Genomic DNA, 218,410 nt, shown 5'->3' with positions numbered 1-218,410 from the left:
TTTATTACATAAAAACAAAACAAAGTCCACTCAGTCCTACTTCTTGTTCAGCCAATTGCTAAGACCAACAAGTGTGTTTACATTTACAGGAGATAATGCTGCCCGCTTCTTATTTACAACGTCACCAGAAAGTGAGAACAGGCATTTACATGGCACTTTTGTAGCTGGCATTGCAAAGTATTTATGCAAACATTCGTATGCCCCTTCATGCTTTGGCTACCATTCCAGAGGACATGCTTCCATGCTGATGATGCTCGTTAAAAAAATAATGCGTTAATTCAGTTTGTGACTGAATTCTCTGGAGGAGAATTGTGTCCCCTGCTCTGTTTTACCCGCATTCTGCCATATATTTCATGTTATAGCAGTCTCGGATGATGACCCAGCGCATGTTGTTCATTTTAAGAACACTTTCACTGCAGATTTCACAAAACGCAAAGAAGGTACCAATGTGAGATTTCTAAACATAGCTACAGCACTCGACCCAAGGTTTAAGAATCTGAAGTGCCTTCCAAAATCTGAGAGGGACGAAGCATGGAGCATGCTTTCAGAAGTCTTAAAAGAGCAACACTCCAATGCGGAAAAGACAGAACCCAAACCACCAAAAAAAAAAAATAAATAAAAATAAACCTTCTGCTGGTGGCATCTGACTCAGATAATGAAAATGAACATGCATTGATCTGCACTGCTTTGGATTGTTATCGAGCAGAACCCATCATGAGCATGGATGCATGTCCTCTGGAATGGTGGAGGAAGCATGAAGGGACATATGAATCTTTAGAGCACCCGGCACACAAATATCTTGCGATGCCAGCTACAACAGTGCCATGCGAATGCCTGTTCTCACTTTCAGGTGACACTGTAAACAAGAAGTGGGCAGCAGCATCTTCTACAAATGTAAACAAAATTGTTTGTTTGAGTGATTGGCTGAACAAGAAGTAGGACTGAGTGGACTTGCAGGCTCTAAAATTTTACGTTGTTTTATTTTTGAATGCAGGTTTTTTTGTACATAATTCTACATTTGTAAGTTCATCTTTCATGATAAAGAAATTGCACTACAGTACTTGTATTAAGTGAATTGAAAAATACTATTTGTTTTGTTTTTTTACAGTGCGAATGTAACCCACACACCTTCGGGGTGGGTGTTGTATCCCATCTAGACCACTTACAGAGAGAGATCAATGAGTTTGCTCTACAGCCTTAGCTACCAGCCAGTTGCCTTTCAGCTCATGCAGTAGAACAGGGGTCGGCAACCTACAGCACGCGAGCTGATTTTTACTGACACGCTGCTGCCAGCCGGGGTCCCGGCCGCCGGCCCCGCTCAGCCTGCTGCCTGCCTGGGTGAACAGAACCCCAGGCTGGTAGCAGGCTGAGCGGGGCCGGCAGCCGGGATCCCGGCTGGCAGGAGCCGGCGGCCAGAACCCCAGAACCGCAGCGGGCTGAGACGCTCAGCCTGCTCCCAGTCTGGGGTTCTGTCCGCCGGCCGGCACAGCCCACTGATGGTCTGGAGCTCCGGCCGCCGGCCCCTTGCCAGAGAGGGTCTCGGCCGCCAGTCCCGCTCAGCCGCTGCTGGCCTGAGTGAACCCCCGGCCGGCAGCAGGCTGAGCAGGACTGGCGGCTGGGACCCCGGCTGGCAGGAGCCGGCGGAACCCCGGACCGGCAGCGGGTGAGCCTCTGCCAGTCTGGGGTTCTGTCCGCCACCCAGCTCAGCCCGCTGACAGTCTTGGGTTCCAGCCGCCAGCCCCTTGCCAGCCAGGGTCCCAGCCATCTGCCCCGCTCAGCCTGCTGCTGGCCTGGGATACCAGCCGCCAGCCTTGCTCACCTCGCTGCTGGTCTGGGGTTCCAGCTGCCAGGCCCCTGGCCCCCTGCCAGCTGGGGTCTGGGCCTCCGGCCCTGCTCAGCCCTCCTGCTGGCTTGGGGTACCGGCAGCCAGCCCAAGACTCTGCTCCTGGCCTGGGCCCAGAGCTCTGCAGCCCTTATCAAAAATTACACTACCATTAGCTTAAAAACTTTGTATATTACAGTAATCGTTAAAAAATGTATAATGTTAATAATTACGTAGGCTTGATGAAACAAAGTAGTTGTACCTATGTGCCTGTGCTTAATTTGTGTTTTTGATGATTTACCTTCTAAAGAAATCTTGCATGTCTTGCACGTCCCAAAAGGGCATCTCTCACCCCCAGGGGGTGCGTGCACCCCAGGTTAAGAACCACTGCACTAAACTGATAAGATCTGCATTTTAATTTAATTTTAAATGAAGCTTCTTAAACATTTTAAAAACCTTGTTTACTTTACATACAATAGTTTAGTTATATAATAAAGACATAGAGAGAGACCTTCTAAAAACGTTAAAATGAATTACTGGCACGCGAAACCTTAAATTAGAGTGAATAAATGAAGACTCGGCACACCACTTCTGAAAGGTTGCCGACCCCTGCGGTAGAGGCTCATGCACTAAGCTCCAGAAGTCCCAGGTTCGATCCTGCCTGCTGGCGTTACACAAATACCTGTAATCAAAAATAAATAGAAAGTGAGCACTGTACACTTTGTATTCTGTGCTGTAATTGAAATCAATATATTTGAAAATGTAGAAAACATCCAAAAATATTTAAATAGTATTCTATTTTTGTTTAACAGTGTGACTAATCACACGATTAATTGGGCAATTAATCACGATTCATTTTTTTAACTGCTTGACCAGCCCTATTTATTTAATTTGCCGCAGGAATTTATCGATCTTTATTACCACAACAACAAAAACAGGTGAAAATCAGTGCAAAAAACTATTTATAATTTTCCTGGGTAAATATCGGGGTTTATATTGGTAGATGGAAAGACAGAGTAAAAAAGTATTCAGTAGCTTAATGCTCTGAATTCTGTTAATCAATGTGATTTGCTGCAGAATTAAAACAGAACTCAAAACCCAAGGCCACCTCTGAGTTTAAGAAAACAATATCTCTCTAATCCCCAAATAAAACTTTTTATTTGTGTCAAGGTTCCTTCCCCACTCTGAACTCTAGGGTACAGATGTGGGGACCTGCATGAAAACCTCGTAAGCTTACTTTTACCAGCTTAGGTTAAAACTTCCCCAGGGTACAAATTAATTTTCCACTTTGTCCTTGGAATTTCCACTGCCACCACCAAACTTTAACTGGGTTTACTGGGAAACGTAGTTTGGACACATCTTTCCCCCCAAAATCCTCCCAACCCTTGCACCCCACTTCCTGGGGAAGGTTTGGTAAAAATCCTCATCAATTTGCATAGGTGACCACAGACCCAGACCCTTGGATCTTAGAACAATTAAAAAAGCATTCAGTTTTCTTACAAGAAGACTTTTAATAGAAGTAAAGGAATCACCTCTGTAAAATCAGGATGGTAGATACCTTACAGGGTATTTAGATTCAAAACATAGAGAATCCCTCTAGGCAAAACCTTAAGTTATAAAAAAGACACACAGACAGGAATAGTCATTCTATTCAGCACCGTTCTTTTCTCAGCCCTTTAAAGAAATCATAATCTAACACATACCTAGCTAGATTACTTACTAAATGTTCTAAGACTCCATTCCTGTTCTATCCCCAGCAAAAGCAGCATACGGACAGACACAGACCCTCTTTTTTTCTCTCCCTCCTCCCAGCTTTTGAAAGTATCTTGTCTCCTCATTGGTCATTTTGGTCAGGTGCCAGCGAGGTTACCTTTAGCTTCTTAACCCTTTACAGGGTGAGAGGATTTTTCCTCTGGCCAGGAGAGATTTTAAAGGGGTTTACCCTTCCCTTTATATTTATGACAATTTGAATAAACAGTTTACTGCTGGAGATTTACAACTATTAGCCTATAAATACATTTAATAATTGGGCCACACTCTTTGCAGCGCATACACTCAACTTCATCCTTTTCTCCTGTTTTTGTTTTTTTAAAATTTTTGAATAATTGCTTGCGTTCTGAAACATGTTCTGATACAGCTCTTCGTTTTCTTCCCGTTTTAGTGTGTGTCAATTCTTTAAACCGTTATCTGCTAACAGCTTGAAATGTGTACGTGGTGGACGTGAGATTCATTAGTACGTTCAGATGTGCATGCACTTCAGAGCTTCCATGTGTGCCTCTTTGTTTATTGTAGCTTCCAGACTAATACATAGCCTTACTTCAACAGGCAGTTTTGCATATACACACAGACTAATGTATTAGTGTAAGACATGGGGCTCAAACTCAAATGACCACAAGGGCCACATGAGGACTAGTACATTAGCCGGAGGGCTGCACCACTGCCCACCCCCCAGCTGCCCTGGCCCCGCCCCCACTCCACCCCTTCTGTGAGGCCCCGCCTCTTCCAATCCCTTCCCTGAAATCCCCACTCCAACTCCACCCCCTCCCTGCCCCCAGGGGGTGCAGGAGGGGTGCAGGGTGCAGCAGGGGGCTCAGGGCAGGGGGTTGGGGTGCAAGAGGTGTGTAGGGTGTGGCAGGGGGCTCAGGGCAGGGGGTTGGGGTGCAGGAGGGGTGTGGCAGGGGGTCAGGGTGCAAGAGGGGTGTGCGATGCAGCAGGGGGCTCAGGGCATGGGGTTTGGCTGCAGGAGGAGTTCAGGGGGCAGGTCCGGCCTGGCGCGCACCGGGGGCAGGGCAGGATCCCTGCTTGCCCCCCTGCCCTGCCCCTGTGCCGCTCCGGGAAGCAGCTGGGACCTTGGGGGGGCGGGAGGGGGGCATAGAGGTCTGTGTGTTGCCCTGGCCTCTCCTCCAGGTATCTCCCCCGAAGCTCCCATTGGCCAGGAACCGCGGCCAATGGGAGCTTCGGGGGAGGTACCTGGAGGAGCAGCCAGGGCAACACACAGACCCCTGCCCCGCCCCCCACCACCACCCCCAGGTCCTGGCCTTGGAGTGGTGCAGGGGAAGGGCAGGCAGGGAGGGATCCTGCCCTGCCCCCGGTGTGCCCCGGGCCAGAGACGCTCTAGGTAAATGCTAGGGGGGCGGGGGTGCCCCAGGGAGCTGGTGGGCCGCAGAAAATAACCCTGTGGGCTGTGTGTTTGAGACCCCTGGTGTAATACATATAGCTCATGCCATATATTGTATTTTCCTAATCAAAGAAGTTATTTTTTTTATATATTTGAATGATACAAAAGCAGGGTGAAAATAAAAAAAAATGATTAATATTTGTTATAAATCTGAGAATTTTTTGGTAAAAATCAGTTTAAACTGAAAACAAACGGGCTTAACCACATAGTACTGAGGTGTCTGGGGAAAACCCTGCATTACCTCCGTTAGAGCCTTGGCTGCCCAGGAGAGCTCACTCAGTTGCGCTTGGGGAACGCCCGATCGAAAAGGGGCCCTGGCGGCTCCGGTCAGCGGTGCAGCAGGGCTAAGGCAGGCTCCCTGCCTTGGCTCCGCGCGGTTCCCAGAAGCTGCTGGCATGTACCTGCGGCCCCTAGGTGCAGGGGCGACCAGGAAAACTCTGTGCGCTGCCCCTGACCTGAGTGCCGGTTCCGCAGCTCCCGTTGGCATGGAGCCACCTGCCACCCCTGCACCTAGGAGCTGGGCTGGACATGACGGCCGCTTCCGGGACCGCGCAGAGCCAAGGTAGGCAGGAAGCCTGCCTTAGCCCCACTGTGCCGCTAATCAGGAGCTGCCTGAGGTAAGCTCTGGCTGGAGCTCGCACCCCAAAACCCAGCCCCAAGTTGGAACCCCATCCCACACCCTAACTCCCTTCCAGATCCCGCACCCCAATGCCTTGCCCCAGCGCTGAGCCCCCTCCCGCATCCAACCTCCCTCTTGGAGCCCGCACCCCCTCCTGCACCCCAACCCAAGCCCTGAGCCCCTTCCCGCACCCAAACTCCCTCCTGGAGCCTGGACCCCATGCCCCAACCCCCAGCCCCAACCCGGAGCCTGCTCCCACACTCCGAACCCCTCGGCTCCAGCTCAGAGCCCCCTCCCGCACCCCAAACCCCTCATACTCAGCCCCACCCTGGAGCCCACACCTCCTTCCACACCCCAACCCCTGCCCAGTGAAAGTGAGTGAGGGTGGGGGAGAGCAAGTGATGGAGAGAGAGGGAGATGTTGTGACTGGGGGGTGGGGCTTCAGAGAAGGGGCGGGGCCAGGGTGTTCGGATTTGTGTAATTAAGAAAGTTGGCCATCCTAATTGTGCTTCAGCCAGCTAGTTTGCACAATAAATGACTGGTGCCCCCGGCCCCACATTCTAAGGTGATGGGTAGGACGCGTGTCTCCTCCCCACCCCCGGCCTGGACCGTGCTCTCCCCGCCTTAGCTGTGTGTGTGCATGTGGGGGTCTCTGGCAGCCGGAGCCGGGCAGGGAGCGGGACAGGGCCACTGCAGGACGCCGCCCGGGGGAGTGCCGAGCTGTGGCAGCACTGGGCAGCCTCCCGCCCAGGGCTTGGCTTCCAGGAGAGCGGCTGGGCAAGTCGGAGCCCCCTGTCCCTGGCCCGCCCCGCTGTGCAAGAGCCTGCAGCCTGGCTGCTGGCGGGGCGGGGGGGCACTTCACCCTTCGTGCCTCTGCAAGTCGCCCCCCGGCGGTAAGTCAGGGGTGGTCAATGGGTGACCGCAGGCCACCAGCTGCGTTTTGAACGGACCGTGACCAGCTTTTTATTCCCGTATCAGGCTCGTTATTGCTACGGGGTGTGAAAAATGTTCCCCCGGCCCTTGATCGATCGAACCCCCACCCAGAGCGCGGGACCCTGGCCCCTCTACAGCTGACTCGCCCGGGGGGCGGGGGCGGGCCACGTGCGCGCGCCGGCCCGCTGCCTGTGCGGCGGGCGGGGCTGGGGCGACGCCTGCGGGGCAGCCACGTGGGGGGCGCGGGGCGCGGCTCCGGCCAGGGGACGCCGCGCGCCATTGGCCGAACGCGCCGGCGGGACCCGCAGCGTTCTCGGGCGGCGGCCGCGCAAGGGGGGGCGTGACCCCGCCCCCTCGCGCCTCGGTCCCGTCCCCGGCTTCCCGTGGGGCCGCGCGGCGCGGCGCGCGGGAAGGGAAAATGGCGGCGGCGCTGGCCGAGCGGAGCTGCCTGGAGCTGAGCGGGGCCGAGCGCGGCCCGCGCCGCCGGGTCCGGGAGCTCGCGCTGAGCCCGCCAGGTACGGGGACCCTTCCCCTCCCCCCCCGCCTGGCCCCGCCCCCGGGACTCCTCTCCCCGCCTGGCCTTCCCGGCCCCGCCCCAGGGACCCCCCCTCGCCCCCGGGACACCCTGCCTGGCTCCCGCGGCACGCCCCCTCGGGCTGCCCCTGCCGCCAGCCCGCCCTGAGGGCTGCCCCGTCCCCCCTCCCGGATCCCCGCCTTGCCCGCGCTCATCCCACCCCTTCCCTTCCCCGCAGGTGCCAGCGTGGGCCCCGGGGCCGGGCGCTACGCCGACAGCGCTGGCGGGTTCTGCTACCAGGAGAGCGCCCAGCTGGTGTCGGTCACCAGGAACCGCTTCATCCACTGGTAGGTGTGGGGGGAGCGCCTGGGTATCGGGGACTCTGCCAGGCACACCCCGTGTTGCCCCTGCCCTGGGGTGTGAATTGCCTGCCCCATGGCGAGTATTGCCGCTGGGCAGGTATCGCCCCCTGGGCTAGGGGGAGGCCGGGGTCTTGGGCTGCTCTTCCCCTGCCGGGGGGTGTGTGTGCGCGGGTGGTGAGATGCCAGTTCAGTGCAAGGTGTCCCTTTAAAGTCAGTGGATTAGATTTGAGCATGTGCCCAAGTGCTTTTCTGAATGGGATGGACTGCTGCATGGGGGTCCTGAGTAACAGTTAGTGGGAGCAAGCCCATGGCTCCCTGTAGCAGGATACCTTTGCCTGCAGCAGAGTCTATGGCCAGGTTGACACTAGGAAATTAGGTCAATATAACTATGTTGCTCAGGGGTGTGACAGATCCATACCCCTGAGCAATGCAGTTAAACTGACACTACTCCTGGTGTAGACAGACAGCACTAGGTCCCATCCGTCTCCCTGGGAGGTGGAGTATCTATGTGGATTGGAGAAGCCCTCCTGTTGGGTAGGTAGCGTCTTCACTGCAGCGCTGCAGTGGTGCCACTCCAGTGTAGACCTGCCCTGTGAGTCTAAACCTGTGTTGTGTTGATCACTGCCGACCTGAGAGGCCTCACAATCGTCAACATAAAAAGCTTTTTTTTATTTTTTCAGGACCACTTCTGGAGACACTTTGGAGCTGGTGGAGGAGTCTCTGGACATAAACCTCCTGAATAATGCCATTCGGCTCAAAATCCAGAATTGTAGCCTCTTACCCGGAGGAGTACATGTGTGTGAGACACAGAATCTTGTCGTCATCTTGATTGTAACCAATCAGACTGTGCACCGTCTGGTCCTGCCACACCCTGCTCGCATGTACAGGAGTGTAAGTAGTCTGGGTGGAAATAATTGTGTACTTGTTTCAAGAAAATAGTTTATAGCTAGTTTATTAGAATTATCTTTTAGAATCAAAGATTGGTCTTGGCATAAACATAGCTGTGGCATGGATCATTGGAACAAGCTTTGATGGAAAGTGATCTGAAACCTGTAGTTTCTCCACCTAGCATTTTTTGTATTTTTAAAAACTAGTTTAGAGCATCTTTTAGGATACAAACCTGCTGAAATAGTGGTGCAGATACTACACTGGATATTGCATGTACATATGAAATATATGTCTCTGCTAATTTGCTTTTTGAATACCAAGATTAGGATTTTCAGAGGCTCCTAGGGAGCTAGGCACCCAGATCAATGGGAACTTGAACACTGGGGCCTAAGTTGCTTGAAATCTGTGACCATTACCATTTCAAGAGATGCAGAGCAGGAGTGCAAGCTCAGGGTATCTCTCTTTAGATCCCAAAGACTCCATGTATATAGTCACTTGTGCAACTATGATTCCCAAATTTTTCTGGTTGAGATGCCTTTACAGATATGACACACATTCTTAGTTCCCAAGCCAAACGATCCCAGATCACTGGCCAAGTGAAGTGAAGCCCTATGCTATATTCAGAGACCAGAAGGGCCTATTATGGTCATCTTGTCTGACCTCCTGGATAACACAGGCCAGAGAACTTCCCCCAAATAATTCCTAGAGCAGAGCTTTTAGAAAAACATCCAATCTTGATTTAAAAATTGCCAGTGATGGAGAATCCACCACAAGCTTGGTAAATTGTTCCAATGGTTAGTTACGCTCACTGATAAAAATGTCTGCCTTATTTCAGTCTGAAATTTGATGATTTTTGAAAACTGCATATGATCAATTCCAAAAATTCTGGAGCTGTTCTAGACATCAAAGGGCAGAACCCTATTAATGTTGGTGAAAACGGAAAACTGGAAAAGCCCAATTTTCAATAAAATCCACAGTTGATCACTCATGATGTAGAGGTGAGATAGTCACTTCACAGAGGCCTGTGGCAGGGGAGCAGAGTACTCTGGATACAGTGGTGTGAGGCAGTGACTTCAGAGTTAAGGGTGACATTTGGGTTAGGGTTAGTGAGTCTCTTGCCTTCCAACTCTGGCCATGGACAGGCCCTCCCAGCTGGGCATGGCCAGAGTCGGGGTGAGGGGCCCAGCTGGGTGTATAGCTGGGCCTACATAAGCCATGAAGTGTGCAACCCTCTAATTATTTTGTGGGATGCAAAGCACTTGTGCAGGAATGTGGTAGTGTTATCAAGATCTTGGCATGTATCTGGGAGGGAGAGTAGGTCCACCAATAAATCAGTTATCTAATCCACTTACACTTTGAGATCCACTCTTAAATGGTCAGCCCTTCCCAGCTAAAAATAAGGGAAAGAGCGAAGTTTAGGTGACCAGAGAATTTGCATCAAAAGATCTTTTCTCAGTAAGTAAAAGCCAGGAGTAGTGGAGATCATGCGTTTGTCATTCCTTTGGCAGTTCCATTTTTGTGTATCTAGTCTTAACAGTTCTGTGTGTTCTTGGGACCTGGACTTTTTTTTTTTTTTTCTTTAACAGGAGCTGATAACAGAGGGCCAGATGCAGTCTGTATTTACAGATATTGGAAAAGTTAATTTTAGGGACCCTTCAAACTACCACATGATCCCCTCCATTCCTGGACTGGCCTCTAATTCCACTGCTTCAGCGGCTTGGCTTAGCAGTGATGGGGAGGCTCTCTTTGCTCTGCCGTCTGCTTCAGGAGGAATATTTGTCCTCAAGCTACCTCCTCATGATGTGCATGGTAAGAGTTGGGAGTAGCGTATGTAACCATGAGTATGTATTTATAAAGCACGCGCTAATGTTTCTCACACCTTCACCAATTGTCCTGCCTATGCAAAAACAGCCATTTCATGCTGGTATAGAAGGTGATACATAGTGAAGGATGACCATGATTAGATTAATACTGGTCTGGATCCAGATATAGTGTACAGGCTTCACGCTCCCCCTCTTGGCTTTGTCAGTGCCTCTCGGTCCTGACCTGCAGCCTCCCTCCCTATTTCAGTTTTGGGCTTCCATTGATCTTGATTTTGTCTTGGATGCTTATTGTAATCTTACTCCCAAAATGCATGATAATTCAGGCCCATTGAAGCAGCAAATGATATTCTGCACATTGCTCAGCAGTTTCATTTTCATTTTTTTTCAGGGATAGTTTCACTTGTGGAGCTGAAGCAGAGCTCTGTGATGCAACGTTTGCTTACAGGTTGGATGCCAACTGCTATCAGGTTAGTGTTGTCATGTGACACATAGGATTGTCTCTTTTAACCCTCCGTATGGAAGCACATGGATTGTATTCAGATAAATTCAAAGGTAGACAAGCACACTTCAGGAGTAATGCTCAGCATGTAAATAGCACTTTTAAAAAGAGGTTAGGAACTTGCTGTAGGCCACACAGCAAGGCACAGTGACAAAATTGGGATCAGGAGTGAGGAGCTGGCTTTGTCCATTTTACTGTGCTGCCTCTGGATCTGTGTGGCTGAGATCTCCATGAATATGTTACATTTAGTAACTGGACCCTGGACTTTTACCCAGGAGTGGGTTTGGCAGCCAGTGCAGATTAAAAATTCCGAGTATGCTCTCTTCCCAGAAATCTAATGGTGACAGATACATGGATCACTGTGGTCCATATCTGTGCATAATAGGTGAAATCTATTGGGTAGCTGAAGACAAGACAAGGTGTTCCTAGCCACTGCTACTCTGTGGGCATCTGAAAGCAGGGACGAGTCCAGTAAGACCTCAGATTACTTTGACAACCATTGGGAAGCTCCCCATAATTTAGGGAGCCAATATGGATCTGACCAGTTCAAAATGCTTCCTCCTGCCTTGACTTTCATAAGAACATAAGACTCTCCGTACTGGGTCAGACCAATGGTCCATCTAGCCCAGTAGTCTGCCTTCTGACAGTGGCCACTGCCAGATGCTTCAAAGGGAATGAACAGAACAGGGCAATTATCAAGTGATCCATCCCCTGTTGTCCAGTCCCAGCTTCTGGCAGTCAGAGGCTTAGGGACATGCACTAGCTACTGATGGACCTATTCTCCATGAACTTCTCATTCTTTTTTGAACCAGTTGGCCTTCACAACATCCCCAGGCAACGAGTTCCACAGTGCTGTGTGAAGAAATACTTCCTTATGATTGTTTTAAACCTGCTGCCTATTAATTTCACTGGGTGACCCCTCGTTCTTGTGTTTATATGAAGGAGTAAATCACACTTTCATAGAATATCAGGGTTGGAAGGGACCTCAGGAGGTCATCTAGTTCAACCCCCTGATCAAAGCAGGACCAATCCCCAACTAAATCATCTCAGCTAGGGGTGGAAGGAGAATCCACCACCTCACTAGGTAACCCATTCCAGTGCTTCACCACCCTCCTAGGAAAAAGTTTTTCCTAATATCCAACCTAAACCTCCCCCACTGCAACTTGAGACCATTGCTTCTTGTTCTGTCACCTGGTACCACTGAGAACAGTCTAGATCCATCCTCTTTGGAACCCTCTTTCAGGTAGTTGAAAGCAGCTATCAAATCCCCCCCTCACTCTTCTGCAGACTAAATAATCCCAGTTCCCTCAGCCTCTCCTCATAAGTCATGTGCTCTAGCCGCCTAATCATTTTTGTTGCCCTCCGCTGGACTCTTTCCAATTTTTCCACATCCTTCTTGTAGTGTGGGGCCCAAAACTGGACACAGTACTCCAGATGAGGCCTCGCCAATGACGAATAGAGGGGAATGATCACATCCCTCGATCTGGCAATGCGCCTGCTTATACAGCCCAAAATGCGGTTAGCCTTCTTGGCAACAAGGGCACACTGTTGACTCATATCCAGCTTCTTGTCCACTGTAACCCCTAGGTCCTTCTCTGCAGAACTGCTGCCTAGCCACTCGGTCCCCAGTCTGTAGAGGTGCATGGGATTCTTCCATCCTAAGTGCAGGACTCTGCACTTGTCCTTGTTGAACCTCATCAGATTTCTTTTGGCCCACTCCTCTAATTTGTCTAGGTCCCTCTGTATCTTATCCCTACCCTCCAGGGTATCTACCTCTCCTCCCAGTTTAGTGTCCTCTGCAAACTTGCTGAGGGTGCAGTCCACGCCATCCTCCAGATAATTAATGAAGATACTGAACAAAACCGGCCCGAGGACTGACCCTTGGGGCACTCCACTTGATACCGGCTGCCAACTAGACATGGAGCCATTGATCACTACCCGTTGAGCCTGATGATCTAGCCAGCTTTCTATCCACCTTATAGTCCATTCATCCAGCCCATCCTTTAACTTGCTGGCAAGAATACTGTGGGAGACGGTATCAAAAACTTTGCTAAAGTCAAGGAATAACACGTTCACTGCTTTTCCCTCATACACAGAGCCAGTTATCTCAGCCTAGCAGGCAATTAGGTTAGTCAGGCATGACTTGCCCTTGGTGAATCCATGCTGATTGTTCCTGATCACCTTCCTCTCCTCCAAGTGCTTCAAAATTGATTCCTTGAGGACCTGCTCCACGATTTTTCCAGGGACTGAGGTGAGGCTGACTGGCCTATAGTTCCCAGGATCCTCCTCCTTGCCTTTTTTAAAGATGGGCACTACATTAGCCTTTTTCCAGTCGTCCAGGACCTCCCCCGATCACCTTGAGTTTTCAAAGATAATGGCCAATGACGCTGCAATCACATCTGCCAACTCCTTTAGCACTCTCGGATGCAGCTCATCCGGCCCCATGGACTTGTGCTTGTCCAGCTTTTCTAAATAGTCCCTAACCACTTCTTTCTCCACAGAGGGCTGGTCACCACCTCGCCATGCTGTGCTGCCCAGTGCAGTAGTCTGGGAGCTGACCTTGTTCGTGAAGACAGAGGCAAAAAAAGCATTGAGTACATTAGCTTTTTCCACATCTGCTGTCACTAGGTTGCCTCCCTCATTCAGTAAGGGGCCCACACTTTCCTTGATTTTCTTCTTGTTGCTAACATACCTGAAGAAACCCTTCTTGTTACTCTTAACATCTCTTGCTAGCTGCAACTCCAGGTGTGATTTGGCCCTCCTGATTTCACTCCTGCATGCCTGAGCAATATTTTTATACTCTTCCCTGGTCATTTGTCCAATCTTCCACTTCTTTTAAGCTTCTTTTTGTGTTTAAGATCAGCAAGGATTTCACTGTTAAGCCAAGCTGGTTGCCTGCCACATTTACTATTCTTTCTACACATGGGGATGGTTTGTCCCTGTAACCTCAATAAGGATTCTTGAAAATACAGCCAGCTCTCCTGGACTCCTTTCTCCCTCATGTTATTCTCCCAGGGGATCCTGCCCATCAGTTCCTGGAGGGAGTCAAAGTCTGCTTTTCTGAAGTCCAGGGTCCGTATTCTGCTGCTCTCCTTTCTTCCTTGTGTCAGGACCCTGAACTCGACCATCTCATGGTCACTGTCTCCCAGGTTCCCATCCACTTTTGCTTTCCCTACTAATACTTCCTGGTTTGTGAGCAGCAGGTCAAGAAGAGCTCTGCCCCTAGATCGTTCCTCCAGCACTTGCACCAGGAAATTGTCCCCTACGCTTTCCAAAAACTTCCTGGATTGAGTGTGCACTGAAACAGGGAATCATCGAAGACGTGTGTTTCTAATGGGGTCCTTCAGGGATCACTTCTTGGCTTTACCCTATAACACTTTATAACAATGGAAGAAAATATAAAATCATCACTGAAAGTTTTCAAGTGACACAAAAGTTTGAAGAGGCCAGGTCACTGATGCAGAGCAAACTGGATCTCTTGGTAAACTTGGTACAAGCAAATAATGCGTGTTTTAATATGGCTAAATGTATATGTCTAGGAACAAAGAATGTAGGCCACACTTAGGATGGGGGACTCTTTTTCAGAGTCATTGCTTCCCAGGATAGATTTTATTTTATTTTTATCTTTTTTCTTGGAGGGATTGATAATCAGCTGAACACGAGCTCTCAGTGCAACTCTGTGGCCAAAAGGCTGAATGTGCTCCTTGGATGCATAATTAGGGGGATCTCACGTAGGAGCAGAGAGGTTATTTTACCTCTGTATTTGACACGGGTGTGACTGCTGCTAGGATCCTGTGTCCAGCACTTCAAGGATGTTGATACATTGGAGAAGGGCAGAGAAGAGCCACGAGAACGATTAAGTGATTGGAAAACCTTCCTTATAGCGATAGATCCAAGGAGCTCATTCTGTTAACTTAGCAAAGAGAAGTTTAAGGGGTGCGTTGATCACAGACTAAGAACCTACGTAAGGAATAAATATTTAATAGTGGGTTATTCAATCTAGCAGAGAAAGGCCTAACACCATCCAGAGACTGGAAGTTGAAGCTAGATAAATTCAGACTGGAAATAAGATGTAAATTTTGAACAATGAGAGTAATTAACCATTGGAACAATTTACCAAGGTTGTGGCAGATTCTCCATCGCTGACATTTTTTTAAATCAAGATTGGATGCATTTCTGAAAGCTCTGCTCCAGGCATTATTTCAGGGAAGTTCTCCGTCCTGTGTTATCCAAGAGGTCAGATTAGATGATCACAACAGTCTCCTCTGACCTTTGAATCTGAGTAATTATTCACCTGTTACGCTTTAAGCCCCTTGTGACAGGGAGCTCATTGTCTGTCTTGTGTGCACAGAGATTCGCTCCCCTCAGTGCAGTGAATACTTAATAAAATTCTTCTGAATGACTACTTGTGTTTTCAGAGGTGACCAAGGCCCTTCAGACCTTCCTGTCAGCCTCTCTGTTCACTGCCTTGAGCATGATGCCTTCCTGTTCGCACTCTGCCAGGATCACAAACTCAGGATGTGGTCTTACAAAGTGAGTGAGTGTTTTGGGTTGTAATTTGCTCTGCAGATGGGGTTGTCACATCACATAGATGATATCGAGGTGCTGTGAGACAGAGGATGGGCTGTTGATTCTGAGACTTGGCTAAACTGGTGCTCCATGGACTGGCCGTGAGTTTGCTGAGTAGCAGGATTTCAGGGAACACAAAGAAATGGTCAAGTTTTGACTCCTGTTAATATTTTACTTGGAAATTGCATGATTTCTAGACATAGTGAAGCCTTCAAACATAGGTAACAGTGCAGGCAACAAGTTAGCAAGCTTACTGCACTGCCTTACCATGGTGTCTAGGACCACTTCTAGTGGGGTAAGGTACTTGGATCTCTATGCTAACTCAGTCCTTGCCCTTTCCTGAGACAACTAACAGGAGAGTGTCTTGTAACGGGGCTACCTGTCCACCAGAGAACTTGACTGAGTGCACCAGCTTGCTGAACACAACTCACGCTGAGCATCATATCCGAGCACCAATTCCCTGAGCCCACATACTCTCAGCTAGTTTGAATGGTTCAGGGGGGATGGGATTGTAGTTTTACTGCGCAGGCCCCCTCCTGATCTTTCAGAGCACACGCTCAGTCAGAGGCAAGATCAGGAGAGCAAAACAAATGAACTGTGTTTCAGATAGTTGTACAGGCCATGCGTATTGCTTCAGCTTACCTGGAGAATGGATCGGTGCAGACTGGTGCTTAAATGCATGGCTCCTCAGAAGGCTGCGAGGGAGACAAGTCTAAAAGACTAGAAATCTCTTAATAGCATTTGAGGATGTAACATAGCTATTAAAGCAGGGTTCCCCACCTTGAGGAGATACCAGCCTAGTCTGGGGAAGGGGGAACCAGATAGAGAAGAGCAGCCATATGCAGAGTGGGGAAAGCTGCGTGACACTGGATCCGCTCTGATTCTCCACTGTAAATATGCTTCTGTCAGTTCAGCAGTGGGTAGTTTCTTGAAACCCACATTCCTTCCTGGCAGTCCCTAGCTACAGGAATGCTCAAACATAGGGCTGCAGGCCCAACAAGCAGCACAAGCTTTGTGTGTTTGCATTCACAACAGGCAGTTCAGCTGCCAGAGCGTGTCTCTCCCTCCCAAAGTGTCACATGGCTGCCCCCACAAGGGCAAGCTGTAGCCTTCATGTAAGCGAAGGGAAGAAGGCAGGAGGAGCAACTAGGGGAGCAGAAATGACACACCCAAGGGAAAGCAATGAAAAGGAAAACAGGTATTGGGGGGGGGGGGGGGGGAAGAGAATAAAGGGGAAAAATGGACCTGGGGCTAGCCCCAGGGTAAGGTGTGGTCCGAGAGAAGGTGGGGAACTGCTGCTGGACTTGTATATTAAAGGACAGGAGGTGGAAAAGCTGAAGCCCCTAACCTTCCTTTGTGCTGCTTGTCTGCTGTCTTTGTTCTGGGCAGGACCAAATGTGTCTGATGGTAGCTGATCTGCTGGAGTTCGTGCCTGTGAATAAGGACCTGAGGCTCGCTGCTGGAATGGGACATCGATTGCGGCTGGCCTATTCGCAGTCACTGGGGCTCTACCTTGGTGTTTATATGCATGCACCCAAGCGAGGACAGGTACAAAATGACTGGAACCTTCAAGACTTCTCTTATAGGCAAAGACAGTGAATTATTGGGATGCTCCCAGTTTTGTATAGGGTTGCACATAATAGTAAAGAGAGCATTTGCCAACATGCACTGCACGGAATAATATCTGCTGAATAGTGTTTCTCATTCCAAAACACTTTGCAAGATGCTCACGTGTCTTTGCTTTGGGAGTAGAACTTTCCATGTTTGGTGTCTACCAGTGGGTCTGCTGTTCGGGAAATGGAGGAAGAGGAAAAGTGATTTGCTTTTGAGAATGGGTAGAGTGGAGCAACGTTACCCTTATAACAAATTCTCGCACTGCTTTTTAAAATCTGAAGTGAGTTGGGAGCGGAAATTTGAGGTTTGATGTAGTGATAAATCTTGGGGCAAAGGGTCTCAGAGGCTGGTTTTGATTTAGCCCAGTTGTGGAGGTTTTCAAATAATTCAAGATGGGAGTTTCAATGAGCTACTGTTGTGTGTGGGGAAGCTACTTTCCAGCTGTGTAAATCAGGGCTGCGCAGACATGCGTAACTAAGGTGAGCAGGAAGCCCTACTTCGTTAACTCCGTGTTTAACTATTGAAAGTGTGCAGAATTTGCATACTAAGTGCTTAGAGGCAAGCACCATCGCAAACGGCATGCTCAGGGTGCATAAAACGATGCACAAACTGGTTTCACGTTTGATGTTCTGGTGGGGCTGGGGCGGTACTTTGTGATAAAAAGGCATCTAGGTGATTCCCAGCAACCAAGTACCCAGGAGTTAAACCTTAAGGCTGTAAAGTAAAGCCACCAAAAGTGTGTAACTGATCCAACAGCATTAACTCTGGGCCCTGGGGGTGTATGCATCTTGATAGTCTTTACTTACGTTCCTATACAATAATCTCTGTAGGAGCCCTGCCTTATTCAGTTCATGGTGAATGAGGCAGGGATGCAGCATTTATTTTTAAACATCTTGCTAGAACAGAAATGAAGAGAACAGATATATACAGTGTCAACCAGTTTCCTTTTGTGAACACTCTAGAACCCAGCATGAGTATATTTTAAATTATTTCTGTGCTTGCTGTTTACATAGCACACTCATTCACGGTTGTAATTGCAAGCAGAATGTGGCCCTCAGGGAGTATGGATTGGCAGGTCCCTTTATCGCCTGCACCAAATGTCTTTAGTTGAATGTGTCACTTTAACTTCGGCAGCTCCTGGGTTGAGTGCTATATTTTGCATTAATATCCATTGTGCTGGCATGGAGGAGTTCCACTCCTGGACCTGGGCATTGTGCAGATTGGAATCTCTTAGCCAATCCGAGTGCTTGGGGTTTCAGAGTGGAGTGGCACAGCTGTCAGTGTGCGCGTGCAGCATCTCTGAGTGAGGCAGTTGCATTTTAGTATAGTATGCACTGCCTTGCACTACTTGACACTAGTTCTTTCAGTCATAAGATTCAAAACAGAGTACCTCAGTATCAGGTGCTTGGATAATGCTGTGATGGGCATGGGATAGGAACCTGAGTAGAACAGTTTCACTGTGTCACTTTGATAGCATCTTTATTTTAATTAGGGTGGCTCTTTTCCAGCCATTGACTTACCTTGTGTGTGTACAGTTCTGTGTCTTCCAGCTGGTGAGCACTGAGAGTAACCGCTATAGTCTTGATCACATATCCTCCCTATTCACCTCTCAGGTGAGTGCCAATGCTACACTCCTTGGGGAGGGAGGGTGGGGCACAAAACTAGTAGTGGGCAGAGTCTCACTGGAAGAAGAGTACAGATCCATAAATCAGATATAAGCTTGCAGACTTTTAGTAAGAATAAACAGGATCTGGATTTGCTCCTGTGAATGTAACAAAATAACGTTACATGTTTCTCTGGCTTATGCACTTGTACCCACTGAGAGCAACTTTAAACATCACTTGCATTTTCGGTGTGTTAATCAAGTCTCCATGCTGTCTTTTTCAACTAGGAGACGCTTGTTGATTTTGCCTTAACACCAGCTGAGATCTGGGCACTGTGGCACGATGATGAGAATCAGACTATTGTGAAATACATCAACTTTGAGCAGTGAGTCTCCCTCCTGTTTTACTGGTTAACCTCGTGGGATAGTAATTACAACGGTCACTATTATTGTTTGTTAAAATCATTCTTACATTTGCTTCCCTCCACTTGCTTCCTTTCCTCTCCACTTGTGCTCAGTTCATTGTTAGCTAATTTCCTTAATATCCCAGGGTGCGTGGCGTCTGTCCACTCCTTGTAACATAGGTTATTTAGATTTTTAACCCTGCTTGATTATAGCAGCTAGAGCTGTGATAGCAAGAAAGCAGGGTTAAGAACTCAGAGGTCTGGCATGATTAGAAGATCACAGGGAACATCTGTGCCACTCCCAGCTTCCTCCTCACACTTTTTTGCCAACTTTTACATATTCATCTGGGGCAAGTAGGAGTTGTTTGGAGGACCAGCGAGTAAATATTAGTTTATTCATTGGCTGGTGGGCAAGTAGAATCATAGAATATCAGGGTTGGAAGGGACCTCAGGAGGTCATCTAGTCCAACCCCCTGCTCAAAGCAGGACCAATCCCCAATTTTTGGCCCAGATCCCTAAATGGCCCCCTCAAGGATTGAACTGACAATCCTGGGTTTAGCAGGCCAATGCTCAAACCACTGAGCTATTCCTCCCACCGACAAGTAGGTGGACAAGTAGACACTGTATCTGGGCCCCTGGACTGACTGAAATACTTGGGTAAAATGATTTACAAGTGCCCTGCTTCCCTTTAGGCACATGAATCTGCCATTAATTCTAACTGGGCAGAGTTTCAGAATCAGCCCATCTCTACATACATGTCAGTAAAACAAAGGGAGAGCTCAGCATGATATCACAATGATGGGCTTGGGATAAGAATCTAGATAGCCGGCTAGATAAATCCATGGGTTAACTGGACAGCAGAGTAAACAGAAATAAGGATTGTGGCAAGGCACCGCTTCTGCCTCGCTGGGCTTAGTGCTCCCTCCTCTGTCAGGGACAGGGCCTGGGGTAAATCAGCCCCCACTCTGGAGTGTGTCTGTCTTCCCTCTTCGGGGTTTGTTTCTCAGAGCCTTCCCGGTAGACCTCGGGGCAGGTCTGAGGAGTGCTCCTCTGCCAAACAAAGGGGAACAGGTCTGTAAAGCAGCAAAAGAAAAAGGGAATACCTTTCCCTGACCCCCTCATTGGGGCAGGTGTTGTCCTGTCACTGGCCCCAGGGTGTCAGTCCTTCCCCTAAACAGGCACTGGGTTTTGGGTGTCTCCCCTATGGGGAGGAGTGCAGTCTCTCACACTGGAGAAGCCTATCTCCCAGCTGCCTCCAGCCTTGCAGCAGTTTCGTTTCTCTCCTCTCCTCTCCTCTCCCTTCCCCACCACCACCCTGAGAGATTTTAACAGATTTCAGGCAGCCCTTAATTGGACTCAGGTGTCCCTAATTGACCTGAAGTAACCCCTTCCCAGCTTGTAGGAAAAAGGGCCTTTAGCATTCTAGGGCTAACATACCTGTTTCCCCAGACCCTCCTGCAGTCGTCTGGACTCACTTTGTCACAGGCTGTAGCATTTGTACATAAGTCATTAGACATCTTTCTTTAGATTATCCTACCATATGCCCCATCTGGACCAGCACTGAATTAATATCTGTGACTATTGGTGAAAATACTGTAGTTGAACTCACTTCAGACTAGGATTACCAGAGAGTTTAGTGTTCACTGCGACTGAGCATACATGATTGATGGAAATTCTTTTTTCCTCAGAAATATCGCAGGCCAGTGGAACCAAGTGTTTGTGCAGTCTCTGCCAGAAGAGGAAGTGAATATTAGAGATGACCAAGACCCTAGGGTGAGTGGACAATACAATACCAACCAGAAGTAACTTGGGCTGTGTCCCTAGCTTCCTTTCTATCTTTTGCTGCAGGAGACCGAACTAGAAAGACCGTTGGGACAGATCAGTGAATGCAATATAACTTTATTTTGTATGTTGTCCTTTATAGAAATGGTATCTTTAAAGCTTCACAGAATTAAATGAGACAACAGACACATAGCATACATTACAGTGGTGTAAAACACTTAAACTGGCCACAAGACCAGTAGCTGAGGAGGAACAGAAATTGTTATAAGCAAGGGAGAAAGTCTTTCAAGATGAGATTTGTAAACAGCTTGACGTCCGTGAGCAGAGGGATAGAGGATGGCTGCTTCTGGTGGCAGGAACTGTGAAGAAGGCAGATTGAGAGACTAGAGCAAACATGGATTTCCAGCTTGAGTAGGAATGAGGATCCGATGGAGTGGTCTAAGGATGGGGTGAGAGAGCAGAAGCATTAAGCTACTTAGTGGATGTGATGAGGCCTGAGGAGGTGGAAAAGAGGGCTGAGGGCAGAGTTGTATAAAACTCTGAAGAGGGGAGGATGAGTTGGAATTTGATACAGGAAGGAATTTTACTGTGAATTAGGGCAGTTGGAGATTGAAAGGAAGGACGTGAATTCCTCAGGTCTGGAAAGGTGATCTGGAGGAGAGGCATTAATGGGACTGAAGGGAGCACAGGAATTGCCAGTGCCATGGGAAGGGGAGTAGGAATTAGACATGGCAGCCTGAAGGTGCTCCTTGCTCCTCATTGCACACGATACAGGTGGGATGGAAAGAGGGGGTGTTGAATTCTAGAGGATGCTGAATTCTAAGGGGTGCTATGAAACCAAACCCTCAGTTTTACCAGCACTAAGGAGCTGTGCTGCCTTCTGCCCCCATGAACAGGAAAGATAGCCACTTCTTTGCAGTCTCCTTTCAGGCTGTTAGCTGCGGCGTTCATCCCTGCAGAGTGTGTCTGGCTGCTTTTCATTCTGGGGGTGACTTACCTCATTCTGAGAGACTAGACCATCTATACTGGGTTTCAGATTGTCAGAGTCCTTTTGCAATAAACCATTGAAAGGCCAGTATCCTGCAATTTACAGTGCCACCTGTTAGCAGGCTCCTGCAGAAGAGATGCCTAGAATGATGAACTGTAATTAGAAGCCTGCATCATTTTGCATAAATGTGCTTCTCTGAATTACCATTTTGTTCTTTCACAGGAAACTTATTTGGAGTCTCTCTTCATGCCTGGTCGGTTCACAAATGCTGCTCTACTCAAAGCTCTACAGGTTAGCAAACAATCAGTTTGTGCTTCCTCAGTTCCAGCCACTTTGTGCCACTTCTGGCTGCACAAAGCGAATGTGGGCCAGTAGAGGAGGAGAACTCTCAGCTGGCCTGCGTGCCATCCGTTGGCGTAAGGCCCCACAGAGACCAGTCACCATAAATTAGAGCAGCCCTTAAACAAGTCTAATGTTTGCTTATGGGCTGGAAAGGGAGGCATAACTTGCTACTTGACAGCCTCCCTTCACCGGAACTGACCAGATATCAGTAGAAGAGAACATCTGGACCTGCAAAAGCTGCGTTTGTGTTTATACAGTGTCATAGGTGTACTTGATATGCTACAGACAAATGAAAGCTCCCTGCCCTGAGGCGCTTTCGTTCTCCCCGTGCACATAACACGACAAGGTACAGGCAGTGGCAGGAGGAAGAAGGCTATAATAGTGAAAGGTCCCAAGGGTGCTGAGCCAGGAAGAGTGGCGAGAGCCGTTTCTATGGACTGGAAAGGGTGGAGGCTGGGCGTGGTGACTGAAGAACAGTCTGAGATGAGGACGTTTATACAGTGGCTGTATGCAGCCTGCCCAGTGTGCTTCAAGGAGAGGGCAAGGAGGGCCCAGGCTAGGGTCCTGTGGATGGGGGCATACAAGAACATGTAGGTATGTGAAGAGAAAAGAGCCCGAGGGGAAGGCAAGGGTGAGAGCGAGGGTGGCAGTCGATAAGGCCAGAGGACGATGGAGGAGCGGGAAAAAGAACAGGCAGGAGGTTTCAAGGGCAGGGTCTGGGGTGCAGCAAAGGATGCTGAGATGGGAGAATGGGGGGAGTGGAAGGTCATGCCGGATCTAGTCTTCACTACCAAGAAGCTAGTGCAGGGACGGTTTAGGAAGGAGCCAGAGGTGTGAAATGATAGTGACGGCTTGCTGGCCTCGGTCAGGGAGGGCTGGGTGCGTGGACAAGGTAGCAGAGGTGACTGATGAGATCAAATCCATAGCAGAAGATAGCCATGTGGGCTGGGGGTTTCCTGCTGAACTTTCTGGGGCTCAGGACCAGCAGTGGGAGAAATGAATACTAGGTGTGAGCCAAGCTGGGCTTGGTGGAGTGGGCGGCGTGTGGTGCGGGGAGCGTTAACCCCAGAGCTGAGGGAGGAGGGGAAAGGTTTGGGCAGCAGCGGGCGCTGGCGAGCTCGTGGACTGGAGGGTGCAGGAGGAGGAAGGGCCAGGGGTTGAAGCGAATGCAGTGTTGCTGCTGCTCCGTAATTCTCTGATGGAGACGCTGGTGGGCAGCGCTGGGCTCGGAGTCTCCGTCTCCCCAGTTTTATGCTGGTGTGACTGCATTTAAGTCACTGGTGTGACAGTGGAGAATCAGGCCCCTGGTGTGCACCTTATTGCCTCCGAGGACACCACCCTGGTTCTCCCTTCGGGCAGGAACTTGTGAGCTGCCCGCTGGGCTTGCTCTTGACTCAGTGTAGCTTCTGTGATGGAGCTCATGGGCCGAGCTCAGCAAAGCCCTGTGCTCACTTCCCTGGAGATGCGCTGTCTGTAACGAAATCGGCATCGGATCAATTCCAGGTCTGGGAACGTTCCAGGTGTCAGTGGGTTTGGTGAACGTTGGAAAAGCCTGATTCCACTAACTCATACAATGAGTGTGTAGGCTGTGGATCCAGGGGGAGGCAGTGACTGCAGGAAAGCAGGGTCGCTGTGGATCTGAGGGAGGCAGTGACCTCCGGGGGACCTGTGGCAGCGGGACAGGGTCACTGTGGATCCAGGGGAGGCAGTGACCTCGGGGTCAGAGCACCAGAAAGCCTGCTGTGCCTGCAGCACCCAATGGGCATTGTATGGGCCTGATTTTAATGCAGGTCAGGCTGCTGGAAGCCCCTTTCCTCCACTCTGGCCCGCCCCTCTCGTGGGCCTCTGGATCCCCGCTACGGCCAGTCCCTCCCTCGTATTGGGGGCAAAGGGTCGGGATGAGCGTACAGCCTGGCATCCGTAAACAGCGAAGTGCATAACCCTCTCGTAATGCCAACTATCCCTTTGCTCTGGTGTATCTTGGCGGCCTCTGCCTAGCTACAGTTCTCTGCAGTGAGTGATGTTACTCCTCTGTTCTACATCTTCACGTCGTACTGTCGCTTAGACAGGTTTGTGGCAAGTCTAGTGCTTCAAAATGGAAGTTTCCTGTAATGTTTTTGTAGATCTTTTCCCGAGGAGGAGAAAGAATCATGGATCTGACCTGGGATGAGCTGAAAAAAGAGGTGACCATAGCTGTGGAAAACGAGGTGAGGTTTCCATTGAGTGTTTTATGATGACAGTCATCACTGTGGTATCTTAGCACCTCAGGTAGAATTAAAAACTAAATCCACAGATGACCCCTGGCCTAACTTTCCTCCCTGCTAGCCCCAAAGCAGTTGCATCATTTTAAACAAAAATTCCTTCTCACTACTTCCCCATCTCTTAACTATTCCTCTTTCTCCAGGGGTTCACCGTTCTCCCTGCTCTTCCCACTGGTTTTAGGTGTGCCAAAGTGAGCTGCACTTCCTTTTTCCTTTAGAGTCTCTTTACATTGTAAGTCAGAGAGCACTTTGTATAGTGACAATGGTGCCAGGTTTTTCTCTGTTGCAATTCCTGTCTTGTGCACATCACTCACATGCTTGTTTTCTCTGTGCTGCCGCAGTGAGAGCCTGGTGGGTGGGTGGCGGGGTGCAGTAGGAGTGGGCATGGGTCTTCACCCACTGCGGCTCCTCTGAGCACCTCAGGGAGGCCTCACTTCAGTGCTGCTGCTGAGGAGAGACCAGCAGGCAGGCAGGAGGGAGTGGGGGGAAGGCAAGTCCATTTGCTGCTGTTCTGCTGCCTGTTTTCTTTCCCTTGGTGAAAGATCCTTAAGCATCATCGGGGAAACAACTAAAACCCTTATAAAATAGCTCTGCTTTTTATAGAAAGCGCACCTGGCTGGAAAGGTGCTTATTGGAACCTTCAAAAATAGTCTAGTTAAAGGAAAAATCAAGTAGTTGCTGTCCTTTTTCCTGGTCTCGGTCTAATGGTGGTCTGTTAAGCCACCACGTACTTGTAAGGATTTTTATCCTTAAGTAATTGCTGTATACCCTGAGTGTTAACACCACCTCATAGCTTTGTATCTAGGATGATAGAAGTGGCTCTCTTGGACTCTTGTCTGGCTCACGCTCCAAAATATTCGGTAGTAGAGGGTACAACATATCTGTATCTAAAAGTGTGGGAAAAACGGTGTTGGTGTTTTCAAAATATGTTGCCACGTAATTAGCTGGTGTAGGTAATACGTACTCTCTAGAGGACAGAACCAGAGTTACGTGTGTAGCTATAACTGGCGTTCCCTGAAGTTTCAATGCCTAGCTGTGCAATGCTAACCTTTCTGTGACACAGGCTCTTTGATGGATTATATATATATATATAAATGAATTGCCATCTTTGGGGAGTCAATTGCTGACCTGATATCCTGCTGTGTTCCTCCCAGCTCCAGGGCAGCGTAACTGAATACGAGTTCTCCCAGGAAGAGTTTCGACAGTTACAGGTTGAGTTCTGGTCCAAGTTCTATGCCTGCTGCCTTCAGTACCAAGAAGCACTTTCACGCCCTCTTGCTCTCCACCTGAATCCATATACTAACATGGTGTGCCTGCTAAAAAAGGTGAGGCACAAAGCAGGAGCTGCTTTATGCTGTAGACACTTTGCATTGGTCTAGTCCAGGGGAGGGCAAACTACGGCCTGCGGGCCAGATCCAGCCCACGAGGGAGCCTGCCTTAGCCCCGCTACATACCGTTGCCACCCCGGAGCCACTTCAAGTAAGCTGCGCCGGGCCGGAGCCCGCACCCTGCACCCCTCCTGCATCCCAACCCCCTGCCCTAGGCTTATATGCATGGTCCTGCATACAATTTCCCCACCCAGATGTGACCCTCGGGCCAAAAAGTTTGCCCACCCCAGTCTAGTCTGAATGTAGTGAGTTACCATTGGAGTTCCTTAAGTGATTCCAGGGCATTTTCCTAACTGAGACTTGAACGATGGTTGTATCTTTCACTTTCCCAGGGATTCCTGTCTTTCCTTGTGCCCTGTTCCCTGGTGGATCATCTGTATCTGTTGCCTGATGAGCATCTGTTGACTGAGGATGACAGCACTATCTTTGATGGTAAAGGGGGGGGAAGTTGGGGAAGCTGTTCCACTGTAGAGGAAATTCCAGCATGCGTGTCACAAGCTCTGTAGTTAAGGATATAGACATTTCCATGCTAATCCTCTTTTTTACATGCTCAAATCTTTCTGAAGCTGTCTGGGTTGAAACTTCCCCTGCTTAGCCTCAACCTAGTGGTAGATTCCCTTTTGGAAAGCCTGGAGACTTGAAAACCACTTGTGCGTGCGTTAAGGATAAAATGTTGCTGTGACTTAGTTCAAGAAAATCAGAGAGTGGAATTCTAACCTTCAGTCAGTGCATAACATAGTCCCCAGCGCTGGGCGCATGCTTTGCTATCTCTGGGGATGCAGCCGCTTTGAATACCTCTTACTGGCTTCCAATGCCCGAACGTTGGATTCCCATCCCAGGTGTGGTCGGGGTTCAGCTTAACCTGATAGAGATGTCATCTGGGTCCCTCTCGGTAGCCTGGTCTGCTTGAGTTGTGCCCCCTAGGATTAGGGTAAGGAAGTCCTAATGGTGTGGTGGCAGCCATGATTACGAAGATCATGCCCTGTCCTCTAAGCTGCTCCTTTCCTGCAAGTTGCCAAGTAATGCCCAGGAGATCCATGTCCAGGAAAAGGTGGCAGTCTTGTCCTGTTAAAAATACCCAGTCAAAACATGTGGTGACGTAATAGAAGGAAGCATTCCCATATTATCATCATCATCATCATCTTGGCCTTGTGCCTTAGCCATTTTTGACCACCAAGGGCCTTGAAGACCCCTTCTCCCCAAAAATCAACTTTAAAACGTCTGGTTTGTACCACTCTGCTGGGCTCTTCACTTTACCTTCTTTTATGAGCTGTCATTGATAGGCTGGGTTCACAGGTCAGAATGAACGTTTGTTCCTTACCTACTTTGGCAACTTTCATTCTGACATTGTCTGATGTAGGCTTAATTTCTTTTAACGTGTTTTTTTTTGTATTCTGCGTATTTACATTGAAACGGTGCCTATGTGATGTTCAGGTTTCTCCTCTACAACCCCTGAAAGTTCTGGGATGTAAAAGCTGCTGTTCTAATTGTAATATTATCTATGCAACAGCTTGCCCTGTGTGTGTCTTGGAATACATGTTGAGCTACATATTTAACCAGAAAAACAGGATAGAAAATATTCCATGATGTGCAACCTGGCCGAGCCAAAGTTCCAGCTCACTGTCCACTTATGCATGTGCTGGTGATGAACTGGGAAACCGTAACATTGTGTTACCACACATCCATATTCATTTGCCTTGAATTTAAATTATTTTGCCTGCTGCCCAAATTCAGATTTCCCAGACACTAAAGCTTCAGTGCATTCAGAGAAGCAAAGCTGGACGCTCAGGAAATCCAAGGAATTCCCACCAGCCTAGCAGTCTTCCCCCTTGCTTGTTTCAAATTGCTAACGTTCGATTTTTTTGCTCAAATATTTAAAGTCACCTTTAGGACACAAATCAGGGATGAAAGTTTTATCAGTAGTGATGTTTTTCTGAAAGCTTTTAAGCGCAACAGTGGTTTATAACTGAAACCAGTGTTCCCTCTAATTTTTCCCACCCGTGTGTGGAATGAATTTTGTTACATGCCCCAGTATGGAGGCTGTGTGAGACACATCACCTTCACATCGGTGCACATAATAAAATTCATGAGGTGGGGTGGAGCCAAGGGGTTCGGAGTGTAAGACGGGGCTCAGGGCTTGGACAGAGGTTTGGGGTGGGGGTTAGGGGTGAGGGCTCTGGCTGAGGGTGTGGGCTATGGGATGGGGCCGGGGATGAGGCGTTTGGAATGCAGGAGGGTGCTTCAAGGCTACGGTGGGTAGTGAGAAGGAATTTTTTTTTTTTTTTTAAACCATGCAACTGCTTTGGGGGAAGCAGGGAAGAAACTTAGGCCAGGGGTCATCTGTGGATTTAGTCTTTAATTCTACCTGCGGTGCTAAGATACCACAGTGATGACTGTCGTCATAAAACACTCAGTGGAAACCTCACCTCGTTTTCCACAGCTGTGGTCACCTCTTTTTTCAGCTCATCCCAGGTCAGATCCATGATTCTCTCTCCTCCTTGGGAAAAGATCTACAAAAACATTACAGGAAACTTCCATTTTGAAGCACTAGCCACAAACCTGTCTAAGCGACAGTACGACGTGAAGATGTAGAACAGAGGAGTAATATCACTCACTGCAGAGAACTGTAGCTAGGCAGAGGCCGCCAAGATACACCAGAGCAAAGGGATAGTTGGCATTACGAGAGGGTTATGCACTTCGCTGTTTACGGATGCCAGGCTGTACGCTCATCCCGACCCTTTGCCCCCAATTGGAGGGAGGGATTGGCCGTAGCGGGGATCCAGAGGCCCACGAGAGGGGCGGGCCAGAGTGGAGGAAAGGGGCTTCCAGCAGCCTGACCTGCGTTAAAATCAGGCCCATACAATGCCCATTGGGTGCTGCAGGCACAGCAGGCTTTCTGGTGCTCTGACCCCGAGGTCACTGCCTCCCCTGGATCCACAGTGACCCTGTCCCGCTGCCACAGGTCCCCCGGAGGTCACTGCCTCCCTCAGATCCACAGCGACCCTGCTTTCCTGAAGTCACTGCCTCCCCCTGGATCCACAGCCTACACACTCATTGTATGAGTTAGTGGAATCAGGCTTTTCCAACATTCACCAAACCCACTGACACCTGGAATTGATCCGATGCCGATTTCGTTACAGACAGCGCATCTCCAGGGAAGTGAGTACAGGTCTTTGCTGAGCTCGGCCCATGAGTTCTATCACAGAAGCTACACTGAGTCAAGAGCAAGCCCAGCGGGCAGCTCACAAGTTCCTGCCCGAAGGGAGAACCAGGGTGGTGTCCTCGGAGGCAATAAGGTGCACACCAGGGGCCTGATTCTCCACTGTCACACCAGTGACTTAAATGCAGTCACACCAGCATAAAACTGGGGAGACGGAGACTCCAAGCCCAGTTCTGCCCACCAGTGTCTCCATCAGAGAATTACGGAGCAGCAGCAACACTGCATTCGCTTCAACCCCTGGCCCTTCCTCCTCCTGCACCCTCCAGTCCACGAGCTCGCCAGCGCCCGCTGCTGCCCAAACCTTTCCCCTCCTCCCTCAGCTCTGGGGTTAACGCTCCCCACACCACACGCCGCCCCCTCCACCAAGCCCAGCTTGGCTCACACCTAGTATTCATTTCTCCCACTGCTGGTCCTGAGCCGCAGAAAGTTCAGCAGGAAACCCCCAGCCCACGTGGCTATCTTCTGCTATGGGTCTGATCTCATCAGTCACCTCTGCTACCTTGTCCACGCACCCAGGCTGGGGCTGCAGGATAGGCTCCCCTCTCCCAGTCCCCACCGGTCTGGCTGGGGCTGGGTTCAGGGAGGGGGGCTCCGGCCGCGACAGGTCCGGGCTCGGTCAGGGGGTCTAGGTTGGGGCCGGCGCTAAATAGGCTGTTGCGTGGCCACGCAGCTCACAGGGAACTTAGACTGAAACCCTCTTGCAGTTCTACGTATAGCAGTTGTTAGCAAGTGACTGCAATAACATAAGTGTTTCCTAATGGAAGGTACAATAGGACTCTTCCCAGTGCCGACAGCTGGGCCAGTGGAGGTGTCATGGGCCTGGATTAGAGATACCTGTTCCTTAGTTAAGAGTTTTTAAAAATACATTAGATTAGAGACTGCACGGTTGTTCTTGGTATTCTAGACAAAACAGGTCTGTGGATGTGCTATCTCTGGTCCTTACAAGATGCTGGGAAATTGCTTAAGGATGCAGAATCCTTGTTCTGAATGGATGGAGCCAAGGTATGAGAGGCCAAGTCTGGCTGTGATTTTTATTTTCTAGGCATGTTTTCCCCATTTGTTCAGTTTATTTTCATCCAGCTCCTGTAACTGGAGAAGGCTGAAGGGAAATTTCCTGTTACCGGTTTTCAAACAAAACTGCACAGAGATCTTACCACCTTCAGCTCCTCCGTGTAGTCAGCCTATAATTATCTGATTAGTTAGTTATGGAGTCAGATGGAGTCTTGTGTTGCTGGGGCAAATTTGCTGCTAGAAGCTTTCCTACGAAATGAGCTGAACTAACTTGGTTTTGCCTTGAAACAATTTGCATGAGAGTACAGTCAGGTTCTTTCACTGCAGATCTGGAGATGTCTCGCGATGTTGTGTGCCTTGTCCAGTGCCTTCGGCTGATTGGAGAATCTATTTCAATGGAAATGGCATTCATCATGGAAATGGCTTGCTCCCGCCTTCAGCCTCCAGAGAAGGCTGCAGAGCAGATCCTGGAAGACTTGATAGCTAATGACATGTAAGGGAACTCTTTGTGTAACGTACATCCTTTGTGAAAAGATGAATGCACGAATTGTCGGTGCAGGGTTAGCCTTAGACAGCCCTTTACCTGAGTCTTCTAAGTGTGATTCAGGATGTGCGAATTCTAGCTCCATAGTGGGAGATTTTCCAAGCACCTAAAGGATTTTGGAGCACGCGTCATAATTGGCTTTCAGTGGGGTTTGTGCTCCTAAATCCTGTAGATTCTTGGAAACTCTCTCCAGTGATGATTAAAGTGGCGAGGAATTCTGAGCCATGGTGTCCAGAAACAGGAGCTTCAATTTTGAGTTGGATAGTCTTCTTCACAACATGAAAGCAAGTGTATCTCTAGATAGCTAGGGAGGTTCAGCTAGCTGGTTTTAGAATGATCCTTGCACACCAACTCATGGAGCGTCAGTATCCTGAGCCAAGTACAAGTTATTTCTCTCCAGAGTGGGTAGGAGAGGAGCAAGTGGATTCACCCTGAGTATGGTGCCTTCATGGGTCAAAAAGATGTTTTTTATTACAGTGGAGGGGAATTCCCCTTCCACAATTTCACTTCTGGGTCTCTTACCATGGGGGTCACTGATGGAGGGGGTCTGTTAACATTACATACATTGGTACCAGTGAATTTTGTTTGCCCTTACAGAGAGAATGTGATGGAAGATATTCACAGTAAGCTGCAGGAGATCAGAAACCCTATCCATGCCATTGGTGTGCTGATCCGGGAAATGGACTATGAGACAGAGGTGGAAATAGAAAGAGGTGATACGACACAACCTTTGCAGTTTGGCTAGTAAGATGATAGTGGTTTCAGGGTTGCAATTGACTTGGCTTCCACTCTTATCCTGTCTTTCAGCTCAGCCCCTTAATGTGCGAATGAACCTCTCTCAGCTCTATGGTAGTGGCACAGCAGTGACTGTGGTATGCCGGGGTGTGTGCAAGATGGCCGCCACCCGGTTCCTAATCTGCCGGGACTTGTTGATTTTACAGCAGCTGTTGCTGAGGCTAGGCGATGCGGTGAGTATGGCCCAGAAACCTATTATCACAGAATCCTAAAATATTAGGGTGGGAAGTGACCTCAGGAGGTCATCTAGTCCAATCCCCTGCTCAAAGCAGGACCAACACCCTCTAAATCATCCCAGCCAGGGCTTTGTCAAGCCTGACCTTAAAAACCTCTAAGGATGGAGATTCCACCACCTCCATAGATAACCCATTCCAGTGCTTCACCACCCTCCTAGTGAAATAGTGTTTCCGAATATCTAACCTAGACCTCCCCCACTGCAACTTGATACCATTACTCCTTGTTTTGTCATCTGCCACCACTGAGAACAGCCGAGCTCCATCCTCTTTGGGAACCCCCCTTCAGGTAATTGAAGGCTGCTGTCAAATTCCCCCTCACTCTTCTCTTCTGAAGACTAAATAATCTCAGTTCCCTCAGCCTCTCATTGTAAGTCATGTGCCCCAGCCCCCAGTCATTTTTGTTGTCCTCTGCTGGACTCTCTCCAATTTGTCCACATCCCTTCCATAGTGGGGGGACGAAAACTGGACGCAGTACTCCACGTGTGGCCTCATCTGTGCCGAATAGAGGGGAATAATCCCTTCCCTCGATCTGCTGGCAATGCTCCTACTAATACAGCCAAATATGCCATTGGCTTTCTTGGCAACAAGGGCACACTGCTGACTCATATCCAGCTAATTCCCAGGTCCTTTTCTGCAGAACTGCTGCTTAGCCAGTCGGTCCCCAGCCTCTAGCAGTGCATGGGATTCTTCCTTCCGAAGTGCAGAACTCTGCTCTTGTCCTTGTTGAACCTCATCAGATATTGATGGATCCTTGAGCCATTAGGCTTTCAGGATCTTGATCTGCCCCGGTGCCTTAAGCTGGAGCTTTGGCTCTCTTCCTGCAGATGCCGGAGGCTGTTGAGATGTGGCCAGGCAGGCCTTTGTTGCCCTCACCCCTTATGCTTTGCCTTCATTGGTGCACACTATGACAAGATGGCCGATGTTAGTCTGGTGGGTCCTGCACTTTTCTTGGCGGGGAGCTAAGATGCCACCCCTTGCCCCTGTTCTTGGGGCGTCAAAGGTGGTAAAGGAGGGAAGTGGGGGAGGGGTCTGGGTTTGCTCCTCACTCTGAGCCCGAGCCCCTCTCAACCCCTGCGGGTTCTTACCCTCTTCGGTGGGGTACCTGCAGTCCTTAAATGCTGGGGAAGGGAGTCTCCCTCCCCTAGTGGGCAGGGTCCCCCTTACTTCAGTTCTCTGATTTTCCAAGTCTCACAGCACACCTCCAAGCTCCAGTGCTCTCTCGTTCCTCCTCTTCCTCTGTCTGCCTGAAGCAGGGGGTTTTATTAGGTTCCTAACAGGGCCTTAATTGACTGCAGGTGCTCCAATTAACCTGCAGCCACCTTCCCTAGTCTACAGGGAACCACGCCTTAATTAGCCTTGAGTTTATATATTTCCCCTCTAGCACTCCCACTGCTCCCTGGCCCTCCTGTATCACAAAACAAAGCAGCAATCCAGTGCTCCTGTCTTATGGTGCTGTGCACTAGGGCAGCAGCAAGTAAATCCCTTTCTTTGTGTAGGGGAGCAGCATTTTCAGTGCTTTGTTCCCGAACAGCACCACCTGCAGGTTCCCCTCTCTTTGCATTTATTCCCCAGCTCTCCATCACAGTGGAAGAGACTGAACTGAGCAGGCTGAAGAGTAAGGCCTTTTCTGCACTGGAAAGCTGTACCACTTCAGCCAGGCCGGGATAGCTAAAGCAGTACATGTGGATGTAGTTATATCATAGTGTTTAAGGCCAGAAGGTTCCGCAAAATCATCTAGTCTGACTTCCTCTGTATCACAAATCACCAACAACCACCGAGCGCCTGGGCACTAAACCCAACAACCGACATCAGATCCAAATATTGCAGCCCGCAGGAGACTAGGCTATTAGTTGACACAGGCAAAGAATTGGAGGGACCGAGGTGCACCCAGAGGCCCGCACAATGGCAGGGAAATGATTGAGATACACCCAGATAATCTTGGCAAGTGACCCGCACCCCCACACTGCAGAGGAAGGTGGAAAAAACCCCAACCGTCATCTCTAGCTTTAGAGCTGGGCACCAGGCTAGCAGCTGCTGCTCTCTGCTCATCTAGCTCTGAAGGCAGCATCCCTGCCAGCATCAGCGCCGAAGTGAGGGTGGAAATCCCGTGGGGGGGTTGTGTCCCTGCCTGGTCCCCTTTTGGATCAGGACCCCCACTGTTACAACACCATGAAATTTCAAAAGTAAACATCTGAAACTGTGAAATTAACTATTTTTAAAATTGCATGACCGTGAAATTGACCAAAATGGACCAGGAATTTGTAGGGCCCTACTCATAGTCATCCTGTGATTGACCAATGCACCTAGGGGTCTCTCCTCCTTTGTCACTTCCAACTGATGAGCCCCCAGCTTGTAGCAGAAATTATTATTAGATCCTAAGTGCATGACCTTGCACTTTATACTATTGCATTTCATCCCATCTCTCTTGCTTCAATCTTCAAGGTCGTCCAGATCTTCCTGTATAATATTCTAGTCCTCCCCCCGATTGATGATGCTTCCCAGCTTTGTATCATCAGCAAATTTCATTAGCACACATCAACTTTTTGTGCCAAAGTCATTAATAAAAATATTCAATAAAGTCTGGCCCCATGATGGATCCTTGAGGAACTCCACTAGTAACCTCCCTTCAGTCCAATAGTTCATCTTTCAACACAACCTGTTGCCTTTCTCCCTTTAGCTCGGTGGTTTTCAGACTTTTTAGACTGCGTAACCCTTTCCAAATAATGTAATCTACAATGTACCCCCATCTGAAATAGGTTCATAATATATTTATGGTTAGATTGCCAAGTTGTCTACCATCACACGATTTTTCACGTGTACCGCATGATGAGAACTCGTGTACCCTTAGAGATACGCATACCCCAGTTTGAAAACCACTGCTTTATCTAGTTCCTTATCCTTCTTACAGTTCTTGTACTAATTCCGGTCTTCTCTAAATTAACTAATAATTTCCTATATGATGCTGACTCAAATGCCTTACTGAAGTGTAAGTACATTAGATCTTCTGCTTTTCTCTTCTCTAAAACATCAGTTATTTTCTCAAAGAAAGAAATCAGGTTAGTGTGGCACAATCTACCTGTGTTGCAGTACGTCTCCTTTTCGGTTTACCTCCATAAATTTCATTATTCATTCCTTTGCAATTTGTTCTAAAGTTTTGTATTCTGCGGTCAGACTAACAGGCTGTAATTGCCTGGATCAATTTTTCCCTTTCATAATAGAGGTACAGTGTTACATATCGTCCAGTCATATGGTACTACCCCCAACTAGATGGATGTATTACAAATCCTTGCTACCAGACTAGCAGTATCATGTCATAGAATCATAGAATATCAGGGTTGGAAGGGACCTCAGGAGGTCATCTAGTCCAACCCCCTGCTCAAAGCAGGACCAATCCCCAATTAAATCATCCCAGCCAGGGCTTTGTCAAGCCTGACCTTAAAAACTTCTAAGGAAGGAGATTCTACCACCTCCCTAGGTAACGCATTCCAGTGTTTCACCACCCTCCTAGTGAAAAAGTTTTTCCTAATATCCAACCTAAACCTCCCCCACTGCAACTTGAGACCATTACTCCTTGTCCTGTCATCTTCTACCACTGAGAATAGTCTAGAACCATCCTCTTTGGAACCACCTCTCAGGTAGTTGAAGGCAGCTATCAAATCCCCCCCTCATTCTTCTCTTCTGCAGACTAAACAATCCCAGTTCCCTCCGCCTCTCCTCATAAGTCATGTGTTCCAGACCCCTAATCATTTTTGTTACCCTCTGCTGGTCTCTCTCCAATTTTTCCACATCCTTCTTGTAGTGTGGGGCCCAAAACTGGACACAGTACTCCAGATGAGGCCTCACCAATGTCGAATAGAGGGGAACGATCACATCCCTCGATCTGCTGGCTATGCCCCTACTTATTCATCCCAAAATGCCATTGGCCTTCTTGGCAACTAGGGCACACTGTTGACTCATATCCAGCTTCTCGTCCACTGTCACCCCTAGGTCCTTTTCCACAGAACTGCTGCCTAGCCATTCGGTCCCTAGTCTGTAGCGGTGCATTGGATTCTTCCGTCCTAAGTGCAGGACCCTGCACTTATCCTTGTTGAACCTCATCAGATTTCTTTTGGCCCAATCCTCCAATTTGTCTAGGTCCCTCTGTATCCTATCCCTACCTGCCACCTTATCTACCACTCCTTCTAGTTTTGTATCATCCGCAAATTTGCTGAGAGTGCAATCCACACCATCCTCCAGATCATTTATGAAGATATTGAACAAAACCTGCCCCAGGACCGACCCTTGGGGCACTCCACTTGATACCGGCTGCCATCTAGACATGGAGCCATTGATCACTACCCGTTGAGCCCGACAATCTAGCCAACTTTCTACCCATCTTATAGTGCATTCATCCAGCCCATACTTCTTTAACTTGCTGACAAGAATACTGTGGGAGACCGTGTCAAAAGCTTTGCTAAAGTCAAGAAACAATACATCCACCACTTTCTCTTCATCCACAGAACCAGTAATCTCATCATAGAAGGCGATTAGATTAGTCAGGCATGACCTTCCCTTGGGTGAATCCATGCTGACTGTTCCTGATCACTTTCCTCTCGTGTAAGTGCTTCAGGATTGATTCCTTGAGGACCTGCTCCATGATTTTTCCAGGGACTGAGATGAGGCTGACTGGCCTGTAGTTCCCAGGATCTTCCTTCTTCCCTTTTTTAAAGATGGGCACTACATTAGCCTTTTTCCAGTCGTCCGGGACTTCCCCCGATCGCCATGAGTTTTCAAAGATAATGGCCAATGGCTCTGCAATCACAGCCGCCAGCTCCTTTAGCACTCTCAGATGCAACGCATCCGGCCCCATGGACTTGTGCACGTCCAGCTTTTCTAAATAGTCCCTAACCACTTCTTTCTCCACAGAGGGCTGGCCACCTACTCCCCATGCTGTGTTGCCCAGCCCAGCAGTCTGGGAGCTGACCTTGTTTGTGAAGACAGAGGTAAAAAAAGCATTGAGTACATTAGCTTTTTCCACATCCTCTGTCACTAGATTGCCTCCCTCATTCAGTAAGGGGCCCACACTTTCCTTGGCTTTCTTCTTGTTGCCAACATACCTGAAGAAACCCTTCTTGTTACTCTTAACATCTCTTGCTAGCTGCAGCTCCCGGTGCGATTTGGCCCTCCTGATTTCATTCCTACATGCCCGAGCAACATTTTTATACTCTTCCCTGGTCATTTGTCCAATCTTCCACTTCTTGTAAGCTTCTTTTTTATGTGCCGTTCTTCTAGTATTCTGGGATGGAAATTATCCAGTTGCCCTTATTTGAGCACATTAAGGTCTTTACATTTTTCTTCCACCTCAACTGTGGCCATCTCTATCAGCCATCCTGCCTTCATGCCCATGTTTCACATTATCCCCCTTACTGAAAACCAAGGCAAAGTATTCATTGTAGATTTTGGGCCATACCTAGATTACCTTTAATCTCCTCATCCACACTGCACAGTGGCCAAAATTTATCCTTCCTTATTCTTTTTATATAATTAAGACATCTTATGTATCTTAATTTCCTTCGCAAGAGCTAATTTAGCTTGATTGGTAGCAATTCGTACCTTTATTTCTACATTTTCTAACCTCTATGATGTAGCTTTCTTTGCTGATCAGTCTCGTTTTCCATTCCCTGTAGGCTGTTGGCCTACTCTTAAAAACCTTTAAGGTGGTTATTCATCCAGCTGGGTCTGGAGGCTTTCACTACAAGTTTTTGCCCCTTGCTTGTGATGCAAATTGCAGATAATTTTTGTATAGTTCATTTAAAGAAATTCCAAACCTCCTCCACATGTAAGTCTTTGATCTATCCAGTCCAGCTGACTTTTTTAACTAATTCCCTTAATTTCCCAAAGTCTGCCCTTTTGAAATCAAAAGCCAGGGTTGACAACCTGGTTTTGATCATCATTCCATTTAATTTAACCTGAATGAACTTGTGAACGCTTAGTCCAAGATTGATTCCTGTGACCAGCTTACCAGACTTATTAAAACCAAGTCTAAAATTGGTTCAGTGACGATTTGATGAAGAAAACTGTCTATCTCATGTCAGTATAAAGGAGCATTACACTGGTATAGCTATGCACATATAGGAAGGGGAATAACTATATCCATATAAGGCACCTTCACACTGCCTAATCTAGGGTTCTTACAGATGTAACTATTTTTAACCCCCCCCCCCCCCAACTGAAATATACCAATAAAAACTTGCATGTAGTTTTATTGAGAGCCTGAGAGGTGCTGCCTCTGTAACAAGACCAATTTCAGCCTCAAATTTCCCTTTCATAATTAACAAAAAATTTTATTATCTGTTCCCTTGTGGAACTTGGAACAGCTCCTCTCCCCTCTTTGCACTTTATGCCCTTCAGATCTTTGTAGCCTTACCTCTGTGTTAAGCTTTCACTGTGTGGCCCAGGCCCTGGGTAAGGACTGAGCTGCATACCAGCTTGCACCGAAGTAATGAAACAAAATGAATATGCAGCTTTTGTTGTTTTGGTGCCGGTCTGTTTAATGCTTTGGAATGCAAATGTCCTGTTTCCGTTTAGCATACGCTCCGTGACCACTAATGGCTAGCAAGGCTGGGCCCCGTGCTGACCTTTGATACTCTTTGTAATGTCACTTTTGTCTTGTCTCAGCTGAAGCAGTTGGCTATCCCTGGCCTCAGTTACAATGCTAGCTGCTTTGGTCTCCTTACAGATGATTCTGGGAGGGGGCCAGCTGTTCCAGTCTCAGCAGGACCTGCTGCATCGCACCTCTCCTTTGCTGTTGTCTTATTACCTGATCAGATGGGCGAGTCAGTGCTTGGCATCGGATGTTCCAGTCGACACGTTGTAAGTGCTTGTGTTCCCAATCTCTCTAGTCAAAGTGGATTGATAGGTTTCATATAAATCCTTTGAGATGTCTGAAATGCCCTTTGAACAGATGAGACATCATCTTGGGTTCTAATTCTAAGAATCTTAAAGAAAATACCTCTCTTTGGGTGATAAGAGAGTCTTAATTGTAAGTCTAAGAGACTATGGTCAACTCAGATCCTTGGTCTAACTTTCTTCTTGCGGGGAGGAGGAGGGTCACTTCATTGTTAATGTTCCGTTATTCTGTTCTCCCTGAAAGATTCGTGCCCCGCAGCTGAAGTGCTTCCATGTTATGTCAGAGATGGTTCTTCCTGGGTGGATGGACTGGAAGCTTCTTTTTAGGAATTCTACAAAGACACAAACAAAAGCTTCCCCCCTCCCCTCCCGACACTGTACAGACGAGTCCTGTGAGACTTATTGGAAGCTGCTTTTAGGCAGCTATATTAGGTTTGCTCAGTAAAACTTTGTGAAATACCAAGTGTCTAGATACATATGAAACACTGACAAAATACAGTTTGATTTTTCCCTCCCACCTTTGATTTGTTCTCTTCCTGTCCCGATTCCCAACTTGTTATATTTTTGTACTGTAATTTTGGTATAATGGTCAGTGATTGGGTTTTTACTGTTCAGTAAAAACTCATTGAAAAATGAGTTGCTCTTTCCATCTGTTGGTCTGGAGCAGTCATATTTGAGAATCTGGACTGACGCAGAGTAGCTTTGACAACTGTAAATGATCGTTTCTCTTTCCAGCTGCATTGTGAATGGACACTGAAAATATCCAAAGCATTTTGGATTTCTGACTTTCCCTTGGGTACTGAGCCTGTCTTTGCTGTGCAGTGGCAGGGTTTCACACCCCGGACATTTCAGTGACCAGTTGGGTTCCATGTGGACAGTGTTGGAATGTGTAACACAGGATGTGCTTGTCTCTCTTTATAGCTAGATTTTTCTCCTCTAGGGAATCCAACCTGCAGCACTTATCTGTACTGGAGTTAACAGACACCTCAGCCTTAACACCACATAAACTAGGTAAGAGATGTGCTACAAGGTCTTCAGCTCTTAATTCTGACTTTAAGCCCATACTTTCAGACATGACTAGTGATTTTTGGGGGGGCCAAGTTCTTGGGGCCCATCTTTCGATATGTTCATCACCCACTCTCTTGTGGTCCACAAAAATTGTGTGGCTAAAGTAAAGCCAGCCTCCACTCAAGCGTTTCCTGTGACTTTGTGACCTAGATAAGGCTCTTTTAATGTATTTTTTTGTATGTAATTTCCTACGTTTTTAGAAAATGAGAAATGGTTTGTGTTTGTAAAGCCCCTTCCATATCGGGAGGGTTCAACCATTCTACCTCTGCCACTCAAGCCACATGGTTAACTACAATAACTAGCAGCAGGAGTAGATTCACAGATATTAAAGTCAGAAGGGACCATTATGATCATCTAGTCTGACCTTCTGCACAACGCAGGCCACAGAATCTCACCCACCCACTCCTGCTAAAAACCTCTCACCTATGTCTGAGCTATTGAAGTCCTCAAATCATGGTTTAAAGACGTCGAGGTGCACAGAATCCGCCAGCAAGTGACCCGTGCCCAATGCTACAGAGGAAGGCAAAAAACCCCCAGGGCCTCTTCCAGTCTGCCGTGGAGGAAAAATTCCTTCCCGACCCCAAATATGGCCATCAGCTAAACCCTGAGCATATGGACAAGATTCACCAGCCAGATACCCAGGAAAGAATTCTCTGTAGTAACTCAGTTCCCACCCCATCTAACATCTCATCACAGGCCATTGGGCCTATTTACCATGAATGGTTAAAGATCAATTAATTGCCAAAATCATGTTATCCCATCATACATGTGGTCTAGCCTCTTGTCTAGAGGAAGATGCATAACACTGTGCTTGAATAACCCCATTTTGCAGACAGCATAGCTCTGTATTAGCCACACTGTCCGTCAGAAGGAGCCTAACACACAAATGGCTAAGCTTTGGGTCTGCCATATTGGAAACCTGGGTTCTATTTCCAGCTGGTATAACCTTTAAGTAGAAAGGGAAGCCTTGCTCAGTTGGAGGGCACAGAATTGCCAGACAGTAGAAATGAAACTTGAGCTTATGGACTCCTGGATCCCAGCAGCAGGAGGAGGAGCTCTCTTGTTTGGTTTGAACTAGCGTAAATGGTGGATTTTCCGTAACAGGAAGTCTTTAAACCATGATTTGAGGACTTCAACAGCTCAGCCAGAGGTTATGGGACTATTACGGGAGAGGGTAGGGAGGTTCTGTGGCCTGTGATGTGTAGTAGGTCAGACTAGATGATCATGATGGTCCCATCTCACCTTGAAGTCTGAATCCATGAGATATTAAAGAGTAATCCAGAAACATTGGTTCAGTGTGTTAGAGCAGTGGTTCTCAGCCTTTCCAGACTATTGTACCCCTTTCAGGAGTCTGGTTTGTCTTGTGTATCCCCAAGTTTCATCTAAATACTTGCTTACAAAATCTGACATAAAAATACAAAAGTGTCTTAGCCACACTATTACTGACGAATTGCCCACTTTCTCGTTTTTACCATATAATTATAAAATAAACTGATTGGAATATAAATATTGTACTTATATTTCAGTGTATAGCATATAGAGCAGTATAAACAAGTCATTGTCTGTGTGAAATTTTAGTTTGCACTGATTTTGCTAGTGCTTTTATGTAGCCTGTGCTAAAACTAGGCAGATATCAAGATGAGTTGATGTACTCCCTGGAAGACCTCTCTGTACCCCCAGAGTTACACGTACCACTGGTTGAGAACCACTGTGTTAGAGTATTAAACGCTGGGTGTATAAGTAGCCTGTGGACCCCTTGTGATGAGCACAGTATACAGATTTGGCTAGGAAGAGGTTATGTCTACTAAGCTGTGTGTATGTAGTTTGTCAACCCTTTTTTCATTTGTCTTTTAGTGTCCAGCCCTCAGACGATTGTGGAATTATTTTTTCAGGAAGTGGCCAGAAAACACATAATATCTCACCTCTTCTCCCAGCCTAATACCTCTCTGAGTGAAACTAGTTTGAACTGGCCTCATCTGATTACTGCAGTTGCTGCTGATCTCCTGCCACTCTTGTATCCTTGAATTATTAAGCCAGAGTGAAGGTGTGTCTGTAACTGAACGTTGCTCAGTACCCTGAAGCTGGAAATAGGCACACGTCTCCTTGGAGAGCATGTCTAGTGTCTCACAATTAATGAGGCCAAAGCTGTCAATTCTGGGCTCTTGAATCCATATTTAGACACCTTAGTAAGAGTGACCTGATTCCAGTCCTCTTCAGTAGGATTTGTGAGTGTTCAGAACTTCTCAAAATCAGGCCACCTTTTCGGTGTTCACACATGGGTTCTAAACACTTAACCTTAGGCCCCCAGGTCTGAAACATTTGGCTTAGATGCATGATGGAGGTGTGGGGGTGTTCTCTGAGATGATGGACTTAGCTGGACTACCCGTTTGGTCTAAGATGGGAAAACCCTGTTACAGAACAATGACTTGTGTGAACTCTGAGCACCAGAGGCTTTCACATTTCAAGCCTGTTCTTGAAGTTCTTCCCCGACAATGGACGAATTGCCCCGTTCCTTATCTAATATTCAGATGGCCCAGTAATCCTGGCTTCCTCTTCCCAGAATGTTTGATGGGCAGTTGTCAGTACACCCAGCTACAGGTAAGCATTCTCGACACATGGCGAATGGTTTTCTCTCTCTAACAAGGTGTCTGATCCGCTTATTCTTGCAACCAGCAAAGATCCTGTGGGGGGAGAGAACAACTGGATACCAGAAACTGGCTTGCATATCACAGAGCCTCTTTGTAACCAGATAGGGTAAGAAAACCTGACAGGCTTAATGGGGGTTGAGAAAACCTAATATGAAAGTATATTAAGGATGGTTTCACATGGATGTTCTCTCAGCCCCTCTTGCATCCGAAGACCAAGCTGTCACTGTTCAGGGCTAGCACCTTTCACCCCTTTCAGCTTACAGGCTTCTTGCCTTCACCTGCCCTGGGATGAAATCCTGGCTGGGATGTCCCCTCTAGGACCAACCACAGAAGTAAGTCAAAGGGATTGATACCCGCATTGTTCTTTTAAGTATAAGTACTTGGAGGGCTCTGAAAAATGTTTGTCCGCTCCTGCTGGAATTAACACCTGGTAACCATGGGGGAAACACAGTAACAATCAAACAGATGGCACATATAATATTAAAAAAAATTAAACATCTTCCACATTCTTCCACCACTCATAAAAGAGACAGCCAGAGGTTAAGAATTTAGTGACATTTGGGAGTAGTTCCTTGATAAATGTCAATAAATTGTATTATACAGCACAGACTGTGCAGGAAGTATTTGAAGTTGATGTGCACAAAGTTTAATACTTTAGTTATTTTCAGCAAAGCCCAGAAAAGAGGCCTTAGGCTGTATTTGTAGAGTTTGTTGGTGGGGAGTTCTGCGTCTCAGGTCCCATTCTAAGGTGAGGTGCTGTAGGTGTGTAGCATTTTCCCTTTTCTGGAGCCTGATCAAGTGACTGTGCAGCGGTGTGACTAAAACTCAGGAATCTGAATCTCCAGGCACCTGTTAGGTATTACATCATGAGGCTCACTATTGTCTGTAATGCAATAATGTAAACAGGTTAACTTCAAGAGCAGACATAGACTACTTCTGTGAGCCCATTTGGAGAACTGCAATTTCAGTCAGGGAGCGATGTACTGAGCACACCCATTTCAATATGAGCTGTTATTTCCAGGCGTGTTTCTGTGCATTACTCAGTTCTCAGATTTATCTTCTGAACTATAACTTCATGCTCTTTAGCCAAAGGGATTTTTTTTCTTTTCAGTTTTTGGTGCTATAACTCTGAATTTTTTTACTCTTCTACGCTGAAAAACAGCATGTTTCTTTCACTGCACGCTGATGGAAAATGTTAGTGTAGTGAGTTTGAAGGCCAATTGCTACTGAATTATTCATGCCACACGTTTTCTCTTGTACATTTTAGTAGGACATAAACAGGCTCTTTGTCCCCGAATGGATTATTCCTGGGGACGGGGATCAGCGTGTTGCAGTGTGTTTACAAAATGGATTGCACCTGGGGCAGGGATTGGTCTGCTGCAGTTTATGTACAACAACCCATATATTCAACCTTTCTAAAAGAATGTCAGAATTCCAAAGCATTCAGTTCAGGAAATGGCAAGCTTCTTTGTGCCACCTGATTTCTGCCTCCTTGTATTTGTGTTATGGTACGGTCTTTGATTGCATGATCTCACACACTCTTTTCCTGCAGGGCTGCTACCTTATTCATGTCCCAGGAAGGGCAGCAGGAAGATGTTCAACTTTTATTTTTGTCCACTGTTTAAGTGGACTGTCCCTCCCCCCCTGCAACCTTCTGCTCCATCCACCGAAGGCCTACATGTAATCTTGGTTTATATGGATGTAAATTTGGAACAACCTCAATGAATTTACTCCAGATTTACATCCTGGTGATCACAAATAGAATGTTACCCAAAATAAGAGACAGATTCCCTGACTCCACTGAATGAGGGATGGGTGCTGTGGGACCCTTAGTGTGTCTTTGCCTCTATTCCCATCTGGAACATTAGATGTGGGACAGTCTGATACTAGAATAGTGGGGGCCGGGTAAGTACCATAGGTAGGTAGAACATAGGTGACAATGTAGCTACATTCTTTTGATGCTTATGCACAAGGGTTCAGAGCGAAGTTTCCCAGCACCACCTTACCTTTGCCTCAAATGTACGTTCTTTCAGCACAGTTTTAAAATGTAATCTTGTCTTGTGAAAAGGAGAAATAGGAAAGAGAGAGGGACTTAGCACTGTTTGCTAAAAGAGTGTTTCTCAACTTGTGGATTGTGAGCCCCAGGGGACCCACAAAGCAAGTTGTGGGGGGAAGGCCATGAGACTTAGTCTTTGCTTTAGATTGTTATACAATCTGGTTCCCTCACTTGCCGCACACCCTGACCCCTCAAGGTCAAATGTCCTCTGCCGACCTCTTGAAACATGCACACCAATACATTACATTACATAGACCTGTCACTATTGCTGATGTGTTTTTTTACTCTTTTATAATAAATGTAATGCGAAAATTTGTGACTGAAAGGCTCGCCAGCCTGAAAACGGTAGGGAATACTGTGCTAGACAGCTGGCCATGTGCTGGGTGCATTGAAGTAGGGCTCCTTCTGACCCACCTGTGTGCTGTGTGCCAGATACCTCATTCTAAGCCCTTCTGCACAGTGAGTGTGACAAGGGGTTGTTCTATGGACAAACATGGTGCTGGTGGGCCAGAGGGAGATTGTTAAACCCTTCTTAGGAGTGAGCTTGCATCAAATATTTGTTGACCCCTTTTAACTCAGCCAAATCAAAATGGCTTTTCATCCCGCACTCCAGAGGCACCCATTTGATGCGGGGCATGTTCAAATGCTAAATTTCCAATTCCTGTCACCTCCCACTGAGAAGCTGGAGCTGTTCAGATTAGGTCATTTACTGATGGCAAGTGTGTGTGTTTCCCCCATCACTTTTGTGCTGAAAGTCATGGAACCACTTTTGTTCCTGTGGATTTTTCCCGTGGAAATTCCCAGCCCGGAAGATCTGTCCAAAAGGTGTGTGACTGTTACAAGCACCTGAAAAAGGCCCTTCGGAACAGAAACACATAGGTGCCGTTAACTAGAGTTCTCGCTACACACTCTGCTTGTAACACACCTCACACTTTCCATTAAGATTCCTCGTTTGCAAATGACATCTGGAAATAGGATCAGCAGAACATGGAGTCACCCTGGTGCCCTTAGTACTATAGTTACAGCATGCCACTAAAGTAGCATTGCAGGAATCCAAAGCTGAAATCTTCAGTTTTTCTCTGGTAAAACAGGGACTATCTTGCCGGAATACAGGGGTGTGTTGGTTCGTAATCACTGTTAAGGGAATGTTAAATCTTTTGTGTGTCTGATCAAAGGATGCCCTTTGTCTCTTAGGAATACATTCGCCTGCTGCAGCCCTGGTGTCATGTGAACGTGGGCTCCTGTCGCTTCTTGATGGGAAGATGTTACCTTGTTATGGGCGAGGGACACAAGGTACAAAACAGCTTCACTGCTTCCCAGAGTGGAGCATTGCTTCATGTACGGGGTTCAGTGGTGGCTGTGTGGATCTGCACTGTCACGCTTACCTGACCTCCGGTTACATGCTGTTCCTAGGGCTAGATGATGTGTTGCTCAGAACGAAATGCAAAACTCTTTTCTTTAGTGTAGCTTTCCCTCTGATTTTCTCACACCCGCTCACTCATATACACAAGTGTAAATGAGCAAGCAAGTGTACAAACCGGGTTGAGCTATTCCTCCTTCAGACTGGGAAGGGGCAGGGGAAAATTGTTTTTAAATACCTGGGAGGCTTTGAGACACCTATGGAAACACATAGCTAGCTAGGGCTTAATGGAGTGGCCTGTGGTGACCCTGCGTAGCCTGGCACACAACCAAGCTGTCGTGTTCACCTGTATTCTGGATTGAGTCAGTTGCCTGAGAAAGGGCGTACTTAGCAGTTTAATTTTTCTTCCAGGCTCTAGACTGTTTCTGTCAGGCTGCGTCCGAAGTTGGAAAAGAGGAGTTTTTGGACAGGCTGATACGAGCTGAGGATGGCGAGATGGCTTCCACCCCTCGCCTGCAGTATTATGACAAGGTATTGCTGCCATGACAGTACAACAACTTGGCACTTGCTGTGAAAGTTTGGTCGCGGACACTGTCAAGGCAGCCTGTCTTCTTGTGGCAGGCCTTTTCCTAGCCATGCTAAAGTCTTGGATTTAAGCTAACTTCTCCGATTAAAGCTACAACATTAGAACTGGAGCCATGTTTCGCCTCTCAACAGGGTAGACGTCAGTTTTGCCTCAAGGCCCTCAGGTTTGTGCCACCTGGCAATCTCTGGCTGCTGCTAGGTAAATACAAAATGGGGATTTTATTGGCTAAAACCTGGAAGTGAAGAAGTCAGCACAGTATCTCTTGTAGTGTGTCTCATGTTAAATGCAATTTATTAGTCTGCCCTCAACTTTCAGTAAACTGCAAGAATGGTTTGAGGCCTGGAGAAACTGCCTTATAGGGAGACTTCAGAAGCTCAGCCTGCTTAGATTATCCAAGGAAAGGCTGAGAGGTGATTTGGTTCTTGGAGGCTGATCTGCGTGGGGAAGAGACTTCTGCTGGCAGAGGGCTCTAGTCCATCCGTCGGAAGCAGGATGGGAGCCATTGGGTGGAAACTGAATGCAGACAAATGCAGGCTAGGGATAAGATGTCAGTGTTTAACAATGATGGTGATTAACTCTTGGAGTAACTGACCTAGGGATGTGATAGATTCTCTATCACTTGTTGTCTTTTGTCAAGACTTGGTGTATCTTTCTGAATGATATACTCTAGCTCAAACAGTTATGGACTTGATGCAGAAATCACTAGGTGAGAGTCTCTGGCCTTAATCTGTGAATTCTGTTGAGAGTGCCTAACTGCATTGTGGTAGCTACTTAGATTGTGGTTGTGGGTCAGAGACTTTGTTTTGTCTGTACAGTGCCTTGCAGGGCCTGTTCCATGACTCAGGCTCCTGGGTGCTACCACAGAACAAATAAGGTATCCATGGGGGTGGGAGGGGGGTGGGAGGTTGTGGCAGCTGAGTAGGGGACAGTTGGTGCTTTTGGCATCTGGAGAGGTGTAAGCAGGAGCTCAGGATTGATTGGTGAGTGTGTTAGCTACATCTCTTTTAGAATCAGCCATCAAATGGTTAGCTGTGCTAACATTTGAATTATCAAATGCCCATAGAGATGAATGGAGGAGTCTGCGTCTTTTGTTGCTGCTGTTCCAGTTTGCACATCCTAAGGAGAGAATTTACAGGTTGTTTCTTCAGGAATTTTTCAAACCATATGGGCTTATAGACAGAGAGAGAAGTTTTAGTTGTAGATCAGTTAGTGGGTTGGATTCTGCAGAAAAGTCCCTATCTGTGAAACACACCGGTGCCTTGATTCAATCCCCCTGTTTATAACATACCAAAGCATCCCTCTTCAGGTTTGAAATCTTTCATTCTTGGCATCTGCTGGAAAACGAACGTGGTTTTTTGAAAACATCAGTAAAATCTTTTTGGCTGCTTCTGAATTCAGTGAGTGTGGAAAGAACTTTCTCATGGTAAAGAAAACAAAATTTTCCACATTCTTAGACACCGCTACATCCCAAACCGGAGTGTGTCTTCTCTCTAGGTCCTGCGATTGCTGGACATTATTGGTTTACCTGAACTGGTCATCCAGTTAGCAACGCTAGCAATCACAGAAGCAGCTGATGACTGGAGAAGCCAGGTAGGCATTAATTGTTTTGTGCTGAGACATTGGGTTTTTTTTCCATGCAGCAGCTATTGCTGGCACCAAGAATTTATCTTCACTGGTACAGATAATATTGACTGAACTGAGTTACGCTCTCTGGTGTTTTAGGCTACTTTGAGGACGTGCATTTTCAAACATCACTTGGATTTAGGGCACAATAGCCAAGCGTATGAGGCCTTAACACAGAATCCAGATTCCAGCAGGTAACATCCTTATGCCCTTCAACTCTGCTGCTCTGCTGTTTGAGCTGTGGGCTGCACTTAGCGTCTGTCTTGCAACCTCTCGCCCATTTGGAAAGCTGTTAGTACAGAACATTACCATCCCTCTGATGTGATATTTGTGCTTAGTTCAGTGCAGTGTAAGAAACTGATTGGGATGCTTCACGCCTGTCAGATTCAAATCTGGATCCTTTCACCATGGCACTGTGCTAGATGGGAACTAGACCGTGAACCCTGAATACGGGCTTTATGGAGCCAGGCTTGTCTGTATACCCCAATGAAACCATAGCCCCTGTTCATCCATCCATCCAGCTGCTTTTTAGGTACTGCTTGTACCCAGTAAGATGATGTCCAGGTCAGCAGCAACGAGTGTCATGGAGCGAGCACTAGACCTGTGGCAAGCGTGCAGAAGCTAGCAGCTTTTATAGAGCACTTGGAGAGCCCCTGCAGTGGGAAATGCCCCTGCTCTGGGGCTCGTTGCCCAGCTGCAGGCCGTCACATCCCCAGGGTTCCCAAGCAAAGTCACTGCCTGCACTGAGTGAGTAAAGTGTTAGGCAACCTGTTCACATGATTTAACTAACACAGTTAAACCCCACCTAGCACTTAATGTAGACACTGTTGTGTTTAAAAATGTGTGCCCTGGCTGTGGTTAACCCGAGGGTCTGTCTGGCTGCCACACCCCCTTCTCACCCTGAAAGCCAAAACCTGGTTTATTCCTGGGTATGCTATAAGCCAGTGTTTCTCAGACTGGGGGTCCCAGCCCAAAAGAGGGTTGCAAGCCTATTATAGAGGGATTGTGGTATTGCCACCCTTACATCTGTGTTGTCTTCAGAGCTGGGTGGCTGGAGAGCAGCAGCTGCTGGCCAGGCACCCAGCTCTGAAGGCAGAGCCACCACCAGCAGCTGTGCAGAAGTAAGGGTGGGCATGGCATGGTATGACCACCCTTACAGCTGTGCTGTTGCTGACGGTGGTGCTGCCTTCAGAGCTGGGTGGCATGGGATGGGGGGGGCTGGTCATCACAATCTGAAATATTTTCAAAGGGGTTCCCAGCAAAAATAGTTTGAGAACACCCCCCCCAACACACTCCCAATAAGCCCACACTAAATAGGTCCGAACAGGCTGTCCGTTGTCCGAGAAGCCCCTTCCTGGCAGGAGAAGAACACAGGACCAAGAGGGACAGAGACTGGACAGCCAGTCAGTGGGAGGCTTTCCCACCCCATTCAGATTCATAAGCCTGAGGGGGGAGTATATGTATGGGACTCAGTAGTGTGGGGGTTCTGCCTGAATCACTCATCTTCTGGCAAGGAAGGAAGGAGGAGCTCTGTTCCCTAGGATGCTTGAAGAGAACAGCTTCCTGTCCAGGCTCCCTGCTTCCAGCCAAGCCTCCTGCAAATATCTCCTCCACCACCCCCTTTCGCCTCCCAAAAGCTTGGCCTGAAACCAAACACAGGCCTTCCTCCTGGGGCCCAAATGGGATGGGGAGTCCTCACCCCCCCATCACGAGTCTGAACCTCTCGTGGCTTGTGAACTCTCTGCTGGCAGATGTGCATCTTGCCTGCCTGCCTATCCAAGTTCATTAGAATAGCTTTGCCTTTGTCTCTTCCTAGGCAGCTGGACTGTTTGCGCCAGCTGGTGGTGGTTCTCTGTGAGCGCTCCCAGCTGCAGGACCTGGTGGAGTTCCCCTATGTGAACCTCCATAATGAGGTAATTCACCGACCACGGACCAGGGGGGAGTACTGGTGTAGTGGAAGCTGGCTGAAAAGCTCCTGTGTCTCCTGTGTCTTAGGTTGTGGGGATAATTGAGTCTCGAGCTCGCGCCGTAGACCTGATGACTCATAATTACTATGAGCTGCTCTACGCTTTCCATATCTACCGTCACAACTATCGCAAGGGTAAGGCTGCCAGACATCGCTAGTCCCTTGTATCGTGGCACTGTGCTCTCCTTGCCTGGTATAGCTGTACTAGTAGATCGTGTCCACGCACAGTCTGTTATGTGGTTCTCCCCATGATGTATGCTGTTTATCTGTCCAGATGCCATGGGCTCTCCTAGGTATAGCACTGTTGCCCGTCTCTCTGGCCTAGCCAGTGCCAAATTCCCAGAGGAGTCAGTTCAATGGAAAGAGAATTCTGCTGTGTGCTGAAACGTTCACGTCTTCTTCCCCAGCTGGGACGGTGATGTTTGAATATGGCATGCGCCTGGGCAGGGAGGTGCGGACGCTCCGTGGACTTCAGAAACAAGGGAACTGCTATCTTGCTGCCATTAACTGCTTACGGCTCATCCGCCCAGAATACGCATGGATAGTGCAGCCGGCTTCCGGAGCAGTGGTATGAAATCTTGAACCTTCGGCTTGCTTTAAAGCTGTCTGTCAAAGTGTTGGCTATGGGCCTGGTTTTTTAGCAGCGATCCCTCTTGTTGTGAAGGTGCTTCGGCTGTAAGGCCGTTCTGATGTCACCAGTGGGGTTCACCTACCATTCCTGCTACCATAGAGTACATGAGGTCAGCCATAGGTAGGGCCTTACCAATTTCGTGGCCATGAAAAACATGTCATGAACTGTGAAATAAGCCCTTCCCCATGAAATCTGATATTTCCTGTTCTGCTGGGAGCGCCCCAGCTGGGGGCTCCTAGTTGTGAGTCCTGGCTGGGCTGGGGAGAGACAGGACTTGTCCTTCCCCTGCACAGCCACTCTCGGGGGGAGATCAGATCCACCTCCATGTGCCTTCCCCTGCTGTAGGAAGCTCTGGGGCTGGGCAGCAGCCCCGGAGGTTTCTGCAGCTGGAGGAGGTTTGTGGAGGTGGGTTTGATCTCCCTTGTGCTGCTGGGGTGCCCCAGGTAGAGGCTCCTAGCTGTGTGTCCCAGCTGGGCTGGGGAGGAACAGGACTTCCTCTTCACCTGCACAGCTCCTTTGGGAGGGTGGGGGAAGAGATCAGACCCACCTCCAGGTACCTTTTTGTGTTGGGACCCCGTGATTACAACACCCTGAAATTTCAGATGTAAATATCTGAAAATGTGAAATTGACCAATTAAAAAACCCTCTGGCCATGAAATTGATCAAAATGAATGGTGAATTTGGTAGGGCCTTAGCATAGTCATTAGAGGCTGGTGGCTGCCAATCTCAAATGCCTACTATTGCTGCTCTCCCCAAAGAGGACTGACCCTGTGTATTTGGAGACTGGAGGAAGGAGCTAGCACCAGGGCTCCAACTGAGGGGGCGGTCTAGCCGGCTGCTCTCAGCCCCTTTTGATCATACTCAGCTGGGATTAAGCTGGCAACTTTTGTGTTTCATAACATCACTAGGGTGTGGTCTACACTAGAAAAATTGATCGGCATATAGCTTTGTCAGTGTGGGCAGGGTGAAAGAATTGCAAGCTGACCAACCTAGCCGTGCTGCCAAAGCCCCAGTGTGGAGATAGTTCTGCAGCCAAAGAGTCCTTACACCAGTACTGATACCATTCGGGGAACTGGGCTAAGCTGTACGGGCAAAAGAGCTCTTTGGCTGGTATAGGTCTAACAAATGTCTATGCCAGCAAAGCCATTTGTCTAGACAAGGTCCATGTTGCGCAAGGGGCAAGGAGAACTACTTCCAGCTGGTTAAAATGTTCAGATACTTGCTAACCACGTTCAGCCGAAAACTTCAAAACTCTAAACTTTCCCAGTTTTCTCCATCTTGGCTGAGGCCTAGACACGACCCAGTTGCTTTTTTTGGTCAGCTGTTTGGGAAGCAAAAAGTGAAAAATATATTTACGCATCCTCTTCCCCGCGGCCTTATAACACATACAGATGGATGGATTTTCTTTGTACGTGAGGATGGGGAAAAAAGAGAAATCCATTTTTGGCTGAGCCCAGAGAGGCAGCATTGTAGCCCCAAAGGAGAACTTTCTTAGCATGTGTGTAAATTTAGTGTGTAAATCTGGTTTAGAACGGAAGCCATCGTGTAACCTGCAAATGCTGTAATTGTCAGAACCCTGTAGCCATGGTAACTGCCTTGAAGTTCACCTCCCATTCAGGGTGTGCTGTGCTTGTTTCAGCTGTGTGCTGTTCTTATTGGGTGTAGTCCTCCAAAAGGCTGTCCATCCACTTCATTTCACAAAGCGGGGAGATAGCTATAATCAAGGACCAAGCTACAAATTCTGTGCCTTGTTTCCTTGGTTCTCCTGAACTTTGGTAGGTTTTGTTTCTTACATATCTGCGAATGCTTCGTTTTGCATCCAGCTTCTGAGATCTTACTGCAGAAGTTTGGTTCGGGGTGGCAGAGACTATGTGAGACTTGCGGTGCTTTCTGCAGCCAGACCCATACAGATGTAGCCTTTGGCATTGCTATATAGCCTTACAGTTCTCCCAGTGTGACAGCGTCTGAAATGGAGCATTAGATGGGGAAGGGGAAGCGGCCTACGCTTTGAAATCCAACTTCAACTAAACCTTTTTCTTCCTGGCAGTATGAACGCCCAGGAGCGTCCCCAAAGAGAAGCCATGATGGGGAGTGCACAGCTGTCCCAAGTAAGTCACTGGCGCCTCCCATAATTCTTGTATCCAGCACTCTTTGCTTTTGACTCAGAAGTTGTGCTGCTTGCTAGTAACCTGGGAGGGGGCTCCCCTCCTTCCACAGCCTCTGTACCACTTGAAGTAGCACTTGAAAAGTGTGCTGCCTTTCTCTAATCCCCCTCATGGCCTTAGTGTTCACATTCTTAAAATTCCAGCAGACTAACTTGTAAAAAATACAAAAATATCAGAGTTATGACAACAATGGCCTTTCCTCTTGTATTGCACTGTCTGCATAACAAACATATTCCTATCCAGTTCAGGGAAGGGCATGTTCCAGGACAACAAACTTAGCTCTGACCCCTGCCTTGTTTTGCATGTGTATTTATCTTCATTTCAGTATCTACATATTTTCCGAAGGCATGTCATTTAGTGGGAAATGGGCACCACAGAGGGTCTGCCTGGGGCACCGTGTCTAGTTTTTTTTAACATTTCAAAAGACAGGAATAATAATAAAAAAAACCTACCTGTTGTGTTAACCAGAGCCTGGCATTTATAATATTCTTAACTGGATCTGTCTAAGTGCCACATAGGAGTTAAAAAGTAGCAAGGAGAGGTCAGTCAAGGTGAATTCTGTTCAATTGTTTGTTGTAATATGACTCCATAGGTTGATAAGAGAGACACATAGGCATGCTAGCCCCTCTGCATAATGTCCAGAGGAGCCATTTTGAAGACCTATAATCTAAAAGTCCTTCACTTGTTTAAAACATTGAGAGCAAATTCTAGTTGTTGCCAGCTAAAATGAGAGCGTGAGTGTTCTGGAGTCATAGGTGAGTCCACATCTGCTTTATTGTGTGCCCCAGATACATCCTTGACTAAGGGAGAGCACTGCACATGGCATCTCCAGAAGATCAGTTTTTCTGCAATCTTTATAAAGCCGGGAGGGGCCATTCCCCAGGGCTTCTTCACCCTTAGCTTCACCGACTGAGCATGTGTGTAACTTGCATGTTCATTGAGTGCTGCGGTGTGTGCTGGGTGCCATCCACCGTAGAAGACATGGCCCCTGCTCTGAATATCCTGCAATGTACTTCAGCTGTGATGTGAGCACTGGGGGAGGTAGGGGCAAGGGCTACAGTCAAAGGTCAGGTGACTACTCAAGTACCTAATGTGCACATCTTGATGGGATAGAGGGTTCCATTAGTCACCACGGCTGAGGGTGTTTTAAACTTGGTTTGTTTTATATGTAATTGCAGATGCTGCAGCTTCTTTCCTAGTGTGCTCTGTGGTTGGAGCTCCCTTTCTGGCCTCATCTGCCATGCCTCCACACTCTCTCCTGCAAGTCCTTCTGTAAAAAATGGGTTTCCCCGAGTCCCCTAAAGGCTAGTCATCCTCTTGTGGAAGTGTTAACTTAGGGTAGGCCTATGCTGCAGTCCTGAGGAGACCAACTATCCCAAGATAGTTTTGATTTAACTAGATAATCGAGTCTCGTGCTGTAATCACCCCACCAGATTACAGTGTAGGCGTATATCCTAAATGACCACATATGTGCTCTCTCCAATCACTTGTCATTGCATCCCAGTCTTCCTCTATCTATTGACTGTTTAGACCATAAGCTCTGTAAAGCACGGCCTTTCCCATCCCCTTTGTCTGTAAAGCATCTGGCCCGCACTGGGCACTCTCTAAACAGACATCTGTTCCGTATAGCAGCACGCCAGATAGAAATCCTGGAGCTGGAGGATTTGGAGAAGGAATGCCTGTTGGCTCGCCTCCGACTAACTCTTGCGCAGCATGAGCCGTCGACAGCTGCTGTTGCAGGTAGGGATGGGATAGTGGCCCACAGGGCTCAGAGCAGCAGCTCAGAGCTGCTTTTAGAGAGATGGGGCGTAGTTCATACGCATGGAGTGGTGATGTGAAACTGTTTTGCACCTCGTCAGATCTCACAAGCCAACCAGGGATGGACCTGGCTATACTGGAATGGGAAGCCTACAAGGGGTGTTTCTAAATGGGAGACGGTTCAGAGAAGAGTCAGGAGAATGGTTACAGGATTAGAAAATTTGCTTTATAGTGAGACGTTCAAAGGGTATGTGTTGTTAAACACTGCTGTGATCCACCCCAGAGGCAGGATCACTCTTTAGCCTGTAATATTGATGGCTGTCAGCCTGAGAGTAAGAATATCCCCATCGATCTTCTTCCCTGCTACCAAGAGGCAAGCAGGGTTTTGGTTTACAGCCGAATGACGCCTATGGCTAAATTTGCCAAATACTTTTTGGTGATCTGTTTCGAGCAGTTATAATTTTGCCAGACTTTAACCATTTAGACTGAGGCTTTCCATGCTTGCGAGTCTCCTAACACTTCTTTATTTACACTGTTTATAACTCTGCCACTTTGCACAGTCTGTTGCCTTGTGGAGAATTTCCTGACTTCTAAGGTATTACCCCAGTGTAGCTTTCAGTGAATCCCTCAGTAGGGCATTGTCCCATGCTGCAGTGTTGCATTTTAAGAAGGTACGTGTGAATGGTCAGTTTGCGGCATGTGCTGACGGGGTATTCTGTTTGCACAGGAAGCTCTTCGCCAGAGGAAATGGTCACTCTCTTGGTTCAGGCTGGCCTCTTTGACACAGCTGTCTCGCTCTGCCAGACCTTCAAACTCCCCCTGACACCTGTCTTTGAGGGACTGGCTTTCAAGTATGTGATACATTATCATGCTTTTAAGGTTATATAACACAAATGATGAAGAACTTGTATTGCATAAGCTCTGTGGAATTAGGACCATTCCAGGCCTGTCAACGCTCTCAGCTGTCTCAGAAGCCTGCGAATTTTAGGTATTAAAGTTAGTTGTGCTCTTGGAAACAGCTGGCTTTAACTGAGGAGGGCAGGGATCAGCAAAAGGGAATGAGATGGTTAGTGATACCCTCTCCTCGCTCCTGGGGTGGGGAGAGCTAAGAGCCACCTCCTCAAGCCTCTGTGGGGGAGTCCCACACTTGTGTATGCATCTAAACTTGAATTTTCAACCTAAAATGATCTTCGACACACATCAGGAGTGATTGGCTGCCCCCTAAGATCTAAAAATCAGAAAACATCAAAACAGGAGTGTTTTAAATCCTTCCTGGCGTCTTGGCTCTGACGGGGTATCTGGGCTCTGGGGCTGACAGCATTGATGTTCATTGAGTGCAAAGAGACTTTCCTCACTGTGTAGCTCAGCTGTTCTCAAACTGTGCCTGCTGGAGCACATGTGGGCTGGCTTCCCTTTTTCAGATGCTGCCTCACATTAGAGAGAGCTACTGGAATACACCTGGAGTACTTCTGCAGCGTTTCTTTTCACACCAGCAAATGCTGTGATTCCACAGGGGTGTATTAGAATCACAAGGGGGCCGTGCTAGAGAGGCCATTCCTGCTTGTTGGCACATGCAGACTACACTCCCATGCTTAGTGTCCTGGCTCTTCTTAGTGCCCACACAAAGGGTCACATTTGTTTGGGTCAGGTTGATTTTTGAGGGGCTCTTGTGACTTAGGAGCTAGGGTGTGATTGTTTTTAAATTGACCTATCTGAAGAGTTTAACTTCAACCAAGTGGTACCCACTGCATCTCCTGTTAAACCAGCTAAGCCAGGAACTGCTGGGAATATAACTGCATTGGGGAGGACCAACCTGACTGAACAGTTCATAGTGTAGCTGTGGGAGGGGAGGGCATGGGGACCCCAGCTTTGTGTGCAGCGTACAGTGCTGGATGTTGTATGTTCCAGATGCATCAAACTCCAGTTCGGTGGGGAAGCAGCTCAGGCAGAGGCCTGGGATTGGCTAGCAGCAAACCAGCTGTCCTCTGTCATTACCACCAAGGAGTCCAGGTAAGGGTGCTTGTTCCTCCTGGAGGAGACTGTTCAGAGCTGCTCTTCAAAGGCAGGCGTTGCTGCAGCTTCTTGTGGTAAAACTCTTACCACAACCAAGATTCTCGGGTTCATAAAAATCCCAGGATTGCAGCTGCTTCGGAGGGGACCCCGTAGCATCAAAGCTTATGGGGAAGAGGATGGCACTCTGGCAGTGTAATACAAACATGGCCACCCTGTTTCCCCAAGGCTCCAGCCACACACAAGCAGCAGCAAAGCGTGTGTTCACCTTTCCTCTATACCTCGCTTAGGTGTACTTGTAAATGCACTGTTTTAAATGCAGGCATTAAGGACATGCTGTTAGCCCGGTCACCTCTCAGGTAAAACCAGCACTAAGACTGCTGGTACTTGACAACATTGCATTGCCTTTCTTCTAAATCTTGCTACACGCTCTTCTCCAATTGGCCGCCCCCTCTCCGCTCCAGGTCTCTGTGATTACTGTTTTCCATGTGGATCCCACCCATCTACGTATCTATTAGGGACTAACGCACAGCTGATAACACACAAGCTACCCCATTGCAGTCTAAGCACAGGAATAGCAAATTACGTTCTCTATTGTCTTCTAGTGCAACAGATGAAGCCTGGCGGCTGTTATCTTCCTACCTGGACAGATACAAATCCCAGAACCATCTGTATCATCACTGTGTAATCAACAAGCTCCTCTCTCATGGAGTGCCACTGCCCAACTGGCTTATCAACAGTTACAAGGTAAATGTTTCTGTGTCTACAGCGAAGGAAGGAGAAGGGGGAGAGACAATTGCATGGCCGTGTGATTGCTTCCAGTACATCTGCTGGTCAGGAATTTAGTGCTCATGCAGCTTATTGTGCACCCATTGTAGTTCAGAAGCCAAACCAAAGCTAAAACAACTTCAAGGGCCAAAGAGTCTGATCTCCAAACTAGACTTCCCCTTCCCCAGCCTTGGAAACAGGCAACTTTCTTAGCTGCTACAAAGCCAGGTAAACACGGCAGCTTGGCTACATCCTGGGCTTGGTCAGGCTGCAGAGGGTAGGGGGAGGCATCAGAAGTTAGGATCTAGGAGGAGTAACTTTCCCTGTTGAGAAGGCTACTGTGTTTGGTGGTATGGAAGGGCAGGAGGTCAGCATGGGGAGGGGAGGCTGCTGGGTGGGGATGGAGCTTCTGAATAAGGAACTTAGATGGTTGCTGGGGCGGGGTGGGTGTGGATACCAGGACTCTTGTATGGGGTTGAAGTGCAGAGGGTTGTAGGAGGGTGGATTGTCAATTTCTCTTGAGGATTCTTTTGAGGGGGGAGAGCATGTTGGGGGGCCAGGGGTCTCCTGGAGAGGATAGGGCTCTTCAGGGGTGGAGGGTGCACTGAATGAGGCAGGGGCTGTCAGGAAAATAGTATGTGATCCTGTAATTACAAGGAGGCCGAATTAAGTTTGCTCAAGCCTCTGGAAACTCTCACATGCTCTGTTTTGCAGGTTTACTATTCTTTTAACATAATTTTTATGTAGCTTTCTAAGTTTTGTAAAAGCAAACTGAAAATTCAGCTATTCCATCATGTTGGATCATGCTGACCTGGTAGCAGTAGTAGGTTGTCATCCTTTGTGTGGGCCAGACACTAAAGGGGGATGAGGTCCACATTTTGCCAGTGAGTTTCACAGCTGTCCTTGTCCCAGTCTCATGCCTCTTCTATCCAGATCTTCACACCTCTACATTCTAGATGGGTAGCTTCCTCCTTCTCCCCTTCACTGGGGGCCTAGGCACCAGCAGGGGGAGCACTGTGACAGCACAGCAGAGACAGTGCTGCAGCGCCTGGTTGCCTGGACTAGCAATTGTAGGGAATGTCAAACTGCCCTGGGATGGAGCATGCTCAGTGCAAATGGAATCTTTGAATAGTTTAGCTGTTAAACTTTTAACAAGCTTCTACTGACCAGGTGGTAACGGAGACTTTCTGAGGATTTGGGCAGATGTTTATGGGAGAGCAAAAGGCACATCCATGACACCACGGTGGCCCCCCCACTCTGGCAAATTTCAAGCTCCTGGTCCAAAGTACAGAGGCGCTAGAACTTGTCTGTAAAAGAGTTGGAGAAATTTTTTATCATGGAGCAAAAAAGTGTGTTATTGCTGCTCTTGTTCTGAGAAATGAAACTTTCCAGTAACATTCAGCATGGTAAACTTCAGCATGAATAGATAGACCAAGTGATAAGCAACTGAAAGCAGGGTCTTAAAATGGGAAGTGATGGGCAACCTTCATCACTGGTGGTGCTACCTGTGTTGCTGATACCTTGTGCACCAAATCTGTTCAGATCGGTTGAAGTTAAAATGGTTCAGCTGATTGGGGAAATGTTACTCATTCTTAGTATGAACTCCCCTGAGGAGACTTGTTTGTGTCTTTGGTTTGAATTTCAGCCCAAAAGGAAGATATTTGATGTAGTGAAAAGGGTTGATAATGGACTGACTGGCTTTAACCTTCTGTAGCAGTTGCAGTGTCACTGTCTGAAACCAGGAAGTCTGAAACTTGGATTTCTCTGGCTCCTGGGGAGATGACTCTAGTCAGCTTTGAAGTGTGGCTAACCCCATTTTCAAAAAGCAGCCGTATTCTCCGCAGAAATCTTGTACTAGTCCGTCTCTAGTGAAGCCACTGTAGCGTCATCTAAATTTTTAGTCCTTTGGAAAGGAAATGCAAAGAAACTTCTGAAACTACACTCAGGAACCAGAAAACCTTTCCAATGCAGACATAACCTTATTCCCATGTGTGCCATATACAGTCTGAGTCACAGACCCATCTGTAAAGTGCTGGGCACATAGTCGTTCCTTGCCCAGCACGGTATAATGGAGAGGAACAGTGCTTCTTTCTGTACTGGCTCATCCAGTGAGATTGTAAGGCAAGTTGTGTAACTGAGAATGAGCCACTATCTGTGCCTGTAAATTGGGTGTATTCTAAGGGCTAAGAGGTATTAGGGAGCACCAGAGGGTGGGGCTGTACTAGGGCAGGATGCTTGTGGGGTGAGTGTATTGGGACGGTTTCACTGGCGGCAAGTGAGCTGGAAAGGAGGCTGCTTTTGGGGGGTGATTGCTGGAAGATTCAGAAGCCTGGAGAGGCAAGAGCCAGCAGGTGCTTGTGCAAGATCCCAAGGGCTGTTAAAAAGGGGAGTAACAATAGAATCAGGTGCTTTTGGGGTGAGCCTGGGCGAAGAACGCAGGGGCAGGAGCCAACAGCAGTGAGGAGAGTAGCTTTTGTTCTTTGGCCAGAACAAATCCCAGGCTATTGTGTGGCCCTGTGCATACCTGTGAGGGGCTGGCGCCGTGGGAAATGTAACCCTGAGTGTGATTACTTTGGTTTAGGTGAAACCCTGCCCCGTACTGAGGGCAGATCCCCAGCCCGTCTGGTGGCTTTGAGTGGCTCAGGCAGCAGAGCCTGGCCCTGGTTGCAGACGTGTGGTCAGACCACTTAGCATGCCCGGAACCCCTGGCCACTGGGGGACCACATAATTTGGAACAGCTATGCCAGGACCAGAGGCCCATCCGGATCAGGGGTGGAAAGGGACTTGGACCCAGGGACTTTGTGTGGCTGGTCCAGAGGCTCTGGACCCAGGCTCTGGGCAGTGGCTGCTAGGGCGTGAGTGATCTCTATGCCCCTCACAGCCTAGGCCCAGGCTGTCACTAACTGTTTGCTCGCAGAAGGTGGATGCTGCTGAGCTCCTTCGCCTCTACTTGAATTACGCCCTCCTGGAGGAAGCTGTGGACTTGGTGTTGGAGTACGTGGACGCCTTACTGGGGAAGGGCCATGAGCACTTTGGGATTGAGGTAGGTGAGGGCTGAAACACGCCCTCCAGTCCCACTCCTGCGACCATTCCCCATTGCCTTAGTGACTGGTGGCAGCCAGCTCTGAGCCAAGGTTCAGGACAGCTCTTCCAGAGTTCCCTGCCTGTGAAGAGGGACTCCCAGCTACACACTGCAGAGCTCTTCTGGCTGGGCTTCTAGGGCATCGCCTCCCCTCCCCCACTCAGATGAAGGGTGGTGGAAGGGCAAGCGGTGGCCCCATTGCCCAGCCCAGCAGGTGCCCACGGCAGGTGTGCAGCTGCCGGCCGAAGCATGAGTGAGGCCTATGCGGAGAAGCCCTGCCCAGCCCATTCCGCTTTGCTGCTCAAGCGTGTGTTGGTGGGGCAGTTCGTCTGGGCTGTTACTGATCCTGGGTCTGTGTAACACTCCTGGAAGGAGGGTGAGGCTCTTCAAAGAACTAACCCATGGCACCTTCCTGACTGGGTTAATGTAACACAGTGTGCCTCCTGGGGAACATAACCGGGTTCCTAGCTCCTCCGAAGCCAAGATCTGGTTGCCATGTGACTTCCTCCTTGCCGTAACAGTGCTAAGCATTTCTGCAGTGACCATAAACCAGTTTAAAGGAGAGGCAATGTGTCCCAGTGGCTAGAGCACTGGACGGGGACTCTGCAGATGTGGGTTCTGCTACTGGCCTGTTGGGTGACCATGGGCAAGTCACTTCTCCCCTGTGCCTCAGCTTCCCTGTCTGTACAATGGGGATAATTGAGGTCTATCGATTAAAAATGGTAGATAAGTGCTTAGTGCTGTAGTTAGTACTAAGGCTACTCTTTCCTTTAGCGTCCGTTGTCTGCTATAGCACCAATGGTGTGGCTGCCATACTCTGCTATTGACCAGCTGCTTCAGGCCTTGGGGGAGAACACGACAAACCATCACAGCTTTGTGGTGAGTACATCTCCATGGTGCTGCCACCCAAAGTCCCGAGCCAGGTGGCTCTGCCTGAGGGGATGGGAGTAATACCAAGGTGCACTGGGGAGGAAGGGAACAGGTGGGAGCCTGCTGATAAATAAGTTCTGAAATGAATGGCTGCCAAGGCTCAGTCTGATCTGCCTTTAACAGAAAAAGAGCCACTAGGAGGAATAGAAGATGCTTAAAATCATTGGCAGAGTAGGGATGAGCATCTGGAAATCTTGCCTGAACTGCTCATCTGTGCCTCCTAGCAGGGGAGTGAGAGACAATCCCCAGGCCACTGCGACTTGCTGCAAAGACCTCCCCCTTCCTCCACAACTCTTTAGCTGTATGGAAAAAAGCCAGTTTGCACAAACCAGTGGCATCCTGCCTGGTGCAGCATTGTGCCATGAGCTTCCTCCTGTCTAGGGTTGCAAACCCTCCCGGTTTTGCCAGAGTCTCCCAGAGGCTACTGAAGCCAAACCGGGAGATTTTAGTCACTAAAAGTCCAGCAGGGTACAGTCAGGCTCCCTGGCTCCGTGCTGCTCCTGGAAGCAGCTGGCATGTCCCTGCGGCCCCTAAGGGGGGCAGGGGGCCTCCGCGTGCTGCCCGAGTGCCGACTCTGCAGCTCCCATTGGCTGGAAACTGTGGTCAGTAGAAGCTGCGGTGCTGGTGCCTGTGGGCAGGGGCAGCTGCGGAGACCCCCTGCCCTGCCCCCACCCCTCCCGCCTAGGAGCCACTGCCAGAGGGATGTGCCAGTTGCTTTCAGGAGCTGCCTGAGGTAAGCACTGCCAGAGCCTGCACCCCAATCTCCTGCCCCAGCCTGGTGGGGGAGAGCGAGCAATGGAGGATGGAGTGAATAGGGGCGGGGCAGGAGCTGGGCAAGGGTGTTTGGGTTTGTGCGATTGGACAGTTAGCAACCCTACTTCTGTCCCACGCAGTGAGCAGGACGGGGAACGGAAAACAATCCCTTGCAAGTGGGGAAACTCCACAGACGGTGTATGTGGTCTTAGAGGGTAATGAAATGAGGAGCAACTCACCAGACTGGGACTTGGCAAAGAATGTGTCTTGGGAGGAAAGGGGATTGGTTTTGGGAGCTCAGCGGGTGCAGGAAGGGCCGTGGCCAGACCCTGTAGGTCTGTGCTGTCAAGCATCTGTGCCTCGCAGAACCTTACACATCTACTTGAATGAATTTCTAGTCTATAAATCCTTTTGGCCAAGAGGGCGGAGGGCTGCCAATAGTGTGTTCTGAATGGCGAGGCAGTGGGCTGAGGGCGGATACCCAGAGGGCTAATGCAGGGAGTGGAGTGATTAGAAGTCTTCCTGACTGAGCTGAAAAGGGGAGTAAACAGTATGTGAGGGGGCAGGTCCCAGCTAGCCAGATGAGAGGTGGTTTCCCCCAGTAAAGGCAGAGAGAGCTGGGCAGGAAAGAGGCTCTAGCTTGGCGAAGCACAGCGAGTGCCTATGGAATCCAGAGCAGGGAGAAATCTGGAAAACAGCAGTGCTGCGAGACCGGGTGATAGCGGCCAGCAGAGCAGCAGTTAGCTGGGGTGACAGCCAAAGGAGCCTGCAGTTCTGGGCTGCATTTGCAGAGGCAACGTGCGAGGAGCAGGGAGGTGAAGGTCCTGCACTCTGGCATGCCAGTATTCAGTTCTGGGCACCTCCTTGCCCAAAGGGGGCTCCCAGGAAGCGGGCTGCAGGAGCAAGGTGGATATGGCCGGGCAGAGATGAGGGAGCGCTGTGCCCTACCACCCTGCTACAGGCTCTCTGCATCCTCCAGGGCTGAGAGGACCTCTCCGCAGAGGCTACAGCCAGACTGCCCCATTCGCTAACCCACCCAGCTCCTCACAAGCCACGGGTACGGTCATTCCACCCTGCATGGTGTGTCTTGTGTAATCTGTGTCCTAAAACGCTTCCAGTGATGGGGGCCAGGGAGAGGGGAAATGGAGGAAAAGGGGTGGAGGTGGCTAAAGCAGAGCTGACAGCAGGTGCAGCAGAAGAGCAGCTCTCGCACCAGCAGGAGTCAGGTCCTGTGAAGGGACACTGTGATAATGATGGTCTAAGTGGGGACTTGAGGGGGGAGAAGCGATTGTCCTATTCTGTCCCCAGAGCCACTCTGTCTCCTCTAATGGCTGCCCTCACTCTTCTCTCCTAGCTGTACCAGAAGGTGCAGGACAAACTGGAGGACTACCAACAAAAGGTTGACACGGCAACCCGAGATCTCTTATATCGCCGGAACTAGCAGTCTGGGTGGCCTGACGGGGCTGGAGACCCAGCCCCAGGGAGAGCTTGCAATGTTCTGCAGTGACCAGGCCTCATGCATGAGACTCAATCTCTGCATCGGGCTGTCACCATGAGTGGGAAGGTCAGGGTCACATGCCTGCCCCGTGTGCGGCTGGTGGTGCTATAATACAAAGTCTATTTTTCCATAACGGTCCAAAAACAGTATTCCCTGCCCAAGTCAGGGGATTGGAGAGCTTCTATTTTTAATGCATTGGAGACCCATTCTGTATTGCTTTGATGTAACCACTTTCAATCAAGAAGACGGTGGGTTAGTTTATTAAGCTGTAATTCCCACACTCCATAAACCCCAAGTTCCCTCCATTTCTGTTTTTACTGAATGCCTTTGGCCAGGAGGTCCTGTCATTCTTAGCCTGTATTATAAATGGGAATGAAAGGGTTTGTCATCTTTATTTATTGTGGCGTTTTTGAATGATCTTTAATAAAATGAAACTTTGTTACAAGCCAGAGTGAGAATTTTTTATAATATTTTGGATTAATATTGTGCCTCAGTTTCCCCTATGGTGATACATGGTTAGGAGGTGGGAAAGGGTTGTATGCTTGTTGCAGAAGCCCAGAGATACAGGTGTGACTGATGCTTAGCTTCCTGTGACCCCCATGCCCAAGGAGAGTCCCAGAAGACAATGGTCACTTCAATTGGACATTTGGCACCTAGCAACAAATGACCATGGACAGCCCACTCTCCTTAGGAAGCTAGCCAGGTGTGACCTGCTGGAGGACAAATGACTGAGGAGGGGCCAAGTAAGGTTAAGTGTGGGCTGCTAGAGGCAGAGGGAAGCTTCTGAACTGGGCCTGAAGGGGTCAGAGGTCTCTAGACTGACCCAGATGGACTTTGCTGTAACTTTCCATTCTGTTAAATAAGGATTTTCTATGCTGTGTTCCAGACATCTAATAAACCCTTCTGCTTTTACAGCACTGGCTGAGAGTCACTCTGGTTTAAGGAAGGTGGGGGTGCATTTGCTCCTTTGGGTGTGCAAGTCTTCCCCTAAGGCCCATCTCAGGTGGACTCACTGAAGGGAACTCAGGGTGTGAAGCAGGGGTGCTGCAGGCTTAGAGGTTTGGTCCCAGGAGGCAGTGAAGCCCAGGGGCTTATCCTATTGAGTGTGTGACCTTATGGGGGCTGATGCACTGAAGGGCTCCTCCTAGGAACTGCTACAGAGCTATACCAGAGCACCGGACCTGTGGATGTGTGACAGCTTGTACCTAGCTTCATCATTTCATGTCCCTGGGCTTTTCTTTAGGCAGCCCAGCTTACCTGCCTAGGCTTCTGGCTTCCCCTACTCCCTGGCTCCAAGCCAGATTCCAGCTCTGGCTTCCAGTCCTGCTGCTGCCTGGGTCCTTGCAACAGGGCTGGACAGCGTAAACTGGAATCCTGTTAACCTGCCACAGGGAGAGGCATGAGACCGAACAATCTGCCTGGGGCTTGCCGGCAGCAACCTGGTGAGTGCCCTGGGCTGTATTGCATGGTCCTAGAAGCCTGCCCCCAAAGCCACTGTCTCAGCCTGCATTGCTCAGCAGCTCCCTGCTCTGAGCCATGGGGCTCAGGCTCCCTGCAGACTCAGGCAGTCGATCACCCCCGGACCAGCCCCCCCAGCGAGGGGCCCAGGCTCCCTGGGGGCTCAGGCGCTAAGTCGCCACTGGATCAGCCCCCCAGCGAGGGGCCCAGGCAGTCATTTGCCCCCAGGCCAGCCGCGCCCCCCCCCCCCAGCGAGGAGCTCAGGCTCCCTGGGGGCTCAGGTGGTCGATCGCCCCCGGGCCGGGCCGGGCCGGGCCGGGCCAGCCCCGCCCCCCCAGCGAGGGCCTCAGGCTCCCTGGGGGCTCAGGCGGTCGGTCGCCCCCGGGCCGGGCCAGCCTCGTCCCCCCAGCGAGGGGCTCAGGCGGAGGCAGAAGCTCCCCTGCCCCGGCAAATGGCCACCCGGCTCTGGCCAAGCCCCGCCCTGCTGTGACGTCACAGCCCCCTGGCCCGGCCCCGCCCCGGTGTGTCGTCACACGCCCCGCGCGCCATCTCGCGCCCCGCCCCCGGCCCAGGCCGCACCGCGCTCCATGGGGAAGAAGGGTCGCGCGGCGCCGGGCCGCCGGCCCATCCTGCAGCTCTCCCCGCCCGGGCCCCGCGCCGCCCGCGACGGGCCGGCCCCGCCCGACGTCAGCTCGGGCTCGGAAGCGGGTAGGGACCGGGCGGGCCACGGGGGCGGCGCCTGCGACGGGAGCCTGGGGCCTGCGGCCTGGCCGGCGCGCGCGCGCGGGGCGTGTAGGGAGGCAGGGCCGGGGGGGGTGTCCTGGGGGGGCGAGGGCCAGGAGGTGTATCGGGAGGTAGGGGCAGAGGTGGGTGCCCGGGGAAGGGGGGCGGGGGCGAGGGCGAGGGCCGGGGCTGTATAGGGAGGCAGGATCGGGGGGGGGGTATCCGAGGGGGCTAGGGCTGGGGGGGGTGTCCTGGGGGGGCGAGGGCCAGGAGGTGTATCGGGAGGTAGGGGCAGAGGTGGGTGCCCGGGGAAGGGGGGCGGGGGCGAGGGCGGGGGGGGGTGTCCTGGGGGGGCGAGGGCCAGGAGGTGTGTCGGGAGGTAGGGGCAGAGGTGGGTGCCCGGGGAAGGGAGGCAGGGGCGGGGGCGAGGGCCGGGGCTGTATAGGGAGGCAGGATCGGGGGGGTATCCGAGGGGGCTAGGGCCGGGGGGGTGTCCTGGGGGGGCGAGGGCCAGGAGGTGTGTCGGGAGGTAGGGGCAGAGGTGGGTGCCCGGGGAAGGGAGGCAGGGGCGGGGGCGAGGGCCGGGGCTGTATAGGGAGGCAGGATCGGGGGGGTATCCGAGGGGGCTAGGGCCGGGGGGGTGTCCTGGGGGGGCGAGGGCCAGGAGGTGTGTCGGGAGGTAGGGGCAGAGGTGGGTGCCCGGGGAAGGGAGGCAGGGGCGAGGGCCGGGGCTGTATAGGGAGGCAGGATCGGGGGGGTATCCGAGCGGGCTAGGGTTGGGAGGGGGTGCGCTGGGGGGGTGAGGGCTAGGAGGTGTATAGGGAGGTAGGGGTAGAGGTGGGTGCCTGGGGAAGGGAGGCGGGGGCGAGGGCCAGGGCTGTATAGGGAGGCAGGGGCCGGGGGGGGGTATCCGAGGGGGCTAGGGCCGGGGGCGGTGTCCTGGGGGGGGGGCGAGGGCCAGGAGGTGTATCGGGAGGTAGGGGTAGAGGTGGGTGCCCGGGGAAGGGAGGCAGGGGTGGGGGCGAGGGCCGGGGCTGTATAGGGAGGCAGGATCTGGGGGCGGGGGGGTATCCGAGGGGGCTAGGGCTGGGAGGAGGTGTCCTGCGGGGGTGAGGGCCAGGAGGTGTATCGGGAGGTAGGGGCAGATGTGGGTGTCCAGGGAAGGGAGGCAGGGCTGTGATGGGGTGTCTGAGAGGAGTGGTGGTCCCAGAGAGGCGGGGGGTGATGCCCTGGGTGGTGTGTTTGTCCCTTCCAGCCTGTTGTCCCCTCCCCGGCAGGGCCTGTCCACCCCTGGTGCCAGCGCTGTGCAGTGTGGGCTGGGCCCGGGCCCTACCTGATGCCATATCTGTCCTGACTACTCGGGGATGGCTGGCAATGGAGGGGCAGCACCCGCCCTGCCAGCAGGGCTCAGGGTGTGGGAATTGGTGGAGATCACCCCAAATTGCCTCAGACTGTCAGTTTGGCCTTAGATGCTGGAAGCTCGATCTGTCCAGCCAGCACCAGGGGTTACATGAGGAGTGTGTGGTTTAGTCCTGAGTGCTTCGTGGCATTGCGGGGGGGGTGCAATGGGTGTTTGGTTAAGTCAATGCTGTAATGGTAAAAAAAAGGTTTGGGGAAACTAACTGAAACTGAAGTCCATTCTCCCCAAAAGAGCAGTGAGCTAATAATGTTTGCTGTCTGTTACACTGCTGGTAGGAATGGCCCCAGAACATGATTGTTAATCGCCCCTGCTCCATGGTCGGGCAAGTTTCTATATTGCATTCTAGCTCTCGCTGGCAGGGCAGTGGGCACAGAGCTGCTGGCTGGATTTCTACATGTGTATTGTATCCCTTGCTGGCAGGGATGCAGTGTCTCTGAGCAGTTCGCTATGTGTATGTTGTAGGCCTAGCTGTCACAGTGGTGGGTACAGGGTCAGTCAGCGGTTTTCTAAGTGTGTGTTGTAGCCCTCACTGGCAGAGTGCGGGGTTGTGTGGTGCCTTTCTGTGTGTTGTAACTGTCACTGGCAGGGCGGTAGGTATGGGGTCACTAGGTGGGTGTCTACATGTGTATTGTAGCCCTCGCTCGCAAGGTGATGAACACAGGGCTGCTGATCTCAGCCTGAATAGCTGGGTGCTGCCGTACAGTCTAATGGATGGGTTCTCAAACTGGAGGTCGGGACCCCTCGGGATCATGAGGTTATTACATGGGGGGTCGTGAGCTGTCAGCCTCCACCCCAAAGTCCACTTTGCCTCCAGCGTTTATAACGGTGTCATATATATATGTTTTTTTAATTTATATGGGGCGGGAGGGTTGCACTCAGAGGCTTGCTATGTGAAAGTGGTCACCAGTACAAAAGTTTGAGAACCACTGGTCTAATGGGTCAGGTTATCTCTGGTAGCATGTTGGTGCATCACATTTATTTAGGGGTTTCTTTATTGGATTGCAGGCCTGTAGGGCTTTTCCTTAGGTCCTCACAGCTCTCTGATGCTTTTGTTTATTGTCTGGCCTGTGGCTGCCTGGTCAGTATGGGCTGTGTCTGCCTTTCCAAAGTAGGAGTGGAAGCTGTTGTGGTGGTTGGTTCTGTTCATCTCTCCAGAGTTGTCTGCTCAGCCCCTGGGTGCTTTGCTCCTACTGTGAGTGGCTGGATTCTCTACCTATCGCAGACATGGCATTGCGGAGTTGTGTAGTGGCAGTCATGGTTTGGGAGCAAAGGGTCTGTAGATTGTGGAGGTAGGTGCTGGAAAGGGTAGCACTGATGTTATACTCTGGGGTTTATTCCCTTTTTTTGCTTGGTGCGTTACTGGCATCTGACCTTGGATGCAGCCCTGCACAGACTTAATTACAGCATGTTCTACTTTGGAGCAGAAGGCTCAGTCTTGGGTAACAGATTGACTCAGTTGCTCTCAGTGGATGTAGCAGGTCTTGGAGAATTGGACACACATGAACAGCTGGACCAAACCCCCCCAATCACTGGCAAAACAGTATCTCGTCCCATCCATTGCTCCCAAAAGATCATTCTGCCATTCCCATGGTGGAAGTTAATGTCTTCTCTTGCACTTCCCGGCCTCCCTCCCCACAGAACCTATGGCTTCCCTGACCTAGCCCAATGAAAAGCCCTCTGCCCTGTTTGCCTTAATGATGTGATAATTTCACCAGTGGCAGCCCCCAGCTCCTAGTTTCGTCAGTGCCAGGTTAGTGCCTCGCTGGAATGCCAATCAGTATCTGGCAGAAGGGAGGCATAGATCCTTGTCCAGCTGTGCAGTGGGCCACCCTGCCAGTTGCCTGAATTTCAGGTTCTAAAACATGGCTTGGCAAACTTTTTGGCCTGAGGGCCACATCGGGGTATGGAAATTGTATGCCAGGCCATGAATGCTCACAAAATTGGGGATAGGGGTGCAGGAGGGAGTGAGGGCTCTGGCTGGGGGTGCGGGCTCTGGAGTGGGGCCAGAAATGAAAAGTTCAGGGTGCAGGAGCGGGCTCCAGGCTGGGACTGAGGGGTTTTGATGGCGGGAGGGGGATCAGGGCTGGGAGAGGGAGTTGGGGCATGCCGGGGTGAGGGCTCTGGCTGGGGGTGCAGGCTCTGGGGTGGGGCTGGGGATGAGGGGCTTGGGGTACAGTCTCTGGGCTGGGATCAAGGGGCGGGAGGGGGATCAGGGCTGTGGCAGGGGATTGGGGCGGGGGCTCAGGGGTTCAGGCTTTGGGTGGTGTTTACCACAAGCAGCTCCCAGAAGCATGTCCCCCCTCCGGCTCCGAGGCGTGGCTAGGTGGCTCTGTGTGCTGCCCCGGTTCACGGCCGGTGGAGCTGCGGGGGTAGTGCCTTTGGACGGGGCAGCACGCAGAGCTGCCTGGCCATCCCTCCTTGTACTATGTAGGAGCCGGAGCGGGGTCCCTGACCCTTCTCCCCAGCTGGAGCGGGGCAAACCCCCAACCCTCGCGGGAGCTGAGGGCCACAGTAAATGGTCTGATGGGCTGGATGTGGCTCATGGGCCGTAGTTTGCTCACCCCTGTTCTAAAAGAAGCTTTGAGCGGAAAATAAAGATCTCAAAATACAGTTGTTAAAACACATTCTGTGCCAGTCGTCTCCACACGTTCAGCGCAGTGACAATAAGGGACCGAGTGCGGAGCTTGAGGCCTGGGCTTCCTGCCTGTTCTGGGCAGGAGCCAGGAATCAGTGGCATAGCATTCTGGGAGTTTCCATGGTGGGGGTGGTGCTCAGGGCTCCTGCACAGCAGGGATCTGCACCTCAGCTAAACCTGTACAGTAGGGGACTAAGCAGTATGGTCTCTGGGGAATTTCCTTGGAGAGATTAGCAGCTGGGCAGTGGTAGTGCTGGAGCTGCTCAGGGGCACAGGATGGGGAGGTTGCTGTGCTGTCTGCCCCCAGAATGGCCTGCAGCTGCTTGGCTCCACCTGGGCAACAGCAGGGGCACAGCTGTCCCTTTTCCTGCTTTGGGTCAAGCCTGCAGCTGACCACGTCATGCACTTCTCTGCTTCCACTTCCCTCCTTAAGACATGCTGCCTACAAGCAATCAGCCAGCCCACGACTCTTGGCGAGAGCTGATTTTATTTATTTATGAAAGAGAAAACTTGGCAGTGAGTCCGAGCTGCCCAGTTGTGCACACGGCCCGTTGCTGCCATGCGTAGCCGCTGGTTTTTTTCATTACCCTCCTCCTCCCCCCCTCCTCTGCTTGGTACAGTCACTTGAGTCATGTTTGAGGTTCGGTTGTAACCGTTTGGGGGCTGGGGCTATGCTGTCTGGATGGTACCCCAGGGCTGGGAGCAGAGCCTGTGAGTGCCTCCCCAGGACAAGTTGCAGTGACCATCCCAGGGGAGCATGTGGAGCGGAAGATGTTACCCCCACACGGTGCTTACTGGGAAACAGGAGCAGGGAGTTCCCCTCCCCGGCTTCCTTTGATGGCAGAGGCTCTTCCCTGGATGTGGGCCACTGAAGTGCCTGTCACTTTTCCTTCCTTCACCCAGATGAACCCGAGGTGACTGGGGAGGTTCCCAGAACAGTTCCAAACCCGCCCCAAATGACTGCACCTGCTGGTCCGGCAGCTGTCAAGCCAACAGGTAGGTGGGGCATTTCTCCTCCTTTGCTCTCCCTAGGCTTTAGCGCAGTCTGCAGTTACTAAGGGCAAGCAGCCAAGTCTGTGTCTGTCTGGTGCTGGACGCTCTAGGCACAAAGTGCTGTCGTTGGAAGGCAGCTAGCAAAGGCAGACATGGCGTTTGGGCCCTGGTCTGTGTGTGTGTGAAGGAGGCTTTAACAGATCCTTCAAAGCAAGCTCCTCTTGCTTGTGCTTTGCCTTGGAAGGCTCAGGGATGTTGGTCTTGTTTTCCTGTTTCACTGAAGGATTTCACAGATGACTCAGCGGATTGCGATCTTCCTCAGCTCTAACTGATGATGAGGTGGTGTTGAGTCTTTAGTTAGCTATTTATTCCAACCCTTTGGCTTTGTTTTGGTCGCTCAGTCTCATGCAGTTTGAAAAAAAAGCCCTTCCCACCTCAGTCAGGGTATGTCTGTGCTTAAAATGGCATCTCCCATCGCCATAGTTAATCCACCTCCCCGAGAAGTGGTAGCTAGGTCAATGGAAGAATTCTTCCATCGACTTAGCTCTGTGTACACCAGGAATTAGGTCAATATCGATAAGTCTCTTGAGTGTGAATTTTTCACACCCCTGAGATGCAAGCTATATTGATATAGAATCCTAGTGCAGACCAAGCCTCAGTTAGGTTCAAGTGTCAAACCCTCTAGTCCTCCACAGACTCTTCTGTCTAGCTGGTTTTTCCAGGTACCTGGATTTGTAACATGAAGAGTGAGTGGAAGAAACTCTTCAGGCCCCTTGTTAGTGACCGTTATGAAATAAAACAAGGAGCAGATACAATTGTTTTTTCCCCTCTGTCCTCACCTTTAGGGCCCATCAGGGAGCCATCTTTTGGAATTTGTGCGTACCACTGAGCTAACCACCCCAGGCTAGAATCCGGAGCTGAGTGCTCTGTTGGCCCCTGGAGGGAATGGCTCCATCTCAGTGGAAAGGTTGCTGGCAGAGGGCTTTTTTCATTTACAGCAGTTCCATGCTCATGGCCTGATTTAGCTCACTGAGCTCCAGCAACCTGTGGATGATTAAATCTGTTTTGTTACTTGTTCAGATTTAGTCAGTAGTTAAACAGTTGAAATGCCTACAACTCTGGGATAGGCAACTGGCTTTCCTGATTTGTCGTGCTGCCCACAACAATTACCTCGATAAGCTTTAAATCACACAGCGCTGGCACATTCCGGACTGCCCTGAATAAGTACTTAGGAGGGAGTACCCTGTGACCTTGCCATCTCCAAAGCAGAGGTCTGGTAGGGATGTGTGGGGCCCACATGGCACATTCAGCATAGCAAGCTTCTAGCCTCCATGGTTACAAAGTTGCATCTTGTTTTAAATGAGATTGTAAGCCCTTTGAGGCAGGGACCATGTCTTCGGTGTGTCAGTTCAGTGCCATGAGACCCCAAGTCTGTACCACAGTATGAGTAATGATCATCTCAGAGGAGCTGCCTCTAAACCCAGGCAGCCGAGGGTGGAGGGAAACTCTCACTGGTAACTCTCCTCTGCCTAGGTGGCTTACGTTTGCTCGGTGCTTACGCAGACAGTGATGATGAGGAGGGAGAGGCACCTGAGAAATCAGTGCCGTCCACAGATGCAAACGGCAGCAATTCGACAGACATTGACAGCACGCTGGCAAATTTTCTGGCGGTGAGTAGAAATCCTGCACTGGGTCTCAGTCAAGGGACGACAGGCAGGGCTCCAGGGTCACCACCTTCTGACCGACCTGAGCGTGCTTATGGAGAAGAGTGGGCGAACGGGCTTTTGCTGGGGTGGAAGACGGGGTGGAGGATGAAGCTGGTGGGCAGGGTTCCAGGGCTGCTGAGTTTGGAGGACTCACCTGGGGTAGCAGCTGCTCTCTCCGTGTAGGGGAATATGCTGATTGCCCCAAATCTGGGGCTTCAATTCATTTGTAAACATTTTGTGTTTTCAAAGGAGATTGATGCCATTACAGCTCCGCCCCAGCCTGCTGAATCGACGGGTGCCTCCTCTGCGCCCCCGCCGACTCCGCCGCGCCCAGAGCCGAAGGAGCCTGCCTCGAGCCATCCCTCGGCTACGGCGAACGGGACGGGCTCTGCCCAGCCGGCGGAGTGGCAGTATGACACGCAGTGCTCGTTGGCAGGAGGTGAGCTCTGTTGCCGGGTTCATCTGCCCCAGGGCGTGCGGGCAGCCATTCCAGCCGGGGCGCTGGGGGGGCCTCCGTCCCTGGCAGCACACCAGCCCCCGTGTCCCTTTCATTGCCTGGAAACAGCCGCGTTCTCTCTAGCTGTGATGTCAGAAGATGAATGTTGTGCTGTAGCCCCAAGAATGAAACACTTAGTGGCCGACACACGCAGGTTTGTGTCTTCCAAGGGCTATTGGTGAGTGGCTGGCGCGTGGGGTGAGTGCAGGGACAGATGGTGGGGTCCCTGTCTCCTGAGGCACGTGGAGAGGACCATGGTGCCTAGCGCCGGGCTGCGGGCTTAGGAGCATCCTGCTCACTCACGGCCTTTGGTTTTCTTCCCTCAGTGGGCGTGGAGATGGGAGACTGGCAGGAGGTCTGGGATGAGAACACTGGCTGCTACTATTACTGGAACACGCGGACCAACGAGGTGACCTGGGAGCTGCCGCAGTACCTCGCCACCCAGGTCCAGGGGCTGCAGCGCTATCAGCCCAGGTGAGGCCAGCAGGGCGGGACCGGGCCACCTTTGGGGCATAGAGGGGGTGGTGGCACTGCCTGTTGGTATGTGCCCGTCACAGCCTCTGCTTTCCCTCCCCAGTTCTGTGGCAGGTGTCGATGGGAGTTTCCTGGTGGCTGCAGACCTGTACCCTCAGGAGAAAGGGGTCACTGTTGCCAGCATTAGCCGTGGGACTGTCCTACCCAAGCGAGAGGTGAAGAAGGTCAGTGGGAGTCACCCCTTTCCTCGTTCCTGCAGAACATCTCAATGAGACTCTCTATCACGCTGCAGGCCAGCCTCATCCCTGGGCTCCCAGGGAACAGAGTGGCCAGGAAGGAGCTAGAGAGCTCAGAGGAGCCTAAGCTAGCCATTGAGTTTGGATAGCTGGGCGTCTCTGAGGCCAGGCTCCCCATCCCCACCTCCCCAGTGGAAAATCCTGCTCTAGTGGGGGGATGCATGCTCCAAGTGCCATTCTGCTCGAGAAATGGCTCCAATGGATCCTGTGTTCACTTGGCGCTCTTCTTACCCCTGTAGAAGGGCAGCTCAGCACGGCAGCTGGGCGTTCTCTGGTCTGGTCTGGTCACCTGCAGAAGGGGTCTGGGGGTGTAGGAATGAAAATTGGATGGCGTGGAGGGGCTGTGCAGGCTCCGAAGCAAGGGCTGCCTTGCTGGGTGGATCCTGCAGTACTGAGCACGTTGCCAGCACCGGGAGTTTTGCTACTCCTGGGCATCTGATTCCCTCTGTGGGGCTGGCACAGTGCAGCAGTCGGCAGTACGTGGCACCTGACTAGCAGCGCAGAGAGACTCCTGCTTCCTCTGCTGGAGCTGCGTCGACTCAGCGAGGCTAACAGGAGCGATGTGGGCGGCCTTTGCTCTGCACACACCCTGAGAGCTGCCCCGGTGACTAAGACGATGCCAGGCCAAGGCATCACTTTGAGGGGAGGAGCTCAGGGTTTGCTGTGCCGGATCAGAAGGACAAAGGCCAGGAGCCTCTGTTTTGATGAAGGTGTAAGGAGCTCTTCACAAGGCAGTGATGGGCCAATCTGCCCCCAGAGACCGCGCCCTCCAATAACTGGAGGCTGGCTGTTGCCCTCCATAGAAACTCCTGCTCCTCTTTCCAGCCCTCCCAGACTCTTGGCCTGACTGACAGTTTGTGGCACTGAGTTTCCCAGGCTGATCATGTAGAGAAGCATGTATTCTCTTTCTGAATGCGCTGCCCGAGGGACTCACTGACCTTGTGCCTGGGAAGTGTTCCGTCTGCACTGTCCCCCTGTGTAACATCCCTGGTGGGAGTGGGGGGTGAGGTGAGGTGGAGTTTGAAGGAGGACAGGCTTGTGGAGGAGTTCAGAGAGGGCATGCCGTGCATAGGGGGCCACATGGGGTATCCAGCTGCATGGTAACAGAATAAAAACTACAGGCCATCTTCTAGTGGCCCGCCCCCCCGGAGCAAACAGATATGTTCCCCAGCAGGCCTGTGTTCAGTTCTGGATCCCCTACCTCGTGAAGGAGACGGGTCAGAGGCTGGAAAAATATCCATGGGAAGGGTCTGCAAAGGCTGCAGCTGTCCAGCTTAGAGAGGACATTGTGGGGGTGAGGGAGGGGAGGAGGGCCAGACTTCTCCCAGGCCACTTCTCCCAGGCCGCACTCAGGAGTCCCTTGCTAAGAAGTCGTCCCCGTACACCATGCCCCATTGATGTTTGAGTCTTGCAGGCCTTCAACGCACCCCAGACCCCAGCAGCCCCGAGGGTCCCAGAAGGGATCGGCCATAACTCTGGGTGTTTGCTGGGTGGGATGCAGCGGGTTAAGTACTGAATCTCTCACGGACAGGGCTAGAAAGGTACTTTCCCTAGAGGCTCATTACTCCAGAATTGTCCACTACAGGGTTCTTGCACCTTCCTCCTAAGCCTGGTTGGTATCGGAGGCTGGAGGATGGCTGTTCCTGGATTGCTGCAAATCACTGGCTGGGAAAAGGCCCTCATTGCAGGGATCTCTTGTTCCTCCCTCGGGCTGTCGGGCAGTGGTGATTCTGGAGTGGGAGAGAGCCCGTGACTCTTGTCTGTCCCACAGGAGGTGAATGAAGGCGTCCAGGCCCTCTCGAGCAGTGAAGAGGAGAAGAAGGGGGTGGCGGCATCCCTGCTGGCTCCGCTGGTCCCTGAGGTGGTGAAGGAGGAAGAGGAGCGCTGGAGGAGGAAGGTGATCTGTAAGGAGGAGGTGGAGCCGGTGCTAGCGGAGGAGATGGCTGCGGGGGAAGTGGCGGTGGCTGCTGACAAGCAGGACCCTTGCAGGGATGCTCTGGAAGACCCTTCCCAGGAGGGTCTGTGCAGTGTAGTGCAGTCAGGGGAGAGCAGCGAGGAGGAGGAGGAGCAGGACACGCTGGAGCTGGAGATGGTGTTGGAGAGGAAGAAGGTGAGTGGCAGCTGGGGGAAAAGGGGGCGGGTGCTGCCGGGCTCCTGTTGGAGGGAACCCCTGTGTCATTAACAGTCCTGGTGGGCCAAGAGAAAACCTAGTCACAATTGCCACCCAGCCCCTGTGTGGTCTGTGCCAGGGACTAAGTGGGGGTTCAGGGGCTGCCCCCCATCACCTATGGGGCAGAGTGCCCAGGGAGACACCACACAGCACGCTCCTTCCTCCGGCAGAATGACCCCATGGCCGTGTCTACACTACAGGCGCTGTGGTGCTGCAGCTGTGCCACTGTAGAGTGGACGCATTGTATGGCAATGGAAGGGGTTTTTCCATTGCTGGAGGAACATCCCTCCCCCACCTACACCCCTGGGCGGTGGTAGCTAGGTCATCAGAAGTGTTCTGCTGCCCTTGTCGCATCTACACCGGGAGTAGGTCGGCATACCCACAGCCCTTAGGGGGCAGGTGCTTTTCACACCCTTGGCCGCCGTAGCTAGGTCGATCTCAATTTGAAGTGTAGACCAGGCCGAAGCAGCACTGTGCTCCTCTGCGGTAGGAAGCAGGGCTGGAGTAGGAGAGCAGCATTGGCTGGAGCAGTACATGTAGAAATCCGGGCGGGGGGAGGTGTTTTCTGAGCCCCCTGTAGCTGACACTGTTTCAATTCCCCAGTCGGAGAGAATTGCCAGTGCATGGAAAGCTCTGAAAAGAATCTCTCTCCTCTGGGAAAAGGGACTGCTCCCCAGCCCTGGGGGCCAATATCAGGGTTCCCATTATTACCACCCCCCTTCACCACAGGCACACTTGTGCCAGGCTGATGTGACATCCGCCAGTGGATTCCCAGATTTCTAGGCCAGAGGGGCTCGTGACAACCTAGGCTAGTGGTTCCTAGACTTTTCGCCAGGGCAACCCACTGACTACACCTTGTCTGGTTTTTTTTGTGACCCACTGTTACATGTATGCACCTCTGCACTCACTCCACAGGGCTGGGCATGGCGACCTGGCGCAGGGGGTCGCAGCCCCACTCAGGTTTGGCCTGGCCACCCTCTGTTGTGAGGTCACCTCCTTGCATATCAGCAGGGGTGCAGCTCCTCCTGAGGCTTTGCCCTCCTCCCCTCCCCTTCTGTGAGTGCTGGGGGCTACTCCCCAAGGCGGCACTCACCCTCTGGTCTCGTGGCAGGCGGAGCTGCGAGCCTTGGAGGAGGGAGATGGCAGTGTCTCGGGTTCCAGCCCGCTCTCCGATGGGAGCCAGTCAGCATCTCTTGACACAGCACCCAAGCTGCCCTCCATGCAAGGGAAGTGGAAGCTTTTTGTCGGGGTTGCCAGCCCAGAGTCCACCAGCCGTGGCTCTAGCAAGACTGGCCGAGAGACTCCAGAAATCAAGGAAGCAGGTAATTTGAGACACACCTCCTGAGCCCTCGATTCCCAGCCAGTGACTGCAGGGAGAGCTGCACCCTCATGCACCAAATCGCAGTTTTCAGCAAGGTCTCTTCCTTTACATCACAGGGGTTGGCAGCTTGAGGGTTTGTCTGGAGGGGGCAGGGCACGGGCCATGTTACTGCCATGCTGATCTCTTTCCTCTCTCTGCAGCCCAGCAGTGGTAATGCCTGGGTTATTAGCAATGAATGTCTTCTTGCGGGGCTCTGTGTATGCCCTCTACAGGGAGGAGCACCCCTGGCCCTTGGAGCCCAGAGCCCTGCAAATCTGCAGAGAACTGTTTTATATCTATGGATGCGGATATTCGTGGACCATTTTTGCGGCCTGCGGATCAGGTGCAGATACAAATTTTGTATCTGCCCAGGGCTCTGCTCTCGGGGAGCACGCAGAGCGATGGGAGCAGTTCAGAGCTGGCTTGTGGGACAGAGGTTGGCTTCACTGTATCAGTTCGTAGAGCTGGGTGGTTGTGGAGGGTCTGCGCTGAGTCTCTGATCAGCACTAGCCATACAGGGTTTGCACTGCACTGCAGAGCCTCGCAGCTGTGGACAGCATTGCCACCGAGCAGCTCCGTTCCTGACAGGGTGCTTGGGGGTACGTCCCATCTGCCTCCAGCAGTCCTGTGGGGTGGTTCAAGGCTCTGTCCTGTGTGACAGGTCCAAGGGCCCTGGAGAAGATCTGGGGGCTATGGGGTCATCAGCGTATGTATCAAACCTGCTGTCTGTCTCACCTCTGAATGGGGCAGGCTGCTTTCCTGGTGTCTGGCTGGGATAGGGTTTGGGTTGAGAGCACGGTGGGTGGGTGAGGCGGAGGTGATGCTTGTGGGGAAGGGACTTGAGCAGTGGCGGGCAGTGGCCACTGTTCGCCGTTCCCGGTCAATGCGAGCTGCAGGGAACTGCTGGCCACTGCTCCCATAGACCGGGAATGGCTAACCGTGCACAGGGAGCTGCTGGCAGCCGTGCCGACGGACGGTCAGTGTAAACAACCTGTCTCAGGCCCACCAGCGGATTACCGTAATGGGCCGCAGGTTGCCCACCGCTGGACTTGAAGCTGCGGTGTGGATGTTTGGGGGTGCTCATAGACTGCGCTTGCTGCTGGGGTCTTGGGTGTATTGGCCAAATGCCCCCATTTCTGTGGGTCAGGGGGTGCCACTCCTTTCTGGTCTGGCCTTTGCTGCCACGAGCTAGCCTCTCCTCTCCTACAAAGCAGAAGTGCACACTGAGCAGTGCCTGGGGAGCTCTGCATGGGCCTGCCCACCTAGTCGGTGGGGTCGGCAGCAGGGAGCAGGTCACACCAGTCCTTGCTCTGCTGTCCTTGCTTCCTGTTGGTTTGCAGCACGGGAGCCCGTCTGCGAGGCTCTAAATCAGTAGTTCTCAAACTTTTCTACTGGTGACCCCTTTCACACAGCAAGCCTCTGAGTGTGACACCCCCCCCCCCATACATTACAAGCACTCTTTTATATATTTAACACCATTATAAGTGCTGGATGCAAAGTGGGGTGGAGGCTGGCACCTCGTGACCCCCTAAGGTGTCCCGACCCCCTAGCTTGAGAACCCCTGCTCTAAATGGCATGGCAGTCCGAGACTCTGCTTTCCCTGGGACCACCTGGTCAGCATCAGATGCTCAGTGACCACTGACCCAGCCCACACATATTGATTGCTAGGGCTGGAGGCAGAATCCGTTGTAGACTTGTGGTTGCAGGAGGCAGGGCTGGCTGGGCAGGTGTTATATTGGTCCAGTCCACTGCTGTATTTGAATCCCTGGTCCTCGCAGTGCCCTGTATGTGGTACTTTGTGCATGTGCCCAGGGACTGCCAGATGAGGCTCAGTTTCTTGCCCAGTGGTTAGTTGGGGTGTGGATTATGGATACACCCATCCGGACGGGCGGGCATTCCAGAGCTGGGGTGGAGTAGAAGTCCTGCCTTCCTCTAATATAGCGTGAGGACTAGTGAGGGCTGACTCGTTAGGCTGGTATAACGGTCTGACTTGTTAGGGGCGCTTGTCTGCATGGGCTGATCCATGGTTCTGTGACAGAGTCTTAGAGGCCAAGCCAGACCTGCCAGGCCCCGATTAACCCAGCACACCTCGAGAGGGCTGGAGGTTTGTCCCGGCTTCTGCATTCTGTGTTACAGGGTATTGTATAAACCAAGCCAGGCTGTCTCTGCCCCTGCTGCTTGGCTTTCTGGATTCCAGCTTCTTGGGCAGTTTGGCCTTGAGTTCTCCAGAACCCCTCTTCTGCCACAAAGACGGCTGGCTTCACAGCTCCCAGCATCCTGGGCAGCTGTGCCCCACGGATCGGCCACTGCCACAGACAGCTACGCCCCATGGATCGCTCCCCGCCTGGGTCCCCACCATGAACAGCTGCGCCCCATGGATCGGCCCCTCCGGCGCCTGTCATGGGCAGCTGTGCCCCATGGATCAAGCCTCTGGTTTCTATGCCCCACTGACTGGGCCACCAATTCCCTGCCATGCCCCTAAGGACTTCTTGCTTCAGGTCCAGAGCGCCTTTACAGATTCTCTCAATGTAGCTGACAAGGTCTTTGTGACAGGGACAGTCTGTTACCCTGAATGTACAGTGCCTAGTGCAGGGGTCCCATGATCTCAGCTGGTTCCTAGGCCCTACCATAATGACTAATGAAAGTACAAGCCCTTTCCAGGGTTGTCCTTCTATCCTGTGGCAGAGCAGCATGTGTGGTTCCCTTGGTCTGTGAGTGCCGCTTTCAAAGATCACAGGAAGGCCTCCTGAAAGGAGGAAGCCAGGAGGAGTCAGCAGGTGCCAGACACACACACCTCCCCACACCCTCACCCCAGGAAAACATTCCTATGTTGGGCTATATCTTGGTGGCTGCCTCCTGGCAGGCTGCTCTGCAGTAAGTCATGGTACTAGAGGATCTGAAGGCCTCAGCAGCTCCAGAGCTAAATGAAGGACCCCTGTGCATTCTCTCACTGACTGGCTGGGCCTCTCCTCTCCCCCCAAAAGTTGACTCTGCCTCCCAAGCCATGGAAGGGTGGGGAGCTGTTCTGAAGGGTCTGGGGACCTTCTTCTAGAATAGAGGAAACCATGCAGATAAATGTCCTATTGGCTGGGTCTAGGTACATGAGCCAGTGGAGGAAAGCAGAGCCATTGGCTGGTGTAGGGCCTTCACATGGAGTGGGGCGGGAGGGGATTGGGGTAGGAGGGTCTCAGGCTCATGGTGGAATGAGATGGGCGGAAGGAGGCAAGTTTGTGGCTGACTGTGCATGCGTGCACTAGAGCAGTTCTTGCCAGGCCTCTGCTCTTTGCCTTGGCTTGAGAGCACCCAGAGGATGCCCGGATCCCAGCACCCGGACCCTCAACTCTTACAGTGGTGGTGGTCATGGCTGGAAAAACCCACTTCGTAGCCTAGAGACTAAGGCCCTGGGCAGGAGCAGAGACGGCTCCTTGGGCAGCAAGGAAGCTGCGAGCTGTTTGTTCCTGGTGTGTTCAGCGGACAGGACTCCCTGCCCATTCTTTGTAGGTAAACCGGATTGCACCAAAGCACAGACCTGGTTGGTGTTCTCGATTTCTCCTCTGAATGGAAACAGCCCTTCAGAGGCCTGAGAGTTGATGAACAGCTCAGTCCGGGGGAGGGGTCATAGTGCGAACTGAGATTGTGCAATAGCTGATTGTCCAGCCCCAGTAACAGCCCTCCTCCCTCCCTAAGGGGAGTGGCCTCTCCCCTGGTTGCCTGGCCCTGCTGGTGGGGACGGCTGGGTCTGTGTGCGGTGCTGTAGAGCCGTCCTTGGGTGAGAACAGCAGGTGCCGGCCGTGCCATCCTAAAAGGTGTCTGGTGTCTATTACACTAACACCCAAAAGCTCCAGCCAGTATCCGGCCTCGTGACCGCTGCTGCGCAAACAGAGTAAGAGACAGATTAGAGGTGATTTGCCTGGGATTTCATTCTTCCTTTGGGTATGTGTCCTGCTCTCTCGCAGGCCTTCGCTGGTTGGGCTGGAGGGCTGCTCGGAAGCAGGTCTCATGCTCTGAAGGAAGGAGCTTGGGGTTGAATCTTTAACGGCAATGTCCTTTCCCCGTTCATTAGTCAGTGGAGTTAAATACCTGTTGGCGAACTGGACGGGCTGCGTGAGGTTTGCCTTGTGGCTTAGTGAACATGGTATGTCTATCCAACAAAAAACCACGCTCTGCGAGTCTCATCCCGGGTCAATGACTCGGGCTCACACTATGCGGCTAAAAACAGCTGTGTAGACGTTCCCGCTCAGGCTGAAACCCGGCCACAGGGGAGGGTCCCGGAGGCTGGCCTTCAGCCTCTGTGGGAACATCTACACAGCTGTTCTTAGCCCCGTAGCCTGAGCCCAAGTCATCGGCCCAGAGTCTGAGGCTCGCTGCTGCCATGGGTTTGCTTGTTGGGTTGGCGCACCTTTAGGGATTTTGGGAGCTTTGTCTGCCTGGCTGCTGTAGGTGGGATGTGTATCGGGAGCTCAGCTCTGTATGACTCCTGTAAAGCCGTCCTTTATTCCCGACATTAATCGGTGACTGCAGTGAAATAGGTGTGAACTAGCTTGCTGGCTCTCTTAGGCCAGGCCTACACTACAGGGTTAGGTCGACGTAACCTGCCTTGTTTCGACCTAGCTGTGGGAGTGTCTTCACTTAAATTTGGCTCCCACCGACATCAGTGCCTCTCTATGCCGATTTAGTAACACCACCTCCCCAAGCGGCGTAGAGTCATGGTCAATGTGATTAGGTCGACGCAGCGTCAGTGTAGATGCTGCATTGCTTACATTGACTGTAACTGGCCTTCAGGAGCTGTCCCACAATGCCCCACACCAGCACCACCATCGATACAAGCACTCCTGGTGAGGATGGGCACTGCCAACAGAAGGAGCCAAGTGTGCACTCACGAGCAATTTAACAGCCGTGGCTACATGCCAGTGTAAGTTAGGTCGATGTAGTTTGTAGTGTAGACATGGCCTTAGTCTTCTGGCCTAACCAGGGCCTGGATTCTTAATGGGCAAAAAGCCCTAATTTGCAAACAATAAAGGAACAGAAGAAGATGCTGTCTACTGCTCCTCTTCAGATGCCCTGTTTAAATCTCTGCCTGCTCCCATTCCCTTCTGAGGCCACAGAGTCTGCCCGGGAGGCCCAGGCTAGACCTGAACTTTTTAAAATAGGACAGAATAGGGCCAAGCTTTTTGAACTGACTCCCTCTCACAGCTGCCTGCTGATGGGGGGCCATGCAGTGGGTGGTGATTGCGCTGCCATGTGGGAACAGTTAGGAAAGTCTCATGTGTTTTCTCTCCCTCAGCAGCGAGTGCAGAAGCAGCTGAGGAGACGTCAGACAAAGAGCTGGAGCCAGAGGAGGTCCAGGACAAAGTGAAAGTGCAGGGAGCGCCCAAAGCAGAAGATGAGGAGCAGGACCTGAAGGTGGGTGGGCGGCAGGGAAAGGAAGAATTTGGTATTGACTAGTGTTTGGGTCTCAACTGTGTCTCTGTCCGGGGCGTGGCCCCGGATTCCCTCCCATCCTCTCTCTTCAGGGAGCCATGTGGGGGTTGGAGCATGGCCTTGGAGCCCTGGAGCGCTCCTTTGGGTGGCCCTCTGGCCTCAGCCCCAGGTGAAAGTGGGAATTTGGAGGATTGGGGACAGCAGTGGAGCTGGGTTTGGGGTATGTGAGTATTGCTCGTCTCTCTGCTCCTGAGAAGCAGTGTAGCGCGTGGAGAAGGCAGTGGCTGTGTGGTGGTGGTGGGGGGGGTGGTTGCCTACCACTCAAGTGTAACTTCTCCAAGTCAGAGATGGAGGAGGCTTCTTAGCTCATCACAGGGCAGGCTTGTTCCCTGCTGGGTAGCATGAAATGGCTCTGCTTGCAGAGTGCTGGGATCAGGGGAGGCGGGTTCTGAGTCAGGCACTCCACACAGCCCATGGGCACTGTCTCACTGCCTCCCCCACCTGCTCTTAGCTACCCGGGGGAGCTGGGGCATAGCTGCATGAGCACTGGCAGTCCTCCCCTGGGGCCTGCGGGCCGTCTGCAAGCCAATCCTCACCCCTTGCGTGCCTTGTCTCTTGGCAGTTTCAGATCGGAGAGCTGGCAAATACCCTGACTAGTAAGCTGGAGTTCCTGGGCATCAACAGACAATCCATGTCCAACTTCCACATGCTGCTGTTGCAGACTGAGGTAACGGAAGCCTTCGACCCTCTTGGTGGCCTGTGTGTGTCCCCGGGAATCAAACATCTTTCTATTTCCTGAGTGCTGGAAGCCAAGCTGGGCCCACTGCTTTAGCTCTAGGCAGCTAACCGCTGTCCCCCTTCATCGTCTGAGTCCTTCCCCCAGACAGGACAGGTCCATGTCCTTGTGGAACACCACCCATAGGTAGGGTCCTACCAAATTCACGGCCATGAAAAACGCATCACGGACCATGAAATCTAGTCTCCCCCTGTGAAATATGGACTTTTGTGTACTTTTACCCTATACTATACAGATTTCATGGGGGAGGCCAGCGTTTCTCAAACTGGGGGGTCCCGAACCAAAAGAGGGGTTTGGGGGGGATCGTAAGGTTATCGTGGGGGGGTCGTGGTGCTTGCAGAGCTGTGTGGCCAGAGAGCGGAGGCTGCTGGCCAGGTGCCCAGCTCTGAGGGCAGAACTGCCGCCACCAGCAATGCAGAAGTAAGGGTGGTAATGCCATACCAGGCCACCCTTACTTCTGCGCTGCTGCCTTCAGAGCTGGGTCAAGACTCCTACAGTTGCAACGCTGTGAAATTTCAGATTTAAATATCTTAAATCATGAAATTTACTATTTTTAAAATCCTGTGACTCTGAAATTGACCAAAATGGACCATGAACTGCCCCTTTGCCAGCAGAGTGCAGCAGCTCATGTCTTCTCCTCTCCCCGCAAACCCCCCCCCATACCCCCGTGCTGCCCTCCTGCTGGTTTTACTATTGCTGCACCCTCTCTTTAATGCCGAAGTGTGACAGCTTCTCTGCTTGCTGGCCCTAGACCCGGATTGCAGACTGGCGCGAAGGAGCTCTCAATGGAAACTACCTCAAACGCAAACTGCAAGATGCAGCCGAACAGCTAAAACAGTATGAAATAAACGCCACCCCTAAAGGCTGGTCCTGCCACTGGGACAGGTACGCACTCTTCTCCCCTTTTCACCTTTGACCTTTGACCTCTCAGACATGATTTGTGACCATCACCACCTGACGACGTTGGCGACATCTGTACGGAGACTGAGAGCAGCTGCAGTTAGCGGTGCTGGGCAGGCAGAGAACCTCCGGCACTCACAGAGTTTGGGCCAGCCACCAAATTGGAGACCTAAAAAATCCCTGTTAAAAAAGTGTTTGGAATGGCTTTGGGTCGGTGATTGGACAGAGCTGGTTTTTACTCTCCCGAGTGTAGCTGCGCTGAGGAGGGCGGGCTCGGGGGGTCGCGCATGCGAGAGCTCTGTGCACTTTGCAGGACCTCTGGATCTCTACTCCGGCTAACAGCACTGACCCTCAGGAGAGCCCCCCTGGCTGCGGATGGGAACCAAGCGCAAGATTACTGTCTCCTACTGGCAGGTCAGACCCAAACATTTCTTTTTCTATTTGGCTTTTCTGGATTGTTTGTTCATTGTTTGAAATGTTTGCTCTTTTGTTTTTCAGCTCCCAGAGCCTCTCCCTCTCTCTAGCGTTCACTGTATGTTTGACACCAAGAGTATCATGCATGGGACCTCGACAGCCCATGGGGGGAGCAGCCACCTTGCTTAAATTGGGCTGCTCCCTGTTTGTACTCCGGAGGCAGTTCCTAACAGTCCTGTTCCTAGAGAGAGCTCGCCCCCCTCTCCTTCCTCCCGGTGAACATTAGCCTGCTTTCCCAGCCCTTCTCTCTTGGAGGGGAGGGCTCGGGGCTGGATTCACAAAGCCAGCAATGCAAACAGCTTTGAGCGAGCTAGCTCTGATCTCCCGCCTCCCTCCTCCAAGTTGTTTGTTGCCTTTGTGAATGGCAGCCCTGGTAGAAGAGGGGCTTCCCGGTGAGAGCCCAGCGCTGTCGCGGGAAAGGCCCATGTCTGCGTGTCGCTGCAGGGGAGGGAATGTAAAGCCGCCTGTTCTTTCTTGTGATCTAGGGACCATAGGCGCTATTTCTATGTTAACGAGCAGACAGGAGAGTCCCAGTGGGAGTTCCCGGATGGTGAGGAGGAAGAGGACGGGCAGGCCCCGGACAGTAAAGCTGAGGCTGTTCCCAAACCAGCTCCGAAGGAGAAAGCTGAGTCCGGTGGTGAATCCACGGTGGAGAACTCCACAGGTACTGGGGGGCCCAGGCTGTGAGATGGGGGAGCAGGAAGCAGTGTGGACTGGCTACAGGGAGGGTGTGTGTGGCTACAGATGCTGGAGAGCTGCTGGTACCAAGGATGGTGCAATGGTTAGAGCACTACCACTAGCAAGATCTGGCTTCAGTTCCCTGCTCTGCCATGGATTCGCTGTCTGACCATGGGCCGGTCCCTTGTTGTCAGAGTTTCCATCTGTAACAGGGTGTGAGGGCCAATCTGTGAGCTGGTGAGGGGCCCCGATGGTGGGTGATAGGGCCAGAACAAGCTCCTCTGAGCCAGAGAAAGAGAAGAGGGTCCCTCTGCCATCAGTGAGCCGTGGCTCAACACGCCATCAGGTTTCGGTTAGCCGTGGACAGCGGCTGAGCCGTGGACGGGGTTAACCCAGAAGGGAGGCACTGTGCTCCAGGCAGCTGGAGTCGCACTGCCACACACTTCCCCAAGAGCCCTCGTGCGCAGAGGGCACGCAGCTCCTCGCCCTACAGCTCGGGCAGTGAGTCTGTGGTGCACCGTACATGGGCACTGCGCACCCCTGCCACTGCTCGGGGGAGGGGATCAACACAGCTGTGCGGAGGAATGGATGGGTTGTGGCACAAACAGTTCCAGGGCGGGTTGTCAGGCATGCACCAACGTGTCTCCTCAGGTCCTCTCAGCAAAGAGCCCTTCTCCGGCCAAGTTCCTGCCACGTCCCTTGTGCCGCTCACTCCGTTTTGGACTATGCTTCAGTCTTCTGTCCCCGTGCTCCAGCCCCCTCTGCCCTTGGAGGTGCCCCCACCTCCTCCCCCTCCGCCAGAGTCACCCCCGCCACCGCCGCCGCCGCCACCGCCTCCTGGGGAGGACGGAGAGATCCAGGAGGTAGAGATGGAGGACGAGGAAAGTGAGGAACCACCAGCCCCAGGAACAGAGGAAGATGCTCCTCTGAAACCGCTTCTCCGCCCAGCCGTCACCAGCAGCCAGGTGAGGGCGGGGAGTGACCGCTGCCCAGGGCGGGCCCCGGATCGGGTGCACTGTGTGAAACAGGCAGCTCGGCATCACTTGGCCGGGCGTGTTTCCCAGTGGCTCTGCTTTGTATCCTCCTGCAGCAAACCCCTGTCACCCCCTGGGTGAGGGCTGGCTGCCTAGCAGCTCTGTCTTCCCCCCCACTCCCAGTCCTGGGAGAGAAGGTTTTCATGAATGATATACCCTCTCCAAAAGCCATTGCCAGGGCCCCTCCCAAGAGGCGGTGGAAAGGAGGTGGTCCTGGGACGTTGCTCAGCCCTGGCTCTTGGGGGAGCAAAGGTGAGTTTTAATGGGCAGAGAGGTCATTGGGCGTGCCGTGGTTCTGCGCTGTGAACCGGCGAAGAGGAGCCTGGGGGATCAGTGGAGGTGCAATGGATAAGGGGCAAAGCGTTCCTTAGTGAGCTGCCCGGCTCCCGCCTGAGGCCGTGCTGCTCTGGAACAGCCTTAAACCCCTTATTCTCTGCGGGAGGATTTCACCCTCGTGAAAGGGTTCCTCTGCCAGGAGTGCAAAGTGTTTCCCCCACACGAGGCGGAGAATCCATTTGTCTCCTGGGGCGGGGTCATGTTAAACGGCAGACCAAAGGTGCACAAGACCCAAGGCCCCTCTGTGCTAGCAGTTCGCTTGGCTGCGCTCAGGAGCAGCTGTGCAAGGGACAGGTAGGGGCAGCAGCCAGAGCAAGACCTGGCTGTGCAGGAGCTGCCGACGGCTAGGAATTTGGTGGGGGCAGTGGGTGCCAGCTGCACCAGGGTGATTGGGAGGGTGAGCCACGGGGGGCAGTGAGGTCCCCGAGCCAGGCCAGAGCTGTAGGGGGGGACGGGCAGTGCGGCAGGCCAACACAGTGATGGGCTCCCTCCATCACTGGGTCACCCAGGCCTAGGTTCAGTGCTGCCTGGGGCTGTCTTGAGTAAGCACATCCCCTTGCCAGAGAGAGCCCCCGTCCGAGGGGCACTGGGTTTAGCTGGCTCAGCAGAGGGGCCTTGGAGATGTCTTACCGTATGATTGGAGAATTGCTAACATAGTTCCTATTTTTAAGAAAGGAAAAAAACATGATCTGGGTAACTACAGGCCTGTTAGTGTGACATCTGTAGTATGCAAGGTCTTGGAAAAAATTTTGAAGGAGAAAGTAGTTAAGGACATTGAGGTCAATGGTAAATGGGACAAAATACAACATGGTTTTACAAAAGGTAGATCGTACCAAACCAACCTGATCTCCTTCTTTGAGAAAGTAACAGATTTTTTAGACAAAGGAAACACAGTGGATCTAATTTACCTAGATTTCAGTAAGGCGTATGATACCGTGCCACATGGGGAATTATTAGTTAAATTGGAAAAGATGGGGATCAATATGAAAATTGAAAGGTGGATAAGGAATTGGTTAACAGGGAGACTACAGCAGGTCCTACTGAAAGGTGAACTGTCAGGCTGGAGGGAGGTTACCAGTGGAGTTCCTCAGGGATCGGTTTTGGGACCAATCTTATTTAATCTTTTTGTTACTGACCTCGGCACAAAAAGTGGGAATGTGCTAATAAAGTTTGCGGATGATACAAAGCTGGGAGGTATTGCCAATTTAGAGAGAGACCGGGAAATCATACAGGAAGATTTGGATGACCTTGTAAACTAGAGTAATAGTAATAGGATGAAATTTAATAATGAGAAGTGTAAGGTCATGCATTTAGGGATTAATAACAAGAATTTTAGTTATAAGCTGGGGATGCATCAATTAGAAGTAACGGAGGAGGAGAAGGACTTGGAGTATTGGTTGATCATAGGATGACTATGAGCCGCCAATGTGATATGGCCATGAAAAAAGCTAATGCGGTCTTGGGATGCATCAGGCAAGGTATTTCCAGTAGGGATAAGGAGGTTTTAGTATCGTTATACAAGGCACTGGTGAGACCTTACCTGGAATACTGTGTGCAGTTCTGGTCTCCCGTGTTTAAGAAGGATGAACTCAAACTGGAACAGGTACAGAGAAGGGCTAATAGGATGATCCGAGGAATGGAAAACCTGTCTTATGAAAGGAGACTCAAGGAGCTTGGCTTGTTTAGCCTAACCAAAAGAAGGTTGAGGGGAGATGAGATTGCTCTCTATAAATATACCAGAGGGATAAATACCAGAGAGGGAGAGGAATTATTTAAGCTCAGTACCAATGTGGACACAAGAACAAATGAATATAAACTGGTCATCAGGAAGTTTAGACTTGAAATTAGACGAAGGTTTCTAACCATCAGAGGAGTGAAGTTTTGGAATAGCCTTCCAAGGGAAGCAGTGGGGGCAAAAGACCTATCTGGCTTTAAGCTTAAACTTGATAAGTTTATGGAGGAGATGGTATGGTGGGATAACATGATTTTGGTAATTAATTGATCTTTAACTATTCATGGTAAATAGGCCCAATGGCCTGTGATGGGATGTTAGATGGGGTGGGATCTGAGTTACTACAGAGAACTCTTTCCTGGGTATCTGGCTGGTGAATCTTGCCCATATACTAAGGGTTTAGCTGGTCACCATATTTTGGGTCGGGAAGGAATTTTCCTCCAGGGCAGATTGGAGGAGGCCCTGGAGGTTTTTCGCCTTCCTCTGTAGCATGGGGCACGGGTCACTGGCTGGAGGATTCTCTGCTCCTTGAAGTCTTTAAACCACGATTTGAGGACTTGGATAGCTCAGACATAGGTGAGAGGTTTATTGCAGGAGTGGGTGGGTGAGATTCTGTGGCCTGCGTTGTGCAGGAGGTCAGACTAGATGATCATAATGGTCCCTTCTGACCTTAATATCTATGAATCTATGACTCAGTCCAGCCCCCTGACTCCCCACCCCCTCTTCCTGCAGAGTAACTCCGAAGGCAACACCTCCACTGCCCTCACCGCTAAACCACAGAAGAGGAAAGCCGGTGAGATGAGCACGGGGCTGGTTCAGCGAGCAGCGACCATCGGCAGCTGTCCCGTTCTCTACAGCCAGCCCGTCATGGCAGCCAGTGAGTACCAGCCCCGGAGTGGCCTACCTGAGGCCAGAGCGGCATCTGCAGCGGGGGCTGCCAGGGACTTACCAACCTCCATCTCTCTGCTGTATCCGCAGGCCCTCAGCCCATGGGGCTGAGTCTCCAGCCGAGTTACCTGGGCGTGACCGCACCAGCCATCATGAGCTATTCGGAATGTGCCGTGCCCACTGGTCTCGCGGCCACCATGGCGCAGCCAGCCCCCGCACGAGGAGCCCTCCCTGCCAAGGGGGCCATGGAGCAGCCACCTCCCCCACCTCCACCGCAGCCGCCGCCACCGCCTCCCCCAACCACCAAAGCACCGCCTCCCGAGAAACCTCGCAAGGGGAGAAGGGACAAGGTAGGGGCGGGCTCACCACTGCCCAGGCCTGTGGGGGAGTCACTGGCAGATCCAGGCTGTGCCTGCAGGGTGGGCACGAGCAGTGAGAGAAGAGTCAGGACTTTGTGGCCTTGGGAGACAAGTCGCTTCCTTCTGATTGTCTGTAAAGGGGAGGCTGGCTGATGTGTGGAGCACCTTGGGGTCCCTGAGTGAAGGGCTGATGCTTCAGGCAGCTTGCTTCCGTTTGTGGGCAGTGGCTCCCCTAGTGTGGGGCAGGTCAGCCCCCAGGAGTGCGTGGGGCCAGCGCTGGGCTAGCAGGGCTTGCTGCTAGTCAGCATTGAAGTGGCTGGGGGGAAAGCCTGTTCTCTCCCTAGCAGTAGCTAGACACACCGCTTCCCTGGAGTTCTTGGGGCTCCTCCAGCATTAAGAGGGGGGCTGTGTCCCCGTCCCTGACTGGGCCTGTAGGCGCTACCGTAATACACCTAATAAATAATGTACAGCCCCTAGCACAGCAGGGCCCTGACCTGTGGCTTGCAGCCACTATGGTAATATAGCAGTGTGTGGCAGGGCTTGTGCCCGCCCCTGACTCTCAATGATCAGCCCCTCTCATCCTCCGCCGGTCTCTCCCAGCCAGCCACTGGAGCAGAACGTAGTGCCTGCCTGGAAGCATCGGCCGTTTTTCCCACACACACACTCTGCCTCCGTTCCTTTGGCTGGGTCTGTGTTGCCTTCCTCTCCCTCCTGCCCTGGCCCTGTGTGGGAGGGGCGCTCCTCCGTGCCCATGGTGCCACCTGCATGATCCCAACCCTTCCCCTTCTTTGTGTGCAGGGCAAGAAGGGGAAAGCGAAGATGCCGTCACTGGTGAAGAAGTGGCAGAGTATCCAGCGGGAGCTGGACGAGGAAGAGAACTCCAGCTCCAGCGAGGAGGACCGGGAGCTCACCTCTCAGAAGCGCATCGAGGAGTGGAAGCAGCAGCAGCTAGTGAGGTATGGGCGGGGGGACTGGTGGGGGATCGAGAGGGGCCCGGTGGGCCTGGAGCCTGCTCCTCGGGAGTCCTCTGCACCTGCTCGCAATCCAGTTCCTGCTACACCCCCGGCCAGGGCACCAGCCAGCCCCCCCAGCTGGCAGTGTCAGCAGAGGGGTCCCAGGAGGGAGCGTTCCTCCCCTCAGAGCCAGCTTCCCCCTGACAGGGCAGCGTGGCTGGGCTGTGCTGCTGCTGGGGTCCTCACCCCCTTTTTCTGTGCCACAGTCCCCAGGAGACCCTCTCGCTGGCCTGGCCCCTCAGATGCTGGCTGTATCCGTTGCTGTTATTGGGGGGGGCGGTTCTTTTCCTGTGGATATCACCACATCTGTGACCGGTTATCGCTCGTGCTTTAGCGAGGCACTTCCTGGCGCCCTTCACCTATCTCCAGGGCACCCTAGAGCACTCCCCCTCGGATCAGCCCTCTCCAGCCTGCCCACGCGAGCAGTGCTCTCAGCCTGGGTGGTTTCCCCGTTTGTTGGAAATCCGGCTCCTCTAGCAGATCCCCCTTTCCCAGGCCAGGCCAGCAGAGAGCCCACTGCCCTGGGTGCCTCCTCTCGGGGGCAGCACTGCCTTGCTGGGCCACTTACCCCTCGTTGTGCCGAACTGGAGTTCTCCGCCAGTCACAGCGCAGCGGCTGACTCAGTACGTCACCTGCTTAACTACAGCCCTTAGCTCCCCTTCCAGTGTGTAGGGCCAGCTGTCCCATAGCTCTTTGGGCTCGCAGCATAAAGCAATGGGGCCTGGGGAGTGCGAAGGCAAAGCGAGAGGGCATGGGGAGGGAGAAGACCCCTGCTGGATGTTCAGCTTGCTACCCCCCTGCAGTGAGCTGGGTGGCACGGGCTAGGTCCTTCCCGCCGCTGTATTTACAAAACTCCCATGGATCGAGTTTCGTGGCCACTGCAGCTTCTCCCCTGGGGTCCTTCCAGTGGCTGCCTGAGCCTGAACGCCCCACTCTGACGATGTGTATAAGAAACTTCTCCCCTCTGCCCATTCCGGTGAGGGGAGCAGGTGTGTGTGGGTTGGTGTGGGGGGATAGCTGGACCCTCCCATCAGCTCTGCAGCTGGGGAAGCCTGACCACTGAGCTGTCGTGCATTGGGTGAGGATTCCCAGCAACAAGGGGACAACACTTGACTGAATCCTTCCCAGCCCCCAGAACTGCTCCCTGACACAGCATCTTCTAGCGCCCCAGGAGATCTTAGGCAAAGGGCCAGTTTCCCGCTGACATGCTCCTGCTGCTCTCCGGAGGGTTGATTTGGCCATTCTGCATCAGAGGCAACTCTGTGAACTTTGCATCGTGTGCATGTCCCCTCTGTGCTCCCCCTACTCCCACTCCCCTGCCAAGGGCAGATAAGGCCCCTGAGGGTGGGCTGCACGAGCTCTGCCCGGACTCCTTTGCAGCACCTGAGTGGCTCTTTGTCCCCACAGTGGCATGGCGGAGAGGAACGCCAATTTCGAGGCCCTGCCGGAGGACTGGCGAGCGCGGCTCAAGCGGAGGAAAACCACTTCGAGCACATGAGGCATCGGCACTGGTTTTTTGTTTTTTGGTTTTTTTTTTTTACACATGTACAGTTTAGAGCCTCTTACCGATACGACTGTTGTCAATAAATTGTAACTGTTTGGGGCATCCCGTTTCAGTTGAATGGGCTGATGCAGCGATCCCCTAGACTGGGACCTCTCCAGGGTGGGAGCTGGGATGTGAAAGGCCTGTTAGGTAATGGGTGGCCTTGACCGGCCTTCTGCTCACTGTTCAGCTCCTCCTGGCACAGCGGGGGTGCTGGGCATGAATAGTCCGTTTTGGGGTTGGGCTCTGGCAGCGACTGCACCGGGTGGGCCTGCCTCCCGCACAATGCTTGGCCCAGCTGGTAGAGCCGAGTCGAGCTCAGAACCCTCTCCCTTCCCCTTGCAGTTTAAGGAGAAAGCGGCTCTTCCTTGGCTTTCAGACCTAGCTCTCTCGGACGCCTCCTGGCTTTGCCATTCCCAGCATCTCTGGCCCGAAGGTGCTGCAGCTCTGTCCCGCGCCGAGTAGGAACTCGTGCGTGCACTTCCTCCGTCAGAGCCAGCCAGTGGCCTGGATGTCCCTGAGAGCTCGACAAGCCCTTCACTTGAATCCAGGGTTGTCTGCAGGGCCTAGTGCAGAGACTAGACAAGTCCACTTTGCCTGGGCCATAAAACCTTTGGTCAGCCCTTGGACACGTTTGCGGGCTACCTGGGAGGTGGTGGGAGGCCATGTGTCAGGAGCCACTCACAGAAAAGCATTGCTGTTTGCTCGCTAGTTCTCCGCTGTTCTAGGCCCCACCTCCTTTCGCTCCCCATCAGTCCCCTGATTTCAGTGAAAGTAGCTTTTGTCCATGTTAAGCCTCCCTCCCTCTCTTTCTTTGGCTTAGAATCAGGTAAAAGTCACTTTCTTCCCACAGAAGGGAAGGCCACTCGGGTTTCCAGCCGTTTGTATTTCTCCAGTTTTTGGCTTTGTAAATTTGTACATAGATATGAATAAAATCCCTTTTTATACTTCAGAACCTGCGTGTTCTTGTACTGCGGTGCGGGATGGACAGTGCACTTGGGCATAGGGCAGCGCCTGCAAATCGGCCTGGGGGGATATGGTGAAGCTACGTTCTGGGTGACTCAGGCTTCTCCAGACACTGCCCCTGCCAACTCACCAGCAAAGGGGAATCTGTCTGACTTGAACAGGCAGGCGCTCTTGGTCCACGGGTGCACTAAAGCAGTTGTTGATGCAGGCTCAGCTACGCCAGGGAATCTCATCAGGGAGGCTGGATGCCACCTCGGACACCCTCCTGCCTGTACAGTAGGGCCCATAACTAAGGCAGTGTGTCTGTCATGGATTTCGTGCCTTCGTGACTTTTGCAGCGGATGGTGCAGCTGGCTCAGGGGCTGCCCAAGTGTTCGGGCAGCCCCTGAGCCATCAGGAGCAGCAGTTTAGGTGTGGGAGGAGGGCCAGGGGCAGGGGTTTGGAGTGCCGGGCAGTGCTTACCTTGGAGGGACTCCTAGGGAGCAGAGGGCAGGTCCCTGCAGCTCCTAGGCAGAGAGGCCAGGGGGGTTTGCATGCTGCCCCTGCTTGCCAGCACCACCCCCGCAGCTCCCATTGGCTGTGGTTTCTAGTCAATGGGAGCTGTGGAGCTGGAGCTCGTGGTTGGGAGCAGTGTTCGGAGCCCCCCCCCAGCCTTCCCTCCCCCTAGGAGCTGCAGGGACATGCAGTCCGCTTCCAGGGAGCTGCGCAGAGTTGGAGGATAGGGAGCCTGTCAGCTCTCATATATCTCTCACACTCACACACCCCACCCCCACCCACCCCGCCCTGGGCTGCATGCCTCTGCTCGCACCCTCCAGCACCAGTGAGGGTTCCAGGCCACCCCCCCAGAGCACCCCTGGCCCCATTTTAGTCAGGGGTATATGGTACAAGTCATGGGCTGTGACTGTTTGTTTACTGCCTGTGACGTGTCCATGACTTTTACTAAAAATACCCGTGACTAACAGGTAGCCTTACCCATAACACCCTGGGTGCTGATTGTGGTAAAAATCCATGTCATGAGATTTTTTTTCAGCATCATTCATTGCATTGGCCTTTCAGTCCTGGCCTTGTCCCCTGTTCCGCCAGCCACTTGCTGCTCATAAAGCCATGTCCTTATGTGCCAAAAGGTTCTTGGCAGGGTGGAAGGATTGTTGGTTTTTACTGAGTCACACCTATGTAATCCTAGTGCAGGTGTTCTCAGCCACGGGGCAGGGGGTGCAGAGGAATGCCCCCACTTCCATGCCAATCAGTGAGGAAAAGGGGAGCACCACTGTTCTAGTGAATCCTAAAGACTAAATTGACCTGGCAGATCCTCTCTAGGCAGTGGGGTATGGTGTCTAACACCCATTGTATAATGTGGGCAGGGCTGAAGGGAGCCGGAAGTTAATGAACCCAAATTGGTATGTTGGATATTAAGCTTAATTGGTGGACAAAATAATGAGGGGATGGGGTAGTCAACCCATCACTGCCTTGTTGGGTCCTGAAAGATTTTGTGGGAAACGAACCAAAAAAAAAAAAGTCTCCTGGAGTGAGCTTCACCATCATGGCTCCCCCTGCCCGCAGCATGGACCTTTATCACCCTAAAGCGGAGAGATGCCCTGACCAGACCCAGCCAGAGAGAGGGGCCCAGATGCTATCGCCATCTGTACCAGCTCCAGCTGAATCCCAAACACCACCTGGCATGACAGTTTTTTACCACCTTTGTTTCAATCTAAGAGACTGTCAAGTGAGGAGGCTTTGCCTTCTGAAGCTGGACTTTAGCAGCAGCAGTGCTCGCAGCTCTAGCCCCTCAACCAACTTCTTCCCTTTTCCCCAGAATGACAGGTATGGCTGTCTTTAATACATCGAACGAGGGCTTTTTCCTTCTGAAAAACTCTCTGCAGCTCAAGGGGAAGGGGGCAAGGCTGGTGAAAATAAGTCTTATTTAACACTTCACATTGTAAAGGCTTTAAGTGAATTTCCTTTTCTGTCGTTTTTATTGAAGTTTAAAGGATTTTTAATACTATTAACCACGGTGCTAAGCAGGCTGAAGTCGCCGTATCCCAAGCTTTGCGTGTTGTTTAACGATGATCGTGGACTCAATTATGTTAACACCTTTAGCCCCTATATTCCACCTAAATTAATACCAGCAGCCCAGGCCACACAGAATCACACCTGCATGTCCCTGAGGTGATGGGAGCAGTAGGGCCCAGTCTCTACACATGCAGGGTTATGGGGCTGTAGGACCAGGTCTGCATACAAATGGGCAGGTCCCCAGGGCGACGGGGGCGGTGGGGCCCAGTCTCTACACGCACACAGGTGCGGAGCTATGGGGCTGTGGGACCAGGTCTGCATACAAATGGGCAGGTCCCCAGGGCGACGGGGGCGGTGGGGCCCAGTCTCTACACGCACACAGGTGCGGGGTTATGGGGCTGTGGGACCAGGTCTGTATACAAATGGGCAGGTCCCCAGGGCGACGGGGGCGGTGGGGCCCAGTCTCTACGCGCACACAGGTGCGGGGCTATGGGGCTGTGGGACCAGGTCTGTATACAAATGGGCAGGTCCCCAGGGCGACGGGGGCGGTGGAGCCCAGTCTCTACACGCACACAGGTGCGGGGCTAGGAGGCTGTGGGACCAGGTCTGTATACAAATGGGCAGGTCCCCAGGGCGACGGGGGCGGTGGGGCCCAGTCTCTACGCGCACACAGGTGCGGGGCTATGGGGCTGTGGGACCAGGTCTGTATACAAATGGGCAGGTCCCCAGGGCGACGGGGGCGGTGGGGCCCAGTCTCTACGCGCACACAGGTGCGGGGCTATGGGGCTGTGGGACCAGGTCTGTATACAAATGGGCAGATCCCCAGGGCGACGGGGGCGGTGGGGCCCAGTCTCTACGCGCACACAGGTGCGGGGCTATGGGGCTGTGGGACCAGGTCTGTATACAAATGGGCAGGTCCCCAGGGCGACGGGGGCGGTGGGGCCCAGTCTCTACGCGCACACAGGTGCGGGGCTATGGGGCTGTGGGACCAGGTCTGTATACAAATGGGCAGGTCCCCAGGGCGACGGGGGCGGTGGGGCCCAGTCTCTACGCGCACACAGGTGCGGGGCTATGGGGCTGTGGGACCAGGTCTGTATACAAATGGGCAGGTCCCCAGGGCGACGGGGGCGGTGGGGCCCAGTCTCTACGCGCACACAGGTGCGGGGCGAGGGGGCTGTGGGACCTGGTCTGTATACAAATGGGCAGGTCCCCAGGGCGACGGGGGCGGTGGGGCCCAGTCTCTACGCGCACACAGGTGCGGGGCTATGGGGCTGTGGGACCAGGTCTGTATACAAATGGGCAGGTCCCCAGGGCGACGGGGGCGGTGGGGCCCAGTCTCTACACGCACACAGGTGCGGGGCTATGGGGCTGTGGGACCAGGTCTGTATACAAATGGGCAGATCCCCAGGGCGACGGGGGCGGTGGGGCCCAGTCTCTACGCGCACACAGGTGCGGGGCTATGGGGCTGTGGGACCAGGTCTGTATACAAATGGGCAGGTCCCCAGGGCGACGGGGGCGGTGGGGCCCAGTCTCTACGCGCACACAGGTGCGGGGCTATGGGGCTGTGGGACCAGGTCTGTATACAAATGGGCAGGTCCCCAGGGCGACGGGGGCGGTGGGGCCCAGTCTCTACGCGCACACAGGTGCGGGGCTATGGGGCTGTGGGACCAGGTCTGTATACAAATGGGCAGGTCCCCAGGGCGACGGGGGCGGTGGGGCCCAGTCTCTACGCGCACACAGGTGCGGGGCTATGGGGCTGTGGGACCAGGTCTGTATACAAATGGGCAGGTCCCCAGGGCGACGGGGGCGGTGGGGCCCAGTCTCTACACGCACACAGGTGCGGGGCTATGGGGCTGTGGGACCAGGTCTGTATACAAATGGGCAGGTCCCCAGGGCGACGGGGGCGGTGGGGCCCAGTCTCTACGCGCACACAGGTGCGGGGCTATGGGGCTGTGGGACCAGGTCTGTATACAAATGGGCAGGTCCCCAGGGCGACGGGGGCGGTGGGGCCCAGTCTCTACACGCACACAGGTGCGGAGCTATGGGGCTGTGGGACCAGGTCTGCATACAAATGGGCAGGTCCCCAGGGCGACGGGGGCGGTGGGGCCCAGTCTCTACACGCACACAGGTGCGGGGTTATGGGGCTGTGGGACCAGGTCTGTATACAAATGGGCAGGTCCCCAGGGCGACGGGGGCGGTGGGGGCCCAGTCTCTACGCGCACACAGGTGCGGGGCTATGGGGCTGTGGGACCAGGTCTGTATACAAATGGGCAGGTCCCCAGGGCGACGGGGGCGGTGGAGCCCAGTCTCTACACGCACACAGGTGCGGGGCTAGGAGGCTGTGGGACCAGGTCTGTATACAAATGGGCAGGTCCCCAGGGCGACGGGGGCGGTGGGGCCCAGTCTCTACGCGCACACAGGTGCGGGGCTATGGGGCTGTGGGACCAGGTCTGTATACAAATGGGCAGGTCCCCAGGGCGACGGGGGCGGTGGGGCCCAGTCTCTACGCGCACACAGGTGCGGGGCTATGGGGCTGTGGGACCAGGTCTGTATACAAATGGGCAGGTCCCCAGGGCGACGGGGGCGGTGGGGCCCAGTCTCTACGCGCACACAGGTGCGGGGCTATGGGGCTGTGGGACCAGGTCTGTATACAAATGGGCAGGTCCCCAGGGCGCCGGGGGCGGTGGGGCCCAGTCTCTACGCGCACACAGGTGCGGGGCTAGGGGGCTGTGGGACCAGGTCTGTATACAAATGGGCAGGTCCCCAGGGCGACGGGGGCGGTGGGGCCCAGTCTCTACGCGCACACAGGTGCGGGGCTAGGGGGCTGTGGGACCAGGTCTGTATACAAATGGGCAGGTCCCCAGGGCGACGGGGGCGGTGGGGCCCAGTCTCTACGCGCACACAGGTGCGGGGCTATGGGGCTGTGGGACCAGGTCTGTATACAAATGGGCAGGTCCCCAGGGCGCCGGGGGCGGTGGGGCCCAGTCTCTACGCGCACACAGGTGCGGGGCTATGGGGCTGTGGGACCAGGTCTGTATACAAATGGGCAGGTCCCCAGGGCGACGGGGGCGGTGGGGCCCAGTCTCTACGCGCACACAGGTGCGGGGCTAGGGGGCTGTGGGACCAGGTCTGTATACAAATGGGCAGGTCCCCAGGGCGCCGGGGGCGGTGGGGCCCAGTCTCTACGCGCACACAGGTGTGGGGCTAGGGGGCTGTGGGACCAGGTCTGTATACAAATGGGCAGGTCCCCAGGGCGACGGGGGCGGTGGGGCCCAGTCTCTACGCGCACACAGGTGCGGGGCTAGGGGGCTGTGGGACCAGGTCTGTATACAAATGGGCAGGTCCCCAGGGCGACGGGGGCGGTGGGGCCCAGTCTCTACGCGCACACAGGTGTGGGGCTAGGGGGCTGTGGGACCAGGTCTGTATACAAATGGGCAGGTCCCCAGGGCGACGGGGGCGGTGGGGCCCAGTCTCTACGCGCACACAGGTGCGGGGCTAGGGGGCTGTGGGACCAGGTCTGTATACAAATGGGCAGGTCCCCAGGGCGACGGGGGCGGTGGGGCCCAGTCTCTACGCGCACACAGGTGCGGGGCTAGGGGGCTGTGGGACTCGGTCCATACAGAGCCAGCCACGGCGCAGGCCCAGCCCAGCGGGTATGGAGCGGGAGGGGGCGGGGGCGAGGTCTCCCCAGGCCGGAGGCGGGGCCGGCGCTGAGCGAGCCCCGGAGCGCGGAAGGGAGGCTTCGATTTCACCCGGCTCCGCCATTGGCTCCTACCGGGCCACACGGATGGACCAATAAGCAGAGAGCTTTTCCCCGGCGCCACGCCCACTGCCTGTTGCTGGGTTACCGCGTCCCGGCATGAGGAGGGGCCCGGAGCAGGGCGGGAGGCTGCGGTGAGGGGCGCGGGGGGTTTTGGGCCCTAGAGCCGGGGAAACTCTGGGGAGTCCGTGTTCTAGATCGGGGGGGTCCTGGCTCTAGAGCAGCAGGAGCTCGGGGGGTCTGGGCTCTAGAGCAGGGGGAGTTTGGGGGGCGGTCTCGGCTCTAGAGAGGGGGGCGTTTGGGGGTCAGGCTGGGCTCTAGAGTGGGGGGCGTTTGGGGGTCAGGTTGGGCTCTAGAGCAGGGGGAGCTCTGGGGCGGTCTCGGCTCTAGAGTAGGGGGAGCTCTGGGGCAGTCTCGGCTCTAGAGCAGGGGGAGCTCTGGGGCAGTCTCGGCTCTAGAGTAGGGGGAGCTCTGGGGCAGTCTTGGCTCTAGAGCGGGGGGAGCTTGGGGGCAGTCTCGGCTCTAGAGCTGGGGGAGCTCGGGGGCAGTCTCGGCTCTAGAGCGGGGGGAGCTCTGGGGCAGTCTCGGCTCTAGAGCAGGGGGAGCTCGGGGGCAGTCTCGGCTCTAGAGCTGGGGGAGCTCGGGGGCAGTCTCGGCTCTAGAGCGGGGGGAGCTCTGGGGCAGTCTCGGCTCTAGAGCAAGGGGAGCTCTGGGGCAGTCTCGGCTCTAGAGTAGGGGGAGCTCTGGGGCAGTCTTGGCTCTAGAGCTGGGGGAGCTTGGGGGCAGTCTCGGCTCTAGAGCAGGGGGAGCTTGGGGGCAGTCTGGGCTGCAAGGCATGAGGGGGGTTTCCCTACAGCCGTTTGTGCTGTTTTCCATATGCATCTGGCTGCGTCAGGACCCCTGGCCTGTGATTCCAGTGCAGCCCTGGCTCCAGGCCGTCAGCTGCCTGGGGGAGCAGCCCTGTACAGAGCGGGCACTGGGTTCACACAGCCCCACAGGGCTGGTGATGGCCATGATGAGTGGTGCTGGGGGTGCAGAGCAGAGGGGCTGGGGCCCCTGGAGCACAGAGCCTCGTGGGGCAGGCGATGGCTGTGATGAGCAGCGTGGGGGTGTGATGTGGTTGGAGAGTTTCTTGATAACCTGACAGATGCGCCCCATCTCTGGGAACCAGCCATCCACTCTGAGGATTCTGCCCTGGATCCTGGTTTGGGATGGTGTCTCAGGGTCTAGAGAGCTGGTGAGGGGCAGGGGAGGATGCAGAGCTGGGTTTCACCTCATAGAGTGAGGGAGAGAGGGGTAGAATGGGAGGCCTGGTGTGTATCTGGTCAGGGACTGGGGGCTTTCAGGTCCCTTCCAGGCCCCTTGGTCACTAGTTTCTGTGCTTCCCCCTAGTGTCTGTCAGAGCTGTCACCACTACCTGTCATGAGTCCGGTCCAGGAGCCAACCCCTGAGGTTAGTGCAGAGCCCAGCCCTGCTGAACTGGGCCTAGGGGGGAGAGTGGGATCCTTTCAGCCTACAGGGCCATGCCATTGGGGACTGCAGCAAGGAGAGGGGAGCAGTGGGGGCCCCAGGGCAAAAGGGGCATCAGGGTGGGTGGGCACACGTGAAAGGGGCGGGCACTGGGGGGCTGTGCCTACAAGGGATTGGCCACGTGGACTCTGACCTGTTTGTTCATTAAATTCCTATGTGCTGGCATCTGTGGGTGTGGGGGCCTGGCTCTCACTTACCCTTCTCTTTCCTTCCCCAGCTGCTCGCAGACCCCTATGAGAGCTTCATGCATCACCATCTCCAGTACTATGGCTACTTCAGAGGTAAGAGCAGTTGGGTAGCTTGCTGTTCACTAGCCCAGGACGTTTCACTGGTCAGCAAACAGTGACTCAGAGCCCACTGGATGCCCCTGGGTTTCACCCCCCTCCCCTCTAGAACTGCCATCCTGCACTGGGCACCGCATGCTGGGACAGCTGTGGGAAGGGGACACTGTCAGCTGAAGAGCTAGGCAATTTACAAAGGTGCCTTTACAGTGATATTTCCCTGTATTTTGAAATGTTTTCCCTCCCCCATTGCTGTATGGAGACCCCCCCAAAGGAGAACATGCCGCTCACTGCGTGCCCAGGGCCGCAGTGCGTGATACTGGCTAGGCAGAGTGCTGTTAGAAGGGGATCAGTGCAGCATGTCCTTTTTGCCTTTAATGTCTCTGGTAGGCTGGTGCTGGAGCAGGCAGACCTGTGTGATTGTGGAGTGGGCTGTGTCCCTACTGTGTCTCGCTTGAAGGCTGGGAGCCCTGGAGCGAAGTCTGCATCCTGGCAGGATCCGAACCTGGTCCTCTGCTCCTGAGACAAGACTGAGTCTCTGATCACATAGCTTCCCGTATTGCCAGAAGAAGCCTTGGCTCGTATTCAAGCATCTAGTAACTGCAGGCTCTTTCTGTGCCTATAGGGAGCCGCGGGGCAGAGTACCTCCTCCGGCACCTGGTGGCTGGCTAGTCTTTTCATGTTAAATGACTGAGATCCCCTGAGAGGATCCTACAGCCACTAGCCCTTCTCTCCCTAGTGCTCAGAAGCAGAGTAGCTGTAGGCTGGAAGACCTGCTGGGTGCAATCTGGCCCACCCCCCAGGAGCAGTTCTGGATCGTTCCCTACAGCACGGTGGCCAGGCTAGCTTTAAATGTCCCAAGAAATGGAGGTTCCCCAGCACTAACAGCAACATCCCTTCCTAGATGAGGAGAAAACTGCTGAAAGCAGCTCCCTCCCGTCACGAGAGCGCAGGCCAAAGAGCTCATACTCTCTGCTGGAGCAGGAGAGCGGAGGATCAGACCGCAATTCCCTTCAGGATAACAGGAAGAAGCTGATCTGTGAGTGAGCTACTCAGCGTGAGGAGCTGGGTTTCCTTTGGCCATGACAGCCAGTGGCTCAGTTCAGCCGCTGTCTGCAACTCAGGGGCTGCGTTAGATTGGAAACAGACAGCAGGGGCGGGGTGTAGGGGAAGGATTGGGTCCATAGCAAACGGGTCCATAAACACCCACGTTAGTGGGCTAGCTGGGGAACCATGGGGCAACCCTCACCCAGAGGTATGAACATCACTTCATAGAACACACTGCTGGCTGGGGATTGCATCTTGGCTAAGTAAAGGAACAGATGACATCCAAGTGAGCTAGCACTGTTTGAAAGCTTTGCAAGACCATGCATCTGGGGAAGAGCAATTGGTGTCCCCTGAAGAGCAGGGAGAAACCTCCCCAGATACGGAAGTTGTTGCAACACAGAGTCTATCCGAGCTAAGGGGGAATGGCCTGTTAGTGGGCTGCTAGGGAGGTGAATGGTTGCCCCAGGAGAGTGGAGAATAAATTGTATAAAATCCAGGGTTGGGGAGGTCAAGATCTCACCCCAGTATTGCACTGTCCCCTTTTCTAGTGAGGGTTTCTTTATAAAGGGGATCTGCAAAGGTGGGGGCAGTGGCAGGGACCCTTCCTTGGGCAGGGCATAAAGAAGACCCAGTGTTTTCTGCCTGTCTTTTCCCTGTAGATTGATCAAGGCTGTGAAATCTTGTCTACCCTATTGAGGAGGTTTGGCAAAGAATGACTACTGTATATCCCAGAGCACTTGTGTAGTGGTAATGGGGTTTAATTCTGGTGCAGGTTAGTGACTCTCAGAAACTTTTATAGGTTGTTTGGGCCTCTGAGTCATTCAGTGAGAGAAAACCAATCCGCTGTCCTTTTTATGAATTTTACTGAGAACACAAACTAGCAAACATAAAGCTAACAAATTTGCTGTACTTCCCTGCAACGCTCATCAATGCAGCAATCGAATGGGGGTTCCAGTGGAGATCTGATGGCTTCATGTGGTGTTTAGATGTTGCTTGTAATTATTAGAATTGGGAGCACTGGCTGTTGGGAGTCTGAAAGGACAGGAAACACGAAGGAGGGGGAGGAGTTAAAAGAGGCGGATGGAGAGCTACTGAGGGTGCAGCAGGAGCTTGGAAAAGAGGTTTCCACTTTAAAAAATAAAGTCCTGTTGAAGTTTGTTAGTACCTTGCCTGGCTACTACAACACTTCATCAAGGAACTACCAATAGCATAAGTGGGAATGAATAACTGTGACACGAAAATAGATTGAGATCAACAATCGATCAAATCCTTGCATGATCACAGTCAGTCACATCATGCAACCAGCCGAACACAGCCTTATCCACAAACCCTTATACACAGACTGACTCTCCGAGGTAGAGCAGCCTTCTTCTTAGCCCTAGAAATTCTGCTGCCTCTCTTTGAAGCACTAACAATGCAATGGTTTGCTCAACTTTCTCCCCCCCAGCTAATCTCTCCACTTCCTGTCAGTGCAATGGGGCCAGCCCCCAAGTTCCCCTCTCAGGCAGAGTGGTTTTCGCTAACACCTGCACAGAGCCAGGGCGGCATAGAGCAATCTGGGGCAGCTTACTTAGGAGTTAGGTAAATCCAGGTGTGATGAGTTTCTAATATGGACTTAGCAGCACGGTGCGATTACTTCCCACACACACACACACACGCGGGAAGGTTAGGTAAAAACAGTTAGTTGCAGGCATCCTCCTAGAAAAGGCTCCAAAAGTAAAAAGAAACCCCCTTGGAAAAAGGCTCTGTTCTGCGGCCGGCTTGCCCTGTGGAGCTTCGCAGTCCGCCAGGAAGTGCAGTCTGAGCAGACAGACACTGTTCTTGGGTTCTGTAGCTTGTGCTAGTGGGTGTCGTCCCCTGCTCAGCTGGCTGCTCTGTGCTGCCTGTCTGCCCTCTCCAGGACTGGCCCAGGGAAAGGGGGGAATCAGCGGTTTAGTTGTTGTCAGGATGAGCCAGCCAGGAGCCCACTTCCTCACTCACCTGGCTTGTTCGGGTTGCCATTGGAGCCAGCAATGCCCCGCTGTCCCTCCCAGAGATGTTTTGCACGTAGCAGTATCCTCCCCAGCTGCATGTTCTGGTCCTGGGTGAGTGTGGCCAGGCTTAGCCTTGGGTTCACTTCTGGGAGCCTCCTTCCAGCGGGCAAGTTTATCACCATCTCTGTCTTAAACTGCAAGTTCACTTGCTCCCACAAAAGCAGCCTCCCTCCAGCCCTACCCTAGGGCAACGGCCAGTGGGTTGCAGATGGCTCTCTGGCCAGGAAGGCCTCGCCACTCCCCCTGGCATGGCTTGAGCCCATTGCCTTTGGGCTGATAACTGTGTCCTTGTCCCCTGATCATTCCCACATCTCGTGCTCACACTCCCTCCCTGTCAGTGAGGGCCTCGCAACCACAGTGGGAACTGGCCGGGCTGTCACCTTTTGGCTGGACTGGGGGCAGGGAGGGCCGTCTGGCTTAATGCCCCAAAGGCAAAGCTGCTTTGAAGATCCTGTTAATAGAAATTTCATTAAAAATACAATAGAGTAAAGCTGATACTGGGTGGCGACACTACTAATATGCCCAGCGCTGGGCTTGGGAGTCGGCCACAGGCCTGCAGTGTGGTACTGTGCCGACGCAGCTCTGTGGCATGGGACTGTTCTGTGTCTGCACAGCATCCAGCACAATGGGGTGCTGGGCCGTGGCTGGGCCCCTGGGAGCTACTGCCACCCAAAGCAGAAAGCACAATGGCTTTACGGGGGGGGAACCCTTTGTGAGCCAGTTGAAGATAATACATTTATCAATGAACACACAATGTCCAGTGGCAAAGTGCAGCCCTTCCCATCTAGGAGAGTCAGAATTAAGGTTTCCTGAGCAAGCCAAATCCTGCCGCCTTGAGTGTATGCCGGGGCGCTCCGCAGGTGCAGGCGGCTCTGCAGACTCAGGCCAGCTTCCTCTCACAAGCCCTAGGAAGGGAGAAGGGCGTCCCCTGGGCAGGCAGAGGGATGCTCCAGTGGGCTTGATCCTCCATTGGGATACACTCCCTGAGGCACCTTCCGCAAGTAGCCAAGCTAGGGCTGCCCCCATGCAACTCTGGTGTGTGCTGTGGCCGGGTGGCCCTGAATCACAGAGCCACAGGCAGGCCCTCTCCACTGTGTCCACTGAAGAGCAGCTGGTACCCGTTCTCCTAGTCCACTGGTTATGTTGCCCTAGGCAGCAAGTCCCCAGGAGTGCTGAGCAGTACTTATTCCTATAGTCCACTGGCCATGGCAGGTACTGTACCTCCACCTGGTTGGCAGAGTCTGCTGCTGCTGAGACACGGGTGCCAGGTGTGTTTGTGTCCTGCTGCACAAGCCTTTTCCTAGCAGTGCCAAAGCCAAGGCTCTGCTGTGTGTGCACACCATGAAATCGGGGCGTCCGGCCATGCACTGCGCTGCGGAGTCCCTAGTGCCTGCTCCTCTTCTCTTTGCAGGTTCTCTCATGCTGGAGGCTGCACTTCTCAAGAGCAAACAGCTTCTGTTCAATCACCTTGAGGGCCCTGGGGTCCCACGCCTGCGGGAGCCTCGGGGTCTCTTTGCTGTGCCCACCTCGAGAGGCCCCCTGCAGGCACCACGCTGGCCAGTGGAGTGCGAAGTCATCAAGGAGCAAATCCAACACATCGGTAACCGGAGCACTGTGTGTGTCACTGCCCCATCCCGTGTGGGGCTGCCGGGAGCTCCCCAGCTCGTCAGGGCATCGGTAACTGGAGCCCTGTGTGTGTCACTGCCCCTGTCCCATGTGGGGTGCCGGGAGCTCCCCAGCCCGTCAGGACTTCAGTAACCGGAGCCCTATGTGTGTCACTGCCCCTGTCCCGTGTGGGGTGCCGGGAGCTCCCCAGCCCATCAGGTCTCTGGCGCTAGCAATGTTGCGAGCTCCTGCCGTGGATGGTGTGTTTCCTAAAGCTCCAGATCCTGGAATCACATGATTGCATGAGAAGCTCAGCATCCATTTTAATAAAGGATGCTCATAGCCCTCATGGCCGCAGAGAAAAGCTTTAGACTGTGACCCTGGACAGCGCTGACACCAGATGTTAGAGAACAAGAGCCCCAAGTGGAGGAGGTTGTCAAATGTCATGATTTTTAAGCCAATCTCATGATTTTGGGGGTCTGACTTGGGATGAGCAAGTGGTATTGCACCTGTTGCATAAGCGTGTGGATCGGGGCTCTCAGGGAGGTCTGGGAGCTCCTGGGGCAATTACAAGGTCCCCAATAGGGTAGAGGCTGCAGTGAGGTTTCACACTTGAATGGTGAGCCCACAGGAGCCTGGTCAATTGTGTTAATGGCTAACCAGGTAACATTAACCCATGAAACCCTGCCCAGAAAATTGCACAGACCTGTCAGGCTTCATTTCACAAGGCACCCACACAAGCCTTCAATTCCTTTGGGAAGAATAAAATTACACCCCCTAGAGCCTCGCTGAAACCCTGTACCTGTTCAGGTGCGCTTTGGCCAAGAGAGCCATTCATTTCTCTCTCTCGTTGCTGGGTCTAGTTAGAGTCCCCAGCACCGGGACTCCCCCAGTTCTCTGGACAGACTGTTCCATGGCCTAGTGCATCACGCTGTCATCACCCCAACATTCAGTCTAGCACGTCCCTTCCTGCCATTTGCCCCCTAGCTCCTCAATCTTCCCTGTTTTCTGGAATCCCACTCTTTCTGGGATGGATCCACCCAGCGAACGCTCCCCTGCCTTTGGCATTGCTTAGCTCCCCTTGCCGGCTCATCTTTTTCTTGCTTCTCTCCTCTGGCTCCACTTCGTTTTTCAGTCCCTGCCAGGGAATGTGGTGCCCAGAGGTCAGAGTGCTGTGTCTGCCTCCCAGCCAGCCAGTGGGGCCTAGCGGAGTAATCGTGGCACTAGAAACCAGACTACTTCTCCCTCTGTGTGATGAATCGTTTCGTGTTGGGTTAAGCTGGGCTCTGTGGCACGGGGAGGCTGGTCAGCCCTTGGGAGAGACGTGGCTAAGGCCCAGCATTACCCAGAATTCTCTGCCTCCGCAGCAGTCAAATTGGTGCTCTTTGCGCAGAACTTTCCAGCCAGTATTTGTTGGCCCTTGGGGTCTCCCGTTCTTGTGGGGGACCTGAAATGGGCATTTCCTGCTTTTCCCACAGGTGAGTCTGGGGGATGAAACCCAGGAAAGGTGCGAGCAGACAGGGCCGTGCGTCTGCCCCCTTAACTCCATGCATTTGCATTAAAACTCTGTGGAGGACGATTGACTGTCACATCTTCAAAAGGGGACTGGCTGGGTCTGAAACCAGGCTGTTCTGTCACTGCCCAGGTGCTTCCCCTTCATAGCAGATTTACTCTACCCAGTTGGCCTCCTTCCCAACACAGACCCCCCACTGGACTATTAGAAATCACAGGATTGTCACAATCACAGGTTTGTCGGTATGGAAGAGAGGACACTAGCTGAGAATGAACATGTGGGGAGGGTCATGCCTTTCGCTCTATTACTACATGGCACAGGGGTTTCAGAGCTCTTTTCAGGAGAGCACGTTTCTTTACCCTGTGGGGCAGGTTACCATCTGAAACCCCTGCAATAATAACTGGAACCATTCCCCCTGTCTCCTCAGAGTGGGTGCCGTCTGAACCGGAGCCATTCTATCAGCCCACAGGAAATGAGCCAGCCCCACTAATTGTGGGGAAGGAGAAAGGAACCGTGGTCTATCACATAAAGCCAGGTATGGGCTCATACACTAACAACACTGATAACCTGGGCGTGGAATCCAGGAGTCTGTAAAGCCCCTTTCAGACCTGCTCTGGGGCAGGGCTGAGCCGCGCCTGGCTGGTCTCTGAGAACACTGGCTGTAAGGTGTTGTTTCCTCTCCGGTTCCGACACAGCGTGGGACGAGAGCTCCCTGTTTTCATGTGAAACACTCGGGGGTTCTGGCTGCACACAGGAAATCTTGCTCTACACTTCGGGTGACAGATCTACACAATTCTCATCTCCAGCGCATGAGACATTAAACTAACCCAGGGCCAGATCCAAAGCCCAATGAAGCCAATGTTGACCTGCTCAGGCATTAATTGGGAAATCATTGGTCAAACCATAAAACTTGAATGGGCTGGATCTCAGTGGCTGAGGCCTCTATAAATGACTGAATGCTGGCTTTTCTAGAGCACGCCTCATCCCCAGATCACCGCTGGGGTGGGAAAGACCCAGAGGTCCCAATACAGGACTGTTCCCTGTGCTATGTTTTCTAGTGGCAAATGTTCCTGGCAATGTGGCTCCCACCCCTTCCCTACAGGAGCGATCCCACAGCCTGATGTGTCTCTCTGTTGAGGAGTTGAATCCTGTCTGATCTGTTGTCCTGCAGCAGGAGGCAGATTCTGGAGATCTCAGCTCATAAGCGGCTTGCTGGCTCTGTGAGATGGGAAATGGCCACCAGTCACTGCCCAGCAGCCTCCAGTTAGCAGGGCCCAAGTCTCTTACTGGTTTTCTAACCATCCCCTAGGAGAGAGGCTGAGATTGGGCAGCAGCCAGGTGTCCCCGAGGGTACTCACAATAGCTCCCAAGGGCATGTAGGGTGTTCTTTACCCCCTCTGCTCCTTCAGCAAGCACAACTCTTGACATCCAGTTCCAGTGAACCAGCCCTGCCCTCCCAGTGAACTCTCCTTAACCCTTTTGTGCCCAGCTTAGAGCTGCCTTGCGTGACATGCCTGCTCTAACAGTGGAAACTTGGGGTACTTGAGCTGGAGGTGTGATCCGGGGTTGAAATTACATCTCCAGCTCCAGTATGGACATACCCTTTGGCTATATCTACACTGGCGCCTATGCCGGCGCAGCTATGCCAGTGTAGCCCCTGAGTGGAGGTGTAGCCTATCCTGACAGAAGGCGTTTTTCTGTCGGTGCAGGAATACCCCCTCCCCAGACAATGTTAGCTGCGTCAGCAGAAGCTGTCTTCCCTCGGTGTTGTTGTGTCCACACAGGGGTGTTGTCGGCACAGCTATGTCGGGCAGGGCTGTGGTTTTCTCATATTGCTGACGGCTGTAACTATGCCCACGTAACTTTAAAATGTGGACCAAGCCTAAGTGTGGCCATCTTTGGGGGCTGGCTCCAGTGACTCGTGTCCACACATAGCCCATCCTGGAGCAGTGCTGCCTCTGGGGCTCTTACTGTGTCGACACAGCAAGAAGAAGCCCCACAGCAGTGAATCTCAGAACCTGGGTCACCTGACTTGGGCTTGCGGGGCTCACACTTCGGGACTAAAAACAGCGGTGTAGATGTTCCCACTTGGGCTGGAGCTGGACTGTGAAACCTGGCGAGGTGGGAAGGTCTTGGAGCTCATCTACAGCCCAAGTGGGAACATCTACACTGCTCCATGGCACAAACCCAAATCGCTTGACCCGGGCTCTGAGACTCGCCGCCCTGGGTATTTTTTGCTGTGTAGATGCAGACGCATTGTAACAAGGATGTGTCTGTGCCTGGTACGTAAGTCCCATTTCCTGCAGCCCATGGGGCAGATGCTCAGACCAGGATCGTGATCCGGCCCTACTACTCTTGCAGGCCAAGCCGTGGAGGTGGGGGCAGGAGCAGGCCCATGCTCTGTCTCCATCCCTCTGCGCTCTCTCCAATCCTGAGAGCGGGGGCCAATGTGATACTGGCACACCACCATCCACTCTCATCCTGGCAGCAAGCATCAGCAGGAGAGGCAGTGTCTCAGCAGATAGAGCACTGGGCTGGGACTCAGGAGACCTGGGTTCTATTCCTTAGCCTGCTGAGTGACCTTGGGCAAGTCACGTCACCTCCCTGTGCTGGTTTCCCACTCCGTGAAATGGGGACAGTGACACTGACCTGCTTTGTGAGGAGCTCTGAGATCTATGGATGGAAAGCTAGGGGTCATTATTATTGGCACTCCCTAATCATGGCTTGGGGATTCCAGGCTGCCCCCTATGGAGCCCAGAGAAGGCAGTGAGGGGGCTGTCTCGTGTGTGTCAGGGGAAAAATGCCTGAGGTCGAGGGACGTGAAGCAGGGGAAGCGAGGGGTTTAGCTGCAGTGGGGTGTTTGCTCAGTAGTGGGGGGTGCTTTGGGCACTTGCAGCACAGAGGTTCCCTGCCTTGTACTGGGGCAGAGCCTGAGTCACTGTGTGAGCAAATTCCCCGCCCTGCATCGGAGGGGAGCGGGATTCTGAACAAGGGCCATGCCGCAGGGAGCTGGGTCTAGCACAGGCTGCAGGTGTGACAAGGGCATCTCCTCTCCCGGCAGTGGCCAAAGGCTCCTATTTTACCTGCTCCCGCGTTGGAGGCGCGCGAGGGCCCATCACGTCACCCGCCATCAGCTTGGAAGGTCCAGAGGACACCACCCTGCTCTTTGAATCCAGATTCGAGAGCGGGAACCTCCAGAAGGCCGTCCGAGTGTGAGTGAGAGGGCAGAGGACGTGGGACTGTCCATGGCAGGCAGGGGAGAGGGAGCTTTCCAGCTAAGCCAGGGTGCCCGGTCCAGGCTCTCTGTGGAGGGCAGGCAAAGGGGAAGCGGGATGGCCCTGGGGGGTGGCTGTATTAATTAGGACAGGGGCATTAGGAGAGGAGCTGAAGATGTGCCTCACTGGGACGGTGTCTCCGAAGTGTTTGGATCAGCCCCGTCCCAGGGAGCGGGCGCTGCCTCCCCCAGCTTTGGGAGCGCACTGAGCTGTAGCTGTCCCTTCTCTGCTGCAGCTCCCCCAATGGTTGCCTGCTGCATCACAGGGGAGGAGATTTGGCTACCCCATCACCAACCCCTCTGCCAGGCTGGGGGAACAGGAACTGGGCTTGACGGGCCAGGTCTGAGCCTAGAGGCTCCCCTTCCCCACAGCCCCCATGAGCGAGAAAGGAGGATTCTCTGTCCCGGCCCAGGTTAGAGCAGCCTGGGAGTTGCTCTACTTTGTGCCAGCCAGCAACAGTCCCAATACCTCTGCCCCCGTGTCTTGTGCACCAGGGTCTATGGGAAGGGAAGCTTAGGAGCCATCCTATGCACTGACTGAGATGGGTCATCCTGTGGGGAAAATAGGAGGTGCTCGTGTCTTTACAGGCTGTACCATAATACAGACACACAAGGGGGCAGAGGTCAGATTGCTCGGACACGTGTGAAGCTGGTATTTCCTAATGATCTAGAGCTGGAGTTGCCATTTAAAGAATATCCTTTTAACTAAACTTTTTGCATATCATTGCATGTAATGAATGCTAGGAACAAAGACCTATTCCCTAGCACAGGGCAGCATGCTGTTGAGAGATAGGGGAAATCTCGGTCTTTGTTCATAGCCTACACAAAGAGAAGTTAGATAGAAACCTCAATCCTCTTGCTGGACAGTTGCAACGTAACATGACTTTATTGCTTAGAATCCAGAAAGGTACCACACAAAAGCAGAGTGAGACAAAGCAGGCTGCTCTCTAAGGCAGAGAGGTCCAACTCATCCCTCCTTACTCTAGGCTGGATCTCTGCTGAAATACCAGATTGCACACTTCCCTATAGTCATCCCCTAGCTTGCAAGCAGGGCCAGGAAACTCCCTGAAATTTAGAGTGGTAGCTTATAATTTTAACTCAGTTTTCACAACACCACAGATGTAACTAGGGAATGCTGTTTGAATCAAAGTATCTAACAACCCTCCAGCAGAGCCCAATAGCCCGGCTGCTGATGTGCACAGAGCAGGTCTGCCTATGGCCTTTCCTGTCCTTCACACAGATGTGTGTACAGGGAGAAGCTGCTCCAGGTGTCATTTTCTCTTTCCTCCTTGCAGAGGCCCGTACGAGTATGAGTTGACGCTGCGCATGGACCTGTACACCAACAAGCACACCCAGTGGTTCTACTTCCAGGTCAGGAACACCAGGAAAGGCATCACCTATCGCTTCTCCATTGTCAACCTGATGAAGCCCAAGAGCCTGTACAGCATGGGGATGAAGCCACTCCTGTACTCTCAGAGGGATGCGCAGACACACGGCGTGGGCTGGCGGAGAGAGGGGGGCAACATCCGGTACTATCGGTGCAGCTCCGAGGAGGGACAGGCGATGTATTGTCTCACGTGGACGGCATGCTTCCCCCATGACCATGACACCTGCTACTTTGCCCACTTTTACCCCTACACCTTCTCGGACCTGCAGCGCTACCTGCTGGCAGTGGTCAGCGACCCGGTCCGCTCCCAGTACTGCAAGCTGCGGGTCCTGTGCAGCAGTCTGGCTGGCAACACCGTCTACCTTCTCACCATCACCAGCCCATCCCAAAACCCCGCTGCCAGTGCCGCCAAGAAGGCCGTGGTGCTGAGCGCCAGGGTGCACCCTGGGGAGACCAACGGCTCATGGGTGATGAGGGGTTTCCTGGACTTCATCCTGAGCGACTCCCCCGACGCCCAGCTCCTCCGCGAGCTCTTCATATTTAAGGTGGTGCCCATGCTCAATCCAGACGGGGTGATTGTGGGGAACTACCGCTGCTCGCTGGCTGGGAGAGATCTCAACCGCAACTATCAGACCATCCTGAAGGAGTCCTTCCCCTGCATCTGGCACACCCGGAGCATGATCCAGAGGTGAGGAGCAGGGCTCATTGACCTCGGTGTGTAGCACAGAGCAGCTAGGGCACCATAACGTAGCACGGTAAAGAGAACACCGTTGATTAGAGGCAGTGTGGCCTAGTGGTAGAGCACTGGATAGGGACTTGAGAGCGGGGCTCTATTCCTGGTTCTGTCGCTAACCTGCTGAATATCCTTGGGCAAAGTCATTTCCTCGCTCTGTGCCTCAGTTCTCCCCTCTGTAAAATGGGGAGAATGACCCCCTTTGTAAAATGCTTTGAGATTTACAGATGGAAAGTGCAAGAGAGATTATTATAAATATATATACAGAGAGAGCAAGAGAGAGCACGCATACATAACCATCCAAGTTAAGAGACAATTATTAATGCTGCAAAGTCATTCAGTCTCAAACAAGGAAATGCCTCAATTAAGGTGATCAAAAATGCAAACTCACAAAGGGGCACACTACTAAGGTTGCCCTTGCATATCCGTCTTCTGTGATGCTCATCACTGGGCGTTGCAAACTGTAATGTATTTACTTTCACATCTCTCTGGTGAGTGGTATTGTGATCCTCATTCTACAAATGGGGAAACGGAGGCACACAGAGATGACGGCCAATATGGGCAAAACTGGCGGTTAGGTTTGGGTGCCAAATTTGAGCTCTCTTGAGGCTGAGCCCCCACAGCTTCCTATGACAAACTGTTGCGGTGCAAGTGCTCAGCTCTCTCAAAAACTAGCCCTGTCCGGACAACCATAAAATGGAGAACACGCAATTAATGATCACCGGCAGACATGTTGGTGAAAGTGGCTTGCCCAGCCAGGGAGAATCTTGCAAAGGAGCTGGATTCTCCATTTTCTTCCTGCAGTTCCCTGCCTCGTTCCGGACACACACTCCTACATCTGCAGCAAATGGGGTAGGGTGCTACAGACAACAGTCTCGTTCGCAGCACAGACCTGAATGCAGTCTGTCCTGTGCACTGAATGAGGCAGGAGTCCTGTGGAAAAAACAGCATGCGATCAGGTAATTATAGATGCACAAGGGGGGCAGAGTTAAGGTTGCACAGGCAGGTTTAATTCTGGCATTTCCTAACTGTTCTCCACTTGACTTCGAAGCCTTAGTAATGTTCTTTGAATTTAAAAAATTTTGGGTTCCCTCATTTAAAAAAAAATGAATAATAGAAATTTTATAATGTGCAACTGTAGAAAACCTACCCATGGCTGCTCAGCTGTGTGAGAGCTCAGGGGCCAGGTGGTCTGCTGGTGTAAACTGTCACGGATGTCAGTAGTGCTGCTAGGCAGGTCTGCCAATTTTCAACTGAATTCTACTTTTACAGAGGCAGTGCTGCCTCGCAGCTAGAGCACTGGTCTGAGATTCAGGAGATCTGGGGGGGTCTATTCCTGGCTCTGCCACTGGCCTGACGGGTGACCTTCGGCACGGCACGTCCCCTCTCTGTGCCTCAGTTTCCCCACCTGGGACAATGGGGATAATGAGACTGACCTGCTCTGCAAAGCGCTTTGAAATTTACTGATGAAAAGTGCTGGATAAAAGCTAGGTTTTATTATTAATTATTGTGTGTCCCAGGGTCCCCTCTAATCCAGAAGCTTCTCTCTTCCGCTCCCCAGTTATTCTGTGATGATTCTCAAATGATTCCACTTCACTTTTGCATCAAATGTCATAACTGCTAAAATTTCCCTTTAGCCCTGAATTCTCAGTCAGGTGTTATGTTCCCTTTTGCACCCATTCATTTGGTTTTATTAACAGATCCCCATACAAGTATCACCTTCACTAATTTACTTCAAAAAATGAAATACGTCTTTGTAACCACAGCCCCAAACGATGGAATTTAGCAGGTGTTTCCTGAATCAACTAGGGTTCTCTGAAACAAGCAGGATTTAACAGATATAAAGCAGCCTTTGATTTTCAGTATATTGGCTTTTAACATCTGTTATTTCTAATCTGAAGAACAGGATTAATGTTTCTTATGCAGGATAAATTATAGCAAGGGGCCACTACATCAGCTTCATACAATGAGGTAACTGCTCCTGCAGCAGTTGGGGCAAGTAGTTTGCAACTGTCTATCAATGCGAGTCTCTACTTGAGATTCATTAGTATGCACAATATAATGTCTATGCTGCAATTAAGCAGCCCCTTAGCCCAAGCCCTGTGAGCCTGAGTGAGCTGGAACAGGCCAGTCACGGGTGTCTAAGTGCAGTGTAGACATACCCTGAATGACTTCTCAAGCAGAAGTCTCCCATCTGCACATTTTTGCAGCTCAAAACTGGCTCTGTACAAACTTTGCCAGAATAATCTGTCTCTGGGCAGAGCCCGGGCCTGAGAAGCATCATCCCTCTGGGACAGATTTTATGTGGCTCTCTGCGGCGTTGGGGATGGAGTGTTAATTTCCTCCTGAATTGAGGAGTCTGTGATACCACCTGTAGGCCACAGATGGTTACATACATGCATCCGTACACGTGTGTAATTGGCTCGGGATTTCTTCCTTTGTGCAGAGTCCTGGAGGAGCGGGAGGTTCTGCTGTACTGTGACTTTCATGGGCACAGCCGCAAGAACAATGTCTTCATGTACGGCTGCAACAACAAGAGCGCTCCTTCCCAGTGGCTCCATGAGCGCATCTTCCCACTCATGCTCAGCAAGAACGCCCCTGACAAGGTGGGTGTGGGAGCAGCCCACAGGAAGGGAAGGAGTTCCCCACAGCCCTTCTCTACATGCATCCAGCCCGGAGGAGAAGGATCGTCTTTGCTCTTGGAGCCCCTTCACTGGCCACCATGGGCTGGGTGGGGGCCTGGCTGCGAGGCCTGGGCATCTCCGCATAGGAGTCCCAGTTTTGCCTGGAGTCTCTTGGAGCCAGCTGCTCATGTGCCAACTGTTGGGGGGTGGGGGGTGCACGGGGGGGAATTTAAAAAAAAAATATCACATCATGGAGCCAGGAAGGCTTCGGTGCTGTTCTGGGGCACAACAGAGCTGCCCCTATAGTGCAGAGCGCAGGCTCCCCAAGAGCACAAGGGTGATTCAGGGCTGAAGGGACCTAGGGCCAGGGCCCCTATGGAGAAAGCAGTATGCAATCCCCCGGTACCATGTATGTACAGCCAGGGACTGAATCTGAACTGGCAGCGGGGTGAAGGGTGCACAGGCAACCTTCAATCTGTCATCTCCTACCTTTAGACTTGTTCTCTTTGCAACACAGAATGCCCTGGCCCCACTGACATCAGTGGCAAAGCTCCCCTTGGCTTTGTAGGGGTAGGATCCTCTCCCTAGTGTTTCTGTAGGAAGCGTGTTTGCAACATACGCTAAGGGGAGGTTCCCAAACCCGTCCCATTCCAAGCCCTGGTTTTAAGCTGGGTATAATTTTTCTGGGTTTTAGCCATTGGGGCGGGAACTTGTCCTAGCAGCTTTCTGTCTTGGGTGGAATTTTTTGGATTGTTTCAGCAAAAATTATTCAGCAGTTTCCAAGAATGAGGCTAGGGACAAAGTTGTGCTAAGAGGCTACTGCTGGCAGGGTAGTTACAGTAAATCTTAATGCCGTGTCGCTACGCCAGCCTGCTAGTGTTGGGTGGCTAAAAGGCACAGGAATTAGGAGAAACAGGATGGGGCTGTGTAAGGAATGAGTGGGCTGAGTATCAGGAAAAGCTTCCTAATGCTGAGGGGGCTGTTGACTGTGGAATAGTGTCCCCAAGGGAAATGAGGAAAGCCGCCCAGCTGGGACATGGGGACCCCTGGAAAAGGGGTTGTCTGTCAGGAGCAATCCCACCTTGGGGTAGAGCCAGGATCTCTTTCTGCCCCACCCCCGCACTGACCCACCCAGGGCATTGTAGTTTTCTTTCCACAGCTGTAAGTTTAAGGTCCAGAAGAGTAAAGAAGGGACGGGACGGATTGTGATGTGGAGGATGGGAATCCCCAACAGCTACACCATGGAGTCCACCTTCAGCGGCTCAACTCTGGGTAAGGGCAACACTATCCTAACATGTAGCTGGGCTGGGAGGGAGCTGGGGTGACGGGGAAATAAGAGTTTTGCTGGAACAAGGCTGTCCCCTGCCCTTCAGGAGTTCTGCCTGATTCCCTTCATCAAGCTGGGACAGAGCTCAGTTGGGCTGGCACCACCAGCACCTCTGGGGTGGTACCAGCCTGCAGCCCCTCTTGCTCCCTCCACAGCTTGAGGAGATTTACATGGTAGACTTGCTGTTTCTTTTGCTGTTGGGCTGCTAGATTTTATAGGTGACTGGCCCTACCCAGCAGATAATCTCAGAGGGCCCCTGCCGCTGCACCAGTAGATTTGATTCCACTGAGGCAAGCAAGAGCAGGACCCTCTCGCTGGGTTAGAAAGTTCTCTGTGGGCTCCCTTGTTGTATGTCTGCTCCTGGGCCTTCTGCACGCTGCATGGATTTTCCCTCACTAGGGCCCCTTCTTGCTCCAAGACCTATTGTAGGAGGCCCTGCTATGGGGATAGTACCTGTTCCCCACTCTCCTGCATGAGGTCCAGGAGTCCCCGCAGCTGCTACAATAGTTCAAAGGGGGAGAACTGTGTTGATGACCGGGGGTCCTCCCAGATAGCAAGTAGTAGTGGCGGGATGAGTTGGTCACAAAAGCAGAGCTCCTTTGGGGAAAATTTACACAACATAGCCTTGAGGGTCCTGTGAAGCACTCCGCTAGGCCATCAGTCTGCAGAGGATAGCCAGAGGGCCCAAGTTTTTTAAATCCTTAGTAAATCGCAGACCTGGTGGAGCAGCTATAATGTAAAGTTCTTTGCGTGGTCTGTCAAGATTTCCCCAGGAAGGCCTACTCAGACAACAATCTTGAGCAACTCCAAGGCGATGGTTTGCATTTTAGTGTTCTTGAGGGGAAACTGTCTCCGGGAATCAGGTGGCGTAGTGCAGGACCACCAAGATGTACTTGAACTTAGTGATGCTTTTTATGAGGGGTGCCCACCAAGTCATGGCAACCCTCTCAAAGGGGGCTCTCCATTAATGGGAGTGGGACGAGGCAGGCCTTTGGTACTCCTTGTGGGGTGGCGAGCTGGCACTCTGGACAGGAATTACAGAAGTCTCTAACTTCTTGGTGCACCCGCAGCCAGAAAAACTGGGCCAGAACTTGAGCCATTGTTTTCTCATGGCCCAGATGTCCTGTGGCAGGGACATCACAGGTGAGTCACAGGATGACACCACCAACTGAGCCCTTGGGTCTGTGGGTCATGGTCAATATGTACAGGTGGTCACCCATCAACTCAAACTGGGGGTACTTTCCTGCCCGGTGAGGTTCCATGACTTTCCCCGTTGATGCTGGTTACCTGTTTGTAGGTTTGACTGAGTGTGGGGTCTTCCCATTGATCTTGGGCAAAGCTGGCCCCCAAATTCCACATCTCTTCACTGCTGGGTTGCCTGGGGGTGGCCTCCTCATCCAGGGTGTCAAGCTCACTATCTTGGTGTTCCCCACTTCTGGTGCCAGGGTCAGTGGGTGTCTCCCCTTCCCCTTCAAGAAGGTCTCGTTCAATGGCTGACTCCGGACAGTTGGACTCAGGACTTGCAGCGTGTAGGACCTTCGCAAATCCCCTCCTGTCATGGCCCAGGATAATGGGGTATGCTAGTTTTGAAGCCAGGCCTACACTCAGGGTTCTAGTCTCACCATTCACCATCACAGTGCCCAAGTTACTGTGATAGGGCTTCACATCGCCATGAATGCACTGAACGTGAATCATCCCCTCTGGCAGGCCTGGAGTCTTAATGAGGTCCTGGCGGATGAGTGTCTGCCCACACCCTGAGTCTACGAGTGCGGAAACCCGTACCCCATCAACTTCCACTGGGATCATCAGCTTACCAGAGGGTTGTTTTTGGGCTTGAGCTTTGCCGATCCAGACCTGCCCAAAGCTACCTGCCTTGGACATTCACGGCAGAGATGGCCGAAACGGCCACAGGCGAAACATGGGCCAATTTCAGAGTGTCTGGGCCTGTTCTTGGATTTTGTCGAGTGGGTCGACTTGCCTGGGATTTGGGATTTCCCCACTATGGCTGGGGGCTCTCCTAGATGCCTTGGACGACCGCTGATTATTGGTGATGTCTCTTCCATCAGGGCGTTTTGGGTCAAGGCCAGGCCTGTTTCCCTGACTTCACAGCCGTTCCTCTTTTGTTAGTGAGGTTGCCAGTGTGGAAGTCCAAGGCCGACAGGGATCTCAGCAGCCAAAAAATTTTCCATAAGGAAGAGAGCCTCGTTCAGTGTTGCTGGCTGATAGTGAAGGACCCATGACCTTCCTTGGGATGGAAGGATGTGTACAAATTGCTCGAGAACCACCTGCTCAGCAACCTCAGCTCCTTTACACTGCTTGGGCTGTAGCCACCTCCAGCATGCATCCTACAGCTGCTAAGCCACCATCCTTGGTCTGGCCCCTGGTGGATATGTCCTTCCCCTTAGTCGTTGCCGGAAGGTCTCAGGCGTGATGTCGAGGGCATCGAGGATGGCGCTTTTCAGGCACCCATAGTCTTGGGCGTCAGCCACCGAGAGCCTGCAGTACACGGCCTGAGCTGGACCCGTTAGGTATGGAGCCAAAAGGGTGGCCCATTGCTCGGGGAGCCACTTAGATGCTGAGGCAACCCGCTCGAATGTGACCAGAAAGGCCTCTGGATCATCATCGGGCCCCATCTTAGCTAGGTGAAAGGGCACCACAGAGCTGGTTGGGGTCGCTTCTCCATCAGAACTGGGGCCTGCAAGGGTCGGGAGCGGAGCAGCAAGCTGCTGCAAACACTGCTGCTGCTGCTCTTGGTGCTGGGCCCCCAGCTCTCGGACTAATTGTTGTTGCTGACTGCCCAGCTGCTGAAGAAGCTGCTGCTGCTGCTGGCTCTCTGTGAGCCGCTTTATCAGCATCTCCATATCCACCATGTCATGGCTGGGTACTCGTTCCTTCAATCCCATTTCCATGGGGAGCGTTGTAGTTCACCCTTAGCTCGTCCCCTCGACTCAGGGTGGGGGGGGATGTGTGTAAGGTCTGTGTTCTCCACCAAGTTGTAGGGTTCCTCCCTCTTGGGGTAAGGGCGCCCCCTTCTGGGGGCAAGAAGGAGTCAACAGGCCAGCCAGAAATTCGTCAGGCGGCCTGACCTGCGGCCACGCATCAGCCCAGTGAGCTCTTCTGGCCTGGTCTCCACTAGAGGACCCAGCACACACTGCCAGTCGGTGGGAATCCCCGGTCCCTGGTTGGGGGCACCCCAAACACGCTAGGACTCTGGCCTCTTGGGGTGTGGGGGCTGAGCACTGAAACGGGCTATGGCCTCACTCTCCTGGCTGGGGCAGGGATGCGGGCTGAGCAACAAGCCAGTCACTTGGCTAGGCGTCCCGGCCTAAAGTTTTGTGCCTGGCCAGCCCCCGAGACTGGGGACTCCAGGTCCACGCTGCTGCACCGGGTCCTAGCCCGGGGCCCATGGGGTCAGTGGGGAAACAAGCGGTTGCTACCTTATGCACGACCGGAGCAATGTGTCGCTCTGTGGCTTGCAACCGGGTGACCCTTCCTCCAGCCTCCTCGGGCAATGCAGGGCAGGGCAGGGCAGGGCAGGGCAGGGCTGGGCTGGGCTGGGCTGGGCTGGGCTCGGCTCCCTGGATCGCTGTCTGCCTCCTTCCCGTCTGCTGCAACGCTGCAGGGAGGGCCAGGCTGCTCTTATTCTTCCGCCCCCCTACACTTCCTTCAAGGGGGCAGGGTGGGCTCAGCTGCGCCTCCCCAGGGAATTAACCCCCTTGGCACTGGAGGAAGGCCCCGCCCCTCTGCTCGCTCCAGGTGAGGCAGCCAGAGAGGTGGGAGGAGAACTGGGGAGGGCAGAGCCTGGAACGCCTGGCGGGGCAAGGTGGGGAGGCACCAGGGGAAATGCCTTGGAGACAAAGGGGGATGGGGCCGTAGCAGCCCAGAGACTGGTGGGAGCGGAGTAGAGAGGGCTAGTGGGGGGTCCAGGGGGGAGTGGGAGAAGAGGGTTGCAGGGCTTGAGAGGTGAGGGCTGGCTTTCTGAGCCTGGGGGAGCAGTGTGCTTGAGCTGGGAGGGGAGGATGCGGGGAGGGATGAAAGTGGGGCACAGGGAGGTTAGCAGGGGAGGGGATGGGGTCGAGGGGGCGGTGGGGCTAGGGATGGAGAGCCCGTGAGAAGCCTCTGTGCCAATGAGCAAGGAGATGGAGAAGGGGCAGGGGCAAGCCTCAGCGGGGTGTGTCCATCTTCACTCGGAAAGCTGGCAAGACCCTGCCCAGAGTGGGGGGCAGATGAGGGGAGCCCAAGGGTGCAGGTCAGCGGTGGGGTTGTGGGGAGGGGGTGCAGGCGGTGAGGAAGGTGACAGCACCGAGGAGGGAGAGAAGGGATGTGGAGAGGAGGAGGCTGGACGTTCCAATGGCTGGAAGTTGAAGCGAGACCAATTCCGACTGAAATAAGGGGCACATTTTCAACAGTGGAATTAACCAATGAGACAACTTCCCAAGGGTCCTGGTGGATTCTCCACCCCAGGCAATTTTCAGATCCAGACTGGATGTGTTTCTAAAAGCTCTGCTCTGGTTCAACCAGGAGTTATTCCAGGGCGGTTATCTGGCCTGTGCTATACAGGAGTTCAGATGAGATGATCATAATGGTCCCTTCTGGACTTGGAGTCTAGGGGCTTGTCTACATGGTGCAGCAGGGCGCATGTGGGTGTGAATTCCCAACCCCACTCATGCACTCACTGACTGGTGTGGACCCTACTTGTGCCCAACACGTCAGGGCACCTCAGCATCCACAGCCCACAGTGCGCATTGCTGCATGCATAGACAAGCCCTGAGGCTCTAGGGCTGTGTGGCCCCAATTCCTCCCAAGAAGTGGGAGCAGGAGGTGAGTGTGGGGGCTGACTTGCATGCAGACAGCAGGGGAGAGGTCCGGCAGCAAACTGTGGCCTGAAGGCAGAGCTAAATCCCAGTGCTGCATGGTGCCAGCTAGGCACATTGCTCAGGACAGCCCTATCCTTTCAGTGCCCCGTCGGCCTTGCTGCATGGCATGGAGCCACAGGTCCAGTGCTCTGGAGCAGCTCTGGGACAGTTTGGGAGGACCCCTTCAGGCGCCAGACCCCCTTCAGGTCTTACTCTGTTACCGCCTCCCAGGACTGAAGCTCTAAGCCTCAAACACTCGTTTCACGCTGCAAGCTCCCTTCAGCGAGTTCGCCTGAGCTGGGCACCCGAGGGAGCGGGGCACCCCCCAACTTAGCATGTGCAGTGACTCAGCCAGGGCTGTAAAAGCAGCAGGGTCAGTAGCGTATGGACCAAGGTGTGGCAAGTTCTTGGTTAGCACAGAGAAAAGAAAGTTATGGCTTGGTCCATTCTGGATCCCCAGAGCCCCAGCCACATGGCATGACCCCCTTGGCTCCCCTTCTGTCCCTATGTGCCCCTGTGTCCCAATTCCCAACCTGGCCCCTCTCAGTCCTTTGTTAACCAGCTGGTCTCACACGGCTGGCTGCCTGTGGAGGACTGGGCCATCCATTGTCGTTGCTAGGTACCAAATGTCCTGCCATTTGCCATTGCCTCCATGGACTCTCCAATGGCCTGGGCCCCAAACCTGAGACAGCAAGCACCAGCCACACCTTTCTCATAGCCTGCCCGAGAGTCAACAGCCTGTCCCCACCCCTAGTTAACCATGCAGCATAGAGGGGAAACTGAGGCACACACAGTATTCATACAAAACACAGAAAATCCCCACTTTGTCACACAGCTGCATTGAGATCTAAAGTGCCATGGAGCCAAAGGGCCCCAATAGCAGGGAGAGCAGCCTGGGGAAGGTGGGTTGTGCTGCTTTGTGTGCCCTCTGCTGGGCAAACCCCAAGAATGTGGTGGGGTGGAAAGGCGGGCGCCAGGACCAGACTGGTGTACTGTGAATCCAGGGCCCTCACTCTGTGTCTCTGCCCCTCTTTCAGGCAGGAAGAGCGACTCCCACTTCACCTCAGAGGATCTCAAATCTCTGGGCTATCACATTTGCGACACGCTGCTGGATTTCTGTGACCCCGACCGCACCAAGGTGAGAGCTGGCTCCACACAGCCCTGCTGCAGGGGCTAGGGGTGGGACAGGGGTGGGAGTGAACAGGGGCTGCTCTGGGCTTAATTTGTGCCAGGGCTGAGCCCTGGCACCTCCAGGTCTGGCAGTTCATAGCCCCAGCACCTCTGGGCCTAGCAGTTCATAGCCCCAGCACCTCTTTCATTACAAATTAAGCCCTGGGCTGCTGTCTGTGGGTCCGAGCACTCGCTGGATTCCAAGTTTCCCATTAGTGGGAAACGGTGTCGAAAGGCCCGAGTGCTGCGCCCAGGGAATTTACACCCACCGGTGCTGCTGCTCCTCCATGGGCTCCGTCCCTCATCTCAGCCACCTCTCTGGCATCTCGGTCACCCAGCCTAGGAGCCTGCTGAAGCCCCAACCCCTCCTCAGCTTTCCAGAGCTGCCAGCCTCTTCCCTGCCTTGTGCCTGCAGGCTGAGCCACACAAACATACATGGAGGGGTCCACCCTGGGCGTCTTGTGACTGTAGTGATGAGTGCTAGGCTCCACAGTTGCCCCAGCTCTGGGCTTGCTGCAAGCCTGGGGATGTGCTCAGGGCATGGGAGAACACAGACCGGGGTGGGAACACACTGAGAAAAGGCAAGCGGGGCAGAGGGAGTGTCAGACATTAGGTCCAGGCACAGTGCAGACTGAGGGACACATGGAGATACTAGGACCTACACCAGCCGTGACCACACCAGGGGTGTAGGGACGCAGGGGAGGAACAGTGTTATACCACGCGTGGGCACACTGCGGGATAGGGATGCCGGCGGAGGAGCAGTGTTATGCCAGCTGTGGGCACACCAGGGGCATAGGGACCCAGGCAGAGGAGCAGGGTTATACCAGGTGTGGGCACACCAGGGGCATAGGAAGCCAGGCAGAGGAGCAGGATTATACCAGCTGTGGGCACACCAGGGGCGTAGGGACGCAGAGGGAGGAGCAGTGTTATACCAGCCATGGGCACACCAGGGGGGGTAGGGACGCAGGGGTAGGAGCAGTGTTATACCAGCCGTGGGCACACCAGGGGTGTAGGGATAGAGGTGGAGGAGCTGTGTTATACCAGCCATGGGCACACCAGGGTGTAGGGAGGCAGGCAGAGGAGCAGTATTATACTAGCCGTGGGCACACCAGGGGCGTAGGGACTCAGGAGAGATGGCACCTTAACATATGTCTTTGCAATCACTGTGTTCCTTTGTGCACTCTGGAATTACTCTGCATTCCAGGGATGCTAGCGCTCTTCCTGCAGTGCCCTGGCCACTTGCCAGCCCCTGCCAAGGATCTCCGTGTTGTTGACTCAGCAGTGTGCCCTTGTTGCCAAGAAGGCCAATGGCATTTTGGGGTGTATAAGTAGGGGCATTGCCAGCAGATCGAGGGATGTGATCGTTCCCCTCTATTCGACACTGGTGAGGCCTCATCTGGAGTACTGTGTCCAGTTTTGGGCCCCACACTACAGGAAGGATGTCCGTCCAGCGGAGGGCAACAAAAATGATTAGGGGACTGGAACACATGACTTATGAGGAACGGCTGAGGGAACTGGGATTGTTTAGTCTACGGAAGAGAAGAATGAGGGGGGATTTGATAGCTGCTTTTAACTACCTGAAAGGTGGATCCAAAGAGGATGGATCTAGACTATTCTCAGTGATAGCAGATGACAGGACAAGGAGTAATGGTCTCAAGTTGCAGTGGGGGAGATTTAGGTTGGATATTAGGAAAAACTTTTTCACTAGGAGGGTGGTGAAACACTGGAATGCGTTACCTAGGGAGGTGGTGGAATCCCCTTCCTTAGAGGTTTTTAAGGTCAGGCTTGACAAAGCCCTGGCTGGGATGATTTAGTTGGGATTGGTCCTGCTCTGGGCAGGGGGTTGGACTAGATGGCCTCCAGAGCTCCCTTCCAACTCTGTTATTCTATGATTCTATGACTCTCCGTACTGGACATCCCAGTCATGGAATCTTTGTCAGCTCATCCAAGTGTCTGAGCCTGGCTGCCATGTTCCAGAGTCACTGCACGTGGGAGCCAGGTTGCCCCTCTGGCCCAAGCAGTTTGTCAGTACTCAGGGCCTTGCAGGTTTGTTTCTGTTAGGAGAAGAAACGGATACTTTGAGTTGGGGATATTCTAGGTATAATCCCGTTCAGCTGAAAAGTATGCAAGCAGAGTTCTGTTCCACTGAGCACAGAAGGAACAAACAGCAGCAGGCAGTGTTCTTGCTCAGAAATCCCCCAGGTCTGTGCCCAAAGAGCTGTGTCTCTGCTTCCTACCAGGGCCATGCTCTCGACTGCTTGTCTTGCTGTCTGTGGCTTTTCTTTCTCTTACACACAGCTTGCCATGCCATCCCCTAGCCCATGTGTTCGCAGCCAGCCCTGGGTTGCCCTCACACCACACAGTTTAACTCTGCCATGTGGCTGAGTGCCTTGGGCAGTAGCTTCTATTGTATTTGTCTCTCTCCATAAAGGGGCTTAATTGCTCCTTCCCTTTAGACTGTGTGTGCTGCAGGGGATGGGTTTGGCCAAGCAGAGACTCATGGAGTGCTCCCAAAAGTGAAACTCCTTCCATTGGAGGTGTGTGTGAGCTCTTGCGTCTCTACTCTCAGTTCCTGCAGTGTCTGTCCGAGCTCCAGGAGCTGCTTCAGCATCAAATCCATCAAAAGCTCAAGGATCTGGGCCGTGGGCAGGACTCAGACGGTGCCTGGAGCGACATCTCCCTGTCAGACATTGAGTCCAGGTACCGCCGCCCTGTCACCCTCCAAGGAGAACCCTCCTGAGCTCTGCTGCCCCAGGGACCCCTGGTCCATGGCTGGCCAGGCCCATCTCCGGAGGAGCCTTGGAGGGAGGAGGGTGGGCTGAGCCCTTTGCACTCCTGGCAGAGGGTGTGCTGTGCCTGACTGGGGGAAGGCTGGCTGGCCCCATGAAACTCACTTCTCTGAGCCTAGAGACCCCAGAGCTGCGGGGCTGTGCTCCTGGCCCGCGTTGGGGAACCCCCAAGCGACAGCTGCCCCCAGCTCATTCTGTCCCTAAAGCCCCGGGCCTTGGCTGCGCCCAGCACTCGGGACCTGCCAGGCAGTGTGAGCTCAGCAGGAGCCTCCTGGCTCACGGCAGGGACGAGATTTCTGCTAGCAGGGGGCTCTGAACGCCACAGACACCGGCAGAGTGAGATCCAGTGGCTGGGAGCTGAAGTGACAAGTCCAGAGGAGAGAGAAGGGGCTGGGTTCAGCAAGGAGGGGAATGACCATTGGAACAGCTGGCCTGGGCGAGTCTCCGCCACTTGACATCCGTAAATCCAGACTGGATCGGGGTGGCTGGGGGCTCAGCTGGGGGTTCTGGGCTGGCTGCAGGGATGGCTGGGGGGGGCCTGTCTTTTCTGCAGGGTGGTCCGAATGGGCCCTTGTGGCCTTGGAAGCCAGGAATCTGTGCAAACAGCTAAGGGGCTCTCTTTGCCTGGCGCAGCACCAGCGGCTCCAACAGCTCGCAGTCCGACGGCCTACCTGCTCATTTACTCAGCATGGCAGAGAAGGTGAGAGCCACGCGACTGCGGAGGGATGTAACTATGGGCAGTGCCCAGGGGGCAACGTGAATGAGGGCTAATAGACCCCTGTGCGATGCCCCATGCCCAGCCCCCGGAAGTGAGGCCATTACACTCCACATGGGGTGGCCATTCTCCTGCTAGCTCCCGGCTCCTCAGCTGCCCACCTGCCATTCTAGGAAGGGGCTGCGTGGCGGCTGGAGGCAGACAGGGTGACGCTCTCTCATGGGAGGGGGCCAGGAGCACGTGGGGTGTGAATACAAATGTTTGCAGCACGCTGGAAATGGCGGGGCAGCATAGTCTGGCTGGGCTCCCTGATTCACTGGCGATCCGGGCTGCCCGACTCACCCTTCACCCTCCGCAGTGAGAGCTTTGGGTGTTAGGAAACCAGCTGCAGCACCCGGGGCTGAGCTGGTCCCAGCGATTGCCGCAGTGGGAGCAGCCCAGGGAGGGCTGGGGCTGGGTCCGTCAGGGCTGGGGTCTGCTGCTGTTGGCCAATGCTGGAGGTGTGTGTGTTGCTGAAGCACCGTCGGCGAGCTGCGCACCCCAGGGCCAGGCCTCCTGCGGACGAAGGTAGCGGGATGGGCCGGATGGAGGCCAGTTTTGCAGGTGACGTGTTACCATCCCTTGGCCTTGGCATGGGTTTCTTTGGCTCGATTGAGGGCTGTGGGTGGTGGGGAATGGTGTGTTTCCTGGGGAGCAGGGCTGTCCCCTGGTGGAGCTGTGCTGAGCGCGGGGTCCTTGCTCACCCCACCAGTTCCATCAGAAGAAGAAGAAGCGGCTGCGGACGAGGAAGGAGAGGAACGAGCTGCGTCAGAAGTACGCCTTGAGCCAGGGGCTGACGTGCCAAGACAAGACCCCGGTAAGGAGCACGCCAGATGGGGCACACCACGGAGCTGCCTCCTCCCTGGGACAGTGTGGCAGGGACCTGCAAAGACCTCCCAATGGACGAGTCCTCCATGACGGGCCGGCCTTGGGTAGCTCTCTGGCTGGTTGAAGCGTATTGTGGGTGCATTTCTGCATGTGCCCTTGTTCAGCTTCCTGCCCTGCGGGGAGGGAGGAGCAGCCTGCAGGGAGACTGAGGCCTTGGCCACATACACACATCGCAGAGCGACTCACGCCCTGGCCACATTGGTGGGCTCCGTGACCTGGGGCCCTTCCCAGTGCGTGTAGTTCCTCCCTTGGGGGAGCACCCTGGCTAGTGCTCGCTCTGTCAGCAGCTGGCAGAGGGCGTGTGGGAGGAGAGGGTTGCTTTGCTTTCTTTCAGAAATGCCCCTCTGGGTCTCCTTGCAGGTGGCTGGGGAGAGAAGGTTGGGGAGCCCCACCTGCCGGACCCACCAGCCTGTCAGCGCGGTGGAGGACAACTCTGGCAAACAGGTGCAGTGCAGTTCCCCTCTCCCTCCGCTCACAGCCACAGTACCATCTGCTTGGCCCCACTGCATAGCCAGGGCCAGAGGGTGCTGCTGGTGCTGGGCTCCCAGGGACTGCAATGGGGTCTGCGCCTGCGACACCAAGTTGGGGGCGTTGGAGATCGTCTGTCTCCCTGACCCCTGGCAGAGGATGGAGTCTGAAAGGGCTCCGGGTTGGAGACACTATAACACTCTCGCAGCGGGGATGGACATACACACGTAGGGCTCTTCCCTGGCAGCAGGGGCGGGGCAGCAGAAGGCTCATCCATGCCAGCAGGAGGAAGCAGACACACACACACACACACTGAAAAAACACTGACACTCTCTTAATTATTCTCCGCTGCCCGCCACCCCACGCACCCAGATCTGGTGCAGGGTGGTTCAATTTTTACTCGTTCTTCCTTTAACGTCCCTTCGCCAACTGCCTGTGCCCTGCCTGTCTGAGAGCCGGGCATCCGCTGCCATAACCCCGACTCCCCCATGCAACCTGCTTGTTTGTCTCAATAACCTGTTAGGTCTGCTCTGGGACCCCATGTTCGTACAGCTCCCAGCACGGTGAGGGCTGAGACCTCCAGCCGCGGCTGAGGTAGCAAGGTTTGACCCCAGTGCCAGGGGCCATGGTGAATGAGGGGGGCGCAGAGGTAGAGCAGCTCCTTCCCAGCTCCCGTCACTGCAGGGTCCCTATTTCCATTCTGATAGGGTGGGCAGAGGGAGGAGTATGTGCCCCCCCCCAGCACGACAGGTCTCCTGTGCGTAGCTAAAGGGCTGGAGCAGACCTGCGGCACTGCAGATCAGGGCGCTACTGAAGGAGAATCGCTCCTACAGAATCGGTGTGTTCCAGCTCATACAGTAAAGTCCACGGGGATCAGGTGGGAGGCCCAGGGCAAGAGCCAACTTACCCGCTAGATTCTCATGGCAGATGGGGATTTTACACTGGCCAGAAAGCAGCTGTCAGAGCACCCCATTCTTGCTAGAAAATGGGGCTGGACTTTCAGAAGAGCTGCATACTCTGGTGTGTGCTGGCCCTGAGCTCTCTGGAAACCTGGCCATCTGCGTCGCGTGGGAGAGGCAGAGCCCTTCCAGGTGTGGCCCAAGCAGCTTCACTACAAGCAGTGACATGGCTGCCATGTGCACAGGCCCATGCCTCGTTTCCCGAGCCGGAGCCGTGGCAGGAGGCGTTGAGACAGGCTTACGGTGTCCATGTTTCCCCACACAGGGCAGGACTCCAGAAGCTGGCCTCATTTCAGATCTGCAGAGGAGAAAACCTAATGCCCGCCAGGAGAAGCTACCAGGTCTGGGTGCAAAGTGGTCTTGGCACATGTCGTGTGCTAGAAAGGGTGTGTGTGTACATGGGTGTGTAATTAGGGAGTAACATGAGCTGGTCCATAATTAAAGCTGCTACCAAGTTTCCATTATAAACTCAGTTTTGTCACTCCACCTAAAACCCACAAACCAAAGGAATTGCAGGCTCAGAATTGGGAGACTAGTTCTGGGGCAGAGGTCGAATTTCTCTGCCACACTGGAAATGAATTGCCCAACCTGCTCCTTAGCTATAGATGCTCCAAAATAGTGTTCTTCACAGCCCCAAAAAGCTTCAAACGCTGGTTTGCCCTCCATAGCAACCAAGCCCTGAGAGCAGGAGTAAGATAAAATGTAGCTACCTTGCCCGTGCTGAGATGCAGTGCCCAGCTCCAGGGTCATTCCGTCCAGTCCCCTGATCCAACTCCCATTGTCTTGGAGGGCACCAGATGCCTGCTGGAGACCTTAAGATCCCAGGGTATGTCTACACTATGCAGACTATATTGGCATAGCCCCCTCTTGTAGATGCAGCCTATGCCAATGGAAGGGGTTTTCCAGTCACTGTAGGAACTCCAGTTGTTCTTCGAGCGCTTGTTCATGTCAATTCCAATCAGGTGTGTGCGTGCCACATGCACAGTTGTCGGAAAGTTTTCCCTTAGCAGCTCCCATCGGGTCGGCTGTGGAGCCCCAGGAGTGGCACCTTCATGGCGTTCAATGACTCACAAATATATTTGTGGACAAGTTGGAGAGAGTCCAGCAGTGGGCAACAAAAATGATTAGGGGGTTGCGGCACATGACTTATGAGGAGAGGCTGAGGGAACTGGGGTTATTTAGTCTGCAGAAGAGAAGAGTGAGGGGGGTTTTGATAGCAGCCTTCAACTACCTGAAGAGGGTTCCAAAGAGGATGGAGCTCGGCTGTTCTCAGTGGTGGCAGATGATAGAACAAGGCGCAGTGGTCTCAAGTTGCAGTGGGGGAGATCTGGGTTGGATATTAGGAAACACTATTTCACTAGGAGGGTGGTGAAGCAATGGAATGGGTTACCTAGGTAGGTGGCGGAATCTCCCTCGTAGAATCATAGAATATCAGGATTGGAAGGGAACTCAGGAGGTCTAGTCCAACCCCCTGCTCAAAGCGGGACCAATCCCAATTTTTGCCCAAGATCCCTAAATGGCCCCTAAATGGCCCCCTCAAGGATTGAACTCCCAATCCTGGGCTTAGCAGGCCAATGCTCAAACCACTGAGCTATCCCTCCCCCCCAGAAAGGTTAGTTAAACTAACAGTAATAATTTCTGATAACCCACTACCATCGGACCAGCCATAACCCACTACCATCGACCTGCCTTCTTAGAGGTTTTTAAGGCTCGGCTTTATAAAGCCCTGGCTGGGATGACTTCGTTGGGGTTAGTCCTTCTTTGAGTAGGGGGTTGGACTAGATGACCTCCTGAGGTCTCTTCCAACCCTGATACTCTATGATTCTATGACCCTGATGACCAGCCCTTCCTCAGTTCCTTTTTACCGCCAGTGACAGTCGTTGGAACTGCGCTCGCTTGGTTTGCAAGTGCTTCCCTTAGCATTCTTTCATATAGTTAGCTTAGCCTAGTTTAGTTGTAGTTAGTCTTAGTTGTTAGTGTATATATTGTCTATAGTGAGTTTTGGGAGCGGGGTTTCCTCTAGACTCCGGGACATGCCGCGAGCCCAAGGCTTTAAACCCTGTGGAACCTGCAGCAAGCCTATGCCAGCGAGTGACCCCCACAACTCGTGTCTGGGGGAGATGCACCAGACAGAAAGGTAAAAGATCTGCAGGGCTTTCCGCCCCAGAACTAAAATGGAGCGAGATTTCTGATTGAAGCAGTTGCTCATGGAATCTGCCCTTCATCCCCAGTCTGCTGCGGACCGCCAAGACCCCACACCGAGCGCGTCTGTAGGGAGTGCCCTGGCATCGGTAGGTGACACGCAGGGGCGGCAGGTTTGTAGAAATGTTGGTGGTGCCCAGAACCCGCCCCCCCCAAACTCCGCCCCCTACCTGCCTAAGGCTCTGGGAGGGAGTTTGGGTGGGGGGAGGAGGTCTGGGGTGTAGGTTGGGCTGGGGCAGGGGATTGGGGTGCAGAAGGGGTGAGAGGTTTCGCTCTGGGAGGGAGTTTGGGTGGGGGAGGGAATCTGGGGTGCAGGCTCTGGGATGGAGTTTGGGTGCAGGCTCTGGGAGGGAGTGCGGAGGGTTGGGGTTCAGGCTCTGAGAGGGAGTTTGGGGGCAGGAGAGGGTGTGTGGGAAGGGGGTGGGGGTGCAGGCTCTGGGACGGAGTTTGGGTGCTGGGTGCAGGCTCCGGGCTAGGGCAGGGGGTGGGTGTGCAGGTGGGGGTGAGGGTGCAGGTTCTGGGACAGAGTTTGGGTGCTGGTTCTGGGCTGGGAGTGGGGATGCAGGCTCAGGGAGGGAGTTTGGGGACAGGAGGGGGTGCAGAGGGAGGGGGTGCAGGCTCTGGAACAGAGTTTGGGTGTAGGCTCTGGGCTGGGGCAAGGGGTGGGGGTGTAGGAGGAGGTGAGGGGTGCAAATTCTGGGAGGGAGTTTGGGGCCAGGTGTGGGAAGGGGGTAGGGGTGCAGGCTCTGGGATGGAGTTTGGGTTCTGTGTGCAGGCTCCGGACTGGGGGTGCAGGCCTGGGAGGGGGTGGCGGGGTGCGGTGCTTACCTGGGGCTTCTAGGGTAGGCCGGGAGTCTCCATGTGCTGCTACCCCCAGACACTGCCCCTGCAGCTTCCCATTGGCCTCAGGGGCGCTTGGGGTGGGACACAGACCCACCCTGCCCAGGGGCTGCAGGGAGGGGCCGGCAGGCAGGTGGAGCGAGCAGGCAGGAAGCCGCTCAGCTCTGCTGCGCTGCTGGTGGTGAGTGGGGGCCCTGGGCTGTTTTAAATGGCTCTGGGGATGCGTGGGGGGGGCGCCCATGGCAGAAGGCGGGGCCGAGGGAGAGACCCGGCCTCAGACAGTGCAGGAGCCGGCCCGTGGTGCCTGGGCACCGCGGGCCCATGGAACTCATCGCCCATGGTGACACGGTGCTGAGGAAGCACGCTAGTCTAAGAGACCCAGCACTGGCGCTCTCTGGCACCGCAGCGTGCACAGACAACCCGGCACCACTCGCACTCACTGGTGCCGTACAAGCGGCATAGAAAAGCCGACAGGGGGCGCTCCCCGGTGCAGAAAACAGTGGCACCTGCAGGCGCAGTACTGGGGCGTTCCGTGAAGGAGCCCTCAGCGTCCAGGCAGCAAGAGTCAGCGCCGTCAACTTCGGTTCCCACGGGGGACTGTCAAGTCTGGCGCACGACTCCCAGGATGGGCAGTGCCACGTGGAGGAGTTGGAGTTACCCTCCACCCCAGGACTTAATAGCAATGACAGCTCCTCAGCCCCCCGTGATCAGAGATAAGCCCCCCGGTGCTGCCACGACCTGCACCATCTAGAGGCAAGCTGGCCATGATGCAGCGGTCACCCTCTCCTGCCTGGCACCATTCGCCTTGACACCTCTCCAGATCGCCACCCTCAAGGCACTGCTGTCTGGCACCGGACTCCGCAAGGGGTTCCCTGGCACCAGTGGCACGATGCTCCCCAGCACCAACGAGGGAGCGGCAGTGATCCCCGGCTCTGAGAGAAGATTGGCACTGACCCTCGGTATCATACTGTCAGTACCAGTTCCTGGCATCGGATCCACGATATCGGATTCCCGATTTCAGTCCCCGGCCCAGGTGAGCAGGTGTCTCCACACTGGTCCCCTGCATCATCAACTTGGCACAGGTCCCCGGCGCAGCACCATGCGGCGCCACTGTGATCATCTCGGTCGAGATCCGTGTCTTTGGACTCGGATGGTGACTCGTACTATTCCTGTCACAGCAGGCATAGATCCGACAAGCCATGGAGGAAGGCACCAATGGCATGGCAATCCCAGTGGCAGCCTCTGGCGCAATGGCCTTTTTGGGCTCCCGTTTGGTGGCCTTGGAGCACTGACCACCCAGACAGCCAAGGACCGGCCTATGCCCCATGGTTCTGAGGCAACCGTGGCGCAAGCCCCACGGCCGGCTCAGGTCGCCACCGAGGCAACTCCGAGGCATGACTCATTGCAAGGCCAGGCTACTGTCACCTCAGCTATGGTCACCATAGAGGTCCCAGATGCTGAACAGGAGGAGGTCAGGGAGCTGGAGGGTCAGAAGGACCTCGTACAACCTTTGGCCTCCTCATCTTTGTCCCCGGATGAAGCAGTGGTAGGAGCTTCAACCTCGGGGCCCCCCACAATTGACCACAGGGCCCACCAGGACCTTCTACGAAGGATTGCCCGTAACATGGGGTTACAGGTGGAGGAGGTGATGGAACCTGAAGACCCCATGGTTGACATCCTTGCGCCAAAGGACGTCCAGGGTAGCTCTGCCACTGATAAAAACTATCCAGAGCAATATTAAGACTCTATGGCAGACTCCTGCCTCTATCCCGCCCACCGTCAGGGGCCTAGAGCGCAAGTACTTCGTTCCCTCCAAGGGGTACGAGTACCTGTTCTCTCACTCACAGCCATGCTCCCTCATAATATCGGCAGTGAATGAGAAAGAGAGACGGGGGCAGCAAGGGCTGGCCCCTAAATCCAAGGAGTCTAAAAGGATGGACCTTTTTGGCAGGAAAATATATGCAACTCGTGGGCCTCCATGTTGAAGTTTAAGTAGCTGATTCCACCAGACTCCAGAGCCAAGTTCTCGGCTATCATTGATGAAGGGAAGGCAGTGGTGCGAACTTCCCTCCAGGCTTCATTGGAGTTGGCGGACTCAGCTTCCCGCACCCTTTCCTCAGGAGTAGCCATGAGGAGAAGCTCACGGCTACAAGCATCTGGGTTGCCCCCAGAGCTGCAGCAAACTCTGCAGGACCTACCATTTAAAGGCACAGGGTTATTTTCGGAGCAAACAGACTCCAAGCTGCACAGTTTAAAAGACTCCTGGGTGACTATGAAGTCATTGGGTATGCATACCCTGGCAACCCTGTTGGATGCCTTTCTCCCGATCCCTCTTGTGCACAAGCCACTTCTCAAGATCCGCAGAGGCAGAGCGAAGGTAATTCTGGTGGCCCGAGCGTAGCCCCGACAACACTGGTACACCATGCTCCTGGAGCTGTCAGTGGACACTCCAATCGAGTTACCACTGCATTCCGATCTGATCACTCAGGACCATGGTCACCTTCACCACCTGGACCTCCAGTCATAGAACCATAGAATATAAGGGTTGGAAGGGACCTCAGGAGGTCATCTAGTCCAACCCCCTGCTCAAAGCAGGACTAATCCCCAACTAAATCATCCCAGCCAGGACTTTGTCAAGCTGAACTTAAAAACCTCTAAGGAAGGAGATTGCACCACCTCCCTAGGTAACCCATTCCAGTGCTTCATCACCCTCCTAGTGAAAAAGTTTTTCCTAATATCCAACTTAAATCTTCCCCACTGCAACTTGAGACCATTACTCCTTGTTCTGTCATCTGCTACCACTGAGAACAGTCTAGATCCATCCTCTTTGGAACCCCCTTTCAGGTAGTTGAAAGCAGCTATCAAATCCCCCCTCATTCTTCTCTTCTGCAGACTAAATAATCCCGGTTCCCTCAGCCTCTCCTCATAAGTCATGTGCTCCAGCCCCCTAATAATTTTTGTTGCCCTCCGCTGGACTCTTTCCAATTTTTCCACATCCTTCTTGTAGTGTGGGGCCCAAAACTAGACACAGTACTCCAGATCAGGCCTCACCAATGCCGAATAGAGGGGAATGATTACTTCCCTCGATCTGCTGGCAATGCTCTTACTTATACAGACCAAAATGCGGTTAGCCTTCTTGGCAACAAGGGCACACTATTGACTCATATCCAGCTTCTCGTCCACTGTAACCCCTAGGTCCTTTTCTGCAGAACTGCTGCCTAGCCACTCGGTCCGTAGTCTGTAGCAGTGAATGGGATTCTTCCGCCCTAAGTGCAGGACTTTGCACTTGTCTTTGTTGAACCTCATTGGATTTCTTTTGGCCCAATCCTCTAATTTGTCTAAGTCCCTTTGTATCCTAGCCGTATCCTCTAGCGTATCTACCACCTCTCCCAGTTTAGTTTCAGAGTAACAGCCGTCTTAGTCTGTATTCGCAAAAAGAAAAGGAGTACTTGTGGCACCTTAGAGACTAACCAATTTATTTGAGCATAAGCTTTTGTGGGCTACAGCTCACTTCATCGGATGAAGTGAGCTGTAGCTCATGAAAGCTTATGCTCAAATAAATTGGTTAGTCTCTAAGGTGCCACAAGTACTCCTTTTCTGAGCTGTAGCTCATGAAAGCTTATGCTCAAATAAATTGGTTAGTCTTTAAGGTGCCACAAGTCCTCCTTTTCTTTTTGCGAATGCAGACTAACACGGCTGTTACTCTGAAACCTGTCATTATGCAAGGCACTGCATTTAGCTGTATGGAGTGGAAATCTATCAACTGCATCCGATGAAGTGAGCTGTAGCTCACGAAAGCTTATGCTCAAATAAATTGGTTAGTCTCTAAGGTGCCACAAGTACTCCTTTTCTTTTTCCCAGTTTAGTGTCATCTGCAAACTTGCTGAGAGTGCAGTCCACGTCATCCTCCAGATCATTAATGAAGATATTGAACAAAACTAGCCCCAGGACTGACCCTTGGGGCACTCTGCTTGATACCGGCTGCCAACTGGACATGGAGCCATTTGATCACTAGCCGTTGAGCCCAACGATCTAGCCAGCTTTCTATCCACCTTATAGTCCATTCATCCAGCCCATACTTCTTTAACTTGCTGGCAAGAATACTGTGGGAGACAGTATCAAAAGCTTTGCTAAAGTTAAGGAATAACACGTCCACTGCTTTCCCATCATCCAGAGAGCCAGTTATCTCAGCATAGAAGGCAATTAGGTTAGTCAGGCATGACTTGCCCTTGGTGAATCCATGCTGACTGTTCCTGATCACTTTTCTTTTGTGTAAGTGCTTCAGAATTGATTCCTTGAGGACCTGCTCCATGATTTTTCCAGGGACTGAGGTGAGGCTGACTGGCCTGTAGTTCCCCGGATCCTCCTTCTTCCCTTTTTTAAAGATGGGCACTACATTAGCCTTTTTCCAGTCATCCAAGATCTCCCCCGATCGCCATGAGTTTTCAAAGATAATGGCCAATGGCTCTGCAATCACATCCGCCAGCTCCTTTAGCACGCTTGGATGCAGCGCATCTGGCCCCGTGGACTTGCGCTCGTCCATCTTTTCTAAATAGTCCTGAACCACTTCTTTCTCCACAGAGGGCTGGTCACCTCCTCCCCATGCTGTGCTGCCCAATGCAGTAGTCTGGGAGCTGACCTTATCTGTGAAGACAGAGGCAAAAAAATCATTGAGTACATTAGCTTTTTCCACATCCTCTGTCCATAGGCGCCAACTTTTCCTGGCACCAGTGGGTGTTTGACCCCCCCCCTCCGCCCCTGGTCCCACCTCGACTCCACCCCTGTCCTGCCTTCTCCCAGCCCAACTCCGCTCCCTCCCTGCCCCTACTGGACTTCTTTCCCAAATCCTCGCCCTGGCCCCACCTCTTCCCTGAGCGCACTGCATTCCCCCTCCTCCCCCCTCCCTCCCAGCGCTTACTGCTGCTAAACAGCTGTTTTGCGGTGCCAAGCACTGGGAGCTAGGGGGAGAGGCGGGGAAGGCATGCTCAGGGGAGGAAGCGGAGGCGGAGGCGGAGGCGAGCTGGGCGAGTAGCTGCCGGTGGGTGCAGAGCACCCACCAGTTTTTCCCCGTGGGTGCTCCAGCCCCGAAGCACCCACAGAGTCGGCGCCTATGCCTCTGCCACTAGATTGCCTCCCACACTTTCCTTGACCTTCTTGTTGCTAACATACCCGTAGAAACCCTTCTTGTTACTCTTAACATCCCTTGCCAGCTGCAACTCCAAGTGTGATTGGCCTTCCTGATTTCACTCCTGCATGCCTGAGCAATATTTATATACTCCTCCCTGGTCATTTGTCCAATCTTCCACTTCTTGTAAGCTTCTTTTTTGTGTTTAAGATCAGCAAGGATTTCACTGTTAAGCCAAGCTGGTCGCCTGCCACATTTACTATTCTTTCTATGCATCGGCATGGTTTGTCCCTGTAACCTCAATAAGGATTCTTTAAAATACAGCCAGCTCTCCTGGACTCCTTTCCCCCTCATGTTATTCTCCCAGGGGATCCTGCCCATCAGTTCCCTGAGGGAGTCAAAGTCTGTCCCTCCATCTCACAGCCTGGAAGCTTCATGGTTAAACCCCATGGAGCTTCTGTGCTCAGAACCAGGAAGGGAGGTCCTACTTGGCAGTAGGAAACCATCTACTAGGACCACATATCTAGCTCAGTGGAAAAGGTCCACTTGCTGGTGTGCCCAGCAGCGTACACCTCCACTCCAGGCATCAGTACCACTCATTCTAGAGCACCTTCTGTACCTGAAACAACAAGGCCTGGCAGTGTCATCCATCAAAGTACATCTTGCTGTTATCTCAGCCTTCCACTCAGGAGCATCTGGCCAATCCGTATTTGCTAACCCCATGGTAAGCTGTTTCCTCGAGGGTTTGGAATGCCTACATCTTCAGACCAGACAGCCTGTCCCAGCATGGGACCTCAATCTTGTCCTCTCCAAATTAATGGGGCCCCTTTTGAGTCAATAGCAACTTGTTGCCTTCTCTATCATGGAAGGTAGCCTTCCTGGTGGCCATCACATCAGCTAGGAGGGTGTCAGAGCTAAAGGCCCTTATCTCCGATCCACCCTACACGGTCTTCCAAAAGCATAAGATGCAACTCAGGCCTCACCCAGCCTTTCTTCCCAAGGTAGTGTCACTCTTTCATACTAGCTAAGAAATTTTTCTACCTATTTTCTAGCCTAAGCCTTATGCCAGTAGTCGAGAGCAGAGGCTACACTCATTGGATGTTCAGCGAGTGCTAACATTCTACATTGAGCACACTTAGCTGTTCAGGAAGTCGAACCAGCTGTACATGGTGGTAGCAGACCGGATGAAAGCACTCCTGCTCTCATCTCAAAGAATATCTTCCTGGATCATGTCCTGCATCCGCACGTGCTACAAGCTGGCCAAGGCCCCAGCCCTAGCTCTTACGGCACACGAGGGCACAGGCCTCGTCAGCGGCGTTCCTGGCCCAGGTCCCAGTACAAGAAATTTGCAGGGCAGCAACATGGTCCTTGGTGCATATTTACCTCTCACTGTGCTATCACCCAACATGCCAGAGATGATGCAGCATTCGGCAGAGTGGTGCTCCAATCAGCAATTCCTTAACTCTGACCCCACCTCCAGGGTAGAACTTGAGAGTCACCTGATTGGGATCGATGTGAACAAGCACTCAAAGTAGAAAAAATGGTTACTCACCTTCTCGTAACTGTTCTTCAAGATGTGTGGTTCACATCCATTCCAATACCCACCCTCCTTCCGCTGTTGGAGTAGTCGGCAAGAAGGAACTGAGGGGGCACCGGGTCGGCAGGGTCATATATTGAGCGCCATGAAGGTGCCACTCCAGGGGGGCTCCATAGCCAACCCGACGGGAGCTGCTAAGGGAAAACTTTCCGACAACTGTGCATGCAGTGCGCGCACACCTGATTGGAATGGACGTGAACAACACATCTCGAAAAACAACAGTTACAAGGTGAGTAACCGTTTTCCCCCCCGAATGATGGTAGCTATGTCCATGGAAGCTGCCTTGCCATAGCTGTGTTTGCTCTGGAGGTTTTGTCAGGAGAGCTACACTGGTCAGGGCTGTGGTTTCTTCACTCCCCTGACCAGCGTTGCTGTATTGATCCAACTTTTCAGTGGAGAAAAAGCCAGCCCCAAACACCAAAGGGAGGGGGTGGCGGCGTGGATGAACCTGAGATGAAGAGAACACGCTTCCCTTTGACAAGGGTAAGAGCTAAGCCTGTCTCTTTGCCAGCAGCGCTCCACACAGCCACTCGCTGCGAGGCCCTCCCTGCATGAAGGAACAGGGCCCACCCAAGTCCGTCAGATGGCCCCATCTCGAGAGAGAGCCTGTGTACTAAGAGGGGATGTCTGCTAGTGTGGCGTGGCCAGGCCCTGGCTGGAGAACTGGGGGAGAGGGGGCATGCCTCTGCTCTGCTGCCTTGGAGTCTCTTGCTAGTCTCAGACCTCCCCTCCCTGCTCCCAGGGGTTCTTAGGAGGGCAGTGCAGAAGGGGAGCTGGGAGGCAGCGGGGGGGGGGGGGGGGGAGAATGGTGAGGGGGGAGCAGCAGACTCTCTGAGACTCTCTGAGCCCCCTGCAGGCCACCCAAGATGGCCCCCATCGTCAGGACACTTGCCCTGTCCCCCACTCCCACACTGGTGCAAGGCATGTGCCCCCCATCGCCTGCTTGCATAGGGTCTACAGTGTCCCTCATGAACCCACCCCTTGGAACTGGGCAGATCCCGATGAAGCCCTCTGTAGGCCAGTTCCCAGTTGTGGCTTGCTAAGGGCATGGGTGGGGGGTGTGTGTGTGAAGGAATGGGTGGACCCCCCTGTCAGAGCAGACCTGCCACAGCTCCAAGGCACTGGACTGTGTCCCTAGGCTCAAACCCTCTGCCCCCACAGTTTGTCTGCTCCCAGAAGAGCGTCTAAGGGGGAGTAAACTGTGTCACCAGCACAGCCCTGGGCCTGAGCGCTTATGGAAGGCCCGGCAGCCCCAGCCCCTGCTTATCACCATGCTGACCCTGCCGCAGCCCCAGAGACCCGCCGGCGTGTCACCCATCAGAGAGCACCCCCCGCCCTTCCATGCCCAGCTGGACGGAGAGCCACACGGCAGCCAGCATGCAGGTGAGGGCGGGGAGTGAGCTGGCGCCACAGTGGGGGAGTGCCCTCCTGCAGGGGGAATGCGCACTCAGGTCAAAGAGACAGGCCAGGCACCTGCCATGGTCCAGAGTGGCCCCCCCAGTCCCACATTCCAGAGCCTGGCAGATCTGGGCTGTTCCTGGGAAATTCCTACCCCCCTCGTCCCCAGTGCCTGGCAGAGCTGGGCTGTTCCTGGAAAATTCCTCCCCCCCACCCCACCAGAGCCTGGCAGAGCTGGGCTGTTCCGGGGAAATTCCTTTCCTCCCACCATGAGGATGGTGGTATTTGGGTCCTATTCATAGGTGCTGAAACAAGGGGTGTGTGTGTGGGGGGGGTGACCGCACCCCTGGCTTGAAGTGGTTTCCATCATGCACAGGGTTTACAGTTTGGTTCAATGGCTCTCAGCACCCCTGGCCCCATCCCTACTGCAAGGTAAACACGGTGACCTCACCCCCATGGGATCCGCGTGGGTCCCACTAGGGGTAGCCAGTGGGTGCAAAGTGTGCGAGAGGACTCTCTCTCCCCCGTCAGAGAGGGAGCTGATGATCTGTGGTGGGGGAAGGGCAGTGGCGGATTAATGATTTTGCCGCCCCCCCCCGAGCAGCTCCCGGCCCCCCCGTCGCAGCTCACCTCCGCTCCAACTCCGACTCCTCCCCTGAGCGCGTCGCCGGGTCCTGCTTCTCCCTGCTAGTGCTTGTGTGCAAAACAGCTTCGCGAAGGGGGGGAAAGTGGCGCGCCCAGGAGAAGAGGCAGGGCTGGGGCGGGGATTTGGGGAAGGGGGCCAACAGGGGCGGGGGGGGGGCGGGGAAGGGGTGGAGATGGGGCGGAGGGCACGAACTGGCACCGGGGGAAGCAGCTTCTGGCTGCTATTATAAATTTGCCGCCCTAGGCCTAGGCCTTGTCGACCTAGGTGTTAATGCGCTGCTGGGGAAGGGAGAGGAATCTCTCCAGTCATGGCTGTACCCTGGAGGGGCACTGGGGTCTCCTCTCGCTCACCTCCCCCACATCGGCCCCTCAGGCCCTGCTCCCGTGGAGCCGCACCTAGAGCCAGAGCAGGTGTTGCTGGATCCTGTTGCTTCTTAGTGCTCTGACCTTTGCCTCTCCTCTGTCTCTAGGCCGCTCAACGCTGGCGCACTCTGCATCCACGGCTGGAGCCAGCCCATGCAGGTACCGTGCTGGGGCCCACGCCCCCTGCCCCAGCCAGGGCTCCCTACCCTGGCAGGGTAGGTGTGCAGAATGGAGGGGAGGGGGGACCTGAGGCGGAGCCCAGCTGTGGGCCTGAGGGGGTCTGACCGCTCAGCACACGCAGTGGCTGCACTCCTGCCCCCAGCTTCCCCAGCCCTAGAGAGCACCCCTGCCTGCTTCGCTCTGCAGGGACCCAGCGCCAGCGGGGCTCCTTCGGCTCCGCAGCTGAGGAGGCAGGACCAGAGCAGTCATTGATCAGGGAATGGGGCACTCTGAGCCTTCGACTGGCATGCGGGCTCCATAAAGAAACAGCCCAGGGATTTCTGTGGGCATACATCCCTCTGAGCGCAAATGTGGGAGGGACAGATAAGTGGCAGGGTCGAGGGGTCGGTCCAGCCAGAGATCCTTCAGGAACCGGAAATCCAGGCCGAGCAAAGCCAGCGAACCTCAGCCAGCAACATGCAAAGGGGAACTTAGCTCTTGGGGGGCTGAGCAGTAGATAGCTGAGGGCATAAAAGCTCCCAAGAGGCAGTCCTCCTTTGAGTGGCTACAGACGTGTTTCCACTCAGGCGCGTGAGTGCCCAGCACACCGAAGCTGGAGAACTTTGTGTAGCAGTACCCGCTGGGGCAGCACATGCGCCCTGTCCCTCCTCAGGGCCCCTCCTGAGGCAATATAAGGGCAGTGCCCACCCCCCGCACTCAGTTCCTTCTCACCACCCACAGCCTGATTTGCAGTTTCTCATGGTTATTGCACCACAGCAAGATCACTCTGTGTGCCTTGTAAATAGTTTTAGCCCCATTAGCTAGCTAGTTAGTGAGGGTTAGTAGTTCCATGAATGGTTGGTTAGTTAGTAAGCCTGGCGCTATGCCTTCACCGAATTTTAAGCACTGTCCTTCATGTGGCTGTCCCGTCTAGTGACCACCACATTTGATGCTCATTGTGCCTGGCAGAGGGGCACAGGAAAGGAAAATGTTTGTTGCTGGACACCTACGCCTGAAGTAACACCTCCAGGAGCAACCCCAGGAGGATCTGGGAGCTTGCATAGCTCACCCGGCCTCACAAACTGTGTTGGAGCTAGTGCCAATTTCTGATAGACAGCCAGACTCAGGTTCTTCTCCATGGAGAAGGGACCATTCTCCTTCCTGTAGTCCCCCAAGGAAAAGGGCTCACAAAACTAATCAGAGCCATTCCGGGGCTCAGAGACTCTTCCTTCTCTTTTAGGAGGAGTGGGGGGGGGCATTAGCAAGTCTCCTTAAGTGTCCAAAATAGAGCAGGACGAGGACCATCTACCCGCTCCCCAGTACTGAAAAGCAAACTGACCAGTACCATACCGTCAATTCTGGCAATATCTTCAGGACATCTGTTGAGTCCGGTGCCAGCACATTGGCACTGACAGTACTGACCACAGGCTTTTCAGGCAGCAGCTGATTTACTCTGCCTCTCTGTCCCAGATTCACCTCTGACACAGGAGTCCTCATCTGTGGGTAAGCCCCCTGCAGTCCTGGGCCAGTGTGGGTCAGTTGCTTTTGACTATGGACAGTTACTGGCTTCTCCCTTGTTACCGGTTAAGAAGCCCACCAAAGAGGTGGATCTGGTCCCATCATCAGCACCAAGACATTCTGCTTGGGTACCAATGCCATTTTCGGCTCCGACGATAGCACTAGTCCCAGTCTCCAAACCTTCAGTACCAAGCCATTCTTCGGCTAGGGTACCGATCTCTGCACAGGACTGACAGCCTTTCCCGTACTGCATTTTAGTGCAGCCTCAACTTCCCAAGCAGTACTCATGGCACTGACTACTGTACCATCCTTGGTACCAGTCCAGTCTCCTCACCGGATCTCAAACAGATTGGGGTACTTAGTGGGCTTGGCAGGTTTAGCTCATCTGTTCACTATTTGGGGTGTTCCTTGCAATCAGACTCAGAATCCTTCTCTCTTTCTTCCATCCCCTTCCTCCAGAAGACCATTACCAAGACAACAGCGTTCCCTCAGCAGGGACATGAGTTCTTGGGCCGGTACATACTGGCTTCCTGTACCACATTAATTTCCTCTCTGGCCTCCTTGGAGTGCCCACCGCTCTTCAAGATCTCAATCATCAGCTCACTCCAGAGCTGTTGTCCTTCTGTTGTCTCACTTCCTGGACCACCGAGACTGGAGACACAAACTGATACAGCTCCCAGTGAGTCTACTACAGCAGAGTGACCCCTTATCATGGGCACAGGCCTTACCATAGGGGAGCCCATCTGTTCCACTTCCTGTCATCCTCCTCACCAGACGATTCCACCAGAAGACTTTAAGTCTCACCAACACTCCTTAAGGAGGATGACTACAGCCTTTCTTCAAGAGCTTCAGACTTTATGCGTTTCAAGGGCCATAGAAGAAGTTCCCCTCCAACACTGGGGGAAAGGGGTTCTACTCAGGTTACTTCTGATCCCCACGTCCAAAGGAGGGCTGACACCTATACTCGACCTCCAAGGTCTCAACAAGTAAACTTTGAGTGATTTACAATGTGCCAAGTTTTTTCTCTCTCACATCAGGGGCACGTCTGTTTATATAAATCCTGACAATACCACTGCAATGTAGTGTGTGAACAAACCAGTTCAACAAACCACTTCAATCAGTTCTGTTGGGAAGTGATAACTTTTTGGCACTTTTGCATCAAGAAATACTTTACCACAGCTGCCTACATTCCAGGTGCCCAGAATCAATTGTCCAATCAGCTCAGCAGGAATTTCTCCAAGAATCATGAGTGCTCTGTGAAGGTCCATCTTCAGGGACTGGGGCTTTCCATCCGTCAACCTGTTTGCAACAAAAGACAAGAAGTGCTGTCAGTTTTGCTCTAGAGCAGGTCACAGTCCAGGCTCTCTGACCAATGCCCTCAACTGAATTGGGGATCAGGCTTCCCCCAATTCTGCTTGTCCCTCAGGTCATTCTCAAAATGAAGCTGGATCAGGCCAAACAGATACTCATTGAACTAGCCTGGCCAAGACAATGTTGGTTCTCCAGCCTTCATAGCCAGTTGGTCCAATGTCCTGTGCCTCTTGCGCTCTTCCTGGACCTACTGTCTCCGCACCATGGTGGCAGTTTGCATCTCATGGTATGAATGCTGCATGCTCAGATTAAGTGGAAAAGAACTGTTCAGAGGCAGTCCAACAGGTTCTGCTAATAGTACGAAGCTATCTACTAGATCAACCTCTTCGGCCAAGTGGAAATGCTTTTTGGGTTTGTCATTGACTCGGGGAATTCGATTGGTACTAGTCCGGATTCAGGACATTTTAGATTACCGGTTACATCGTAAACCATGGGGCCTGCTCTCAGCCATTGAGGGTCAACTTGCACCAATCTCAGTGTTTCATTCCCTGATCCACGGGAAGTCGGTATTTTCCAGCCCCGTGGTTGTTAGATGTCTGCAAGGTGTTGTTTGCCTCTTCCCACCTATAAAGAAGGGGTTCCCCTGTTGGAACTTAACACTGTGCTTGCTGCCCTTACAGGGCCTCTATTTGAGCCTCTAGCAACCTGTACTCTGTCCTTCCTTTGCCAAAAGACAGCCTTTCTTATTGCTATAACATCAGCAAGGAGGGCAAGTGAACTCAGGCCCTAATGACAGGACCTCCAGACATTCAGCTAGTGAAAGACAGAGGAGCCTTAAGGCCACATCCAAAATGTTTGTCTAAAGCTTCACCACGTCACCTGAACCAAACTATACAGTTGCCTGTATTTTTCCTAAGCTGCACTCCAGTGCAGATGACCACCTTCCTATGTTGGATGTAAGACGAACCTGGCTTTCTGTCTGGATGGGACCAAGCCAGTTTTATTATCACCGCGGCGTGATGTCTCCTGTGCAGACCAGACGAGCGGTCAAGTGGTTTCGGCGCAGACAGTTTCCAGACAGATTACTTCCTGCTTTACAATAGGGTGTAGCAAACACCAGACCGCCTTAGTGGCATTTCTCAGGGTTGTTCCCATATTAGATATATTCAGGGCTGCTACTGAATCTTCCGTATCCAACTTTACCAAACTACATGGGGTCAGGACGGCTTCTAGGGCGGAAGTGAGCTGTGGAAGAGCAGTTCTGCAGTCACTATTTAAATAGACGCCGAGCCACTACTGCTTGCAAGTCACCCAAGTGGTCTACACATCTGCAACCACTGGGAGAAGACATGGTTACTCATGGTTACAGTAACTGTTGTTCTTTGAGAGGTGGGTGCAGTCGTGTACTCCCCGGGCTGCCCTCGGGTCCCTCTGCATCGGAGTCTCCAGACAAATGGCTGCCAGTGTGAAGGAACTGACGGGGGCTGGGCTGGGGTCCTGGGGGTGCGTGCGGTACCCCAAGGGGCTTTGCGACACAGAGTTCTCTGGCTTTGGGGCACTGGGCGTGCCCACCTGAGTGGAATGCGTGTCTGCCCCCACCCCTCGCAGAACCATGGTCGGAGTGCAGGTAAGGAACGGTTTTCCCTGTAAGCCAGTCAGAAGCCAGCGGGAGCCGGGAGAGGGATCGGAGTGCCGTGGATACTGGGCTTCGGTTTCCCCTGGCCACTTGCAAAACCCTAAGAACCAACTGACTACAAAATGAGGTCATTTGCAGCAGCTGGATCCTGGGAGCTGCTTAGCCAAATGACACCAAATTTGCAGCACAAACTCTACCCCAGCTCCTCAGTGGGCATAGCAGCTTTCAAGACAATCTGAGCATGTGTGTGGATTGTAGAATAAACGGACCAGGGCTTTTAATTGACCAGCTGTAGCTGTAGGGGTCCCAGCGACTCCTAGTCCAGGCTGTCATGGTGGTGAGGGTGAGCTTGCAGCACCACCTACTGAGCTGCGCTCTAATGGGTGAAATCTGGGGGAGCCCTGCCTGAGGCAGCCCTGGGTTAGGCTAGGGAGCCTTCTCCCTGGGGAGTCTTCTGGGAAGGGGGGGCTGAGCCCTGCCGCTGTGACTTTTGGCTCTAATCTGCCTCCTCCCTCTGCAGTGCACAGTGGGAATGGGGGGGCCTTGTTCCTGGGATCAGAGATGCCCCCTGATGCACCAGTGTAAGGGGGGAGCAGAGAGGCAGCGTTCAGTGGTATGAGCACAGAACAGCTTATTACACTTCCACTCTGAGCCTCAGCTTCCTGCTCCAGGGGGTGCTCACTCTCTGCCCCCCCCCCCCCGCTATCTCCAGAGGGATGGGGCTCTCCCCACAGGAGCCCCTTCCCTCCAGCTCAGCGGCATTGCCAGGTTAACAGCTGGACAGGGCTGGGAAGGGCCAGAGCCTGACCTGAGGCCAAGGACTGGATCCCTGCTGAGCTGGGGCATGTAACAGTGACGCGGACACCTCAGAGTCTTCCTGGAAGCGGGGGGAGTGTTGGGGGGGCATTGGCCATGGGGGCTGTGGGAAGAACGGGCACACAGGGGAGGGGACATGATGGAGAGATGACGACCCAGGGTGTCAAGGGAATGGGGCAGGGATGGGCAGAGCCCCTGGAGTGGTCTGGGAAATGGAGGCAGGGGATGGGGTGGCAAGGGAGCTTGTGGGATGCCCGAGGGAATGGGGACAGCACTTCTTGGGAGAACGAAGCAGGGCCATGATGGAGCTGGGGGAAGGCCCAGAGGGGAGGGGGCACAAGGGACTGGAGAGAGAGCAGCTTACGGTGGGAGGAGAAAGGAGCTTGAAGGTAAGAGGTTGGTGGGTTGGGACAGACGTGGGGGATATGGCAGAGAGGACGGGCTCAGACGCAGCAGCCCCAAGGCCTGAGTGAGCCCAGCTGTGTCTGTCCCTTAGGTCTGTGTGGTGGGGCCCCGAGCAGCCCCCTGTGACTCTACTGCTGAGCAGAAACCTCTTCTCGAGACCCCAAGTCCCTGGCCAGAGCGTGCCCATTGGATCCCACAAGCTGAAGCGGAGCCAATCGCAGCACCTTCTGCCTCCCAGACGAGTCACATGGAGCCTGCTGGAGCTCCAGCCCCCCTGCATGGAGCCAGAGAGACGCAAGAGCCCCTCCTGGCCCCAGTAAGGGGCTGCAGGGCTGGGCCTCTCCCTGCCAGAGCCCCCTCCCGCCTGCATTGGCAGGCTCATTAAAGGGCTTTGGAACAGTCATCCGGGCTCCCTCCCTGAAAGGGGCTGTGAAGATCGGCGTGGGGCAGGACCCCTCGATGACTGGCTCTGAGAGCTGCCGGCGGTGGGCAGAGGAGCCCCACAGGCTGCTCAGGGCTCCAGTGGGGGCCTGGCTGTTCAGAGTGCAGGCCGACTGCGCCATGAGCGTTGCACCGTGGCCTTTCCTTGTGCTGGCACAGAACCCCGGCTGGCTGGCGTGCGGCAGGTACCACGCACACACACTGCTGTTAACAGCCCACAGGCTGGGAGAGCAGCTGTCAGCCCACGGCCCCAGCGCCAACTGGCTGTGTTCGTCTCTCGCTGCACTGTCCCCGCCTTCTGCGGGGTGTTGGCTCCATCTGGCCCAGCCCATCAGCACTATGGCCTTGGGCCCGCCCTTCCCTGTTCTGCCCGTATCCTGGGTCCACCAGGGCCAGGCTTCCGAAGCACAGTTCTCCCTCTCCGCTCCCGAACAGCTCCAGGCGGCCGGGGGGGGGGGGGGCACGTGGCATGGTGCCATCGGGCCGTCCTGATTGTTAAAATATCTCCTATGCTTTCTCAAAGCGATGATGCAGCCAGGGGCAGCCGGGGTCAAAGAGAAAACCTCCCCGGAGAAACCGGGTGCGGGGTGTTATTTCAGCAGGGCCAGGGCATGCCTGGTTGCCAGCAGTAACCTGGTCAGGTACCTTCATTAAAGAGTCTGGAGGTCACTGCAGGCTGGTCATTTCTTGCAGACGGCGGCAAGCTGGGTTCTTCTCAGGGCTGGGGGGAGAAGGGGCGATTGGCCTCCAAAGCCTCTCAGAGGTGCCAAGATGGGGGCTCTGCACCCCCCTGCTGGCTGCATGGGAGGCATTGCAGGGCTCACAAGGAGTGGGACTGTGCCCCCCTCGGGTGGAGGAAAGGGAGGTGGCCCAGGAAGATACCCCTAAGGTCTGTGAGGGGCTGCCCACCTGCAGTGGTGGCAAATGCCCAGGAACCGGGCTCTCCCCTCCCACAGACCTTGAGGAGCAGGAGCGTCCAAGTTCGAGCTCTTCAAAAAGCAAGGAACGTCCTAGACAAACGTGCGAGGTGCAGGCAGGGCAGTAGCTGGGAGGCGTCTCCCAGCAGAGGCGCTGCTGACACGGCGCGACGGAAATGAACAGAACCGGCCTCTGGCAGCTCGGGCCCCCGTTGCTGGGCGTGGCCAGGGCAGAGCTGGGCGGTGTGGCGGGGCTCAGGCTGGGGCAATCTGCAGGGGCAGCAAAGGGACCGCACGTGCTCCTGTGCTGTCAGTGCCGGGGGTAGGGCTGTCTGTGCCCCCAAGGAAAGCGAGGGCTTCCAGGCCCTGCCCCTCCCCTCGAGCAGCTGGAGACACATGGAAGCCAGGCAGTGCCATCACCCCAGGCACTGGGGCTGGGGCGGGGAGGGCAGGGAACTGGGACGCTGAAGTGGAAGCAGCCACCTCAGGGCAGAGCAGCCAGGGGATCTGGCCAGGTGTGATGGAGCCTCCTGCTCAGGGAGAAGCTCCATGAACCGCAACAGGGGCTGATGCGCACAAAGCTTCAGGGGCAGGGGGACTGGCTGCAGGGAAAGGCCTCCCCTCCCCCACGTATCCAACCAGGGCTACAGGGGAGCCAGCCCCCCACCCCATATCACTCTGCCCCCCCACACCCAGCCAGGGCTACAGGGGCACCAGCCCCACCCTACCACTCAGCCAACCCCAGCTAGTGCTATCAGGGAGCCAGCCCCGCCCTGTCACTCTGCCCCTCCCCAGCCAGGGCTACAGGGGAGCCAGCTCCACCCCCCCCCACATGACTCTGCCCCCCACTGGGTTTGCCAACTTTCTAATTACACAAAACCAAACTCCCTTGCCTGAGGTCCCGCCCCACCCCTTCTCTGGGGCCCCGCCCCTCGCTCATTCTATCCCACCCTCACTCAAATTCACTGGACTGGGACAGGAGGTTGGGGTGCAGGAGGAGGTGCAGACTCCGGTGTGGGGCCAGAAATGAGGGGTTCAGGGTGCAGGAGCAGGCTCAATAAACCCTCCTGTTTTACACTGGCTGAGAGTCGCTCCAGACTGGAGAACAGGGGGCATTATTGCCTCTGGGAGTGGAGGTCACGAGGGTCCAGAGTGAGTGGACTCCCTGAGGGGGCCCACGGCAGAGACAGGCTCAGAGAGGTGCGGTTCTAGGAGGTGGTGGGGCCTACGGCTTAACCCCCAAGAAAGAGTGGATGCCTGAGAAGGGCTGTCACACTGAAGGGGGTTCCCCCCAGGCACCATACGGTGCTGGGAGAAAGCACGAGTCCTGTGAGTCCGTGACAACCTGGTAGCAGCAGATGGTTGGTGGTCGCACCCTGTAGACATCTGGCTGCCAGCGCAGGCGCTTTGCAGTGAGTGTCTGCCAGCGATAGAACAAGGGAATTGAAGGAACCAGCAAGGAACGGGCCTACAACCAGTTCCCTACAAGGGGTCTTGCACGTCTGTGCAGGGAGAGAGGGCTGAGCATTGGGAGGCTCACCCAGGAGCTGCTGATTGCCTGGATGGTAGAGAATGACCAGTCCTAGGAGCAGGTTCTAGATCCCAGCGGGGCTCCCGGGATGCCCGGAGAGTCTGGGAGTAGCAGAGGACGCTTGGGGTAGTGGCAGGGGTCCACTGGACCCAGCTCCCCAGCCAGGAGGGGGCTTCCCACCTGGGTTCCCCCCAGTGGATGTGTAGAGTGAAGGAGCTGGAGCCGGAGGAGTGGAGGCTAGCTGACCGCTTGGAGCAGTGAAAACATGAGCTGGAGTTAGAAGAGAGGCAGGCCAAGAGGACCTGCTGTGGGGTAAGTGGGGAAGGACCCCAAGATGCCAATTCGGTAGGAACCCTAGATTCCTCTTCGAGCGCTGTCCCTGTGGGTACTCCACTTCCGGCGCCATCAAGCGGAGATTGTTGCTAGCACAATAGCAGTCTCGCGGCACCGCCGGTGCCTCTTCTAGCACGCACACAGCCCGACCCCTGCAGTTCCTTCTCAACGGCCCCAGCTTGAGACGGAGTCCGTTAGCGGTGTCACTATGAACATTAATATCGAGTTGTTAGATGGCTACTTTAACCCTCTTTATTCACAGTTCTTAGTTTAGTTAGCATTAGTTACGTTTAAAAAAAAACAAAACCCTTTTGCGTCCCAAATTTCCCAATAGGGACGCCTTAAATATGCCTGGATCCCCAGGTTTTAAAAGGTGTGTGTCTTGCAAGTCTGCAATGCCAGTATCTGACGGGCACTCCCTTTGTGACCGATGCTGGGTGAGTCGCACATACCACAGAAGTGCGCTAACTGCAGCAGTCTGAAGGACAGGGCAAAGAGAGATCAGGATCTCCAACTAAAACTCATTTTAATGGAGAAATCCTTAAGCGTCTGGGTGCAGGGAGCTGTGTTCACGCACAAACAGGAGTGAGATGGGGAGCCACAAACCCCGCCCCGTGTGTCTATAACCTGCCGTTAGTGCCCAGCCCCAGGGCTAACAGACACGTCATTGCATGTCCAGGGAACCTGTGAGCTGGGTTCTGATCACACCCCCTGGGATCAATCCGGAGTCACCTCTGACTGCAATGAAATGAAACTGATTACAGGAAAAATCTCACTCTCAGAGATGTTCCAATAAGCTTCTTTCACAGACTAGACTCCTTCCTAGTCTGAGCCCAATCCTTTCCCCTGATACAGTCCTTTGTTAGTTCCAGCAGACATCTTAGGTGTTAACTAGGGGTTTTCACATGACTGGCTGCCCTCTCTGTCCTGCTTCACCCCCCTTTTATAGCTTTGGCACAAGGCGGGAATCTTTTGTCTCTCTGGGTCCCCACCCCTCCTTCTAAATGGAAAAGTACCAGCTTTAAGGTAGATTCCAGTATCATATTACATTGTCTCATAGAATATCAGGGTTGGAAGGGACCTCAGGAGGTCATCTAGTCCAACCCCCTGCTCAAAGCAGGACCAATCCCCAATTAAATGATCCCAGCCAGGGCTTTGTCCTGTGAGACCTCATTCTTCATTACCCGCGGATTGGCCCACAGGTACACAGGAAGGCTTGCAGGTAAATAAACCATTTACAACCAGTTGTCCTAGTCAATGGGAGCCATCAAGATTCTAAGCCACCATTAATGGCCCACACTTTGAATAATTACAATAGGACCTCAGAGTTATAGTTTGTATTTCTAGCTTTAGATACAAGAACGATACATACATACAAATAGGAGGAATATATTCAGTAGGTTATAACCTTTGTAATGATACCTTACAAGAGACCTCTTGCATGAAGCATATTCCAGTTACATCATATTCACACTCACAAGCATATTTCCATAAACAGATGGAGTGCAACGTCACACCCCCTTGGACACAAGCCCTGGCATCAGATTCCCTCCATGGGCACATTCCCCAGTCTCAGATCCACTCCCCACCCCTTCGGACACACACCCTGGCTGTCTCCAATACTCAGTGAGGAAGAGGACAGTGAGAGCAGATGCCATGATGCGGCAGCAAGGGGCCCCACAGCACTGCCACCAACACCCCAGTGCCCAGCTCCACCCAGCCCCGAATAAAGCCCTGAGCCAGGGTCTGCACCTACAGGAAGCCGATGATACCTCATTTCTTCCTGCGTCTCTCACATATTGTCTCTAATATGCAGGGCCAATCTAGCATGGCCAAAGTATGCAGAGGTCCCTGCAACATGCAGAAAACTCTGGGACCTGGGACCCTGGCCAAGTGTCATGCTGTGATGATCTGGGTGTTTCCCCTTGTTACGTTGTACGTGAGCCTATGTGAGTGTTACTGTTTTGCAGGAACACTGTGTTTACCCTCAGTTCACCAATGCCCAGGTGGTGGGAATAAGGGCATGTGACTTTTGCTGAGACCCTCAGGAGCAGGTGAGGCTGCTCCAGCTGCCTGCACCTGCACGTAAGTGATGGCCAATGCCCTTCCTAACCTGAGAATCAGGAGTGAGATGCAACACTTTGCTCGGGAAGCAAGACAAACACCGGAGGAGGGGCAATGGGCATGTCGGAGGTCCCCCACCTCTGCTCATCCTCATAGAATCATAGAATCATAGACTATCAGGGTTGGAAGGGACCTCAGGAGGTCATCTAGTCCAACCCCCTGCTCAAAGCAGGACCAATCCCCAATCAAATCATCCCAGCCAGGGCTTTGTCAAGCCTGACCTTAAAAACTTCCAAGGAAGGAGATTCTACCACCTCCCTAGGTAACGCATTCCAGTGTTTCACCACCCTCCTAGTGAAAAAGTTTTTCCTAATATCCAACCTAAACCTCCCCCACTGCAACTTGAGACCATTACTCCTTGTCCTGTCCTCTTCTACCACTGAGAATAGTCTAGAACCATCCTCTCTGGAACCACCTCTCAGGTAGTTGAAAGCAGCTATCAAATCCCCCCTCCTTCTTCTCTTCTGCAGACTAAACAATCCCAGTTCCCTCAGCCTCTCCTCATAAGTCATGTGTTCCAGACCCCTAATCATTTTTGTTGCCCTTCGCTGGACTCTCTCCAATTTATCCACGTCCTTCTTGTAGTGTGGGGCCCAAAATTGGACACAGTACTCCAGATGAGGCCTCACCAATGTCGAATAGAGGGGAACGATCACGTCCCTCGATCTGCTGGCTATGCCCCTACTTATACATCCCAAAATGCCATTGGCCTTCTTGGCAACAAGGGCACACTGCTGACTCATATCCAGCTTCTCGTCCAACCCCTAGGTCCTTTTCCGCAGAACTGCTGCCTAGCCATTCGGTCCCTAGTCTGTAGCTGTGCATTGGGTTCTTCCGTCCTAAGTGCAGGACCCTGCACTTATCCTTATTGAACCTCATCAGGTTTCTTTTGGCCCAATCCTCCAATTTGTCTAGGTCCCTCTGTATCCAACCCTGCACTCCAGCGTATCTACCACTCCTCCCAGTTTAGTATCATCCGCAAATTTGCTGAGAGTGCAATCCACACCATCCTCCAGATCATTTATGAAGATATTGAACAAAACCGGCCCCAGGACCGACCCCTGGGGCACTCCACTTGACACTGGCTGCCAACTAGACATGGAGCCATTGATCACTACCCATTGAGCCCAACAATCTAGCCAACTTTCTACCCACCTTATAGTGCATTCATCCAGCCCATACTTCTTTAACTTGCTGACAAGAATACTGTGGGAGACCGTGTCAAAAGCTTTGCTAAAGTCAAGAAACAATACATCCACTGCTTTCCCTTCATCCACAGAATCAGTAATCTCATCATAGAAGGCTATTAGATTAGTCAGGCATGACCTACCCTTGGTGAATCCATGCTGACTGTTCCTGATCACTTTTCTTTCGTGTAAGTGCTTCAGGATTGATTCCTTGAGGACCTGCTCCATGATTTTTCCGGGGACTGAGGTGAGGCTGACTGGCCTGTAGATCCCAGGATCCTCCTTCTTCCCTTTTTTAAAGATTGGCACTACATTAGCTTTTTTCCAATCTTCCGGGACTTCCACTGTTCGCCACGAATTTTCAAAGATAATGGCCAATGGCTCTGCAATCACATTCGCCAATTCCTTTAGCACTCTCGGATGCAACTCGTCCGGCCCCATGGACTTGTGCACGTCCAGCTTTTCTAAATAGTTCCTAACCACCTCTTTCTCCACAGAGGGCTGGCCATCTACTCCCCATGTTGTGATGCCCAGCGCAGCAGTCTGGGAGCTGTCCTTGTTAGTGAAGGCAGGGGCAAAAAAAGCATTGAGCACATTAGCTTTTTCCACATCCTCTGTCACTAGGTTGCCTCCCTCATTCAGTAAGGGGCCACACTTTCCTTGGCTTTCTTCTTGTTGCCAACATACCTGAAGAAACCCTTCTTGTTACTCTTGACATCTCTTGCTAGCTGCAGCTCCAGGTGCGATTTGGCCCTCCTGATTTCATTCCTACATGCCCGAGCAATATTTTTATACTCTTCCCTGGTCATATGTCCAACCTTCCACTTCTTGTAAGCTTCTTTTTTATGTTTAAGATCCGCTAGGATTTCACCGTTAAGCCAAGCTGGTCGCCTGCCATATTTACTATTCTTTCGACTCATCGGGATGGTTTGTCCCTGTAACCTCAACAGGGATTCCTTGAAATACAGCCAGCTCTCCTGGACTCCTTTCCCCTTCATGTTAGTCCCCCAGGGGATCCTACCCATCCGCTCCCTGAGGGAGTCGAAGTCTGCTTTCCTGAAGTCCAGGGTCCGTATCCTGCTGCTTACCTTTCTTCCCTGCGTCAGAATCCTGAACTCAACCAACTCATGGTCACTGCCTCCCAGATTCCCGTCCACTTTTGCTTCCCCCACTAATTCTTCTCTGTTTGTGAGGAGCAGGTCAAGAAAAGCTCCCCCCCTAGTTGGCTCGTCTAGCACTTGCACCAGGAAATTGTCCCCTACGCTTTCCAAAAACTTCCTGGATTGTCTATGCACCGCTGTATTGCTCTCCCAGCAAATATCAGGAAAATTAAAGTCACCCATGAGAACCAGGGCGTGCGATCTAGTAGCTTCTGCAAGTTGCCGGAAGAAAGCCTCATCCACCTCATCCCCCTGGTCCGGTGGTCTATAGCAGACTCCCACCACTACATCACTCTTGTTGCTCACACTTCTAAACTTAATCCATAGACACTCAGGTTTTTCTGCAGTTTCGTACCAGAGCTCTGAGCAGTCATACTGCTCCCTTACATACAGTGCCACTCCACCACCTTTTCTGCCCTGCCTGTCCTTCCTGAACAGTTTATAACCATCCATGACAGTACTCCAGTCATGTGAGTTATCCCACCAAGTCTCTGTTATTCCAATCACGTCATAATTCCTTGACATCACCAGGACCTCCAGTTCTCCCTGCTTGTTTCCAAGGCTTTGTGCATTTGTATACGAGCACTTGAGATAACGTGCTGATCGCCCCTCCTTCTCAGTATGAGGCAGGAGCCTGCCCCTCACAGACGTTCCTGCCTGTGTTTCCTCCCGGTATCCTGCTTTCCCACTTACCTCAGGGCTTTGGTCTCCTTCCCCCAGTGAACCTAGTTTAAAGCCCTCCTCCCTAGGTTAGCCAGCCTGCTCGCAAAGATGCTCTTCCCTCTCTTTGTAAGATGGAGCCCGTCTCTCCCCAGCACTCCTCCTTCATGGAACACCATCCCATGGTCAAAGAATCCAAAGCCTTCTCTCCGACACCACCTGCGTAGCCATTCGTTGACTTCCACGATTCGACGGTCCCTGCCCCGTCCTTTTCCTTCCACGGGGAGGATGGACGAGAACACCACTTGCGCCTCAAACTCCTTTATCCTTCTTCCCAGAGCCACGTAGTCCGCAGTGATCCGCTCAAGGTCATTCTTGGCAGTATCATTGGTGCCCACGTGGAGAAGCAGGAAGGGGTAGCGATCCGAGGGCTTGATGAGTCTCGGCAGTCTCTCCGTTGATCTCCTGCAGTTTGCTCTTCAGTTCCTGGCTCAGCTCTTCGTGATCCACCAGGCCAAAGCGGTTCCTGCAGATCCCAGTGTGGGGAACAAGTCCTGCTGGCGGCCAGGTGCTCCATAGCCGAGGCGCTGGAGAGGTGCATGACTTGGACATTAAGGTCCTGCCACTGGCAAGGCGGCCAGAGGGGTGACAGCTGGTGGGGGGCCAGAGGGGTGGTGACAGAGGCTGGGGGGGGTGGCCAGAGGGGCAGCAACAGCTGGTGGGGCGGCCAGAAGGGTGGCGATGGCGATGGCTGGTGGGGGGCCAGAGGGGTGGCAATAGCGATGGCTGGTGGGGGGGCCAAAGGGGTGGTGATGGTGATGGCTGGTGGGGGGGCCAGAGGCGCGGCGATGGCGATGGCTGGCGGGGGGGGCCAGAGGGGTGGCGATGGTGATGGCTGGTGGGGGGCCAGAGGGGCAGCGATGGCTGGTGGGGGGCCAGAGGAGCGGTGATGGCTGGCGGGGGGGCCAGAGGGGTAGTGATAGCTGGAGGGGTGGCCAGAGGGGTAGTGATGGCTGGTGGGGGGCCAGAGGGGTGGCGATGGCGATGGCTGGTGGGGGGCCAGAAGGGTGGCAATAGCGATGGCTGGTGGGGGGCCAGAGGGGCAGCGATGGCTGGTGGGGGGCCAGAGGAGCGGTGATGGCTGGCGGGGGGGCCAGAGGGGTAGTGATAGCTGGAGGGGTGGCCAGAGGGGTAGTGATGGCTGGTGGGGGGGCCAAAGGGGTGGTGATGGTGATGGCTGGCGGGGGGGCCAGAGGGGTGGCGATGGTGATGGCTGGTGGGGGGCCAGAGGGGCAGCGATGGCTGGTGGGGGGCCAGAGGAGCGGTGATGGCTGGCGGGGGGGCCAGAGGGGCGGTGATGGCTGGTGGGGCGGCCAGAGGGGTAGTGATGGCTGATGGGGGTCCAGAGGCACGGCGATGGCAGGCGGGGGGGGTGGCCTATTTTCCGAAGCAAGGCAGCTCTCGAATGGCAGGTAGGACTGTTCACCGGGACCTCTCTGCAAACTATCAGCCCTGCACAAGGCAAAATTATCTTCTGAATACCGTTTACCGAAGGGCGCAAGGCACCTGAGCGGTTCCATGGTTCCCTTTTTGCAGACCTACCAGTGCTGACCCAGCCTGGAGTCCACCTTGCCGGGCAGGAGGAAGCAGGTGCCCCCTTAGGACTCTTCACCGCTTGCAAGAGCACCTCCAGCTGCTTCTCCTTCTGCCTCCTCCTCTTCCCAGCTGGACGCCCGGCTCCTCCGCTCACCCGGCGAGCGCCCGTCGTTTGGTCCTGAACATGCGGGACGCGAGGAAGCTTCCCCGCCCTGGCTAAAAACCAAGCATGTCCTCTGCAAACCATGACGAACACGGGATCCCAGTCCAGGCAGCAAACAAAGCAGCCTGAAATCACAGGGATACAGTTACATTATAGGGGAGGAAAGGGGTGTGTGTGTGTGGGGGGGGGGGGGTTGTGAAAAAGCCACAGTAATCTGTAACATACGCCAGACTCTTAACAGAGTTGGGTTTCTTTCTGTCTCTCTTAAATACTTCAAATCCACTGAAAATCTATACAGGAACTGGGGAAAAAAATAAACTAAAAGAGATGGGAGGGGAAAAAAATCAATGTTCCATGTAACAGAAGAATTGCAGAAAACAGGTTACCGGGGGGGGAGGGGGTGGGGAGGGGAAGGCAGGACTTGAGCTAGTTGTGTGTTGTTTTATTCAAGAAAACCCTAAATATTGAACCAGAGACCGTATCTGGCAGAATGGTTACAACGTACCTTTTGTGTGGACACCTCTACCCTGATATAACGCAGTCCTCGGGAGACAAAAAATCTCACTGCGTATAGGTGAGACCGTGTTATATCGAACTTGCTTTGGCCCCTCCGTTCCTTGTTCCCTGACCACCCCCTCCAGAGACCCTCGTCCCTAATCACCCCCAGGACCCCTCCCCCTACCCAACCCCACCCCCCTGCTCCCTGTCCCCTGACTGCTCCGACCCCTATCCACACCGCCCGCCTCCTGACAGGCCCTCACCGGCAGCAGCGGGAAGCGGAGCAACGTGGCCCCAGTCCGCTCCACTCCGCCACCTCCCAGCCGCGGTGCTCCGCTTCTCGCCGCCGGTGAGTGCAGGGAGGTTGGGGAAAGGACGCCCCCCACACTCACCGGTGGTGGGAAGCAGAGTGATGTGGCCCCAGCCCGCTCCACTTTCCTTGCCCCAGCCCCGAGCGACACGGCTGGGGCCGGGGCGAGGGAAACGGAGCTGGCTGCTCCCGGCCCCCTGCTAATCCCCCAGCCACTCTGGGACTGCAAGGTCCCCAAAGGTGCCCCCCCAGCTCCTGCCTCACAGACCCTGGGGGGGGGTGCCCCGACCGCCCCTGAGACCCTCTGACCCTTCTCCAATGCCATGGCCCGGCCCCCTTAACAGGCTGCTTAGAGCAGTGTGTCGGAGCTTTACCGCTTTCTCTGCAAACCCGCGTTATATCGGGGTAGAGGTGTAATTAGGTTACTACTAAATAATGGAATTTTTATACAAAACCCCCTCTGAAATGGGATTGGCGTGCTCCAGGCTTGGATGTTGGCGGGGGGCGGTGCCTCTGAAATGGGATTGGCCCGTTCCGGGCTCGGCTGTTGGCAGGGGGCGGTGCCTGTGAAATGGAATAGGCATGTTCCAGGCTCGGCTGTTGGCGGGGGGTGGTGCCTGTGAAATGGGATTGGCGCGTTCCGGGCTCGGCTGTTGGCGGGGGGCGGTGCCTGTGAAATAGGATTGGCGCGTTACGGGCTCGGCTGTTGGCGGGGGGCGGTGCTGTGAAATGGGATTGGCGCGTTATGGGCTCGGCTGTTGGCGGGGGGCGGTGCCTGGGAAATAGGATTGGCAGGTTCCGGGCTCGGCTGTTGGCGGGGGGCGGTGCTGTGAAATGGGATTGGCCCGTTCCGGGCTCGGCTGTTGGCGGGGGGCGGTGCCTGGGAAATGGGATTGGCGTGTTCCGGGCTCGGCTGTTGGCGGGGGGCGGTGCCCCTGAAATGGGATTGGCGGGTTCCAGGCTCAGCTGTTGGCGGGGGGCGGTGCCTGTGAAATGGGATAGGCATGTTCCGGGCTCGGCTGTTGGCGGAGGGGCGGTGCTGTGAAATGGGATTGGCGCGTTCCAGGCTCAGCTGTTGGCGGAGGGGCGGTGCTGTGAAATGGGATTGGAGCGTTCCGGGCTCGGCTGTTGGCGGAGGGGCAGTGCCTGTGAAATGGGATTGGCGCGTTCTGGGCTCGGCTGTTGGCGGAGGGGCGGTGCTGTGAAATGGGATTGGCGCATTCCAGGCTCAGCTGTTGGCGGAGGGGCGGTGCTGTGAAATGGGATTGGCGCGTTCCAGGCTCAGCTGTTGGCGGAGGGGCGGTGCTGTGAAATGGGATTGGCGCGTTCCGGGCTCGGCTGTTGGCGGAGGGGCGGTGCTGTGAAATGGGATTGGCGCGTTCCAGGCTCAGCTGTTGGCGGGGGGCGGAGCTGTGAAATGGGATTGGCGTGTCCGGGCTCGGCTGTTGGCGGGGGGCGGAGCTGTGAAATGGGATTGGCGTGTTCCGGGCTCGGCTGTTGGCGGAGGGGCGGTGCTGTGAAATGGGATTGGCGCGTTCCAGGCTCGGCTGTTGGCGGGGGGCGGTGCCTGTGAAATGGGATAGGCATGTTCCGGGCTCGGCTGTTGGCGGAGGGGCGGTGCCTGTGAAATGGGATTGGCGCGTTCCAGGCTCGGCTGTTGGCGGGGGGTGGTGCCTGTGAAATGGGATTGGCGCGTTCCAGGCTCAGCTGTTGGCGGAGGGGCGGTGCTGTGAAATGGGATTGGAGCGTTCCGGGCTCGGCTGTTGGCGGAGGGGCAGTGCCTGTGAAATGGGATTGGCGCGTTCCGGGCTCGGCTGTTGGCGGAGGGGCGGTGCTGTGAAATGGGATTGGCGCGTTCCAGGCTCAGCTGTTGGCGGAAGGGCGGTGCTGTGAAATGGGATTGGCGCGTTCCAGGCTCAGCTGTTGGCGGAGGGGCGGTGCTGTGAAATGGGATTGGCGCGTTCCGGGCTCGGCTGTTGGCGGAGGGGCGGTGCTGTGAAATGGGATTGGCGCGTTCCAGGCTCGGCTGTTGGCGGGGGGCGGTGACTCTGAAATGGGATTGGCGCGTTCCGGGCTCGGCTGTTGGCGGAGGGGCGGTGCTGTGAAATGGGATTGGCGGGTTCCAGGCTCGGCTGTTGGTGGGGGGCGGTGCTGTGAAATGGGATTGGCGCGTTCCGGGCTCGGCTGTTGGCGGGGGGCGGTGCTGTGAAATGGGATTGGCGCGTTCCGGGCTCGGCTGTTGGCGGAGGGGCGGTGCTGTGAAATGGGATTGGAGCGTTCCGGGCTCGGCTGTTGGCGGAGGGGCGGTGCTGTGAAATGGGATTGGCGCGTTCCAGGCTCGGCTGTTGGCGGGGGGCGGTGACTCTGAAATGGGATTGGCGCGTTCCGGGCTCGGCTGTTGGCGGAGGGGCGGTGCTGTGAAATGGGATTGGCGGGTTCCAGGCTCGGCTGTTGGCGGGGGGCGGAGCTGTGAAATGGGATTGGCGTGTTCCGGGCTCGGCTGTTGGCGGAGGGGCGGTGCTGTGAAATGGGATTGGCGGGTTCCAGGCTCGGCTGTTGGCGGGGGGCGGTGACTCTGAAATGGGATTGGCGCGTTCCGGGCTCGGCTGTTGGCGGAGGGGCGGTGCTGTGAAATGGGATTGGAGCGTTCCGGGCTCGGCTGTTGGCGGAGGGGCAGTGCCTGTGAAATGGGATTGGCGCGTTCTGGGCTCGGCTGTTGGCGGAGGGGCGGTGCTGTGAAATGGGATTGGCGCATTCCAGGCTCAGCTGTTGGCGGAGGGGCGGTGCTGTGAAATGGGATTGGCGCGTTCCAGGCTCAGCTGTTGGCGGAGGGGCGGTGCTGTGAAATGGGATTGGCGCGTTCCGGGCTCGGCTGTTGGCGGAGGGGCGGTGCTGTGAAATCGGATTGGCGCGTTCCAGGCTCAGCTGTTGGCGGGGGGCGGAGCTGTGAAATGGGATTGGCGTGTTCCGGGCTCGGCTGTTGGCGGGGGGCGGAGCTGTGAAATGGGATTGGCGTGTTCCGGGCTCGGCTGTTGGCGGAGGGGCGGTGCTGTGAAATGGGATTGGCGCGTTCCAGGCTCGGCTGTTGGCGGGGGGCGGTGCCTGTGAAATGGGATAGGCATGTTCCGGGCTCGGCTGTTGGCGGAGGGGCGGTGCCTGTGAAATGGGATTGGCGCGTTCCAGGCTCGGCTGTTGGCGGGGGGTGGTGCCTGTGAAATGGGATTGGCGCGTTCCAGGCTCAGCTGTTGGCGGAGGGGCGGTGCTGTGAAATGGGATTGGAGCGTTCCGGGCTCGGCTGTTGGCGGAGGGGCAGTGCCTGTGAAATGGGATTGGCGCGTTCCGGGCTCGGCTGTTGGCGGAGGGGCGGTGCTGTGAAATGGGATTGGCGCGTTCCAGGCTCAGCTGTTGGCGGAAGGGCGGTGCTGTGAAATGGGATTGGCGCGTTCCAGGCTCAGCTGTTGGCGGAGGGGCGGTGCTGTGAAATGGGATTGGCGCGTTCCGGGCTCGGCTGTTGGCGGAGGGGCGGTGCTGTGAAATGGGATTGGCGCGTTCCAGGCTCGGCTGTTGGCGGGGGGCGGTGACTCTGAAATGGGATTGGCGCGTTCCGGGCTCGGCTGTTGGCGGAGGGGCGGTGCTGTGAAATGGGATTGGCGGGTTCCAGGCTCGGCTGTTGGTGGGGGGCGGTGCTGTGAAATGGGATTGGCGCGTTCCGGGCTCGGCTGTTGGCGGGGGGCGGTGCTGTGAAATGGGATTGGAGCGTTCCGGGCTCGGCTGTTGGCGGAGGGGCGGTGCTGTGAAATGGGATTGGAGCGTTCCGGGCTCGGCTGTTGGCGGAGGGGCGGTGCTGTGAAATGGGATTGGCGCGTTCCAGGCTCGGCTGTTGGCGGGGGGCGGTGCCTGTGAAATGGGATTGGCGCGTTCCGGGCTCGGCTGTTGGCGGAGGGGCGGTGCTGTGAAATGGGATTGGCGGGTTCCAGGCTCGGCTGTTGGCGGGGGGCGGAGCTGTGAAATGGGATTGGCGTGTTCCGGGCTCGGCTGTTGGCGGAGGGGCGGTGCTGTGAAATGGGATTGGCGGGTTCCAGGCTCGGCTGTTGGCGGGGGGCGGTGACTCTGAAATGGGATTGGCGCGTTCCGGGCTCGGCTGTTGGCGGAGGGGCGGTGCTGTGAAATGGGATTGGCGGGTTCCAGGCTCGGCTGTTGGCGGGGGGCGGAGCTGTGAAATGGGATTGGCGTGTTCCGGGCTCGGCTGTTGGCGGAGGGGCAGTGCTGTGAAATGGGATTGGCGGGTTCCAGGCTCGGCTGTTGGCGGGGGGCGGTGCTGTGAAATGGGATTGGCGTGTTCCGGGCTTGGCTGTTGGCGGAGGGGCGGTGCTGTGAAATGGGATTGGCGGGTTCCAGGCTCGGCTGTTGGTGGGGGGCGGTGCTGTGAAATGGGATTGGCGCGTTCCGGGCTTGCTGTGAAAAGCAGAGCAGCTTTGTTATGTTTTGCAACTTGGCGGCCCCAGGCCCACGACTGCCCCAAGATGGACTTGGCTGAAAGTCACTGATTTCCGTGCTAACAAGTTCTGTTCCACACTGTGTTCCTGTCAACTAATAAGCCTTCTGTTTTACCAGCTGGCTGAGAGTGCGAAGTGGGGGTCCAGCCCAGGGGTCCAGTCCAGCTGGACCCGCTGCAGGAAGTGCATGGACCGGGAGGCTGAATGCTCTGAGGTCAGACCCAGGAAGGCCGTAGCCGAGAAGGTTTCTTGCCCTGGACTGCGTGCCCTGAGGGGAGTCACACTAGTCCTGACTGACTTCATACAGGGCAGTTCCAGAGCATCGGGGCTGTGACTCTGTGACAACTGGTTGCATCTCCCTCCTGGTTCTCAGTAGGGTGACCAGACAACAAGTGTGAAAAATTGGGACAGGGGTGGACGGTAATAGGAGCCTATGTAAGAAAAAGACCCAAAAATTGGGACTGTCCCTATAAAATTGGGACATCTGGTCACCCTAGTTCTCAGGTTAGGAAGGGCATTGGCCATCACTTTCCTGCAGGCAGCTGGAGCAGCTTCACCCGCCCTAAGGGTCTCAGCAAAAGTCTCACACCCTTATTCCCACCACTTAGACATTGATGATTTAGAGAGGCTCACGTACAACGTAACAAGGGGAAAAACCCACCTCATCACACATGCAACTCCCAACTTGTCCATGTCTTTGTGGTGAGGGGACAGGTCACTGTCAGTATACCCTGCAGCATTGGGGAAGGTGCACTGGGGTGGGAGCCACCACGGCGTCTGGTCTTCAATCTTCAACTGACTGCAATTTCCATGCAGAGTCCCCCTCCCTTCTTCACTTACATTCTGAGTTCAAACCCGGCTGGTGACTCATGTAGGTAAAATTAGCACATGATCATGCAATTAAAGGATGGTGTTGTAATGCACTTGGCCAAGTGCGCAGAGTTAAGATTGTTCAGGAAACTAGAACTGTGACAATTGCTGATTCCAGAGGGCTTGACTCTGCAGTCTTCTCTCTCAGCCTACAAACCTGCCCACGTTACACAAACCGTGGCACTGTGGGAGGAGCGGGCATGATGGGGAACGCCTGGGTTTGCTGCCCCTTATGCCATAGCTGAATGGTGAGGACGGCTTTGCACGAAAATGCCTGGTTACAAGGATCTTTTCTCAGTGTGTGAATTAAATCAGCTAGATTCAAAAGAAAATTGGAGCAAGAGAAATTCCATCCCATGCTCCCAATGGGTCACCAGTCAAGAAGGAAGCAGGGACCTTCTAATGCCCCTGCAGGGACTCTCCCCCCCGCTGAAGGAGACACTGTTAGTGGTTATGTGGCCAGGCCACTAGAGAGGGATGTGACACAGGCTTTGTTTATATAAGTGTTGCTAAGAGGGCAGTAGAAAGTTGGGGATCAGGAAGTTTTGGCTCTATCCCTAGCTCTGGGAGGGGAGTGGGGACTAGTGGCTAGAGCAGGGGCCTGGGAGACAGGACTCCTGGTGTCATTGGGTGGCGCCCGTCCATTGTTCTAACACAGCGAGTAGGATTGCCAACTTTCTACTTGCACAAAACAAACACCCTTGCCCCGCCCCCTGCCCTGCCCCGCCCCTTCTCTGAGGGGATGAAGGCTCTGACTGGGGGTGCTGGCTCCGGGGTGGGTCCGGGAATGAGGGGTTTGGGGTGCAGGAGAGGGCTCCGGGCTGGGGATTGGCATGCGGGGGGGGGGGGGAAGGCTCCAGCTTGGGGTGCTGGCTCTGGTGTGGGGCTGGGGATGAGGAATTTGGGGTGCAGGAGGGTGCTCCAGGCTGGGGCTAGGGCTTCAGAGGACGGGAGAGGGATCAGGGCTAGGGCAGGGGTTAGGGCGCGGGAGGGGGTCGGGCGGTAGGCTCTGGGCAGCGCTTAGCCTCCGGCTCTATAATGTGGAGGTAGGGCCAGGCGGCTCTGTGCGCTGCCCCGCCTGCAGGCACCGCCCCCGCAGCTCCCATTGGCCGCGGTTCCCGACCAATGGGAGCTGCAGGGCCGGCGCTTGGGCGGGGGCAGCGCGCGGAGCCCCCTGGCCGCCCCTACACCTGCGAGCCGGAGCGGGGACGTGCCGCTGCTCCTGGGAGCCGCGCGGAGCCAGGGCGGGCAGGGAGCCCAGCTTATCCCCGCTACGCGGCAGACCGGAGCCGCCAGGCCCCTCTTCCCCCGTCAGTCCCGCTCGACCGCGCTGGGAGCCCCGCCCCCCCGCGTCATTCCGAGGTGTCCGCCCCGCCTCCGAAAGCCCCGATTGGAGCATTTAAGAAAGCAGGAAATGACGATGGCCGATGGGGCGGGGGGACCGGAAGTGGAAGAAACGGTACCCGGAAGTGGCCGTCCACCCTTTTGCCCTTTTCGGTGCCGGTCACGTGGGAACGGCGCGGTGACGTACCCGGCTCGGCTCGGCATGGCGGACACGGCCTCGCAGGTGCTGCTGGGCTCCGGCCTCACCGCGCTCTCCCAGCCGCTCATGTACGTCAAGGTGCTGGTGCAGGTGAGAGCGGGCCGGGACCCCGCCCCCCGGGCTGCCCCCCGCCCCCCCCCGCGCAGCGACTCCCCGCCCGCCGCCGCCGCGCGCCGAGCTGCCCGGGGCAGGGCGCGGCTGGGCCGGTCCGCGCCGGGCGGTGACTCCGCGGGGCGCTTGGCCCGCCCCAGCCTCTGCTCCGCCGCTCCCCGGGCCGGCGCCCCAGCCCCCGGGGCTGCGCGGTCCGTGGCCGGCCACCAGCGGCGCCGCCAAGCCTCCGCCCAGCCCCGGGGGTTCAAAGTCCGAGCAGCCAGTCGGGGCCGGGAGGGACGCTGCCCTGCCGAGCAGCCCCGGGCCGATCCGTGCGGCAGGTCCCTGCCGGCTGTGCAGGCCCCGGTGCCCACTCCCAGCCCGGGGAGGAGCCCCGTTCTGTGCTCTCCCTGCCAGCCGGCATGTCTGTGCAGCGCCTAGCACGGCCGGGGGGCGCGGGCTGCGACAGAAATTATCCAGACCCAGGACTCAGCTCCCCGCAGCTGCCTCCCATACGGAGCCTTGAGAATGCCAGAGCCACTGATCCCAGAGTACCCAGGCAGAGTCCATAACTGCCCCCCCTTTGAAGCTACCACGACTCTCTCCTGCCCCCCACCTCCACCCGTCCATGATCCCCGGTTTGCTCAGGTCACAGTGAGAGCACCCAGCAGTTGCTGAAACCATTTACTCCTAGAGAGGGGGAAACCGCGGCACAGAAACCCAGGGACCAGGAGAGCTCCGCACAGCCCCATGAAGCAGAATCCACTCAGTCACAGGGAGGGGTTTCTGTCCCTCGCTCCCAAGGCAGAGTCCTTGCTTGGGGAGCCACTCCCAGGAGGCGGCGGGGAAGGCGTCTTTCTCCAGTGCAGGATATCGGCCTTGCTGGGGAAGGTGGCCGGGCAGGAGCCCTTGGGACCGGTACATAGCTCTCTCCTATTGTAGAAGAAATGCCTCTTTCTGGGCTTTGCTGCTGTCAGACACTCAGCAAACTGCCTGTCGCACTCACAGGCCATCCTGCCGCAGACGCTCTGAGAGCGGCACTCCGTCCCCGATGGGCTACACGCAAACTCATAGGGCTGCCACTTCACTCTCCCCCGGCACTCTAAGGAGACCCTGGCGTGGCGGTAGCAGCAGTCATGGAGGAAGCAACACTGGTCCACTGCGTCTCGGGGTGTCCCGGAGCCCCCGGTTCCACAGTAGCACCCATACAGGTTGAGAGCGAACAGCGGGGTCCGCAGTCTCTGCCGGTAACACCACAGAGTGAGACCCAGCTCCAGAAGGCTGCGTCTCCCTCGCCTGCTGCGTTGAGCCTCATGGGCAGACTGTGACAACAAGGTCACCAGCACTAGCCACATAGCGAATTTCATTGGGTCCGTGGGCATCTGCCTTGGGCACCCGATCGTTCAGGCTCCCCCCAGAGTGGCTGGGTCACTTTCTGCCGCTCTCTCCTCTGGTCTTGTGCTCTGTAGAGCTGCCCAGCTCCCTTGTGCTTTACCTGGTGACACTGGCTGGCTGTCAGGTCTCAGCCCAGGGTAGGAGCCGTCTTGGGCCACCATTGGCTGGAAAGAGGCGACATTCCAGCGGCAGGAGAGCATTTAACCCTTGAGCCCCCAGGGCGGTCCCCTGTATTCCCAGACAGTGGCCTGATGGAAGTATCTTACTCTAGGTCTGCAGGGCATGCGAGTGCCAGTGGAGAAACCCCTTGAAATTGTTGTAAAGCGAAACCCATTTGTGACCCAAGGAGCAGCTGGGAGGTCAGCAGAGCTGCCTGCAAGCCAGATTGCTGGGCATGACCCACGCTTGTCAGGGTCATGCACCAGCTCGTTCTGTGTCTGGCAGGCGCCCCACCCTCAGCAGCGTTGTATCTAATCCAGTGTCTGGGTACCAAGGATAAGTGAGAGCTCCAGAAGTGTGCAGGGCCCTTCACAGATACCGGGTCCCTGGCCAGAGGGACTTGCCACCTACTCTGGGAAGATGGAATGAACGAGGGTGGTATGCTGTGCGCTGGAGGAAGCGGGCCAGGGAGTGGGGGTGTTGGGGAAGGGTATTGCCCAGAGATGGGAGATGATTTAATTCCGGCTTGGTCCTTAATTTTCTTTGGGGGAAAATAATTGAACGTATTTGTGACTCTCCTGTACAATTCTAAAGGGCAGCCACCGGGGCTCGCGGTCTCCCAGTGTCTCGCTGCCAAGGGGTTAACCCCGAGGCCAAGCTGAATCCCTCCCACTGGCAGACTGTGGAGGCATTTGGGTCCACCACTAAATATAGCGTCTTTGGCTTCTGAACCCTTCAATTAGCTGCAGGGCACTGACAGTCCCGGGCCGGAAGGAGGCACCAGAAAATCACCAGGCTTTGATACGGCCCATGGGCAGATTGCTGCAGACTGTCTGTTTGTTTTGAAGGTGGGATATGAGCCGCTTCCTCCGACCCTGGGCAGAAATATATTTGGGCGACAGGTTTACCAGCTACCGGGACTCTTTGCATATGGTGAGTCCCTGTCTCTGGCATGTATGTGGATTTGGGGATGGGGCAGGAAAGGAAGCCCCAAAGGGTGAGGGTTGTAGTTACTGGTGTAAATATGGGGGAGCCCTCTGTGCCTGGGGAGTGAGGCAAACCTCTCTGTTGTTCTGGATTTCCTGGGGGGATGCCACCCTTGGGCTGTGCCACCAAGGCTGGTGTGTTCTGAGAGAAGGAGTCTGATTTCACCTCCAGATACCCTGTTGCCCTGCAGAGAGTGCGCTGAGCCGGGAACCAGGGGACAGGAGTTCAAATCTCACTTCTACTCACAGCTGTCTGTATTTCTATGCACTTCACAGCCCTTATCTCACTGACCATGATCTCGTACCCTGTCCCTAGCAGGCGGACAAGCATTAGCCCTCTCCTAACAAAGGCATTGGTCACAAAGCTGCACAAAGTCATTTCATGAAGGGCTGGGACTAGAGTCCTGGTCTCTAACATTGCAGACCCACTGCCTATCAGAATGAATGTCCCAAACATATGTGCCTTGGTTAGCCTATCGCGAAGTCATATGCTACCCGCCTCCCCACCACGTTCTGCTGCTGTGCGCCCTGCTGGCAAAGCATGTGTCAAGTCCCCTTTGTGGCTGGCCCACAGAGGATGTCCCCATGACCGCTGTAGCCCCCGTGCTGGAAGCCTGCCTCTCTGAGGGCTCACGGGGAGGGCCAGGGCCTGGCAGTTACACGTGAAGGAACAACTCCTGTTCCTTTAATCACACAGCAAGGAAATGTCCTTTAAAATCGGCTGGGGCAGTGGGGTCGGCGCCCCTCATACTTGTGGTGTTTCACAGCTAAGCACATTATGAAGATAGACGGAAGAGCCGGACTCTTCAAAGGGTTGACTCCCAGACTCTGCTCAGGCGCCATCGGCACCATCGTGCACGGCCAGGTGTTACAGGTACGCCGGGCGGGGCTGGAAGGCCGTAGCAAGCCCCTTGCGAGAGGCTGCTGCCCCAGGCTGTCTGCACGGCTGCAACTGGCCCCACCATGAGGGGGTTGGGTAATTGTCCAGGTCCAAAGGGCGTCCCTTGTGCTCTTGCTCCACACAGACGAGGCGTCCGGGGGGCTGAGTTCTGGCCCAGCAGGGTGTCAGCTCCTCTCTCAGGGCTCGCTGTGGTTTCTAGTGGGTCCCGGGGCTGTCTTCCCCTATGGGAGTGTTGGAGGCCACTTGCTGTCAGTCCCCATAACATTCTGACTCAGCCCGGCCTACCCAGGCAGCCGAGGGGCAGTGAAGCCCTGGTGCTTGTGCACCCCTCCCTGGCTGCCTGGGCCCAACGACACCTCCATATCCCAGTGGCCTTTGCTGTGCTAACTCTGTCCCCTTGCTCCCTAGCGGTACCAGGAAGCTGACCAGGAGGAGGTACGTTGGAGCTGGTTTCTGGGTCCTTTCCCTTGTAGGCACCTCTCCAAGCTCTGCCCTGCCCTGGGGAAAGGGGAGGTGGTAGGAATGTGCCCTGTCAGGAGCACAGGGGGTTGGGAGATGTCCACTCATACAAAGCCTGGTGTGGTCAGGGAGGTGGGGGCTGGGTGGATGGGCCCAGCGAGCTGCAGGGTGGGCCTGGACTGAATGGCTTTTAGATGCTACTGCACTGGGAATATCGAATAACAAAGGGGACCAAGGCAGGGCCTGCTGCTCTCCATGCTGGCTCTGTGGGAGGGGGCAATGTCATTTGGGGGGTGGGTAGGGGGGAGCTCTCCTACCTCAACCTCTCTCATGCCCTCTCCGCAGGAGCCTGGGGCCAGCCTTAAGGAGCCCGTGTCCTCGTGGGAGCAGGTCATCAAGGAGGTGAGCGAAGGCCCATGCCCAAGGGAACTTAGTGGCCAGGGCAGCATGTGGGGCTCGCGGATCCTCCGTTGCTGGAGCTGGATCCCTCTGGGGTGAAGTGGGTGTCGCGCTGTCTGGAGGGTTCACGTCCATGAGTGCCTACCTCAAGGCAGACTGTCAGAAATGGGGCAGCCACCCCAGGCTGGGAGTGTGTGCTAGAATTAGATTTCATCAAATGTGAATTCCTGGATCCCTGTAACTGTCTGACTATGGAGTCACAGACAGTCCCATTAGACTCTCCAGCCTGTCTTGCCATGCAGGCAAGCTGGACTTAGTGATACGTGGTCACTTACTCCAAAAATCACACCACATTCACGTTGCTTCCAGTCCCAAGGGACCAGTCACTTATCCTAGATCAGTTGGCACCCTGGGTCTTACGTCAAAGACAATGCCTGTAGCCAGTCCTGTAATAATCTATCTAAAGGTTTATTAACTAGGAAAAAGGAATGAGAGTTTTGTACAGGTTAAAGCAAGCAAATGTACACACCATTGAGTTACCATCTGAATCCCAAGAATGACAGAGCTGTAATGAGCAACAATTCAAAGTGTCTTTCCGGGCAGCCCCTGGTGATCTCTGGCTTCAGTTTAGAGTCCCTGGCCCTTCAGAGTTCAAACAGCCAAAAAAGGGGGGAAATTTTCCTGTGGCTTTGTCTTATTTCCTTCATTCAGCTCCCAAGCCCACAGGACGAGCTTCCTTGCACCTGGCATTTCCCAGGTGCGATAGGGCCATTAACCAGTCCTATGAATCCTTGATGGCCCATCTGATTTTGCTAGTCCTTGTGGTTGGGCGGGGGACAATTCCCGGGCTTGAGTTCACAAGTTCAGGGTGAACGTTTTCAGAGTTCTAAAGCAAAACTTACCTATTTCCTTGCCACCTGGAATACAGACACTACAAGTGAGACGAACATAGGCAGCATTGTATAAGCGTTTCATAGAGTCTAAACACTACATTTTGGAATTTGGGAGGAGCAAGTGTTATAGCAGGGATAAGAGAGAGGCAAGACAGAACTGGGGGGAAGTATCAAATCAGTATCTTAGATGTCTGTATATTAATGCGAGAAGTATGGGGAATAATCAGGAAGAACTTGAAATGCTAGTAAATAAACACAACTGTGACATAGTTGGTATCACAGAGACTTGGTGGGATAATACGCATGGCTGGAATATTGGTATAGAAGGATACAGCTTGCTCAGGAAGGACAGGCAGGGAAAAAAGGGAGGAGGAGTTGCCTTATATATTAAAAAGTATACATTTGGACTGAGGTTGAGATGGAAATAGACTTGTTGAAAGTCTCTGGGTAAGGATAAAAGGGGTGAAAAACAAGGGTGATGTCATGGTAGGGGTCTACTGCAGACCACCTAACGAGGAAGAAGAGATGGTTGAGGCTTTTTTAAAACTTAACAAAATCATCCAAAGCCCAGGACTTGGTGGTGATAGGGGACCTCAACTACTCCGACATCTGTTGGGAAAATGACACAGATTATCCAACAAGTTCTTGGAATGTATTGGAGACAATTTTTTTATCTCAGAAGATGGAGAAAGCTACTGGGGGGGGCTGTTCTAGATTTGATTTTGACAAACGGAGAAACTGGTTGACAAATTGAAAGTGGAAGGCAGCTTTTGTGAAAGTGATCATGAAATGATAAGGAATGGTAGGAGGGAGAACAGCAAAATAAAGACAATGGATTTCACGAAGGCAGACTTTAGCAAACTCAGGGAGTGGGCAGGTAAGATCCTATGGGAAGCAAGTCTAAGAGGAAAAACAACTGAAGACAGTTGGCAGTTTTTCAAAGAGATGTTATTAAGGGCACAAGAGCAAACTATCCCACTGCATAGGAAAGACAGGAAGTATGGCAAGAGACCACCCTGGCTTACCCAGGAGATCTTCAATGATCTGAAACTCAAAAAGAGTCCTACAAAAAGTGGAAACTAGGTCAAATTACAAAGGATGAAAATAAACAAATAACACAAGAATGTTGGGGCACTATTAGAAAGGCCAAGGCATAAAACGAAATCAAACTAGCTAGAGACATAAAGGGTAACAAGAAAACCTTCTACAAATACATTAGAAGCAAGAGGAAGACCAAGGACAGAGTAGGCCCATTACTCAATGGGGGGGAGGGGGGGGAACAATAACAGAAAATGTAGAAATGGCAGAGGTGCTTAATGACTTCTTTGTTTTGGGTTTCACCAAGAAGGCTGGTGGTGACTGGACGTCTAACGTAGTGAATGCCAGTGAAAATGAGGTAGGATCAGAAGCTAAAATCAGGAAAGAACTAGTTAAAACTTACTTAGACAAGTTAGATGTCTTCAAGTCACCAGGACCTGATGAAATGCATCTTAGAATACTCAAGGAGCTGACTGAGGAGCTATCTGAGCCATTAGCGATTTATCTTTGAAAAGTCATGGAAGACTGGAAAAGGGCAATTATAGTGCCCATCTATAAAAAGAGAAATAAGGACAACCCAGGGAATTACAGACCAGTCAGCTTAACTTTTGTACCTGGAAAGATAATGGAGCAAATAATTAAGTAATCAGTTTGCAAACATCTAGAAGAAAATAAGGTGATAAGTAACAGTCAGCATGGATTTGTCAAGAGCAAATCATGTCAAACCAACCTGATAGCTTTCTTTGACAGCGTAACAAACCTTGTGGATGGCGAGAAGTGGTCAAAATGGTCTGTCTCGCTGTTAGTAAAGTTTTTGATACTGTCTCCCATGACCTTCTCATAAACAAACTAGGGAAATGCAACCTAGATGGAGCTACTTACTATAAGGTGGGTGAATAACTGGTTGGAAAACCGTTCCCAGAGAGTAGTTATCAGTCACAGTCATGCTGGAAAGGCATAACAAATGGGGTTTTTCAGGGATCAGTTCTAGGTCTGGTTCTATTCAGTATCTTCATCAATGATTTAGATAATGGCATAGAGAGGACACTTATAAAGTTTGCGGACGATACCAAGCTGGGAGGGGTTCCAAGTGCTTTGGAGGATAGGATTATAATTCAAAATGATCTGGACAAACTGGAGAAATGGTCTGAGGTAAACAGGATGAAATTCAATAAGGACAAATGCAAAGTACTCCACTTAGGAAGGAACAATCAGTTGCACACATACGGAATAGGAAATGAAGGCCTAGGAAGGAGTACTGCAGAAATGGATCTGGGGGTCATAGTGGATCACAAGCTAAATATAGGTCAACTGTGGTAACACTGTTGCAAAAAAAGCAGGCATCAGTCTGGGATGTATTAACAGGAGTGTTGTAAGCAAGACATGAGAAGCAATTCTTACACTCTACTCTGTGCTGATTAGGCCTCAACTGGAGTATTGTCTAATTCTGGGCACCACATTTCAGGAAGGATGTGAACAAATTGGAGAAAGTCCAGATGAAAATGATGAAAAGTCTAGAAAACATGACCTATGAGGGAAGATTAAACAAATCCAATTTTTTCATTCTGGAAAAGAGAAGACTGAGGGGGGACATAACTGTTTTCAAGTACATAAAAGGTTGTTACAAGGAGGAGGGAGAAAATTGTTCTTAACCGCTGAAGACAGGACACAAAGCAATGGGCTTAAATTGCAGCAAGGGAAGCTTAGGTTGGACATTAGGAAAAACTTCCTAACTGGTTAAGCACTGGAATAAATTGCCTAGGGAGGCTGTGGAATCTCCATCATTGGAGATTTTTAAGAGTAGGTTAGACAAACACCTGTCGGGGATGGTCTAGATAATACTTAGTCCTGCCTTGAGTGCAGGGGACTGGACTAGATGACCTCTCGAGGTCTCTTCCAGTCCTAAGATTCTACATAAGCCTTCTTATAAGGCTAATCCCTGTCTTGAGCACAACTACCAGACAAAAAGAACAGGAGGACTTGTGGCATCTTAGAGACTAACCAATTTATTTGAGCATAAGCTTTCATGAGCTACAGCTCACTTCATCGGATGCATACTGTGGAAAATACAGATGTTTTTATACACACAAACCATGAAAAAATGTACTGCCTCCTGCTGCACTCCAGGCGCATCTGGCTGTGTGGGGCAGAGACCCAGGCTTGCTCCTAGAGCTAGGCGTCCAGTCGCCGATGGGCTGTGTTGGCTTTGGCCATGTGCCAGTGGCATGTGTGCTGTGGAGAGTTGGCTCCTGGCACCTCCCATAGCAGGCAGCCTGGGAGTGCTGAGACTCGGCTGCCCCCAAGCGGCTCCCCCGCAGCATTTCCACCAGCCCCCCACTGCCCTGCCTTCTGCCGCCCCTCTCCCACCACCCCAGGGCCACCTCTGCCGCGGCCCTTCCCCTCCTTGTTTGCTCTCCGCTGCGCACGTGTCCTGGCTGAGCCCTAATGGCCTGTGTCTGTTGCAGACTTCCCGAGAGATGGTTGCCCGTTCTGCTGCAACGCTAGTCACCCATCCCTTCCACGGTAGGTCCCCAGCGCTGTGGGGGTGGTTGGGTGGGGCTCACGCCCAGCCCTGCTCCGTGGGATCCACCCGTGGAGACCAGTGCTGGGGTAATGGGCTGGGTACAATTCAGGACCCAGCCGATCCTCAGCAGAGCTCCCGGCTGAGTGAACTTGTGAACCCTTGGTGCTGGGGCCTGTGACCCCGTGCTGATGCCCTGAGTTCAGAGGGCCAAGGTTCCCGGTGTGCCGTGTCGGACCCCACAGAACTGGGGTGGCGGGGGTGCAGCCCGGCTCCCCCATGCTGACCCTGCTGTGTCTGGCTCTGCCCGCAGTGATCACGCTGAGATGCATGGTGCAGTTCATTGGCAGGGAGACCAAGTACAGGTAAGGGCCCAGTGAGAGGGGTTGGGTCCAGGGGTCCTGCAGGCGCTGCCAGGGGAGTGGGTAGCTGGTGTGGTCTGGGGGGGGAGGAGGGGTTGGCACATGGGTGGCTGGCAGGGGACAGTTGAGGACATGGTAACCCGCAGTCCCTTCCCTCGGGAGCCACATGTGACAGCATTTCTCTCCTCTGTCTCTTGTCGGCCCAGTGGCATCTTCAGCCCCTTCGTCACCATCTACCGGGAAGAGGGCATCCTGGGCTTCTTTGCGTGAGTCCTGCAGCCAGGAGGCAGTGGGAGCCCCTGGGAGGCGGGTGTGTGTGCCCTGCGGGGGCGGGAACGGGGGGAGGGCGCCCTTGGGAGGCGGGGGTGTGCGCCCTGCGGGGGTGGGAAAAGGGAGGGCGCCCTTGGGAGGCGGGGGTGTGTGCCCTGCGGGGGTGGGAACGGGGAGGGTGCCCTTGGGAGGTGGGGGAGGGCGCCCTGCGGGGGTGGGAGTGGGGGGAGGGCGCCCTTGGGAGGTGGGAGTGGGGGCAGGTGCCCTTGGGAGGCGGGGGCCCATCCAGCTTGTCAGGGAAAGCAGCAGGGACTCTGCTGGCCAGGCTCCACCCTGTGGCTCAGAGGAAGGGGCCATGAATTTTCGTCCCAGCTCCTCCTCTGGCCACTGCTGTTTCTGGGCCCTGCGTCACAGCCCCGGGGTCTCCCAGTCTCCCCCTGCTGGCGAGGAAGTTAGGGCAAGTCCCTGAATCTCGCTGTGCCGCAGGCCCCACATGCTGTCCGTGGGGAGACTCGCCCAGGATTGTGGGGTGGGGCCCAGCTTATCCCTGCAAGAGAGGGGCTGCCCCTTGTGCTGGAGGAGGCTCCTGCCAGCCTCGGCCCGGGGGGCACCCTCTGCTCACTCACCTGCTGTGTTTCTTTCAGGGGGCTCTTTCCCCGGCTGCTGGGCGACGTGCTGTCGCTGTGGCTCTGTAACATGCTGGCCTACCTCATCAATACCTATGCACTGGAGAACGGGGTAGGCCCCTGCAGCATCGCCCTGGTGGCTGCCCAGGGTGTGGGGCCTGGAGGCAAACGGAGTTCGGGGGGCACTGGGAGGTGACCCGCTCAGCATGGGAAGGTCCCATCTCTGCTGGGTCTGGCCTGCGCTCCCCTTTGTGTGCGGCCCTCCCAGCACCGGGCCGGGGAGCCTGTCCTAGCAGTGGCCGCGACCCGCGTGGGGGTGGTTTGGGTTTCAGGCCCTGGCGGAGCCCAGCGTGCAGACTCGGTGCGGGGAATCGGGACAGAGGCAGCCCCCTGTGTCTGGGGATGGAGGGGCTGGGCTGTGGCAGGGCGCAGGGTCTCCTTGTTCAATGCGGTTCCTTTCCTCTCTAGGTCTCCACCATGAGCGAGATGAAGAGCTACTCACAGGCTGTCACTGGAGTGCGTGTGTAACCCCTACTCTCCTCTTGGGGGTGGGGGGCAAGGGTAGCCCCACAGAGCTGCCCTGGGGTGGGAGGGAACCATGGGGGGGTGAGGTTGGTGCCCTCATGTGAGTCTAAATCACTAGCTGGTGCTTCATGGTGGGTGAACTCTCCACCCTCTGGTGCACCTTGGCCTGGCCCCGCCCGGGGGGCTCTGCCCAGCTGGCCCCCTCCCCTTGGGCATGTTGTGCCCACTGCCCTACCCGTCCAGCCCATGTCTGTCCCGAGCAGGCACTGCTGCCTGGCTCAGACCATGTGCTCTCTGGTGACCTGGGAAGGGAAGGACAAAGACCTCCTCTCCCAGGAGTGAGTCAGTGAGTGCCAGCGAGCTCCCTTTCTGGGCCAGGGCCCCGCTGAGATACCCTCCCTCTCCATTCCTTGTGCTCCTGGGGCTGGGGGGCTCCAGGCGGGGCTGCGAAGCCAGCACCCTGCCCTGCTAACTGTGGTCCATCTCTCGTGCCTGCAGTTCTTCGCCAGTATGCTGACGTACCCCTTCGTGCTCGTCTCCAACCTGATGGCCATTAACAACTGTGGGTGAGTGCCCCGCACGCCGTCCTGAGCCAGCTGCACCCTCCCCCTGCAACGCGAGGGCGCCTGCTCCAGCCCTGAGGAGCGGGGGACGCAGCGGCTCCTGTACAGGAGGCAGGGAAACGCAGCATCTCCCCCCACACATCCTATAGGGTTTGCTCTGGGAATCCAGAGCCAGGCTTCCCAACTGAGCTCCCATGACGATGTTCCGGCCCTTCGGGGGGAGCAGAGTCGCTGGTGTGGAATGTGAACAGCTGGCACCGGCAGGCGAGAGGGCTCTGCCCAGCCCAGACATGGCACCGGGTGGGTGGCTGGGGACGCTGAAGGCTGCGACGTTCAGATACAAGGAGGTGGCTTTTCCCTCAATATGTGAGGGGCCTGTGGAACTCACTGCCACTGGAGGGAGCTGAGGGAGGTTCAAAGAGGGACTGGACCGTTGGAGGGAGAGCACGGCTAGCCAGAGCTGAAGGGCGCTGAACCTCCTGCTTTGAGCTGGAGCCCATCCCCCAGGGAAGCTGAGCTGGAGCAGTGAGTGAAAGTGGCAAAAGCCCCTGTGTGTCCACTGTCAGACCGGGGTAACGGCGCATCCACGGGTCTGGGAAGGGAAAGGAGCCATGCCAGGGAGAGGCACCTTCCCCCAGGGTAGCTGCAGCTCTGCTGGGGCTGGTGCTGGGAACAGATCACCCCACACCTGCAGAGTCACCCCCCCCGTGAAACACCTCTGGGCCTAGCGACTCGACAGCAGAGTGGGACGGGGGGACAGATCATCCCTCCCTGCTGCAGCTGGCAGAGCAGCGATCCTGGGCTCCGGCCCCATCTGTGTGTGTGTGTGTGTGTCGTCCGTCCGTCCCTCCCCCGGCCCCAGCCTGACGTGCAGCTAGTCCTGGCTGCGCTCACAGCTCACTCCCTGTCTGTCACACAGGCTCCTGTGGCTCCCCTCTTCCCCAGATGCTTGGGAGGCTCTTGGGCTCCCTGGCCATGGCCCTGCAGCACCTCCCCTCCCGTGTCACCCTCGGCTGCTTGCCAGGAGCGAAATCGCAGGTTGCAGCCTCCCAGAATAGACCTGAGCCTGTTCGGGTGCGTCCCTGTCCGCCCTGCAGGAGCAGCTGGGACTTGGTGGGGTGGGGGAGGTCTGCACTCCTGAATCAGCTGCGGCCCTTGGCCATCTCACTAGGGAGCATCGGCTCTGGCCCCAGGAGAAAGGCTGCTCTCCTGGTGCCCGTCTGCCCCTCTGTAGTGTTGGGGGCATGGGCAGGAAGCTCTGGCCGTGGGGGAATGGACGGGGGGCAACTGGGGGTCTTGGGGCCTGGCTGAGCTGCCTGGCTCGGGGCCCTGTTAAAGCTACGTGGCTCAGAAGGGCTCAGACAGGAAGTGGTGCTGGGGAGGCCAGGGAGGGCTCTGGGAACAGGCTGCGGTGGGGTGGCCGGCAGGGGGCGACCCAGCTGCCGCCCCCGGGCGACTGGCTGCTGCAGAGGCCTTGGCGGGGCCGTTTGCAGGCTCGGAGCAGGGCTGTCTCTCACTGCCACTCCCTCCCCCCTCTCCTCTCTTGCAGGCTGGCTGGTGGCCTCCCCCCCTACGCACCCAACTACTCCTCCTGGTTAGACTGCTGGAGCCAGCTGCTCAAGGAGGTACGTCCCAGCCTCACCCCAGCCCCCTAGTGTGGGGACGGCGTGTGTGGGGAAGCCGTGCCTGGCACTCATCACAGGGTGGGGGTTATAAAAGGGCTGGGGCGTGCTGGCCCTGCGGCGTGGGTAGGAGGGCTGGCAGACTGGGCCCTGGGTGCCCTGCCTGGGTGGCAGGCAGAGGGAAGCAGGGCAGGCCACCCTGACAGCCCTCTCGTCTCCTCTCCTCTCCTCTCCTCTCCGTACAGGGGAACATGAGCCGAGGCAACAGCCTGTTTTTCCGGAAGGTGCCTGCGGGGAAGCTGTACGTGTGGGAGGAGAAGCGGTTCCGCTGAGGCTGGAGCTGGGCGAGGGGCCCGGGGCCAGGGGCCAGGCCCGGGGCTGGGCCGGATGCACTGAATGATGGGAGAGTGGTGATTTCTATACAGTTTTTTAAATAATGATTCAATCTTGGGAAATGGAGACTGTGTGCAAGTCTGAGAGTCAGTCATGGGGCAGTGCAGGCTGGGTGGGGGGGTCGGCTGCCTGGCTGGGGGTGGGGGCACTGCTCTGGTGGGATAGCTCCCTGGTGGGGGCGCTGTGCCCTGGTAAGACTGTTCCTTGGCTGGGGGTGAGGCTGGCTCTACCCCTGGGTCTGCCTGCAGATGTGCCCACCCACCCTCTGCTGTCGGTTCTGGCTGTGAAGGACACACCCCACACTGGCCTGGTGGACCCACAGCACTGCTCCCTGTCATGGCTCCCCAGGATCAGTACTACGCCCCAGCTTTTAAACCACTTCTTGGAGGAACCCTGTGACGTGCCATCCCCCCAAGGGGATTCTCTCTTCCTCCAGGGCCGACCACACAGCTCCAGCCCTCCTGCTTCACCCCACGACCTCTGCCCAGCATGTCCCACTAAGCGAGACCCCTGGAAAGGCCTGGCTGCTCTTTGGGGACCAGTGTCCCCCCAGCCAGTGTTTGCAGTGACATCCCAAAGCCTTTTCCACACAGCACAAGTTTTATTGGTCCCCTGGATCCTGGCCTGGGAGGTCCCTAGGGCAGCACAGAGGAGTAAAGGTGAAGACCAGGGCCCCATCCAGCCAAGCCAAAAATGACCCAAAGACCCAAAAATGGATCCTGTTTCTATCTCTTTTAGTCCTAGCTGGGAGCTCCTGAGTCCCACCAAAAGCCAACTCTTCTTCTTTGTGGAGCCTCCGTTGATCTGGGTTGGTTTTGATCCTGAACGCCCACTTCTTGCCCCCCAGCCATGTGACACACCCCTTCCTGTCCCTGAGCTGCAAAGTACAGAGGGAAACTGAGGCATACAGACATCAAAACTATTACAGAAAATTCTTTGTCCCACCCGCTGAGAGGAAGGGGATGTATGTCCCTGGGGTCTGCAAGGAGCTGGAGTGCCCCACCCCCTCTCCACACTGCTACTGACCTACCAGCAAGGGAGAGGAGAGCCTACCATGTCTGCTGGGGTGGGGGTGGTCCCCCCCCCCCCCCCACCCCACAGCTCACTGGGGCTGCAGCTGGGCCCAGCCACACAGGGAGGAGCAGCCTGTGCACTAGGACTAGCGGAGGGCAGGTCAGTCCCACGTCGCCTGCCAAGGGCATCTATTCTGGGGGAAAGGGAGAAGAGCGGATGCTCCTCCCTGTGTTCGGGCCCAGCAGGGCTCTTCGATGGGGTCCTACAGCCGCTCCCCTCCCACGTGTAGTGCGCCATCATAAACACAAGCCCTGGCCTGGCTTTCCTGCTGGCCCCGGATCAACCGTCCAAGGCCAGCAACTGCACCCTATCACCACGGGGGAGGTAAGGGGTAGCCCACAGCTGGGACATGTGGTCGCAGCCCAAGGGAGCTTGCACCAAAGCTTTGGCAAGACCAGGCACAGCTCCTGGAAAGGGGACCCCCACCCCCAGCCCTAGCCAAGCAACAAACTGCCTGGGGAAGGGAGCAGGAGAGCGCCCCCTGCTGAGCCCACAGCACAGGGCATGGGGGCAGCACCCTGAGCGGAGAGCGCCCCCTGCCGAGCCCTCACCCTGCTCTCTTTGGAGCCAGCACTGACTGCCGGGGGAGAGCGCCCCCTACTGAGCCTCTGCCCTGCTCCAGGGGATAATGGCCCATGAGCTAGTCTCCTCTACCAGGCCCTGGCTTCCCAAGGGCTGCCAGCTGACTCCCCTGGTGGCTGGTCAGTGTGTCCCCTTCGTGGGGGCGGCAGAGCAGTAGGTCCCTGGAAGTGGCTGGGCCGTGTCCCCGTCCGCTCCCCCAGTGCTACGGGCAGTCAGAGCATGGCTGTCCCCCAGAGCTGGGCGCAGGGCCCTGGCCTGTGTCCCCTTCTCTGCCTCTCCCTGTGCTGCGTGCTATTGGGCGCACGGCCGTCCCCCAGCGCTGGGCGCGGCGTCCTGGGCCGAGTCCAGGGCACGGGCTGGCTGGGACTGGGCGAACCCAGGCCTCACCACCAGCTGGTGGAACACCCCCGGCAGGATGCGGAAGCCGAGGTGTTGCAGGTGGCGCAGGGAAGGCTTGTTGTGGGGCAGCACCCGAGTGTACACAGGGAAGCCGCGGGCGTGCAACTGAGCCGCCAGCGTCCCCACCACGGGCGCCATGTGGTGCTGGCCGCGCTGCTCCGGGAGCGTGTAACCGTGCATCAGGGCAGCCAGCGGGTCGACGAGGGACCAGGCGATGGGGGGCCCCTCAGGGGCCAGCAGGCAGGCGTTGGGGAAGTGGCGGATCAGGAGGCACAAATAGCGCAGGCTCCAGCTGTTCCACCCAAACATCCAGGTGTCGCTGAGTAGCATGGCGTGGGCGGGGGACACGGGGGCCAGCCTGAGCCCCTCTTTAGGCCTGCAACACAGGGCAGGGGGGAGAGAGACACGGGGTGGGGTGAGCACAAAGGAGATTGACCTGGCAAGGGGAGGGGGCAGAATAGAACCAGCCTGGGCAGGGGCAGGGGTAAATCGAGAGGTGGGGAGTGGGGCGTAACCAAACATGGGAGGTGTGAGCATAGGGGGAGATTGACGCAGTTTGGGGGGTGGAGTGCAGGGGGCTGGGGGGTTGACCTGGTACAAGGGCGAGTGAGCCCAGGGAGCAGAAATTGAGCTGGTATGACGTGGCACAGGAGGGGAGCAGGGTCCGGCGACACCATCTTCCCAGTTTTGGGGCTGAGATGGGCTGGACAGAAAATTGAGGGTGGGGGTGTTGCCAAATGTCAAACTGGGGGGCATGGAATGTATTCTGTGGGGGAGGGGTGTGCCACCCAGCTCTGAAGAGGAGCCCTGGGGGGAGGGGATTGAGCCAGGCCCTGGCACATGGCGGGAGGGGATCAATGCACATCGGAGGCCTCGCACAGGGGCTGTCTGACAAGGCCCAGTCCAGCCCCAGCAGAGTCATCACTGCTGATGGGCCTCGGCTAAGCTCAGTTCCCTGAGATGAAAGCACCAGGGCTCAGCGGGCAGCGAACCCCCTGCCTGGGGACCTGCCCACTGACAGGGAAGGGGGGACCAGGGGGTCTGTGCTTGGTGCGCTGTTAGCCTGGGGAACTCATTGTCACCATCTCTAGGGTGCAATGGAGGCCTCTGGCCTGGCACCTCAGGGTCCTTCCCTTCCCCCAGCCCCGCTCCCCCCTCCATCTAGCCCAGGCTGGTTGTGTACGTTGCCCCATTCTCTCACACACACCCCATATCTGGGGGGCACCTACCGGTACTGGGGCATGGCAGGTGGGTCTGGGTGCAGCAGCGGCAGGTACGGATACATCTCCATTTCAAGCCCCCTGGCCCTGGCAATGTCCCTGATGGTCTCGTATACCCCATCCTGCAGCCCTGCAGGGACACCCGTGCACTGTCAGCAGGGTCCCCCTGAAAGGTGCCCATGGACGTGGGGGGCCAAGCCCGGTGGGGGAGAGCAGCAGGGAGGGGCCAAGGGCCACCGTGAGCCGGTATGACCCAATTGGGGGTTCCCAGACTTGGCTCATTCAGGATTCCGGGTCTGGATGGAGAAGAGGCCCAGTCAGGCGCCTTGGGGCTATTGGCCCGTATGTGGGGAGGGGTCCAGATGAGCTCCTTGAGGCTACTGGCTTGGGGGAGAGGGGGAGCAGGCGAGCTCCTCGCGGCTATTGGCCCATGTGGGGGGAGGGGTCCAGGCCAGCTCCTCTGAGTTGTTGGCCTGTGGGAGGGAGGGGTCTAGGTGAATTCTTTGGGGCTATTAGCACATGGGGGGTGGGGAACTCAGGCGGACCCCTCAGGGCTATTGGCCCATGTGGGGAGAGGGGCCTGGGCTGGCTCCTCAAGGCTATTGGCCCATGGGGGGTAGTGTTCCTGCCCCCCGTGTGGCAGGTGCTGGATGGAGCAGGGCTGGAGGGGCTCACCCTGTATCTGGAAGGCCTGGCCCCAGTCCACGGCACGGCTGTTCCCCAGCAGGGCCCGGCAGGCGCCCTCGTCCCGGTAGAAGGCCGTGTACAAGTTGGTGCCGAAATCACTTGGGTCCCACGCCACCTGCAGGGGGACACTGCCTGGGGGTGAGCGCAGCCTCTGCCCCCCCCCCCCATGACCCTCAGGGATGGCAATGGGGGAGCAGGGCACAGCAAGCCCCAAGGCAGAGATTGAGGAGGGGGGAAGGAGCCCTGTGAACAGAGCCAGGGGGCTTAGGGCAGAATGGGCCAGGAGGGGGTCTGGGCAGCAGGAAGGGGAGACAGGCTGTGGGGAGGTGGGGCAGACAGAAGGGGGAGGTTACACCAAGCAGGGAAAGGGGCAAGGAAGTTGGGGAGGGGAGCGGGGCAGTGATGGCGTCAGGCGGGGGAGGGGAGCGGGGCAGGGATGGCGTCAGGCAGGGGAGGGAAGCGGGGCAGATGGGAGGGGCCCAGCAAAGGCCGCACTTCTCTGTTTGGCCGGGTGAGGACGATTTTGAACTCTGGCCATGAATCCACCAGCACCTCCTGGCCGGCCGGGTTCCCGCGGTTCACATGCATCACAGTGCCGTAGACCTGCCAAGACACAGGGTCAGAGTCCGTGGATGTCCTGGATCCCCAGGATCGGTGCTAGGCCCCAGCTTTTACTCTGCCCCTTGGAGGAGCCCTCAAAGTGCCAGCCCCCCAGGGGGCCCCACTCTTCCTGCAGAGCTGGTCACCGCCTCTCAGATGGAGCCTCTGGGCTCCAGCCCTCCCGGTGCCGCCCACTGAGCCAGACCCCTGGAGAGACCTGGCCGCTCTTCGGGGGCTCCGACACCCCAGCCTGTGTTTGCTGTGACACGCGGCAGCATTGTCAAGCCAGGCAGGTTTATGAGTCACGGAGCAGCCTGAGGTCAGCAGAGAGAACTGAGGGTAAAGCAGTGTCCATTGCGGCTAGCCAGCGCCCAGCCAAGCTGGGGTGAAAGACCCTTTCTAGGCTGTCTCTGTCTCTGTCTGACCTCCTTGGCCAGCTCCAGGTGAGAGCCTCCATCTTTGTCCAGCACCCCCCCACTCCCAGTCCTGTGCTCTCGAGCTGGGGTCTCTGCTCAGCCTCCCAGCTGAGAGGCAGGAAAATCCAGGAGTCAGCGGCACTTGCCTTGTTTCTCTGGCCCCCTTGATGATCTGGGTTGATTTCAACAAGTTCCTTAAGGACTCTTCATTCCACCCACACAGGGAGGTGACACCCACCCCTATGTCTCTTAGCCTGCCCTGAGAGCAAACTAAATATTCCCCATCACTTCTGCACCTAGGTAGCCATGCAACACATGGGGGAAACTGGGGCACACATAGTGTTGTAAAAATATTACAGAAAAATCCTACTTTATTACATCTCTTCCCTCTTTGAAGCCAAACTGGGCAGGGTCACTTTAACCAGTGACTGTCCTGGTGAAGTTTGAACACACAAATGCTATCCACAGAAGCCACAGCATCTTCCCCACCCCTGTCCTACCAGGCCCTGTCAGCATGCTGACAGCTGGCTCTCAACAAACTCCCCCTTTCCAATACACAGCTCAGAGCGGGTCTGTTCGCCGACACTAGCAGGGGGCAGTGGGGAGTTTTTATGCAGCCTTAGCACCCTTTTGCCACCCCAAAACCTTTGGGTTTGAAACTGGGATGGGCTCCAGCCACTGCATTCCCGCCCCCCCCCCATCTGCTAGGGAGTGAGGAGGGTCGTGACCCCCCTTCCTCCATGTGTCTGCTATCTTGGCTGCATCCTGGGGTGCCTTGACCCCTAGGCTGAGGTAGGTAGGGACCCACTGAGCATTTGGGAGATCGGTGTAGGTTTGTTCCCCATGTCTCTGGGGCACTGGTGTCTGAGGGTCTGGTGATGGAGCAGGCTCCTCTATGCTGGTTGTGTCCCAACCCCAGGGCTGTGTGTATGCCAGGAATCAATTTCCCCTTCTGGGGCTAACCTGTTGCCCTCACCACAGGCCAGAGCCCCCTGTTGGCGGGCTGCGATTCCAGGTCTTAACCTTGGCCATGCCCTGCCCATGTCTGCCCATGCTCAGCTGGGGCTTCAGTTCCCCCCAGGTTCAGCTCTGACTCGGTTTCCCCAGGGAGAGCAGGCGGTGAGCTGGATCCCTTGGCCACAGTCTCAGGGAAGTTCTGCTGGAGCCCGTGTGACTCACGTCCTTGTGGAGATTGGGGCGGGGGGGATGTTCTTCTGCCCCACTCAAATACAGGGGTCTGCTTCCAGACAGACAGGTGTCCTGGGCTTAACAGCCTTTCCTTAGTGTTACAGGCAAGGGGGGAAACCGCTGCTCCCCCAGGGCCGAGCTATTTGCCTTTTCACTGACACCTCCAGTGTGAGCCTCTGGCTCCTGGGGTTCAAACTCTTGGCTGGGGCAGGATCAGGGACTGGATTTTGTGTTCAGGTGATACAGAAAGTCTCAAAAGGAGGTCAAAGCCGATGTCCAGGACAACCCTGACTACCAGGCCCCCCCAAGTCCTGTGTCTGCGCTGGGATCCGAGCCGTCGGCAGGGCTTCTCCCAGTAGGTGGGTGGCTTCCATTTTGGTCACACCCTGGGTCTTCTGCACACCCCCAAACCCTTTCCTATAAGCCTCAGGTGCCAGGTCAAACATAAGCAGCGGAGCCTTTTCAAACAGTTCCCAGCCCCCAGTATTAAGGCCGTCCATCCGGCTGTACGGCTTTGGGGGACCGCGTATGGGGGTGAGACAGCAGCACCAGTCCGCAGGGCCAGCCAGGTTCAAACCGCAACCCTTCTCAAAGGCAGTGAGGTTGGTGTCTACAGCCCCTCCTCCTCCTCCTCAAACTGGGACAGTTTGGTATCCAGCTCCCTGCAGAATGGGCATCCCTCGAGCCTTTGCCCACTTACTCCTTGGTGGGTTCTCTTGCCCCTCCACATCTCCAGATCATGCTTTTACGCGTTTCTTCACGTTTTTGCTGCTTCTCACAGCCATCTGGTTCCCCCTCATCATCTGCTAGCACCTTTGCTTTCCACGCTAACTCCCACCGCTTCAAATCTATTGGTGGGGAACCGGGCCGTGAGGACGCCCTGCTGCTGCGTCTGTCACGCTCGGACCCGCATCAAACCCCGCCGGGGTCTGGAACCTGCTGCTGAGTCCCGTCACCCTTCTCCAGCCCGCAGTCAGCTGCACCTTGTTGAACTTCCCAACGCTTCGCCCTCTCTCCTTGCACAGGTTTGCGATGTGCTTCCGAGGGTAGTGGTTATACCCCGGGTTCTCGCTGTTTCCTTCGACGGAGTGTGTTTTGCTACGGGCGCATCCAGTTCTCACCCCTGCCACGAACTGAAAGCAAACTGCCTGGGTCACTTAGCACGGAGAGCAAACTTAAGTTGCTTCCCCCACTGGGTAGCCAGGGGAAACTGAGGCACACATAGGGTTCATAAAAATATTATAAAAGCCCATTTTGTCAAGGGTGTAGCTGGACGGGGGCGGGGGGGTGGCGGGTGGTCAGAGCCATGGTGAGGACCAGGAGGCAATTCAGAGCCGGGGGGTGGGGGGTGGGTGTAGTCAGAGCCATACTTGGCTGGCACCCAGCTGTCCCACACTGTGATTGCCTGCCATGGAGCCGCCCACATGTTCATTGGCTTACGCAAAGCCTGCCCATACTGAGGTTGGCTGGCACAGAGCTCGCTTGTGCTCTGATTGGATGGGCAGGTCCTGGCGGCTACGCTGGGTGAGCAGCAGGCATTGGTGCTGGGTTTGGACTTTGGGAGGCAGGGGGGGCGAGTGAGGAGGAGGCCCAGGGGGAGGGCCCCCCCCCCCGCTACCTCTAACCTAGGGGAGGGGCCTTCCCCCCCGCCACCGCTACCTTTAATCTGGGGGACGGGCCTGCCCCCGCTGCTACCGCTAACCTGTGGGATGGGCCTGCCCCCCTGCTACCGCTAACCTGTGGGATGGGCCTCCCCCCCCCCGCTACCTCTAACCTGTGGGAGGGGTGTGCCCTCCTGCTGCTACCCCTAACCCAGGGTGGGGGGCCTGAGTAATGAAGTAGAAGCTTTCCATAGTATCTTTCTAATGCCGATGTGTGCCTCAGTTTCCCTCTGCGTCCTGTACTGCTCTGCACAGCGTGTGAAGGGAAGGGACAGGGGTTGTGAGTCACGTAGCAGCCCGGCTGGAGACCAGCGTCATTAACCAAGGGAATAAAGTCTCCATACATGCAAGGAGGGTCTGGAGAGACCATGGAAATGCCAATGGCTGGGGTGGACGTTCACAGCGAGCGAGTGAGATTCCCCCCTCATGGCTCTGCAGCGGAGAGGCCCCCAGCTGAAGAACAGCGGCCGCGAGGGGTCAGGATACGGGGCTAACAGCCGGCTTTTGGAGGGTCTCAGCGCTTGGCCTTGGCCTAAGAACAAAGGGACAGAGCCAGAGCCAGCCATGGGGCCCATGACGGCTTGGCTGGCTCATTGCCTTGGCTTGGCCAGGCTGGGCTGTGGCTTAACCTTTGATTCCCTGTGCTAACCTGAGGAGTCTGTAGCCAGGTGACTAATGAACTGCTCCCGTGTTTTGCAAAGGCTGCGGGGGGGTCTCTGCCAACACACACTAGGGGCATTGCGCTGGTAGGGACCCGGCCCAAGCCTCCCGCTGGCTTCTGGCTTGGCTGCATTCGCTGCAGGGAGCCACGGAGAGCGACGAGAGGCCTGGTGTCAAAGGCCCAGTGGTGGAGGTCACGGGCCTGTCCCTGTGGAGCTGTGTGCAGCCTCGGGCCCCAGCCCACTACAGGGGTCGCTCCCAGGGAACTGATGACAGGCTGGGGTATGGCACAGCCCCTGTGGATCCATGAGAGCGTGCCCGGTGCCTGAATGCTGCCCCCTGACCTGCAGAAAGGGTCTTCCCCACATACTGCTACCCCCTGACCAGGTGGAGGGATTAGCCCTCCATATACCCCCTGACCCAGGGGATTGCACCCCAGCCCAATATGTGTCCCATCACCCAGGGGACTCCGAAGGACTTTCCCCTGCTCTCTGCCCAGCCCGAGAGTGGGAGAGTTCGGCCCTGCGGGGGTGGGTGAGTCCTGGTCACCGGTAGCGTGTCAGGCAGGCCCTGCCGTAGCATTCCCTCCAGCAGCCGCAACTTGGAGGAACAGCTCAAGATCAGCATCGCTGGCCGGGATGGATCTTCGGAGCTTCCAGCAGGACAGTGCGAGGGGCACCTGCAGGGCAGGAGACCCATCAGTTCCCTGTGACTGTCTTCCAACCCCAGAGACAAGCTGCCAGCTCCCAGCCTTGCCAAAATAGCAAACACTATGTGTAGACCCCACAATAGCTCACCCGTCTGTGCGCGGCCTCCTGTGTGTTCACCAGAGACCCTACAATAACACACCAGTCTGTGTGCAGCCCCCCGTGCTCATCAGAGACCCTACAATAACTCACCAGTCTGTGTGCAGCCCCCGTGCTCCCCAGAGACCCTACAATAACTCACCAGTCTGTGCGCAGCCCCTGTGCTCCCCAGAGACCCCACGAAAAGAAGACTGCTGTAAGGCCATGTGCTGCCAGGACTGTCCGTTCAGGGTTAAGGTGGCCCTAGTGCTCCCACTCACCTGGGGTGACTCCGTGCTAGGGGAAGGAGCAGTTCCTGGATGTCTGTGGAGCTGCGAGGTCCCTGCCTGTCTCTCCTTCAGGGGCTGCTCCAGCCTCTTATCCCTGAGCGAATGAACCATTAACAGAGTCTGTGCCAGTCCTGGAGCCCAGAGCCAGTGACATCCCTGCAGCCGCATGGCACAGTTGATTGGGATTTTGCTCTGGGCAGAGGCGGAGGGGCCTCCAGGGAAATGCAAATGCACCCACAATGCACCAGGGCCAGGGGCACAATGAGAGCAGGGGCTGCCTGCCCTCCTTGTTCACCAATACCCCTCAATCTTGACCTGCAGCCCCCTGCTATCCTAGCCTGGTCTTGGTCACTGTGTGTCCGCGCCACACCCAGCACAAGGGGGCACAATGACCCTGAGTGTGAGCGCCCCACAGCAGGAAATGCATTTCCTATAACATGCCAGGATTCAGCTTGGGCCTTCTCATCAAATTTGAAAGCCCCAGCCTCCTGGAAGACAGTGCCATGGAGAACAGAGCCACTTTGGGTCAGATCAGCCAGGTGGGGGGAAAAAACAACAAAACCAAGGGATTGGTCCCTGTGACAAAGTGGGAATTTTTTTGTAGTATTTTATGACCCCTATATGTGCCTCAGTTTCCCCTATGTGTTGCATTGTTACCCTGTGGGGAGAAAAGGGAGCAAGTTTGCTCTCAGGGCAGGCTACGATACATAGGTGGGTGTCACCTCCCTGTCTGGGTGGAGGAGGGAGTCATTAAGGAACTAGTTGAAATTGACCCACATCAACAAAGTGGCCAGAGAGACAATGCAAGCCCCCATGGTTTATGGATTTCCCCACCTCTCAGCAGGGAAGCTGAGCAAAGACCCCCACCTCGAGAACAAAGGACTGAGAGGGGGAAGGTAGGGGATTGTGACAGAATGGCCACACCCTACCTACTGTTGTAATAATCTTTGTACAACCTTGCAAGGTATCATTTGTAAACATATAATTTGCCGGTCAGTATTGCCCTGATAAAATATGTGTGTGGCAACATTGTACGTGAAGTGATAAGATTCCTCTTTATGGTGTTAACACATGCTCGAACTTGAGGTTGGCAAACAGGCCTGTCTCAACAAAGAAATGGGTGCTCTGCTTAATTTGCATTTAAGCAACAAACAGAGTCATCAAGCAGGAAGGGAAACAAAAGAAACTCCAACCGGGGAGGAAAAAGCAGCAGGGAGCATCCTTCCCTACAGACTCTCTCTCCTGAATCTCAGCTGCAAATGTTTTCCAAGTGTTTCCAGCCCTCTGTGGAGAAAGAAGAGGTTCAGGACTATTTAGAAAGGCTGGACAAGCACAAGTCCATTGCACTGCATCCGAGGGTGCTAAAGGAGTTGGCGGATGTGATTGCAGAGCCATTGGCCATTATCTTTGAAAACTCATGGTGATCGGGGGAAGTCCCGGACGACTGGAAAAAGGCTAATGTAGTGCCCATCTTTAAAAAAGAGAAGAAGGAGGATCTGGGGAATTACAGGCCAGGCAGCCTCATCTCAGTCCCTGGAAAAATCATGGAGCAGGTCCTCAGGAAATCAATTCTGAAGCACTTAGAGGAGAGGAAAGTGATCAGGAACAGGCAGCATGGATTCACCAAGGGCAAGTCATGCCTGACTAATCTAATGGCCTTCTATGACGAGATAACTGGCTCTGTGGATGAGGGGAAAGCGGTGGACGTGTTGTTCCTTGACTTTAGCAAAGCTTTTGATACGGTCTCCCACAGTATTCTTGCCAGCAAGATAAAGAAGTATGGGCTGGATGAATGGACTATAAGGTGGATAGAAATCTGGCGAGATCATGGGGCTCAACGGGTAGTGATCAATGGCTCCATGTCTAGTTGGCAGGCGATATCAAGTGGAGTGCCCCAAGGGCCGGTCCTCGGGCCGTTTTTGTTCAATATCTTCATTAAAGATCTGGGAGATGGCGTGGACTGCACCCTCAGCAAGTCTGCAGATGACACTAAACTGGGAGGAGAGGTAGATACGCTGGAGGGTATGGATAGGATACAGAGGGACCTAGACAAATTGGAGGAGTGGGCCAAAAGAAATCTGATGAGGTTCAACAAGGACAAGTGCAGAGTCCTGCACTTAGGATGGAAGAATCCCATGTGCTGCTACAGATAAGGGACCGAATGGCTCGGCAGCAGTTCTGCAGAGAAGGACCTAGGGGTTACAGTGGACGAGAAGCTGGATATGAGTCAACAGTGTGCCCTTGTTGCCAAGAAGGCCAATGGCATTTTGGGCTGTATAAGTAGGAGGATTGCCAGCAGATCGAGGGATGTGATCATTCCCCGCTATTCGGCATTGGTGAGGCCCCATCTGGAATACTGTGTCCAGTTTTGGGCCCCACACTAGAAGAAGGATGTGGAAAAATTGGAAAGAGTCCAGCGGAGCGCAACAAAAATGATTAGGCGGCTGGAGCACATGACTTATGAGGAGAGGCTTAGGGAACTGGGGTTATTTAGTCTGCAGAAGAGAAGAATGAGGGGGGATTTGATAGCTGCTTTTAACTACCTGAAAGGGGGTTCCAAAGAGGATGGATCTAGACTGTTCTCAGTGGTAGCAGATGACAGAACAAGGAGTAATGGTCTCAAGTTGCAGTGGGGGAGGTTTAGGTTGGATATTAGGAAAAACTATTTCACTAGGAGGGTGGTGAAGCACTGGAATGGGTTACCTAGGGAGGTGGTGGAATCTCCTTCCTTAGAGGTTTTTAAGGTCAGCTTGACAAAGCCCTGGCTGGGATGATTTAGTTGGGGATTGGTCCTGCTTTGAGCAGGGGGTTGGACCTCCCGAGGTCCCTTCCAACCCTGATATTCTTTGATTCTAAGTTGGGGACTGACACTATAAAAAGGAGGGACAAACACCCCAGATGTTGTCAGTGTCGTTAGATGTTGATGGATGTTTGGCTGGGTGTGTGTGTTCTCCCCGTTTGCCATCCCAGCTCTGAGCAGACAGCTGGCACAGCGGACCTCGAGTGAACTGCCCAATGACCACAAGATCTGTCAAGATACGAAGGCACTTGGTCAGGTTTATTGTCAGCAAAGCATGTTGGGTCACAGAAACCCCCTTGGGACTGCCACCTGATGTGCTGAGACTACTTCGAAGCCCATTTTCTTTCCCTGGCAGCTTGAGACTTCAGTATCCTGCCTTGTTGTAGCCTGCTACAAACACAGACCCAGGTCTGAACTACATCCCGCAAAAGCTGCAGGCTTAACTGAAAACAGCTTAAGAAGTGCTCCTGTCTCCAGCACCCAGATACCCAGTTCCCAATGGGATCCAAGCCCCAAATAAATCCATTTTACTCTGTATAAAACTTATACAGGGTAAACTCATGAATTGTTTGCCCTCTATAACACTGATAGAGAAATATGCACAGCTGCTTGCTCCCCCAGGAATTAATTACTTGCTCTGGGTTAATTAATAAGTAAAAAGTGATTTTATTAAATATAAAAAGTAGGATTTAAGTGGTTCCAAGCAATAACAGACAGAACAAAGTAAGTTACCAAGCAAAATAAAATAAAACACACACGTCTAAGCCTAATACAGTAGGAAACTAAATGCAGATAAATCTCACCCTCAGAGATGTTCTAATAAGCTTCTTTGACAGACTAGACTCCTTCCTAGTCTGGGTCCAGCAAACATTCACACCCCCGTAGTTACTGTCCTTTGTTCCAGTTTCTTTCAGGTATCTCTTTGGGGTGGAGAGGCTATCTCTTGAGCCAACTGAAGACAAAATGGAGGGGCTTCCAAGGCCTTATATAGTGTTTCTCTTGTGCCACATCACAGCCACAAGATGGGGTCTCTAGCCACCTGGGCAAGTCACATGTCTATGAATGATTCAGCTTTTTGCAGGCCGACGCCATTGTTTACATGTTAGTTTGAACGTTCCCAGGAAAGCTCAGCTGTGGATTGGCATCTCTCAAAGTCCATTGTTAGTTAAGTACTCCCAATTATTTCACTACCCCCTTCACACTGTGTTGACCAAATCTGCCTTATGTGCTTCCTACAGCAAACACTTTAAATACATGCATAGAGCCAATGCTCATAACTTCAGGTGTAAAAATGATCCATGCATACAAACAGGATGAATATATTCAGTAGATCATAACCTTTGCAAAGATATGTTACATGGCATATCTAGCATAAAACATATTCCAGTTATGTCATATTTACACTCATAAGCATATTTCTATAAAGCATTATGGAGTGCAACATCACAGCATGGTTCTAGCTCCCTGGATCAATGTCTACAGTTATGATAGCACATGTATGCCTGTGACAATGGACCAGCTCAGTTAGTGGTGGGACTTTCCACTATCCCCTAGGCCAGATAAAGACGCTCCCTCTGAGATACATCTTTATACACCAATACAAACAAGTTAGGCATCACGCCTGTGTCCTCGCTTACAGACAGCCCCCCCAACCTGAAGCAAATACTCACCAGCAACTACACACCACACAACAAAAACACCAACCCAGGAACCAAACCCTGCAACAAACCCCAGTGCCAACTCTGTCAGCATATTTATTCAAGGGACACCAACATAGGACCTAACCACATCAGCCACACCATCAGGGGCTCAACCACCTGCACATCTACCAATGTGATATATGCCATCATGTGCCATGTACATTGGCCAAACCAGACAGTCTCTATGCCAAAGAATAAATGGACACAAATCTGACATCAGGAATTATAACATTCAAAAACCAGTAAGAGAACACTTCAATCTCCCTGGTCACTCAATAACAGACCTAAAAGTGGCAATTCTTCAACAAAAAAACTTCAAAAACAGACTCCAACATGAAACTGCAGATCTGGAATTAATTTGCAAACTGGACACCATCAAATTAGGCCTGAATAAAGACTGGGAGTGGTTGGGTCACTACAAAACCTAATTTTCCCCCATACTAATTTCCCCCTACTGTTATTCACACCTTCTTGCCAACTGTTTGAAATGAGCAACTCTCATTACCACTACAAAAGTGATTTTTCCTCCCTTGGTATCCTACTGTTAATTGAATTGTCTCATTAGACTGACCTCCCACTGGGTAAGGCAACTCCCATCTTTTCATGTGCTGTATATTTATACTTGCTACTGTATTTTCCACTCCATGCATCTTATGAAGTGGGTTCTTATGCTCAAATAAATTTGTTAGTCTCTAAGGTGCCACAAGGTCCCCTCGTTGTTTTTGCTGATACAGATTAACATGGCTACCACCCTGAAACCTACCTTATTTAAAGGAACCTCAGCCAGACCTGGTGGAGTAGCAGAGGGTCTAATGATGAACATGTTGTGTGTGTCTGTGCAAGCTCTGTAGCCAGTCCATAGCTGGTACGGGAACAAGACACTGGGGTTTCCTGCCGATCAGGAGTGGACAGGCTGGGACACTGTTCCCACCACACGCCAGTGTCATAAATGGAGATACTATCCCACTCTAGTAACCCTGGCCCTGGACCTGCACCTGCTGCAGCTGTGACACCACTGTCCTGGGGAGAGAGCCGGCCAGCGAGGGCGGGGGCAGCTCGAGCTGGGGAGGGGGCTGGGAATCCGCCCAAAGGGGCAGCTGGAAAGAGCTCTTAGAGAAGAAGGAAAAGAATCGAGATGTGGAGCGAGTGGAGGAACTGGAGCTGGGGTAGGAAGGAAGGTGATAAAATAAAAGAAGAAGAGGAGAATAAAAGCAGGGGACTGGGAAATGAGAAGGAGGAAAGAAGAAAAATAGGAAAGGTTTGGGGTCAGGAGAAGCAGAAAAAAAACAGAGCTGGGTACACAAGCAGGCACTATGAGAGAAGGGAAGCGGAGGGAAATAAACTCTACAGACTTTCTCAGAAAGAGAGGATCAAGGGAAAAACTGGAAGAAAATACAACTGGGGAAAAAGGGAATTGATCAAAAAGCTATTGGAGAAGCAAAGTGGAGAGAAATAAAATCTACAGACTTACCAGAGAGAGAATATCAAGGGGGCAGAAAAAACTGGAAGGAAATAGAACTGGGGGAAAAGGGAATTGACCACAAAGCTGTGTTTAATGCAAACAGATCCTGAAAAGGGTAAACGAGAAGCCTTACACGAGCAGAGAGAATGGCGGTGTGAACATCTATTGATGGAATACAGTTCAAAGGTGCCTAATGGAGAAGTGAGGGCCCACTAGGTGAAGAAACCCCGCTTGTGGATAAACTCGGTGCAAAGATGTACAGCCACAGGAACATCGACTCCACGGAGCACTTCAGGTTGAAGAGAAGCAAAGAACAGGACAGCAAGAGTGGAGCTGGACCTGCCGCCAAGGAGAGGAAAAGTTGATTCTTCTCCAAAGTGACACAGTATATCGGAGAGTCAACTCTTGTTCATAACAATGCATTTGGTACTAACTGCCCAGCACGTACAAGCTCACAAAGGTTAATGAGTTGGTAACCCATGGTTTATTAGTATAAGTAGTAAGTCTTTGGTAATGTTCTATAGTATTTATGCTCCTGGTACAATTTGATATTTTCCCTTATAAAGTTCTAAAAATGTAAAAGGCTCCCTTTTGTCTTGGTTTGCCTCTGCCTCTCCTCCCAGTTAGCCCAGCTGGGTCACCGCAGAAGAAAGCAGACACCAAGCAGTGCATTGTTGTTTTGGTGCTTCACAGCGGGGTCAGTGCATCCCCAGGCCAGCGTGCCTTGTGGGATCTCAAGACTGACACTGATACTTTGTAAAGCTGAGCGTCAGTATCTCAGGAGAGGAACACCTCGGCCTTCAAAAGCTACAGTGAAATGTACATAGACCATGGTGAGTTACAATTCACAATTTTTTGGCATAAAAATTGCAGCGCTCCTTGGTCTGTCTCTGGGGGGCTAGCTGTGGCTTACTACATAAGCCTTCTCCATACTTTCAGGCATTCCACATTCTTGGCGACATAACAATCCTAGAGGTTCCAGAATGGCAATGGCAGATTTTATTCCACGATGCTGGTGCCAAGCCGACTCAGAGGTTTTCACGTCTATGAGCGGCCACATGGGCTGGTGACCTACAGAGCAGGGCCTGGGAAATTTGCCCTTCCCTGAAATGTGACTGCCTGTCTGGAGTTCCTGCTATGGGAGAAGTTGGCCTCTATCCGTGCCTGGGACTGGGTCAGAATTCATGGGAGAAACCTACTGGATGTTGCATTAGCATTGACATGGATGACTGCCTCCCTACGGAGCCGTATGGCACCCGACATAGGCTGCTTTGAACGCATCTATCCAGGGACTACAAGCAAACAGACATGATAATATGGACTCCCAAAGAACTACCTCCCTCCGGCACACTTCTGGACTGCACGCAACTGCTTGGCTGTGCTCTGGACATTGATTTTGTCACCTATGGACTACATTTAACCTCCCCATTAATTGTTTTCATTTACAGGTGGCTGGTTCTGCTGTGGCGTGACCAATTTGTATGACACAGCATGCTAAAAGGGAAGGTAATGTAAGGTTCTTACTTCAAACACCCCAGTTTGTGATGTTGCACTCCATATCATTTTATGAAAATATGCTTATGAGTGTGAATACAATGTAACTGGAATATGCTTCATGCAAAAGGTCTTTTGTAAGGTATCATTACAAAGCTTATAATCTACTGAGTGTGGTCTTGAATTTGTATAAATGTATCATTCTTGTATCTGACACTAGAAATATGAAATATAACTCTGAGGTCCTATTGTAATTATGCAAAGTGTGGGCCATTAATGGTGGTTTGGAATCTTGATGGCTCCCATCAACTAGGACAATTGGTTGTAAATGGCTCTGTTTACTTGCAAGCCTTCCTGTGAGTCAGGCCAGGAAGAATGAAAGCTTGGGGTCTCCCAGGACATGTGACCATGTCACCTGGTACTGGAATCCATCTTAAACCTGGTGCTTTTCCATTAGAAAGAGGGGTGGGCACCCAGAGAGACAAAAGATTCCTGCCTTGTGCCAAAGCTAGATAAGGGGTGGAACAGAACAAAGTGGTCAGTCATGAAAAATCTCCTAGCTACCACCTGAGCTGGAACAAGGACTGTACCAGGGAAAAGGATTGGGCCCAGACTAGGAAGGAGTTCAGTCTGTGAAAGAAGCTTATTGGAACATCTCTGAGGGTGAGATTTTATCTGTAATCAGTTTCTTAATGTATTAGGCTTAGACTTGCGTGTTTTTGTTTTATTTTGCTTGGTAACTTACTTTCTTCTGTCTGTTATTACTTGGAACCAGTTCAATCCTACTTTTTATACTTAATAAAATCACTTTTTGCTTATTAATTAACTTAGGTAGCAATATTAATACCTGGGGGAGCAAACAGCTGTGCATATCTTTCTATCAGTGTTATAGAGGGTGGACAATTTATGAGTTTACCCCGTGTATGCTTTATACAGAGTAAAACAGATTCATTTGGGGTTTGGAACCCATTGGGAACTGGATGTCTGGGTGCTAGAGACAGGAACATTTCTTAAGCTGTTTTCAGTTAAGTCTGCAGCTTTGGGACATGCAGTTCAGACCCTGGGTCTGTGTTGGAGCAGACTGGCGTGTCTGACTCAACAAGACAGGGTTTTGGAGTTCCCAAGCTGGCAGGGCAAATGGGTTCAGAGTTGTCTCAGCACATCAGGTGACAGTCTCAATGGGGTCTCTGTGACTGAACCCGTCACAGTTCATTTAGGGTTGCCAACCCTCCAGGAATTAAAGGTTAATCTTTTATGTCATGTGATGAAACTTTCAGGAATACATCCAACCAAAACTGGCAACCCTAGGCACAGCTCTGTAAGAATGTGCGAGTTTCTAGTCCAAGTTTAATGTTAAATGCTTGTTTCAGTTTTGTTTGCGCTCCCAATCTCCATTTTGAACTCCGGTTCGTGCCAGCAATTTGCCATTACTGGCTACATGCGGCTGCCTGCGACTTACAATACATTCTGCTTTGGGTAATAAATTGGAAATCCCTCCCATTCCTAGATTAATAACAGACATGCAGCCAGAAACTGACCAGGCTCAGGGGCTACCTCTGCCTCTTGTGTTTCTGATGCTGGTTCCGCAGCGGGCAGCCCCTCTTGGGGGGCATCAGAAAGCCCCTCCAAGTAGGGACCCAGGATGTGCTGCAGCTGCTCTGGCAGCAAAGCTGCCTTGGAGACCACAGTGAGCCCGAGAATCACTTTGGCCACCTCATCCAGTGCTTGATGGCTCCCCGCTGGCCCCGTGCTGGGTTCAGGGGTGAGAAGGTCGCTATCCAGGCTGGTGCGGCTGTTGTGAAGCGCTGGGGGTGCAGTGCAGCACCCAGCACCTGGTCAAACTCCTCGTAAAAAGGGGCAAGTTCCCAGAGGGGCGGTTCCCATCCCTGGCTTTCTGGTATCTGCTCTCTGCGCTGATCACCGGTCCAGTGAATCCCCAGCGCTGCCAGCTGCTTTGCTATCAGCGGGTATGTGTGGGCATTCCTGGAACTCTGGCTGACCTCGAAGTGTTTGCTCACCTGGCCCTGGAGATTAACCAGACTCTGTGTGTGCTCTTGTGACCAGCTCACGGCATGCTTGGCAAAGAACGCCTCCATCTCGGGGGGCCATCACTAATGCAGGAGCCGGTTTGTTCCGCTTGCAGCTCAGCGGTCAGAACAACATGGAAGGGATAAACGCTGAGCAGCTGCACTTGCACTGGGGCGTTACTTCCATTTTCTGGGAGTCGCTTGGCCAGTCTTGGGATAGCAAGAACAAAGGACGCTGTCTCACGGGATTGTGGGATAGCACTGGTGCATTTTCTTGACCTGAGTCGGGGGGTCGGGGGAGGCTCAATCTGCATCCACACTTAAAACAGTGGAGTTTGGGCCCAACCCCCCCACGGGGCTCGGCCTTGAACCCTCCACCTGCAAGGGGGCCTGGGCCCCAGCCCAACCTAATGTAAACTGGGTCTGAATGAGCTCTCCCCTGACATCTAGTGATGAGCTGGGGAAGAGGACTTCAGGAGCCAACCTTGTTTGCATGGGCACACCCACTCTGCCTAGGTGCGCAGAATGATGGAGCTACTTTGCCAAACATCACTTTTGGCTGGTGTTGGATTGCAAGTCACTTTGGTATTGGGTGCAGGGGTAATAAATGGTTGTTATCCTCATGTGAATCAAGGACAGCAGAACTGTGCTTGGCATGCCCTGGTTGAGGGGTTCGCCCTTAACTGAACTGTACTCGCTAAGCAGGGGATAGGGGTGCCAAAGGCCAGTAGAGATGAGAGAGGGTGGGGACAGGTGTTTGTACCTGGCAGTGAGGGTGCTGCCCATTTGATCCTTCCCCTCTCCACTGTGTAATGATACAGCCGATTAAGATTCAATTGAAAGGTTTTTTTGTTGTGCATCAACAGAGCTGAAATCACTGAGTCTCTGGTGAAAGAGAGTGCCTAGCCTGCACAAGCAGAGAGGCTCCCCTGCTAACAGCTGAAATCACTGAGAGCTGTATTAAGTGATGAGATCTCAAGACATCCCAGAGGGTGTGGTGGAGTGAGCAGAGCAGCCAGCAGAGTGGCTGGGGGAATGAACAAGGTGCCTTCTCCTTCCCCGATCCCGGGTAGGAGGTGAACTCACATGAATGCACCTCTGAACTCTGGATCTTCACTGATCCAGGACAGCAACTGTGAGTGGGGTGTGGTGGAGGGAGAAGGGAGGGGTGTCTTAAAGGAACATTTGGTTGTTGGACTCAAGAACCTGAGGCAAAAGACACTGCTCAGCGTACTCTGGGATGGTTTTATGGCTCATGGTTTTATGCTTCTGAATCCTGCTCACGGCATTTTCCCAAGTCAATGCTGGGTTACTTTCCTCCTTTTTATTTAAAGTCTCTTTTCTACACTCAAACTCTGTGCTTGTGAGAGGGGAAGTATTGCCCCCTAGAGGCACCCAGGGGTGCTGTGCAATTTTCCCAGGTTACAGGGTGGGGGTTCTGTGTTGTATTGTTGAAGAGGAACCCCTAGCTATTGAACCCGGCCCTTGTCGCTGCCGGCTCCACCTGGCCGAAGGGTTACATTAGACAGAATTGTGTGCAGACAGAACGGGGTTGGCCTTGAGCCTGAGCCCAGGCTTACACTGCAGTGTAGACATACCCTTTGAATTTAGGACCCGTCATTCTTGGGGCAAGGGGGAAAGTGACACTACTCTGGGAGAGGGAGCCCTATATGAATAGTCCCCATGCCCCACCCCAGAGGCTGCCCCATCCCCACCCCATGCCCCACTCCAGAGGCTGCCGCATCTCAAAGCTAGGGAAGGAAAGGCCCATGGAACGCTGTGGGAGGGGGCACTGGATCCAGCACAGACGGGGGCACACGGGCAGGGGGGTTGGAGCAATGTCTGTAATTCACTGTGTGGCCGGAGAGGGGCAGCGTCAGCTCAGAGCAGGCAGGAGCAATGCCCATGCCTCTCCCCCTCCAGGTATGAGGGGTCCCCGTGAAGCAGCTCACCTGGCAGCTTCCCACTGAATCCCCACTCGCCAGTTGGCCCCCCCCAGCTCTGGGCCTGGCAGCTGCAGGGGGTCAGCCCCACGCATCCCCGCAGTGGGCCAGGGGTTGGGCCACATCCAGGGAGGGGGTATCACGGCGTCACGGGGCCTGTGCTCTGCCCGGCCTTTACCCTGTCTCTTGAAGAACCCTGACCTCGCTGGCCCTGGGCGAGCACCGCAGCTCCCCCGTGCCCAGATGGGGTCTTCAGGTCCGGCTTCCCTGTTCTCACCAGATCCAGCCAGATCCGACCTCTGGGAGCCTGCTCCGCCTTCAGGGAGCACCGCAGCTTGGGAACACCCGTAGGGAGGCTGGGCAGCCTGTCCAAACCGAGGCAGCGTTTACTCGCCCCCTGGAGCGCGGCATCAGTGGGGCCCTAAGGCAGCCGGAGGACGCACGGCTTGAGACAGGGTCCGTCTTGGCAGACTCGATGGGCCCAACAGGGATCTCGGCTCTGGCTGTCTCTGGGTCGGTGCCCTGAGTGTCGCCAGCAGCATCCTCAAAACCCCACCCCCTGGCACCTCCTGTCTTGGATCCCCACGGCAGCCCCGTCCAGCCCACCCAACCGGGAGTGCTGGCCACTGGCTCCATTCCCGGGGGCTGGCGCCCGCTGTCCTTGTTACAGTGTCCGGTCCAGACCCAGATGGTGTAGCTGGCTCTCGGCCAGGCCGCGTTCTCTTTCCTCAGGGGGAATCCAGGCAGCCGTAGCCAGTGCGTCTGGGGCCAAGCAGAGTGGGAGGGGAAACCCGCTGTGGCCTCTCCTTCATGAAAACCTTACAAGTGTTTCCCTGTTCACCACAAGGGGGAAGCGGGGGGCTCTCCCTGCACAGCCCCCTGGCCTGGGCACTCTGCCATGGGAGGGGAGAGGCATGGGGAGAGAGGCAGGGTGGAGGCTGCTATGCCCCAGAGCAGAAGGGGGCATGGGGGGCGGGGGCGGGAGACACTCTGCCCCAAGTGGAGGCATTCTGCCCGGCATGGCTCTATGACTCAAATATCTGGGCTGATCTCCCACGTCCTAGGGACAAATCAGTTTCCCCCATCCCCCGCCAGGGGTGCTGATGCCAAGGTGACAGGCAGTTCACCAGGTAGTTCGGATAGTTCATAAAAACATTACAGGCAGTTCCCACGTTGAGCCCCTCGCTCGCCCCTTGGACACTGCACTGACCAGGGTCACGGTAACCAGTGACCTGGAGCGGTTTGAATGGTTGTCCAGAGATGCCAAGACCCATTTCCCATCCACTTTGTAGCTGTCACCAGGCACATCCTAGATGCTTGCAACACAATTTTGAGTCAGCCTCGCTCTTTCCAATACACAGCTCAGAGCAGTCTCACATATGCCCTCGGGCGGGTCTGTTTGCCGACACTGGCAGGGGGCACACAGGGAGTTTTCAGGCAGCCTCAGTGCCCTTTTGCCACCCCAAAACCTTTGGGTTTGAAAGTGGGATGGGATCCAGCCCCTGCATCCCCCCTCCCCTCGTCCGCCAGGCAGTGAGGAGGGCAGTGACCCCCTCACCTTCCTCCATGTATCGCCATCTTGGCTACACCCTGGGGTGCCCTGACCCCTCCCCTGGGGTAAGAAGTGACCCCTTGAGCATTTGGGGGATCAGTGTAGATTTGTCCCCCTGCAAGGCAGGTCTTCACCCAGCCATATCCCTGGGGCGCTGGTGTGCCAGGGTCTGGTGAGGCAGGGATGCAGGGGGCTCCCCCAAACTGGCAGCTCCCCTCTGAAGTTGTGTCTCCGCCCCAGGGCTATGCATGTGCCAGGAACCCATTTTCCTTCTCGGGGCTAACCTGTTGCCCTCACCCCCAGGACAGAGCCCCTCTCGGCCCCTGTGACCCTTTCTGGGGTTACCCGAGCAAGGTGTCTGGGGTGAATAGCTGCCAACTGTTTGCAGCGGGGAGGAGCCTTGCCTCTGCCTTCCAGGGGAAACTCTCCACCGCTGCCAGCTGTTGGCAACACAAATGGGCCACTGTCGCTAGCAATTTACACACCCGCTGTGGTACGTGCGGGTGCCCGTCCTTTATCTTCTGGTCACCCACAGTGTGCACCCGTCTGCTGCCTCTGTGGAAGCAGTGCATGCCCATTCCCTGGCCTTACCGCTGTTCTGCACCAGCCTTCGCACCAGGCATTTGGGCAGGTTTACCGGGAAACCAAGCTGAAGTTTATTTAACAAAGGTTGAGATAAAGATTCAAATAAAAGCAAGTAGAAGGGTTTGGAAACATAAGATTATGGGCAAAAGAAAAACGTAAGATGCTATCGATAGCCTGTACTTATTAATGGGTTTCTTGTATTGCGCACCCAAAGCTCATTCCTTGCAGTGCTTGTTCACGACAAAGAACTGGGATCCACCTTTCATGAGACGTGCATGCTGCCAGACAGAGTTTCTTCTGTAATGGATCACAACTTGGCCCATTTCTTCTGCTCTGACACAGTTTCAAGCTATTGTCTTAGCTCAGGGCGCTCCCCTCTTCAGGAGTTCATTTCTCTTTGTGAAAACTCAAGTCTCCTCTTGGCCCGGACAGTAAACAAAGTGCTGACTCCAGGGATGTTCAGGATTTTCAGTGTTGATTGAGTGAGCTCTGAGACCCAGCCCACCTCAAGTGACACGTCTCCCTTCAACAGTTGTGCAACCCAGTATTCTACATAGCTTGTAAACTGTTTCCCGTACAAACATCTTGCAATAACCACGATGGTCAGCTCGCTTGACAGCTATTTCTTGGCTCTTGGCAGACCATTGTGACACACTGTACCGCCATGTTCACCACTTTTACAAGTCTATAATAAATTTTGTACAAAGTATGCCTTGTGAGGTATCATATGAAAACTCATAATTTGCTGATAATTATTTCCATAGTAAAATATGTGTGGCAACATTGTAGGTAAAGTTATAAGATTCTGATGTATGATGTTTGTGATGTTATTTGATTAAAATATGATCATTGTTGCAACCACTGTTATATATTTGCAACAAATCTTGTACAAAATGTGTCATGTAAGATGTCTATGAAAAGGTTAAGATTTGCTGAATTGAATTATGCTATCTGTATGTACGTATCATTTTTGTATTTGAAGTTATGAGTATTGGCTCTATACCTGGATTTCAACTGTTTGCTCCTGGGGTAACACCCACAAGGTATTTAGCCTGCACATCTTGGAGGGACTATTCAAATTAAGTCGTTCATCAAAAAACACTTAACTGACAATGGACCATGGGAGACCATCTACACTGAATGGACTGTCCTGCAAACACATTGTCTGAGATAAGTAATGATTTCCTGCTGTGACTAAACACAATTATGCATGGACATGTGACTTGCCCATGTGATTCCAAACCCCATCTTTTACCTGTAATTTTCTACTAGCTGTGCTGGGGGCTTTGTTTGAAACAATGGGTTTCCCTCCACATGGCAGAAGCTAGAAAAGGCCCCGGAAACACCTCCATTTTGCCTCTTTCCAGCTCAGACCTCTGGATTATGGATTTATACTAATGGGAGCATTCTAACTGAGGGCCTTCCAATGATTTGGAAGCAACCAGAGATGTATCAAGCCAGCAGTTTATTCCATCACTGCTACAAGCCTGAAACAAGAACTTTGCAGTTATTGTATGTATTTGATTCCTTTAACCAATTTTAACTTCTTTCTTTCTTTCTATGAATAAACATTTAGATTTTAGATACTAAAGGATTGGCAACAGCGTGATTATTTGGGTAAGATCTGAGTTATATATTGACCTGGGCATCTGGCCGGTCCTTTGGATCAGAAGAACCTGTTATTTGATTAAATTGGTTTTAAAGAACCACTCATCTATAAGTCTCTAGTGTTTTTGGTGATGATACAAGGACTGGAATGCTTAAGGAAAATGCTGTTCTGACTTCTTGTTAGCCAGTGTGGTGAAACAGAAATTTACTTTTGTCGCTGGCTTGCTATATCTCATGAGAGAATAGCTGCCAGCTTTGGGGCGTGTATGCCCTATTTCTCAGCAGTTAGTCCTGAGTTTGGTATTCTCAGTTGTGTGTCATGAAGGCATAGTTACAATGTTCTTAAGGCATATTTCAAATCTGGGGAAGCAGCCCAAACCAGTTCCTCAGAGAAAACAGGGAAACTGACACGTCAGTCAGGTGTCAACAAAATCAGCTGGACTATCACTTAGTTAAGTGCCCATTCTTTGACCGGAAGAAGGATGTGAGCGAGAAATTTACATCTTGGCAAACAGACTCATTGTTGCCTGAACCCCAGCTGGAGGTGATTCTCAAAGAGGAGCTAAAGGCATAAAAATGAGGAACAGAGGCCCCAAATCACCTCTCTCTCTCCTCATCTCTACTCACGGCATCAACAACGTTCGAAAGACAAAGGAAGCATCATTGAACTGGGGGAATGGTCCTGGCTGAAAGAATCCAGCTAGACAGTTGTGAATACATGGTGAGAGAAATCCATTTGCTTTAAGTTCACTGAGCTTGTAAAGTTTGCATTTTACCTTTTATTTCTTTGTAACCGATTCTGACTTTTATGCCTCATTACTTGTAATCACTTAAAATCTCTCTCTCTCTCTCTCTCTCTGTATTTAATAAACTTGTTTTGTTGTTTTATCTAAGCCAGTGTGTTTGGATTGAAGTGTTTGGGACCCTCCACTTGAGATAACAAGATTTGTGCATATCATTTTCTATTAATGAAATGATGGATTTCTATGAGCTTGTATTGTCCAGAAGGAGAGAGCTGGGCAGTACAAGATGCATATTTCTGGAGACAAGTCTAGGACCGGGAGTTTGCTAGTGTCGCTCTGCAACATAATTCAGGAGTGGCTGGCTCAAAGCCCTCATGTATCAGCTGGGAGTGATTTTGCATGCTAGAGGTCATATGTGAACAGACCAGGAGTGGTTGTTCTCAGAGTAAAGTAGTGTAAAAGGCTCTCTAGATTGGAGAGCTGAGGACACACAGCTGTCCATCGGTCCAGATTGTACCCTGAGGAATGTCACGATCGCACACGACTCCATCAGTGTAATAGTGAGAAAATGGTTGTTGGACATGTAACATACCTGTCTGGGTGTGTTTGGGCACATCTGTGTCTCGTTGCCCCCTGACACTGATGCCCTAGGCCTAGCCACTGGCTATGCCGAACACATCTGCTCTGGGCCCTCTTGTCTGGATAGCGTGTCTGCACCCATGACATGCTGAGTCTCCATCTCATACCCTTGGAGGGCAATACTCCAGTGTACCAACCAAGAGTTGGTGCCTTTGGTTCTGTGTAGCCATGCTAAAGGGGGGCAGGCAGTCAGTAGCCAGCACCTCCGGTTGAACAGGTAGGGTCTTAGCTGTCGGACATCCTACAGTTGCCGAGCATTCATGTTCTATAACGGCATCATGGAGTCCGTTTTCTGCTCAGAAAGGCAATGGGATGCTGCTCGGTACCCTCCCCTGCTTGCATCAGCAGTGCTCCCAAGCCTGTGTTGGATGCGTCAGTGCACAATTCAAACACCTGGCCAGAGTCTGGCTTCACCTTTCCTGACAGAATTTGTTTTACATCTTCAATGCCCCATCTTGCACTTTGACACCTTTACACTTAGACCTGCACTTTTGAGTCTCTTCAGCACCATTCCCATGCGATCCTTATGCTCTGGCAAGGAATTGCTGAAGATTGCAATATCCTCGATGTAGGCATGAACAAAGTCCTGTCACCCAGCCACTTGATTCGCAAGCCTTTGAAAGGTGGCTCCTGCATTCATTAACCCAAATGGTAACACTTTAAGCTCAGAAAGTCCCAAATTGGTTAGGTAGATATTTTTTTTTCTGCGTATCACTGTTCTAAGGTGATGTGCCAGTATCTCTTTGCTAAATCCAGGATGCTCGGGTCTCTGCCAGAACCCACCTGCTCCTGCACTATGATTCCGGGTCTCTGGCAAGGGTACTCCTTGTCACGGACCTACAGGGTCTGGTCTATGCTCCAGCCTGTAACCAGTCTTCTGGGAGCAACCCCTTTAATGTGTGTGCTGAGCCTCAGGGACGCACACAGTTCCACAGGGGCAGGTCTGTGGCCTCCACAACTCTGAAAGTGGGCCTTCGGCACCAGCAATCTCTGTCTCCCTGCAGCAAATCCAGCCAAAGCCAGACTCCTGCAGGAGACTTGTACTGGGCACCTTCAGGACATGATGCTCCCAGTGAGGATTTGCGGCGACAGCAGGCAGCCTGTGCAAAACGAGGATTAGTCACCTGGTGGCAGGAGGTGAGCGTCCTTAGGTCAGTGCAGAGATACAGGGTCTCAGCCAGCATTCAGTCCACTCAGTGTGAGGGGTCTACCCAGCCAAGCTGCTGTCTCCATCTGTCAGTCCCAGGGCAGAGCTTCTGAGTCTCTGTGAGCCGAGGTTTTATCACCCCTCCTGTCTCCTCTCGGTCCGTCGTCCTCCCCAAGCAAAGCACGCTGGGTTCACACGGTCAGCCAACTGGTGCTTCCACTATGCCTTAATTGGTCAGTCCTGGGGCTTCCCATTGTCCTCTCGGCTCCTCCATTGACGCGGGTTGGTTTCCGCCAGTCCGGTAACGCCCACGCGCACTACCCCAGACAGGTCCATGACACACACAGCTCATGTCTCCTGCTCTGCCCCAGGAGCAGCATTTGAACCCTTCTGCACCCACTGGGGAGGGGCACCAAACTGGTAAGTACTGAGTCATACTGAGTTCATTAAACTATTTATTACAGTTTCCACTTGTCAGCCCCTCGATACATGGCCAAGGAGTGGGGGACCCGGGTCCATGGGTTCTGCAGCATTTGGCTGCTCAGGGAACTGGGATGTGGGTTTGCTTAGTAGGGGCTGGGCTTGTACCACCCCTCCCAACCTTGGGCCATAGAGGAGCTGTCACCAGGCAGGGACGGGCATCATGCAGGAGCTGTCACCAGGCAGGAGGCAAGATTCTGCTGCCTCTCTGAATTGTACAGACAAGGTCAGATCTGCTTGGAGGGCACTTCAGAGTAGAGGGGTTGGGTTTGACTCATGGGACCCCTGGGTGGTTCATGAGTGTCAGCAGCTCTTGTCAGACCCGACATACTGACTGCACCTAACACATTGCTGGCATAATCTGCATCTAAAAGGTGTCACATGAGAGACTGTTGGAAAGCAAATACCGCACTGACCATTAGCATCCTTGTGTGGGGTATGTACAAGGAGTGTACCAAGTTATGGACACGTGCTAGAATTATGTTCTTCAAATGTGTTTGGTAAGCAATGATTAAGCCCGCTATACCCTAGACAAAGAAGTGTATTTGTTTGTCTCACCAGCCTGCTCGTCATGCAGAGACAATGAAGGTTCAGTTCCACAAAAGTGAAACAAAGCCATCAAACTGCAGGCAGGGGAGAGGGGGGAGATGGCCTTTCGCAGGGGGCTGAGCTTCAAGCGATAGGCAATTTACTCAAGGGCTTGTCTACAATATTAGTGTATTAGAAAAGCAGAAAGAGTGAGGCCTTTCATGAAAGCCTGGGACACACAGGTGATGAGTGTCACTGTGAAATGTCTGTAGTCACATGACTGGGAGTGGTCACCCCACTAGTACAGACTAAGGCGGGCTGAGATGGGGCCGGGGGTTGCTGTGTGGTAGGCAGGCTGCTGGGGTCAGAGAGCTGACCTAGGGCTGCACAGCAGACAGACACTCAGGGGACTGTGTGATTGTCCGCTGGCCGTTGGTGTCCAGGCCCAGAGGCATAGCAGCAGAGTATCCAAGGCACCCCGGTCTGGATTGCACCCTAAATTGTGACAATGGTCTGAGGGGCAAACTGGAGCATATTTGAGCAGGGCGTGTCAGAGCCTGGGATGTGGGCAGTTAGTTGTGCCAGGTGGTCAGAGCAGGAGTTGGTTGCCAGGAATTGATGCTCAGGGGCAGAGCCAGAGTCAGGGCTGGGTTACCTGGAGTGGGGCAAGGGGTGGGGGGCAGTGCACCGCTGGGAACAAGCAGGTGCAGGAGCTACCACAGCCAGACTGCAGCTGCTGCTGGGGTTAAGAGACGGTCAGCTGACTCTTCCCACCAACGAGGCGTGTAGCCACTCAGGCAGCCTGCTCCCGGCCAGCTGTGCTTGTTGGGGTGCCCAGAACCTGGCTCTGCTCCTGAGATGCAGCCCCTGCCCCTCACACAACTGCTTATTAAGATTTCAAAAGTCCTCTGATACAGGGCCATAGCAGGCTCAATGACCCAGATTCAACCTTTAGAGACATATTAGTAGATAACGATTTGTGTTTTTTGTGTGTTTATATATATATATATATATATATATATATATATATATTGTTAGAGGTTAACAATGTAACCAAACGGTTCCTATCACTGTATTCTGTTAATTGAGAGATCAAAAGGAGATGTTAACATTTAGATCACTGCCTTCATTTCTCTTTGAAGTATGTAGTAAGCTACCTGTAAATAGTGGGAGATGGACAGTTGAATCCGATGAAGTGAGCTGTAGCTCACGAAAGCTTATGCTCAAATAAATTTGTTAGTCTCTAAAGTGCCACAAGTACTCCTTTTCTTTTTGCGAATACAGACTAACACGGCTGCTACTCTGAAAGTTGCCTTATACTAATCCATGTAGCTAATTATTGGTGGTACTAGGAAATAGGTTAGTTCACAGACACTATTCTTCACCCAAGGACTGCACGCTGTCAGGAGGCTGCCAGGCAACTATAAAAGAACACCTAGGGCCCTGATCCTGTTATCTCAGATCTGCTTAAGTTTCATCAGTGGAATTTGGAGTCACAAGACTGAGGTCTCCAGTCCTTCCTGGTATTAGGATATAGATATTCAGGCCTGTCTGCAAAGGCCTGCACTTTAAGAATTTAGGTGTATTCTTATCACTTGGCTAGTTAGAGGTATAAAAGAAAGAATCAAAATCACTGTCTGCCAGTCTGAGGCCCTGTTCTTAGGCTAAGGCCTTTTGCTAAGCAGCAGAGGCAGCCATGAGCTGGGAAGCGACCAGTCACATCCTCACATTCCAAACTAGTCACATTGAAAGAAGGTGCTATTGGGCTGTTAGGAACACAGTCCTGTCCTGATAGTGCCCGTCACCTCCAGAGAAAGGGAAGTGCCTAGAAGATGTAAAAGGAAACTTAGTTTGGTAGCATCCTGTCTGGCAAGAACTCACTTATCAATAGCTGGGATGTGAAATCCTCATTTCTGTGTTTGTTCTATCACTGTAGTCCCCATTTTCCTATTGTTTGTCTGAATAATCCCTGTCTGGTTCTGTGATTGTTTCTGTCTGCTGTATAATTAATTTTGCTGGGTGTAAACTAATTAAGGTGGTGGGATATAATTCATTACATAATCATGTTACAATATGTTAGGATTGGTGAGTTAAATTTCAGGAAAATGATTGGTTAAGGTATAGCTAAGCAGAACTCAAGTTTTACTACGTAGTCTGCAGTCAATCAGGAAGTGAGTGAGTGGGTGGATGGGTGTGTGTGTGGGGGGGAAATGGGAACAGGGAATGGGGGTGGGGAAATTGGAATCATGTTTGGCTAAGGGCAGGAATGGGAACAGGGACACAGGTGTAAGGCTCTGTGGTGTCAGAGATGGGAAGGGGGACACTAAGGAAGGAAACTGGAATCATGCTTGCTGGAAGTTCACCCCAATAAACATCAAATTGTTTGCACCTTTGGACTTCGGGTATTGTTGCTCTCTGTTCATGCGAGAAGGACCAGGGAAGTAAGTGGATGAAGGAATAAGCCCCCTAACACCTGGATTGCCCTGTTATTGGACTGTAATCTACGGACTAATTCTGAAAGAACTTTTTACAGCTCTAAAGCTCTCCATCTCTACTATGAAACTGATATAAGAACTCTATTCATACCTGTATGTATAATGAGCTTTTAACCAGTTCTCTCTTTTCTTTTTTAATAAATCTTAGTTTATTTAATAAGAATTGGCTGTACGCACGTATTTGGGAAAGATCTGGAATATTCGTTGACCTGGTGGGTGATGTGTCCAATGCTCTGGGATTGATGTAACTTTTTATATGACGAACAAGATTATTAGTAATCCTCAGCATATTTGACTTGTCTGTCTGGGTGGGTGCTCAAGGCTGGGTTGCTTTAAGGGAACTGTGTTTTTGGCTTCTGGGTAACCAATAAGGCATTGTAGAAGTTGTTTTGTTGCTGGATTGGTGAATCTAATTATTAGAATAACCAGCAGTTTGGGGGCTCGTCTGCCCCATTCTTGGCAGTTTAGCCTGATTGAGCAATCTCAGCCTGGCCCCCCTGAGACCCCAGTCACATCCTCCAATTGTGGTTTGCAGAGACAAAGCAAAGCAGCAGTGTTGCCTCAGTGCTGGGGAGCCCATGGACACCCTGTGGGCTGTTTGTCACAGTTTAGAGGTGGTTCTGTAGTGACTTCTGCCATCCTGCACAAAGCCGTGGGCACAATCTCCCCTCCCACTATGCACAACAGAGCCCTGCCCAGGGAGCGAACCCATGGCCTGGCTCCCAAACTACCAGCTCCTCTAGCTGGGAGCACGAGGAGCAAGCTTCTATCTTGCAAAATGCCCCAGGTGGGACTCCTAACCCCACAGACCCAGGGTGGGGTGGGGCAAGACAGCAGGCTCGGTAGGGTGAGCTGGGTGGGGAGGGCTGGCAGAGATCAGGGGCACTAGGCAGAGGCCCTCCGTCAGTAGGATTCAGAGTGAACAACGCTAAGCGCTTCCAGCCCATTCTTCCATTCGCTGCAGCGCGGACCTCCCACTGCCAGGCGCCCGGAGAGCCATTCCGGAAATAACCGAGCGCCCGCCGGCTGTAGCCGAGCGGTTCCGGAAACGGCCGATCAGGTCCGGAAGTACCCGAGCCCTTCCGGAAAGTCCCGGAGCGGTCCGAGTCGGCAGCGTAGGCAGAAGCCGCTGTGCAGGAGCCATCATGGTGGACCAGGTCGCGCAGCTGCGGGCCGACGGGATCGCGAAGCGGCTGGTGCAGGAGGGCCGGGGCCCGATGCCCGACTACCGCGACGGCACCAAGGTAACCAGCCGCCCCACGCCTCGGGACAGAGCGGGGCCGGGTTCTGGCGCGCATGCGCGGCAGGGACAGACCGTTAGAAGGGGCCTAACGGCGCCTGCCTGCCGCAGTCCGTCGGCGCTGACAGGGGTGGGGGTGATGACTGCGCATGCGGCAATGAGCCGGTACTATGGTGACTTGCCCCGCTTTCCAGCGCCGTGTTTCTATTGGTGCTGTGTTCAGCGACGTACAACCGCTCCTGCTTGCTGATTGGCCAGCCACGCTAATGGAGGCGGAGCACGCAGAACGTGTTGGGGCTGTGACGCTCTGTCCCAGGGAGGGGGCGTGGCCCGAGCTGCCCGCAGTGACAGGCCCCGCCTTCTATGGGTGGGGCAGTGACGCGCGGGGCCCGGGAGGGGGGTGGGATATTTTGGTAGGGTCGCTCCGCCTTGACAGTCTCCGGGGCCTGGCAGCGGGAGGGTGGACGGTAGCTGGAGCCCTGGGGCAGCATGGGCCTGGCTGGGCTGGCTCGGTGCCCAGGGCCCGTGGAGACACAGTAGCCCAGGGAAGGGGAGCCCGTTAGGGCTGGCAGAGCTCAGGCGGATCATAGAATCATAGAATATCAGGGTTGGAAGGGACCCCAGAAGGTCATCTAGTCCAACCCCCTGCTCGAAGCAGGACCAAGTCCCAGTTAAATCATCCCAGCCAGGGCTTTGTCAAGCCTGACCTTAAAAACCTCTAAGGAAGGAGATTCTACCACCTCCCTAGGTAACGCATTCCAGTGTTTCACCACCCTCTTAGTGAAAAAGTTTTTCCTAATATCCAATCTAAACCTCCCCCATTGCAATTTGAGACCATTACTCCTCGTTCTGTCATCTGCTACCACTGAGAACAGTCTAGAGCCATCCTCTTTGGAACCCCCTTTCAGGTAGTTGAAAGCAGCTATCAAATCCCCCCTCATTCTTCTCTTCTGCAGACTAAACAATCCCAGCTCCCTCAGCCTCTCCTCATAAGTCATGTGCTCTAGACCCCTAATCATTTTTGTTGCCCTTCGCTGGACTCTCTCCAATTTATCCACATCCTTCTTCTAGTGTGGGGCCCAAAACTGGACACAGTACTCCAGATGAGGCCTCACCAGTGTCGAATAGAGGGAAACGATCACGTCCCTCGATCTGCTCGCTATGCCCCTACTTATACATCCCAAAATGCCATTGGCCTTCTTGGCAACAAGGGCACACTGCTGACTCATATCCAGCTTCTCGTCCACTGTCACCCCTAGGTCCTTTTCCGCAGAACTGCTGCCTAGCCATTCGGTCCCTAGTCTGTAGCGGTGCATTGGATTCTTCCATCCTAAGTGCAGGACCCTGCACTTATCCTTATTGAACCTCATCAGATTTCTTTTGGCCCAATCCTCCAATTTGTCTAGGTCCTTCTGTATCCTATCCCTCCCCTCCAGCGTATCTACCACTCCTCCCAGTTTAGTATCATCCGCAAATTTGCTGAGAGTGCAATCCACACCATCCTCCAGATCATTTATGAAGATATTGAACAAAACCGGCCCCAGGACCAACCCCTGGGGCACTCCACTTGACACCGGCTGCCAACTAGACATGGAGCCATTGATCACTACCCGTTGAGCCCGACAATCTAGCCAGCTTTCTACCCACCTTATAGTGCATTCATCCAGCCCATACTTCCTTAACTTGCTGACAAGAATACTGTGGGAGACCGTGTCAAAAGCTTTGCTAAAGTCAAGAAACAATACATCCACTGCTTTCCCTTCATCCACAGAACCAGTAATCTCATCATAAAAGGCGATTAGATTAGTCAGGCATGACCTTCCCTTGGTGAATCCATGCTGACTGTTCCTGATCACTTTCCTCTCATGTAAGTGCTTCAGGATTGATTCTTTGAGGACCTGCTCCATGATTTTTCCAGGGACTGAGGTGAGGCTGACTGGCCTGTAGGTCCCAGGATCCTCCTTCTTCCCTTTTTTAAAGATTGGCACTACATTAGCCTTTTTCCAGTCATCCGGGACGTCCCCCGTTCGCCACGAGTTTTCAAAGATAATGGCCAAGGGCTCTGCAATCACAGCCGCCAATTCCTTCAGCACTCTCGGATGCAACTCGTCCGGCCCCATGGACTTGTGCACGTCCAGCTTTTCTAAATAGTCCCTCACCACCTCTATCTCCACAGAGGGCTGGCCATCTCTTCCCCATTTTGTGATGCCCAGCGCAGCAGTCTGGGAGCTGACCTTGTTAGTGAAAACAGAGGCAAAAAAAGCATTGAGTACATTAGCTTTTTCCACATCCTCTGTCACTAGGTTGCCTCCCTCATTCAGTAAGGGGCCCACACTTTCCTTGGCTTTCTTCTTGTTGCCAACATACCTGAAGAAACCCTTCTTGTTACTCTTGGCATCTCTTGCTAGCTGCAGCTCCAGGTGCGATTTGGCCCTCCTGATGTCTTTCCTACATGCCCGAGCAATATTTTTATACTCTTCCCTGGTCATATGTCCAACCTTCCACTTCTTGTAAGCTTCTTTTTTATGTTTAAGATCCGCTAGGATTTCACCATTAAGCCAAGCTGGTCGCCTGCCATATTTACAAAAAGAAAAGGAGGACTTGTGGCACCTTAGAGACTAACCAATTTATTTGAGCATGAGCTTTCGTGAGCTACAGCTCACTTCATCGGATGCATGCTGTGGAAATCGCACAAGACATTTTATACACAGACACCATGAAACAATGCCTCCTCCCACCCCACTCTCCTGCTGGTAATAGCCATATTTACTATTCTTTCGACTCATCGGGATGGTTTGTCCCTGTAACCTCAACAGGGATTCCTTGAAATACAGCCAGCTCTCCTGGACTCCCTTCCCCTTCATGTTAGTCCCCCAGGGGATCCTGGCCATCTGTTCCCTGAGGGAGTCGAAGTCTGCTTTCCTGAAGTCCAGGGTCCGTATCCTGCTGCTTACCTTTCTTCCCTGCGTCAGGATCCTGAACTCAACCAACTCATGGTCACTGCCTCCCAGATTCCCATCCACTTTTGCTTCCCCCACTAATTCTACCCGGTTTGTGAGCAGCAGGTCAAGAAAAGCGCCCCCCCCTAGTTGGCTCCCCTAGCACTTGCGCCAGGAAATTGTCCCCTACACTTTCCAAAAACTTCCTGGAGTGTCTATGCACTGCTGTATTGCTCTCCCAGCAGATATCAGGAAAATTAAAGTCACCCATGAGAATCAGGGCATGCGATCTAGTAGCTTCCGTGAGTTGCCGGAAGAAAGCCTCATCCACCTCATCCCCCTGGTCCGGTGGTCTATAGCAGACTCCCACCACTACATCACTCTTGTTGCACACACTTCTAAACTTAATCCAGAGACACTCAGGTTTTTCCACAGTTTCGTACCGGAGCTCTGAGCAGTCATACTGCTCCCTTACATACAGTGCTACTCCCCCACCTTTTCTGCCCTGCCTGTCCTTCCTGAACAGTTTATAACCATCCATGACTGTACTCCAGTCATGTGAGTTATCCCACCAAGTCTCTGTTATTCCAATCACGTCATAGTTCCTTGACATCACCAGGACCTCCAGTTCTCCCTGCTTGTTTCCAAGGCTTTGTGCATTTGTATATAAGCACTTGAGATAACCTGTTGATCGCCCCTCATTCCCAGTATGAGGCAGGAGCCCTCCCCTCACAGACATTCCTGCCTGTGCTTCCTCCCGGTATCCCGCTTTCCCACTTACCTCAGGGCTTTGGTCTCCTTCCCCCGGTGAACCTAGTTTAAAGCCCTCCTCACTAGGTTAGCCAGCCTGCTGGCAAAGATGCTCTTCCCTCTCTTCGTAAGATGGATGCCCCCGTGTCCTGCCCAGGAGGCCAGGGCCGCGCATTGCGCCCCAGTCCAGTGGGTGGGCTGGGCATAGGCACCGACTTCCCCTCTTTCCCCTGGGTGCTCAAGCCCCCCTCTGCCCCACCCCCACTCCACCCCTTCCATGAGGCCCTGCCCCCATTCCAACCCCTTCCCCAAAGGCCCTGCCCCGGCTCCGCCTCCTCCCCTGAGCACACCACGTTCCCGCCAGGCTGCCCCTGGTGCGCTGGGAGGTAGGTGGAGGAGCAGGGACGTGGCGTGCTCAGGAGAGGAGGAGGTGAGGAGGAGGTGGGGCCGGGGCTGGGGTGGGGTGGAGCACCCACTAATTTTTCCCCATGGGTGCTCCAGCCCCGGAGCACACAGAGTCAGCGCTTATGAGGGTGGGCATGGTATGTAGCAGGGGCCTGCCAGGAGCACACATCCCCAAGCTGGGCACACAGGGGTGCTCTGGGTGACCCTGTTCCTGCTAGGGCCCATTTCCTATCTAATGGGCTAGTAGGGGCATGGCTCTGTCACTGGGGCTTGTCAGCAAGAGCTGAGAATCCCAGTACTAGTGCCCACACCTTCCAACGCAAGCCTCCCTGCCCTGTCACGGCCACTGGGTCCTGGCGAGCAGCCACTGGCCCGTGGAGCCCTGTTGTGCGGGGTGGGGTGGGGTGTGGAACAGCCTCAGCCGTGTTTGATCTGCTACCCAGGCCACTTTCCACTACCGCACCATGCTGTCCGACGGGGAGCATCATGTGCTGGATGACAGCCGTGCCCGTGGGAAGCCCATGGAGCTCATTATTGGCAAGAAATTCAAGCTGCCGGTGTGGGAGACCATCCTGAGCACCATGCGGGACGGGGAGCAGGCTGAGTTCCTGTGTGACACCAAGGTATCCTCCCACCACTGCCGGCCCCACAGCTCCCTGCATCCCTCGTCCAAGCACTGTCCCTGGGGGGAGGGATGCAGGCAAAGTTCCTGTGTGACACCAGGACCCCAACATCAGGTATTTCTGTGCTGTAACCTGAGCCTTGAGACAGTCTCTCTGGGGAGCAGCCTTCGATTTCACCAGGCTCTGGGCAGAGCCATCCACAAGGGCAGGCCATATGGCCACAATGGTTCTGAGCCTTCAGACTCACCAGGAGCTAGTCCAGCTGAGATCTGCTGGAGGCTTTTAGCCCTGTGGGGAGCCAAGCACGCAGCGATTCTAGCTGGACCGGCCAGGGCTCTGTACTGTACTGTGTAGAGCACACATCTAGCAGTGTCGGCAGAGCCGCTACTCCAGATGAAAGGCAGCAGGAGAAGATCTGCCACCACACCGACCCCACCTTCCCAGACACCACATGCTCTGCTGACAGCAGCTGCGTCTGCGCCGGGGGTTCTGCCAGCGCACCTCTGCTGGTTGGGGGGCTGATTTTCTCGCTCTCATAGCTGGCAGAGCCTTGCAATGCAGACCAGGCCTGCCTCCCCGCAGCCCCCACTCCTCCCGTCTGTGCCCAGCCCTAGCCAGACGCCTTCCTGGGCTGGTGGTTAGGAGTTACAGCGCTCCCATGTCTCTGCCGGGTCTTCTCCATTTGTGGGTGTTTGATTCCAGCCCATCCTTATTAAGGGGTCTGGTTCCAACCCAGCTGGCGCAGTGATCCCTCCCTCCCCCCCACGCCCCAGGAGGCCACGCAGAGTGGGCAGGTGCCCAGGGTCAGTACCACCAATTCCTGCATTCAGCCTGCGCCCCAGGATCCTCTGTGACACCCCTTTCCCCCGCTGCCCGGTGCTGACACCCTGTCCCCCCAGCACGTGGTGCTGTACCCGCTGGTGGCGAAGAGCCTGCGGAACATTGCTGCGGGGAAGGACCCCCTGGAGGGGCAGAGGCACTGCTGCGGCATCGCCCAGATGCATGAGCACCACTCTCTCGGCTACCCTGACCTGGATGACCTGCAGCAGAACCCCCAGCCCCTGATCTTCGCTATCGACATGCTGAAGGTGACGAGGACCTGGGGACCTTGACCTGGGGATGGCGGGGCTCTGAGGGGTGGGGGACTCCAGCTGGAAAGGGGGTCCCCAAGGGGTGGGGAAGCTGTGGAGAGGAGGTAGTGGGACTGGGGAGTGGTGCTAGGGGCTGGACTGGGCTGGGGCTCTCCCCTTGCCAGGTGTGGTGCCTGGGGATGGGTCCACGGGATGGAGGTGGGGTGATGGATAAGGTGCCCGGGCCCTCTCGGGATGGGCGTGGTACCCCAGGGCTGGGGCGGGGATGGGTTCTCTCTGGATGGGTGTGGTACTCCGGGGCTGGGCTCTCTCTGGATGGGCGTGGTACCCCGTGGCTGGGGCGGGGCTGGGCTCTCTCCGGATGGGCGTGGTACCCCGTGGCTGGGGCGGGGCTGGGCTCTCTCCGGATGGGCGTGGTACCCCGTGGCTGGGGCGGGGCTGGGCTCTCTCCGGATGGGCGTGGTACCCCGTGGCTGGGGCGGGGCTGGGCTCTCTCCGGATGGGCGTGGTACCCTGTGGCTGGGGCGGGGCTGGGCTCTCTCCGGATGGGCGTGGTACCCCGTGGCTGGGGCGGGGCTGGGCTCTCTCCGGATGGGCGTGGTACCCTGTGGCTGGGGCGGGGCTGGGCTCTCTCCGGATGGGCGTGGTACCCCGTGGCTGGGGCGGGGCTGGGCTCTCTCTGGATGGGCGTGGTACCCTGTGGCTGGGGCGGGGCTGGGCTCTCTCTGGATGGGCGTGGTGCCCCGTGGCTGGGGCGGGGCTGGGCTGGGCTCTCTCTGGATGGGCGTGGTACCCCGTGGCTGGGGCGGGGCTGGGCTCTCTCCGGATGGACTGGGATGGGGTGCGGTCCGGGCTCTCAACCACTGACACAGTACTGCAGGTGGAGGCGCCCGGCTCGTACCGGCAGGACCCGTGGGCCATGACGGACGAGGAGAAGATGCAGGCTGTTCCGCTGATCCACGAGGAGGGCAACGAGCTCTATCGCCAGGGCAAGGTGACTGAGGCGGCCGCCAAGTACTACGATGCCATCGCCTGCCTGAAGAACCTGCAGATGAAGGTGAGCGATGCCCCACCTGGGCACTACGTCCCTAGACACTGACCCTGACCACAGGGTGGGGCAGGGAGCTGGCTCGGTGGCTGCTCCAGGCCACTCCCACCCACCTGCTGTCCCCGAGGGGCCTGGCGTGCCTCCGTCCACACGCTCTCCTGGGAGAGCCCCCATTAGCCCTGAGCCCTCTGCAGCTCCGCAGCTCAGGGATGGGGCTTTCGGCTCCAGCTTCCCATTTCCCCGTGAGCTCCGACAGCGAGTCCTGCTGAAATCAGCCTGCTCTGCCTCCAGGGAGCCACGCCCCAGGGCGCACCTGCAGCCGGGGCCCCCCGGTCAGAACACGGCACCATCCACGTGGGGATGGCTCGGGGCAGCCAGGCCTATGTCACATCCAGATGGGCAGAAACTGCTGCCCCTCTGTCAAGGGCCTGCCTGGTGTCCGTCGGGTGCTCTCTGCCCTGGTTCCTAGCCCAGCCTCCTGCTGGGTCTGTCCCCTCTGGGCTGGCCCTCGGCTCTGCAGTTGGTAATGCAGGGGCTCTGGCTGAGGCCTACCGCTGGCCATGTGGCTCCCAGCCATCCTTGTCCCAATGGAGGAATTAACCCCTTCACTCCCATTGCGGAGTGGGTGGGGAAACTGAGTCATGCACATGGTTCATGACAATATTTCCACAATCCCCAACAGCGGGCGCCTCTGCCTCAGTGCCAGCACCAAGCCCACTGTCTTGCCAGGATCCAGCCCCAGGTCTCCCCTTCCTTCCCCCCTCCCCCCAGTGCCTACGCCTCATTCCCCTCCCCCCTCGCAGGAGCAGCCGGGCTCCCCAGACTGGATGCAGCTGGACCTGAAGATCACCCCCTTGCTGCTGAACTACTGCCAGTGCAAGCTGCTGTGCCGTGAGTACTACGAGGTGCTGGACCACTGCTCCTCCATCCTCAATAAGTATGAAGGTGAGGAGCTGTGTGGGGGACAGCTGGGACAGCAGGGACTGAGGGGCACTGGCAGAGCTGTGGGGGGAGCCCAGGGGTGGGCTACAGGGGGTTGTGAGTTGGGTCTGAGGGGCACTGGCAGGGTTGTGGGGGGGAGCCCAGGGCTGGGCTAGCAAGGGGTTGTGGGTCGGGTCTGAGGGGCACTGGCAGGGTTCTGTGTGGGGGGGAGCCCAGGGCTGGGCTAACAGGGGGTTGTGGGTTTGTGGGTCGGGTCTGAGGGGCACTGGCAGGGCTGTGTGGGGGAAGCCCAGGGGTGGGATAGCAGGGGGTTGTGGGTCAGGTCTGAAGGGCACTGGCAGGGTTCTGTGTGGGGAAGCCCAGGGCTGGGCTAGCAGGGGTTGTGAGTCGGGTCTGAGGGGCACTGGCAGGACTGTGGGGCTGGGAGCCCAGGGCTGGGCTAGCAGGGGTTGTGAGTCGGGTCTGAGGGGCACTGCCCCGTGCTCTCTCCCCACAGACAACGTCAAGGCCTATTTCAAGCGGGGGAAGGCGCATGCCGCCGTCTGGAATACGGCCGAGGCCCAGGCCGACTTTGCCAAGGTGCTGGCGCTGGACCCGTCGCTGGCCCCCGTGGTGGCCAAGGAGCTGCGCAGCATGGAGACGCGCCTGCGCCAGAAGGACAATGAGGACAAGATCCGCTTCAAGGGCATCTTCTCCCAGTAGCGGCTGTGCCAGCCCCGCGGCCCGGGGAGCAGCAGGGGCTGTGCAGGGTGAGGGGCTGTGCCGGCCCCGCAAGGCCCGGGCTGGAGTGAGCTGGCAGCTCCCGTCTGTCTGTCCGTCTGTGCTTGGCCCCCCTGTGCTCCTATTCCTCGCTCCCCATGCTCTGTAGCCAATAAACTGATATTTATCCATGGGCTCTGCCCTCCCCGCCTGAGCCAGGCCAAGGAGCCCAGAACCACTGCCATGCCCCCCTCCACCGCTTCCACATCAGTGTGGCCCCGGTACCCCACTGCCCTGGGCACCCTACAGCCCCTGTTACATGGGTTTGTGAGCTGGGTTTGGTGCCTTGTAGCTGGTTTATCCGCAGCTCGCTGCTGATCCACCCCAGGGTTACCCCCGCTCTCCTAATGCCCAGCAAGCAGTTCTCAGCCTGGCACTGCCCCCGGACCATGGCTGCCCAGGGGGGCAAGGGGCGAGATTGGTGCCTGGGCTCAGGGCCCATGGTGGCTGCAGCGCTGTCGCCTGCCTGGGCACTTGGTGCCGAGTTGAGCCCTTCACAGCACAAGAAAGGGGCCCTGGGCCCCACACCCTCTAATTGTGCTGACTTAAGGGGAAGGGGCTGACCCTAAGCTCTGGCCCCAGGCTGCCCTGGCTGGGGACAAGTGACCGGAGAAGTCTCCTGCTACCTGTGTGAGGTGGGGGAAGCTCCCAAGGCAGGGCCTGGGGGTGGGGGCAGCTCCCCCCGGGTGGGCTGCAGAGAGGGTTGGGCGGGGGGGGCAGCAGGGCTGCCTGTTACCA

General features: G+C 54.0%; 6 protein-coding genes across 20 annotated transcripts; 5 read left to right on the top strand and 1 right to left on the bottom strand.

Moving 5' to 3' along the window:
• Positions 1-6,907: 6,907 nt before the first annotated feature.
• Positions 6,908-63,630, top strand: NUP160 (nucleoporin 160). Of its 2 annotated transcripts, none has more exons than XM_037899272.2 (36): positions 6,908-7,067; positions 7,305-7,413; positions 8,109-8,319; positions 9,903-10,125; positions 10,528-10,606; positions 15,057-15,171; positions 16,597-16,755; positions 18,357-18,434; positions 18,713-18,810; positions 20,517-20,601; positions 21,821-21,889; positions 24,064-24,147; positions 25,356-25,526; positions 25,922-26,021; positions 30,148-30,313; positions 30,962-31,077; positions 31,172-31,332; positions 38,114-38,247; positions 39,224-39,294; positions 41,206-41,365; positions 41,880-41,949; positions 45,250-45,348; positions 45,827-45,946; positions 47,496-47,591; positions 47,724-47,818; positions 49,441-49,537; positions 49,620-49,725; positions 49,998-50,158; positions 52,269-52,329; positions 54,019-54,126; positions 54,872-54,995; positions 56,053-56,154; positions 56,760-56,901; positions 59,840-59,965; positions 60,779-60,883; positions 63,042-63,630. In XM_037899272.2, exons 1-36 carry the CDS (start codon positions 6,971-6,973, stop codon positions 63,126-63,128), a joined length of 4,185 nt encoding a protein of 1,394 aa, XP_037755200.1. In that variant the 5' UTR covers positions 6,908-6,970; the 3' UTR covers positions 63,129-63,630. The 2 variants fall into 2 exon arrangements, with proteins under 2 accessions (XP_037755200.1, XP_043404664.1); XM_043548729.1 differs by having other exon boundaries at positions 54,016-54,126.
• Positions 63,631-65,188: 1,558 nt separating this feature from the next.
• Positions 65,189-93,042, top strand: FNBP4 (formin binding protein 4). 6 transcript variants are annotated; one of them, XM_037899270.2, is made up of 17 exons: positions 65,189-65,351; positions 70,325-70,417; positions 71,948-72,084; positions 72,370-72,559; positions 72,943-73,090; positions 73,194-73,314; positions 75,158-75,496; positions 76,668-76,878; positions 82,201-82,319; positions 82,960-83,064; positions 83,885-84,018; positions 84,993-85,171; positions 85,837-86,150; positions 89,020-89,164; positions 89,266-89,525; positions 90,333-90,490; positions 91,955-93,042. In XM_037899270.2, exons 1-17 carry the CDS (start codon positions 65,231-65,233, stop codon positions 92,043-92,045), a joined length of 2,865 nt encoding a protein of 954 aa, XP_037755198.1. In that variant the 5' UTR covers positions 65,189-65,230; the 3' UTR covers positions 92,046-93,042. The 6 variants fall into 6 exon arrangements, with proteins under 6 accessions (XP_037755198.1, XP_043404475.1, XP_037755197.1 ...); XM_043548540.1 differs by having other exon boundaries at positions 65,193-65,351; positions 82,204-82,319; XM_037899269.2 differs by having other exon boundaries at positions 65,193-65,351; positions 82,204-82,319; positions 89,257-89,525.
• A 5,829-nt stretch (positions 93,043-98,871) lies between these two features.
• Positions 98,872-147,269, top strand: AGBL2 (AGBL carboxypeptidase 2). Of its 2 annotated transcripts, XM_043549729.1 has the most exons (19): positions 98,872-98,960; positions 100,219-100,278; positions 100,574-100,637; positions 101,542-101,676; positions 105,129-105,317; positions 107,263-107,370; positions 109,897-110,047; positions 111,405-112,184; positions 114,676-114,835; positions 115,999-116,125; positions 122,074-122,174; positions 124,776-124,906; positions 125,629-125,695; positions 126,462-126,566; positions 126,998-127,081; positions 128,330-128,405; positions 130,296-130,355; positions 140,342-140,393; positions 146,171-147,269. In XM_043549729.1, exons 2-19 carry the CDS (start codon positions 100,249-100,251, stop codon positions 146,397-146,399), a joined length of 2,649 nt encoding a protein of 882 aa, XP_043405664.1. In that variant the 5' UTR covers positions 98,872-98,960; positions 100,219-100,248; the 3' UTR covers positions 146,400-147,269. The 2 variants fall into 2 exon arrangements, with proteins under 2 accessions (XP_043405664.1, XP_037754600.2); XM_037898672.2 differs by lacking the exon at positions 130,296-130,355.
• Positions 147,270-163,505: 16,236 nt separating this feature from the next.
• On the top strand, positions 163,506-177,176 carry MTCH2 (mitochondrial carrier 2). Of its 5 annotated transcripts, none has more exons than XM_037899264.2 (14): positions 163,871-163,998; positions 165,007-165,209; positions 166,401-166,485; positions 167,306-167,412; positions 167,848-167,874; positions 168,244-168,300; positions 172,694-172,751; positions 173,063-173,114; positions 173,318-173,377; positions 174,026-174,119; positions 174,476-174,523; positions 175,031-175,098; positions 176,645-176,720; positions 176,963-177,176. In XM_037899264.2, the coding sequence occupies exons 2-14, from the start codon at positions 165,135-165,137 to the stop codon at positions 177,047-177,049; spliced, it is 894 nt and encodes a 297-aa protein (XP_037755192.1). In that variant the 5' UTR covers positions 163,871-163,998; positions 165,007-165,134; the 3' UTR covers positions 177,050-177,176. The 5 variants fall into 5 exon arrangements, with proteins under 5 accessions (XP_037755190.2, XP_037755193.1, XP_037755192.1 ...); XM_037899263.2 differs by having other exon boundaries at positions 165,007-165,245; XM_037899262.2 differs by lacking the exon at positions 165,007-165,209 and having other exon boundaries at positions 163,506-163,998.
• A 513-nt stretch (positions 177,177-177,689) lies between these two features.
• On the bottom strand, positions 177,690-186,837 carry LOC102939008 (glycine N-acyltransferase-like protein 3). Of its 3 annotated transcripts, none has more exons than XM_007068470.4 (6): positions 186,664-186,837; positions 186,147-186,276; positions 181,568-181,675; positions 181,061-181,187; positions 180,395-180,515; positions 177,690-179,541 (listed from the first exon to the last, which is right to left on the bottom strand). In XM_007068470.4, the coding sequence occupies exons 2-6, from the start codon at positions 186,222-186,224 to the stop codon at positions 179,058-179,060; spliced, it is 918 nt and encodes a 305-aa protein (XP_007068532.2). In that variant the 5' UTR covers positions 186,225-186,276; positions 186,664-186,837; the 3' UTR covers positions 177,690-179,057. The 3 variants fall into 3 exon arrangements, with proteins under 3 accessions (XP_007068532.2, XP_043404998.1, XP_043404999.1); XM_043549063.1 differs by lacking the exon at positions 186,664-186,837 and adding an exon at positions 183,977-184,409 and having other exon boundaries at positions 186,147-186,235; XM_043549064.1 differs by lacking the exons at positions 186,147-186,276; positions 186,664-186,837 and adding exons at positions 183,977-184,409; positions 185,282-185,433.
• Positions 186,838-208,954: 22,117 nt separating this feature from the next.
• Positions 208,955-217,806, top strand: LOC102945621 (aryl hydrocarbon receptor interacting protein). Of its 2 annotated transcripts, none has more exons than XM_037899260.2 (6): positions 208,955-209,119; positions 213,653-213,832; positions 214,732-214,920; positions 215,804-215,980; positions 216,775-216,916; positions 217,410-217,806. In XM_037899260.2, exons 1-6 carry the CDS (start codon positions 209,021-209,023, stop codon positions 217,613-217,615), a joined length of 993 nt encoding a protein of 330 aa, XP_037755188.1. In that variant the 5' UTR covers positions 208,955-209,020; the 3' UTR covers positions 217,616-217,806. The 2 variants fall into 2 exon arrangements, with proteins under 2 accessions (XP_037755188.1, XP_037755189.1); XM_037899261.2 differs by having other exon boundaries at positions 208,962-209,119; positions 216,775-216,908.
• Positions 217,807-218,410: the final 604 nt, after the last annotated feature.

The sequence above is a fragment of the Chelonia mydas genome, chromosome 6 (assembly GCF_015237465.2).
Source record: "Chelonia mydas isolate rCheMyd1 chromosome 6, rCheMyd1.pri.v2, whole genome shotgun sequence".
Taxonomy (NCBI): Eukaryota; Metazoa; Chordata; order Testudines; family Cheloniidae; genus Chelonia; species Chelonia mydas.
This window is presented reverse-complemented; position numbering and strand designations above follow the sequence as displayed.

Bases quoted from the DNA above. Each gene is read 5' to 3' on its own strand.
- NUP160 (XM_043548729.1), top strand. From the start codon at position 6,971: ATGGCGGCGGCGCTGGCCGAGCGGAGCTGCCTGGAGCTGAGCGGGGCC. The intron at 7,414-8,108 runs GTAGGTGTGGGG...TTATTTTTTCAG, and splicing joins AGGAACCGCTTCATCCACTG to GACCACTTCTGGAGACACTT. The intron at 39,295-41,205 runs GTAAGAGATGTG...TTTGTCTTTTAG, and splicing joins CTTAACACCACATAAACTAG to TGTCCAGCCCTCAGACGATT.
- FNBP4 (XM_037899268.2), top strand. From the start codon at position 65,231: ATGGGGAAGAAGGGTCGCGCGGCGCCGGGCCGCCGGCCCATCCTGCAG. The intron at 83,065-83,884 runs GTAACGGAAGCC...TGCTGGCCCTAG, and splicing joins TGCTGCTGTTGCAGACTGAG to ACCCGGATTGCAGACTGGCG. The intron at 84,019-84,992 runs GTACGCACTCTT...CTTGTGATCTAG, and splicing joins TGGTCCTGCCACTGGGACAG to GGACCATAGGCGCTATTTCT.
- AGBL2 (XM_043549729.1), top strand. From the start codon at position 100,249: ATGAGTCCGGTCCAGGAGCCAACCCCTGAG. The intron at 116,126-122,073 runs GTAAGGGCAACA...CCCCTCTTTCAG, and splicing joins CTTCAGCGGCTCAACTCTGG to GCAGGAAGAGCGACTCCCAC. The intron at 127,082-128,329 runs GTGCAGTGCAGT...TTCCCCACACAG, and splicing joins AGGACAACTCTGGCAAACAG to GGCAGGACTCCAGAAGCTGG.
- MTCH2 (XM_037899262.2), top strand. From the start codon at position 163,780: ATGACGATGGCCGATGGGGCGGGGGGACCGGAAGTGGAAGAAACGGTA. The intron at 172,752-173,062 runs GTAGGTCCCCAG...CTCTGCCCGCAG, and splicing joins AGTCACCCATCCCTTCCACG to TGATCACGCTGAGATGCATG. The intron at 173,378-174,025 runs GTGAGTCCTGCA...TGTTTCTTTCAG, and splicing joins GGCATCCTGGGCTTCTTTGC to GGGGCTCTTTCCCCGGCTGC.
- LOC102939008 (XM_007068470.4), bottom strand. From the start codon at position 186,224: ATGCTGATCTTGAGCTGTTCCTCCAAGTTGCGGCTGCTGGAGGGAATG. The intron at 181,188-181,567 runs GTGCGGCCTTTG...GTCCCCCTGCAG, and splicing joins TCACCCGGCCAAACAGAGAA to GTGGCGTGGGACCCAAGTGA. The intron at 180,516-181,060 runs GTGAGCCCCTCC...GTGTCCCTGCAG, and splicing joins CCAGGCCTTCCAGATACAGG to GGCTGCAGGATGGGGTATAC.
- LOC102945621 (XM_037899260.2), top strand. From the start codon at position 209,021: ATGGTGGACCAGGTCGCGCAGCTGCGGGCCGACGGGATCGCGAAGCGG. The intron at 209,120-213,652 runs GTAACCAGCCGC...TCTGCTACCCAG, and splicing joins ACTACCGCGACGGCACCAAG to GCCACTTTCCACTACCGCAC. The intron at 215,981-216,774 runs GTGAGCGATGCC...CCCCCCTCGCAG, and splicing joins TGAAGAACCTGCAGATGAAG to GAGCAGCCGGGCTCCCCAGA.